The 271,659-nt window shown below is 39.9% G+C and overlaps 7 protein-coding genes across 18 annotated transcripts; 1 reads left to right on the top strand and 6 right to left on the bottom strand.

The window, feature by feature from the left end:
- Positions 1 to 34,808: 34,808 nt before the first annotated feature.
- On the bottom strand, positions 34,809 to 43,424 carry ppdpfb (pancreatic progenitor cell differentiation and proliferation factor b). Its single transcript, XM_026333176.1, has 5 exons — positions 43,261 to 43,424; positions 42,041 to 42,134; positions 39,173 to 39,250; positions 36,223 to 36,316; positions 34,809 to 35,076 (listed from the first exon to the last, which is right to left on the bottom strand). Exons 2-5 carry the CDS (start codon positions 42,093 to 42,095, stop codon positions 34,962 to 34,964), a joined length of 342 nt encoding a protein of 113 aa, XP_026188961.1. The 5' UTR covers positions 42,096 to 42,134; positions 43,261 to 43,424; the 3' UTR covers positions 34,809 to 34,961.
- An 11,599-nt stretch (positions 43,425 to 55,023) lies between these two features.
- Positions 55,024 to 93,510, bottom strand: tpd52l2b (tpd52 like 2b). 6 transcript variants are annotated; one of them, XM_026331725.2, is made up of 8 exons: positions 92,914 to 93,156; positions 90,311 to 90,468; positions 89,357 to 89,505; positions 83,425 to 83,484; positions 64,274 to 64,321; positions 61,367 to 61,468; positions 58,407 to 58,455; positions 55,024 to 57,976 (listed from the first exon to the last, which is right to left on the bottom strand). In XM_026331725.2, the coding sequence occupies exons 1-8, from the start codon at positions 92,981 to 92,983 to the stop codon at positions 57,890 to 57,892; spliced, it is 723 nt and encodes a 240-aa protein (XP_026187510.1). In that variant the 5' UTR covers positions 92,984 to 93,156; the 3' UTR covers positions 55,024 to 57,889. The 6 variants fall into 6 exon arrangements, with proteins under 6 accessions (XP_026187510.1, XP_026187511.1, XP_026187514.1 ...); XM_026331726.1 differs by lacking the exon at positions 92,914 to 93,156 and adding an exon at positions 93,276 to 93,510 and having other exon boundaries at positions 56,349 to 57,976; XM_026331729.1 differs by lacking the exons at positions 83,425 to 83,484; positions 92,914 to 93,156 and adding an exon at positions 93,276 to 93,510 and having other exon boundaries at positions 56,349 to 57,976.
- A 1,097-nt stretch (positions 93,511 to 94,607) lies between these two features.
- On the bottom strand, positions 94,608 to 117,687 carry trim101 (tripartite motif containing 101). 2 transcript variants are annotated; one of them, XM_026333080.1, is made up of 12 exons: positions 117,220 to 117,680; positions 116,214 to 116,426; positions 106,047 to 106,225; positions 105,789 to 105,963; positions 104,774 to 104,869; positions 104,323 to 104,400; positions 103,566 to 103,721; positions 102,956 to 102,978; positions 102,622 to 102,746; positions 101,248 to 101,618; positions 96,992 to 97,121; positions 94,608 to 95,735 (listed from the first exon to the last, which is right to left on the bottom strand). In XM_026333080.1, exons 1-11 carry the CDS (start codon positions 117,253 to 117,255, stop codon positions 97,035 to 97,037), a joined length of 1,539 nt encoding a protein of 512 aa, XP_026188865.1. In that variant the 5' UTR covers positions 117,256 to 117,680; the 3' UTR covers positions 94,608 to 95,735; positions 96,992 to 97,034. The 2 variants fall into 2 exon arrangements, with proteins under 2 accessions (XP_026188865.1, XP_026188866.1); XM_026333081.2 differs by lacking the exons at positions 94,608 to 95,735; positions 96,992 to 97,121 and adding an exon at positions 99,076 to 99,661 and having other exon boundaries at positions 117,220 to 117,687.
- A 357-nt stretch (positions 117,688 to 118,044) lies between these two features.
- dnajc5ab (DnaJ (Hsp40) homolog, subfamily C, member 5ab) lies at positions 118,045 to 142,035 on the bottom strand. Of its 2 annotated transcripts, none has more exons than XM_026332458.2 (5): positions 141,883 to 142,035; positions 128,572 to 128,744; positions 121,810 to 122,023; positions 121,260 to 121,431; positions 118,045 to 121,169 (listed from the first exon to the last, which is right to left on the bottom strand). In XM_026332458.2, exons 2-5 carry the CDS (start codon positions 128,676 to 128,678, stop codon positions 121,072 to 121,074), a joined length of 591 nt encoding a protein of 196 aa, XP_026188243.1. In that variant the 5' UTR covers positions 128,679 to 128,744; positions 141,883 to 142,035; the 3' UTR covers positions 118,045 to 121,071. The 2 variants fall into 2 exon arrangements, with proteins under 2 accessions (XP_026188243.1, XP_026188244.1); XM_026332459.1 differs by lacking the exon at positions 141,883 to 142,035 and adding an exon at positions 129,600 to 129,620.
- Positions 142,036 to 142,069: 34 nt separating this feature from the next.
- LOC113145580 (proteasomal ubiquitin receptor ADRM1) lies at positions 142,070 to 149,143 on the top strand. Of its 2 annotated transcripts, none has more exons than XM_026332457.2 (10): positions 142,070 to 142,195; positions 143,348 to 143,586; positions 143,975 to 144,091; positions 145,895 to 146,105; positions 146,531 to 146,609; positions 146,720 to 146,850; positions 147,094 to 147,228; positions 147,362 to 147,519; positions 147,999 to 148,101; positions 148,654 to 149,143. In XM_026332457.2, the coding sequence occupies exons 2-10, from the start codon at positions 143,377 to 143,379 to the stop codon at positions 148,740 to 148,742; spliced, it is 1,233 nt and encodes a 410-aa protein (XP_026188242.1). In that variant the 5' UTR covers positions 142,070 to 142,195; positions 143,348 to 143,376; the 3' UTR covers positions 148,743 to 149,143. The 2 variants fall into 2 exon arrangements, with proteins under 2 accessions (XP_026188242.1, XP_026188241.1); XM_026332456.2 differs by having other exon boundaries at positions 146,528 to 146,609.
- Positions 149,144 to 149,271: 128 nt separating this feature from the next.
- On the bottom strand, positions 149,272 to 243,848 carry lama5 (laminin, alpha 5). Of its 4 annotated transcripts, none has more exons than XM_026332451.2 (80): positions 243,369 to 243,848; positions 238,680 to 238,832; positions 215,324 to 215,441; positions 213,576 to 213,694; positions 212,903 to 213,073; positions 212,690 to 212,787; positions 201,839 to 201,954; positions 196,170 to 196,288; positions 195,674 to 195,764; positions 195,374 to 195,508; positions 194,494 to 194,550; positions 193,616 to 193,756; positions 192,566 to 192,703; positions 191,901 to 192,035; positions 191,087 to 191,221; positions 190,283 to 190,420; positions 189,438 to 189,490; positions 188,920 to 189,019; positions 188,754 to 188,806; positions 188,291 to 188,396; positions 188,061 to 188,160; positions 187,641 to 187,797; positions 186,700 to 186,838; positions 184,472 to 184,614; positions 184,157 to 184,260; positions 183,469 to 183,628; positions 183,225 to 183,388; positions 182,527 to 182,635; positions 181,936 to 182,033; positions 181,644 to 181,851; positions 180,979 to 181,105; positions 180,361 to 180,500; positions 179,914 to 180,029; positions 179,521 to 179,732; positions 179,097 to 179,298; positions 177,516 to 177,660; positions 177,040 to 177,180; positions 176,653 to 176,814; positions 175,517 to 175,624; positions 173,708 to 173,791; positions 172,486 to 172,716; positions 171,990 to 172,103; positions 171,752 to 171,882; positions 171,554 to 171,634; positions 171,032 to 171,246; positions 170,733 to 170,833; positions 170,099 to 170,282; positions 169,812 to 169,952; positions 168,863 to 169,014; positions 168,623 to 168,733; positions 168,039 to 168,150; positions 167,272 to 167,445; positions 166,513 to 166,709; positions 166,307 to 166,423; positions 163,035 to 163,189; positions 162,710 to 162,839; positions 162,483 to 162,573; positions 162,212 to 162,325; positions 161,712 to 161,894; positions 159,728 to 159,870; positions 159,416 to 159,589; positions 159,104 to 159,243; positions 158,802 to 158,961; positions 158,039 to 158,172; positions 157,766 to 157,931; positions 157,406 to 157,540; positions 156,865 to 157,016; positions 155,589 to 155,721; positions 154,841 to 154,984; positions 154,560 to 154,687; positions 154,290 to 154,457; positions 153,743 to 153,875; positions 153,461 to 153,615; positions 152,034 to 152,226; positions 151,633 to 151,770; positions 151,215 to 151,374; positions 150,998 to 151,128; positions 150,775 to 150,868; positions 150,564 to 150,683; positions 149,272 to 150,353 (listed from the first exon to the last, which is right to left on the bottom strand). In XM_026332451.2, exons 1-80 carry the CDS (start codon positions 243,672 to 243,674, stop codon positions 150,208 to 150,210), a joined length of 11,082 nt encoding a protein of 3,693 aa, XP_026188236.1. In that variant the 5' UTR covers positions 243,675 to 243,848; the 3' UTR covers positions 149,272 to 150,207. The 4 variants fall into 4 exon arrangements, with proteins under 4 accessions (XP_026188236.1, XP_026188237.1, XP_026188238.1 ...); XM_026332452.2 differs by having other exon boundaries at positions 183,475 to 183,628; XM_026332453.2 differs by lacking the exon at positions 186,700 to 186,838 and adding an exon at positions 185,044 to 185,173.
- Positions 243,849 to 251,035: 7,187 nt separating this feature from the next.
- rps21 (ribosomal protein S21) lies at positions 251,036 to 254,043 on the bottom strand. The gene is made up of 6 exons (XM_026331383.1): positions 253,980 to 254,043; positions 253,534 to 253,616; positions 253,124 to 253,187; positions 251,713 to 251,784; positions 251,421 to 251,476; positions 251,036 to 251,094 (listed from the first exon to the last, which is right to left on the bottom strand). Exons 2-6 carry the CDS (start codon positions 253,581 to 253,583, stop codon positions 251,085 to 251,087), a joined length of 252 nt encoding a protein of 83 aa, XP_026187168.1. The 5' UTR covers positions 253,584 to 253,616; positions 253,980 to 254,043; the 3' UTR covers positions 251,036 to 251,084.
- Between the last annotated feature and the right edge of the window lie 17,616 nt (positions 254,044 to 271,659).

Here is a 271,659-nt window from a genome sequence, read left to right as displayed (position 1 = left end):
CAAGACCTTACTTTTATTAGAACACTGCCTGAATTCCCCCTCTGGAATTTATAAAGTTTATCTCATCCAATCCTATCTTATTTTAGCTCATGCACTGTGGTCAAAAGCAGTAATGCTTTAAATTACAGCCCACAACTTAAAGGTGCAAGTTAGCTGAATTCACAACATGCCTGTTTACAATAATGGCATATATATACACTACACCTTTGTGTAAATACTTGTAGGTACAGGTCACAAAATATATATTGTTAGAATAAGGGGATAACAATGTAAAAAGTTATGTGTGACATACAGTCAACAATCCTATGGGAATAACTAAATGAAAACATACTGTATACTGCAGGCGTTTTTTAATGTATATGTATTATTATTACAGTATACAGGATGGAGAGAACTCAGCAATGAAACTGAAAATCTGGGGCAATAACATCCTGGGGCATCCTGTATCCTTGGGTAACCTGCTGTGATTTTATTTAAATTTACCATATATACTGTATGTGGTTACCATAAACACACACACACTGTCTCTGCTCTATCCACTCACCCCAACCGGTCGAGGCAGATGGCCGCCCAAACTGAGCCCGGTTCTGCTGGAGGTTTTTTCTTCCGTTAAAGGAAGTTTTTCCTCTCCACTGTCGCCAAGTGCTTGCTCATAAGGGAATTGTTGGGTTTTTAGTTTTAGTTTTTGTAAAGTGCCTCGAGATGATTTGTATTGTGATTTGGCGCTATACAAATAAAATTGAATTGAATTGAATTGAACATACATACATATATATATAATTATATATGCCTCTCTCTGCCTGGCTCTCTTGACATCTTGCTGTATCTATGCCTTTAGCAATCAAGAGCTGTACCAGCAGGTTACCCAAGGATACAGGATGCCCACTCCAGCTAAATGTCCCGAATTTCTCTACAAAATCATGCCTGCAGTGTTGGAGCACTGAACCAACTGACAGGCCAGACTTTAAATGGAGATGCAATGCAGCTAGACAACCTGGTGCAAAAAGCTGGTTCAGTCTCTGGAATGAGGCTGGACTCACTGGATGCTGTGGTGTGGTGCAAAAGCTGTTTTCTCCTCTGGGGTGAAGGCTGAGCTACCATGTATATGTGTGTGCGTGTGTGTGTTTATGGTAACCACATATATATGGTAAATTTAAATAAAATCACAGCAGAAACTCAGGTTGTGTGTGTGTGTATAGACATATATATATATATATGCAGGAGTTCTGCAGTTGAGTTTCTTGAGGAGTATGAAATGTCCTGGCAAGAACTAACTTTGATCTTGTTCTTGCCACCTCGAGGAAACAAACATATTTCTCTGTTCTGGCGGAGTATGTACAGGCCTTAATTCACTTAGGTCTCCTAGGTAGTGTCAGTATGAGCTGGTGTGGGAATGTACAGTCATATAACTCCCATTTCAGTTGATTTGACTGTTGTCTTACTATTGGGTAAGCATTAGCAGAATACATCAGTTTTATATATATTGGTCAGTAGGACTGTATTACACCTACTCGAGGCAATGAGAGTCAGTGGTGAATAGCATCGGCAACTGACATGAATGTAGTTGAGATTATTATGATTGATTAGTGTGCACCCACGGTATGTGGTGACCTGTGCTGGTTGTAGACAGATGTAAGTCACTAGGCACAATCTTTTCCTAAACCTAAATAGTTTCAATGCCTAAACATAACCAAGACATTTTAATGCCTGAACATAACCAAGTCATTTTAAGGCCTAAACATAACCAAGACGAGAGTAAACATAATGCTCCAGTGCTTACTTATTGTATAGTTTGTAAATCCAAAATATCTTGCTCTCTACAATGAAAGAAAACACATTTAAGACTTTCAAGCCTACAGATCATAATAGGTTTAATATTCAAAATAGAGTTTGATAATATAGTGGAGTTTCTTAAATGTTGTCTATAATGGCAGGATCACATCCGAGCCAGCCCTTTTCAAAATGTGATAATAAACTGTTGGTAATGTTGGCAGTGTGTACACACCTACCTACCTAAATAAAGGACAATATTACATATGTGTAGGTTTTACCAAGTACTTGCCAAGTTTACGCTTCAGAAAAGAGGCTGCACACCTCATAAGTGAAGCATGATAAAGCATTTTTGAGTATGTGTATTGAGATACAGTTTAGTGTAAACCAGCAGAAGGTACTTTCTCAGGTCATAGGATTTACAGCTTGTTTTTGTAGACTGTTATTGCTCTGCTGTCTGACAATGCAAATCTCTTGCTGGTAGTCAGGATTAAATGACATGTTTTTAAAGGCTGGAAGGTAAAGTCTGCTCTTATTTCACCAGGAATTCCTGTTAACTATCCAAATTGGCCCATAACAAATATACTGTAGCCTACTGTAGGAATCATATGTAGCTTTATGAATATTAATACCTTGTAATTTAATATTTGAACCATGCAAATTTCCAGTTGCCAGCCATAATGATAAATAGTTATTAAATTTAAATCTTCATAATCTGAACAACTGGTTCTCAAATCAGTATTTTTATTGTGGTCAAGGCAAGGCAAGGCAAGTTTATTTATATAGCACGATTCATACACAGAGTAATTCAAAGTGAAATAAAAGACAAGTTAAAAGTACATACGCAAGAATCAAAATAAGAAACAGCAAATAGTGAAATTAAAATTAAAGGAAACTGAGTGCAGATAAATCACTGTCAGTCAGTTTTCATATTATATGCCACGCTAAAAAGAAAGGTTTTTAGCTTGGAGTTAAACATTGCCAGAGATGAGGCTTGTCTAACATCATCAGGAAGACTATTCCAGGTTTTAGCTGCATAGAACTGAAATGCTGCTTCTCCCTGTTTAGTCCTGACTCTGGGCACGAGCAGAAGACCTGTCCCTGATGTTCTCAGAGTTCTCAACATGTCAGAGATGTAATGTGGTGCTGAGCCATGTAGAGACTTATACACAAGCAGTGCTGTTTTAAAGTCTATTCTCTGAGAGACAGGAAGCCAGTACAGAGATCTGAGAACAGGAGTAATGTGGTTGTACTTCCTAGTTCTAGTCAGGACCCGAGCAGCAGCGTTGTTCTGAACGTGCTGCAGCTGTCTTACAGCTCTTTTTGAGAGCCCCCTGAACAGGCCGTTACAATAATCTAACTTGCTAGAGATAAATGCATGGATGAGTCTTTCCAAGTCTGGTTTAGACATGATCCCTTTGATTCTGGCAATGTTTTTGAGATGATAAAATGCTGACGATGTTATCGATTTAATGTGGCTGTCCATGATTACCCCTAGATTTCTGACTTGATTTTTAAATTTTAGAGAAAGAGAGTCGAGGTGACTGCTGACATTTTCTCTTTGTTTCTGTGGCCCAAAGATGATTATTTCAGCCTTGTCACTGTTTATTTGGAGTGATCTGTTCAATACAGTGACACAATGAATCGACTGGTCCATATTGGACTACTGTGAGTGAGATGTAAATCTGAGTGTCATCTGCATAGTTATGGTAGGACACATTATTGCTGCGTATTAACTGGCCTAAAGGAAACGTAAAGATTGAACAAAAGGGGGGACCCCACAACTCCATTTGGTCTGAGACACAGTTACCAACTTCAATGAAATACTTTCTGTCTTCAAGATAGGACTTAAACCATTTAAGGGCAGTACCAGAGATGCCTATCCAGTCCTCTAACCTTTGTAACAGGATTACATGGTCCACTGTGTCAAAAGCAGCACTTAGATCAGCACAATCATCAAAGCAGTTGTTTAGCATGAGAAAGTCAGTAAGTTGTTGGTCAACAATTTTTACAGAGGTTTTGCCTTAAAACGGCAGGTTTGATATGGGCCAGTAGCCTCAAGTTCTTCTTCAGGAGAGGCTTGATGACAGCAATTTTCAGGGCCCTTGGAAATGTTCCAGACTGTAATGAGTTATTAACTAATTGAGTGAGTTGTGGTAACAAACTGCTTAGCACTGATTTCAGAACTCTAGTGGGTAAAATATCAAGGCAACAGGTGGATGAACTCAGACTGGAGATGATCTCTTCAACTGTTGTCAATGTCATTTACAGGTGTAAAGTGTATCAGTTCTATCAAGTGTCTCCTGGATGGCTGCAGAGTTAATACCCTGAATCTTGTCATTAAAGAATAATGCAAATTCATTACATTTAGATGTTGAAATTAGTTCCATTGGCAATGGAGACGGAGAGTTTGTTAAATATCAAAGCCAGTTTGTACATTTTGGAGAAATTTACAAAGGAAAAAGTGAAATGGGATGCATTAAGTGGGATGGAACCAGCTGAGTACAATCATAAACCAAGTGATTTTGCAGTGGTGGAAAAAAAATCAAGTTTGAATTTATGTTCTGATGATCAAATTACAATTTAGAGGAGAAAAGATTTTGAGTTCTAAGAATTAGAAGCTCTAAATTAGACTAAAAAGGACACAGATGCAGACAGAGAAACACTAGCTTGCCTCTGTAAGTAGTTCTTGTCTGCCCAGTTGATTGAGGTTCATCTCAACTTTTGAGTCCAGAGTAAAGAGGGCCATCAGAGTTCCAAGCACTGCAGTGCTGGCAGGGCACAGAAGTGCTATCTCTCCTCTCCCTTATTTGTTCTCCTCTCTGTTTCTTTCATCCTCTTCCTGTGCAAAAATTGATTTGTGTGTGGGAGTTGAGGAAGCATCTCTGAGTTTGAGTCATGTGTCAGCGCCAGAAAGCTTCTAAGCAGAATCTGACACTTCACAATAAAATACTTAGATATTAGGAAAAATTAACTTGTCATACATTATTAAATTGGTATCAAAATAAGAGGGTGCTATGACACAAGGTGGAAAATATAAACCTGCACTATTAGCATGCACAAATAGTGTTTAATTTAACGACACTGAGCAGTTGAGAGTGAGCTTAAATCAGAAAAAGTGCATTAATAAAACAGAAATGCATTTGGATAGGGGAACAGATTTTGCAGTTCGATGTAATGGCTACCCCACAATTTATATCTTACGTTTGCTTTCCTTTGGACTCTAACCATGAAAATGATTTGGCTGAAATTTTTCAGAACTGTATTGTTGTTTGGAGTCCTGTGTATTCTTTGTATTCCTGTCTCTCTCTCCACAATGTTACACTGGAGGAGGGAGGCACAGAAAGATGAGAGAACTCAAGTGGTCGAGAGCAAGTGGTTTTTAGCTCCAGTACATGTGCTTTGCTCAACCCAAAAACAAAGACGTAGTCTGATGATGTAATAAGACCCATCTATAAGCATTAATATCATGAACATACATTTCATAGCTTCAACTGTCAAGTATTCTTCCCTGGTGAGACAAAGGCTGACCTCAGCCATATGCTACTGAGATTCAGTCTGAACTTAACATGCTCCCATACATGGAATAGTTAAAGTGTCAGAATCAAACAAGGTAATATACAGCAGAGGATTCAAGTAACTGACATATATGGCAGTACTATACATAAAGAAAGACCTCAATGACAGATCAGCATGAAAATTAAATATAAGCTTGGGCCTTGCTACATGAAAAACCAGCCTCCTCTCCAGTGTCAACCTTAGTGAGACGGTAGTTCACATCAAATAAACAGGTATGGGCCAGAGTACAGTGGGGCCAGTTTGGCTGAGAAGTTGGTAAGTGCATCTGAACAGGGGTGCATCTTCACTGTGCCAAGGTGCCCTATCCTGTAGGACAGGTGGCAGTGTCTTAAATCGTAGTAGTGTTTTTGATGATCATGGCTTGTAGCGAGCGTCGCCCAGGCATGATTGAGTCTTTCTTAGACAGATGTTTTCAGGTGTTTAGTGTAGGAGATACTTGGGTCATCCACTCCATTCTAAGTGGGCTGAGTGACAAGATCAAGTGGAGTGTTCAGCTCTAGCCCATACAACATCATAGAGGGAATGTTATGACTATAGGTCCTTAAATGTTGTGTATGTGTGTGAAACCTGTTTCCTTCTCTTCGGAGTATCTGTCTGTGAGTGTTTGAGAGTTTGTCTCTGATTGGTTATATGAAACAGGTGGAAAAACCTGATTGGTCCACTAAATGACCACGGATTGGTGGTTACAGTCTGGAGGGGGATTTAAACAGAAGTAGCAGTAGTCGTAGAGTGTGATTAACATGCTCTGTGGCATTTGTCTGCAGGTGATAGGCAGAGTCTGTGCACAGTGCCCAGTGCCCAGTGCCACCACATGCTCACTCACAAACTGTTATGAGGTGCAGAAAGAAGGAGAGGTGAAGGACCCAAATGCAGGACAAACACAAAATCTTTATTTTCCTGGGATCACCAGAGCTCAGGAAAAATCACAAAATGACAATCACCTCTTGCATCAGGTAATGCTCCCACAACCACAAAAGACAGAAGGCAGTATATATATGGAGCAAGATAAAAGGCAGAGCGGGAACAGGTGAAAATAATTAAGGCTAATAAACGTAAGGCTGCCGGGGACCAATACAGGGGAAACAAGGATCCAATACAAAATAAAGGCCCCCGGCAGGAAGTCCCAAAAGGGAATCATGACACAAACTTGAGTGCCTCGGTCAACAATGTGGTATGAGGGCGCTTTAGGTCAGGCAAAGACATCGGTGATGAGCACGAATATTCAGGCTTCTAATTATGACACACTCCACACTCCACATATCCATGTGGGAGTCTGTTGCAAGAAGAGGATTGCATCAAGTACTTTGTTATGTTCACCAGGCTTATGAACTATGCTGAAATCAAAGTCCTGGAGACAAAGAGACCATTAATCCAGCCTACTAGAGGGGTAAGGGCAAGACATCAGCCATTGTTGTGGTCTAAAAATGGTCACATGGAGGCTTTCAGTGTAGGGCCTAAAGTGTTCTAAGGCTCAAATGACAGCCATGCACTCCTTTTCTGGGGAAGAGTAGGGCTTCTTTGACTTGTGCTGCACACGACTAGTGTATGCTACCTTTACTTTCATCATCTCTTTGCATTAATGCTGCTGGCTTAGACTCTTTTGCGACATAATCATAATTCATTTACTCATTTATATGTAGTTGAAGTTTAAAACCTGTATGACACTGTGGAATATTTACAAGATTTGTTTTGTCCATATATTGAAAGCCAGTGGGGAACAAAATTGAGTCCCTATTTCCATTCATTATATGGCCAAAATGATGTAATTAAATTTTATGTTCCACAGAAGAAATCATGTTGATTTATAAAGGATAAAGGATAGAGAGATATCAGAGGAAGGAGCTGCAGAAGCAGATGTTGAATACCGTGAAGAAGAAGAAGAGATGTAAAGAGATGTACAAGGAGAGATGATTCAAGTAAAGAGATAGAGAGGTAAAAGAGGAAGGAAAGGCAGAAGCAGATATTGAATACTAGGTTCAGGGTACAAATGAACAAGACATTTACCCATCCTTGATGGCCTTACAATGGCCTAATAATGGTTAATAGCAACTACATACAGTTCTGCTGCTCTCTTGGGCCAGTAGCTGGCTTTCCAAAAAATCCACAAGGACAGGCTTTTCAGAGCCAGTGGTATGCTGGTAACAACTGGCTGGAGTATTCTGTGGAAAAAGATGCCATGTACTGCTTTAGTTTTCATCTCTTCTTGACAGAAGAGAAGTTTAAAACCAGAACTGCGTGGAGAACAACTGGAGTTGTCAACTGGACGAAGGCTGTTGAAAAGATCCATGAGCATGCAGCCACTGAAGCCCATAGGATCAGTATGGTGAGGTGGGCCAACTATAGAAAGGGGCCTTTAGTTGAAGCTTTTAAAGCTCAGACTGCAGAATGTGAGTTACAAAATTAAAAAGAAAGACAGAAGAACAGAGAAATCCTGTTTTGCTTTAATAGACATCACAGTATATTTGGCAAGACAAGGACTGGCATTTAGGGGACATAATGAAAGCAGCACCAGTTCTAACAGAGGAAACTTCCTTGAGCGTGTTCACCTCTTAGCAGAATATCACAGTGTCCTCAGAATTCATCTTGAGTGCATACAGATCACTCAATCTCAAAAAAAGAAGCCACAGGTGACACTTTTATCCAACACAACCCAAAATGACCTAATACAATCTCTTGGAACACAAGTGAAGAATGTCATTCTGAAAGAGATTAATGAAGCCAAGATATTTTCAATTCTTTTGGATGAAACTACTGATGTATCATACTCAGAGCAAGTATCCTTTGTGGTCCGGTATGTCCATGACACAAGTGTGTCACGTTAAATCAACAACTGGCCAAGACTTGGAGGAAGTGGTAATAGCCCTTCTTTCAGAAAATGGGTTGAATGCTGAAAATATCCCAGGTCAAGGCTATGATGGTGCAGCCAACATGAGTGCTAGTTACAAGGGGGTGCAGGCTAGAATTCAGAGGCAAAATGAAAAAGCACTCTTTGTGCACTGCCACGCACACTGTTTAAACTTAGTGCTAGTGGAGACTGCTAAATCTAGCCACCATTTTGTGCATTTTTTTAAATTTGGTAGAAAGGCTCTACACTTTCCTGTCTTCTTCTAGCAAGCGTGATGCTGCATTCATAGAAATGCAAAAGTTGTTGCTGGACAGAAAACCTGGGAATTAAAACAGCTGAGTGACACACACTGGGCCTGTCGAGAAAATGCCTTAAAAGCACTGCAGAAAGTCTTTGCTGCAGTTATGCAGCTGTTGAAAAAAAATCTCAGACAGCATTCCACTGATCCAGCTGCAGGTGATGCTCTAATGTTGTTTCGCAGCATCAATTTTTAGTTTATGCTTTGTTTGGAGGTGGCCACTCCAGTATTTCAGGAGACCGCTGTTGCATCAGCTGCTCTTCAGCGTAAAGATGTGGATCTAACAGTGTCATACACACTGGTGGAAGGAGTGCTAAAAAGCTTTCAAGAACTGAGGACAGAAAGTGAATTCAAGGTTGTCTTTGAAAAAGCAAAGGAGCGGACTGAGGCTGCTGGAATTGAGTTCCCTGACAACATACCTGGTGAGTCAAGACCCAGTACAGCTCCAAGTCAACAGGAGAAGACCATCACCCTGAGAATTTGAAGGAGTTCTACCGAATAAGATGGTACTACACGTTTTTGGATACCATTACTCAAGAGATGATTCAAAGGAAAGGATAATAGTTCAACTGGCATTATACTCAAAGGGTTACACAGTCTGACAGTCAAAAGGAGTAGAACTTGATGCTGAACTTGTCAAAACAGTAAGTTCTACAGGATTAAGGAGAAAAAGGTCTTCACAGAACTTAAGTGTTTCATGCATCCTATGCCTTCATCAAAAATAATGTCATGGAAATGCTAAAGTGCCTAAAAGACAATGAGATTGAGTCTGTTTTCCCCTCTCTTTCTGAACTCCTAAAAATTTATGCAACCTTACCTGTCTCCACTTCTACAGTTGAGAGGTCATTTTCTAAGTTAAAACTTGTGAAATCGTTTTCGAAGTCTGTAAAATTAAGACCTAATGCTGCTCTCCATTGAGTGAGACATTCCAATTAATCGTAAGGAAGTCATTCAAATATTTAAAATGACAGCAGAAAGACAAATACTGATTTAAATACAGGTAATTTCATAAATAATTAAATTTAAAATCTGTACCAAAAATACATTTGGTTATGTTCATTGAAGTAATTTTTTTTTTTTTTTTAGTGCCCTTTTTGGTCCTTCTTCCCCTGCACCACAGGTCTGTGCACGCCAATGTCTTTAACAATGCTTTCTATTATTTTTGAACTGATGCAGTCTATCAGTTCATTTTGGATAGTTTTGCCCAGATAATGTACAGTGGGTACGGAAAGTATTCAGACCCCTTTAAATTTTTCACTCTTTGTGTCATTGTAGCCATTTGCCAAAATCAAAAAAGTTCATTTTATTTCTCATTAATGTACACTCAGCACCCCATCTTGACAGAAAAAAACTGAAATGTAGAAATTTTTGCAAATTTATTAAAAAAAAAAAACTGAAATATCACATGGTCATAAGTATTCAGACCCTTTGCAGTGACACTCATATTTAACTCACATGCTGTCCATTTCTTCTGATCCTCCTTGAGATGGTTCTGCTCCTTCATTGGAGTCCAGCTGTGTTTAATTAAACTGATTGGACTTGATTAGGAAAGGCACACACCTGTCTATATAAGACCTTACAGCTCACAGTGCATGTCAGAGCAAATGAGAATCATGAGCTCGAAGGAACTGCCCAAGGAGCTCAGAGACAGAATTGTGGCAAGGCACAGATCTGGCCAAGGTTACAAAAGAATTTCTGCAGCACTCAAGGTTCCTAAGAGCACAGTGGCCTCCATAATCCTCAAATGGAAAAAGTTTGGGAGGACCAGAACTCTTCCTGGACCTGACCGTCCAGCCAAACTGAGCAATCGTGGGAGAAGAGCCTTGGTGAGAGAGGTAAAGAAGAACCCAAAGATCACTGTGGCTGAGCTCCAGAGATGCAGTAGGGAGATGCGAGAAAGTTCCACAAAGTCAACTATCACTGCAGCCCTCCACCAGTCAGGGCATTATGGCAGAGTGGCCCGACAGAGACCTCTCCTCAGTGCAAGACACATGAAAGCCCGCACAGAGTTTGCCAAAAAACACATGAAAGACTCCCAGACTATGAGAAATAAGATTCTCTGGTCTGATGAGACCAAGATTGAACTTTTTGGTGTTAATTCTAAGCGGTATGTGTGGAGAAAACCAGGCACTGCTCATCACCTGCCCAATACAATCCCTACAGTGAAACATGGTGGTGGGAGCATCATGTTGTGGGGGTGTTTTTCAGCTGCAGGGACAGGACGACTGGTTGCAATTGAAGGAAAGATGAATGCGGCCAAGTACAGAGATATCCTGGAAGAAAACCTCTTCCAGAGTGCTCAGGACCTCAGACTGGGCCGAAGGTTCACCTTTCAACAGGACAATGACCCTAAGCACACAGCTAAAATAACAAAGGAGTGGCTTTAAAACAACTCTGTGACCATTCTTGACTGGCCCAGCCAGAGCCCTGACCTAAACCCAATTGAGCATCTCTGGAGAGACCTGAAAATGGCTGTCCACCAATGTTCACCATCCAACCTGACAGAACTGGAGAAGATCTGCAAGGAAGAATGGCAGAGGATCCCCAAATCCAGGTGTGAAAAACTTGTTGCATCATTCTCAAGAAGACTCATGGCTGTACTAGCTCAAAAGGGTGCGTCTACTCAATACTGAGCACAGGGTCTGAATACTTATGACCATGTGATATTTCAGTTTTTCTTTTTTAATAAATTTGCAAAAATTTCTACATTTCAGTTTTTTTCTGTCAAGATGGGGTGCTGAGTGTACATTAATGAGAAATAAAATGAACTTTTTTGATTTTGGCAAATGGCTACAATGACACAAAGAGTGAAAAATTTAAAGGGGTCTGAATACTTTCCGTACCCACTGTATGTGACTGCCAGCTCTACTTTCCACTCTACTGACATGGTGCTTCATCACTGGATCAAATTTGGCCATTAGCTCCACCTCTTTTAGTAAGTCTTTCAGTTGCTATTGTCTGGTTTGTTTAACGTGTCTGTGGACCTCCTTAAAGCCATGTTTCTTTCAGCCAACAACTTAATTATTTATTTAATAGATCTAATCTAATCTAATCTTCACCAATTGAATGTAAAGTGAGAGTAATAACATACACATTACTATTTTTCATAACAGCTTAGGCCCCCTCTATAATGCTGCAGTAACATTAACTGACGTTAAAACTATCTGTTTACAGATTAGCAAACCATGTAAAGCTGCTATCATTCAAAAGCAAGGTAGCAAGTGAACTCTATAGTTTTCTAGAGCAGGGGTCACCAATCCTGGTTCTCAAGGCCCACTGTCCTGCTGGTTTTCCAACTATCTCTGCTCTTTCAGTTTCTGATTGGCTGAACACAGGTAATCAGCAGCATATAGGGCAGGGATATCTGGAAAACAAGTAGGACAGCGGGCCTCGAGGACCAGGATTGGTGACCCCTATTCTGGAGAATGCAATGCAACAGGCAAATAATTTAATCACATAATCTTTAATCACATAATCATAATGTGGGCTTGTTTTTTTATATATTTAGAAATAATAGTACTAGTTTAATATAATACGAATAGCAATAGTTACAGTTTTTTTTTCTTCCCCCATTTGTAGCGCCCCTTGGCTGGACAGCGCCCTTAGCATTTACCTATGCTGCTTATGTCACAGACCAGCTCAGGAATATTCACTGCATAATTTAATGACATGTTTTTCCAGCATTCCTCCTTGTCTGCAATCTTGGACTTTCAGAAAAGTTATTACAAACATATGTACAGCTCTGTTTTCTGTGCTTGCAAGTTTGCGTTTGAAAACTGTACTTGCACAACCAAATTGTTAAAACAATTATGAAATATACATTGACACAACACCTGGAGTAAATAAGAAAAAAGTAAAGAGAGATGGAACACATTCAAGAAAAAAATCATTGGAGGCTGTTTTAGAAGTTGTTGATCATGACGCTGCAAAGCAACAAGAGGAGAGGAACAGAGAAATCTTGTCTCATTTATTAGACACTACTTTTTACCTGGCGAGACAGGGTATGTCCTTTAGGATGCTAGCAAACATGCTGTCATAGAATTAATTATTATTTATTGTTTTTGGTGACTTTGAGTTTGTTAACTTTGTTGGCTTGCAGACCTGTGGTCCCAGGCATGAGGTCTGCAGTTGGGCCCTGTTGGATGTAATCCCTAAAAGCAGACGTAACAGTGAGAGAGCTGCCCAACCAAGTGAACATTGAGCTGGACACTTAGACTCTGCTTTGTCAAGCAACCCAAGGCCTGAATAGAAGTCAAGTCACAACAGCAATGCAGGAAGAAAGAGATGACTGTTTAGGGAATGACATAAGAAAACAATTTTCAATAAACATAAACAAGGGCTTTTTATTCAGTATTATCATGTTCATGTGGATAGAAATCTTTCAGTTACATCACCGTGACCTTTGATCTACTTGAAATGTAGGCCACACCAGAGCTAAAATAAGTAGCTGTGTGTGAGGTAAAAACTACAGCTGACCTTCTATGCTGCAGATGAAACTGAAAACTGCACTCTCGATTCCCTCAGAGGTTACCTACAGAGGTTGGGTTCCTTTCCTGCACATTTTGGCTGAAATTCTCCTGATTTTACAACGCTCTAGTTTGGGTCTTTAGGGCGGTTCATTAAACTGAGGTTGAAAAGCTGATTCCAGGTGGGTCTTTGCATGACAACAGAAACTGTTTATCATCAGTGCACATTTTCTTTGTTTCCATCCTTCTTTCTCTATTCCATCCTTTTTTGCGTTTTCCTCTGTATTTGTTTTCTTTCCTTGACCCTTTCTTCCTTTTTTTTCTCATTCTATTTCATGTTTCCTTTCCTTCTTTCATATTTGCCTCTGTTTCATTTCTTTATATTTGGAATTTCTTTCAATTTTTTCTTTCTTTACTGATTTCTTTCTTTTTTCCTTTCCCTCCTTCTTTCCTTCTGGATTTTTTTATTTATTTCTATCCTTCCCTTTTCCTGTGCTCCATTCTTCCCACCTGTGATTTCTTCTTTATTCTATGAGAGAGGCATACAGATCTAAAAAGAAGAGGGGAAAAAGAGAGATGATTACAGTCTGAAGGAAGAAAATGAGAGGCACACTCTATAACAGGATGACCTTTCCCCTACATTCCGGTCACCGAACAGGCTTATATAAGCTGTGTTTAGGTTACTGTTACAGCACAGCAGCAGAAAAGCACACAAGAAATGATTCAGGCCAAATCCATGTTCAGATTTTCCTTTTCAGATTTTCTTCATTTTTATTCATTCCCTACTGAAAAATCTATTTTTAATTAATTCAGATCACAAAGCATTGTGCTCTTTATCAGAGTTTAATGACAATAACTCTATCATCAACCTTATTAGGATTAAGGAAACCAAATGAAGAAAGTTTTGTCATTTTATTCATTATAGTGAACATTCATTCACTTTAACTATCATTTTGTATCATATACACTATCAGACTGAATGTCTGATGCCATTTACATCCATACTGAGTGAACAGTATACGGCACACAAAAGCTTCAGTCATTTGCTGCAGATGTATTGTGTGTCCATTTGCTTTGTAAGCATACAGCTCATTATCAAAATGAGGTCAGCTGTGAAATTTGTGTTTACATCAAAAATTGCACCCTCCTTACAGAACTATGACACCTAGGTGACAAAGGTTTTCAAAAGAAATCACCAGCTGATTCCAGCAGAAAATGTTCCTTTTATCCATAAAGGTAATCTAAAGATAGCAGGGCTATCCAGATGGTCCACTTTGTTTATGAAGACTGAAAGGGACAGGTGAACCCTAAAATTTTCACTGTATCACTTCTTGCACTTAGAATAAATATATATTTTTGGCACTGTGCTACTTTGTTGCTATGTGGGTATTTTTTCTATGAAGACAAAAAATAACAAGGAGTGCACTGTATGTAAGAGCAATTTGAGCTATGTGTACTTTACTTGAGTATTTTCATTACTCAAGTAAAGTTTACTCAATCGGACTAAGAGTTTATTCATCCCATGGGTGCATTTTCATGGTATTTTCCTTTTTGTGTGCCTCTGCAGAGGGCAATGAAATGATGGTGTGACACACACACACACACACATTCACAATATCTAATAATAGCAGCATCTGTATTCCAGATAAAAGGTTGAACAAACTGTCCCTGCATTCACTGATATAAATCATTTCCTGTTTGTTTTTTGTGTGTTTGGACATTGAACATTTCCTAAGTATTTACCTTCTGCCTTGTTGATCCAAACACTCAAAAATAAAGTACAAGCATTACTGTCCTTGGTAACTGCCCAGACTTTATTTATACAGTGGGTACGAAAAGTATTCAGACCCCTTTAAATTTTTCACTCTTTGTGTCATTGCAGCCATTTGCCAAAATCAAAAAAGTTCATTTTATTTCTCATTAATGTACACTCAGCACCCCATCTTGACAGAAAAAAACAGAAATGTAGAAATTTTTGCAAATTTATTAAAAAAGAAAAACTGAAATATCACATGGTCATAAGTATTCAGACCCTTTGCAGTGACACTCATATTTAACTCACATGCTGTCCATTTCTTCTGATCCTCCTTGAGATGGTTCTGCTCCTTCATTGGAGTCCAGCTGTGTTTAATTAAACTGATTGGACTTGATTAGGAAAGGCACACACCTGTCTATATAAGACCTTACAGCTCACAGTGCATGTCAGAGCAAATGAGAATCATGAGGTCGAAGGAACTGCCCAAGGAGCTCAGAGACAGAATTGTGGCAAGGCACAGATCTGGCCAAGGTTACAAAAGAATTTCTGCAGCACTCAAGGTTCCTAAGAGCACAGTGGCCTCCATAATCCTCAAATGGAAAAAGTTTGGAACGACCAGAACTCTTCCTAGACCTGGCCGTCCAGCCAAACTGAGCAATCGTGGGAGAACAGCCTTGGTGAGAGAGGTAAAGAAGAACCCAAAGATCACTGTGGCTGAGCTCCAGAGATGCAGTAGGGAGATGGGAGAAAGTTCCACAGAGTCAACTATCACTGCAGCTCTCCACCAGTCGGGGCTTTATGGCAGAGTGGCCCGACGGAAGCCTCTCTTCATTGCAAGACACATGAAAGCCTGCATAGAGTTTGCCAAAAAACACATGAAGGACTCCCAGACCATGAGAAATAAGATTCTCTGGTCTGATGAGACCAAGATTGAACTTTTTGGCGTTAATTCTAAGCGGTATGTGTGGAGAAAACCAGGCACTGCTCATCACCTGCCCAATACAATCCCTACAGTGAAACATGGTGGTGGGAGCATCATGTTGTGGGGGTGTTTTTCAGCTGCAGGGACAGGACGACTGGTTGCAATTGAAGGAAAGATGAATGCGGCCAAGTACAGAGATATCCTGGAAGAAAACCTCTTCCAGAGTGCTCAGGACCACAGACTGGGCCAAAGGTTCACCTTTCAACAGGACAATGACCCTAAGCACACTGCTAAAATAACAAAGGAGTGGCTTCGGAACAACTCTGTGACTGTTCTTGACTGGCCCAGCCAGAGCCCTGACCTAAACCCAATTGAGCATCTCTGGAGAGACCTGAAAATGGCTGTCCACCAGCGTTCACCATCCAACCTGACAGAACTGGAGAGGATCTGCAAGGAAGAACAGCAGAGGATCCCCAAATCCAGGTGTGAAAAACTTGTTGCATCATTCCCAAGAAGACTCATGGCTGTACTAGCTCCAAAGGGTGCTTCTACTCAATACTGAGCACAGGGTCTGAATACTTATGACCATGTGATATTTCAGTTTTTCTTTTTTAATAAATTTGCAAAAATTTCTACATTTGTTTTTTTCTGTCAAGATGGGGTGCTGAGTGTACATTAATGAGAAATAAAATGAACTTTTTTGATTTTGGCAAATGGCTGCAATGACACAAAGAGTGAAAAATTTAAAGGGGTCTGAATACTTTCCGTACCCACTGTATACCACCTTTCATACAGGTCCATGCAAAGTGATATTACAACATTTCATTCAAAATTAAAATTATGCTTATTGTACAATGTGGATACAGCTATAATGTTTGTATTCCTCTTTCTTTATGTTATTGATTTTTAAGCTCAACTGAATCGTCTGCTTTCATTCAGCTTTTAGGTCTGTCCTAAGTGATGACTGCTCTCTCTTATCCTACCCCTGTAGAATGCTGACGTTGTAACCCTGCAAATCCAAAACACCATGACCAGTGTCAACTCTCCAGCCGTTCTGCTTGCCCGCAATCACTTCTACAGAAGTATGGACACATACACACACTCGCACACACACAAACAATATGGCGGAAGTGAAAAAAGGGTTATAGCCATCCAAACTTCGTATGACGCTATCCAAGAAAATAAGGATAAATTATGTGATAAACTGACACAAACGATGAACGGCGAAATAACATGTAATGTGGAACAAGAAGAAACAAGATGGGTGATTTACCGAACTGTGAGAGATCTGTGCCATATCCATGAGAATATGTCGGGACATGGAGAAACTGGGGGAGCGGAGAGATGCATTTCCACTTGCACAAAGTGTCAAACGCAGAGATGCAGGCTGAAAGTGGAATTGAATCAGACTGGCAGACAGTGGAAGCGAAGAGACGGAGGAGGCATGGAAAACCACCACGTCCCGATGCCATAATCATTTAAAAGAAAGGCGAAGCCGCTTACGCGGAAATCCTCAAGCGTATTAAAACAAATCCGGACCTTAAGGACTTCGGAAACAGTGTTGCGCACATTCGCCAAACAGTGAAAGGAAACCTATTATTACAGCTGATGGACGCTGGGGGGAGCAAATACATTATTGCTGCAGTCATGTTACGACCGGCCTAGGGGATACCGGTACGTAACACAATGTGAGTTTTCCTCCAAAACTCTCCCACTCTCAACAAACTCCAGCAACACTAACCGCACTTAACGTAAACCATTTATTTGCCGAATAACATAGCATAAATAACTGAAACAATCCGCGAAGCCCAGAACAAATAACAAACAAAACGCTAGAATAGCCCTACTATTTTCTAACAAAAGAAACCAACAAAAAATACAGGTTCTCTTCCCTGGTCTCCTAACAAAAAAACAGGAGAAAACGTAAATAAAATAACTAGGCTTTGTCCACAATGAAGAAATAATTGGTGCTCAATATTTACAGTGCATAGGATTTCACAAAATCCCTACTCAAAGTACACAAGAATTTAACTAACAATCATTTCCTCACTTCGAACGGCTTCCAACTAACACCGAGTTCATACGAAGAATGCTGGTTTGGGAGAGGCAGAGGTGGGAGAAGAGCTCTCTCGTGCTGCAGTCAGTGGGCTTCTTATAGTCATCCCGGAAGCGCTGAATCAATCCAGGAACCAACCCAGTTTGAACCGACCAACCACGGAAATCCACCTACACTCCACGCCCACTCCTTTCCCTCTCACACACACGTACACATACACACCAAGAACTGGGGAGGAGAGAGCTAACAACAAACAAACCACACACAACAAATCACATACATAATGACCCAGGGTCATAACAGTCATCACTAGCGAAAGTCTTGAGATCAGAAGTGGACATCAAGGCTCTGATGAAACCGGACGAAGTGTTCATCGAAATAAAAGATCTAGATGAGATAATAACGAAAGAGGAAGCGTATGCAGCCATTCAAGGTAGCTTTGGTCAGACGAGGGAACTTGCAGACAACGCTGTGAAATCCATGAGGAAAACCTACAGAGGAACTCAGACTGCAGACTCAGACTGTGGTTGGATTCCTAAGCGTTATAGCAGAAGCACTGAAAGCAGGCAAAGTCAGAATCGGATGGGTCGTTTGCCGAATAAGAGAGAAGATTATGCCATTAAGATGCTTTAAGTGCTTGCAATTTGGGCATAGATCCACCTCATGCAGGAGTATGGTGGATCGGTCCAAACTTTGCTTGAGATGTGATGAGAATGGGCATTTTGTAAAAGACTGTAAAAATAGTCCAAAATGCATTATTTGCCCTGACAATAGTGATAAAAGCCATGCAACAGGGAGCAGAAACTGCTCGGCACTACAAAGCGCACGGAGATGAAGATCATACAGCTAAACCTAAACCATTGTGAAGCAGCACAGGACCTGCTCACCCAAGTCATACGCAACCTAGGAGTGGATGTCGCAATAGTATGCGAGCAGTATAAAGACCTAAGTGAAAACATATGGGTTACAGATTCTATGTGCAAGGCTACCATTTGGGCCTGCAATAGAAGCTGTTTTCAAGAGAAATCAGTGGTCTCTGAAGTAGGATAATAATACTTTTATTTATAAGGCGCTTTAAGAACAGCAAGAGCTGACACAAAGTGCCGTTCACCAAAACAAAGAATTTACATATATATATATATATATATATATATATATATACACACATACACACACATACACATACATGAATAAGAATTTTAAAAGTAAGTTAAAAGTTTTTAAAAAAATAAAAACAATAAAAACAGTCCATGATCACTCCATCATGCCGGTCCAAAGGCTTGAGTATACAAATAGGTTTTAAGTTGTACTTTGAACATAGCTAATGTAGGGGCTTGTCTTATGTTCAAAGGCAAATTGTTCCACAGCCTTGGGGCAGCAATAGAGAAAGCTCTATCTCCACTGAGCTTCCTCCTCGTTTTTGGTACATCAAGAAGCTGGAGGTCGGCTGATCTGAGGGAGTGGCTAGGAGTATAAGGGTGAAGGAGTTCAGTAAGATAAGGAGGGGCAAGACCATTTAAAGATTTAAAAACAAATAATAAAACCTTAAAATGAACCCTAAAAGACACTGGCAGCCAATGGAGTGCAGCCAGGATTGGTGTGATGTGCTTGTATTTTCGCGTTCCAGTTAAAAGACGAGCCACCGCATTTTGGACCAGCTGGAGACGTAAAAGGGATGCCTGACTAACCCCAAGATACAGAGCATTACAGTAATCAAGGCGTGATGTAACAAAGGCATGAATTACTAACTCAAAGTGCTGCTTTGACACTAGAGGTTGTAGTTTTGCCAAACGCCTTAAGTGAAAAAAAAACGGATTTTACCACTGCACCGATTTGCTTATCAAATTTAAGATCCCTATCCATTTTGAAACCTAAATTAGTGACCAGTGCTCTAAGATATGATGTCAAGGGACCTAGATTAACACCGGAAGATACACTAGAGGCACTAGAGCCAACCAACATTACTTCTGTCTTTGCCTCATTAAAATGAAGAAAATTTAACGCCATCCAGGCTTTAATGTCATCAAGACATGCGAGCAAACGTGCAATTGAGAAACTCTCCTTTTTCTTCAATGGAAAATAGACCTGGGTATCGTCTGCATAAAAATGAAATGATATGCCATGTTGTCTAAAGATGTGACCCAGAGGAAGCAAGTAGAGGGAAAAAAGTAAAGGACCCAAAACGGAACCCTGGGGAACCCCGGAGGACAGGGGAGCAGAGGAGGATTCAAAGCTGGCAAGACCCACAGAGAAAGTTCTAGCTACCAGATAAGATCTAAACCACTCCAGTGCAAGACCATGGATTCCCACAACGTCATGCAGGCGGGAAATCAAAATGTTGTGGTCAACTGTGTCAAAGGCAGCAGATAAATCAAGAAGAATAAGAACCACGAAATCGCCAGTATCAGAACAAGTAAAAATATCATTAAAAACTTTAATTAAAGCTGACTCTGTACTGTGGTGTGGTTTAAAACCGGACTGAAAGATCTCTAGAATCTCATGCTCATCCAAAAACGCTTCAGTTGAGCATAAACAACTTTTTCTAAAACCTTTGAAAAAAAAGGTAGTCTAGAAATAGGTCTATAGTTAGCCAACACAGATGGATCCAGACTAGGTTTCTTTATAAGCGGTTGCACTACCGCATGTTTAAAATTAGAAGGAACAACACCAAACGATAGACTACTGTTAATAATGTTAAGGACCAATTTGCCTACACAGGGAAAAACTTCTTTAAAAAACCACGGGGGAGCTGGATCACGTGGGGAGCCTGAGGGATTCAGAGAGCCAACCACATCCTCTAGTTGTGACATAGATATTGGTTGGAATTGAACAAAAAAGACAGCACAACAAGGAACAGACACAAAAGGAGCAGAAACAGGCAGTGAAATAAGAGACCTAATAGTGGCAACCTTATCCACAAAAAACTGAAGGAAGTCATTACACAACTCAACAGAAGCTTCTAAGCAAGTAGGCTGTGGACCATGAAAAACAGAATCAATAGTGTTAAAAAGCACTCGTAAGTTGTGACAGTTTGAGGAAATGAGATTTGAGAAATGTAGCCTTCTGGACTCTTTAACAGTGTTCTGGTAGTTATTCCAGCAGTCCTTCCATATTTGGAGAGAAACTTGCAGTTTATCCCTTCTCCACATACGCTCAGCCTTGCGACACTGCCGCCTGAGAGCTCGGGTTCCATCGTTGAGCCACGGGTCAGATTTTGCTTTTGGCCGCTTGGTCATAAATGGGGCCACAGAATCCAGGACAGAGAGACAGGAAGAATAAAACCAGGTAGTTAAGTCATCACAGTGAGCAGAGATGGAGGCAGGTGGGGGACCAAGGCACTCGAAAGCAGCAGAAAAGCAACCAGCAGAAGAGGAGTTCAATGCCCGGCAGCGTCGAGCAGGAGCAGGGATTTTGACGGTGGGGGTGGAAAACCCCACCTCAAATAAAACCGGCATATGATCGGAAAATGCTGGGTCGCCAATCTCCAAGTTGAGTACGGGCAGGCCAAAAGAAAAAACAAGGTCCAACGTGTGGCCTTGTTTGTGCGTAGGGTCAATAACAGACTGCACCAAATTAAAAGAATCAGCAATATTTAAGAAGTCTTTCAAAGGTTTAACAGGGCAACACACATGAATATTAAAATCTCCAAGAATGAGGACACGGTCGTAATTCGGCATAATCTCGGAAAGGAAGTCAGAAAAGTCATTAATAAAATCCTTATTATATCCAGGAGGCCGATAGATAACAGCACACAGCACAGGATTAGACCGACCGATTTCAATAGCGGCCAGTTCGAAACTGTGAAATGTAGATATAAAGGAAGGCTGCTTACATTTAAAGTCCTCCTTAAAAACAATCGACATACCTCCTCCTCTGCCTGATGTCCTTGGAAAATTAAAATAGCCACAGCCAGGTGGCAAAAATTCAAAAAAAGCCATGGAGTCTTCGACTGTAAGCCATGTTTCAGTCATACAGAAGAAATCCATGTTTTGAGAAGTGACAAAATGTCTGAGTATAAAAGATTTATTAGTCAATGATCTGACATTTAGCAAGCCAAACCTGGTGGGAAATAGATTCTGGGCCTGAAGTCCAACAGCTGGCGGCACGGGGTAATAGCCTCAGGTGTCGAAGATTTATTCCACGAGGGCGGAGACGGGGAGCCGCCAGATACCGAAACTGAGGCCCCTCGTCCTCCAAGAAACCCGCAACTGGAACCAGACAGCCGCAGGTCGGGCCCAGAAGGCGCCATGACACACAAAACCGAGGGGAACATCCACATCCAGTCCCGGAGGCAGTTGAGGCACCACACAAACCAGCCCTCGATTGCACCAACCAACCTGCACGACATCCGCGTCTCCGTCTTCGCCCACTAGGTGGGAGCATGCGATGGCACAGGTAGGACCGTGGTCCGGAAAACAGCGGAGGCAGCGGGTTTTGTCCACAACCGTCAGACAACAGCACTTCACGGGCAGCCGATCGGAGATTTAGTAGTGTTTGACGGTCATAGACCAGGACCGACGTGATCATTTGAGGGTAATACACTAAAAATATTAACACAGTAGACATGAGAAGCGAAAGACGGCCAGTCATACACAGCGGCGCCATCTTGGTTTTGTTGTACAGGGTTTCCCTCATTTCAGATCACTTCAGAGAAGCCCGCCAAGAACTGAAGCAAGCTATAAGGGCAAGTAAGCGACAATGCTGGGAGGAGCTGTGCAATGAAGTAAGTGAAGATCCATTGGGTAGACTATATAAAGTGGTTATGATAAAGCTGAAGGGCCGCAAGTCATTGCTGCCAACAGAGAGCAAGTTCATGCGCAGTAGTGTCACTAATCTGTTCCTGCATGAGCTGGACGTCAGATATGACATACAGGTGATTCCGGAGAGTGGAAACATACCAGATATCACAATTGAGGAGCTAAATAAAGCCTGCCACAAGACCAGAAACAATAAAGCTCCCCGACCTGATGGAGTTCCAAACATAGCTCGGAAAGCCATGATAGCAACAAGACCAGACAAGTTCCTTGAGGTCTACAATGACTGCATGAGAGAAGAAGTTTTCCTTAAAAAATGGACAATACAACAGTTAGTGCTAATTCCTAAAGATAAGAGACCGCCAGATGACCCATCTTCTTACCGGCCTATATGTATGTTAGATACAGTGGCCAAGGTATTTGAGACGATAATTTGCAACCATATGGAGGAAATGATTGAGAGCAAGGGGGCACTAGCGGAACTAGTAACTGCACATCAGCGATATACAGCTCCAGGACCAGGGACACCTGCAGAAGATACAGAGAGAGAGAACAGAGAGAGAGGGAGAGAGCACAAACTAGGGGAGAGAGAGCACAAGGTTAGTGACATTTAATGGTGGAATATACATGTGAGGTGGGAGGAGAGAAAGAGAGGGGAATGGAAGGGAAGGTAGGGGGTTAGGGTAGGGGAGCTCAGTGCACCGATGGTCCTCGGGCAGTCTAGGCCTATAGCAGCATAACTTAGGGATGGTTCAGGGTTGCCTGAAGCCAGCCCTAACTATACACTTTGTCAAAGAGGAAGGTTTTAAGTCTAGCCTTAAAAGTACAGAGAGTGTCTGCCTCCTGACCCAGGCTGGGAGCTGGTTCCACAGGAGAGGAGCTTGATAGCTAAAGGCTCTTCCTCCCATTCTGCTTTTGAAAACTCTGGGAACCACAAATAGACCTGCACTCTGAGAGCGAAGTGGTCTATTGGGATAATATGGTATACTGGAGTCCTGCAGTCATATTAGAAGTTTGAACTACGTGAGAGCAAGGTCAGATAGACGCTACAGCAACCGGACGCTGTGTGTGTCCTCTGATGGAGAGTCTTGTGACAACACCATGGTCGGTGGTTCTACAGTGAACTGTTTCATACTGTTTCTTGGAAGGAACTAAACTGTAAGTGAACTTTATTATCATCACGCTGATACTGGATAAGGAGTACAGTATTAATGGCCACAACACACCGAAGTTGAAAACAGGCCTGCAAAGGGGGTTTCGTTTGGCGCCTGTGTGTGTGTGCGCACGCCACATATTTTATTTATTGTCAAGATTTATTTAGTTGGGGAATTATTTATTTATTTTATATTACTCAGAGTTTATGTTGTATTGTTTTATTATTTATTTGTGTTACATAAATAGTTCTAAACACACATCACGTCTGGGATCAGTTATTTTTATAAGCTAAAGTGTATAGTGAATTTGCCTGAACAGCATTTATTGGTATTCATATGGTCAGGAACTAGAACCATTCACTACATTAGGTAAACCTTTGTGGTATCTACCTGTTAAACACCAACCCTAAGCCCCTCTTACAAGCATACTGGTCTCTCAAGCACTGTGTAGAGTGAGGGGTGCTACAAGTGATTTGTGCATTTCGAACAATCTCTGATGATGCGGCACTAGTACTAATAGGAATGGTCCCAATAGATTTACTAGCAGTAGAAAAGTGGAAAAGCTACGGTCTGGGAAGGGACATAACGGGATGCAAGCGATGAGATCACCATGAGACTATAAAGGCAGAAACCATAGCTATCTGGCAGACTCGATAGAATGAGTCGAATAAAGGAAGATGGACACATAGGCTCATTCAAAACATTGAAGAATGGATAAACTGGCAGCAGGCATGATACCCCATACTGCCCAAATTGTGCGAATGAAGTGGAAGATGCTGAGCATGTATTCTTTGTGTGCACAAGATTTATGGTAGAGAGAAGAACAGTTGAAAACAGAGCTGGTGAACCATTACGAGTGAAAAACTGCGTTGAGATGATGCTTAAATCAAAGAGCATCTGGGAGGCAATAAGAGAGTATGCAGCTGCCATACTGAAGAAACTGTGGAATTGGGAGCATGACTGATGAATGAGACAGTAGAAGCAACATGAGCTAAGTCCCCCTGCGAAGTAATACTGGAAGGTGGTCCCACGGGAAACAGGACACAGAGCAGTGGGTGGAGGTGTTTTAGTGGGTGTGAGTCCCACAGTACCGAAAGGACTGCATAAAGCATTTCACCTCCACCAAAAAAAAACACAAGTCTGACATTAACTTCTTAGCCAACCACAAGGCAAATATTTAAATAGGAATCATGTTTTATGTTCACCCTGTGCATGGAAAAAGGTATAAGTAACATGATTTTTAGGAGCATCAGTGCTGCCTTACAAACTTTTGACCTTTGATTCTGTTGGATAAACTTCCTCTTGTTTATCTCTAGCTATGGACTCAGGTAGATTTTTACAAAGCATGAAATACAACCAACAATGTCAAACATACCAAAATTAACCTCCTAGGACCTGGCGTCCACATACGTGGACATCACATTTTTCGTTGTCTGCACCATAATACTTTGGCACTTTGAATTGCATAGAGTATGAATGGTACTATACAAATAAATTTGCCTTGCCTTGCCTTGCCTTGCTTAATTCTGTGTAACTGAAGCCTGCTGTACACAAATTACAAGTGCTTCATGTTCAAAGATAATATCTGGTTGTTATATTTATTGATTCCACCTAACACCAAATAGCTAGAAGAAATCTAAAATGCAAGCCAAACCAAAGCTCAGGTCTTAGGAGGTTAAGATACAGTAACCTTTAAAAATGTATCCTAGTTGATTCACTGATTAGTAGAGCAACAAAAAATGAATACGCAAAAAACTTTATTAATTGTTTACATAATGTATGCAGAAATGTCAAAAATGCACTAATTCTTGCTTTTCTAATGTGAATATTTGGTTTTTCTAATGTGTTCCGTGATTGGAAAATGAATATTGTTTCGGGTTATGTAGGTTGGTAAAAACAAGCAATATGAAGAATGAAGAATTTATTATCTAAATAAATAATCATATAAATGGAAGATGTGAGCTAAGGTGTGTTGACCTACATGGCATGTTGACATACATGCAGTCTGACCTTGTAGGACCTTTCCAAGAAGGGAAAAACAAAGACAGACAACATGAAAACCGTCAAAACAATCTGAGATGTCACCTCTGTTTCTAAACATTGCATCACCTGACTCACCTGACTTGCATCCCTGTTTTATCTGAAATGCTGTTAATAAATTTAAGAAAATTATTCCATCTTTATTTACAACTATGCCTTGTGCCAACACAGTGGAGGGCAGCTGCCTCCAATCCTACTCCCTATCAAATTGATCATATTGTTGACAGTGCTGTAGCCTCACTGCGTGAAACGCTTGATAATGTGGCCCCTCTGAAAAAGAAGTTAGTGAATCAGAGGAGAGTAGCCCCATGGTATAATTCACATATTCGTATCTTAAAGCAGGCATCACGAAGGCTGGAAAGGAAGTGGCGTTCCACAAATTTAGAGGAATTTTTCTATCCTGGAAAAAGAGTATAAAAAAGCTCTCCGTGAAGCCAGAACTGCATACTATTCATCACTAATAGAGGAAAATAAAAACAATCCCAGGTTTCTTTTCAGCACTGTAGCCAGGCTGACAAAAAGTCACAGCTCCGTTGAGCCCAGTGTTCCCTTAGCTCTCAGCAGTGATGAATTTATGAGTTTCTTTACAAATAAAATCACAACTATTAGAGATAAAATTCAGCAGATGCTTCCTATACCTGCAATAAATGAATCTTCTACTACAGTAGCTCTTGAATCATCTGTAAGACCTCAGTTATGTTTAGACTGCTTCTCTCCCATAGATCTCTCTGAATTTACATCAGTAGTTGCTTCATCTAAATCATCAACGTGTCTCTTAGACCCCATCCCGACTAGACTGCTTAAAGACACCCTGCCATTAATTAACTCATCTTTATTAGACCTGGTAAATTTATCTCTAGTATCAGGCTACGTACCACAGGCCTTTAAGACTGCAGTAATCAAACCTTTACTCAAAAAGCCTAGTCTTGATCCAGGAGTCTTGGCTAATTATAGACCAATATCCAACCTACCATTTATTTCTAAAATCCTAGAAAAAACCATTGCTAAGCAGCTATCAGACCACTTGCACAGGAATGAATTATTTGAAGATTTTCAATCAGGATTTAGAGCAAATCATAATACAGAAACAGCACTGTTAAAAGTCACCAATGATCTTCTCTTAGCCTCAGATAATGGACTTGTTTCTATACTTGTCCTCCTAGACCTTAGTTACAGAAACTTGAGCATGTGACTGATATCAGAGGAACAGCATTAAAATGTTTCCAATCCTATTTATCGGACAGATTCCAGTTTGTTCATGTCCATGATGAACCTTCCACACACACAAAAGTTGATTATGGAGTTCTACAAGGTTCTGTGCTAGGACCGATTCTGTTCACCCTGTACATGCTTCCTTTAGGCAATGTTATTAGGAAGCACTCTATTAATTACCACTGCTATGCAGATGACACTCAGCTGTATCTATCTATGAAACCTGTTAACACAAACCAGTTAACCAGACTTCAAGCGTGTCTAACTGACATAAAGGCCTGGATGACCAGTAACTTTCTACTTTTAAACTCAGAGAAAACAGAAGTCATTGTATTTGGGCCTAAAAACCTCAGAAATAGCTTTTCTAAAATATAGCTACTTTAGATGGCATAGCGCTGGCCTCCAGGACTACTGTAAAAAACCTTGGAGTTATTTTTGACCAGGACATGTCCTTTAATTCACACATAAAACAAATCTCTAGAACTGCCTTCGATTACCTGCGCAACATTGCCAAAATTAGGAACATCCTGTCTCAAAATGACGCAGAAAAATAAGTCCATACATTTGTTACCACAAGATTACTGTAACTCATTACTATCTGGATGTCCCAGTATCTCCATAAAAAGCCCCCACTTAATCCAGAATGCTGCAGCCAGAGTCCTGACAGGAACTAGCAAGAGAGATCATATTTCTCCTATATTGGCTTCTCTTCATTGGCTCCCTGTAAAATACAGAATAGAATTTAAAATCCTTCTCCTCACATACAAATGTCTTCATGATCAAGCTCCTTCATACCTTGAAGACCTCATAGTTCTCAGAGTGCAGGTCTATTTGTGGTTCCCAGAGTTTTCAAAATCAGAATGGGAGGCAGAGCCTTTAGCTATCAAGCTCCTCTCCGGTGGAACCAGCTCCCAGTCTGGGTTCAGGAGGCAGACACTCTCTGTACTTTTAAGGCTAGACTTAAAACCTTCCTCTTTAACAAAGCTTATAGTTAGGGCTGGCTTCAGGTAACCCTGTTAGTTATGCTGCTATAGGCCTGAGGAATATTGGTGCACTGAGCTCCCCTACCCCTCCTCTCCCTTCCCTTCCCTTCCCCTCTCTTCCCCTCCTCCCCTCTCACATGTATATTCCACCATTGAATGTCACTAACCTTGTGCTCTCTCTCTCCCCTAGTTTGTGCTCTCTCCCTCGCTTTCTCTCTGTACCTTCAACAGGTGTCCCTGGTCCTGGAGCTATATATTGATAATGTGCAGTTACTGGCCCCACCAGCCCGGTACTGCTGGAGGTTTTTTCTTCCATTAAAGGGAGTTTTTCCTCTCCACTGTCGCCAAGTGTTTGCTTATAGGGGATTTGCTGGGTTTTTGTTTTTGTAAAGTGCCTTGAGATGATTTGTATTGTGATTTGGCGCTATACAAATAAAATTGATTTGAATTGAATTACTAGAAGTTGCTAGAAGTCACCTAACTATTACATGTTACTGTCTTATTTTACTGGCACAAACCACATATGGCCTGTACAGGAGAGTCTCCCACAGTAAAAACTTTAATTAAATTAGCACTATGCATGCAGTATACAGTATGTTTGTCTCTCTCCCAGATTTACCCTCAAGTCCGGAGCCTTCGGCGGCCGCGTTAAGCTGTCAGAACAACTCTGTCAGACACAAACAGAGACAGGTCACCTTCTGGGTCATGGTGGCAGCGTCTCCTGGTAAAACTATGTACATACACACATATACAGTAGATATACATTTCTGGGAGAGTTTTTCCTAGTCATTAATAGGAGCATTAGTGAGGGTAGTACTGATATTGCATGATAAGGCCTGCCGAATAGTTGGCATTCCAGTTCAAAGGTGTTAGACAGGGTTGTTGTCAGAGCTCTGTGTAGGCCAGTCAAAAAAATCATCAAATCAGTCTGAAAATAATCGTATCACCACCCATTAACTGGATCTAGTCCTTTCCTCCCGTTTTTCAATGACCCAGTGACTTAGTGACCCAGAATGAACCTCAACTATGGTAAGACAGGACATCAAAATCCAACATATTTTAAAACATATCAGATGTTGATTCAGTTGCACATTTAAGCATAAAATAAAAATCACAAGTAGGATACAAAACAAGGTCAATATAGCAACTTAAAGAGATGCCTTCTATAACAACAATAATAATCTTCCTAAATAGTTTAATAACTCATGATTATATTCCTTCTATTCCCAGGATTACCAGGTGGCATTAAAACAAAAGGATTATGGGTCAACATTGTCCTGGGTTTTTATTCTCCTCTTCCCTTCTCCACTACAAAACCAACCAGCCCTGCTGCTCCGGGTGACAAGTAGAAGGAAGCAAGGATTGCACAGACTCAAAGGAAGTTAAGGAATCAGGATGTTATAACTCCACATCCTAGCCCTCATGGCTGATGGAGATTTGACCCTGTGGACACACATGGACACCAAATGGGCGCACACAGACAAGGTGGAGAAATTCAAAGTAAATCGACACTGGGATATCCCTGGGCCCGGTGCTGATTGCAGCATGAAATTGCATTCGTGGACTCAAGAGTTTCCAAATTTATTCAGGAATCAATCCTAACTTATTTTAACTGATTTACATAGCTCATAGTGAACCTGTGGGTCCAGGGGTGGAGTGAAACCAACCTGGGAGATATATTGCAGGTTCCAGTCCAGCTTCTTTCTCATACTGATGAACCCGCCCGGATGGGTGGTGAAACGTTTCGACTTAAAAAACTGAGAGTCCAGTTGCCATGACTCAACCTTTAGATAACTTCCCCTGGACGACTGAGAATCTTCACAGACAATGTGGGTAATTGTATTTTCACAGTCCAGATAATTGCGTTTTAAACCTTGTTTTGATTGTGACCACCTGGATGACAGAACCTTCAGACATATTGTATATGATGTTTTTGGATTATTATTGTTGCTGCATGAATTCATGTTGCATTTTACTGCTGTAGATGTTTAGGGTTGGGCTAATTTTACCTACTTTATATGCTATTAGGCAGTTAAATATACAGTAATGCATCAGATTTTATATTATATATTTGTAGTGTTGCTGTTCTGTCCTTGTATCTCTAACCTCGAGGCAGATGGCCGCCCAAACTGAGCCCGGTTCTGCTGGAGGTTTTTTCTTCCGTTAAAGGGAGTTTTTCCTCTCCACTGTCGCCAAGTGCTTGCTCATAAGGGAACTGTTGGGTTTTTAGTTTTAGTTTTTGTAAAGTGCCTTGAGATGATTTGTATTGTGATTTGGCGCTATACAAATAAAATTGAATTGAATTGAATTGAATTAAACAATATACAATAAACATTTATCAATGTAGCATATAGAAATTGTACAAAATTATTAAACTCCTCTAAATTTGTCTGACAGCTTTAGCTCCTTTTCAGATGATTTTCATCTCCTTTCTAGCCAGTGGAAACCATTCATCTCTAAATGTTTTGATTTTGAATGTTTGTGACAAACAGAAGGATTAAATATTCATCTTTATGTGTGAAAATTATGTTACATTGCTTCTTCTTCTCCTTTTGGCTGCTCCCTTCAGGGGTCGCCACAGCGAATCATCTGCCTCCATTTAACCCTATCCCCTGTATCCTCCTCACCCACACCAACAATCCTCATGTGCTCCTTCACTACATCCAAGAACCTCCTCTTCGGTCTTCCTCTGGGCCTCCTTCCTGGCAGCTCTAACCTCAGCATCCTTTTACCAATGTATTCACTGTCCCTCCTCTGAACATGTCCAAACCATCTCAATCTGGCTTCCCTGGCTTTTTCTCCAAAATATCTAACATGAGCTGTCCCTCTGATGTACTCATTCCTGATCCTATCCATCCTCGTCACTCCCAGAGAGAACCTCAACATCTTCAGCTCTGCTACCTCCAGCTCTGCCTGTCTTTTTCTCAGTGCCATTGTCTCTAAACCATACAACATTGCTGGTCTCACCACTGTCTTGTACACCTTTGCTTTCATTCTTGCTGACACTCTTTTGTCACACATGACACCTGACACTTTCCTCCACCCATTCCAACCTGCTTGCACACATCTTTTCACTTCTTTTCCACACTCTCCGTTGCTCTGGACTGTTGACTCTAGGTACTTAAAATCCTCCACCTTCTTCACCTCTACTCCCTGTAACCTCACCGTTCTACTTGAGTCCCTCTCATTTACACACATGTACTCTGTTTTACTGCGGCTAACCTTCATTCCTCTCCTTTCCAGAGCAAACCTCCAACTCTCTAGATTCCACCTCTCCACCTGCTCCCGGCTCTCACTACAGATGACAATGTCATCTGCAAACATCATGGTCCACGGAGATTCCTGTCTAACCTCATCTATCAGTCTGTCCATCACCACAGCAAACAAGAAGGGGCTCAATGCCGATCCTTGGTGCAGTCCCACCTCCACCTTGAACTCCTCTGTCACCCCTACAGCACACCTCACCACTGTCTTACAGCTCTCATACATGTCCTGCACCACTCGAACATACTTCTGTGCCACTCCAGACTTCCTCATACAAAACCACAGCTCCTCTCTCGGCACCCTGTCATACGCTTTTTCCAAATCTACAAAGACACAATGCAGCTCCTTCTGGCCTTCTCTGTACTTCTCCATCAGCATTCTCAAAGCAAATATTGCATCTTGCTCACAAATGCTCACTTCAGACCTCAGCCTAGCCTCCACTACTTTTTCCCATAACTTCATTGTCTGACTCATTAACTTTATTCCTCTGTAGTTCTCACAACTCTGCACGTCTCCCTTGTTCTTAAAGATGGGCACCAGTACACATCTCCTCCATTCCTCAGGCATCCTCTCACTCTCCAAGATCTTGTTAAGTAGCCCAGTCAAAAACTCTACTGCCACCTCTCCTAACACTTCCATACCTCCACAGGTATGGTCATCAGGACCAACTGCCTTTCCACTCTTCATCCTCTTCAACGCCTTCCTCACTTCATCCCTACTGATCTTTGCTACTTCCTGCTCCACAACAGTCACCTCTTCTACTCTGTGCTCTCTGACATTTTCCTCATTCATCAACTCTTCAAAGCATTCCTTCCATCTTTCCATCACACTTGTGGCACCTGTCAACACATTTCCATCCCTGTCCTTGATCACCCTAACCTGCTGCACATCCTTCCCATCTCTGTCTCTCTGCCTCGCCAACCTGTACAAATCCATCTCTCCCTCCTTAGAGTCCAACCTATCATACAAATCCTCATATGCCCTTTGTTTGGCCTTTGTCACCTCTACCTTCACCTTGCGCTGCATCTCCCTGTACTCCCGTCTGTTCTCTTCTGTCCTCTCAGTGTCCCACTTCTTTTTAGCTAACCTTTTCCTCTTAACACACTCCTGAACTTCCTCATTCCACCACCAAGTCTCCTTATCTGCTTTCCTCTTTCCAGATGACACACCAAGTACCCTCCTACCTGCCTCCCTGATCACTTTAGCTGTAGCTGTCCAGTCATCTGGAAGAACCTCCTGACCTCCCAGAGCCTGTTTCAGCTCCTCCCTGAAATCCACACAACACTCTTCTTTTTTCAACTTCCACCACTTGGTCCTCTGCTCTGCTCTGCCCTTGTCCTCTTCATCTTCCTCACCACCAGAGTCATCCTACACACCACCATCCTATGCTGTCTGGCTACACTCTCCCCAGCCACTACTTTGCAGTCACTGATCTCTTTCAGGTTGGAACGTCTGCACAAGATGTAATCAACTTGTGTGCTCATGCCTCCACTTTTATATGTCACCCTATGCTCCTCCTGTAAGAGACAGTAAAGTCATGGAAGTTATGTGCCTTTAGTTTGGTAATTTCCGTTGTTGGGCGGAAGTTTATTTTGAAAGGAAGGTTGACGGGGGAGGAGAAAAAAGAAAAGAAGAAAACCAAAACGGTGCTTGAACGGAAGACAGACGCACGAATGAGCTGAAAGATAAACGAAAAGGAAAGGGTTTAGCTTCGGTCAGATTGGGGAACAAGCTCTTACGTTGGTTTAAGGTAACAAAGGACAATAAAGGAAAGTTACAAAACCAGCAGTTTTAGGCTTTTTCTTCGACCGGATGCTACACCTCCCTTTTCTGGAAAAATGTGTTCACTACAGCCATTTCCATCCTTTTTGCGAAGTCTACCACCATCTGTCCTTCTGCATTCCTGTACTGCATACCAAACTTACCCATCACTTCCTCGTCACCTCTGTTTCTCTCACCAACATGTCCGTTGAAGTTTGCCCCAATCACCACTAGGGATACCCTGAATCACCTCATCCATCTCCCTCCAGAATTTCTCCTTCTCTTCTATCTCACATCCAAACTGTGGGACATAACCACTGACAACATTCAACATCACACCTTCAACTTCCAGCTTCAGACTCATCACCCTATCTGACACTCTCTTCACCTCCAGAACATTCCTAGCAAAATCCTCCTTTAGGATAACTCCTACTCCAATCCTCTTTCCATCCACACCATGATAAAACAGCTTGAACCCTGCTCCTAATCTATAAGCCTTGCCACCTTTCCACCTGGTCTCCTGAACACACAAGATACCCACCTTTCTTATCTCCATCATATCAACCAACCCTACTCTAAGTCCTACACTCCTGCCCTTCCTCTTCTCTCTTTGCCTACGAACACGCCTTTCTCCTCTCCTCCTTTGACCAACAGTAGTCCAATTTCCACTGGCACCCTGTAAGTCAACAGCACCAGTGGCGGTCGTTGTTAACCCGGGCCGCAACCGATCTCATATGGAAGTCATTTTTGTGATTCGCATGTTTGATTTGGCTGAAATTTTACGCCGGATGCCCTTCCTGACACAACCGTCTGCATTTACCCGGACTTGGGACCTTGGGATCTTTTTAGAGATACAAGGTTCTATGTATATGTTTTGACTCATTTGAGCTACCCTACTAAGTCCTGATGTGCTCAGCAGAGGACATCTTGGCCTTTCCAATATCTCGTGTTTGGGTGGGATGCGGGGAACTTTGTTTTCACGCTGAGACAAAATGGAGACTGCAGAGGACATAAATGAATACGCTGGGTCTCAGGAGGGTAAAAATTGTAATACTTTATCACACACTGTGCACATACCTGTTAACTAAAAACTGTGACCCACTATATTCAAGTATTAGGTGTGATAGGACAAACTAGTGTATATATAATGTTGGACCACATCGATCTTACATGGTAATATTTACTGTCATTCAGTGATGTCATCTGACCTTGGTATGTTGATAAAGGATTATAGGCATGAAACCATATGAACAACATGCATTACAGTGCATGTGATTTATACGTCAATTGCAAAGGTAGATGAGCTTATTGCAGATTGGACAATGTAAGCAGAAAACTGCATTTTGTGACATCCCCAAACATGTTATCATGAAGTGCTCAAAATTGTGAAAATATGCATTTCAGACTAAAAGCAAATCAAAAATTCATACCTATCACAATTGATTTAAATAACAGTAACAGGAAAAAAAAAATTGAAGACAGATTTAGTGGAAATACGTAGCACAGTTTCACAACTGCAAGCCTTTGGGTTCACCACCAGTAGCAGATTGAGGACATACTGTATAGCACTGTTCTTTCTTTGTTTACTTTGTTCCTGAATAGCCCTGTACTTAACCAGTCAACCAAGGACTGGCAAACAACAGAGACAATTCCATTCCCCGGGTACTTACAGGGTGGTTTTTAACTTTAGTGAATCTAAGCTGAAGACACATTTTTGCATTAATGTAGTGCATGAAAAGAAAAAGCACAAGGACCCCAACATTAGGCTGCAAGAATCTATTTATTGCATTTGCAATGACAGGGTGACAAAGTGGAAAAAAAGGCATGTGGATATGTATGCACCGCAGTATTACAAACACAGAAAAGTACAAATGTTTAGCCAAAAAAAAAAAAAAAAAAAAAAAAGTTGCATCTTTTTTTTGTAATTTTACATTTTTTGTAAATACCAAACAGAAAAACAAGTAAGGCAGCCTATACTATGATGAATAATATAAAAAAAAATAAAAACGGTTGTAAATGGGACGTCCTCCCGTCACCTAGCGCTGATTGTTGGTTTGATTTCCCCCAAGATGCAGTGTGGATTGGAAAAGAGACGGCAGGATCAGGAGGAGGTGGGGCTTCCTACGTCACTGTTCTCACTTGCCTGCCGTTGCATCACCATCTCCCTGGCAACGCAGGTGATCTGACCATTCGTCACTGCACCTGGGACCCCCGCCCTAAGAAACAGAGACAGGGAAACTGAGAAAAGCTGTTTTAGTACTGTATAGGCACGTGTACAGGTAGGGTTCAATCTGTGCAGAGCACATGTCCTTTTTGCCCTTACACTCCAAAGTGCCCTTTTTTTGGAGGTGGTGTTTTTTTCTTTTTTGTTCTTCAATAAATCAATGCTATTGGATCACCCTTTATGCCCTAATACCCTTCATAGCCAATGAAAGGTATTAAAAAAAAAAAAAAGAAAAAGAAAAAGAAAAAAAAGCTTGTGACTAAATCTTGTTGGATCTGCTCAAACTGTCAGTCAAACCTTATAACTCCACCACCTGTCCTGACTAGGTGAAGTGAACTGGAGTTCCACAGCAGAGCAGTTGAACGTCTTGCAAGGGTAAATAAATATCTTGTTTTAATAAGTACAGTGTTGTCTTCATGCAAGAAACACTAATATGTCTATAAAGGCTCATACTTTATGCATCTGAGGTCTGAGACAGGACTGGAGAGAGAGAGATAGCTAGAATTTGCCATCTACGTTAGTCATAGCCAATAGCCTACACTTAAACAGCCTGTGCATTTCATCTGTTTTAAAATGAGATTTTGGCCAAACGTATTTTACAACAGGAAAAACTGAGCAGCCATATTGCTACAACAAACTGTAACCTGTTGATGAAAACGTAATGTGATGCAGCCGTTTTAATGACAGACAAATTGTACATTTGTACACATTTGCTGATGGAAAACCCGGGAGTAAATGCATTTGAGTTTGACACACAGTAACAGTGATCCTCGTCAGCTAGGTAAAATATATATTTTTAGAAATTTCTTCTTTTGATTTATGATGGCCACCTGCTGATACATTTAACCATATTATATTGTCAAAGCATGGTTAATGTTGACAATGTTAATATGCATGTATTTGCTAGCTAGCTTTTTTTTTTTTTTTTTAAATCTAGTTTTCTATACTCTCCGCTTGTCTTCACATGTATAAACATAGTTTACTACAGTAATGTTGAAACTAAAAAAAAATTACAGAATCAGGTTGCTGTCTGTGCACGACTTATCATAAACGATGGAAGACAGGCACAGTGGCTCCACTTTATTTAACAGAATAGAATGGCCTGGCCATGTGTGTGCGTGTGTCTGCTTATCCTCACTTCTGCTGTGCCTCCTCAGTCAGTGGGGTCATCCCTGGCTGCTTCCCAAAGAAGAAACTGGACCACCAATGTCCAGAGTCCTGCTTGGGGAGTCCTGTGGAAGCAGGTAATGATGGTTCATACACAGTGCAGTCTATTTAACTCAGCTTTCTATCTATGGAACCCTCACACAGTACTCTGGCTTGTCCTATGACTTATACAGCGAAGTGACTTATAGATCTTGACTCACTTGAAGATAATATTGTACCGCCAAAATAGTAAAAATGCTTATGTTCACACTAGACTACAACTCCTAGTGTAACACAAGTGAAAATACTGCCCAAAGAAAGAGCTACACTCCAGACTTCAAACTGCAGATAAAGTATGCAGCTGAAACACAGTTTGGAGTTAGTGCTGGCATTCAGACAACCTGAGAGATGAGGACACGCTGCTTCATCTTCCCCTACCCCGACTTTGGTGCAGTTGTTAAACGTTACTTGACATGGATGAATGAATTTCATAATTCACTTCTGCTTGTTATGCCTTGCCTACACTCTTCATAGACTAATTTAGAATATAACTAGAAATGCAAATTTATATGTTGTTTACTGTTCAACAAGGCTGGTTTTGCTAAAAGTGACTAATTTTCCAGTGCAACTTATAGTCCATAAAATATGGTAATTATTTTTATTTGCAATCCATAAGGTTCAGAACTATAAATACATTTTGGACATAAAAATATGTTGCAACACCCAGCCACTACAAAGTACACCATCATTTAATACTATACAGTCAGAATTATAGTTCATTTTTCCAAGTGATTTTTCAGTTTCTCTATAAAAATGCCTTCATGCAGGATCATCAGATATGAATCAGGAGGGTGTCTATGTACAAATTTGTTGATTTTAATTGATTTTCCAGACCTGATGGGGAGAAAGTGAAACCAGAAATCTCAGTGACACCAGGGGTCTAAAAAGTCAACAGATACTAGTAAAAAGAGTGTTGCATGTAAATATTAGAAATGTGTGTTATGTAAACAGTTGTCTTTGGAAATTATGTCTCAGTATAATACTTCAGTAATGTACCTGAAGAAAAACATAATAGCCTGGAAGTGGAATGCACACACACACATGCATAGTTATCTTTGTGAGGACACAAACATAATGCTTTGCCTAGACCCTAACCATCACAACTATGCCTCACCATAACCCTAACCTAAACCTAATTCTAACCCTAAAATCAAGTCTTAACCCTCAAACAGAAGTCTGAAAAAAGTGAGGACCAGGAAAATATCCTCACTTTGATAGAAATATGCTTAAAATGGTACACAAAGATAGCTATACAAATACACACACAAAAACAAACATGGCTGTGACTCTTCCTGTTAATACTGACATCTCAATACTAAACAGTGAACATAACAGAAATCACAATCCTGAGGAAAAGAACTGAAAATACACAACAGAAAACTACTTTCCTGCTAAATCAGAAAGAGCAGGAATAGACCACATACAATCTGAGCTAGGTTCGTTCCAGAATGACTCAAAGTAAATGTGTAGTCTGACTCAGATTGCCAAGAGCTAAAGGTCTGCTAGTGTTGGGAAATAAATTTTACACATTTACTAACCTCATTTAATAAATCTTACACATTTACTAACTTCATTTATAACTGTTTGGAAATAAAATCTTACTAATTTCACTTATAATATTGGGAAATAAATTCACATATTTACTTCTTTCATTTATTATATCATTACTCTTATAGACGCTTATACATTGTTACAAAGAGTATAAGACCAAATTGTGAGGATCAAGGGTTACAAACCTTGCCCACTGTGTGAAGAAGCAATCAGATGTGAAGGAGTCTAACACGTACACTCACACATGCACACACACATACGCTTACCCCACACATATACCCACATGTACACTACAACACACACGCACACACATACACAGGTGCTTACACATATACTCACCCACATAAGTAGTTTAGGAGAATGACTAACTGAAATACTATATTTACATGTGTGTTGTGCAATGCCATAGAGATGCTAAAGAATAAATGTAAACAACTTGATGCTGGGTTAACCATCTAACTTTGTAATTACTAACATATGTGTTGTTCAGGGAAAGGTCACAGGGAGAGAAAGGTCACAGGAATAGTTTCTACAGTGTGTATGCATGATACTACAGATAAGATCAGCCTGCAGAAAGAGAGGCCCCATATGATACACTGTTGCTGAGGGGAGGCAAGGTGAAGTTGCCAGGCTGAGAGAGGCCCTGTATGATACACTGTTACAGAGGGAGAGGCAAGGTGTAGTCAGGGATGAGAGAATCACAGACTTCAAGGATGAGTTACCGAATAAGGGGGGCTTATGAAAAAGGGATACAGAGGTACTAGGTACTGTGTCACAGAATGTTTTGTAGGATGAGGAGCAGCTCTGGACGAGAAGATAAGAAGAGGAGGATGGCAAAGTGCTGAGGGGTTGGGACCAACCCAGGGCACCAACAAGGGAAGGTGAAAGTCTAAACCAAAGCCCTCCCCACCTGTAATCAACCAATAAGATGTGATTTTGGCAACCTTATAATGTCATGTTTGTCCTTTGTTCATCATCTTTCTTCCTGTGAAGTTGGTTACAGCTAACTGCTTGCAGCCTGTGATTTTCTGATCAGGAAGTTGGTCCTTGTACAAGCTTTGGAATTTCAATTAAATACTTTTAAGATCAATTACCCTCTCCTCCACTAATTCAGATAAACGAACACGCTGACACTAGCAATATTGCGAGATCAACAAGGAATGGTATGATGGGATTGGATGGGATAGGATTGCACCTCCAGAAATCATCTGGTCAGCAGCTTTGATTCAGCTTATCTACAGCATTGAACCACAAATCACAACATGAATGTATAGTAAGACAAAACAGTTACCTTTTTTTTTTTTATTTTTGACACAGATACAAGTACAGACCTGGATGGTGAGGAATGACCTCTCCACTGTACTCTGAACTGCCGCAGGAGCTACTGCTGGATGTAGAGCCAATGCGCCCTGCAGGAGAAGAGAATGAGCAGAAAAAACAAGCTGAGAGGTTATCAATGTAATCACAATCAACTAAACTTAAAAATGACATTTAGCAAGTGGAAGAAACTATATATTCTAACAAGAATCCAGGTCTTTTTTTCATCCATGGATTACACTGAAGAAGTACTTCTTAAACCCAGAGAGAAATAGCTCGCTCTGGCATAACTGCTCCCCTAAAATGAGCAGGAGAGAAAATCCATTTTCCTCTAATGTACAGTGGTGTGAAAAAGTGTTGGCCCCCTTCCTGATTTCTTTTTTTTTTTGCATGTTTGTCACACTTTAATCTTTCAGATCAATTAAATATTAGTCAAAGATAACAAGTAAACACATCATGCAGTTTTTAAATGAAGGTTTTTATTATTAAGGGAAAACAAAATCCAAAACTACATGGCCCTGTGTGAAAAAGTGTTTGGCCCCTAAACCTAATAACTGGTTGGGCCACCCTTAGCAGCAACAACTGCAATCAAGTGTTTGCAAAAACTTGCAATGAGTCTGTTACAGCACTGTGGAGGAATTTTGGCCCACTCATCTTTGCAGAACTGTTGTAATTAAGCCACATTGGAGGGTTTTCTAGCATGAACCTCCTTTTGAAGGTCATGCCACAACATCTCAATCGGATTCAGGTCAGGACTTTGAATAGGCCACTCCAAAATCTTCATTTTGTTTTTCTTCAGCCATTCAGAGGTAGACTTGCTGGTGTGTTTTGGATCATTGTCCTGCTGCAGAACCCAAGTTCGCTTCAGCTTGAGGTCACGAACAGATGGCCGGACATTCTCCTTCAGGATTTTTTGGTAGACAGCAGAATTCATGGTTCCATTTATCACAGCAAGTCTTCCAGGTCCTGAAGCAGCAAAACAGCCCCAGACCATCACACTACCACCACCATATTTTACTGTTGGTATGATGTTCTTTTTCTGAAATGCGGTGCTACTTTCACGCCAGACATAATGGGACACACACTTTCCAAAAAGTTCAACTTTTGTCTCATCAGTCCATAGAGTATTTTCCCAAAAGTCTTGGGGATCATCAAGATGTTTTCTGGCGAAACTGAGATGAGCCTTTATGTTCTTTTTGCTCGGCAGCAGTTTTCGTCTTGGAACTCTGCCATGCAGACCATTTTTGCCCAGTCTCTTTCTTATGGTGGAGTCATGAACAGTGACCTTAACTAAGGCAAGTGAGGCTTGCAGTTCTTTAGATGTTGTTGTGGGGTCTTTTATGACTTCTTGGATGAGTTGGCATTGCGCTCTTGGGGTAATTTTGGTCAGACGGCCACTCCTGGGAAGGTTCTCCACTGTTCCATGTTTTCGCCATTTGTAGATAATGGCTCTCACTGTGGTTCGCTGCAGTCCCAAAGCTTTAGAAATGGCTTTAACCTTTTCCAGACTGATAGATCTCAATTACTTTCTTTCTCATTTGTGTTTGAATTTCTTTGGATCTCGGCATAATGTCTAGCTTTTGAGGATCTTTTGGTCTACTTCACTTTGTCAGGCAGGTCCTATTTAAGTGATTTCAAACAGGTGTGGCAGTAATCAGGCCTGGGTGTTGCTAGAGGAATTGAACTCAGGTGTAATAAACCACAGTTATGTTTTAACAAGGGCCATGTAGTTTTGGATTTTGTTTTCCCTTAATAAAAACCTTCATTTAAAAACTGCATGATGTGTTTACTTGTGTTATCTTTGACTAATATTTAAATTTGTTTGATGATCTGAAACAAAGTGTGACAAACATGCAAAAATAAAAAGAAATCAGGAAGGGGGGCAATACTTTTTCACACCACTGTATGCTTTTGATTTGATATTTTGAGACAAGTTACGAGTCAGGCATTCTGGGGAGAGAGTCTAGTAGAGTCTAGTAGCAAGCTATCCTGGATCTGGTGTTGTCACGATACTAAAATTATGACTGACACCAATACATGCCTAAATATCGATACCAACATTGGAATGATACCATGGAAAAACTAAACCATCAGCAAAAGTAAGAGAATTATAGATTACAGAACATAGAACTTTAACACACACATAGAAAAAAAATATTTTGATTGTTAATGCCATGGAAAATGTCAAAAGGTCATAAAACAACAGGACAATTATGTAAATCACATTGATAAAAAAAGCTAACACGATATAGTTAAATCGGATAGATGTCCTTAATTTCCTCATCAAACTCCCATTATGAAAAAAGTTTGCGTGTCATAAAATAAATCACACTCCTTTGAACTTGACATATGTCTATTTCATTTCACTAATCACTACCCTGTCGCTCTTTAAATTATTTACACAAGTCTGCATGTCTGTTGCTGCCATGTTGGAAACGTTGGATCCCTTGGTTTGTGTAAGTTTGAAACTCCTTTTTCAGATGGGCTTCTATAGGTTTGCCCTAATTGTTGGATACATAAATGAGATAATGCTACAGTATATTTTACTTCATGTGTCTGGTTTGTTTAGAAGCTGTATACAGTCGGGAACAGCACTTGTAGTGGCAGCCATGGCTCTTTTTTACCATGAAAGCTGCCTGCAGCTTACAGAGAGAAACATGAAGTTTAGGAGCTCACACACCCACTGTGGCTATACTTTTCTAGTGTCAGTATACTGTGCAACACTAGATATAACAGCAAAATAGGAAGTAGAGGAATCTAAATGTAATATTAGTGATGGCGAGAGCGAGCGAGGAGAGAGAGAGAGAGAGAGAGAGAGAGAGAGAGAGAGAAAGAGATAAAGAGAAAGAGAGAGAGAGAGAAAGAGAGAGAGAGAGACTCACTTCGGTAGTAGTCAGTGGTTGCCACTAGAGAACCACCTGCTGGAATAGCTGCCATTCTTCCGTTCTAGGTTGCTGTACACTGCTTGATGGAAACCTTGAGAGTAAGAACAGTGTGAGCAAAACCAGATTTTTTTTTTTGTCTCCTATTCAAACACAAGGGTACAAGGCACAAGGTCCAAATCATGATGATTTCAATACAGGAGGTACAACTGAGTATTCATGTCATCATCATAAATCATTTAGAAATAACCAGTTCTTAAAATGAATCATACAGCTAACATCTATATTCAATTTCTACTTATGTGCCAATCACTCTTTGTATTAATTGATGAAGCAGCTGACATTTAATTTACATACAAAAAGATTTTAAAATGTCTGCTGGCAGTTTTAAATTCCTTAGGGTAACATAAACATGGATTTTCTCCACACTGCTGCCCCCCCCAAACAGGAGTGTGCACGGAATACACCGTCACGTCTGTCCCATCAATAATGGAACTTTAGGAATTATTTTCATAGTCAACTGTCAAATTGTTGATCAGACGATCGATGAATCAATCATTCTGATTATATAGCTACAAGAAACATGCAATGAGTCCTGTTGTTTTAAAAAGCAAACACATAAAAACAAACTTGAGACATCGCACAAGAACGTATAAAATGCAAATAAATCGTGACAAGGCTTTTCTCAGTGGTGTCAGACGGAGACTGCGGTACAGCACGTCCACAGCCCACAACAGTGACGTCAGCCTTGTTTACATTAGGCAGTCACTGCACCAAACCGACATCTTGGCGTTTTTCTGTTTTCAGGACAAACTGCTGAATGAAGCCAGACTTCAGTGAGATAATGAATATAACTAAATAAGCAGCGTCTTGATGATGAAGGAAAGCATCTTTAGGGGAAGTACCTTTCATTCGCACCAAGGACATTTTGTCTCTAATAAAAACGAGAAAATGTAGTGGTTAGTTTTTTGACAGCACTGCCGTCTCTGGACGTTAATGTGTCAACACCACGGACCGCTGGTATTCTACGAAAAAATAACTGAACACGTTTATTATTGGGTGGTTTTGACGAACCAAACACACACAAATGCTGAAGCTTCCATTTCCACAAGCTAGCTAGTTAGTATCGTTAACCTCAACCCAAATCCGCTACAAAAAAAACCTTAGTGTATTAGCGTTAGCACTACTTTATACCCACACAACATACTGAACGCCCTCACCTTTTAGTGACCCAGATGTTCAGTAGCACTCAGTTCGGCTCAGTCGGCGAGGCTGGGGGAGTAAACGCTAGGCGACGGGGCCCATTTGAAAACAAGTTTTGGGTAACTGTAACCCTCCAAAGTCCGTCAGAATATCGACACCGCTTCTTACTGAATGAGCGTTTGTCTGGCGCTTTTATACAGGACGTGATGACGTACTTCATTCGGAGGCGGTGCCAGAGAGCAACTACTCTGACCTCTCAACTCATGTTCGTTATCATGGCCTGAGTACACTACACCATCTACAGCTCAGTTATGGAAAGGCAAATTTATAAAGTATCAATCCAGAAATATGTGCTGGAGGTTATTTTAAAAAGTCCATCATCAGTAGGATTTTTTAGCTTTTTACTATAACCTAAGAATCTTTCCACCAACGGACTAACGTTACAGCAATTAATAATGAACGACTACTGTACTACTATAAAACAGGTTAATTCTCAAAAACTTTTAATAAACCATTTACTCAAAGCGGTACATAAAACAAATTGTTTAATCAAGGATTATTGAAAAAATAATTTACATTTTTATGCCTTGATATGGTATTTGTTAGCTTACATAAAAAAATACCATTCATTGTAAAACAATGCTGTATATTAAATGTGCTTAGTGTGTGAGTTTAAATGTACACTAAATAATACAGTAATACTAAATCATTTAGTAGCACATGGTGATATTAAATGTATTAGCGTCTTCAGAATAACCTTTGCGAATATTGTATACTGTATTAAAATACATTCAAAATGATTAAATAACAGTAGCACCAATCAGCCATAATATTATGACCATTTGCCCAATGCTGTGTACACAGGAGTCAAATGCAGCAGTACGTTGGCACTTGTGTCACTCTGCAGCTCACTGTGCATCTTCTTTGAATCTGTTTGCTGTCAGGAAGAGTGCACATCTGTCTGCCATTTAATGAAAAATGGATGTAAACAAAAAAGTAAAAACTGTAGCCATGAGGACAAGTTAGAGATTTTTTTTTTGACAAATTCATCAGCCATCAGTCCGCCATAGTCTGACCAAAACGTTACTAACAAAACCTATGCAACTGATCTCTATTGTTAAAAATAAAGTAGAAGAAATTAATAAAGCAGTCTTACCTTTATCACTGTTATGTCCTGTGAGCACCTTGTCTGTGTGTGTGTGTGTGTGTGTGTGTGTGTGTGTGTGTGTGTGTGTTTGTGTGTCTGTCTGGCTGTCTCTCTCATAAACCTATCTAATACTACTCAAGGCACTTTACAAAAAACAAAAAATAACCCCAACAAATCCCTTATGAACAAGCACTTGGCGACAGTGTAGAGGAAAAGCTCCATTTAAAGGAAGAAAAAAACTCCAGCAGAACTGGGCTCAGTTTGGGCGGTTGGGGTGAGTGGATAGAGGAGAGATAAAAGAACTGCAACAACAAACAATAAATAGACATTGCAGTTTGGAGGCACCAGTAACTTCACATCAGCGATATACAGCTCCAGGACCAGGAACACCTGCAGAAGGTACAGAGAGAAAACAGAGAGAGAACAGAGAGAGGGAGAGAGCACAAACTAGGTTAGAGAGAGAGCACAAAGTTAGTGACATTCAATGGTGGAAGATACACGTGAGGACGAAGAAGAAGGGAAGGGAAGGGAGGGGAGGGTTAGGGCCACGCCTATAGGCTTTGTCAAAAAGGAAGATTTTAAGTCTAGCCTTAAAAGTACAGAGTGTGTCTGCCTCCTGAACCTAGACTGGGAGCTGGTTCCACAGGAGAGGAGCTTGATAGCTAAAGATCTGCCTCCCATTCTGCTTTTGGAAACTCTGGGAACCACAAGTAGACCTGCACTCAGAGTGAAGTGGTCTATTGGGATAATATGGTACTATGAGGTCTTTAAGGTATGAAGGAGCTTGATCATGAAGGGATTTGTATGTGAGAAGAAGGATTTTAAATTCTATTTTGTATTTTACAGGGAGCCAATGAAGAGAAGCTAATATAGGAGAAATATGATCTCTCTTGCTAGTTCCTGTCAGGTCTCTGGCTGCAGCATTCTGGATTAACTGGAGGCTTTTTATGGAGTTACTGGGACATCCAGATAGTAATGAGTTACAGTAATCTAGCCTTGAGGTAACAAATGCACGGACTAGTTTTTCTGCATCATTTTGAGACAGGATGTTCCTAATTTTGGCAATGTTGCGCAGGTGAAAGAAGGGAGTTCTAGAGATTTGTTTTATGTGTGAGTTAAAGGACATGTCCTGGTCAAAAATAACTCCAAGGTAGTACAGTAGTCCTGGAGGCCAGGGCTATGCCATCTAAAGTAGCTATATTTTAGAAAAGCTATTTCTGAGGTTTGTAGGCCCAAATACAATAACTTCTGTTTTCTCTGAACTTAAAAGTAGAAAGTTACTGGTCATCCAGGCCTTTATGTCAGTTAGACACGCTTGAAGTCTGGTTAACTGGTTTGTGTTAACAGGTTTCATAGATATATACAGCTGAGTGTCATCTGCATAGCAGTGGTAATTAATAGAGTGCTTCCTAATAACATTGCCTAAAGGAAGCATGTACAGGGTGAACAGAATCGGTCCTAATGGCATACACTGTCATTAGGAAGGACTGTTACATACGTTGTATGTAAATTATTAAAGAATGTCCTGACAAAAGAGCACTTTGGAGAAAAACTATTAAATGTTTAATTTCGATGCCATAGATCAGAGCAAGATCAAGGGTGTGATTGAAACAGTGGGTGGGTTTATTAACATTTTGAGTGAAAACAATTGACTCTAATATTGAATTAAATGCAATGCTGAGACTATTTTTTTTTTTATCTACATGAATGTTAAAATCTCCCACTATAATGACTTTATCTGAACTAAGCACTAAATCAGACAGGAAGTGTGGAAATTCAGTTAAAAAGCGTAAGGGACACGTGGACGGTACACAATGACAAGTAGAACTGGTTTTTATGTTTTCCAGTTTGGATGTGAGAGACTAAGAGTGAGGATCTCAATTGAGTTATAATTTTTCTGAGGATGAAAGTTTAATAAGTTTGATTGGAAGATTCCACCTTGACCTGTGCTTTGAGGAACATGACAATTTTTGTGATTGAGGTGCGTTGATTCACTGACATATTCATTCTGTTGCAGCCAGGTTTCAGTGAGAGATAAAATTATAACTATCCTACATAAATAATTACATGTACAATATAAACTGGTAGTGAAAGTGACTTTTGTGGCCAAGTATAGCAATCCTTTTAACCCATCCCAAGGTGCAAACACACACCCAAGGCGGTGGGCGGCCATTGGTGCGGCAACAGGGGGCCAGTGTGTTGCTCAAGGATCTCACCTCAGATGTGGCATTGAAGGTTGACAGGGCGCTGGCTATTAACTCCACCCCACCGACAATTCCTGCCAGACCTGAGATTCGAACCCATAACGTTCGAGCTACAAGTCCAACATGCTATCCATTAGGTCTCAGATCCTATTTGTACTTATGAATGCTCCAGCAGCCTTTCACTGCTGAGTGTTTAGAAGGTCTCAGAGACAAAATTTGTGTCCTCTATCTGGATGATACATTAGTGTTCAGTAAAACATTTGAAAGTCATGTCAATGATGTAAGAAACGTATTGCAGTGGTTGAGACAGTGTGGGATTAAACTTAAACCAAGCAAATGTGAGTTATTCAAAAGCGAAATCCGCTACCTGGGGAGAATAGTATTGACAGAAGGACAAGATTAAGTAGCAATTTAAGAGTTCCAGCCTGTAATGAATGTTTGGACATATGTTGCCATATTTGATGAGTGTATGTCAGAGATAATGATGTTGAGGACAATATCTGTTTTTGCTGGGGAGTATGTGACAGGTGGGATAACGTGCACTACATATAAGTTAGATCTGGTAGAAGGGCACCACATAGCGATCTCACAGTTAGTGCGTTTTTGGAAATATGGATAATTTCATGTTACCTTTTGTTTGTAGTTTTGTATTTCTAATGTTACTGTCAGTCTCAGCAGCTGAAGCACAGTATTTTTAGGTTATGTTTCATGGCCACTACAGAATGAGTCCAGCAGAGGGAGCTCTAAAGTGCGCTGGTATGCTGAAGGACACGTCGTTTTTCTTCCACTCATTACATGTCCGTGTATCTCTCACACCAATATCTCCCTTCTCAGGTGTGGTTGCTTTATTATTCATGGTGACATGTGTTGTAGTTAACATTGTAGAAAGCCTGAACATGCTGAATGCAGTGTCGTTTGTGGATTTCTGGTCTGTCTACATTATGTTTTCACATAATTACTGGACAGGTTGAAACAATGTCAATGTTAGTGTTTATTGACAGAAGGGATATGTCTTACTGTTGAATGATCTTATGCTCTGCTGTGACTCTACTACTTTTGTCTATTAAACTTGCCATCCCTGTGATTTGCCTCCTAGCACTTTTTGCCACGACAATAATATTCATTCCTTTATTATCGTGATTATTTATTTGTATTTATCTTTAATTTGTGCATCAATTTATTACTACATTTATTTGTTGTTATTTAAAGGTGCAAAGTGTAAAATGTGGAAGATTTAGAAGCATCTAGTAGTGAGATAGCAGAATGCAACCTTCTGAGATGTGGACAACACAGTTGTATTTGTATCAAATGTAACTGAACATGTGAACACCCCAAATAGACTGTCTGGACTATAAAATGCTGGATGTCTCAAAATGTCCTTAAGTTAGCGGATGGTAAAACAGGATATCATTATTAATTGTCCTGAAAGCATTCAAAAGACCCTGCAGTAGTCTCTGGAGCCTAACTGTTCAACTTGAGCTTTAAGAATTTGGGTGTTCCATCTGACTCTCCCGTGGATTTTTCTGTTAAGAAGCTTGTGTGAACTTTTTTTTCCAGTTAAAAACATGGCTGAGGTCAGGAGGAATATCTTCATCTTTTGAAAGTGCTAAGAAATAAATCCGTACTGTTGTGTCATCGAGATTATGTACCAGTAGTACTGCTTCATGTCAGGAGAAAATTCAACATGCTGGAAAAAAATCATCTGACAAATTTCTATGGCTTTGATTATCTAGTTCAACTGTCGTCTGTCATGGACTGAGATTTTAGTTCCGGTTCTGGACTTTTATTTTGGTTAATTTCCTGTTCTTTCCTGTGTTGATCTTGGTTAGCTTTGTCTCGTTAGTTCATTAGTTTCCTTGTGCCCGTTTACGCCGAGTGGCGTTTCTGTTGTTTTTGCCTGCCTGCCCGCCGAGTGGCGGAGATTTATGTTACGTTTGCCTGAACCCTGGAAATAAAGCCTTTGTTGTCCTGCACTTGGGTCCTCACCTCTCCTCCTTCACACCACATCACCCGCACCTTGTGACAATGTCTTTAAAACCTTCTCAAAACTACAGTAGCCTACTTATATGTCCCAAAACTTTTCTGCATTGTTGTTATTTGTCTGTAAGAACAGTTATTCTCCTATGATTACTTACGTTATAAAGCAGTGAAGTGCTGATATTTACTATCCATTATAAATGAACAACTAACATATTATGAGCATCAGTGTTAATTTCGTTGACGAAATATTTTCGTCATAATTTCGTCGTTTTCACTGACGAAAACGAGACGATAACTAAATAAAAATGACGCGATGATGACGAAAACTATGAAAATATATTTTCGTTAACTAAAAAAACGAGACGATGTGAGTGAGGAACGTTTTATGGCAAAGATCCAATTACAATTAATCTTGTAAGACGTACGACGCACACTCACATTTGAAAAGTAACTGATCCACCTAGCGATGCGGGATGCGCGAGTACACGACATCATCTTGCATAGTCTATGTAAGAGATAGTAAAGTTGTGAAAGTTATGTGCTTTTAGATAGGTAATTTCCTTTTTGGGCGGAAGTTTTATTTTGAAAGGAAGGTTGACGAGGGAGAAGCAAAAGGGGAGAAAAATCAAACGGTGCTTGAACGGAGGACAGACGCACGAATGAGCTAAACCAGGGGTATTCAACTAAAATTTAAAGAGGTCCAGTTAGAGAAAATTTCTTGAAGCAAAGGTCCGGAAGATCATAATGTCTAACTAGTTAGTGTGATATATATTTAAGTACCCTAGTAGTTTTATCAACATCTGCATGTAATCACTACCTGACTGTCAAATCAAATGAATTCAGTACAATTCAAAAACTTTCTGACAATATTTATTGTCATGTAACACACAACTGAACATATCTGTATGGCTGTAGATATGTATAATGTTCTCTCATTAACTAAGTTCTCTCTCTTTCTCCGTCTCACTCGCCTGTTTCTCTCCCTTTGTTTTCTACATGTATCGCTCTCTTTCTTTTTCTTTGTACTGTCTTTTCATGCAGTGTTGCCAACTCGTCAGTAAGGAAAGTAGCTATTGGCTGTCCTAAAAGTCGCTAGAAGTCGCTGGATGGCGTCATCGCGTAATTTGCATAATGTCCATGGCACATACTGTAATTGTGATGGACGCTTTTGCCAACTTCAGAAATGGAAAGTAAGAGACAATTGTGATTCTTTATAGGAAATAAGGGACAGAATAAGGGACACTCAAAATATTTGTACTGTGCCATATAATGTAGCATGACGGCCTGCAGTTAATAAGTTCTCAGAACGAAATACATTTGCCTTGCTGTAAATGACTGAGGCTGTTTGAGTCAAATGCAGTGATTTATTTTAGACAAAGAACATTTTACTTTTTATTTCATTTTATTTTTTTATTATGCCATGCATCAGTACAGATCACGCACATACATGATCGCACGCGCGATTCATTTGCAGTCGGGACGCGGAGGCGTGAACACTTCCTGCTGTGACTGCAGCTGGGAGGGAGGGACTGCTGCGAGAGGACTGGGCCACCTGTGAAGGCTTTGGGACGGAGGAGGTGCTCGCGGCTGCAGCTGATTTGCAGTCTTACTGCGGCAAATTGAGAAGTGTAAGAACGGTGCAGTACAGACACATCAGAGTCTCCAAAAGTCTCAAGTAACACCAGAAAAAGTCGCCAGATTTGTCGCTAGTCGCTTTTAAAAAAAAAGTGTCGCTAGAGGGGTCTGAATACTCGCTAAATATAGCGACAAAGTCGCTAAGTTGGCAATACTGTTTTCATGTGTAACTTGCCTCTAGCGCTGTTTACACTGTAGAGTCGTAATGTTTGCCGCCTGGGATGCACAGACTTGATTGGCTGAGTGGTATCACGTGGGATGGCTCAATTCGCATGCAATTGGTCTGTGCGTTTCCACTACTGTAAAGTCTAAAAAAGCTGCTCCGGTGGAAATAGAAGCGCCCCGTTAGGTTTTAAATCACAATCTTCTGTTTTGGCTTTACGTCCGGGTCCGTATGGGGCGGCTTCTGGGTCCGCACCCGGACCGCGATCCGCCTGTTAGTGACCTCTGAGCTAAGTTTCTGTCTGACTTAAAACTATAATGAAATGGAAACAGCTGGGAGAAAGCAAAGAGAAGATATATGGGTCAATTTCACGTTTGATGCAATGGCATTACAGCTAAATACAGTTTTTCTTTTAAATATTTTGGAGTTGCACTTTTGCTCCAAAGAATATCATATGCAAGTTATAAACAATGCATATCTAATTTTTGGACTTTTATGGAAAGGCCATATTCCATATATTTTAATGAACATAGTTTTTATTTAATTTTAATTTAGAATATTTTGTATATTACAAGAGTTTAACTAAATTACACTTAAATTAACCCTGTAAAGCCCAAACCATTAATTGACAGAAAATTCTAATTCTTTGAAACTGGAGCCTTTATTGGTCATTCTGAACAAAAAAAAAAAAAAAAAATTCAAATATCAATTTCTGTACATGAGTTTCAATTTGTATTATATGTGATACATCGGGTCACAATGGTAAAAAATTTCTTGAACAAACAAAAACCAACACCAACGGAATTGGCAGTGTGGAAGAGTAAGATTTTTTTTTACTGATTTTGTGCTTCCCAGCATTTTATTTTGCATGGTGGTAGGCCAGAAAACAGTTTCTATCCTTGTTCATGCAAAGATGCACTCTGCATTTCACACAGTAGACATGGGCAAATTGGCCTGTGCAGTGCTTGCGTCACTGTCTGGTTTCCCATGTTGGGAAGTGATCAGTGCCATCCCTTATCACATCAGGGGGCATCACAGTGGATTTCATCTTGCGTATGGGGGTTGGTGTTGCTTCTGGAGAGGATAGTGGTTTGGCACACTTCTTGCCCTTTCCTGCGCTTGTGAGAGAGGTGGCAACATAAGCCTGAAACCTTCTCAGGGGCAGGGGTTTCTGGCTGGTTTTTAGTTTTTCCAGGTCTCTTTTGTAGCGGATCCAAGCATTTATTACTGCCACTGTAACAATGTGCCACCAAATGTATAAGTACCATCTTCAGGATCTGAAGTTGTACTTGTAAAGTGCAGTTAACATGTCAAGAAGATCCACTCCTCCCATGAACCTGTTATATGTGTCAATGATGGCTGGTCTGGGCACCATTATGTGGCTTTTGGCCTTCCGATCCCAATGCTTCACATTGCTAAGTGGTTCTATGCCAACAAAAGAAGAGATCAGGTTCACAGCTTTGTTGTCATACCATCTTACGATGATGATGTCTTCCTGATTTACTCTGAAATCCAGAGACCCTCTACCCTTTTTCTTCAAGTCTTTCTCATCCATTAGTTGGTAGTTCTTTGTGATTTTGTCCTGCTGGAAGAGTTGAGGTCATTTTCAGGACAACATCTCCGCTAGCACCAACATCAGATTTCTCTTTGTCAGGATGCTCTGCCCCTTGGCACACATCAAAGTCATAAAGATAGCCACTTTGTCCGGCACATCCCCACATCTGGAACCCCCATTGTGAGGTTTTCCTGGCATGTAGTACCGTAGATGTGATTTTCCTTTGAAAGGCACCATGATTTCCTCAACAGCATGACATTCTTCAGGGGGTATGCTAAGAAAGATTTGACGTAGTTGCTCTAACCATGGCCTCAGTTTCCACAGCTTATCTTTCTTTGCATCCTGAAAGTGAATGAGCGTCAGCAACTTCAGGAATCGACCCCGTGACATCACATCACAAACAGCAGGGTACCTCGTCTCCATTTCCCAATAAGCTCGTACATTGGGCAACTGATCTAACCCCATGTGCATGTACATACCCAGAATTTGCTCAATTTCTTTGGCATTTGTGTTTACTGATTTTCCATCTTTCTGCACACTGTACAAGTTTGTTTCTTCTGCAATTTCTTGTAGCATTTCCTCTGTCACAAAATCTTTGAAATACATATATGGTGTCCAGGTAAGCCTGTCTTCAGAGTTTTCCTCAACACATTCCTCAAACTCAACAGCTGGAGGTTCAAACCTTTATTTTTTCCACCGATACTCCTTCCTTTTCACTTTGCTGCTTGTTGACTGCTTTGGTTTTGTGTCATTTGGACTTGTGTCCTCTTCTGAAGCTTCTGGATCTTCCTCATCATCACTACTATCTGATTTTTCCTCAATCCTTGCAGGAGGAGTCCATTCCTCCTCCTCCTCCTCATCATCATCTTCCCCTAGCTGCTCCATGTCACTAGCATTACCATCCAGAATCATGTTCATAGCATCTTCGAAACTGTAATATTTTGCCATCTAAAAACACACACACATAGGACCACACAAAAAAGATTGTGTATTTTTTGTGTATTTTATTGAAAACCAGGAAGCACAAAGTTACTAGCAGAAGTACCATGGCAATCATGGCATCATCGTCATACAAGTTGCATGTGCTAAACCTTTGCTCCAAATGTACCAATATATGCAATTTAAAATTTTAATTAGCTAACTTTAAAAATAAAATGACTATATGTTGCTTGATTTTATGTATAATGCATCAAATGCAATAAAATGACAATCGACTGATTTAGAGTTGTATGACCTTATATATCCGCTGTATCAAATTTGATACGCATTTTCAACACGGTTTTACTAAAACATAAATTATGAAATATTAAATTATTTCACATTACATCAATCAAGTAACTGTTCCTATTGAGGTTTCAGTAACAATTTGAATGTTTTTCTTACCTTAACCTTTTCAAAACTGGCAAAGTTCTTCCTTAAAAACCACCTATTTTTCTTTCCTGAAATCTGTCTGGCAGTGTCACTGGAAAACCCCCTCGTTAGTTATTACTTCCACCTGGTGTAATATCTATGCATTACAAGTATCTGATTGTATACATTGGGTTTTTCAAGAAAAAAAAAAGAACTCACACAGATGGTGTAGAGGGCTCAAAAACTCATGTATCATATATGATACATTTGGCGTTATAGGGTTAAACCCAATATATTTTAAGCAAAGCAGATGACTAAAATATGACTAAAACTACAATTGCATTTTAGTCAAAAAAATATGAGTAAAATTAAATTAAAGTCTGCTGTCAAAATTAACACTGATGAGCATATAATGGTGCTTAAGGTTGATTCAGCTTAATTTCATGACAGGTCTTTAAAAGCAATGGGATTCTTGATCTTAAGACTAGAACCCCACTACTGTGACACCTCTTCCTTTGTTGCCATATGCAGGTAAACAACAGGTAAAAGAAAGTGTTCTTAGGTCTTGAAAATAACTGTATGAAAATATCTGAGGGTTAGTGAATGAAGCTGAATGGGAAACCACGCAAGCCTTTTAAGTCTTTTAAGACTTACATCTCACAGATCAGATGCTATAGAGCCTAGGTCACTAACAGGCGGACCGCGGTCCTGGTGCGGACCCAAAAGCTGCCCCATACGAACCTGTACCTACAGCCAAAAGAGAAGGTTATGATTTAAAACCTAACGGGGCGCTTTTATTTCCATCGGCTTTTGTAGACTTTACGGTAGTGGAAACGCATAGACCAATTGCATGCGAGTTGAGCCATCCCATGTGATACCACTCAGCCAATCAAGTCTGTGCATTCCAGGCGGTAAACATTACGACTCTACAGTAAACAGAGCTAGAGGCAAGTTACACATTAAAAGACGGTTACAAAGAAAAAGAAAAAAGGCGATACATGTAGAAAACAAAGGGAGAGAAACAGGCGAGTGAGACGGAGAAAGGGAGAGAAAAATAAGGAACAAATGGTTCCCTCCAAAAAAAGAAAAGTGGACAGCGAAAATAGAGCATTTAATCCGTAATGGACAGACTCATTTCCGTTCATACTTTCCACTTGGAACACTAAACCAGTGTGTCTTATATGTTCACTTATTAAAAGTGCCAATGTGAAACGCCATTATGAGACACAACATAAAGATTATGAATTCATTTGATTTGACAGTCAGGTATTGATTACATGCAGATGTTGATAAAACTACTAGGCTACTTAAATATATATCACACTAACTAGTTAGACATTATGATCTTCCGGACCTTTGCTTCAAGAAATTTTCTCTAACTGGACCTCTTTAAATTTTAGTTGAATACCCCTGCTATAGAGAAAAGGTTAATAGCGTATTAGCAACTCAGGCCTACTGTTTTTCTTAGAGTAAATAAGTTTGTCTATCATTTGTTTTGTAAGAAAATGTGTTTCCAACAATCCTCATTGAAAGAAATACATCTTATAAACTATCAACATTTTTTTTACAGCTAATGGGAAGCAATTTGGCAAAAAAAGTAATGAATATTTTTAATATTTTCTAGTTCAGACTTTTGAGATTCACTAAAAGGCTTTATTTACCACCAAATCAAGTTGAGTTGTGCTGAATTAACTAGGCTGGCTTATCTTTAGATGCACATATATTAATATAGACCACCATCACCAGTCTATTTATAGGAATGCTTTATTGTATATCCAAACATATACAAAAAAAGTTTTAATTCAACATAAGCTTCCAAATCTGATCCCTTTTATTAACCTACATCAGCAAGGCCCAGGAACTAAATAAAGCTAAGTACTCTTCTGTCCTCCAGCCTCTTCAGTGACTGGCTATGAACAGGCACCAGAAATATCCGTCTGTTAGTATCCCAAAAATTGATTATAGCTTTAAATAGGCAACAGCTACACTGGAGAGGGGGGAAAAAAACATTTAAAGTCATTTAATAGGGTCATAAAATCATATTTTTCTTTTCACAGAGTGAGATCTTTGTCCTATCAAAAGAAAGAAAAACAGAATTTCTGAAGTCATAGAGATAAATATTTTTAGAAAATCAGAGATTCCATGAGATTCAGAGGCAGAGCAAGATTTTTTTTACAGATATGTAAATATTGGCAACTTGTTTTTTGACTGATGGCAAATTAATTGTATATATAAATAAATCCGCATCTCCCAACAGAATGAAAGCAAAACATAACTTACCTAACAGCAACATATTAACTACCAAAATGATCAAAACAGGCAAACAAAACAAACCAAGATATGATGCTGGCAAAGGCTTTGAAGCAGTTTGATGGGAAGTTGTGTACTTAAGCTGTGTATTTTCATTTCATGTTTGTTCATTGACACCCCCTTACACCCACAGCCATTTCTGGTGTATCTGGGTATATTTTTCTTTTTAATTTTCTGTTCTTTTTACTGGTTGACATAAGTTTAAACCTTCCTGGGAAGTTTACATCATTTTATAATCCAAAATGTTAAGGTGAATGCCTGATGGCAACATTTTCAGACTGTGACTGAAGTCAAGCCAAGATACAAGTGCAAAATTTGCAGGCAACATTCTGAAACTGTAATAAGTGAAAAAAAAATGAAGGCAACACTGAAACGCTTCTGGTGGCTCAAAAAAAAAAAAAAAAAAAAAAAATCACAATTAACATTAAAAACTTGAAACTGAGCTACAATTGAATACAAATTTGATATGATTTAGTAACTACATTTCCTTGGGGGAACTTTCACCCCCCCCCCCCCCCCCACTTGCTTTATTACTGTGTTGCAGTGGTACGGGTGATAAGAGAAACTTATCTTGTCTTAGTTTGGCCTCATGCAGTGTACATGCATTTGTGTGTTCATGTGTGCACTAATGCACTAAGGAGTTGAAGGAGTTGTTGGGCAGCCACATGGTTTTTAATGACCATTTCTCTGGCACACTGGACTTACAATATCTTACTGCTAGGTCCCCTTCCCCCAAGCAAATCTTAAACAGAAAAAGGACAGTACTGAAAAAAAGATTTATTTGATACCAGCTAAATTATAATGACAGATGAACCATTTAAAGTAAGTAAGGCCAATAGAGAAGAAACAACATTCACCAGGTAGTGTAGACACCAGAGCACTCCCACTGTATTCTGTGTGTCACCAAAATTAAGGGAACAGCAGTCAAACTAGAGCAAAAAGACAAACATAGTCAAAGTGGTTTCAAAACATTTTCGACCCTTCAGAAACATTGGGTTTAGTGATGGAGTGCTTATGTTAGACAGTTCATCTAATAAAACCAGTTTGAATATGCTCCTTCTTGCCCTGACCTGATTAGTCTTGCGCCCAGATGAGTACAAAATGACTGCAGCACATTAAAGATCAGTTTCACAGAAGTGGAAAGAAACATTTTTGAGCCAGACAATAACATGTGGCTGTGAAACTGATTCATAGTGTTTCTACATTTTAAGTTTGTTTAGCCTTGCCCTGCTGTTTTCAAATCTCCCAACCTCACTACCACCATTTGACAGCAATTGTGACAATATATTTATTTGTATATATTTATATATATTGATAAAAGTTATGTAAAAACATTATGCAAAGCAGTGTAAAATAGTTTATAATACAAAATGTTTTTTTTCCCTGTTTTTACATCCTGGGGTGTTTGTGGGGTGTTACACAAGACCTCGGTCATCTTTGCATGGTTGTTATGGTACAACTGAGATGAGATATGCACATGCATGTAGCAGTAGTAGGTCTAGTAAGATTGCATTGTACTGAAGCCTGCCGGCCCCCAGTCAATCACTAACCTCTAACCTGTGAACCTATGTCCACACCGACACCATCTGCAGAGCTGTGAAGCAAACTGGACAAGTCTGAGAAAAAGGCAGGGATGCTGTGGTGACACATTTAAATATACAATAGTAATCAGAAGCAAATAGAGATAAATAGTAAGTTTAAGTAGTATATAAATCATGTTGCTCATGCCCTTAGAATCCTACTCCATCCTCATCAGGGTTCCCAAAACCTTGAGGCCAAAAATTCCATAGCAGGGTAATTTTTAATGAAGAAACTCAAGAGGAACCATCAATCTCAGAATGAGAGATGAAGTTTAGGACATTGTATAATGCCTTTTAACCTTTTCTTTATCCAGGTGAAGTAAACCTGTTTAAAAAGGCATCTGAAGAGTACAGGAGCTTTGAGTGTTTGCTTATTTGGACTAAGAAAGATGTGAGGATCTAACTGGAGAGAGAGTGAAAGAAGGCAGAGGTGATATAATAAAGCGTGCTCTGTATATTATTCATGTTTAGACATTAACCAAACATATCCATCAACAGGGAAGCAGAAGAATAGAGAGCATGGGACAAGCAGCAGTATGACCAGCAGGTAAAGCTTGTCCCACGTCAAAGCCGGGAATCTTTCACCTCTGCCCGTTGGCCTTAACAGAACTTTGGACGAGTGAGTGGGGGCAAGTCAGTGCAGGGATGACTGCGATGGGACGTGATAACAGTACAGTCTCAGATCATGAGGGAGGTGGCAGGAAGGAGGAGATGTGGTGTGTTCAGAAAGGCGGGTTCTCCTGAGTGGGGGTGGTGTTGGTGGGGGAGTTGACAGTGTCCCCGCTCCCTCTGGGGCCCACGACCTTATACTGAGAAGTAGAAAGGGGAAGGGGGAGGAAACAAGAGAGATCCACAAAGGGAAAGTGGGAGAAAGGGGAGAGAGGAAGGACGAGGAAACAGAGCAGAGTGGCTCAGTTTCTGTTTACAGCAGTTGCTTATAGTTTAAAAAAAAAAAAAAAAAAAAAAAAAAAGAGGCTTTACAGTATCAGAGCAGGAAAAAAAAAACTTTTCTTCCACACACCTACCTAATGTTTTTATACTTTAAAGTTTTGAGATATTTTCATGAATCAATGTCTAAAACAGAATACTATTCAAAAATCAATGCTTTCGTTTTCTCAAATGACTCAAAGAGAGACTAAGCATAATGACTTATTTTAATGACAAAGTAATGTGGACCAGTCACTTTATGACTGAATGGTGCATACTTACTGTTAAATACAACCAACAGCATCTGCTTACCTTCAGGTTCCCCATTTTATCCTCAAATGACTTAAAGGTTGCAGAGTTCCTGCAGAACACACACAAAGGTACATGATACCGCAGCAATTGAAAAGGTAGATTAACTGTAAACTTAGCTGGTGAAAACAAAGAATAAAACAAGAAAAATAATGTATGTATCACATTCTATAGGCTGCGTAAGACTTTTTGCTGAACTTGCAATGAAATGGGTCATGTTAATCTGAAACAGAAACACATTCTTAAACAATTTATTGCACATATATATACACACCACTGTAGCCATATTACTAATGTATAAGGTATGTATGACACAACATGTTTAGAACAGTTTATAAAAACAATAAAACACAACCATTCCTGATTATAAAGTGAAAACTGCTTTTTCTTGCAGCGTTCCACAGAGCTTTTATAGATAAAAAGCAACAGTACAATACTGTGTGTTAAACTAAGCCATTAGTGATAAAGAGTAGCATGAACAGGTTTGTGCGTTACTTTACCTCATGGCCGGCATACTTATCGAGTGGCGAATGGAATAGTTGCTACTTTGTGAGCGTAAAAGAAGAGACAGAAGTGTAGGTGTTAAAAAGCACGCAAGCAGTGGCAAAAAAACACACGTATTTTTATTTTTGTAAGGACCCTCATAATTAGTGCATGCCTATTAGTCTAGCTTTAAATGTAGCTGTTATTTCAAGAAACTGTCTATAAGATTACAACAGGATACAAGTTCTTTAAATATATTTTATACAATTAAAATAACAGCAAAAACAGATGTGCTTAACATGTGCTCTGGGAAAATACTGTAAATCAATGTAATCCAGTTTAGAAGTTTAGAAAAGCAGAAGTCAAATTTTCAGTCGCAAGCAACAGAATTTAACCTCAGTGGTGAATTAATTTTTTTCTCGCTAAAAATTTCCTAAGGAATTGGGAAATTCATGGGTTATATCATGTGATATAACCCTTGCCATAAAAGAATGCATTAGTCTTACCTAAAGGAATTTGAGAAAGGTAGAGCCCTGCAGATCAAACCAATGCAGCAAGTAAAAAATACAAAAGAGGAGAGCGTGAAGTGAAAAGCAGCAGAAATCCATGTCAATCCACATGAACACTACATATTTGACAAACACTGATGTTATCTGCAGCTAAATCAGATGGCATGGGGAAAAAAAAACTTGAATTTGGACAACAGAGAAGGGGGTTGTTTGGTGTACAACCAAGGAAACCAGTACACTTTATGAAAAATGAGGTGGCTCTGCTGGGCAAAAAAAGAAGAGCAGGGGTTGAGAGGATTTACATGCAGCCTACTATAGTACTCATTTCAACAGCTTAATTTTTCACATACCTAATGTTTTTATACTTTAATTAACCCCAAATGTTTCTTCTTTGTTGAACCATCTGATGTTAAGCTCAACAAAACCTCTGGATGTTTTAGCATATTAAAAGACTACCTATAAAAGGAAGGATGCAAGGTTTTAAAGAGTACACAGATTGTGTTGCTACACCCAACACTAAATTGGCAAGGCAAACATTCAACAAGCAGGGACAGAGTAGGCAGAAGATGAGTAGCCCAGTGGGTCAAAACTGCAAACATATGATTTTAGGGGGACAAAACAATGCAGGTCTCATACTCTCACACACAGCATCATGCAAGGGGAATAACAAGGAAATGATTGTGATTTTAAATAAAGAAGTAGGCTGTATGAGGTTTTAATGAATCCAGTCAGTTCCCAGTATCTTGATTGGGCAAAATACATATGCAGGGTTGTTTAGAATCCCGCTCTATTGCTGGAGTCTGAGTGACAATTTGTCAAATACTTAAGTGGCACTGAATATTCTGGATTAAACAAACTATTCCAGTGTTCTTTTTGGATTAGATCAGTTTTCTGAGAATTAATTTTGCCTGTTTGGTTCAGACTGGGTTTCCATTGATTTGTTTGGATCAGTAGAAGTCCACATTTTAGACAGGTCAACACCTCTACATGACAGGGATGGTTGAACTATTCCACAACAAAACGAGCAAGCCTAGGATAAATGGACAAAACCTGACTTTTTTTTTTTCTTTTTTTAAACGGAAGAAAAATTTTTATACTATATACTATACTACAGGGCCTTCATTATTCTGATACCTTTAACAAATAGATGTACATCTCTAAAGGAAAAACAATTCACATATTTTTTTCTATACAGTTGGGATCCACACATTGAACCACCCCATAAACTTAAATGACCACTGAATCTTAGCAACAGCTATCCAATAAATAATTATCAGATTTGGTTTATCTACAAGCATTATTGAGGTAAGAGAGTAGAGTGCAAAAGTTGTGGCCAGTGCAACTGTAAATAAAAAATTAAGCTGGTTTCAAACTTGACACAGCATGTTTACATACCCACATTGGTAAGGTTCACAATGTTTACATGGAAAACAAAATCACATTTCCCAGCTCCCTCACTACAACTCATTTCTCCAGGTTTCTGTCTTTCTCCTTTCAATAGGTAAAAATGCATGAACAAAGTTATTTACTTCTCTTATTTTCGTTGCCATCTTTACCACCTGTAATGATTGTCCACCAGCAACATATTTATCATGTTCAAGTTTCTCAAAACCAGGTTTATCTAGGTTTGTGTGTGAGGGTATTATGTTTACATGGGAAACAAATATATTTCAATATCCCAAACATGACCAAGGTACTATCGCCAGCTGTTTGATGTGTCAACAGATTTAACTGTAGTTTTCTAGATTGTAGATTATATTTTATCGTTACATTTTTAAAACTTGGAAGTACAAGCAATTACTTGTATTTTCCTTGCAACAAATCTTTAAAATGACACTGACACTTTTTCTACCTATCTGCTTTACTGTCTCAGAATAAATACAGTTACATGGATGTTGGATATTTCACTCTGACATCACTGTCCACTTTGCTCATTTGTTGGGCATTTGGCTTTGTTGCATCATACTGTACCTCATGTCACCAAGTCTCTTGCTGATGGCTGAGCCCACTGTGGTGAGAGCTGCACTGGTTTTCTGTCCTGCCTGGGAAAGAGTCTCCTGAGTCTTCTTGTATCTGCAGAGAAGAGACAGTAGGAGGGGGAGGGATGGAGGAAGGAAGAAAAAGTGTGAGCAGGAGAATGAAAAGAGAAGAAATGGAGGAAAAAAAAGGGGGGTTTCAGATGGTCCAAGTGAAATGAAAAGAGGATGTGGGACAATGAACAGAGGCAGAGAGAGGAAGATTGAAAGGCAATGGGAGCAAGATGGATGGAGTAAAGAAAAGATGTCAGACATCAAACAAAAAGAAAATATAGATAGACGGAAAGAATTCAAGACAAGGCACATGGATGGAAAAGGGGAGGAACAGGAAGGTAAAATTAAAAGAAAAGAAAAAAAAAAAAAAGAGGTAAATTAGACCAAACCACTGGACCACAGCAAACACAATCATAAACGTTAACAGTGATTTAGGTTACTGCTCCAGCCCACAGTTGAAGAAATGCAGTGTTCATCCCCCCTATGGTTAGTACTCACACAGTACAGTCAAACATTGTAAATGTAGTCATAGCAATCACGTGCCAAATAGTGTTGCATGGTATACTGAGACTAGAAATGTATAGCATTACCCTGCTGTTAAAAATGGTACTATACCTTGTTTTAAAAACTTGAACAACACTTTTAATAAGAGCCGTATATCCGAAGAGACATTACTGTACGATAGCGTGTGTGTGTGTGTGTGTGCACGCACGTGCACAGTGCTCTACTTCCACCCCAGCCAGAGTGCGTATGTCAGCTGCTTTTTTTCTCTTATGCTTCTCTCTGTAAGCTGCAGGCAGCTTTCATTGTAAAAAAAAAAAAAGAGCCATTGCTGCAACTACAAGTGCTTTCCCTAACTGTCTACAGCTTCTATGACGCTTCCATGAAGTGAAATACACTGTGGTATTACTTCCCTTATGAATCCGACAGTCAGGGCAAACCCATGGACTCTGCAACGCTCATCTATAACCTCTGTCTTAGACAAAATCAAGTATCACAAGATAAACTGTTAATAAATAACAGTGAGCTTGAGAGAAGCATCTTCTTCTTGCAAAGATATATTTGTTTTTTCAGTCCCCAGTCTGAGCATTGAATTTCACCTGAAGCACACTCCGGCAGGAAGTAAGTTTTGTGTAGAGGTCGCCAAAATATTTATATAGGTTTTTCTATGGTCAATGCTGATTTTTAGAAATCAGGGCAGCTGTTGACTTATTAATGATGCTGATTATTTTTTGGCAATATTTTGGGCAGATTTTCTTTTACTTGGTATTCACTTTTTCTGTCTAGGAGTCAGGGGCAATACCACAATCAGAAATAAGAATGATCAGCTCATAAGCAGAATGTGACATATATACAGTACCTTGAGCACCCCTAAAAAGGGTCAAATCACTTGCCTGCTAAAAGAAACATTTCATATCTAACTAATTAAATACATATGGCTTTTTAAAAAAAAAAAAAAAAAAAAAAAAAGAATTAATGCTATGCTGTTTTCTCCCACAACGTTCTTCATTTCACTCTTCCAAAAGTTAGCTGAATGCACGTTTCGGGTTTCAAGAAGTGCTCAAGTATTTTATACCGAAAACTGAATGCTCCACCCAGCCAGTTTGATAGAGGACACACGCAGTCGACTTTTAACCAGGTAATGTCTGTGAACCTTGGGTTACGTGAATCCAAACTGACCTTAGGTCTCTATTAATTTAAGAAAGCTGATAAAATTCAAAGAAATATCCTGGGAAATACACTGATTTGCTTTGACCTGAGTGCCAATTGAAGATTCAAGAATACACCCCAGAAGCAGGGTAAACAGCTAGCCTGACACTCTCTTTATGCTAAACTAGCTTAACTGCCTCCGAGCTCCATGATCATATTTTATGCACACATATCCAAAGAGCATAAGCCCTTTCAACTCACTGTTGGTATGAAAACTAAAACAATATTTCTTCAAATGTTGAACTCTGTTTTCAGGTTTGCTGTAAAGTTGACCTGTCAACATGGATTCATCAGGGTGATTGGGATTGTGGTCACAGTGCACCTGTTAATATGTACAAAATACCAATACAAATAATAATTTCCCACTTAAATACATCCAAACTGCAAAGAGTGCTGTACAAGCAAAAATAAACACAACCACATTGTTTGCTATGCACACACAACAAATTATTTATCCCCCATTAGATAAAAGCCAAGGTCAGCAGCAGATATCAAAAGTCGAAAAGATGGCTCACAAAAACTGAGCAAATACAGTGGGGATGAGCAGCTGTGATTGAGTACCAACACACACAACTGTTTCCACCATCATGGCTGACGTTCCAATGTGCTGTCACTGAGCACCTGCTTATAGATGTTATTGACTGTTTTCTATTTGGTAATTTTCTGAATCTTCCTGTCACTTTTATTAATTTGCCGACATCCATAGTACTTGTGCTTCTCCTATATGTGCCAATAATTTTTTTTGATTAATCGTTTTATGTGTTCAATGTAAAAAAAATATATATATATATTTTTTTTTCAAAAAGTTTATTATAATCTATAAAGGCACAGGAGATTTCATTTTCTACATTTACTGCCTGAAAACTTATCATTAAAAATCAAAATATTTGGTAGCCCAACATTGAATGTCCCTATTGAAATTGTCATGAAAGCCATATAATTTCACTTGTGTTTCCACATATAATACAATCTAATGCCAATATACTGCAGCACCATCACCATCACAGAAGCATAAGTGAAGCAGAAGAAAGGAATGGACAATAAAAGTCCCCAAATAGAAAACCAAGCTTAAAGAATCTACAACAAAACAAAACAAAACAAAACAAAAAAAAAACAAAAGAGAAAGGGGTCAACTCACGCTTCAGAGTGGGTAATGTCATCCAGAGTGGCTGAGGCAGACAGATATCTAAAGACACAATAGCAGGATAATGACACAGGGAAAGGAAACACACTTACAATACAGTGCAGTAGAGTTCAGTTATTTCTGACTATTGTTCTGACTCCTGTCATTTATTTTACTGCCTGGTTTTGTGTGTGTGTGTGTCAGTCAAGGTTTTTCTACAAAAGGAGTAAACAGAATGTGTATGAGTAGAGAATGTAGAAAGTGTGGAGCCACATTCGCTAATCACAAAAGTCCAGGTGCTTTTGCTATAATTGGCTCAGATTTACAGTAGCTCGACACAGCGTGATCATTCAGCAAATATTTACGGGGGCTGCAAAATCACAAATCTAAATCACCAATACAATTAAAAGGTATGATTTAACATGAATTATTAAATGTGTTCTATGTGTCTGTCTGACCAAATGTTTCATCAAAACTTTCCTATATCACATTTTCTGCAATAACAACTACAACAGCAGTTTTCCTCCCAGAGGATGATGTTTTGAGGAAGTAAATAACTTAAATAGGGTAACATAGCAGTTATACATAACAAAAAAAATGAAATCCAGACTATTCTAACCCACAATTTCACAAGTAACATTCACATCATCAGTTAAATTTATAATCTAAATCCAAGTACACATATAAAAACACTTTATTCATCCCAAACTGGGAAATTCTGCTGTTGCAGCAGCAAATTACGGGCACTCAACATACACATAAATCTCACAAGGAAAAGAAAAAAATCAAAGAAATTATTTTTTAAAAAAAGAGAGGAATATAGAAATTACATACATAAAACAATATACCAAAAATATGTATATATATATATAGTGGTACCCAACCTAAGACCATGACCACCACAAGGGGTTGCATGATCAATCTAATGTGTTGCAATATAAGTAACAGATAAAAGAATCAGATTAAATTCTATCTGCTAAACAAACTTGTTTGTAGACCACCTTCTGTCAGGGTTGGTGCTGAGGGGGTTAGGAATCGGACCAAGGATTGCCCACTCTGGTACTCAAGGTTAAAACAAAACTTTATTTTAGACAGAACTCAAGAATGCCAAAACATGAACATAGAGAACTAAAGGGACACAGGTACATAGGCCAAGGGTCCAGACAACACAAACCAAGGAGACGAGACAAGAGGGTCAAGGTCACACACACCAAGGGGGAAAATAAACACGATCAAAGGCCTGGGGTCACACACACCTCGGGGACACACCAGACTCACACAAACAAACGAGGTCAAAGGCCTGGGGTCACACACACCTAGGGGACACACCAGACTTATACAAACAAACACGGGTCGAAGGTCTGGGGTCACACACACCTCGGGGACATACCAGACTCACACAAACAAACAAGGGTCAAAGGCCTGGGGTCACACACACCTAGGGGACACACCAGACTTACACAAACAAACACGGGTCGAAAGTCTGGGGTCACACACACCCCGGGGACACACCAGACTCACACAAACAGACAAGGTCAAAGGCCTGGGGTCACGCACACCTCGGGGACACACCAGACTTACACAAACAAACAAGGGTCAAAGGCCTGGGGTCACACACACCTAGGGGACACACCAGACTTACACAAACAAACAAGGTCAAAGGCCTGGGGTCACACACACCCAGACTTACACAAACAAACACACAGACTAAAGGGACAAAGCAGAAACAAGAGGGACTCAACATGTGGCTAGGTAAACAAGAAGATGAGACATGGTGAAAACACATACAACAGGCAGATAAAACTTAACTGAAACCCAGGAGAACAAAAGGCAGTGACGGCAGAACTCGCAGTAATGGCAGACAAAACGCATATGAGGGCAGGTGACCTAGCAAGGAACTGAGACAGAAACGGGGTACATGAAGGGAAGAACACAAACGAGGCACAGGTGAAAACAATCAACAAGTTGGGTCAAAGTAAAGTGGAAAAAGACAAAACAAAACCATATCCTAAAGGAACTTACAAAATAAAAGCACAAAACAGGAACTCAAAAACACAGATCCTGACACCTTCCTCTAATCTTTATTGTTATTCTTCAAACAGCTCCTGGATTCTGAAAATCATTCCTAATAAACAAGGAAATAAGCGTCTTTAGTTGGACTGGTCATAATAAGTAAAAATATAGGACCAGTGTAGGGTTTTCATGGGTCACAAGCCAAAAAGCTTGGAAAATGCTTATCTACAGCATGTCTGACAGTGTTGTGGACATTATTTAGTACAGCACATGGTGTACCACCCAATTCTGTCTACTACAATGATATGTCAATGTTGCTACCATGTTGCCACGGGCAAGTTTAGCTTCCTAATGCATGTATGTATAAGAGGGCAGGATGTCGGTCTACACTTAATCATAATTTGCTGCAGGAAATTTTTCAAGTGTTTGGTTTGTAACAAACCCCAGAGGTATATTTAAGAATCAGGTTTTTTGTTTTTCTTCAAAACATTTAATCTTTTAATGATTGTAACATACTGCTATAAGATGACCTTACTCTAGGTGATTATTGGACAGGGTAAAATCTTTTTTACTTTGTTCTTAATGCAAATGGATGCCCTAATATAATTTTACAGCCTATATAATATTATATATAAAGAATGAAAAAACTGTGCATAATTACACTTAACAGTAAAATTGAAATACTAATGGCTTACACCTTTTGACTCAGTAATTCATTTCAGCATGTAATTCATTTCACGCATGAAGCAGTAATTCATTTCAAGCATGAGTTGCCTGCTACCTTGAAAAAGTGAGGTAAATCAGGTTTAATTAATTTGTCATTATTTATGTCTTTATTCACCACACCCATTAAACATACAAAGTGACAACAGTAATGGAAGCAATGTTTTAATCACTGGTTGAGCCACCTTTGGCAGCACAAAACCTTAAGCAAGCGCTTCTTGTAGTTGTGGATAAAACCTGCATAACATTCAGGAGGTATTTTAGACCCCCTTCAAACAAAAGGTGAATGATCTCAATGTCTCCTACTGTTCTCTTAACATCACAAGTGAAACTGTACCAAATGTGGAAAAGCAAATGAAGTTTGTCAAGTATTGTGAAGAAGCCAAAGATCTGCATAATTCAGTTGTTGAAATGCCAATACCCCAGGATGAGTTTGATAAGCAAACCAAATGGTTCGATTCTAAAATGGCTGTAAATCAGTGTTTTCAAAAGGAAATCACAGAATGGTTGTCTGATGCTGGAAAATCCTTGAGTGTGGATAAAACCTGTGATGCTTCATCTGCAGTAAGCAGTGAAATAGGACCTGATGACAGTATTTCAAAACGTGTCTACAAAACAATCCCAATGGAGCAAAGTGTCAAAACGTTCAGCAAGTACTTCAAGTTCAACTTCTGCATGGATAAAGGCGATGGCAGAAAGGGCTGCATTATTACAACAAGCTGCTGCCATGGAGAAGAGACATACTTTAGAGGAGGAAGAAGAAAAACTTCAAAAGTGAAAGACTCAAGAGACAAAAGGAACAACTTATGATAAATGCAAAAATAGCAGCCACCAATGCAAAGTTGTCAGTTTTAAAAACCATCTAATGACTCAAAGCAAAAAAAAAAAAAAAACAACACATTCATTGAATTCTGATTCACAAGTACATCTTCCTGGGAATTCTACTCAAGTTGCAATGCACTGTACAACTACACAACAAGCTGCAGGCATACAGGAATGCACAGCTGCTGTTCAAAATAATCCAGTCTTTCATTCCCAAGTACAAGCTCATTCTTTTCAATCTCATGTTCATCCGCAAACTGATAAAGGACTAAGTATTTTGTATAACATCATGCAGCAGCAAGCAAACATAACAGCTCAACTTGTGCATAGGGGGGGGGGCATGACTTCATTACCTCCTCGAGTAATTCCAATCTTTGATGGAGATCCCTTACAGTCTGCTACCTTCATTCAAGCCTTTGAGCATGGAATTGAAAGAAAGGCCACAAATGAACAGGATTGCTTGTATTATGTAGAACAGTACAATAGAGGACAACCAAGAGAGTTGGTCAGAAGTTGCCATCATATGTCAGCAGAACAAGGATTCCGTAAAGCCAAGAATTTGTTGAAGGAACACTTTGGTCATGAGTTGAAAATTACCGCAGCCTACATGGAAAAGGCTTTGAACTGCCCTGCAATAAAACCTGATGACATCAGTGGGTTGCAAGCATATGAGAGTACTGCAATGTAACGGTAAACTTGCAGTATATGGAAGAGATTAATGTTTCATCGAACCTTAGGAATGTCATGATGAAATTGTCTTAATAACTCGAGAAATGAGAAATGAAGAACCACAAGCTTGTGGAATTACAAGAATGGAATGGTTGTAGGCTCAAGTTTACAGATATGGTGGACTTCATTGAACATCAGGTTAAGATTCTCACTGATCCTCTATTTGGAGATATTAAAGATACACAAGCACCTATATCACACAGAGCCATAGTCAAATCTGAACCTTATGGTGGTAGGGGGCAACATTCAGCTACAGTGACTGTAGTCAACATTGTTGAAGGGTTTCAATCTAAAGTCCACCCATCAGAGCACAGTTTTTCATCCTGTTGTTATGCATGCAAAGAAATGCATGTTTTGGAAAAGTGCCCTGAGATTGAGAACATGACTCACTGACAAAAGATTGATTTCTTGAAGAACCATGGAATTTACTCTGCTTGTTTGAAATTTGGACACCTTAGCAAAGACGGAACGAATCGTCGGACTTATAGTATGTGTAGTCAGAAGCATCCTACTATATACTGCATATCTCAGTTAAGGGCAAACCCATTGAGGAGAAACAAGTGAGAAATGCTCGTTACTTTGCAGACCTATGCTCAGATTGGGGCCGGAGAACAAGATTGTTCTTTGTCCATTGTGCCAGTACAGGTAAAATCTAAGCTTGGAGATTTTACAATAACATATGCTTTCTTGGATCCAGGGAGCACTGCCACTTTTTGTACTGAAGGCTTTATGCGAAAGCTGAAGATGACTGGGACAAAGAAGCGCATATTGCTTCGAACAATGGGGCACGACAATGTAGTAAACACGTCTGTGCTCACTGGGCTGGAGATCTCAGGATTATCTGAGGGTAAATTCATGGATTTGCCAGAAGTCTTTGCTCAGAAGACAATACCTGTAAGTAAAGATAATGTGCTTAACCCTCTGGGGTCTGAGGGGGTTTTTGGGGCCTGGACAAATTTTGACATGTCCTGACATTTGTGCTTTTTTCAGTGTTTTTTAAACATATTAATGTCTAAAGTCTAATAACACTGTAATCAGCACAAAATTGGCTACAATAATATGTGAGCAGCAAGTTTATACATGATTGTGTTTTTGAGAAAAAAGTGTTTATGCATGGCTAGTGAAAAACTACAATTTTTTACTCACTGAAATAAGACCATAAAACACAAACAGAACATTGGTTCACAAGACTTTGGAGACCAGCATGTTGTAGGCTAAAGTGTTTACTTCAGAGTGCTGTGAATGTCATCTTGTTCACACATTCACAGTAAACAATACACTGATTTAAATTTTCTAAGACACTTTTTGTCCAGAAAGGCCATATGCAAGAGGGTGTGTCTGAGGATGAATAGTCATGTGATTTACCTGAGAACACAAAAGACGCACTGAACGTCCAGACAAAGCCGCGCATAATGAGCCTTTCAGTCAATGTAGATGGGACGGATTAGTGCTGTACAATACAACACAATGAGGAGCAAACGATCCTCATTTGAGTTAAAATCAGTGTTTTTACTCTGAGGACAAGCTAAACTATTTGTCTCTGTGTGGAATGTAAGGAGCGCCGCTTCACGTGCATAACGCGCCATCATCCAAACGGGCCGAAAAAGTGAGTAAATTCTATGATGAAGTTTGATATTTTGTGTCATTTCTCGGGGGCGTGCACATATTTACCTGGTTCACCTGAGATTATTTACATGTGAACAGTGGACAGTGTACAAGGCGGGACCGCATTACCTGTAATGAGGTGAGACGGGAAAAAACGGACTTCTCCTTACGTTCATACGGATTAAATAAAAAGTGATGATTTGTTTTTGACTTGAATTGTTTCACTCAAAAGAAAACATTTCAAGCTTTCTAGCCATATAATTCTTATTTTTATGAGCCAAGTATTCGCTGAGATTCTGGTTGTTTTATTTACGCGTCTGTGAAGAGAAATGGCAGAGACAGAAAAGTCCGAGAGCGCACCCTGTCGGCTTTCTTTATTTAAAAAAAGCACAACGTTTTGTTGTTATTATGATGGTATACCACTAAAACTAGACCCTTTACAGATTTGAATGATATACTTCTTTTATCTGTACGATCAGAATTGACGGAGTAATTTCAGTTTGTTTCGGCCTTATCAGAAAAAGATGCGTCAAAACGCGCCGGCGCGTGCGTCGACCCCAGAGGGTTAATCCAGAAGATTTAAGGAAATGGAGCTATTTGAATAATGTAAAAATTCCCAAACTGGATGCTGGATGAATTGTTAATTGGCACAAATGCTCCAAAGCTCTTGGAACCATGGGAGATCATCAATAGTGAAGGTGAAGGACCCTATGCTGTTAAGACCCTATTGGGGTGGGCCATAAACGGTTTTGTGAAGAAAACAAATGACAGACGGAAGATTGGATTTCAGTCAGTCACTGCTGATAGGATTTCTGTTACCAAGTTGGAAGAACTATTGGTTGCTCAGTACAATCATGATTTCGATGAGAAATCTTCAGAGGATGATTTCAAAATGTCTAAAGATCAGAGGTTTATGGAGATAATGGAACAGTCAATTAGCATTGAAAATGGTCACTATTGTATTGACCTACCCTTCAGAAAGAATGATGTCATCATGCCTAATAATAGGTGCCTTGCAGAACAATGTTTAAAGAGCTTGAAAAGCAAGTTCAGTTGCAACCAGGAGTTTCAAGAAGAGTACACCGCTTTTCTTGCTGATGTTATTGACAAGGGGTATGCTGAAGCAGTACCACAAGATCAGCTACATCGAGATGATGGTAAGGTGTGGTATCCCACATCATGGGGTATACCATCCTAAAAAGAAGACCATTAGAGTTGTGTTTGACTGCAGTGCAGTTTTCAAAGGAGTGTCCTTGAATTCACAATTGCTACAAGGCCCAAATCTTACCAACACGTTGTTGGGTGTTTTGACCAGGTTTAGGCAAGAACATGTGACTTTGATGGCAGACATTCAGGCCATGTTCCACCAAGTAATAGTATCAAAGAAGAATGTGGATTTTTTTCATTTTCTATGGTGGCCCAATGGTGATAACACGCAAAGCTTCAAAGAACACAATGAAAGTCCATCTGTTTGGAGCTATTTCATCACCAACTTGCAGCAATTTTGCTTTGAGAAAATCAGATCACAAGGATTCAAGACTTTGTTTGGAAAACAAAGTCTTGAATTCTATCCTGCATAACTTTTATGTAGATGATTGTTTAATATCTGTTCCCACAGAAGAGGAGGCACTTCAAATGGTCAAAGATGATCTTAACTACAGTCTGTTCCAAAGGAGGATTCCAGTTATCCAAATGGAGAAGTAATAGCCGTAAGGTGTTAGCAAGTATTCCAGGAGAACGTCTGTCAAAATCGATGAAAGATCTCAACCTGGATAAAGACAACCTGCCTGTGGAAAGAGCGCTTGGCTTGCACTGGTGTGTGGAATCTGATGCATTCAGGTTCAAGATTGCTGTAAGTGAAAGACACACAAGACGAGGTGTTTTGTCAGTTGGTTCTACTGTATTTATGATCCATTGGGATTTCTTTCCCCACTAATAATTCCTTCCAAATTGCTGTTACAGGAATTGTGCAAAAGCAACATTGGATGGGATAATGAAATGCCACAAACCCTTTTACACCAATGGTCTGAGTGGCTGCAAGATCTCAACAAGGTAGCTACGGTGAAAGTTGACAGATGTATCAGGGCAACGGATTTTGGAATGATCAGGACAGCACAATTGCATCACTTTTCAAATGCAAGTCAATGTGGTTATGGAACTGTTTCTTACTTGCGTCTGGAAGACAAAAATAAAATGGTAAGATTTTCCTTGCTTGGAAAATCTAGAGTTGCTCCTTTGAAACAGATATATATATATATACCAAGACTTGAACTGCAGTCAGAACTGACAAGATGCTGAAGAGGGAACTTCAACTGGATCTAGATAAGTCAGTGTTTTGGACAGACAGCCAAACTGTACTGAAGTATATTGCCAATGATGCCAAAAGGTTTCATACATTTGTAACAAATAGTGTCATTCATCAGGGATGCAAAAGACGTACAGTGGAGACATATTGGTACAAAATTGAATCCTGCTGATGATGCCTTTAGAGGCATGTCTGTTGAAAACTTCTTGAAATCCAGCAGATGGATACAGGGTCTAGATTTTCTGTTAGAATCTTCAGAGGAATGGCCACAATCCTCTTTTGACTGAGCCTTGATGGATGATCCCGAGGTGAAAAAGGATACAGTGGTAAATGCTGCCATTTCAAACTGTTGCTACTCATCAACTCGAACTATTTTCTGATTAGACAAAACTGAAAACTGCAGTAGTATGGATTCTAAAGTTCAAAGATGTTCTTTTGAAGATCAACCAACACAGAAAACACATTCAGTCCGTTTACTTCTGGAACGAGCAATTCTACAGTAGAGCAGGACAGAGTTAATGAGGAAATGAGAAGGTTTCGAACTAGATTCTATGGTCAAAGTCTTACACCAGATGATCTTTCTGAAGCAGAATCATCAATTATTGGATTTTCTCAATATGAAGCATTCAAATAAGAAATTTCTTCCTTGCAAAGTGGGACATCTGGAGTTAAAAGGTGTAGTAACATCTACAAGCTTGATCCAGTATTGATGGGTGGTTTAGTTAAGAGTGAGTGGAAGACACAGTAGAGCAGAAATGCCCGAGGAGACAAAAACAGGTGCAAAAACTACCAAAAGAACATCATGTGTCCAAACTTATCATACAACATGTTCATAGACAACTAGGTCATGCAGGGAGAAATCACGTTGTCAACTTTACGAAAGAGGTACTGGACTATTAATGCAAACTCTGCTTGTAGAAAAGCAATCTTTGAATGTGTTGTGTGTCAATGTTTTCAAGGTAAAATTGGAGAACAAAAAATGGCTGACTTGCCAAAAGAAAGGATCATGCCGGATTTGCCTCCTTTTTTCAACACTGGTGGTATGCTTTGTAGCAGTTGATGTAAAGAAAGGTCGCAGTGTTGTTAAAAGATATGGAGTTTTGTTTACCTGCATGACCAGTCGAGCAGTACACCTTGAAGTAGCCAAATCACATCTTGCAGTTGAGATCAAAACCATTTCTTCCTCCAGGACTTTTTCAAAAAAGTGATTTGTATATCAGACATAGATGGCAACAAAGTCAAATATTTGTCTGATCTGTTTTGGAAAAGGAGGATATGGGAATATCTTCCACTGTTAGAGGAACAACAAAAATGGAGGACGCCACATAGAAACATCAAGGTTGGTGATATAGTGGTTATCATGGATCCAACTGCTCCACTTGGGGGCAGTATGTGCACATAGGGTTTTTAAGTCGGTGTTTTGTTCACGTAGAATCAGCAGGCTTGGTGGGGGGAACGCATACAGTTTTTACCACACTTCGGGAAGCTAAGGTGCCCACCATTCATCATTGCAGTATGTATTTTCATTATGTTCAATAAAGTAACTCCAAACTGCAATCGACCTGAAAACTGGACATTGGATGTGTACGTAAAACGTGTGTTGCTATTCTAAGCCTTCGGCAGTTTGCTGCTGATACAGTCCAGATCTAAAGGCAGCAAAGTAGCCCCAAATCATGATGCTCCCTCCACTTTGCTGTTGGGATGATATTTTCACGTTGGTATGCAATTCTCTTTTTATGCCATACATAGTGGTGTGTGTTCTACTAAAACAATTCTACCTTCATTTCATCTGTCCACATGACATTTTGCCATAGTATTGGTGAGTCTCAAGGTGGTCTTTGTTAAACCTCAGACATGTTGCAATGTTTTTATTAGAACGGTGGCTTCCTCTGTGGTGTCCTGCCACGGATACCATGCCTGTTCAGCGTTCTGCATATTGTTGACTTTAGCTTTTACTCTAGGGTTCTTTCTAGGGCTGTGACACACAACTATTTTAATAATCGATTAAGTATTTGATTAATCAATTGTATTTTTACATAAGTATATAGAATATACTGCTTTCAATGTCTTGTGGTAAAAATATGAACCTTAAATGAGTTTGCTACACATGTAATAAAAAAAAATATATATATTTTTTTATGTGATTACATTTCAACAGATCTTTAATTACATAAAAAAAAAGACACTTGTTTACTAGAATTTCACACAAAAAGCAAAAGTGCATTAACCCTAATGCACTTTCATGCTTTCAAACATGCACTTGAACATTGCTAAACATTATACTGTTGAGCTGCATGTAAAAATGCAATTGTCAGAGCAATACAGACAGGACATTAGCTGCACTCAGAAACCATAGTGCATAGCAACCATCCACCTGCTTGACACATACACACTATAATATGCTAATGTAGTGCATATAAAACTCCATATAAAAGCCAAAAACTAAGCTTTCTATGCACAGGCTTACTAAAATCCAGTGCACATGCATAGTAAAGTCTGCTCTCATCTTTGTGAAATTAAGTCATGCTTTGGGCCACTTTTTCCTCTCACACAAGACTCTTGTTTTCATGACTTCTTATTTCAAGTTTCCAACAATAGTGCTGCAAAGTTTGAGGCCATGACGAATGTGCAACTGGCATCGATAAAAGGAACTGATAAGCAACTACAAATATGATTACGGTGAATTGAAAAATTTGGAAGTTCTAAACTTGAACCAGGTCTTGATTTCCAGAGCAGCAGCAGCTGCAGCGTTTTCTCTGCAAAGAAGGTGGAACCAATTCAGTTTTCTAGGGACACTAGATTTGACAAATCCAATGTGGATCAAGAACATATGTGCAAGATTTGCTGTACAGTTTTTGAGAATTTGTATTTTACTTGAGTAGTATTTTTTGGGGAAACATTACTTTTACTCCACTACATTTGAAAGATAAATATACTTTTTACTCCACTACATTTCTATAAAGGCTCTCATTACTTTTGCGTAGAACCAGATAGACAATTGACCACGTTCATTAAGTTTCATTTGCGTGTGGGTTGTCCCACTTACACACCCTAAAGATACACACTCTGTTACAGTACTTACTTTGAGTAGGTCACTGAAATAAGGCCATAAAACACATACTGAACATTGGTTCACAAGACTTTTGAGAACTGGATGTTGTGTAAAGTGTTTGCTTCACAATGATGCAAAAGTCATCTTGTTCACTTATTCACAGAAAACAATACACTGATTTAAATTTTCTAAGACACTTTTTGTTTAGAAAGGACATATGCAGGAAGGTGTGTCTCACCATGAAGTCATGTGATTTACCTGAGAAGACGACGCACTCAACGACCAGACAAAGAACTGCATAATGAGCTTTTCAGTCAATGTGGCTGAGAGGAAATTAGTGCAATACATTACAATACAATACAATGCGGATCCAAACTTTCGTCATTTGAGGTCGTGTTTTTACTCTGAGGACAAAGTAAAGTATTCGTCTCTGTCTGGAACATACAAAATGCTTCTTCACCCGCATAGCGTGCCATCATCAAAACAATTCAAAGTCCCAGTTCAGGGGCTGCATCCTTACATGGCTGCATTTGAAGGCTGATTGCGTCAAAGTGACATGACAAGGTTGTCCCATTTTGAAGGCTCTTTCAGATGGGGCCGACAAATGCAGCCTTCTTTTCCCGGAAAACGAAGACTGCATCTTATGTATCCTTTGTAGACAAACATATCCCACGACTCTTTGCGAAAGGTGACAAAAAAAATGAACATAGCGGATGCGAGCGGTGAGACGGTCACTGTGAAAATACAATTAGCCACATTAAAAATGTTAAAGTAATGTTAGCTAAAGTTTACACTGTTGGCCAAAAGTAACATCACACAATGAGATACATTGCTCGCCGACGTTGGCAGCGAAGCATCTCATTTTCTACCAAAATAATATAAATCAATAAAAACAACATTTCTGGCTCCATCATTGATTAATATAAGACAGCTGTGAAGGTTGCTAGGCGACAGAAGCAGAGCTTCGTGACTAGACTGTAGGGACGGGAACAGCTGGTGATGTAATCAGAAGTCCTCCATAGACAAGCCCGTCTCATTTTGGCTCAACCCAGTGTTTGGCCTTTGTGGTCTACATAGGCTACAAAGGCTGCACTTCGTAGACTGTGTCTTTCAAAGGATGCAACCCTACATTTTGACAGAGCCACAAAATTCAGAATTGACAAGGTTTATTGGATGAGATTAAATGTTTTTCCACCTTTAAAACCACGTCTAGATGATTTCTTTTTAAACCTTGTTTTGATTGTGACCACCTGGATGGCTGAGAACCTTCACAGACATATTTAATACAACCCCTCGCAAAAATTATGGAATCACCACACTTGTATGTTGTTTAACCAAATTTGTAACTTCTTAACAAATAAACAAATCATATATATCACAAAATTTTTGTTTAATAATTCAACATTCAGGTTATGTGAAATATACCTAAAATAAATAAAACTTTTAATTAATGAAAAGTTGTTTTCCATATTAAGTAGAGGAAAAAAAATATGGAATCATTAAATGTTAACGAAGGAATTATGGAATCATGTACCAAAACACAGTTAGTACTTTGTTGCTCCTCCTCTTGCATTTATGACAGCCTGAATTCTTTGGGGCATGTACTTCACTAATGAAAAACAATATTCTTCATCAAGCTGGTTCCAACTTTGTCGAATAGCGGTTGACAGATCAGCTTTGCAAGATGGAGCCTTCTCATGGACCAGTTTTTTCAATTTCCACCATACATTTTCAATCAGTTTGAGATCCAGACTGTTTGCTGGCCATGGCATTGAGTTGATATGCCTTTCCTGAAGAAAAGCTGGTTTAATGCTAGTTTTCATTTGACTTTTCTATATTCAAATCCCATTTCATTCAGCCGGTTTCTTACAGTTCTATCGCCATATTGACTCCTGTCCCCCCCCCATTTGTTTTTCATTTGTTTTGTTGTGCATTTTCTATTTTCAAGGAAAATTGATTTGAGTTTTCTATTCTGACGCTTTGAGGTCTTCCTTGGTCTGCCTGTATGTTTTCCTTTTGTAACCTTTCCATATTGTTTATACTTGCACCAAATTTTAGAAACAGCTGACTGGAAACATCCCACTTCTTTTGTCACACTCCGAGATGGATTTCCTTCTTGACGGAGTTTTATAATCCTTTCCCATTGTTTCAACAGACAGCTCTCTCTTTGGGGCCATGTTTCCTTTCAATTACCCAAGTCCAACAGCTCGTTAAGGCCTGGAAGCACTCTCTTAACTGCTGACTAATTAGTATCTTAGATATGTGCTGGCATTTATTTCAGAAATGCAAATTACAAGCTGATTCCAGATTTTTTTCTTCAACATTGAATGATTCCATAATTTTTTCCTCTACTTGATATGGAAAACAATTTTATTAATTCATTCAATCCATTATTAATTCCATCCAATATTAATTCAATCCATTAATTAAAAAGTTTTAATTTAATTTGAGGTATGTTTCACATAAAATGTTGAATTATCAGGCAAAAGTTGTCTTGTGTTATATCTGATTTGTTTATTTGTTATAAAGTCAAAATTTTGGGTGAACATCTAAATGTGACAATTCCATAATTTTTGCCTCATTGTTAAATTGTATATTGTTTACAACTTCGGCATTGATGTCACGTAGGATTTAGATTTTTATTTTGCATATAAATAAATAGCTGCATATGTTTACAGTTAAACGTTAACAAACAGTGCCATAGTGTGAAGACTTTCAATTTAGCATTATTTGGTGTAAATGAACCATCTTAGGGAACACTTTACCCCTTAAAGGTAAATACACTGTCAAGTCTTATTACTTATATTTTACTCGGTTATTATTATTGTTATTTCTATGTATAAAAACGCTATAAACCAAGGCCAGTTGTTTGTGTAGGTGTATGTAAAAGTAGATAACAGTGTTAGTTGTGTCACCCTGTCAAATGATATACATAGAAAATTCCATTAGCTTCCAACCTCACAGCTACAACAGCAGCCTGTTGGAAACAGGCAGAAAACATACCAATTTAATGTTTTCTTGCCAAGTACAGTTTCCTCTTGATACTTTTTGCAGCCGTGAGGTACCCTGTTTAAAATCGCTACCTCAATTTCAAGACAATCTAGTAAAAATGCCAGACACACCTAACAAAATGAGGTCCCCTACTGTTAATGCAAATTAGGAATCTGTCTCTGATTACAAAGCCAGTTTGCTTTGTTGAACTGATACAGAGTTTGAACTCATTCATTTGTGACCTGCAAAAACCATGATTTCATGCAAAAGAAAAAGGATTTTTCAGTGAAATGCTTAATTAGAAAGGCTGTGGTTGGAGTATTTAAATGGTCTACTGGGCACAGGCCCCATAGCCACACAGAAGTAACTGACTCAGCACTTTTCTTATATTACCTTATAATATTCAGTAAAATATTTATGGAGATGCCTGCAGAGAGGTAAGATGTTTTGAAAAGAATTTAGAATCTCTTTATGCATAACAAGAACAGAATACTTAAGTTCAAGTTCAGTTTTCAACCAACATCAGCACTTTAGAGGCATGACATAGGTTTGTGTGGCTTAATCCATAACCTTAAATACACCAAAAGAAAGTGAGTTTTTCCTTTTGTCAGTTATTTCCATTAAACAAATCATCTTCACTAGAACCTACCGAACTGCCTTAAAAATCTGATTATCCCAAATTAAAAGGTCACAATGGACAGTCTGTAACTCAGGCAGCAGTGGTTAGGACACACCGCCCACTTTAGTGCTAGAAGTTATAGCTACATGCAATGATTCCAGAAAGTATTCATATCCCCTGCCTTTGCTGCACTTTAATGTGTTGATTTAACCCATTAAGAAACAGTTAAACCATGTTTTTAGAAACGTTTGCAGAGATCTAAAACCATTTCTAAGCCTGAGGAGTGTTCTAAGGAGTATAGTGGCTTTAATAGTTGTGAAAGAGAAAAACTTTAGAACCACTAGACTCTACCTAAAGTCAGCTGTCTGATAAACTCAGCATCCAGGCATGAAGTAGGGATGGGAATCAAGACCAACTTCCAGTTTGGAACTGGTTCCAAATTGTTCAATCCATCGATACCAACATGTTTTTCTAACAAGTTGCATGTGCATCCTGACCTTATATGGTGGCTCAGCTATTGGAAACAAAAAGGAGTCATGGTGGAGAGGAAAAAGTAGCATGGCTTTACTTCACATCGATGACAGCAAAGCTACCGTATCTTCCAGACTACAAGTTGCACTGGAGTAGTTGTTTTTAAGCAAAAACAGCCTGGTTGAACAGAAAAAAACAAAACAAAACAAAAAAATAACACATATTTAAGTCGCATTTCTAATTGTAGTCTAAATTAGCCTATGAAGAATGCAGGCTAAGCATAACAACAAAGATGCATCACAAAATTCATTCGTTCATGTCATGTAATGTTAAACAACTGCACACTGACCCCAATCTTTTCAGCTGCAATTTTAAGTCTGCAGTATAGCTCTTTCTTTTGGGTGGCATTTTCACTTGTGTTACACTAGGAGTTAAGAGTTCTGACAGTTTTAACATAAACGTTTTTACTTTTTCAGTGGTAAAATATTATCTTCAGTTGACTCAAGAGTGCATTCTAATGTTAGTGACTACTCAACAAAATTACTGTAAATATACATATACGTTACTTCGCTATATAAGTCACAGAACATGCCAGAGGAGTTTAAAAAGTGTGACTTGTAGGCTGGAAAATATGGTACTTACTGTAAAATAATTGATGGACTCGCAACATGTTGAGACATTTTCCATGCAAGAAATGCATGAATGCCACTGACATTAGGTTCATGTTTTAATAAGAAAAATGAAATATACAAATATTCTCTCATTCATTTTAGAAGATGACACTGTTACTACACAGATGCATGTAGGAGTTTCAAATGACAGAAAGCACAACAGTTTTTCTGTCTTCTGCAGAAGTGCATAATCAGAATCAGAATGAGAATCAGAAGGAGCTTTATTGCCAAGTGTGTGTGCGCACACAAGCAATTTGTTTAGGTACGGGGGGGGGGTACTCCAGTGCAAACAGACATAAATACAAATGCTACAAAGGGTCAAACAGTAAACATAAATGCTACAAAAATGCTACAAAAAACTAAAGAAAAATGCACAGATAACCTGAAAACAGAATGAAAGGGGAACTAATTGGTGTGCAAAGAGCAAAAAGGTGCCAGTGTCATAGTGCAGGTGGTAGAAGGGAATGGTGGAGAGCTATGAGTTTAAGAGTTGGATGGCCTGAGGGAAAAAGCTTCCTTTGTGCCGGGCTGTCTTGATCTTTGAAGCTCTGAAGCGCCGGTCAGAGGGTAAGAGCTGGAAGAGGTGGTGGCTCGGGTGGGTGGCATATCCAGAGTGATTTTCTGAGCTCTTTTTCTCACTCTGGAGGTGAACAGGTCTTGGAGGGTGGGTAGGGGAACACAGATGACCTTCTCAGCGGTCCAAACTGTTCTCTGGAGTCTTCGGATGTCTGATTTAGAGGCGGAGCTAGACCAGACAGTGATGGAGGAGCACAGGACAGACTCGATGACTGCTGAGTAGAACTGGGTCAGCAGCATCTGTGGGAGGTTGAACTTCTTCAGCTGGCGCAGGAAGTACAACCTCTGCTGGGCCTTTTTCATGTTGGAGTCGATGTGCAAGCTCCACTTCAGGTCCTGAGAGATGGTGGTGCCCAGGAACCTGAATGACTCCACTGATACTACAGTGCTGTTCATGATGGTGAGAGGGGGGTGGGTGGGGGCATTTCTCCTGAAGTCCACAACCATCTCCACTGTTTTGAGCGTGTTTAGCTCCAGGTTGTTGTGACTGCACAGGAGAGCCAGTCCACCTCCTGTCTGTATGCAGACTCTTCACCGTCCTGGATGAGACCAATGACAGTGGTGTCATCTGCAAACTTCAGGAGTTTCACAGAGGAGTCACGGGAGGTGCAGTCATTTGTGTAAAGGGAGAAGAGCAGTGGGGAGAGAACACAACCCTTGGGGGCGCCGGTGCTGGTGACGCGGGAGCCAGAAGTAAATTTCCCCTTCCTCACTAGCTGTTGCCTATCTGTCAGGAAGCTTGTAATCCACTGACAGGTAGAGTCAGGAACGGAGAGCTGGCAGAGTTTATTCTGGAGGAGTGATGGAATGATGGTGTTGAACGCCGAGCTGAAGTCCACAAACAGAATTCTCACATAAGTCCCTGGTTTGTCCAGGTGTTGCAGGATGTAATGCAGCCCCATACTGACTGCATCATCCACGGACCGATTGGATCGGTAGGCTAACTGCAGGGGATCCAGGAAGGGTCCAGTGATGTTCTTCAGGTGGGCCAGCACCAGTCTCTCAAAGGACTTCATGACCACAGATGTCAGAGCCACCGGTCTGTAGTCATTGAGTCCTGTGATTTTTGGCTTCTTGGGGATGGGAATGATGGTGGAGCGTTTGAAGCATACAGGGACTTCACACAGCTCCAGTGATCTGTTGAAGATCAGAGAGAAGATGGGAGCCAGCTGGTTAGCACAGGTTCTGAGGCATGTTGGTGAAACCCCATCTAGTCCTGGTGCTTTCCTTCTCTTCTGCTTCCTTAAGAGCCGACACACATCGCCCACACTGGTCTGAAGTATAGGAGCAGGGGAGAGGGGGTTAATGGTTGAAGGTGTTAAGGGTTGCTCTGGAAGACAATCAGAGCGGGTGGAGGGTGATTCAAATCTGCAATAGAACAATAGAACAATTCAGATCGTTCAGCAGGGTTTGATTGCCTATTGAAGAGGGGGATGATGTCCTGTAGTTGGTTATTGTCCTCAGGCCTCTCCAAACTGAAGCAGAGTCATTAGCTGTAAACTGGTTTTCCAGCTTTTAGGAGTACCTCCTCTTAGCTGCTCTGATCTCCTTATTCAGTGTGTTCCTGGCCTGATTATACAAGACACGATCACCACTTCTGTAGGCATCTCCTTTGGCTTGACAAAGCTGTCTGAGTTTTCCAGAGAACCACGGTTTGTCTTTGTATGTTAAGAAGGTCCGGGTGGGAATGCACATATCCTCACAGAAACTGATGTAAGATGTAACAGAGTCTGTGAGTTCATCCAGGTTTGTGGCAACAGCTTCAAAAACACTCCAGTCAGTGCATTCAAAGCAGGCTTGTAGCTCCTGCTCTGTTTCCCTGGTCCATCTCTTAAAAGTTCTCACTGCAGGCTTAGCAGATTTGAGTTTTGAAATAATGAAATCCAAACTAATAAAAATAAATACAAAAAAAAAATAAATAAATAAAAATAAATCCCACACTTCAAAAGACCTGCATTTTCACTTGGATCAATGTAACAAATGATAGATGATGCATTTACCTGATGTATTATGGGTATAGCTGTTTTTTCCTAAACAGAAAACTAAACAGGCATCATGGGAATCAATGAAGAATTAGACTGATTCGATAAAGTTATTGGTATCAATAAAATCTTAATTCCCATGCATAGCAATAATGGCAGTGATCACAGAGGTGATCAAGAACACAATGGTCCCTCAGCAGAATTTCAGAAGTCCTCTGCAGAGATGGAGAAGCTGCTGGTAAGACATCCATCTCAGCAGCTCTCCATCAGTCCTTCATGGTAGAGAGCCTGGTCTGTTTTCTCACTTTACAAAACTTTAGTTCTGCATTGTCAAAATCACATCTGGAATAAAATACTATTAATTTGTGGACTGAGGCACATCTAAATGATTGATTTCACAGCATCTCTACAGACAAATGTTTGTCCTACCATACATAAGCCCAAACAGCTATATACAAAATGTTAGGGTTTTCAAACATGGTAAGAAAGTGAGTAGAGAAATGGGCCGTGCGTGTCTGTGTGAGTAAAAGCCAGAGCACAAAAGAGCAAATGCTGTGGAAGCCCAGATATCACCAGTCAGCAAGCAGCAAACAGTGCATGGACTCACAGATCCGAACTGGTAACTTTCTCATTCCACTCGCTCAATTTCTCAGTACTTCTCACATAGCTAGAAACAGAGACATGGGAGTATTACACTGTTGAGTTGAGGACTCGAAGCAGGCTGGCTTGGAGAGGAAGCCATGGTTAGAAAATTCCAAGAGTCTCTACAATGAGGTTAACAGCAAATCATATTACAATAATAGTCTGAATAATGTAAATAATTTTTGACATTCACTGAAAAATAAGTTTTCCTCCTTCACACCAATCCTAAAAAAACCTGGCCTCGATCCTGCGAACCTTAACAACTTCCGCCCTATCTCCAATCTCCCGTTCCTCTCTAAAATTCTTGAAAAAGTTGTCCACCACCAGGTCCATACCCACCTTGCCGCCAATAGCTTATACGAACACTTTCAATCTGGTTTCCGCCATCTTCACAGCACTGAAACTGCCCTGGTCAAAATCACCAACGACCTCCTAGTAGCCGCAGACTCTGGCCTTGTCTCCATCCTCATCCTCCTTGACCTAACTGCAGCTTTTGACACCATCTCGCACAATATTCTCCTCCATCGCCTTGCTTCCATCGGCATAGCCGGCTCGGTCCTCTCATGGTTCACCTCCTACCTCTCTGACCGCACCCAGTCCGTCCATCTCCAGAACTTCCACTCCCAGCCCTCTACTGTCAGTTGTGGCGTGCCCCAGGGCTCTGTCCTGGGGCCCCTCCTCTTCATTATTTATCTCCTTCCTCTCGGACATATCTTTAGGCAACATAACATCAATTTCCACTGTTATGCAGACGACACCCAGCTCTACCTCTCTGCTGCTCCATCTTCTACCCTCCCCCCTCCCTCCCTCCTTACCTGCTTACATAATATCAAATCCTGGTTCACCCATAACTTTTTGAAACTCAACCCCGACAAAACTGACATTCTCCTCATGGGCACCAAATCCACCCTTTCTAAAACCAGCACCTTCTCCATTTTAATTGACAACAATACTGTCCTCCCCTCCCCCCAAGTTAAAAGCCTGGGTGTCATCCTAGACGGTACTCTCTCCTTCACTCAGCATATCAATACCACTACCCGGTCGGCCTACTCCCATCTCCGTAACATAAACCGCATCCGTTCTTCACTCACCATCGATAGCACGGCCATACTCGTTAATGCCTTTGTCACCTCTCGTTTGGATTACTGTAACTCACTCCTCACTGGTCTACCTCTCAAATCACTTCATAAACTTCAACTTGTCCAGAACTCTGCTGCCCGCATCATCACCAGAACTCCATTCTCACATCATATTACCCCTGTCCTTAAACAACTTCACTGGCTCCCTGTGTCCTTCCGTATAAACTATAAAATCCTCCTTCTCACCTACAAAGCCCTCCACTCTATTGCCCCACCATACATCACTGATCTACTTCACATCTATTCTCCGCCTCGTACTCTCTGTTCCTCCAGTTCCACTCTCCTCTGCACCCCTACAGTGCGCCTGGCCACCATGGGCGCTAGATCCTTCAGCCACACTGCGCCCCGCCTTTGGAACATTCTCCCTCATCGCATCCGGTCGTCTCCGGACTTATCAACTTTTAAATCATCACTCAAAACGTATCTGTTCCGTATAGCGTTTTCCACCTAACTCTCTTAACTTCTCAAAGCAGCCCGTGATGTTCTACCACCCTCCGCCTATTACATATTGTCTCATATTGTTTCATATTTGTTGTTCTGTCATCTGGGTTTCTGTGTTTCAATTTGCTTTTGCTGTACATCGCCCACTTCCTGGATGCTCCGCACTTTTGCCTTTACATTCTGGCCCTCTGTTAATGCATTGTTGATTTTATTGTTGTTTTAATGCACTCTATGTATTTCATGCTGTATGCTTCCTTTTTCTCTCTGTAAGGTGACCTTGAGAGTTTGAAAGGCGCCATGAAATAAAATGTATTATTATTATTATTATTATGTACATTATAAACCTCCAAAGCAGTATCCAGTGTACTGAATCTAAGATGTGTGACCATTTCCCCTATACTCCTTTGATGATATAAGAGGAGTTAGACAAATCTGCATAGTAAAAATGATATTTCTAGGAACACCCAATGAGTCTGAGGGTTCTAATCATTCTACCATGAAGTGTGTTGTGCCTTCATTATATTAGGATTTTCCAAATGACTGTTTCCGATGTGAGCACCTCCTGTTGCTGAGGTAATAAATACTCAATTGATATGTGTTCATATTTTATCTTTTTAGAGCCAAGTTAATTGCCAAAATGTGATGATAATAATACTAGAACCATCAACATTCCAAAACCACCAAAGGGGTCATCTTTACCCCCTCATACAACATTGTCAGCAATCACAAACATTCAATTTTCAAAAAGTTAATTTGTCTTTTTTAAATAATAAATAAAAGACAAAATAACTTTCAGTTAAAATTTCAACTGGTTTATTTTTACAGGTACATAGCATTTATTGAAAAGGTCTAATGCACTTTCAGATTACTTTAGGCTGCAATATACCATAAACTAACAACAGATCAACTAACACTATTGTTATACTAAAGTCATAACTGAAATCAGATACCAAACGGGAACATCACTGAACATTTAATATTATGTAGAAACTGTCAAAAGATGATGGGAATGGAAAAATAAAATGTTGCTTCCAGCGGGTGCTAGCAACACATGCCATGCATGCATTTCATGCACATTTTTATTTATTGTGAATGTTTTTTTGTTTTTTTTTTGGTGGCTTTGTGAGATGCTCGCTGCAAAATTGCATGCAGAGCTCCAGAATGAAATCTTCCTAGGCTATATTCATACTCAAGCAAGTCCAGTATAGGATCCAGGCATTTAGTGCTGCCATGTGTTCTGTTACAGAACACAGCGAATCTGTTATTTAGGTAACCTGGCAAATGTGACTGAGCTAATAAGTGTTGCATGGCAACCAGGCATGTACCGTGTAACTATACATGCAGTTTCTGTGAGGGGTAATAATAATAATAAAAAAAAAGACACCTAGGTATAACTGGTCTTTTTCTTTCTTTTTTTTTAACCCCACCCCACAACAATTCACTAGATAACACCATTTTAAGAAAAGTCATGAACTGAGACATGTAGGGCTTAGTTACAGGCATTTGAAAACAGGAGGGGGCTAAAAATTATCCCTTGGCGTTTCTAGTGTTAAAGTAATAATTTTGGGAAGGAGGAAGAGGGGGACTCTAGACCATTTAAAAAACAAAACAAAACAAAACAAAAAAAAAAAAACACAGGTGCTGTATTTGAAAAAGTGTGCAAGATGCAGAACCACAGATAAGTATTTATAACCAGCTTGATGAAAAGTCTAAAACATGATTATATCTGACACTTTTGCCTTTGCTAAAGCCAAGGGTGGCTGTTTCATCTATTCAATTAATAGGTGTGTCATCATGAGACTTCAGAATCCTGAATGTGTCTTTACAGTAGGTCTGCAACAAACTATCTGAATTAAATTTCAATCATAACATAGCAGCTGGATAAGTTGAGAGACTCAAGAATCCTCACATCAAGCACTACTTTGAGTCATAGCATCTCTTGGTGATGCACATTATCAAATATAGTGCATAGGAACAGCCCATCTGCTTGTCCAGCAATATCGTTCGTATTGGCTTGGGATGGAGTCAAATTTCCAGCCCGAATTAATGTTCTAGTCCGCCATTTGTGTGACAGGGTATCTGCAGGTTTCTGAGAGCTAGATTTAAGACTTTTTAAGACCTTTTTAATACCACGCTGAATGAAATTTAAGACCAATTTTGTAGAAATAAAATAAAACATCCCACAATACAACCAATTACCATAACACACTGTTTATTGATATAAACTGTTTACACACCTTTGATTTATGGAGTAAAACAAAAATAAAATGCCAGGTGTTTTCTGACAGGTTTCCGCAGCCGCTTTGTCTTATTCACACCACATGTGGGTCTCCAAAGCTTTCATACCCATTGTTCCATGTTTTAAATTTTTTTTTGCACAGCCTGCACCGGACCTCGAACACGTTACCACTAACTGGACTTAACCACGGCGCAAAATTAGGGTAACCAATTGTCATTAAATTTACATTTACCCATTGCAAAAGACTAATGCTGAAACTTTCCCGCAGTTCACGCATGCTGCCGGAAAGCATGTGTTAAATAAACTCCCCTCAAACGCGTATTTTAGTTGGTTCGCCTATTTCGTTCCGCGTAACAAATACGCGAAAGGCTTTCAAATAAAATCTTCTTTATGGGGTCAGTTAGATTTCATTTTAAGACCTTTGAAACGCGAATTTAAGACATTTTAATGCTAATTAAGGCCTTAGTTTTATAATATGGAATTTAAGACTTTTTAAGGATCCGCGGAGACCCTGTGTGAGCTCCATGGTGTCTCCCACTGTGGCTGCATGTATGAAAAATGACAACTCCCAACTATCTCTGAATGTCATTCTTATGACAATGTTGGGAGTTTATATGTGAAAACAGAAACATTTAACCCACATCAACTCCGACCTTGATCAGTTATTAGAACAGCGAGGTGTGTGAGTGGCATTTTCACTTTGACAGCTCATCAGCTTGACAGACAAAAAAACCCCCCAAAAAACAGATCGGCAGTCTGTCTGCTCAGTGAGATGTTCGAGTTACTGTGTTAATTGGCCTAAGAACCACAACCATTTTACTGGATGACAACATAACAGACATAACAGGAAAAACTAGAACAAGAAGGCACCACTACTATTCCCATAGTGTAAAGATTGTTTGATTATGAAAACGTGACTTTCACTCTTCTTGCTTCTGCCATTCTCATCTCTGCAGCTGCTCACCATATCAGTGTGTCACCGCAAACAGCTACATTGCTACACCTAACTAATCAATAAATATGTTCATTGCCACCTATTTTAATAATCAAATGTTGATTATATTATTTAGTTGTTGCAGCCCTCTGTGATGGACTGGTGACCTGTCCAGGGTGTACCCCTGCCTTTCACCCGAGAGAGAGCTGGGATAGGCTCCAGCATATCCCTGTGACCCTGGCTTTCAGGAAAAAGCGGGTATAGAAGATGGATGGATGGATGGATGGATGGATGTTGCAGCCCTCAAACCAGACTGAGAGCATTGTATTTACAGTTTATTTTCCCATCTTGCTAAAACAACTTTAAAATGCACCCATATAACATGTTGCTATTTACTGTATCTCATCCACACCTTTTTAAGGAAGCCTCAGTGCAACCAGACAGTTGATATACCTATGCATGTATTTTTTTTTTTTTTTTTTTTAAATTGTCTGCCCAGCGGCTATAGCGAACCAGCCACGCTCTACAGGAAAAGCCATTTAGAGAATAAGTGGATGGATGATATTAGAGGTTTCTATCAGTATCTGAAACTAAAGGGTTGCATTTTTTACAACTGTACTAGTAGCACACCTCAAATTAAGATAAAATAGCATTTTTTGTATATAAAGACTACAGCTCTAGCAAGCTTTTGATCATGCTGCTATGGCTAAGGCAGACAATAACAGCCTTCTGCTTGGTTTTAAGGAGACCATAGAGAGATAGAGAAAAATAATTAAAGTTTGTGCTGGGAAAAAAAGTTGAACCAGTGCTAAATCATCCTGTAACACACTAAGTTGGTCATTCACGTGCTTGGGAGGAAACATTTTTGTATTTATTTTAACACTGTAATAGAGGCACTGCAATGCAAATGCAATTGTAATGCTTACTTTCCTAAAACAAAGGATAAAGACTGTGATTTAGCTCCAAAACTTACACAATAAGTTTAGCTTTAATAGCAAGATGCTTAAATCCTACTGTTCAGTACAGTAGATTTTATAAAAGTATACTGTCACTACTTCACCCAACAAAACACTCAAGTAGCCAAGGACAAAAGGCTGTTTAGTATACCAGTAAATATCAATATAATTATGTAATGAATACATACGCATTGGAGGTCTGTACATCTTGCCAGCTCTTTGTGAGGTTCTGCCTGAGTTCATTCAGTGGGCTGAGGCCAAGTTTCCTCTTCAGCTCAGTGGCATGTCTCTCTTTGGCTGATAAAACCTGACGCAGAGTACCGATTTCCTCCTCCACCTGCAACATGATGGACAGACCAGAGATATCATTTTCAATTCTTAATGTTCTATCAAGCTTCACATCTTTTTTTTTTAGTTTCTCAGATTCCTAGAGTGCAATGATTTCTATATCTATGATCAGTTCCATGGTCTCCTATTATTAGTCTACCATGCGCAGAAGTGGAATGTGTTGAAATCCATGTCTTGCCAAGTAACCACACCTAGTGTGTGTGCAGAACCAAACTTTGGAATGTAGCCACCTTTGGCAATATTAAAAATAACCTTCTTCAGTTAAATAACGTCAAAAGGGTCTCCAGTTACAATGGGAAACAGTTGAAATTGAATTATAGGACATATTTACAATTAATATATGCTGACCAAAGTGCCTCACAGAGAAATGTAAACAAATAAATCATCAAGGATGCAATTAAAGGTTGTGGTAAAAACAAATAAATAAATAATGGTGCATGAAATAGAAGGAAAGCAAATTCAGACACTAGTGCAGACATGACCAATAAATGCTGTAAACAATTAACTTCATCTCTTTTTAAATGACATTGCAAATTACATACACACACACAAAAAAAACAAAACAAAAAAAAAAAAAAAACACAGCACTTATGGACTGACAAAGTCCCTTAAATTTTTAACCCAACACAGGTTTTCTCAAGTCTTTCACTTCCTGAGAAAACCTGTGTAGGATGAAATATTACAAATAAAATTTTAAGGAAGCTCTTTTCGATCTTATCTGCATAACACACCAGACTATTCTAGCCTATAGTTACATGTAGACATTGAATTGTTTGAGAAGATCGGGGCCTTACCTTGGTGAGCTCAGTGTGGAGCTCCTCTGCCTCTTCCTCAGTCAAGCCTGGTGGAAGAGGGTGGGCTGAGTTTCCCACTGCTCCCTCCACTGGCACATCAGACAGGGTGTCTGAATGATCCACACCAAGGCCCTTGTTGGGAGAATTCAGGTTGATATCTGGAAAAGGACAGAGGTGAAGAAAGGAAAAAACATATTAATAAGGTTAAGACGTTAATGGGGGAAATGTGAAAGGGGGACGCATCAGAAGGTTAAACCAATACACACCTAACAGTGCAATACACACCTAACCCAGTGTTAAAAGGGTGGTTTACTCAGATGACACCTCCCTAACGTTGCCACCAGATGACCAGCAGGAAGTGAAAATGGCAATTAGTGGAGCCAAGAGATGAACTGCACTCTGGGAGAGTAATATGAGATCACTCTGTTCGAAACTCAAGACACCTTTCACATTTCTAAATACAGGAACTAGACCAGAAAGTCTAAACTTTAATTTATTCAGAAAAAGTAAACAGTGTATAAAGCGCACTTTAAACACTCAAACATGCTACTGTCCGCATTTCTACGTATTTAACACGCACATCTTGCATTGTTCAACTGAGGACACCATCATCATTTTGGCAGCTACAGGAGCTTGGTACAGCCAAAGATGACATGAAGGACTTCAAGAAACAACAAGGGGAAAGAAAAATTTCAATATTATGATTATATACAACACCTTAATTTTCATATTAGGGCTGCAACATCTAATCAGCAATTTTTTTTTTATTCAACTAATCGATTAATCGAAAAATAATTTAGAAAGTAATCGATTATTAAAATAATCGTTAGTTGCAGCCCTAATTTATATACATGAAAGATCTTAATGCAATACTAAGTTATCCACTTCCTGATTGTGCAATAGTCACATATACACAGCTGCGTGTACAACAGAAGACACAAAGCAGTCAACAGTAGAACAACCACAGAAGATCAAGACCAAAATTATATGTAGGTAGTGCTGGTGATGTTATTGGTTTACTTGAATGTCAGCAATGACATCCGTGTACAAGCTGGCCAAAGAAACAATGGCCCCACCCTTGAGTAATATTGATTCAGTTGAAAATGACTCAGAGCAGACCACAGAAATAACAACACTGATGTTACAAAGAGACATCAAGGTTCAACGGAATAATCGTTTTTTTCTCGATGACAGTTTTTGTGATCATTGAGACTCGAAATTTAAATCAAAATTCGATTAATTACACAGCCCTACTATAGCATGATGTTCTACTTGGAAAAAAAATAAAAAATTACTGATAGCAGTGTTATGCATCAGTCAGGAATAGCTCCCAACTCCAACAAAACAGTATCATCATGTTTAGCACAATCACCTAGGAAACAGCAGCTGCACGATCTATTGACAGGCATGCCCTAGTTCACTCATGTCAGTCACATTTAAAAACAAATGCAGGAAACCTTAATCACTTCCTAAACACACTCATCCTGAGGCACAGGAAGCCTGATACAATATGACATATCTGTCACAGTCACTAAGCATTAAAATTGTGGGACACAGCTCCTACTGTGTTATTGCGCAATCCTCTGGGATTTTGCAACTATATTTTCCTAGAGACACACAATGAAAAACTAAAATTGTGATATGAGGCTAGATATTTCCTCAACAAGTTATTCTAAACACATAGCTTGAGAGTTTTACTGCTATGTTAAATACAATTCAATTCTTGACTGATTTGATAACAATAAGCATATGCAGTACATGCAGCGTTATTACATGTGCATGTGTGTGTGCATGCATATGTGAAGCTTGTCTAAGTCATGCCCTGGGAGGGACACAAGGGAATAGCAGTCACAGCACAGGAGAGTGAAATGCATAGGACATACGTCTTTTTTTGGGGGGGGGGGGTGTTGCCTCCGGAGATCATTACTTATCTGGCTTAGATTTTGTAACAGTATTGAATATTGCCTTTTATTTGCCTTAGTTTTGATGATTTTTTTTTATTGAAGTGCCTATCCCTTTAACAGCTCTGTATTAGACCATGTGACCTATGGCACAATCATGGAATTGGACTGTCTTCTGGAAATACTGTAAATACAGGACATGTGTATAAATGCCACAAAGTAGCTTATTCTAACATGCATTCTATTCTGCTGAAAACAAATGCCAACTTACACAACAGTCCTGCAATAAATCTCCTACGTGAAGTTTAGGATGTTGATTCAACTGTATGCTCATTATTCTCTTCGAAAGTATGTGATGCTCAGTACAACGCATCGCCAAACCTAAACGCAGTCCATCTGACAAAAACACTACAAGAATAACATACAAAGATGAAGCAGAAGCGTCAGCATCTGCATATTGAAGAGTCTTACTAACAGTCGTTTTGTTTACAAGCACTTACAGGAGAGAAAACATTAACTTCAATTCTGCAGCGAATTCATGTCAGCCATATCAGCTGTAACCTACTATGAACTACACGTCTCGCCTGCTGCTGCTACCACTGTCAGTAATAAGCACCATTATCTGAGTTATTGGCGCGAATCAAACCGAACTTTCATAGAAACCTGCATAAAGATGAAGTGACGAAACAACAAATAACACACCTGACTTAACGTTTATGCGAAGGAACCTGACGACATCTGCCATGACGCTGTGTTGGCCAATCACAGGCATCCCTGGTGGACTACTTTTTGGAGCGTTAACGTTGTTTTCCGCCGTTTTCCTCGTCACGATCAAATATAAATCCTACAACTTTCCAGTTTTGTCCAGTCTTCTGTTGTAGCTATATGTGTTACAAACCACTATACCCCGTTTTTACCGTGTAATAAGCTTAAAACATATAAATCAATTCTTCCAACTGGTAATGTTCTCATCCGCACATAAAACAACACCCCCTGAATGCAGGGGGAATGCAGGCTAAGCTAACACTAGCTGAGTTGCAGGCTAAGCTAACAATCAACATTACCTTGACTGGCGGGGTCCATGGCGTCGACTTGACAAGGCAGGAACTCCTTTTTTGTTGCGCGTCAGACTCAACTGTTATAAGTCAATGTCAGGAGACTACTTATGTGCGCTCTCCCCTAGGTGTGTAACAATCTTCCTGATTTTACTAAATACTCCCACTCACACAAAGTCGTCAACAGGAACAACCTTAGCCCAAAAAAGCCCAACAGCCAGCTCAGCTTATATCTCTCTGTAAAGCTAACAGAATTAGTACGTGTACGTCCTATAAGAAATTTCAAAATAAAGGTTTTGTGTTAGCCCGTCTCCAGACTCCTACAATTTGTTCAAATACAGAATCTACCCTTTTTGTATGTATGTATTTGGAATGTGCCTTTTAGTTTCTAAGTTTCAGTAGACTACACATCCTGTATGTGGCAAATCATCGAGCTGGCTCTTGTGAAGAAACTAATTCAGCTTAATTCTGCAAATAAAATGTGATTCCAGTAAAGTTTTTTTTTCAGTTCTCTTTTATTATGAACTGTAGTTATCTTCCTCAGCGCAGGGGCCAGTCCGGAATAGGATGGTCTTCTGCCTTTGTTTTCTCCCTGGAATGTATTAAAGACCCAAATACAAAGAAATAGTAAAACAGTAAAAAAAAAAAATAATAATAATAGTAGGGTATGGGGTGGGGCGGTGCACTGCTGATGTAAATACCGTACAAGGTGATTTGAAGGTTTATGCCAATGCAGTTACACATTTTGTTTACGTGCTTTTATTTTTAAAGGCGTTTCCTCAAATAGGAAGTTATGTTCTCTTCTCTTTGTATTACCTGGAGTCGAGAAATCTTTTCCGGCGGGGTAGAATGATGTCACAGATACAACTGTTGTCAAAATGTTGTGGTTTGTAAGGATTTTAGATGTCATTTCAGTGTTTCAGCTTGTTTCAATTTACGTGAATAAGAAAGCCAGTGGCCTTGCAGCCACCTCTATACTAGGAAGATTAACTTCCTGAGGGGCAAAATTTTAGTTTTTGGGATCATACTGGCCGCCACGATACACTGCAGTTTTTGTATTTTCTTAGGCACCCAGCAACCAACTAAAGGCTGAAACTATTACCCAGTTAATCAATTCGTTTTTGGAAAGAAAATAAATTGACCGTTCTGATTAATCAGTCGTTTATCTTTTTATCTAAAGAAAACATTATTTAGAAATGACTTTAGGGGAATTGTAAATTGGCTTTTTGCACTATTTTCTAAGATGTTGTATTCTGAATGAATTATTTATAAAAAAATTGTTAAGAACAACGAATACATAATTACAATTAAAAATTCAGTGCTACATTTCAGGTACCTTGCTGAGATTCTTTTATCTTGTTTATTTTAAATAAAACAGTATTATAAAACAGTAGTATATTGAGAAGTAGAAGCACAAATAAATATGTATGAACACAATACAAATTATTTGCATTCTTCCAAATACAAATAATTACACTATTCACATATTAACTAAAACTTTGACACACTGATAGAATAGGCCCACAAATGGCTCATCTTACCAGATAATGCACTTCAGTGACCAGAATCAGATTTATTTAATCTATAAATGTAGCAAACAAAGCCAGTTTCTCACATGAACCACCCTTCCCTGCATCATGCACAGAATTCAGCTTGAAAACACAGAACAAGCTGTAACATACAAACACACAGGAAGCTAATTTTCTGAAAAGCATGTAACCTATTTAAAACCACTCTGAATTACATATGATGTCCAATATTGCCAGTTCAGTCAGGCTCAGACCAATTATTTTTCTTCTAGCAGGGTTTTAAAAACTCCCTAATAAGAAAAACATAAATATCTCTCCTATTATAACCACTGTTCCTTCATTCTTTACTTCATGTATTATATTCGAGTCCTGTTCTACATTAACAACTATTGCTTTCCCTATCTTTAATATACGGCTACAACTATATAGCACTCATAAAATGCCATATTTCTTAGAACAGAGTCGCTACTCCCTGCTACTGAAATGTAGAATGTGACCTTTGCTGTGATGGTCAATGGCATCTGTATAAAAAGAAATGTCAGTGTTCAAAATTTTAGAACAAGAGACCAACAAACTGTTTTTTTATTTTAGACACACAGGGCCAGGGCAGATCTTTTTCTTTTCCTAATATGCTATAAACTGGATACATATTTAGAGCACAGAGACAGATAATAAAACTGCTGTAAGTCTTGAGTGCATGGTAGTCTTTTATTTTCAGCCCAGATTAGCACTGAGCTGCTGAAACTCTGCATCTTTCTTTATCTTCTCAGCAAACCTTCATCTCCCAACATGTCTCTTTTCATTACTTCTTGTGGAGTGAGTTTAGCCAGGAGAAGCAGAAACTGGGTTGACGAGGAGCCTGGCTGAAGTTGGAATTAGATGACGAAGAGGAGGTGAGGGGAGGACTGGTCTGATCAGGACTCCTAGTCTCAGGCTTTATCTTGAGCAAAAAGGGAGAACAGATAGTTTTATATAGACATCCATAGTCAATGCCACCAGGACAAACATTTCTCCTAAGAGTTAAATCGGGTCACTATCTTGAGATCAAACTAGCACTGACACTTATGAAGAGTAAGAAATATTCAGCATGGCGGACTATAAACTAATGTAAATATCTTCCATATTCATTAGAATTGTCCAACTAATGTCTCTAGAACACTACGTACTAGTGTCTTTCTTCTATTCTTTATTTTAAAAAATAATTCAAAAACATGAAGTAGCTATTATATCATGCATTGATTCCTGAATGGGCCAGGTATGGACTCGGGCGAATGGCTACAGGAGGCCCTGGGACTAGAACAACTTTATGATGTCATAGTATCAATGAGGCACTATGGATGAACAGCATGTTTGTATATCAGTGATCATATTACACAAACATAAACAATATGAAGAGTTAAACTGACATTTCCATTATGATGACAGTAAATGACAATTTTCAGTTTAGATATTAAATACACATCTTCACACTGAGAATGCAACAATATGTAAAGATGTGTGTTCTCACTGCTCTTCAAGGGATATTTATGAACATACAAGCAATGTCTCATGTAGCACAGTGATGTTAGTGTGTTGGAACACAAAAAGAGCAAAAATTCAAACTATATTGTATAAAAATGCAGTAATAAAAGTTGTTAGTATATTTAAGTCAGATTGTTTATTTACAAACCAAAAGCCAGACTTTGGCCTTTGTCCACTGCTAAAATCGAATTGCACTTTTACTAAAACGTGTCAGCAGAGCCAAATATGAACAAATTGGTGCTGTTGGAGCAGAAGTGGCACTAGATTTCATATTTATTCATTCATTTTAATTAGAAACCTGTTCTCATTTTATGCAAAATATGTTACTATAAACATTTGTTTTATTGTTGCTGTTTCTTGTTTTTGTCTGTTTTTTTATTTAATTTTATTATGAAGTAGTGGCAGTATTATGGAGAAAGTTGCTGATGAATTCATGTAAAAAAAAAACAAAATACAATTTATATAATATGCACTATCAGCAATCACCAATGACATGCCATTAATCTGCCTCATTTTCATGCACTTTGTCAGTTTTTTAAATGCTTTTATTTTTCTAAAATTGACACTGACTAATTTTAAAAAGAAACAGTTAGTGGATCAATGTGGTTATTCTGTGTATTTAAAACATGAAGGCCTTCAGGAGCGCTCCCAGATTAAGCCTGCAGGTGCGTGTACCTGAGCTGGGCAGCAGTGAAGTTGCGTGTGTCTCCTGCTGGTGTTATGTACAAATGAAGCAGCCGATGTAAACCCACACCCTCTGCAGGATGACCAGGAAGGCCAACAGGTAAACGAGCAGAGTGACAGCCTGAAGGAAGATGGAGGGATGGAAATGAAAGGGATGGATGAAGGAAAAGGTAAGACAGGAAGAAATGGGAAAATGAAGGAAGGGATTGTGTGACAAGAACAAAAGGCTGAAAAGTGATCAAGGTGAAAGTACTGGAGGTGAAGCAAGGAAGAAAGAGAGATGGTGCTACAAGAAAATGTAATGTGGATAATTGGAAAAGGAGTAAGGTACTTATCAAATTTGACTTTATAATTTACCAACAATGGCATGAATTCAGGTGGAAGAATGAATTTAAGAATAGAAATTCCTGAAACTTGTTAGTGAGGTACCTTCTATTCCATTAGTATCTGTAAAGGAAAAGATATACAGTGGGTATGGAAAGTATTCAGACCCCTTTAAATTTTTCACTCTTTGTGTCATTGCAGCCATTTGCCAAAATCAAAAAAGTTCATTTTATTTCTCATTAATGTACACTCAGCACCCCATCTTGACAGAAAAAAACAGAAATGTAGAAATTTTTGCAAATTTATTAAAAAAGAAAAACTGAAATATCACATGGTCATAAGTATTCAGACCCTTTGCAGTGACACTCATATTTAACTCACATGCTGTCCATTTCTTCTGATCCTCCTTGAGATGGTTCTGCTCCTTCATTGGAGTCCAGCTGTGTTTAATTAAACTGATTGGACTTGATTAGGAAAGGCACACACCTGTCTATATAAGACCTTACAGCTCACAGTGCATGTCAGAGCAAATGAGAATCATGGGGTCGAAGGAACTGCCCAAGGAGCTCAGAGACAGAATTGTGGCAAGGCACAGATCTGGCCAAGGTTACAAAAGAATTTCTGCAGCACTCAAGGTTCCTAAGAGCACAGTGGCCTCCATAATCCTCAAATGGAAAAAGTTTGGGACGACCAGAACTCTTCCTAGACCTGGCCGTCCAGCCAAACTGAGCAATCGTGGGAGAAGAGCCTTGGTGAGAGAGGTAAAGAAGAACCCAAAGATCACTGTGGCTGAGCTCCAGAGATGCAGTAGGGAGATGGGAGAAAGTTCCACAAAGTCAACTATCACTGCAGCCCTCCACCAGTCGGGGCTTTATGGCAGAGTGGCCCGACGGAAGCCTCTCCTCAGTGCAAGACACATGAAAGCCTGCATAGAGTTTGCCAAAAAACACATGAAGGACTCCCAGACTATGAGAAATAAGATTCTCTGGTCTGATGAGACCAAGATTGAACTTTTTGGCGTTAATTGTAAGCGGTATGTGTGGAGAAAACCAGGCACTGCTCATCACCTGCCCAATACAATCCCTAAAGTGAAACATCGTGGTGGGAGCATCATGTTGTGGGGGTGTTTTTCAGCTGCAGGGACAGGACGACTGGTTGCAATTGAAGGAAAGATGAATGCGGCCAAGTACAGAGATATCCTGGAAGAAAACCTCTTCCAGAGTGCTCAGGACCTCAGACTGGGCCGAAGGTTCACCTTTCAACAGGACAATGACCCTAAGCACACAGCTAAAATAACAAAGGAGTGGCTTCGGAACAACTCTGTGACCGTTCTTGACTGGCCCAGCCAGAGCCCTGACCTAAACCCAATTGAGCATCTCTGGAGAGACCTGAAAATGGCTGTCCACCAACGTTCACCATCCAACCTGACAGAACTGGAGAGGATCTGCAAGGAAGAATGGCAGAGGATCCCCAAATCCAGGTGTGAGACACTTGTTGCATCATTCCCAAGAAGACTCATGGCTGTACTAGCTCAAAAGGGTGCTTCTACTCAATACTGAGCACAGGGTCTGAATACTTATGACCATGTGATATTTCAGTTTTTCTTTTTTAATACATTTGCAAAAATTTCTACATTTCTGTTTTTTTCTGTCAAGATGGGGTGCTGAGTGTACATTAATGAGAAATAAAATGAACTTTTTTGATTTTGGCAAATGGCTGCAATGACACAAGGAGTGAAAAATTTAAAGGGGTCTGAATACTTTCTGTACCCACTGTATTTCAGCAGTCTCTTTACAAGGCTAAAACATAGTTTGCAGATTTTTTGCTTGCCTCCTGAGCCAAACTGACAATAATGTAATAAAACATGCTTTTATAAATGTAATTAATTCTTAAAGATTAAACCAATGGTTTACATTCCATTGGCTTCTTACAAAAAAACTAGCTGAGACTCCTTATCCAAAATTATACAACTGATATAAAATTATACAAATGTGTATAGCAGGACATAGTTTTTATTTTCTTCCTCTCCCATTAACTATCTCCCGAAGGTGAACTATTATTTATATTATTGAAATACTTTTTCCTATGTGCTTTCTCCCTCCATCCCATTCCCTATTCCGTTTCCAATATGACAACAACACAGATCTAGAAGACAATGCTGAAGCAGTTGCAGCCAAGTTGCAATAGTGTCTCTGCAAAACAGTAAGAACCAAAAAGAAGACAAAACAAGAATGAGAAGGTGTAGCCACATCAACATGTGGGCGGTGAGTGCAAGAGCCTGGATGATCATGATGCTGACGGTGACAGGCGAGGAAGGTAAAACCAGATGACACTGACCTGGAGAGAGAGACAGGAGGTTATTTTCTCTTCTGCTTCTGCAACACTTGTTTCCATTTTGGCATCAAAGGCTTCAGACGGCTCGCTGTTCTTTCTGCCCTCCTGTTTCTCTTCTGCAAATCCTGAACCACAAGCCTCAAACACTGAGTCTCTGTCTCTCTGTATTAAGCTGTCTGTACTCACCACATTTCTTGAATCCAAAGTGCCATTTTTCACTTTAAAGCTCTCCTCCCTGATAGTTACCCTTCTCTCTGATGTACCCTTCTCTAACACAGAGAGAATGTTCCCCTGAAGCTCACTTCTTCTATCAGAACAAATTCTTTTGTTTTCCATCATCACTGCTTCAAAATGATTCTCTGCCAGCTCATTTTGTCTCAGCTCTGGAGCAAAAACATCTTTATTAAGCTGCTCTTTCTGTTTTACATCCCGTACTCTTCTATCACTGAGTTGAAATATGTCTTTATCTGAATTAATGTCATCCGGTGGTAAATTGTCTGAACTACCTTCTGCACAGTCAAAACTACCCTCCACCAGGCTTAAACTTTTAACCAGTTCTTCATTATTCTCTTCGGTTATACCAACTTCTGCTGTCTTCTGTACTTGTGGCACAGGACTGGGGGCACTGCCCAGGTCAATGGGTATCTGAAGGGTTTGAGTCCCACATTGAGGAACATAGGATTGGCTTTCTGAGTGGTGTGAGGGTTGCGGGTAAGCAAGGTATGGCATAGCATGAAGCTGAGTAGAATGTGGGAGCTGTTGCAGGTGGGAGTAGAATGTAGGTTTATGGGGGGATTGGTTGATGAAAAACATTCCCTGTTCTTGGACCTGAGTCTGAGTTTCAGACAGAATCTTGGACTCTTGGCTCCATAGAAGCTGTGGTTGCATTTGGAGTGCAGACATGGTTTGGATTACATCCTGTGCCTCAGCTGGAGTCTTGGCCTCTGATGGGCAATGTACAGCTGGTTGTGTTGAGCACATCATTAGCTTGAGCACATCATCAGGGTAAACTCTGGGCTGCCTCCCTAGGTTGTACCAGCTAGGATAAAAAGTTGTATTTGTCCCCTCTTCCATCTGCAGGTTTTCTTCATCCTCCTTTTTATCTTTCTGCCTCTGTGCCATCCAATCACCTGGACCGCTTTCTGCTTCTCTTCCCTCACACTGATATGTGAAGGAAGACAATTAACAAGCAATATGGAAGTTTTTGCATTACCACTATTGACCATTTTCCAAATCATAACATTAGGCTGATTTTCATCTTTCCAGCTTTCATTTGGTCTTGTAAGAGTAACATTTTAAATACATGCAAAAAAATCATGTTTTTTTACCTTGATCTATATATATATGTATGTGAGTTGACCTCCAAAGATTAGAAACCAGAGGCAGCATGTAAATCAGTGCAACTTAACACTTTGCAATAGTGTACAACAGAAATTGTAATATGCCTGGTGCTCATCACAGTTCATTTTCACGTTTAACAAATAAATATTCAGCTCCACATTAAAACATCTCTTGGTAGTAGTTAAAGAGGAAAACTTGAACTTTGATATATTGTATATATTACACGTCTCTACACTGTGGCACTGTACCTGTTGTGTGCTCATTCCCTCCTGAAGTTCACAGATGTTCCCCTCTTTAACGGAGTCATCTTCCTCCTCCTCCATCTTGTTCTTCATCAGAACATATCCTACATCATATAAGTCTGAATCTTCAGTCTCCAGCTGCAGAATTGCTCCTGCAGGCTTAATGGGGTCCCTCAGCAGATGTGCTCCATGTGGAATCAGGGCTGATGGTGCTGCTGCTGTCTGTATGGGTTCTACGGTTGGGGATATCAGTTCTGGAACTGGTTCTGTACCAGATTCCAGGTTTTGAACTGAGGTTCCTTCAGTGTGAATGAAGGGTTTTTTGGGTTCTTCTGGCTCTGGTTCAAACTCTGGTTCTTGAGGAATATCTTCCACAACTGAGGAGAGACAACAGATACTGCTGATGCTGAATGTGTGCTTGCATTGTGCTTTTTTAACTTTCACTGCATGTAACAGTGTAAATACAAGTACATTTCAATAACATGTTAACCACATTTAACTACAAAGCTGACATCCACATCTCATGCTGTTGTTCAAGATCTCCAGAAAGAATTCACAAACACTGTTCAAAAGACATTTTAGACCATTTCTCATTCCTCGTTGTCTTTACATGAACCCTACTAACATGATCTCAACTCAGCATCTTATAAATGCCTGGATGTTGTAAAACATACGTTGAAACTCAATACACGTCACTCAGGTCTTTTCCAGTACACCATGCTTTATTCACCAAATATTTATAGCTATGTTGTCTTCATCTGTATGGTGTCTACAACAAAAGAAAATTTAGTCGAAGGATGAATATAATTATAGATTATCCATAATTATGAACAGGTAGAACTTTTAGCATATTGTATCTACTGTGGAAATGCAACATTTTACCCATGAACAGTTTATGTACTATACACTGCAAACAGCAATTTAGAAAATGGCAAATGGCATAATTTATTCCTCCTTAACTCTAATGTACAAATTTTACTACTGCCCCTCCCATAGTCTTGTTGTCTTGCACTCTACCTACATTTACTGTAGAGAGCAGCATTTGAACTTATTCATTCACTCTTCAGCTACAGCAGCTACCACCTGTTTGGTAAACCAGATGCATAGACCTCCATGAACCCCCTCCATGAAAAAAAAAAAAAAAAAAAAAAAGAGTAGTTCAGATTACAGATGAACTCTCATTTCTGGCAGCTTCACAATTCAGCTTTTAAAAACACAGTGCACACTTTCTGTGTGTGTGTGTGTGTGTGTGTGTGTGTGTGTGCAATGCTGTCAATGTAGAAAACATTTTCAGTTGATATGAATTGTATTTGTGAGTACTACAGTTGAAATACCTTGCATATAAAGTCAATGGTGGTTTCCCAGGCAGTCCCTCCTTACCTTTAATAAAGTCTATGCTCTTCAGAGCTTGCTCCTGCCTGCTGAAGTTAAATCTGTAGTGGCTCATGTTCTCATAATCTGGTTTCAGTGTCTCAACTGGACTGGAGCTGGACGCTGCAATCACACTGAGGAGAGAGAGGAGAGGTGTAGGGGCGAGGAGAAAAGAGAAAAAAGAAAAGGGGTAAGAAAACTAAACAGCACAGAGAAGAAGCTAAGATGAAAACAGGAAAGGTTAAAAACTCAACATTTCTCTAGAAGTTTCAGCATATAGTATGTAGATATCTTTACAGTAAATGCATAATGTAAGCATACAATATATCTTATGAGTACTCACTTTGTGATCAACTCTCTTGAATTCTGAAGGCAGGAGGAACAAGTGGGGAAAAAATAGACATGATTTTAGACAAAATAATTTCCTTCTTGATTGTATCGTTAAAAGCAAACCTCATCCAAATTTAAGTGCATATAGTATGACCACAATGTCCTCACTTTAATTTCTGCTGTTGCATCTCACATCGCTCTCTCCCCCCACTGCTTTCCAAATAAACATGGAAAAGCAAATAAAAGTTTGTTTTAACCTGTGAGATGACGCTGTTGGATAAACAGATAATGAATATAAATATCCTTTCCATACTTTATGTCTCCGTAAGAAAACAAAATATACACAAATACTGTACATGACAACACACAAATGTCCTGATCTCTGCTACGGCACTACTGTGTGGTAAAACTCATATCTTAAATGTCTAAACACTGTTTTTAAATACTAGAGGGAAAGTGTTGTGCACAAAGAGTTCAGAAAGGTCATTTTATCAGACATCCAAATTTCAGATTTTACCCCAAATGTAGTCACTTTTCCCTGTCCAAACAATTTAATCAAAAATCACTGTTAACTTATAAGTAGTTCCATCTGTAACAAATGCTTACACTGAGCAGTATACCACCTGAACAAAAGCAGTCATGTCTGTTTCTTCCATGCTGCTCATTGCTCTCTCCATCAGTTCGCTGTTGGCCTCCACGCTGTCTCCATAGCAACGCACCAGTGCCTGGGCATGGCCTGACTTCTCTTCCTGCTCCAAGCTGATTCGCTGCGTCATCACCTTGAAGGTGATGATAATGATGACAATATTGTTTCAACTACAACTACTTTTACAAGTAGTGCTACAAGTTCTGTTGCCATTATATGTTGCAGAACAAATAGGCCTACTACACAATGTACTGATGTAGTTCTCACACATTTACTATATTCTGCAGGTCAGCACATAAGGATAACTAAACTCCTATTATTTTATTCTGTAATATGGTGAGAAAACTGAGAATTGGCACTGATGTCATGTAAACTATGCATGTCTCAAAATCAGTTAATATGTTCGATTACATTATATGTCAATATACAGTGCATTTTTCTAATCTGCTGAATACGTGGCACTGAATTCAAGTGAATTCAACTAAACTGTCAAATACACAATATGAGTGGAGGATTCACCTCACTGCACTGCAGGGACAATACAGGAGATCCTTCATTCCCACTGCAATCATGCTCTACACCTTAGGCAATGGCAGATGACTGACCACCAGAACTGTTACTGAGTACTCTTACTATTTATTACTTTCACTATAAGACTACCTGAATGATAAATAAAGTTTATCTCATCATCTCACTAACAGTGAATGAGAGTGAAGTGAGAAACAAACTTTGACCTTGCATTTCTCCTCCAGGATGGAAAACATGTGGTTGAACTTTTCACACACATTTTCTCTTACAGTCTCACAGTTCTCCTGCAAAGGACAGAGCAGAGATTAGTGAACAAAAACAAAATGCATGCATGAAGATTAAAAGCTTATATAAGCTATAGGAACTAACAACTGTGTATAACTATAAAATTCAATGTCAAATTTAAGTTTTGAAATTATGAATTGGCAGAAAGCGGTAACCAGGTTAGGATTTTTAAATGGAATAAAGTCAAGAGTTAGTCATCAAAATATGTAGTAAAAGGATATTAGTAATTCAGAGTTTTTACAGACCTTAGACTTTTTAGGATGAGGTGTTGTACACGCACACGCGCGCACGCACACGCGTGCACGCACGCACGCACACACACACACACACACACACACACACACACACACACACACACACACACACACAAACCTCTATGTTTCTGCAAGCCCCCTCCAGCTCATCAATCAAAGTCTGGACTTTGTCATTGACTGCCACCAGAGAACTGATGGCTTCACTCAGCTCATCCTAAGAATCGAATGAAATTAACTTTATCCATCATTTAAATATTGCCATTTCTTCAGTTGCTAAAAAGCATTGTTCATTACCGAAATCACTGTTTCAAACTTTTCACACAGTCTGCATTTACATGCATCTCATCCAGTTAATCTCTACCTCCAAATCTCACTCACCCTCATTTGTACAAAAATGGGTAATATGTACCAATAATGTAACAAATGAAGCAGAAATGCAACAATTTGCTTCAAAAGCTTTTTTTCTGAATTTCTGCATATGCAAATTTGTCTTCCACATATTTTCTCTCTTTTGAAGTCCTTTCCTCACCAACCTGTCTTCATTGATCACGTTTCTAAAAGTCATTACTAAGGAGCACTCCTGGGTAAACTTTCAGCTGATTAGCAATTAGCTGTGTTTGGAAGAGTCTGTTAAGATTTTATAAACATTTCAACATGGTTTCTGAAGAAATTCCCAACATTTGCCATAATTTTCTTTTGAACATGTTTTAACAGTTTTGTAACCCAAAAGTTGTGGATTCGGGTCTCAGGACCGGCAGGAATTGTCGGTGGGGCGGACTGAATAGCCAGCGCTCTCTCCACCCACGACTGAGGTGTGACCCCTGAGCAAGGCCCCCCAAGTGCTCCCACAGCAATGGCTGCCCACTGCTCCGTGGGTGTGTTCACTGCTGTGTGTGTGCACTTTGGGTGGTAATGCAATTTCCCCATTTTGGGACTAATAAGGGTAAATAACTTAATTTAACATTAGTGCCTAGTGATGATTCACAGTGTGGTCCACAGAGACTTCTGTTTTGCTGACTGTGTGAGAAGCTTGACCATATGATTTCAATTTTAACCATCTTTTACAGCCTCCAACATAACATGGACAAAAATCAAAGGATGACGTAGGTGAGTGTGTATGATGTATGATCTACCTTGTGCTGCTGATAGACATCTGTCAGAGGAGCCACCTGACAGGACTGGTGAGCCCCAAACACTTTACAGAGAGAACAGGTGAGGAGCTGACAGGTGAGACAGTAGATGTTCACCTTCTCACCTTCATGGTCTGAACATGTCAGCTGAACAGGAGACGGAGGAAGAGGGAGGGTGCTGGAGATAAACAGAGAAAATGCCTGTCTTTAAATGCCTGTCTTTTTAAATTGTATTTTAGATCACCGTTTGCCTCTCTTCACCTCGTTGCATTGTTTTTGCTGACTTCCTGTTTGTAGATGTCGATGATGTTCTCCACCAGCAGGTTTCGCTGAAGGCCATAGACACCATGGCGATCCAGCACCACTTCATGCTTGCAGGACGGACAGCGAAAACGGCCGCTGTTCACCATCATGGTTGTCCGAGCCTGGAATAGGGAGGGCTACACAGAAAGTTGTTAGAAATCCATCCATCCAGAAATATAGAAATATAACAGTAAAACTATACTCTATATCAGCTGTGCTTTTCCATCGGCCTTGCAACACCCAGCAGTTGGTCCTTGTTGTCATACATTAGAGTGGCATGCTGGGATTTCAATAACTAGCACAATAACTATTCATCAGTCAGTGTCACCAGTGGAGAACGTGTACATTCTTCCAACTGCTCAGCAGGGTGATGTCAGAGCTGTTTCAGGATGGGTTACTGGGCAAGAATGAGCTCCGGAAATCCCCTGGTCACGATTCCTTGTCTTAACACTCTCTGTTTCTCTCTGTCTTTCTGTTTCACACTCACTCACACACGTTGCGTGCTTCACCATGTACACCAACTAGGCTGGTATTCTGTGTGTCTGATGTCTAGAACAGAGCAGGTAGCGCAGACTGGAGTTATTTGCTGAAAACTCATGGCTGCTGCTGCAAACCAGGTTAATGGGTGTGCAAATAATGAAACAAATAGGTCTCATCAGGGACTATAAGCACACAGTGGCAGCAAACTGCTGTGTAGGGCCTTTTAGTGAGATATAGTGGAGACACTTTCCATCATGTAATTTCTACATTGACCTAAGTGTCGCCCTTCTGTTTCACTGAGGCCTGGCTCAGTGAACATGTCTCAGACAGCACACTGCGGCTGCCTGGATTCCAGCTTCTCCAAGCAGACAGCATGCACGGAGCGCTCAGGGAAAAAGGAAGGTAGAATCTGCTTCTATGTAAACAAAGCTTGGTGTACAGATGCCACACTGCTGAAACAGTCATGCAGTCCTCACTTAGAGTCCCTCTTCATAAACTGCAAACTGTTTTATTCACCGCAGGAGTTCGCCTCATTTGTTCTGGTCTAACTAAGTTTATATTTCACCTCAGGCCTGTGTCACCGAGGCAACACAGCAGCCGGCTGTGCAGGTAACAAAGTGGAGGAACAACACCCACTCACTGCTCATCACTTTCACTAACAGAGCAAACTTAACCTACACACTTCCCAAATACAGACAGCACATTAAATGTAACACCAGGGAAAAAACGCTTGTTGCTCTGTTCCCTGTGCTGTTTTAGGACTGTTTGTTTCATCTAATCCTGACCTACAGTCAGAAGTTAAAATCCTCCACCCTGCCTGCACTAAAAATCTGTGAAGATGATGTACAACAGCTTTTTCAGAGACAAAAGATCAGGAAGGCTCCAGGCCCTGATGGTGTGTCCCCCTCCTGCCTGAGAGTCTGTGCTGACAAGCTGACGCCCATCTTCAACTGATCTCTGGAGCTATGTGAAGCACCCTGCTTAGAAAACTAGTTGTTAAATTAATCTCTTAATTAAATTAAGAGAAATTAAATTCATCTCAGAATAAAGCATCTGGGGAGAACAGAGAGAGGGAGACAGATGAGCAAAAGATGAATGGTAGGTTAGAAGGTGTATCCATATATAGTGGCCTTTAGTAATCCTCAGCTGCTGCTGGGCCAGAGCAAGCAATCAGAGCTGCCCAGAGAGGGGCTGTTACTGCAGACTCAGAGACATACTGTAGATCTGATTGAGGCTGTGTTTTGGATCAGCTCAGACAGCTTCAACTTATATCAGTTTCAAAGTTCTCTAATAGAGACATAATTTTATAGATAACTGTTGTAAAATCCACTTTTCAGTTTATCACTATAATCAGTATGTTCCAGTCACTGACTTTCAGAAACTACTGTATTGTAAAGCCTCATAGAATGAATGAAGTCCAATCAAGTCCAAAAAGTACCAAAGATGCGTTGATCAGCAAACAGGTGTAAAAGCAGGCCAGCACTACACAAATGATTATGAGTAATATATACTCAAGTATCAAAAGTAAATGTATAAATAATATATTGTGGGATTATTATTACTGATATATGGGTGTCTAAGCTGAATTTTAAAATTTTAATTGGTAGAGGTAGAACAGGTATAAATAGAAGCTACTGAGTGGTGAAACGTTTCGACCTAAAAACTAGAAGTCCAGTTGCCATGACTCAACCTCTAGATAACTTCACCTGGACGACTGACATATTTCAGTACATTTTGGGAGAAAATCCCTGAAGTTGGTGTGGGAATATGAAAGGACAGCCAGGAGAGTGGCAGATTAGAGAAACCACTTACACTTCAACCTCAGATGCAAACAACAGTGCATTCCAACTAGCCTATGCCTGTGGTCCACAGTCAAGAGTCACAGAGCCAACAAGATCCTCCAGAAGGCACAAAAACAGCTCCTAAATGAAAGGATACAGCAAGTCCACTTCACAATTGACACCTTAAAGCAAACCACAGACCACCTTCTCCAAGAACCTTCCTTCACCCTGCCCAGACCTGCCTGAGATGCAGTCATGCAATTTGTCCAGCAGGCACAGCTGGCTCAACATCAGAAAGGCAAAGAGAGACAGAGCAAGAGGTTTGACATCCTCCTCTGTCGCAGGCAGACAGGAAAAGAAGCCACTCACCCAACCAGGAGAGCGGGGCCCTGTCCTCCCTGTCCAAGGACGAGACTATTACCATCCCGCCTGCAGACAAAGGGAGATTCACAGTGGTTCTAAACACAGCAGACTATCATCTCTCTCTTGGAAGACCATCAGACCCACGAAAAGGTAAGAAGGGACCCCAACAGCACCTACAAGAAAAAGGTGACTGACTGACAGTTTAAAACACCTGGAAAAGGACAATGCCTTTGACAGGACCAGCTACTACAAACTATATCCAGGAGAGACCACACCAGTCTGTATGCAATCCCTAAGGTACACAAAGAAGGAGCCCGGCCCATGCCCACTGTCAGCAGCCTAAACTCAGTGACAGATAACATTGCCAAAACACCTTGCCACCATCTTAGCACCGCTGGTAGGACACACAGACCACCACATCCCGAATTCAGAGGAATTTGCCTCCAGAGTCAGATATCTGCACTTGGACAGAAATGAAACTACGGTATCCTTTGATGTTACGTTTAACATCTGTTAGAAGAAGACTAAAAGAGGACAGCACCCTCTATACCAGGAGCAGCCTCAACCCACACCAAATCTGCCTGCTACTGGACCTTTGTCTGAACACCACATACTTCTCATACAGAGGCAAATTTTCAATTCAATTCAATTTTATTTGTATAGCACCAAATCACAATATATTCATCTCAAGGCACTTTACAAAAAAACAAAAAAAAAAAAACCCAACAAATCCCTTACGAGCAAACACAAGGCGACAGTGGAGAGGAAAAAACTCCCTTTAACAGAAGAAAAAGCCTCCAGCAGAACCGGGCTCAGTTTGGGCGGCCATCCGCCTCGACCGGTTGGGGTGAGTGGATAGAGGGGAGAGAAAAGAACAGCAACAATAAACAACAAACAACAATGCAGGTTGGTGGAGCCAGTAACTGCACATCAGCAATATACAGCTCCAGGACCAGGGACACCTGAAGAAAATAAACGAAGAGAGAGAGGACAGAGAGAGCACAAGCTAGGGGAGAGAGAGAGCACAAAGTTAGTGACATTCTATGGTGGAATATACATGTGAATGTGAGGAGGGAGGAGAGGAGGAGAGGGTTAGGGTAGGGGAGCTCAGTGCACCGATGGTCCTCGGGAGTCTACACTTATAGCAGCATAACTAAGGGATGGTTCAGGGTTGCCTGAAGCCAGCCCTAACTATACGCTTTGTCAAAAAGGAATGTTTTAAGTCTAGCCTTAAAAGTACAGAGAGTGTCTGCCTCCTGAACCCAGACTGGGAGCTGGTTCCACAGGAGAGGAGCTTGATAACTAAAGGCTCTGCCTCCCCCTCTACTTTTGGAAAATCTGGGAACCACAAGTAGACTTGCACTCTGAGAGCGAAGTGGTCTATTGGGATAATATGGTACTATGAGGTCTTTAAGGTATGAAGGAGCTTGATTATGAAGGGATTTGTATGTGAGAAGAAGGATTTTAAATTCTATTCTATATTTTACAGGGAGCCAATGAAGAGAAGCCAATATAGGAGAAATATGATCTCTCTTGCTAGTTCCTGTCAGGACTCTGGCTGCGGCATTCTGGATTAATTGGAGGCTTTTTATTAAGATATTAGGACATCCAGATAGTAATGAGTTACAGTAATCTAGCCTTGAGGAAACAAATGCATGGACTAGTTTTTCTGCATCATTTTGAGACAGGATGTTCCTAATTTTGGAAATGTTGCGCAGGTGAAAGAATGCAGTTCTAGAAATTTGTTTTATGTGTGAGTTAAAGGACATGTCCTGGTCAAAAATAACTCCAAGGTTTTTTACAGTAGTGCTGGAGGCCAGGGCTATGCCATCTAGAGTAGCTATAATTTTAGAAAAGTTATTTCTGAGATTTTTAGGCCCAAATATAATGACTTCTGTTTTCTCCGAGTTTAAAAGTAAAAAGTTACTGGTCATCCAAGCCTTTATGTCAGTTAGACAGGCTTGAAGTCTGGTTAACTGGTTTGTGTTAACAGGTTTAATAGATAGATATAACTGAGTGTCATCTGCATAGCAGTGGTAATTAATAGAGTGCTTCCTAATGACATATCCTAAAGGAAGCATGTACAGGGTGAACAGAATCGGTCCTAGCACAGAGCCTTGTGGAACTCCATAACTAACTTTTGTTCGTGTGGAAGGTTCATCATGGACATGAACAAACTGGAATCTGTCCGATAAATAGGATTGGAACCACTTTAGTGCTGTTCCTCTGATACCAATCACATGCTCCAGTCTCTGTAATAAGATGTTGTGGTCAATGGTGTCGAATGCTGCACTAAGGTCTAGGAGGACAAGTATTGAAACAAGTCCATTATCTGAGGCTAAGAGAAGATCGTTGGTAACTTTCAACAGTGCTGTTTCTGTACTATGATGTGCTCTAAATCCTGATTGAAAATCTCCAAATAGTTCATTCCTGTGTAAGTGGTCTGATAGCTGCTTAGCAACAGCTTTTTCTAGGATTTTAGAAATGAATGGCAGGTTGGAGATTGGTCTATAATTAGCCAAGACTACTGGATCAAGACTAGGCTTTTTGAGTAAAGGTTTGATTACTTCAGTCTTAAAGGCATGTGGTACGTAGCCTGATAATAGAGATAAATTTACCAAGTCTAATAAAGATGAGTTCATTAATGGCAGGGTGTCTTTAAGCAGTCTAGTCGGGATGGGGTCTAAGAGACTCGCTGATGATTTCGATGAAGCAACTACTGATGTAAATTCAGAGAGATCTATGGGAGAGAAGCAGTCTAAACATAAATGAGGTCTTACAGATGATTCAAGAGCTACTGTAGTAGAAGATTCATTTATTGCAGGTATAGGAAGCATCTGCTGAATTTTATCTCTAATAGTTGTGATTTTATTTGTAAAGAAACTCATCACTAGCTCTCATCACTGCTGAGAGCTAAGGGAACACTGGGCTCAACAGAGCTGTGACTTTTTGTCAGCCTGGCTACAGTGCTGAAAAGAAACCTGGGATTGTTCTTATTTTCCTCTATTAGTGATGAATAGTATGCAGTTCTGGCTTTACGGAGAGCTTTTTTATATGTTAGTAGACTGTTTTTCCAGGCTAGAAAAATTTCCTCTAATTTTGTGGAACGCCACTTCCTTTCCAGCCTTCGTGATGCCTGCTTTAAGGTACGAACATGTAAATTATACCATGGGGCTAGTCTTCTCTGATTCACTAACTTCTTTTTCAGAGGGGCTACAGAATCAAGCATTTCACGCAGTGAGGTTACAGCGCTGTCAACAACATGATCAATTTGGTAGGGAGTAGAATTGAGGCAGCTGCCCTCCACTATGTTTATACTTGGCATAGATGCAAATAAAGATGGAATCATTTTCTTAAATTTATTAACAGCATTGTCGGATAAACATCTGCTGTAGTGGAATTTTCTTCCAAACGCTGCATGATCCATCATTTTAAATTTAAAAGTTATTAAAGAATGATCTGACAAAACAGGATTTGGGGGAAAAACTATTAGATGTTCAATTTCGATGCCATAGGTCAGAACAAGATCAAGGGTATGATTAAAACAGTGGGTGGGTTTATTACCGTTTTGAATGAAACCAGTTGAATCTAATATAGAATTAAATGCAATGCTGAGGCTGTTATTTTCAACATCTACATGAATGTTAAAATCTCCCACTATAATAACTTTATCTGATCTAAGCACTAAATCAGACAGGAAGTCTGGGAATTCAGTTAAAAACTCTGAGTAAGGGACAGATGGACGGTACACAATGACAAGTAGAACTGGTTTTTGTGTTTTCCAGTTTGGATGTGAGAGACTAAGAGTGAGGCTCTCAAATGAGTTATAACTGTTCTGAGGATGAAAGTTTAATATTAAGTTTGAGTGGAAGATTGCAGCTACTCCTCCACCTCGACCTGTGCTTCGAGGAACATGATAATTTTTATGACTGAAGGGGGTTGATTCATTCAGACTGACATATTCATCCTGCTGTAAGCAGGTTTCAGTCAGATAAAGTAGGTCAATTTGGTGATCAGTTATCAAATCATTTGCTAACAGAGATTTAGAAGAAAGGGACCTAATATTTAATAGTCCACATTTGACAGTTCTGTTTTTCTGTTCAATAAGAGGAGTGGTCTTAATTTTTATTAAGTTTTTATGAATAACTCCTCTTCTGTTAACTTCTGATTTATTTGATTTATATGTTCGAGGGGCAGACACAGTCTCTATGTGGTTTGAGGGGGGCGGCGGCTCTAAGGAAACTGCAGAGAGGCGTTTTAGACTGAGTCTCTGCATCCCGGTCCCCACCCTGGATTGTCAGGCTTTAGGTCGGCTAATAAACTCGGCCAAATTTCTAGAGATGAGAGCTGCACCATTCAAAGTGGGATGGATGCCGTCTCTCGCTACCAGACCGGGTTTTCCCCAGAAAGTGGCCCAATTGTCTATGAAGCCCACATCGTTTGCTGGACACCACCTAGACAGCCAGCGACGGAACGACGACATGCGGCTAAACATGTCATCGCTGGTCAGATTGGGGAGGGATCCAGCGAAAACTACGGAGTCCGACATTAATTTAGCAAAGTTACACACCGACTCAACATTAATTTTAGTGACCTCCGATTGGCGTAATCGGGTGTCATTGCTGCCGACGTGAATAACAATTTTCCCATATTTACGATTAGCCTTAGCCAGCAGCTTCAGATTTGACTCGATGTCGCCCGCTCTGGCCCCAGGAATACATTTGCCTATGGTCGCTGGTGTCTCTATTTTCACGTTCCTGACTATGGAATCGCCAATTATCAGAGTCGGTTTCTCAGCGGGTGTGTCGCTGAGCGGGGAAAATCTATTAGAAACGTGAACAGGCAGGTGATGACCCGTGGGCTTCTGCTTAGGAGTACGTTTCCGTCGGACCGTGACCCAGGCTAATTCTCCGGGCTGCTCCGGAACTGCCCTTGGACCGCTAACAGACCCTGACCCTGAGCTCGGTGGCTCCACACCAGCTAACGGGGCTGGGCTAGCTGGCTTTTGTTCGAAGGTGCGGAGCCGCGCTTCCAAATCAGTGATTCTCGCCTCCAAAGCTAGCAGAACCTTACACTTATTACAGGTATCATTATCGCTAAAGGAGGCAGAGGAATAACTAAACATGTGGCACACCGAGCAAGAAAGAGAGAGAGAGGGAGAGGCCATGTTAGCTAAGCTAACCGGTAGGCTAACGAGCACTAAGTCAGGAAATAGCAATAAATACCGGTCAAAACAGAAAGGTACTTGACTAGTACTGGAGTGTAGCAGTTTATGAATTGTTTAGAGTTGCCAACCTGTACATGGAAGAAGTGGAAAAGAAAGCTCTCAGCTCCTTCACAGGGATAGCACCGATCCATTGGTTCAGATATGTGAATGACACCTGGGTGAAAATCAATACCCTGGAAGTTCAAGCCTTCACAGATCACATCAAAGCAGTAGACACAAACTTCAAAGTTACCAGAAAGGACACCAAAGAGAACAGGCCAGCCTTTTTGGACTGTGAGGTCGTCATCAGGTCTTATGGTAACCTAGAGATAGAAGTCTACAGGAAACCCACACACACAGACCAATGCTGTCTTTTTGACTCCCATCACCCACTGCAACACAAACTAGGAGTCATCAGGACTTTATGCCACAGAGCAAACAACATCCTGACCTCTGTGGAGGCCAAGAGAAAGGAGGACACACATTTGAAGACAGCCCTCAAAACCTGTGGCTACATTAAGTGGGCTTTCAACAAGGCAACATCCACATCAGGCAGGAAAAAGAGAGACACAGCTGAGCCTCAAGACCCACAGAGAAAAAACCTGATCATTCCCTATGTAGCAGGTGTTTCAGAGAGGCAGAAACACATTTTTGGGAAACATCAGATACCAGTTCACTTCAAACCCACCAACACACTGAAGAAGACCAAAACAAAAGAGGAGCAATGTAGTATATGTCTAGTGTACGGAAGAATGCTCAGAACTCTAGATTGGAGAAACTAAACAACCACTTAACAGGAGGATGGCCCAGCACAGGAGGAGCAGCTCCTCAGGACCACAGTCAGCTGTGCACCTCCATTTAAAAGAGACAGGACACTCATTTGAAGACAATGATGTACATATTTTGGACAGAGAAGATAGTTGGCTTGAGAGAGGAGTCAGAAAAGCCATGTATGTCCACATGGAGAAACCCTCCCTTAACAGGGGTGGAGGGCTCAGACATAACCTGTTTTCAATCTACCTGGCTGCCCTTTCATCTATTCCCAGCAAAGTAAGGAACAAATCAAATGCCTGCCAGGGAGGACACTTTCTTGGTGAATCTGAGGGGTCACATGAGCCTACCATTAGATCCTAATGACCCTCACCTGAGCTCACTTCTTTTGCTCACCTAACAAGCCTATTCAGGCCAGGTGTGAAGTGAAACCAACTCAGGAGTGTGGGTCTCTCACCTGCTTTACATTGCTCACCCAATGAGGCTCTTTGGGAAGATGCTCTGTTGTTTGCATCTGAGGTTGAAGCATTAGTGGTTTCTATAATCTGCCACTTTCCTGGCTGTCCTTTCATATTCAGTTCCAGATGTAAGACTCAGGAAAAGAACAACCTTTGTTCCCAGGTCGGTTCAGGACTCTGCTGTGACAATGTCTATAATGCTGCTGCGATATACCAATGTTTACATACTGCACAATAATATTGTCACTTCAAGTTTAATTTATTAATATATGCACCTTTTTTGTTTTAAGACATGATCTTTTTACCTTCTTCTTTCCTCTTCTTTCATTTGTTGCATAAGCCATTTATGCAGTTAATTTTTATGCACAATCACTTTATACAGTGATCTACTTGTAGTTGTTTAATAATTCTAATTCCATTTATCATCATCACAACAGTTTTTATTTATGTTATTTGCACTGATGTTGGCCATCTCACTCCATCTAAACATGTAGATGTACAAACGTTTGTGGCTTATGTCTGCTGCACTACTCTGCGTGCCTTAAATTGCCCCCTGCGGATAAATCAAGTTTTTTGAATTGAACTGAATCGAATCTCACACACTCACATTCACTCCTATGGGCAATTTAGAGTCACCAATCAAACTAACATGCATGTTTTTTTGATTGTGGGAGAAAACCCACGCAAGCACACAGAGAACATAAAAACTCCACACAGAAAGGCCTCTGCTGGGTTACGAACCCGGGACCTTCTTAATATGAGGTAACAATGCTAACCACTAACCAATGTGCACCAAAGTGGAACAATATTACTAAATATAGGTCATGCCAGGTGGTTTTCACAAACAGGAACAAAGGAGCTAAACATCCATGCCTCATTTTAGCCACCAATGATTCAATGTACACACACAGATCTAATATGGGCTTTGTTTTAAGTATGGGTGTCTGCTGTGAAAATGCAGTACTGTCCTTTTGATATAAAAAGGATTTGATGACAGGTGTGAGTGTGTGTGATTGAGTGTAAAACAACACAGACCACCACATGCCGTACATGTTGGTTCACAGACCTGGTAAAGCTCGTTGGCACACTTCCTGCAGAGGTTGTGTTGGCAAGGCAGGATGACCACTGGTTTGTTGAAGAGCTCCAGGCAAATGGGACACGTCAGCTGTTTCTCCAGCATTGCCAGTGCTGCCTCACGGTCTGCCCCCCCCTCACCCTGCAGGCAGCTCAGGTCTGCTGTCAGAGACATGGCTGCCCCACCAAACCTCACCTCCTCCTGCTGACAATAAAAATGAGTGACCACTCTGTATGTTTGGAAGGGCCTGCACTAGTGCCTTTTTAACATTTTAGAGTAGTTTCTAGTCAGGCCTCCTCCCTTCCTCAGATGTGTAACCACTGGAAGGAGCTGCAACAACCAACAAATGACCAAATTGACTTTACTGTTTTCACAATGCTCATGTTTCATTATTCTGTAACATTCAGTTAGCCCATTTTATGCCCTTTTAGGTAATGAAAAATATCATCCTTTTCTACAGTGTTAGTAAAATCCATGCTGTTGTAAAAATGTGTTTATGACCCCCCCCTTCCAGTTTGGAAACTTTATGATTCTAAAGTTAACTTAAAATAACAGATTCAAACAATGTTTGGCTAAATCATGGCCCGGTATTAACAAAATTAAGAATAATAAAAAGTAATCAAAACTCTCCATAGTGGTTTTAAAAAAAACTTTAAATGCAACTGAAGGATTAGATTTGAAAGATTTCATGATCACAGCATTATTTCTATTCAACCCACTTGTGAATCACTTGAACTTAGCAGCAGCCTAGAAAGTTGAAAATGAAGCCTAAAAATTAAAAACGAGATGGATTTAATGGGCTTTAAACACAGGACCATTAGTATCACATGACAAGACATAACAAAAACAAACAAGCAAAAATATATAAGAAAAAAGATAAATGAGATTGAGGAATGAATATAAAAAACAAGATAGTTTGTTTTTTTTTCGCTCTCAGTTCCTAACAAAAAAAAAGACACACCAGAGGTGTAAAGTTTAAATTGTAAAAACCTCTTACCTTTCTCTGCATTTCTTGTGGTTGGCGAAAGTTCATTGGCTAACTTTACCTTCTTCTGCGTCTGATATTTCGCCTAGCCTCTACAGTCATCCACATAATCGTTTTTTCTTTACGTATTTGATGCAGGGTTTCTCTAAATCGGACAGGAAATCCAAGCTAAGACTGTACAGTTTCTACCACTGCACCGTATACAGCAGTTTCAGCGCGCTCGAGTTTGTCTTCAGGGCTTACAAACAGTTAAAAAATAGTTGATGCGCGAGAAGAGAAATGAAGCAGGGATCAGGTTATGGTCCTCATACAAAACTTTGTCCTCAGCCGGGACTTGATGGGCTCTTTCTCGATGTTGTCCGTTTCCACTACTCTTCAAACACTCTCTGCATTCTGCTTTATCCACACAAGTGGTGGCTGCTGGGTAACGTCCTCGCCATCAACAAGATGTCGGGTGGGGATTAAATTTCAGACCAGGGCTTTACAAATCACACACGCACGCACACATACACAACATACACCATATCAGGTGGTGCACCAGTATGTGGATGGACAGATTAAGCCCATATCAGGTTGAGCTCTTTCTACTGTTACACACACACATGCAGAGTTCTCTTAAAGGTGCTTAAAGGTACCAAGTAAATAGATTTTAAAAAATTTGATTTAACAGGTGTTTAGACAAGAATATAGGCTGGTATGTTTTCCAGTTGTTTTAGAGCAATCATCCGAGTTCTGTTGATGACATTCGGTTTAATATTTCATGGGATAATGTGTTAAATACAGGTCATTCCATCGGAAAAAACTCATAATGAGAAAGGAAGCATCAGAAGCTCTGAAGCATCAGAAACATTTATTTTACAGTGGTAGATACAGACACTTCACCCATGCGTCTGCCTGACCAACGTGAACAATATCAGTCCATGCTAAAAACAGAAAATCTCTACGTCTCTATGTACTATGTGTGTATATACAGCAGATCTGTCATTTTGCCACTTCATTGTCAAAATGGTTCACATCTAAAATTCTATAAATCCCCTTCACAGAACAGCTAGTGATTAATCAGTTATTAAAAAGATAAGAAGATAAAATAAATAATGCTTCATCATCTGGTAACTATATTCAGACATTTATGTCATTGTCTTGGATCTAACTGGAAGTTTCTCAGGCATTCACTCATACACTGTTCCATTTTTGGTCAAATGGAGAAAATGAGAACGAAATCAGGGATTTGGGTTTAACTGTGTTCAATTCAGTAGTCTGTGATCACATGGTATGAAGCAAACAAAACAAATCAAATGGAAGATACAATTTAGTTTAAGCAGAACAGCTGTAGATTTCATAAAACCCATTGAAAATACTTTAAACACAATTAGAATTGCAGCAAATTGAAAACTGGAAGTAAATAAAGTAAAGAAATTGTGTGATCTGATGGTAAAGCAGTCCAATAACTTGATTTAGCGCCATTTTATTTTTCTTGTAGTCCAAAACAGCAAATTTAGGATCATCCCTCATGATCCTGCAGATTCTCTGAAAACTGATTGTGACTGGAAGTTGGGAAGTGCATGATAGCAATTAACTTTCACTGCACTTTATCATATGTATCACATCACATGACGAGTGTGTTTGAGCAATTGAAGATATAGTAAATAATTAAGGTTCAATGTGTGCGTGTGTGTGTTGTGCCAACAGAAACTGAACAACGTTCCTGTTCTAGCGAAGCAAAGGTGCTAGAGGTACGAAAAACAAGCAACCAAGATAGTGTTGTTATTAATCAGCCCAACTGTTTGAAATTGCTCTTCATTGATTGTAAGGATACTACTGTTTACACAACTACTGCCAAGAACACAAATAAGACTTTGGATATCAATATCCTCCCTTCATTTACATCATAAATAAGTAAAACAAAAACAATAAAAAGCCAATCTACAGATAAGACGAGAGAAAAATATAGCATTTCTATTTCAAAGAAATACAGTGAAATCTAAACATATAGTCTTCATGACACGTACAACATTATTATTTGTCACAAAACAAACTGAAAACTAAAAACACAAAAATCTCTAACTATGTATATCCTTCTCTGTGACAGCAGGAGGTCATGGTCATATATGGTAATGTACTTTTGTCTTTACTAGTAACACTGGACTCCATACAGACTGCCACAGCCACACACAGCCTTCAATGTGAACCAGGGAGCTCATTGAAGAAGAAGTTAGAACAGGGTAGGTTTGCAGTAAATCCACACTGGAGAAGTATTGCATTAAGAAAAATGTTACGTGATTAATTGCTACTACTGTGAAACTGAAGTGAAGTGATTACTTTGGCAATACATAATAAATATTCATTACTAGAAGACTAGAAATCTGACATGTTACATTTTACATGCCACATTTATCAACCATAACCCAGTTGTTTACAAATAACTTTCCTGGACTCCTTGTGATAGTCTAATGGTCTCTAAGTTCACCCTTTTTGCCAACAAACATAGACGAGAATGACATATCCAATAGGCTGCAACAGATTTAAGTGATCAGACTATTTCAGTCTTTCTGTCTGGTTTTGTGGGCAGTGTGAGATGCCTTGTGGTAATGTTCATGAGGGTATTGAGGACAGATAAACACCTCCACCCCCACCCCCAGCCTGTCATATAAACTCCTCCTTCAACATGGATCACTGACCTATTTCTAGCTCTACAGCTGAGAGAGAAGCTCTGACAAGTGTTTCCCAGCCAGCTAAAAGAAGACAGCTTGTTTCTCACCTGCCAGGACAAAAAGTTTGTTGACTGCATAACATCTCCAATTGTTTCAGTTTTAGACACAGGGATTTCCTTGGTTAAAAATAAACTGTTGAAGAGAGAAAAACTTATGAAACTGACATCATATGGATGCAGAAAGCATAAATTAGACTTTACATCTATAACAATCACTAATGAGTACACAGTATGGCTTTTTCCAGTTTTAGATTTATGCAGAGGGAAAACATCAACCTCCCCAGCACTGAACTGAACAGCAGTCTTCTTCAGGACTGTGCTGCTGCTTTCAATAACACACTAAAGTAAATTAATGAAAATCACAATTAGCACAATTAGTTTAAGACGATAAAAACTTTACTGTTAAAATCAATTGCACATCATCTTTTGTGGTATTCCTGTTTTTCTCCCACAGCTCTGAATTTGTGCTGCCTGCTCCTCAAATTCTAGAAAACAGCTTCCAAACTGCATTATTTAGCACAATTTGTGTGCATGCCTATTAAAGGTAATGTGTTTTTCATGTATTTTGAAAATGTGTCTGTACATTTGGGCAAAGTCATGACTGAAACCTTGTGCACTGCTATGAGACAGCTAGTATCTCCCTGTTTAAATTCCTTTCTGTGTTCTTCACCATGTCTGAATTCTTATCAAGTGTATTTGATATTTTGACAGTATCTTATGTGAGTGTGACAATGAGCACATCTGTCACTGTTAAGGTGGAGGTGACACTGGGATCTAAAACTGCATGTCTGTTGTGAGCCTATGAAAAAACAAAAGGATCAGTCATGTCTCATTTGCATTTTGTTTCACTCTCCCCTCATTCCAGCTCAATTTGAAGTGTAGACAGTGAAAAATTTGGGCTGAGCAAGTGAGCCCATGCTAACGATAAGAGTGATGGTCTGTATTATTAGCTGGTGTATGTTTATGTGTGGTGTTAATTACTGCTATGAGAGATGAGATGGATGAGGGAAAAAGTGAAAAGAAAATATTGGGAGCATGTGTGTCCAGTATATATCAGTACTATGATTGTGGTGGTGTTGTGTATGAATTATTGGTTGAAACTGTAGTTGTGATGAACTGTCAGGTGTGAGCTAAATGTGCATGTGTTTGTGTGTCTAGTATGCATCCGTCCTGTAGCTTTGGTGGGCATCGGAGGTGAGCTGGGTGGTTTCTGTGGCTGAGGATGGCTGCACCACAATGGGTTCAACACCATCTGGGGAGAAAACACATACCCACAGACCCACATTAGAAAGCATGAAAACAGTAACCTGTTTTATCTAGAAACACGCTTCCCTGTCCTGACCTCGTTCATCAGCAGTCATTTGGGCCTCTAGGTCCTCAGGAGAGACATAGAACTCAGGCTCCTGGTCCATGGGTGGCCGAGGTTTACATTTACCACAGCAACAGTTACAGCAGCAACACAGGCAACAGCAGCAGTAACAGCCGGTGGCCAGGCAGCAGAAGGCAAACAGGGCCTGTAGGATAAAAAAAGAGACATTAAACAACTACTAGCAAAGGCAGAGAGGAAAACATTAATCCTAAAATTACACTTGGTGTATATTTTTATCCATCCATCCATCCATTCATTATCCTTATTGCTTATTCCGGCTAATCAAATCTAAGCACACTGATCAACATAAACTACAAAACACATAACCAATTGCAAAAGATTCAAGATAAATGGCTTTCCTGGCTAAAACCAGCTCACTGTACAGAGAAACATTAGATAGAGTATATGGGAAATTCTATAAATGGAAAGACAACAACAATTTCAAGGCACTGAAAATGTAGGAATGAAATGAGTAATTTATAGTCAGAACACACACAAAGCACATCTTCCCTGAGCTTCCTACCTTTGCCCACCAGCTGGACAGAACAAAGTAGGTATTGACATTCTCCTCTCCGAACTGTTCTGCGACGTACAGCCCCAGTGAGCCATATTTGTCGTAGATATTCTTTTTGGTGGCGTCAACTAGGATGGAGTGGGCATTGTTGATCTCCTTAAACTTTTCAGCTGCCTCAGGGTTGTCCGGGTTCTTATCTGGGTGAAACTTCAATGCCAGCCTCCTGTAAAAAGACAGAGGCAATATGTTTTCAGCTACATTGCTGTCAACCTTGAGTTAAAGCTGTCTGTTTCAAACAATTCTTGTCTTACATGTCTAACTTACTCAAAGCAAAAAGTTGTACTCATGCATTTAAATATTAAATACATTATTTTTAAATATTAGCAAGACAATACACTTAATGCACCCACAAGAGAGCACAATCCAGCATCTTCATGTACCAGTCCGAAGTCCGGGTAAATGCAAAGGGTTGTGTCAGGAAGGGCATCCGGCGTAAAATTTAAGGCAAATCAAATATGACTTCCATACCAGATTGGTCGCGGCCCGGGTTAACAAAGACCGCCACTGGTGCTGTTGACTTACAGGGTGCCAGTGGAATTTGGACTACTGCTGGTTGAAGAAGGAGAGGAGGAAGGTGTGTTCGTAGGCAAAGAGAGAAGAGGAAGGGCAGGAGTGTAGGACTTAAGAGTAGGGACTTTGAATGTAGGGACTTTGCCAGGGAAAACTAGAGAGTTGGCTGATATAAATGGAGAAAAGAAAGGTGAATATCTTGTGTGTTCAAGAGACCAGGTGGAAAGGTAGCAAGTGCTTATAAATCAGGAGCAGGGTTCACGCTGTTATCATTGTGTGGATGGAAAGAGGAATGGAGTGGGAGTTATCCTGAAAGAGGATTTTGCTAGGAATGTTCTGGAGGTGAAGAGAGTGTCAGATAGGGTGATGAGTCTGAAGCTGAAAGTTGAATGTTGTCAGTGGTTATGAGCTAAAGGAGGATGTGAGTTAGAAGAGAAGGAGAAATTCTGGAGGGAGATGGATGAGGTGATTCAGGGTATCCCTAGTGGTGAGAGAGCGGTGATTGGGGCAGACTTCAATGGACATGGGAAACAGATGTGACGAGGATGGTGGTGTGTAGGATGGCTCTGGTGGTGAGGAAGATGAAGAGGACAAGGGCAGAGCAGAGGACCAAGTGGTGGAAGTTGAAAAAGGAAGAGTGTTGTGTGGCTTTCAGGGAGGAGCTGAAACAGGCTCTGGGAGGTCAGGAGGTTCTGTCAGATGACTGGACAGCTACAGCTAAAGTGATCAGGGAGACAGGTAGATCGGGAGTGTGTTATGAGGAAAAGGTTAGTTAAGAAGAAGAAGTGGGACACAGACAACAGAAGAGAACAGACAGGAGTACCCCTGTAGTTGCAGCATAAAGTGAAGGTAGAGGTGGCAAAGGCCAAACAAAGGGCATATGAGGATTTGTATGATAGGTTGGACACTAAGGACGGAGAGGTGGATTTGTACAGGTTGGTGGGGCAGAGAGACAGAGATGGGAAGGATGTGCAGCAGGTTAGGGTGATTAAGGACAGGGATGGAAATGTGTTGACAGGTGCCACAAGTGTGATGGAAAGATGGAAGGAATACTTTCAAGAGTTGATGAATGAGGAAAATGTCAGAGAGCACAGAGTAGAAGAGGTGACTGTTGTGGAGCAGGAAGTAGCAAAGATCAGTAAGGATGAAGTGAGGAAGGCATTGAAGAGGATGAAGAGTGGAAAGGCAGTTGGTCCTGACAACATACCTGTGGAGGTATTGAAGTGTTTAGGAGAGGTGGCAGTAGAGCTTTTGACTGGGCTACTTAACAAGATCTTGGAGAGTGAGAGGATGCCTGAGGAATGGAGGAGAAGTGTACTGGTACCCATTTTCAAGAACAAGGGAGACGTGCAGAGTTGTGAGAACTACAGAGGAATAAAGTTGATGAGTCAGACAGTGAAGTTATGGGAAAGAGTAGTGGAGGCTAGGCTGAGGTCTGAAGTGAGCATTTGTGAGCAGCAGTATGGTTTCATGCCAAGAAAGAGTACCACAGATGCAATATTTGCTTTGAGAATGCTGATGGAGAAGTACAGAGAAGGCCAGAAGGAGCTGCATTGTGTCTTTGTAGATTTGGAAAAAGCGTATGACAGGGTGCCGAGAGAGGAGCTGTGGTTTTGTATGAGGAAGTCTGGAGTGGCACAGAAGTATGTTCAAGTGGTGCAGGACATGTATGAGAGCTGTAAGACAGTGGTAAGGTGTGCTGTAGGGGTGACAGAGGAATTCAAGGTGGAGGTGGGACTGCACCAAGAATCGGTTTTGAGCCCCTTCTTGTTTGCTTTGGTGATGGACAGGCTGACAGAGGAGGTTAGACATGAATTTCCGTGGACCATGATGTTTGCAGATGACATTGTCATCTGTGGTGATAGCAGGGAACTGGTGGAGGAAAATCTAGAGAGGTGGAGGTTTGCTCTGGAAAGGAAAGGAATGAAGGTTAGTCACAGTAAAACAGTACATGTGTGTAAATGAGAGGGACTCAAGTAGAACGGTTACAGGGAATAGAGGTGAAGAAGGTGGAGGATTTTAAGAACCTAGGGTCAACAGTCCAGTGCAATGGAGAGTGTGGAAAAGAAATGAAGAGACGTGTGCAAGCAGGTTGGAACGGGTGGAGGAAAGTATCAGGTGTGATGTGTGACAAAAGAGTGTCAGCAAGAATCAAAGGAAATGTGTACAAGACAGTGGTGAGACCAGCAATGTTGTATGGTTTAGAGAAAGTGGCACTGAGAAAAAGACAGGAGGCAGAGCTGGAGGTAGCAGAGCTGAAGATGTTAAAGTTCTCTCTGGGAGTGACAAGGATTGATAAGATCAGGAATGAGTACATCAGAGGGACAGCTCATGTTAGATGTTTTGGAGAAAAAGTCAGGGAAGCCAGATTGACATGGTTTGGACATGTTCAGAGGAGGGACAGTGAATACATTGGTAAAAAGACACTGAGGTTAGAGCTGCCAGATAGGAGGCCTAAAGGAAGACCAAAGAGGAGGTTCTTGGATGTAGTGAAGGAGGACATGAGGATAGTTGGTGTGGGTGAGGAGGATACAGAGGATAGGGTTGAATGGAGGTGGATGATTTGCTGTGGCGACCCCTGAAGGGAGCAGCCGAAAGGAAAAGAAGAAGCTAGACAATACACCCGATGACGAAGACACAGCAACTTTAAACCAGAACTGTAGACTTCTACTGTTATTGTGCTGTTATATACATTTTGTCCAAAGAAGAAAAAGGAGAACCTTTATTAGTTCCAGTGTGGAAATTAACACAGCAGCAAGGAAGTCACAAGTTGAAAAATAAGAGCAGAATAGCAAAATTAAAAACAAGGTACTTACAATAAAAATATAAAATGGAAAAAATATACAAAGTCACATCTGAGAATATTGCACTCTAATATACTGTATATTACAGGCTTTTATAGTCTATAGGTGATGAGGTCAATAGCAGGAACGAAGGACCTGCAGTAGTGCTCTGTCACACACTTGGTAAGGAGCAGACTGTCACTGACAGAGTAGCCCAGTACTGCCAGAGTCTCATGCATAGGGTAAGAGTTATTCTCCAGCAGGGATGTTAGCTTGGCCAACATCCTTCTGTCTCCCACAACATGCACTGGGTCAAGGGGACTCCCCAGTATAGAGCTGGCCCTCCTGATCAGTTTGTCCAGTTTCTTCTTCTCTGCTGTTGAGATGCTGCTGCACCAACAGACCACTCCATAGAAAATGGCTGACTGTGTCAAAAAAGGTCCTCAGGTGTGTCTCCTGAACTCCAAAAACCTCAGTCCTTTCAGCACGTAGAGCCTGCTCTGGCCTTTCGTATAAAGGGCATCTGTTTTAATTGACCAATCCAACTTATAGAGAGTCTACTCTCCCAATGTCCATTTCCTGGATGTTCACCAATGTTGGTCAGGAGTGTCTGTGCAAGTCCACCACCAACCCATCAATCCACAAAGTCCTGGATCAGCCAACTGTACTCCCCATCATCCCCATCTGAGATCAGGCTGACGATTGTAAAGCCTTCAGAGAACATTTACAGTTCAGTGAGCTGTACATGCGGTCTGCAGTATACAGAGTGAAGAGGAACAGTGCCAAGACTGTTCCCTGTGGGGCCCATGTACTACAGGCTTGTCAGACACACAATCTTGTACCCTCACACACTGTGGACAGTTTGTGAGGTAATCCAAAATCCAGTCTGATAGATGGAAGTCCACCCCCATGTGCTCCAGCCTTTCCCTCTGAAGCCTCGGCTGTATATTGTTGAAGGCACTGGAGAAATAAAAAAACATGATCCTCACAGCACTCCCAGGGTTCTTCAGGTGAAAGAAACCTCTATGTAGGAGGTAGATCATGTCATCCATCCCGATGCCGGGATGGTAAGAAAACTGAACCGGGGCCTATACATGAGCTCACCAGAGGGCGGAGATGGACAAGGACCAACCTCTTCAGTGTCTTCATATCAGATGTGATGTTCGTGCAACCGGCCTGTAGCTGTTGAGGTCCTTTGGGTGCTGTGGCTTTGATACTGGTACCACACAGGATGTGGTACCTTCCTCATCCCCAGGCTCAAGTTGAAAAAGCACACAGCTATCCCACAAAGCTGGTCTGCACAAGACTTGAGGAACCTGGAGCTGATGCCATCTGGACATATCTCTATCTCCTGACCTAAAGCCTACCCTTTTCTCCTTAAGGAGAGACTTAATGATAGAGGTGATCCAGGGTTTGTTTTTGGAGAAACACTGCACACACAGTGAAAGAAGTTAATATAGTATGTAATGCAGTGTGTAAGACTGTCAATGTCATCTGCATTTGGATCCCACAGTTCATCCCACAAAGTAGTGTTTAAGCAGATCATCAGCGCTTCTTCTGTCTCTTTAGATCATTATCATACTGTGCAGGTTCCCTGTGTACAAGGGGCTTGTAAACAGGCAGGAGATGAACCAGGTTGTGTCTGACCTTCCAAGGGTGAGGAGGTTGGATGAGTTGTATGCCTCTTTAGTGCTGGTGTAAAATAGATCCAATATTTTATTGTCTCTGGTCACATACAAGCCGTTTTATAATGTAAAGGAACCACACTACTGCCTGTAATACATTTTAAACATCGATAATGACATTTCTCCTTGTCAAATGTGTATTGTCACTACTCAGAATGGTAATTAATATCCACAATAACATTTTTACTAGTAGAAACTGTATTTAATGATGCCCAGAGCCCTCCCCTCCATGGTAAAACAGTGACAGAAAGTAGTACTTTATATTCCAGATGGATAATGACCCAAAAACATATAGCAAAAGCAACCCAAGCATTCCTCAAGGCAAAGAAATGCCCAAGTCAGTCATGATAGAGCATGCTTTTCACTTACTGAAGACAAAACTGAAAGAACAAAGAACAACAAACATGCAACAAGCAGCAGAAGGCAGCTGAAGTAAAGGCCTGGGAAAGCATCTCAAAAGAAGAAACTCAGCATTAAGTTATGTCCATGGGTTCCAGACTTCTGACAGTCACTCCTTTTGTTAAACCCTTTGATATAAAGCTGAAAGTGTTCACTTCCGTCACATCTTGAGTTTTTCACTCCAAACTGAATGCACTGGTGTACAGAGATCAAACGGCAAATAACTCATCATTGTCCCAGTATATACATTAGAAGAAAGTAGTACATAAACAAATGTGGGAAAAAACACGGTAACCCAAAATCTTATTACATGTGAAAGTGGCTAAGTATACTCAGAGTTTGTGCTCTGCTTTTAACCCAATCCCAAGTGCACACACACAGTAAGTGAACACACACCCAGGGCAGTGGGCAGCCAATGCTGCAGCGTAGTCTCACCTCAGCTGTGGTATTGAAGGGGGACAATTTCCCTGCCGGACCTGAGACTCGAACCTGCAATTTTCAGGTTACAAGTCCGACTCCCTATCCATTAGGCCATGACTGCCTCACAACTGTATAAAACTGTATAATTAATGAAAGCTTAAATTTTGATAACAGCAATAAAAATCAAATGGGTCTGCCTTGGTAGTATGTGTTGTGTTTGTTGTTGCTTATTTATAGCTTTTATTCTGCACTTATTTAGACACCCATACTAAAGTGTTAATAGTGAACAGATTCAACATGTAATAAGATTAGATAAATAGCTAAACTTTCAAATGTTGGCCTTTAAAGGCCCTGGACTATTGTAATACAATGCATAAGTTTTAGCATTTTAACATGTCCTTGTTTTAAGTCTATAAGCTATAGCCTAACAAGCTCACAGCACACAACCCACAGCCTATCACTAAAGAAAATCATTTCATAGACATGTCAGAAGACAGCAGTACAATTGTCTGCTTGGTTACAACACCTTTAAGTTGAAAATCTGAACACATAAAAAAAATGCTTAAAAAATTAAAATGTGAACTTAACAATAGAAAGAAACTGACCTGCAAAAACACTTGTCAAGTCAGAGGGTAAAGAGTAAGTGCTTGACCACCAACTGGGGTCTATGGGGGTGCTGATGCCTGTTAACCAGTCACTATGAGAGTCAAGTGAGGTAAATGTGTTCATCCAAAGATGCTACACCAACCATGAAAACGACATGGAACTGCTTAATATTTCTATCAGGGTTCCTTTAACCAATTAAAAGAGTTGGTTGCAGACCTCTGGCTCCCTCTAGTGGTTTAAACATAAATATTAAAAGATAGCATCCCTGCCTACAGCATGACACTATTGTTCATTATTATTACATATACCTGTAACATTTCTTGATGTCCTCTGTTGTGGCATTCTTGTCAACTCCCAGTACGGCGTACAGCGATTCTCCTGATGTAGAGAGAGTTCTCTGTCTATGGTGCTCCATCGCCTCTCTCTCTCTCTCTCTCTCGTTCCTTGTCTCACTCTGTTCCTTGCTTACACAGCCTCTCACCTATCAAGTTGAAAGAGAAACAAAAAAACGGAACAAAGAAACTGAGGAGCTAAAGATGCAAAAGAAAAAAAATGTCCTCTCATGAGACATTCCCTCATGTATATAATCTCTCACATATTGTCCTGTGATACCCTGGAACTTAAGGGTGTGGTGGCCAGAGGAAGAGAAACAAAAAAATAAGTTAAACCTGAGTAACCTAAGTTCATGTCATTCAGCCAGCCAGGCAAATGTATAAGACATACAGATTTAAATATCTGTGTCTGAAATTAATCGTATGTTACAGTGGTACAGTGGCCATCACCTTTAACACAAAATGTGATTCCCTGTCCAAAGCCATCATTTGGTTTGTCCGTTCTGGGCCACTGTAGAAACATGGTGGAGCAACACTGCTACACCTAACGGGTCCCTATGTGACGAATTGTAGCATTAGTTATTCCCCCCAGTTATAAGGTCAGAGCAAATCAAAAAGTCAATAGGGGTGTGCCTTCATCCTGATTAACTCTGACTTTCATGTTCAGATACACAGATATGAATTTGAAATCGAGAACCTGGCTACACATCAATGACAACAGCCCCCCTTAACCCTGACTCAGCATTAGAGATGGAAACAGCATCAGGCTCCATGCCAGAGACAGAGGCAAATATAGTAAAAAAGCACAAATGTATTCCTTATGTGAAGTTTGGCTCACACAGTACTTATGACACACAGTACTTACAAGGTATGACAAAATTAGCAATATCAATGCAGTACAGGTACTGTAAAGAACGCAGCCAGTCATGGTTGGCAACATTGTGTCAGTGTGAAACATCAGTGGACTGACATCAAAAACAGTGTGACAAAGAAACACATCTTACATCGTGTGTGGACACCACAGATCCGCTCCCTTCAGCATTTCAGGGCCAGGCAGCCCCAAACCGCAGTAGTGAGAAGGTAGAGATGATAATAAAATCCAATGTCACAAATATTGCAAAAGCTGCCTTTCGTTAAAACAAAAATAATCCCAATGAAACAGATCTGAACTTTAACACAAAAAAATGACTTAGAAACCTTGGGATGCCATTAGAAATAATAAATTATTAATTAAATTAAATTTTCAGATTATGATTAAATTAAAATATGGATAATGGTGCGAGAAATTGCCATCTTCATAGTTTACAAAATGCAACTAAATGTCACATTGACATGGCATGGTAAGATATTATACACAAACAATAGGTTACTACTATCCCATAATTTTAACACACTGGAACTTAATCACTACAGAAATTTGGCCACTGACTGATGCTGAAATTTTGAACTATCGAACTGCATTTTTATTATGTATTTTTGGGTCTAAGAAACTTTTTTTTTATTATTTGGCTGACTATTTACTGACCAAACTGTATCAGGCTAAAGATAAGGGCTGGAATGATTGAAGAGTTTCAAATTAGCAGCACTGTTAAAATTATCATGTTCCTCGAAGCACAGGTCGAGGTGGAGGAGTAGCTGCAATCTTCCACTCAAACTTATTGTTAAACTTTCATCCTCAGAACAGTTATAACTCATTTGAGCGCCTCACTCTTAGTCTCTCACATCCAAACTGGAAAACACAGAAACCAGTTCTACTTGTCATTGTGTACCGTCCACCTGTCCCTTACTCAGAGTTTTTAACTAAATTCCCAGACTTCCTGTCTGATTTAGTGCTTAGATCAGATAAAGTCATTATAGTGGGAGATTTTAACATTCATGTAGATGCTGAAAATAACAGCCTCAGCATTTCACTTAATTCTATATTAGATTCAATTGGTTTCATTCAAAACGTTAATAAACCCACCCACTGTTTTAATCACACCCTTGATCTTGTTCTGACCTATGGCATCGAAATTGAACATCTAATAGTTTTTCCCCCAAATCCTGTTTTGTCAGATCATTCTTTAATAACTTTTGAATTTAAAATGATGGATCATGCAGCGTTTGGAAGAAAATTCCACTACAGCAGATGTTTATCCGACAATGCTGTTAATAAATTTAAGAAAATTATTCCATCTTTATTTACATCTATGCCAAGTATAAACTTAGCGAAGGGCAGCTGCCTCAATCCCACTCCCTACCAAATTGATCATATTGTTGACAGCGCTGTAACCTCACTGCGTGAAACGCTTGATTCTGTGTCCCCTCTGAAAAAGAAGTTAGTGAATCAGAGAAGACTAGCCCCATGGTATAATTTACATATTCGTACCTTAAAGCAGGCATCGCGAAGGCTGGAAAGGAAGTGGCGTTCCACAAACTTAGAGGAAATTTTTCTAGCCTGGAAAAACAGTCTACTAACATATAAAAAAGCTCTCCGTAAAGCCAGAACTGCATACTATTCATCACTAATAGAGGAAAATAAGAACAATCCCAGGTTTCTTTTCAGCACTGTAGCCAGGCTGACAAAAAGTCACAGCTCTGTTGAGCCCAGTGTTCCCTTAGCTCTCAGCAGTGATGAGAGCTAGTGATGAGTTTCTTTACAAATAAAATCACAACTATTAGAGATAAAATTCAGCAGATGCTTCCTATACCTGCAATAAATGAATCTTCTACTACAGTAGCTCTTGAATCATCTGTAAGACCTCATTTATGTTTAGACTGCTTCTCTCCCATAGAGCTCTCTGAATTCACGCCAGCAGTTGCTTCATTTAAATTGTCAACATGTCTCTTAGACCCCATCCCGACTAGACTACTTAAAGACACCTTGCCATTAGTTGACTCATCTGTATTAGACTCAGGATTCAGAGCACATCATAGTACAGAAACAGCACTGTTAAAAGTCACCAATGATCTTCTCTTAGCCTCAAATAATGGACTCATTTCTATACTTGTCCTGCTAGACCTTAGTGCTGCATTTGACACCATCGATCATCTTATTACAAAGACTGGAGCATGTGACTGCTATCAGAGGAACAGCGTTAAAATGGTACCAATCTTATTTAACTGACAGATTCCAATTTGTTCATTTCCATGATGAACCTTCCATGCGCACAAAAGGTAGTTATGGAGTTCTACAAGGTTCTGTCCTAAGACCAATTCTGTTCACCTTATACATGCTTCCTTTAGGCAACGTTATTAGGAAGCAATCTATTATTTGGCCTCCAGGACTACTGTGAAAAACCTTTGAGTTATTTTTGACAAGGATATGTCCTTTAATTCACACATAAAACAAATCCCTAGAACCATCTTCTTTCACTTACACAATATTGCCAAAACTAGGAGCATCCTGTCTCAAAATGATGCAGAAAAACTAGTTCATGCATTTGTTACTTCAAGGATAGATTACTGTAACTCATTACTACAAGGATGTCCCAGTAACTCCATAAAAAGCCTCCAGTTAATCCAGAATGCTGCAGCCAGAGTCCTGACAGGAACTACCAAGAGAGATCACATTTCTCCAACACTAGCTTATCTTCAATGGCTCCCTGTAAAATCCAGAATAGAATTTAAAATCCTTCTCCTCACATACAAATCCCTTCATGATCAAGCTCCTTCATACTTTGCACCCAGAGTGCAGGTCTACTTGTGGTTCCCAGATTTTCCAAAAGTAGAATGGGAGGCAGACCCTTTAGCTATCAAGGTCCTCTCCTGTGGAACCAGTTCCCAGTCTGGGTTCAGGAGGCAGACACACTTTTAAGGCTAGATTTAAAACCTTCCTTTTTGACAAAGCTTATAGTTAAGTATACTGAGTATTCTCCATCGGTGCACTGAGCTCCCCTACCCTACCATTTTTTTGTTTATTGTTGCTATTCTTTTCTCTATCCCCTATCCATTCAACCCAACCGGTCACGGCAGTGGCTGCCCAAACTGAGCCTGGTTCTGCTAGAGGTTTCTTCCGTTAAAGGGAGTTTCTCCTCTCCGCTGTCGCCAAGTATTCACTCATGAGGGATTTGTTGGGTTTTTCTTTTTTGTAAAGTGCCTTGAGATGATTGAACTGTGATTTGGCACTGTACAAATAAAATTGAAATTGACAGGTAAACTGAATACACAAAAAAATTGTCATTACAGTGGCACCCGTCAGTGCTTGGGGTATATTAGGCAGCAAGTAAACAGTGAGCCTTCAAAGTTGGAAGCAAAAGAAAAAAAACAGGCACTAGTAAAGATCTGAGTGATTTTGACAAGGGCCAAGCGGTGATGGCTAAACCACTCGTTTAGAGCAACTCTCAAACTGCAGGTCTGGTTGGATATTATTGCCAACAAACAATTGTGAAATGAAGCATAACTTAAAGTCACTGTTCTGGCTCCACAGTGGTCATAATGTTATGTATATTTGTTAATCTGCAAACCATGTTTAAATGGTTGTTACTGACAGTCCAGCTCACAAAAAGTGTTTGCTTTTGGCATCATATGCATTTTATTGCATTTCATGATTGTTCTGATAAGATACTTCCCATGGCCAAACATTTTAAACTCATCTACAAATAACTGTGACATTTATGTATTTATCATAATGAAAAGGCATCTGTAGTGTTCATTTCATGAAACTTTGTACAAACTAAACACACATTGTGAGTTCATTTTGTGAAAATACGTTTGGTAAACATTTTAAAGAAATAGATTTAGTTGATTTTATAAATGTATATGTAGTACATTAAGGTAACTCTAGGTAAAGTACTGCCTAAAAGTAATTTAAGTCTGTTATGCTGACCAACATAAAAAATTCAGCACCAAGCATTTAATCAAAACCTTGTCATGATTACAAATAATGCATCAACATAAAGACTGCTCAGTGTACAGTACAAAATTAGGTAAACAAGCACTTGCTGTCAAATTCAATTTCTGATGGGATAAATGGATAAATGTGTGTCCTCACATTTAGTCTGGTATTAAATGTCTGTTTATTGAGGGAAGGGTCACTAAACACCAAAACCTGTTTCCAGCAACACCCAGATACACTCTAGTCCAGTGTCAAGTACAACTTGCCTTCAAATTATGAAATCTAGATTATGCAAAGTTGTTGTTCTGTAGATGATTGCTACGTGAAACTGTGCTTATTGTTTCAGGAACCTAACAGGTTGGATCACTAACATCTTGCACTTTATTCTGTAATGTAGCAGTTCAGCCCCAGGATGTACACAGTTTAAGGATTTGGTTCCAGAATGAGGAACTCACCATCTGTTGTGAGGTGTCACGTTGTCATTTTTTTTAAATTGCAGAATTTTAAATATCATAGTTTGTTTTTGTAGAAGCAAAACAAACATCAGGACTGGGTGATAAAAATAAATGTGATATAACTTTTCTTCGATATATCAACGATAGACCTTATTCCATCCATATTTTTACAGAAAGCACAAACACTCGATAATGAAAATAGTGCCGCGCTGAGTTAGAGCACATCAGTGCACACAGCACAGAGCATGGAGGAACAGCCAGCAGCAGCTCACATGCTAATGTTTAGGGTGCTGTCGCTGTGTAAGCAAGTATGTCAGGAGTGTTTGCCTGATTATAGAAGATGAATAAAATAGAAAATGTTGACAGCAACTCAAGTCTCGGCATTAATGATGATAATACCCAAACGGACAGCCTGGGCCTCAAAAGACAATATACAAATGTTCCACCAAAAACAGGTAATACGACTAACTTTTTTAACCACCTAAAGCAAAATGCAAGACTTCACAATCCCAGACCCAAGCAAGTGCTCCCTTAAAACGAGAGTGACATTTTTTGGAAGTGACCAAAGAATTTAGTTTCTGTTCTCCTGTAAAACCACTTTAATATTTTAGTTGTAGATTTATGAATAATGCAACCACAGGGGGCACAATCCAGTGTCTTCATGTGCCGGTCCGAAATTCGGGTAAATGCAGAGAGGTTGTGTCAGGAAGGGTATCCAACGTAAAAATTAAGCCAAATCAAACATGTGAATCACAAATATGACTTCCATATCGGATTGGTCACAGCCCGGGTTAACAACCTTGTTGCTATGTCTCGTGCTACTGACTTACAGGGTGCCAGTGGAAATTTGACTACTGTTGGTCGAAGAAGGAGAGGAGGAAGGCGTGTTCGTAGGCAAAGAGAGAAGAGGAAGGGCAGGAGTGCAGGACAGAGTAGGGACTTTGTCAGGGAAAACTAGAGAGTTTGTTGATATGATGGAGAGAAGAAAGGTGGATATCTTGTGTGTTCAGGAGACCAGGTGGAAAGGTGGCAAGGCTTATAGATTAGGAGCAGGGTTCAATCTGTTTTATCATGGTGTGGATGGAAAGAGGAATGGAGTGGGAGTTATCCTGAAAGAGGATTTTGCTAGGAATGTTCTGGAGGTGAAGAGAGTGTCAGATAGGGTGATGAGTCTGAAGCTGGAAGTTGAAGAAGTAATTTTGAATGTTGTCAGTAGTTATACCCCACAGGTAGGACGTGAGTTAGAAGAGAAGGAGAAATTCTGGAGGGAGATGGATGAGGTGATCCAGGGTATCCCTAGTGGTGAGAGAGCGGTGATTGGGGCAGACTTCAACGGACATATTGGTGAGGGAAACAGAGGTGACGAGGAAGTGATGAGGGTAAGTTTTGTATGCAGGACAGCAATGCAGAAGGACAGATGGTGGGAGACTTCACAAAAAGGATGGAAATGGCTGTAGTGAACACATTTTCCCAGAAAAGGGAGGAGCATAGGGTGACATAAGAGTGGAGGCAGGAGCACACAAGTTGAGCAGACGTTTCAACCTGAAAGAGATCAGTGACTGCAAAGTAGTGGCTGGGGAGAGTGTAGCCAGACAACATAGGATGGTGGTGTGTAGGATAACTCTGGTGGTGAGGAAGATGAAGAGAACAAGGGCAGAGCAGAGGACCAAGTGGTGGAAGTTGAAAAAGGAAGAATGTTGTGTGGCTTTCAGGGAGGAGCTGAAACAGGCTCTGGCAGGTCAAGAGGTTCTTCCAGATGACTGGACAGCTATAGCTAATGTGATCAGGTAGACAGGTAGAAGGGTACTTGGTGTGTCATCTGGAAAGAGGACAGCAGATAAGGAGACAGGTGGTGGAATGAGGAAGTTTAGGAGTGTGTTAAGAGGAAAAGGTTAGCTAAGAAGAAGTGGGACCAATGGCGCCCCCAAGGGGGGCACAGCCCCCTCTGGAAAGTAGCTGGCCAGCCCATTACCCCCCCCCCCCCAGAGAAGGTCTACTTTTTAACAAATCATATTCAGTGCATACAAACCATACAGTCATCTTCAATCAAGACATAAATGCAAAGCCTAAATGAATAAATAAATCATAAGTAAATGATTCATGAAGGTTATATTCACACACACACACACGCACACAACCCTGCGCTGCTGCCCACCAATTTCAACTGACTGGTAACAGCAAATCCAACCTCCACCTGTGGGGGGCGATAATGTCCCAAACGGCGTTTAGTGCTTCAACAGAACAAGAAGCCGAAGCAGTCAGCAGAAGAAGAAGAAGCATTGCTTCCGACATCCATAAGGTATATTAATGCACACTTTTTTGTAATCTGTAATAAATTAACTTAGTGTTTCAATTTACAGACGCAAACAGCTACAATAAATCAAGCTGTAATTATGAAACGTGTTTTTCAAAATGTTTGTGTTTCTCAAGATTGAGGTAAAAGTGTTTGATGTATATTGTCTTTTTAATGGAAAAGAGTCGAGGAGTGTGCATCAACAGCCACGAGCTGAACTCAATCTGAGGTACCACTTACAGGCCCAATTTGGTGCGCCACTCTAAGATTTTCTCTGGCCCCCCTCTGGCCACCCCTGTGAAAATTTTCTGGGGGCACCACTGAGTGAGCCACAGAAAGGACAGAAGAGAACAGACAAGAGTACAGGGAGTAAAGTGAAGGTAGAGGTGGCAAAGGCCAAACAAAGGGCGTATGAGTATTTGTATGATAGGTTGGACACTAAGGACGGAGAGGTGGATTTGTACAGGTTGGAGAGGCAGAGAGACAGAGATGGGAAGGATGTGCAGCAGGTTAGGGTGTACTGGTGCCCATCTTTAAGAACAAGGGAGACGTGCAGAGTTGTGGAAACTACAGAGGAATAAAGCTGATGATTCACACAATGAAGGTATGGGAAAGGGTAGTGGAGGCTAGGCTGAGGTCAGAAGTGAGCATTTGTGAGCAGCAGTATGGTTTCATGCCAAAAAAGAGTACCACAGATGCAATATTTGCTTTGAGAATGCTGATGGAGAAGTACAGAGAAGGCCAGAAGGAGCTGCATTGTGTCTTTGTAGATTTGGAAAAAGCGTATGACAGGGTGCCGAGAGAGGAGCTGTGGTTTTGTATGAGGAAGTCTGGAGTGGCACAGAAGTATGTTCAAGTGGTGCAGGACATGTATGAGAGCTGTAAGACAGTGGTGAGGTGTGCTGTAGGGGTGACAGAGGAATTCAAGGTGGAGGTGGGACTGCACCAAGAATCGGTTTTGAGCCCCTTCTTGTTTGCTTTGGTGATGGACAGGCTGACAGAGGAGGTTAGACATGAATCTCCGTGGACCATGATGTTTGCAGATGACATTGTCATCTGTGGTGATAGCAGGGAACTGGTGGAGGAAAATCTAGAGAGGTGGGGGTTTGCTCTGGAAAGGAAAGGAATGAAGGTTAGTCACAGTAAAACAGTACATGTGTGTAAATGAGAGGGACTCAAGTAGAACGATTACAGGGAATAGAGGTGAAGAAGGTGGAGGATTTTAATCCGTATGAACGTAAGGAGAAGTCCATTTTTTTCTGTCTCACCTCATTACAGGTAATGCGGTCCCACCTTGTACTCTGTTCACTGTTCACATGTAAATAATCTCAGGTGAACCAGGTAAATATGTGCACACCCCCGAGAAATGACACAAAATATCAAACTTCATCATAGAATTTACTCACTTTTTCTGCGCGTTTGGATGATGGCGCGTTACGCACGTGAAGCGGCGCTCCTTACATTCCACACAGAGACAAATAGTTTAGCTTGTCCTCAGAGTAAAAACACTGATTTTAACTCAAATGAGGATCGTTTGGCTCCTCATTGTGTTGTATTGTGCTGCACTAATCCCCTCCCAGCTACATTGACTGAAAGGCTCATTATGCGCGTCTTTGTCTGGACGTTCAGTGCGTCTTTTGTGTTCTCAGGTAAATCACATGACTATTCATCCTCAGACACACCCTCTTGCATATGGCCTTTCTGGACAAAAAGTGTCTTAGAAAATTTAAATCAGTGTATTGTTTACTGTGAATGTGTGAACAAGATGACATTCATAGCACTCTGAAAAAAACACTTTAGCCTACAACATGCTGGTCTCCAAAGTCTTGTGAACCAATGTTCTGTTTGTGTTTTATGGTCTTATTTCAGTGAGTAAAAAATTGTAGTTTTTCACTAACCATGCATAACCACTTTTTTCTCAAAAACACAATGTATAAACTTGCTGCTCACATATTATTGTAGCCAATTTTGAGCTGATTACAGTGTTATCAGACTTTAGACATTAATATGTTTAAAAAACACTGAAAAAAGCACAAATGTCAGGACATGTCAAAATTTGTCCAGGCCCCAAAAACCCCCTCAGACCCCAGAGGGTTAATGAGAAATAAAATGAACTTTTTTGATTTTGGCAAATGGCTGCAATGACACAAGGAGTGAAAAATTTAAAGGGGTCTGAATACTTTCCGTACCCACTGTAAAATAACAAAGGAGTGGTTCGGAACAACTCTGTGACCGTTCTTGACTGGCCCAGCCAGAGTCCTGACCTAAACCCAATTGAGCATCTCTGGAGAGACCTGAAAATGGCTGTCCACCAACGTTCACCATCCAACCTGACAGAACTGGAGAGGATCTGCAAGGAAGAATGGCAGAGGATCCCCAAATCCAGGTGTGAAAAACTTGTTGCATCATTCCCAAGAAGACTCATGGCTGTACTAGCGCAAAAGGGTGCTTCGACTCAATACTGAGCAAAGGGTCTGAATACTTATGACCATGTGATATTTCAGTTTTTCTTTTTTAATAAATTTGCAAAAAATTCTACATTTCAGTTTTTTTCTGTCAAGATGGGGTGCTGAGTGTACATTAATGAGAAATAAAATGAACTTTTTAGATTTTGGAAAATGGCTGCAATGACACAACGAGTGAAAAATGTCGAATACTTTCCGTACCCACTGTATGGCTATATGGTTTTTTCCACTATTTTGAACACAGGATCCAGTACATAATGTACACCTGCCAAGGCTCCAGGGTGCAATTAATTTGGTTACGACAAACTTTTTTTCTGCGTAGTGTTAGTTATTACCCCCGGTGAAGGTCAGAACAAAAAAAAAAGAACAAACTCAGAACATGAATTTCATGTTAAGTTTGAAATCAAGACCTGGCTTCTTATAAACAATGACAGCGGTAACTGAGTGTATGATAAAGCAAAGTACTCCTACACATTAATTATTTTTTTTTTTTTTTTTAAGAAAACTTGTGCTCAATACCAACTCCTCTACTATGTCTATGGCATGTCCAACCTAGACCTGTCATGACTATGAAGGCGGGTAAGTTGACTGAATAAGACGTTGCAGCACAGACAAACTGCCAACTGGTGGAGATCTGAATTCAAGTATATATACTTCACTGATTGAATGTGATTAGACAGAGTCAACTAGCTACACGTAGGAAATTGGTTAACAGGAAGTAACTTGACAGTAGCATGAGTAGTAAAGAGATTTCAAAATAAAAGAGGAAAAGAAACTAGAGATCAGTTCCTGACATATAACACTTGGTTTGCACAGTAACCATGGTTGACTGGCAACAAAATTAGCAATGTCAATGCACTACAGGTATCAAAGAGCTGGAGGAAGTCTGGGCATCTCTCCATAGGCTACTTCCGCCGTGACCCAGCCCCGGATAAAGCGGGAGAAAATGGAGGGATGGATGGAAAAAGATTTTAACAAGTATTTATGGACAAGTATTCATGTGCACCATTAATTCAAATTTACATAACTATGGGAAATTACGGTGGTCGACAAGGGCAAACGCACTGCAAAAGAGAAACGCGCTGCAAAAGAGAGAACACAACGGAAGTGCGCCAGGCCGATAGGGGGACCCTGAACTCAGGGGTGCTATGAACAAAGAACTTTTACAGAGGCGAGAGAGACACATGTAGCGATGTAAGTCACGTCTCATTTTGGAGGTTGCGTAATGACGCAGGTTATAGTGTTGAATTGCAACAGAATGAGCAACCTTTGATGATTGTTCTCATGTGCTAATATGTGCTAACAATGTTCTAGAAAATGACAAAAAGTAAACCATTAAACTTGTGATGCTAAGGGCACCCCGAAAAAAATGTGGGTGCACCTAAATTTTGTGCTTGTGCACCTAAATATAAATGGCACATCAGTGCAACCAATGCTAAAAGTTAGTCTGGAGTCCTGCTCACACTGTCAAATATATACACAAGTAGTCTGCATTTAATATCAAAACTGTGGACACCTACTGTGACTGTTTGTTAGCCCTACCAAACAGGCCATTTTATCCTGAAAATATGCAGTAGAGCAAAGGGTTTGAGGATCCCTCAGTTGCAGTTTGATGCAGCTTATACTTAGTGATTCTGTTCTACAGCTTCATCTTTAACTTGGAGTGTCACTGCAAGTCATCCACTCCTTCCTCATTCTTAGAGATATTTTTTCCCTTTCCTTTGTCACACGAACTCTCTCCTCTTTCAGTCTCTCATTTCCAAATACCATTATCTCTAAATATGTGGTTTCTGTTTTCTGCTTTCGGTGTGTTGTAACTTCAGGGAACTGCTGTCATTGGCATTTGAGTAAAAGCAGAGAATACAGTAATCTTGATTTTGCAATTTGAGCATTTTTCACTTTGTTCAAAAACAATTTTAAAACATTTAATTTAACAATTTCCCAGCCCTAAGTCAAATTGCAAGTGTGTGATTCTTGATTGTGAGTTTGTGCTGATCCATTCATTCATTGAGGTCAGGTTACAAACACGCACATAGCTATTGTCATTCTTGCCTGAAAATCAACAGATCTTAATGATTACACAGTAAACACAGCTGTCACATGAACATAGGGCATTACAATTTTGAGACAACAATCTTCTAGCCTGACATTTTTTTTTTAATATTTAAATTTGTTTGATGATCTGAAACATTAAACTGTGACAAACATGCAAAAAAAAAAAGAAATCAGTAAGGGGGCTAACACTTTTTCACAACACTGTATATCATATCATATCATATCATATCATATCATATCATATCATATCATATCACATGCTCATAGTTTGGAATAGCTCACAAAAACATTACTGATATTACTGACACATTACTTACATCTACAACAGCAATCTGAAAATGATTACAACTGTAGTTAAAATAGTGGCAAACCGGTTCCAAAACTAACACATTACTTACATCTACAACAGCAATCTGAAAATGATTACAACTGTAGTTAAAATAGTGGCAAACCGGTTCCAAAACTATAAAGTTTATGTAATGATATGTTTATTATATCTTCGGCCAAACACACACACACACACACACACACTCAGTTATTTCATACCACCTGCCACTCCATATACACATCACATGAGGACAGAAAAAGGTAACAGCTCTACTCCAGCTATTTCAGCTTCGCTTATGCAAACAATAGGGTCGACTTCATTAAGAACAAAACAATGAAAACAATTTATATTGCTTAGTTCTTAAATAGCCACTGTTATTTGTGGAAATGCTACTAATCAATTTGAAAGAGAAGTTGGACCTTTCTCTCCAACATTTCCAACGCCAGAAATCAGTTCTGAGATCACAAGCACATTGACTCCTCACTTGGCTACATATTGCAAAAACCGGGTTTATCCTGTCGTGTGTGATCACTGTTTTTACTTATGAGTGACTAAATCAGTCACGTTTCAACTCACAATAATCTACATGATGCCTCGAGATATGAATCTATCCCCCGCTTGCCCTCAGACTCTTGGTTCGTGACAGGCAAACGAACTAGAAAATACCAGTTGGCTCGGGATTCAAACCGTGCTAAAGCGGATAATCTCCAGGCACAGCATAAAAGGAACACACGCAGCATCCATGTTAGTTAGCCAGCGCATAGTCTTGCTCGTACTGAGCGATATGCTTAGTTTGAATAAACCAAGCTAGCAGTTAGCTCGCTAACTCATCCAACGGCAGCACAACCCGCTGGCTAACTCTATATATATCTTACCTTTCTTCAACCCCGGGCGATCTGGCTGCTGTTTATCTGCGACTGAGACCAATTTTATAATATTCGCATCCCAGTTCAGCTTTGCTTCCCCTCACTAAACCACCCGAACAGCCGGTAGTACAGCTACCGAGCTAACGGCTGCACCGAGAGGGAGCGAGCTGTCAATCCGAGCACAAACCCTCCTACTCTCCCTCTGCGCGCTCCCAGGGACAAGAAGCGCGTTCACGACACAACAGGAAATCAGCTAGCATTACGTTACTAGCAAGCGACGCAAAGAGCAACTTGTAGACAAATTGCACTTGTGAAACTTCAGGTATTTTAACCTAATTACTTTGTAAATTTCAGTTTAATATGAATTTTCTAAAATTGTACGTTTATACAGAGATGGCTGTTTTTGAAGTTGGGTTCAGACTTTATCCAGTGATATAAATTGAAACACTTTGGCCTTCATCCCCCGTCAGTTTAGTCAAGTCACGGGCTAACGTTAGCATTTAAGACCAGCATGACATAGTTACTAGCTAACCGCTCCATTTGTTAGCTTTGCTTTAAAAAGTCTCTTAACATGAAATTAACAACTCCACAATAATGAAACGTTTGGATCAGACGACAGCAATATCGTGATTAAAATAGACGCTTATTGTGTCAGTACCAACGTGATGCGAAATAGATTAAGATTAAAAGAAGAAACTATTAGAAATTCGACGTCAGCGTTTCTAACATTAGCTAGTATGGTGTAGTTAGCTAACGCTGAGTTTGTATCAAAATTTTCTTTACCAAGATTTATAATATTCATAAGTCAGCTTATAGCAATGACAACAACAGGATGTTTGTTTTTGTTTTTTTTCTAACACGGACACTACTTTAATCTTTGTTAGGTAAAGTACGGCAATCTAATCCAACTACTGCAATAAATCCTCCTTCTTGAAGATGGTCATATTTACTTTGTGTTTAGACATCCTGTTATTTAACCTAGCTTCATTGCTATAACTGGGGTGGGCACAGTAATAGAAATACCGTTGAGTTCAACACAGTAGAATCAAAAGTAGAACTGCACCTCTATGAAACAGTTACAACACAATCTGAATATTGGCTTTTCCGTGCTAAAAGGGCTGCTTTTAATAGAATGCTAACTCTGTACATAGATGTACAAGAAATTTCTCTTGGTTTTGATAATTGTGCTCAAAATGGTGTCATCTGTGAGCTAGATTTTTTTTTTAGGTCTCCAGTCTAACTTTAATGTCAAGAGGATGGTGTTCAGACATAGTCTATAAGTGTCTATAATCTGTTTCTGTGTCCACAAAGTCATGTTGAAATTGTGGTGTATGCAGTAGAAATCGTTCTGCAGCTGTAAATATTCAAACCGCTATTTTCTGCTTTTTGTAGATATGTTTCTATATGTCTGTAATAATTATGCACACAGTAAAATAGCTGTATGGTCTTGTAAACTTAATTTTTTTTCCTCCAGTGTTTAGGGCTTTAAAAAGAGATCTAAAGATGTCATCCGGCGCTCTCTTTCCAAGCTTGGTAAGCGGCTCCAGGGGAAGTTCCAGCAAGTACCTGGTAGAGTTTCGTGCTGGTAAAATGACCCTGAAGGGGAACATAGTGACACCAGATAAACGCAAGGGCATGGTATACATCCAGCAGTCCGATGACTCCCTGATTCACTTCTGCTGGAAGGACAGGACCACTGGGAATGTGGATGATGTGAGCAACCTTAATTACTTCTTTTCCTTTCACTGAATGTTTTTTGTGTGGTCTGATCAAAACTAATTGTCATATTTTTGGACACTACCACAACCCCTTCATATTCTGAAACTTCTGTTTAGAATTAATTCTTTGAGGTGAATTTGATGCTAACGTCATCAGTAAATCAAGAAAACCACAAGCCAACAGATCACTCTACTAGACGCTGACCATTAGTGAAACTGAACTAAGCTTATCATCACTTTTTTGCTTTTCAAGACCTAATGGCAGAAATTTAGTCAGTTCAGAATTTCAGCTTTCAAGTGGTTTGAAAGTGGGGTGCTGTTTTTTTTTTTTTTTTTTTTTTTGTTGTCTTGAAAACCTTTATATTTTGCTGTTACACTTCCAGGACCTGATCATTTTCCCTGATGATTGTGAATTCAAGAGAGTGAGCCAGTGCACCACTGGACGTGTCTTTGTGCTAAAGTTCAAGGCAGGATCCAAGCGACTGTTTTTCTGGATGCAGGTGAGAGGAAGGTGCTTACTTTATCGTTTTAAAAAGACAAGAACTGTAAATTGTCTGTTTGAATGCAGCTGTATGTATTTTGTACAGGCAATTAGGTATTCCTTAGAGGCAAAAATGAAATGAGAGGCATTAACCCTATGGAGTCTAAGGGGGTTTTGGGGCCCTGGACAGATTTTGACATGCCCTGACATTTGTGCTTTTTTTCAGTGTCTTTTAAACATATTAATGGCTAAAGTCTGATAACACTGTAATCAGCTCAAAATGGGCTACAATAATATGTGAGCAGCAATTTTATACATGATTGTGTTTTTGAGAAAACAGTGTTTATGCATGGTTAGTGAAAAACTACAATTTTTTAGTCACTGAAATAATACCATAAAACACAAACAGAACATTGATTCACAAGACTTTGGAGACCTGCATGTTGTTGCCAAAAGTGTTTACTTCACAATGATGTGAAAGTCATCTTGTTCACTCATTCACAGTAAACAATACACTGATTTAAATTTTCTAAGACACTTTTTGTCCAGAAAGGCCATATGCAAGAAGGTGTGTCTCAGGATGAATAGTCATGTGATTTACCTGAGAAGACAAAAGACGCACTCAACGACCAGACAAAGACGTGCATAATGAGCCTTTCAGTCAATGTAGCTGGGAGGGGATTAGTGCAGCACAATACAATACAATGTGGAGCCAAACGTTCGTCACTTTAGTTAAAATCAGTATTTTTACTCTGAGGACAAACTAAACTATTTGTCTCTGTGTGGAATATAAGCGCTTCTTCATGTGCGTAACGTGCCATCATCCAAACGCGCAGAAAAAGTGAGTAAATTCTTTGATGAAGTTTGACGTTTTATGTCATTTCTCGGGGGCGGATTATTTACATGTGAACAGTGAACAGAGTACAAGGTGGGATCGCATTACCTGTAATGAGGTGAGACAGGAGAAAACGTACTTCTGCTTACGTTCATATGGATTAAATAAAAAGTGATGATTTGTTTTCGACTTGAATTGTTTCATTTAAAAGAAAACATTTCAAGCTTTCTAGTCATATGTTTCTTATTTTTATGAGGCAATTATTCGCTGAGATTCTGGTTGTTTTATTTACGTGTCTGTGAAGAGATGACAGAGACAGAAAAGACAGACAGTGCACCCTGTCGACTTTCTTTATTTAATAAAAGCACAGCGTTTTGTTGTTGTTATTATGGTATACAACTAAAACTAGACCCTTTACAGATTTGAATGATATATTGCTTTTATCTGTACGATCAGAATTGACGGAGTAATTTAAGTTTGTTTCGGCATTATCAGTAGAAGATGCGTCAAAACGCGCCGCGCATTCGTCGACCCCAGAGGGTTAAGATTGAAGAGCAGAGCTTGGTACAGAAACTATTACAGCACATTTTTTTACAGTTTGATATTCATGCCTTCATCTGTTTTTTTTTTTTTTTTTGTTTTTTTTTTCCTTGAGGGATACATTTATAGTCAAATGAACATGACCATGGCCTCCTGTAGTGATGTAATCTTTCTTCAAATAATTCTTCTGCTTACTTGCCAGAAATAATTTTCACAAGCCAAAACAGGGGAAATTAGGGCTGCATGATTAATTGTATTAATCTGGATTCAGACCCTTTTGCAATTCTCACATGAGGATCATTCTGCCGTGTGGCCCTGAAAAATAAACTTTTGATCCATTTTCATCATGTTTTTTGTGCTGTGAGGGTGAAATGGAGGCTTTTTATTTAGGCTGTGGATATTTAAGCTGTGGTTGCAAAGAATTTGTCCTTGACCTGTTTCCATCAGGAGCCAAAGACGGACAAGGATGAGGAATACTGTCGTAAAGTGAATGAGTACCTGAACAACCCTCCCATTCCTGGTGCACCGGGCAGTGGAGGTGGAAGCGGACATGAGCTCTCTGCACTCGGAGGAGAGGGAGGCCTGCAAAATCTGTTGGGAAACATGAGCCACAACCAGCTGATGCAGCTGATTGGGCCTGCAGGCCTTGGTGGACTGGGTGAGCAAGGCTGACTTTTTTTGTAATTCACACACAGTTAACAGAGACAGAGTTGGCAATAAAGGATGAAACCCTTACTTTTTTTGTCACTTCTACAGCTTCCTATTTGGGGCACCTCTATAAGCTGCAACAGCACCAAATGTCAAACTGATATAGGAAAATCCATATTTTAAAACCATACTACATGTTAAAATGTCAAGTGATATGGTGTTAGGTGACTAACCACTAAAGAATTATACCACCAGTGCTGTCGTTGCTGCATTTTGTTGTTTTCATCAGTACTGTGTGAATTCTATTAAGTGTTGATGCAACAGAGCAATCTGAAATATAGGTTCTTTTCTCCATTTACAGCCCAGATAAACACATAAATAAAAATCAGAAATCAATTTCGTCGTTTTTTGATTTGCTTACATTTGTCCAAGGAGGCCTGGGAGCTCTAGCAGGACCGGGTCTTGCTAACTTGCTGGGCAGCGGAGGACCAGCCACCAGTAGCTCGTCATCCAGGTAGAAGTGAACACCACACACATTCTCACAGTCTTTATTCAACAATGTACTATGTGATATTTATAAATATATCAGAAATTATCACTAAATTTATATCATCTTTTCCTCAGCTCTCGTAGCCAATCAGCAGCCACTCCGTCAGGTGGAACCCCCAGACTGAGCTCCTCTCAGGCCCCCACCACTCCTGTGACCCCTGCTGCTTCAGCTGTGTCACCTGCTGGTACTGCTCTGTCCACACCAGGTAAGTGAAAACAAGTGAAAACATTTAATAATCAGATTTTGTTGACAACTTAAATGTTTAAATGTACTAAATCCTGACACGGCTCCTTTATCACAGTTGGATATTTCTTTAATAAATCTGATGGAAAACGTCTTACATTCATTTGATTATCCTATAGAGTGAAATTTGGATACACAGTCTGACACCTGCTGTGTAACTGTTTACAGGTTGCTATGTTTAACTTTCACACCTTCATATTTTCAGCCTCAGCTCAGACTCCACTGGTCCCAGCCTCTGTTGGAAGCCCAGCTTCCCATCAGCCTATCCAGCTCAGTGATCTGCAGAGCATCCTTGCCACCATGAACGTTCCAGCAGCAGCGACTGCTCAGGGAGCAGCAGGTGAGGGAAAGCTCAGTCAATGGAGGGGACTGCTTCCTTTTAATTTCTATTCAAGTTATGCACGTTTCATGTGCAAGTGCAATTCAAAGTGCTTAACATAATGCATTTAAAAGAATTTGCTCTTCATGTTTAGTGGACCTCGCGAGTGTTTGCACTCCCGAAATGATGGCTCCCATCCTGACCAATGCTGAAGTCCAGCAGAGACTCCTGCCCTTCCTCCCTACCGGAGAGAGTTTACCACAGAGTGCTGAGGAGATCCAGAACACACTCAGTTCACCTCAGTTCCAGCAGGTGGGAAGAAAATATTGAAACAAAGTGGCTCTGCTGCCCTGAGCACTTAACAATGACTGATGAATTTTTTAGCTTTCTTTGTTGAATCTCTGATTAATGCCCTCCTCTAACTTTTGGTGGTCAGCCTCCTTTTGTTGCATTTGCAGATGTGCCATATTGTTAGAATGGATTTCATGGTGCTTTGTACATGTTTGAACATGTATGTTTTAGAACCCAACCTGGATCTGTTTTTGCCACAGTTATGCCTCTGACCTGTTTAGTCATGCAGTTGTACTTATACTGATATCATGTGACACTTAAGTGGACCTAACTAATTATGCAACCTCTGAAGTTAGTTGGTTGGATTAGAAATATTTTATTTAGGAGTAAAATAGCAAAGAGAGAAAATACATATAGACATTCTTACACAAGGCACTGTAACTGGATGTCATTATAATGTAATGTAATAGTAATTTTTTTGTGATTCTTCCCCTGTGCAGTCAATGAGTTTGTTCAGTAGTGCCCTGGCCTCCGGGCAGCTTGGTCCTCTCATGAGTCAGTTTGGTCTGCCAGCAGAGGCTGTGGATGCCGCAAACAGAGGAGGTGAGACAAACACACACATATTTGTCTTTGTGAGGATGCTCATTGATGTAATGCATATTCTAGACCCTTACCCTAACCTTAACCATCACAACTAAATACTTAACTTGAGTTCTCAATTCTAATCTTAACCCTAAAAACCAAGTGTTAACACTTAATCAGGAGTGTGAAAAAGTAAAGCAATAAAAAGAAGAGCAAATAAAATGTAAAATTGTTCTCTGATAGAATTATGCTTAAAATGGTCCTTACAAATTGTCCTTGCACTTGTGAAGACCATGAAAACTGTGTAGTAATAGATTATACAGAGTTCTTGGGATATTACAAAGTGCTACACCTGAATAAGGCTGTCACTTTTTATTCCAACAGTAAAGGATCAAATGAAATGTCAAGATAAGCATTTGTTTGTAATGATTTGATAAAATACAAAGTCTATAGACTATATGGCAAGTATAATGGTCCAGGAATTAAATATAGACCTTGAATCTTCTGTTAAAGAGTTCTTGTACTTATATACTAATTTCTTTTATTGCTTACATACTTCTATCTGTATGTCAGATGTAGAGGCCTTTGCCAGGGCCATGCAGGGCACTAAAGGGGACTCTAAAGAGAACAAAGAGGACGATGAGGACATGAGTCTGGATTAGAGCTTTGAACCTGCCAAACCTCAACTGAGTCTCAATCAATTCTGTGATTCCTCGCCTCCTCTCCACCTCCCTCTCTGCTGAATCGTCTTATTTGCCAAAGGCAACACTCTGCTCCCTCTCAGGATGAATGCCACAGGGTTAGCAGATAAGTAAGTCCAGTCTTCTGCATTGACTGCCATGTCTGCAACTGTTTGACTTGTTTATCAACAGCTGTTCTGTTCTTTTGACAGTTACTTTTATTGAAAAAAGTTTTTAAAACCTTGGTATTGTGTTGAGAATAAGCCTTAAGTTTGATTTCTGTATTTGTCTTACACCAACTCTGAGCCTGAGTGAGTACTGGTTGAGGCTTTGTTGTGATTTACTCTTCAAAATAAATTGCACTGGCAAAGAAAAACAATTTATCTCAAGGCTTTTCATTTGCAGATGTGAAGCAAACACTGAACATAGCAGTTTGTAAGGAAAACAGTCTTTATTTAGTAATATATTTGTAAGACATGGGTGCTGGAGGGACAGCTTTTTCATTGTGTGACATACTTGGTTATATGGTTATATTACATACAATCTGGTATGTTTACATTTATGACAAAACAGAGATGGGAAATGCTGCCTACATCTGGCAGCATGAGCTGAACATAGTTGGATAGGCAAGTGTTTAAAAGACAGACACTATAGTATAATCCTTAGGTTTGGGTTTAATTACCTTGATCTTGGGACTTAAGTTGGTATAAGGTATAAGGTATACAAGGTATAAGTCAGATCAGAGCAGTTTCCAAGTGGGCTTTAGAACTGTTTACTGCTTTAGAATGTTTAGTTTGAAACCTGTTATAACTGTAACTCCAATATGACCTGAATGCAGCATTATCAACAAGACTGATTCAAAAGTTTGGGAGAGCCAATGCATTTTTAGAAAACTATGAACATATGAAGAGACATCTGTCTCAGATATTGGGAATAGCAAATGATATACCTTTGCATATCCTTTTTTTCCATTTAAATATGCAACCTTGGGTGTATAAATTGTCTTACCTGGTGTTACAGAGACTGAGAAACTCAAAATCTGCACTGCCTGAGGGTGTTACAGTATACCAACTTAGTAGATATTTTTAACATTTTGTGCAATACACAACTGTAATTAAAGGACAATATTAATATTAATATTTAATTATTACCATATACTGCACTGTATAACTGATTTGATTTTGTTTGAGATTTTAACTGGTCTTGTTGTATCAGTGCACCACTTTGTGCAAACAATTGTCACTGTTGTAGCACCCTGTACCACAAAAACAAAGTCCTCTTGTGATGACAAATGTAAAAACAAAAAATATTTTAAAAAAATTCTGAAAACATAAAATAAATATTTATATTTTAAATTAGCTACAGTAACATGACACCCACCACCAGTAATTTGAAGTTGGGGAATGTGAGGATAAGAATGTGTGTGAGTGTGGAGGGGGTGGATCTATTAGTATGGGCAGCCCTGTGTACCCACAGCTCCATGCACACCAAATGGTTTGGACAACGTGGCAGGTCTGCGGTTCACTGTTGCTTGGCGGATGCAGCCGTGGAAGGCTGGCAGTCTAGCAGGTACACTGGGAACTGTGACTCCGTCTGGTGGACAGCATGTACATTTAGATGATATCACATAGTGTTGTGTAGCCTAATAATGTATTTGTAACTTATATCACTATTATAACATTTCATATCTTACCTTTCTTAGTTCCATAAAAAAATAATGACACAGGAAATAAACAGAATCCAGCAGGGGAAAATGACCAGGTTAGACAGGTTTGCTTTTGTCATGCATGTGTGTGGACTCACCAGGGACTCCTCCAAGGTAAATGGTCTCCTTGCCCCCTGTAGATCGGCTGGGTTTGAGGCCTACAGTGTGCTCACTGGCTGCATCCACATGGAGCTGGATAATATTGTTCTTTTTCACCACTGGGAGATACACAAACAACACAAGAGCATTACAGCAGGCCAGTTCAACAGCTCAGTCACAAGTTCAGAGGACAGTTTGATTTAAACCCACCTGTGATTGTGTGCCAGTGTCCATTACAAAGAGATTCTTCAGGAGTGAATGAGGTAGAGAATTCACCTTTGCCACTGTTGACTGAAAAAGTAACCTGCACAAACACACAATCATTTTCAGGTGTTATGTATTTGTTTTTTTTTTAGGCTGAAAGACAGATTCTGCTTTCTTTTTCAGTTTATTGTCTATAGTTTTTAAAAACACCACATTGACTTGTTCTTACCTCTCCCTGCCTGAGGAACAAATTCAGTTGGTGATATGATGATGTCCCAGCATGCAACAGCATACCAGAGCCCAGTATGGGTCGAACCTCCAGCCTGATCTCAAGATCCCGACCCAGAACCAAGGATTCGTCTGCAGTCAGAGAAGTAGCACTATTAGTCACTATAACAACACCACAGGTCTCAAACAAGACATGTCTAAAGCCTGGCAGTAGCAACCTATTGTCATGTATCCTCCTTGTCCAGAGAAGTATGCTCCAGGCTGTAGAGGGTTTTGGAAGCAGGGCACCGTTCCCTGACTGTAGGCAGGGCTTTGTGCAGAGGCTTCATTCAGCATCAGTTCTCTGACACAACCAACGAAACCACCAGAGTCTGAGGTCTGTGATTTTAAAACAACCAGCACAGACAGACATTTAGTCCATGGAGAATAAAATAGATTATTAGTGTAACAAGGCTGTTTTTTTAGTTATCTTACACTGAGACAATCCATTTGAAAACTGGTATTATCTATATGTTGCTGATTTGGAATTTAACATTTTTGGCTGCTGTTTAAAATCCCTTACTGAATAAAAACACATTACTACAAAAAGTGTTTCTGTAACCTAACAGCTGTTTGGAATACATCATCAGGTTTTACCATCAGTGAGGGTGGGACTCCTCCGACATATAAAGACCCTGTGAGACGAGTCCTGTCTCCTCCGGGAATTTTCTTTGACTGAGTGCCAATACCGTCCACTATCAGACTGATCATCTCTCCCTCACGTTTTACAAACACCTAAACAGAAATACAGAGAGAGCCAGAGTAGGTTAGTTGATTCAGGCTCATTAGAGCCTACTATGCAAAAAAATCTACTAAAGATATCTTTTTCTATAAATATTTAAATGTCTGATTTTGTACCCACATCGTTTTTACATTACGTTATATATACAATACAAATTATGGGATGGAACTAAAAAGCTGCATAGTGTGTCAGTTTCATGCACATTCTCTTTCCTGGGTGTGTTATTTATGTGACCTGATGTGGTGAGCAATCTTACCGTGTGCCACTGGTTGTCATTGTATTTCTTACGGGTACGCAGGCTGGCCTTTCTTTTCCCTCCATCTACCAAAAGCTGCAGGTGGCCATCTAACAACATGAGTGACATCACAGCTCCACCATGACGGCTGCCACCCATGTGCAGCACCAAACCATTAGAGGAGTTGATTCTCACTGCCATCGAGATGTGAGGCCTGCACAGAGAGAGGGCTGATTAAATATTCACTAAAAGAATTTCTCAGCCACTTGGACACAGGAAAACTGAAAAACAGTGTTGACAGTGACAGTGTTGTGTAAAGCATAAATTAAGCTGGATTTAGACTTCTGTCACTGCACGTTATGAAAACATATGTGTCTGTCATTCAGAGACAGCTGCCTAGCTATTTCATATACACTTTTGCAAGTGTTAATGTTCTATCTATGGGGGCACTCAAACAACAAAAGACTGAAAATGTAGAAGGCAGAAAACAGAAAACCAGCCAAGCAGGAAGATGCAATTTAGGCGACGTTTATCGATATGGTTCATGTGTATCATAAATCACATAGGAACTGTGTTTTTTATGAATCTTACTTGTATATTGTTTATGTTGAGTGGTTGATTCCATTCTTTGTTTGCTAAATCCATATTTTTTTAACCAGCTGCAGGCCAGGCTATGGTGGCTGAGACAATAGCAAATCCAAAAGTAATTGAAAATGTTTATTTTGAATAGATTTTTAAAATAAATATAATGCAGACAGGCATGTAGACAAATTGAGTTTAGTGAAGTGAAGTGTTAGGGTTACGGTATGTTTTGTAAGGGTGTGGTTTGCACTGTCTGCAAGGCTGCAGCTGGTCCCGTCTCAAACAAGCAGCAAAACAGGCCGAATAATGGAATACATTTTTTGTTTCCTCGCTTCGTCAGAAAGTCTCGCCTCTAGCTGTTCCATTTTGTTTTTTGAATGCACCTTCCACCTACTCCCACCTCCCAACAGGAAGTCAGGCCAACCAATTGGCATGCATGATGCACAGCTACACACAATGTGGATTTGGGATTTGGGAGGTGGGACCATTGAACTGTCTGCAACCACTGGGAGAAAGTTCTGGCTGTGGCATGGTTAAAAATAGGGTGGGAGTGTAACCTGACGTGCATGACTAGAGGTGTCTTGCAGCTGTATAATAATGACAGTGACTAATGCTTGTCCTTCAATGTGTAGGTATGTATCAACACCTAGGCTCAGTTGCCAATAAGACTAAATTAGCCTTTTGTAGGATAGAAATGATTTACAATAGATGACATCAAAAAAGTCCTTGTACTATATCTCAATGAACTGATATTTATGAACTCATATTTATTTTGGGATATCAGTTGTAGACTCTTACTATCTGTATGAAGTCAGTATATTAGAATATTCAGTATATACTCTGAGATGCTGGATGTTCACCCTTACATGGAGCTGAGGGAGCTGGGCAGAGAGTCATATCTCTGGTAGCTGTATGTGGAACCACTGAAGTGTGTCGCTCCAGTCTCCTGGTGTGACAGCTCATTCTGACAGGACTCCCTTGTGTTACGACTACGAGGGTCTGATGGTTTCTTGTGCCTACCCTAAAAGAAAGTGAGCGTACATACCATTAGATTATTAATAGTCACATATGATCAGTTCATGTCAACTGTTTATTTCTGTTTGCACACCATCAATTTTAAAAATTTTGCTCTGTATCTGTGTGCGTACCTTAGATTTGTTGCTGTGTTTGGCCTGGGCAGTGATGATCTGCTGAGGTTTTTTGGCAGCAGGACAGGTCAGAGGGACATTGACATTTACATCGGCATTCAGCAGGTCCAAAACCATCTGAGGACTTGTTTCTCTGAGGGCAAGAAACAAAACTGAGCTAAAGATATACTCACAGGCAGACCCACCACTGTAAGACTGTAAAACTCAACAGTTTAAGTGTAATTCTTACCTTATCTTTTCTTACCTCTCCTTACCTTACCTTCATTCATCTTATCTTGCCTTACCTTACCTTATCATCTAAATGTGTTTTTGGACAACAGCAGAGTCCTATTAATACATTCTTACACACCAAATAGAGATATCTAGCAATAGTAGGATGCAGGTAAAAATGCAGCTGTAAAAGTGCTCTTAAAATGTTATTTTTGAGACTAAAACTGGAGTCAGCTACTGTCTTCTGTTTGAGACAGTCACTACAACAAAGATGATTCAGGCCTGTTTAATGGCATTAAACTTAACTTTGTGACTGAACTGTTTGACTCCTACTCACCTCTTGATGAAAACATTGCTGATGCATCCTGTGAGGTTGGTCAGGAATTGCTTGGGCACTCCTCCCAGGAAGGTGCTTCTTTTTCCAGTTGTCACACTACTGTCACTGCTGTACAGACTAATGCCCTCTGTCACTTTCTCCAGTACGTCGTCCATGTACAGACGCAAACTGAAGGGTGCGCAGTTGGACAGATAGAATGCAGTTTCTGTGCATGTTTGAAAAGTGCTTGGTGCTTCTTTTGAGAGCATCATGATAACACACTGGTCTTACCTATTTCTGTTGCTGTAGATGGCAATGTAGTGGATGTTGCCATCATTGTAGGTTTTCGCAGTCCTAATTTCACTCTTGCCCACTTTCACAACCACGTAGCCCTCACTTAAAAGCACCTGAAACACTTCCTATATGGACATACAGTGGCCATAAATAAGGTGATTTTGTCAGAGGAATGTACCATGGGACATATGTTATGCACGAAAAACTTTCATTTCTTAATCTAAAGAGAAAAGGACAAAAATAATGAAGAAACAGGAAGTGTTAGAGGGTTTGTTGACCTGATTATGGTGGTAGAACAGGAGTCCCTCCTTCTGCTCTGTTCTGAAGCTGAAGCTAGCATAGAAGTTGTTCCCAAGGTTGGGGATGTTAGTCAGAGCCAACTCCAGGTAGCTCTGACCAGAGAAATAAGCCTCACGAGCTACCTGCATTAACACACACACGCAGGTCAAGACATACTGCATTATTGTGCAAAAATCTGCACTTACCTTAAATGCCAACACAATAGCATTAATAACATTAAAGAGAAACTGCTCACAGTGAAAAGGTAGATTTATATGTAAACGTGGTTTAGGACTTTATGAATGTCAATACAATATTTTAATTACATTTAATTTGATAGTTACTGAAAATTAAACTGCCTTTCTGACAGTTATAATTTAATTCCCAATTTAAAGTAAATAAAATAACAACACCACAATATATGAGCATGTTGGTATTGGTATTGTCTGGATAGTACAGGTAACACAAGCCTTTGTTTGATAATACCTTTACTGTTAAATAGGTTGTGTTTTGCTAAAAAGGTAGACACAGCAGCTTTAGCCTACATATTCCATCTGTAGAGTTAATTTTCCTGCTAACGTGAGTTGTTTTGCACTGTACTATTTTGGGGGCTTAATTGTTTGTGTCTCCACGTATTTACAGTTAAACATATAGTAAATAAAAACAAAAGGATAACAGCAAAGACAATGACTAAAATTTGCATCCAATAGAAAATTGAGATTGTTGGTAGATTGGAGAGTTTCTTACCAGCAGGTCACTGTCACAGCCAAAACTGACTCCAGAGCTTGTCATCCTCTTCAGGTCAATGTGAGAGTTCATGGCCTTCACATTTCTGAAACAGCCCTTCAGAGAGCCCCGCTTAGGAAACACAGACTTCAACCTAATAATACAAAGAGATGGAGTCACATGCACTTGACCTACACTTTTTATAGGCTTACATACTCTGTATGCTTTGTCCTCCAACAATTCATGAGAAAACAATCTTGGATTTTAGCTACTAAATGCTCCACTTTTTCCACCAGCTTGTTGCAAATATGTCTGTCTGCAGTATTATGCTATTCGGAATCTCAAGGTTTCTCACTCACATCATACATGAAAAATACAATAGTTTAATTACTTGGAAATGACATATTTCCAAGTATAAGCATATCAGACTTCAAATAATAGATATTCAATTCAATTCAATATTATTTGTATAGTGCCAAATCATGATACAAATCATCTCAAGGCACTTTACAAAAACAAAAACAAACAAACAAACAAAAAAAACATTTACATTTGTCATAGGTCAAGGTCAAGGTCAAATTTCTTTGTATAGCATATTTACAACAACTTTCAACAACAAAGGCTTTCAAAAAGTGCTATACAGACAAGTAAAATAAAATAAATACATTGATTCAATAATTGATTTTACAAATTGGGAGCCCCTTTTCAAAGGAAAGAGAACTAGTAAGAAAACTATGTGTATGTACATGTTTTGCCTACAGGGACTGACCATAGGGACTGACTTGTGGGGCCCCAAATCCCCATCCGTACCATGTATATCATTGAATTTAAAAAAGAACTTGGTTTAAGATTAGTAGGGTTAAAGGTTAGGGTTAGGCAAGTAGTAGTTATGGTGGTTAGTAGTTATGGTAGGATAAGTCTCTGGTAAATGATTGTAAGTCAATGTAAAGTCTCCACAGGTAATAAAAAAATGTTTGTGTGTGTATACATGTCTTTCTTTGGTTATGTAGACACATTTTACTCTAATACCATCATTGTGTGGACATTTTGGGGTTCTGAGAACAGGTCGGCCAGTCCTCACAACTTCAAATGGTTTTTGAGTGTTAAGATGAAGGTTTAAGAGTTAGGGTTAGAATTAGGATTAGATTAAGCTTAGACTAAGGGTTGAAGTCAGCTATTTACTGTAGTTAGATAGTTAAGATTAGGGTAAGGGTTTAGAGAATGCATTATGTCAATGAGTGTCCTCACAACTATAGTGAGACGTGTGTCTGAGTGTGTAAGTATGTGTGCGTCCTACTTCTCAGGCATGTTGAGCTGTGGCACTCCTCCCAGGTAGTAGCTGCCACTGAAAGTAGGGATGTTCTCTGTGAAGTCTTTGGTATACAGAGTGTTGCGGTTGCTCCTCACAACAACACGTTTCTGTTGTTTATGCAGAATGATAATCTCCAGCTACACAATAAAAAAAGCAATGCCAGACATCAAAATAGATTAGTACTCCTACTCAGTGTAAACAGCAGTAACTAAGGATAAAAAACTGTTTGTTAGTCCATTTTACAGACAATATGTGTAGGATAATGCTGTGAATAAACATGGGTGTGAAAGTAAGGGAGGTAGTAACAATTTACAAAACGTGGGAAACCTGAATACATATGAGGCCTTCATTCACAAACAGATGCCAAATTTGACTAATGACATCTAGATATTCTTATAAAACAGGATCAAAGAAGAATAAGTGCTATTATAATTTATTAAAGTGGCAGATTGTGCTAATGTGAAGAATTCCTACATTGCTTTAAAAGCAATATACATCAAAAAGGTAGAAAATATGACAGCCTTACAACTTTGGGTTCAGCATCACTGATCTTCAGGGAATCTAATGTAGGCTCTTTAGGATCAAGCTCCTCCAGTTCACCATAGAAATCATAGAAAACCTTCAGTTTGCCCTCAAGCACGGCCAGACACAAGAACTGATTCTGATGGAAGAGAGAGACATGGAAAAACACTTCCAGCTTCTTTTGGCTATTTTTGAACCATACAGTCTGAAAAGTAAGAACTGGAACCTGATAAATACCAAATATTTGAAGGCAATCCAGCTACTGATATTTAAAATTAATATATATTTTAAAAATGTATGAAACTGGTGAATAAATTATTAATATAATAAATAACATATAATAACATAAATGAGTGAAAACTACCTTGTTTTGCAGAAGGAGCAGTATACCCTTGTGTGACACCAGTTTGACTTCCTGTTCAAAGCGTTGCATGCGATCTGATTCATCAGTGAAGGTGATCTCAGCAAAGCCAGTTCCATCAAAATATGCTGCATCATTTACCCATGCCTGTGTCAGAACTGGCTTGGATCTGTTTTTAATTCATTTCAAACCATGGTGAATGGTGAAAAATATACAAATAATAAATAAACAATTTCAATGAAACAATTTTTTAAATAATTTGTCACAAGCACCCACCTGCCACAAGGCTTCTCCTCAGTGGTGTTGAGACTGAAGATGTTTTCAAAGTTATACAGACTGATTACATCCTCGTTCAGTGTATCTAGCTCAACACAGCCCTTAAAATTAGGCAGAGCAAGCTGGGCAGGGGGCTATAACAAAAATAAACATAAAAAACTGAATCGATGGATACTCTCAGTATATTATGATTTAAATTTACTCCTATATCACTGAAACTCCACTTACCATAATTAAATGTGTACAACAGTTAAAGGTAATCAAGCAGTAGAGGGTACTCATCCTTTTATGGAATATTTTCAGTTTATGTATGTTACACTTTTAGACCACTGCATTTGTTGAGGCTCTAAATTGCTAGTTTTCCTTTACCATGATTTCACATACAAAAGCATCTGAAACAACATCTAAAATATGATGATTAACATACAATAAAGTTAAGATATATATCGGCACAATCCTCTCAGTGACTGGTGCTGATTAAACCTGCCGAGGTTATTAGATCTGCCATTAAACTTAAAAACTGTTCATTGTAGTTTACGTTTTCATTTTATGGCTTAAAATTATATCAGAGCTCTACTGAGTGGAAACATGTACATAACTCATAGGGAGCTAAACATTCAAAAGTTAAATGTGGATGTTTACATGAGACCCCTATGGTAGCAGCAATGAAACAACTACAGTTTAATGGGGGATTCGGTGCACAATTGATGAGTGTAATTAAATCCACCACACAAGAGAAGAACACAGCCCTTGATATACTTACTGTGAACATACTTGGGTATCCTCCCACATAGAAGACAGTGTCATCACTCAAGAGATTCAGAAGTCCCTGATCTCCTTGAGCCTCCACATAGGCTTTGGTGACCCTTTGGTCCCCCTCAGTGGCTTCTGAAGACATGGACATTTGGCCATACTGCAGGATCCTGTATTGAGTCAGACAGACAAAGTGAATAGGACATACAGAATAGGAAGGTACATGGGAACACACATGTAGGAGAAACTAATTGATGCAAGCAGTCATGACACGGACATACTCAATTATAAAAAGAAGCCTCCACCTCTCACCTTTCTAGCACCACTCTGTTGAAATTTCCATTGGACTCTACATCTTCAGACATCTGTACCTCAGCAGTTTCTCCTCCAATGTTAAAGTACCAACGTAGTCGCTTCCCATCCAATGCCATGCCCAGGAACTCCTTACTAGACTACAGGCATCATTGGATTCATTTTGGAAAAGTGTGTACATGAAATATGAAATGAAAATGAAATATAATTAATAAAAACTACTTTCAAAATAATAGCTTAAAATGATCATCATGACTCATCACTGAAAACCACAAAACAAAATGGCCCCTGTCTTAATGTGGTGATGCTTACGTCCTTATTGCCGAGGTAGAAGATGAACTGTTGTGTATCATTGGACTGCTGCATGTCCTGTGCTGGCAAAGTGATGTAGAACTTCAGGGAGGTATAGGCAGCTAAGTCAGCCAGGTTAGGTGAAAGACGAACCTGGACACTCGATGTCCCATTAAACTTCACTGGCACACTCACCTGTATGTGTGCAAAGACAAGGAGAAAAAGCAATAAAAAACTGTGAGGGTGCTGGGAAAAAAGCCTTTTTAATTCTAGCTTCGGATGTTGTTATGTATTTGTGTGTGTGTGTGCGTGTGTGTGTCTGTGTGTGTGTACCTTGCTGGCAGCATTGCGTGCCTGCTGTATGAGCTGTCGGATGCGGCTGATATTCTCAGAGATGTTTGGCATCTGGACAGACTGACTCTGGAGATGATCCAACTTTGTTAGGAGCGCAGGAATAGAGGTACCCAGTTCATGCACTACAGAGAGAGAGAGGAAAAGAGATGGACCTACATTGATTCAAAGTATATTTTTATATTAACTAATACTGTGTGCAATTAGAATTTTGAATTTAATTGAATTCAATTGAATTTTGATTTTGGGGTCAGCACCAACCAATCACAAAAACAATGTAATTGAGAAAATGTAATTGAGTTCCACATTTAGTTTTGCTTATTTTGTCTTATGTTCTAAATGGCACGTGTACTTTTGCAGCTTCCTCAGCCTAAACTCCCTCAGCCTACTGTTAGTGAAGCAAGTTGAGATATGTGGTGGTATTTAAAAATCAGCATAAGTGAAGATGGTAAGAAGAGCAGCAAGAGCAGCATTGTTGGTCAGCAAAAAAGGTAGAACCAATCAGTTTTCTGAGAACAGTCTAAATTTGAGGAATCCAATCTGGTTCAAAAATATGCGCAACATTTTCCCAAAATCAACAAATAATTGTGTTAAATGATCATGATTTCAATAATGACCAAAATAATTGTGATTAGGATTTTTTCCATATTCAAGCAGCCATATAACAACTTAAAAGTTTGCTATTTTGAAATTATGTTACACTATATTTCATTTGTTATTGACTAGCATCAATTAACAAAAGAACTACTAGAACTTCACCATTTTTCATGTCTTTCATTAGGGCTGCAACTAATGATCATTTTCATTGTTGATTAACTTACTGTTAATCTTTCCTATTTTCTTCTTAAAGAACATCTTTTAATTGTTCATTCTGTCTTATGACAAAATCCAGTTATGTAATTTTGAATGATAAAGCTCTAAATAATAACATGTAAGAAGTTGGTACCAGGAAATATTAGGCTTTTACAGACTTAAACAATTTATTGATAAGTAATATAGTTGCAGATTCATTTTTAGTTGATCAACTAATCAATTATTTGACTATTAGTCTGGGTTCTGTTCTTCATATTGTGCCATTTTTATTAGAATAGGTAAGTAAAATAATTGAATTTTAATTATGCAAAGAGCCATCTTAAAGTGGAAATGTTAAGATCAAAACTGGTTTGAAAAGGACAACAAAAAAATAAGCACAAGTATTCATACTGGCACACTAGCAATACATCATAGATAAAGATTTTAAATGTGAAGAAATCACATAAAGAGCAGAAAGAAGAACAGACAGGAAGATAAACTCTGGTAGTTAATCAAGTAAATACCGTACTGTCCAGACTATAAGTCGCACCAGAGTATAAGTCGCTTTTAGCAAAAACGGCCATATTGAAGAAAAAAAGAAAGAAAAAAATAAGTTGCTTCACATTTCTAATTATACCAATTATAGTCTAAATTAGCCTATAAAGAATGTAGGGTAGAAGTGCAATATGATATTCATTCATCGGTGTCAAGTAACATTAAACAATTCCCCCACATCAGAGTGGGGGGAGATGAAGTGGTGTGTCCTCCTCCTCTCTCAGGTTGCCTGAATGCTGACACTCACTCCAAACTTTGTTTTAGCTGCAGACTTTATTACCTGCACTTTGAAGTCTGCAGCATAGCTCTTTCTGTTGGGCAACATTTTCACTTGTGTTATACTAGGAGCTAGAGTTTAGCATGAACATAAGTATTTTTACTTTTACAGTGGTACAGCATTATCTTCAATTGAGTCAAGAGTGCCAAGAATGCCATCTAACGCTGTAACTACTTGACAAAATGACTGTAAATATACACATATAAGTCGCTTTGCTGTGTTAGTCACACTACAAGCCAGAGGAGTAAAAAACGTGACTTACGTACGTGTGAAAATACAGTATCTTTTTTTGTAGGGAAACATTTTGTAAGGAAAGATTTACACATTTTCAAAAGCTCCTACCAGTCTTATTGGCCTCCATCAGGGCCTTGTTGATGTCATAACTGGTGATATTAGCATCTCCGTAGGCCTGCTGCCACTGGTCCAGCTGCTCTTTAATGGGACGCAAGGCGTCGTTCACCTGGGTGGCCGTAGTGTTTGCCAGACCCGCTGCTTGTTTTGCCTCACTGATCTCCTGACTTACATCTGTTCATCATAGACAGAGATGAAAATAGTAATATTGAAAGTGGTACTAAATTTAATAGTACCTGAATAAGTTGCAATCCTGCTTTTCCTAGTAATTTTAACTTAATTTTATAGAAAAGACAGTAATACAGTATACAGTATAAGACAGCAACTACTGAATATATAATGTGTTTTTTAAAACATTTTTGTTAAAACTTAATAATGCATGTTTTGATATATGTACTGCCAGTGTCATATTGTAACAAGAAGAGTCATATTGATCGAGAGATTACAAAATTTAATTTAAGTGTATGCATGCATGTGTTGAATGTGCATACTTTTGGTAAAGCTGAGGTTGTTTTGAACTGTTGCCAGTTTCCCCATCACTTGAATGTGTTTGGTTTTGGCCTCATCCAGTCGCTTTTGAGTATCTTCAAGCTGTGGCTTCAGGTCTGTGCAACAGAAAACAAAAAGACCTTCAACTACAAAAACATCCACACTGATCCAAACTGAAGGTTTAAGTACTATTTTTACTTAATTTCAAGCCATCCCTTATATGATGACTTAAATGAAGACAATGTAACATAATGCAGTGATATGTGTTTTTACCATTGTTGAGTTGATCATTTAGCTTTTCAGCGTCAGTCTTTAACTCCACACTGTGGTTCTTCAGAGCATTAGAAATCTGATCCTTTATGCTCTAGACATACAAACCAATATTATAAGTCAGACACAAACAAATATATGATTTAAATCCAGTTGCTAAAGTAGTTTTTATTTCTGCACGCATGTGTGCGCATATAAAAATAGGAGCAAATGTTATGTGTGTCCTGTACCCCTAAAGAAATGTTAGCAGCCTTGTCAGCCATCTCAGCAGCCTCCTCTGCCTCTCTGATTCTGTTGATGATGTTGTTGTAGGCTTGTGTTACATCTGTAATTCCATCCTTCTTAGTTTCTGCAACCAAACTGTCAACAAACAGACATTCATAATATAAATTAAATCATTCTGTAGAAGATTGGTGACATTTCTGTTCTTGTTCTACTTTACTAACTGATATTATTTTCCTGATGAGGTTTGCAACCACAGTGGTGGAGAAGCTCATCTTACAGCTTAACAAATTTAATACGCAGTTGTAGCTAAGTAGCTACATAGTCTCTTACCTGGAGAGGTTTCTGGCTAAAGCATCCAGCATCTCAGCGTGTTTCTCAGCTGCCTCCACCAGGGGGATCTTGGAGTCGGCTCCAGCAAAGTTCTGCACTTTCTTTATCAGCGGTGTCCTAGCACCATCCAGCTGGGCTGCTAACCTCTCATACTCCTAACAACAACATGTGAATTGTTAAATCACACATAGGTTTTTGTGTTTCCTCTGTATGATTTTCCATTTATATTTGGAAATAATTTTCTGGCATTTTGACAATAAACAATAATGTGTACAAGTGATCTTTGATCTTACATTAACCCAAATCTCCCTCACAAAGACCCAAACTAGGTGCAACCTACAACATTATCCTTATTTGATAACTATGCACGGTAATATAGTAAAACTAGGTGATAGTTTTCATGAAAACACTAGTAAGCATACCTTATTTAAATCATTATGTAATAGGTTGCAATGGGGAAAAATTGAAGAAAAATGTGATTTGAAAATAGAACATAAAACAAAAATAAAATAGTTGCTGACTTTTTATACCTGTAGAGATTAAAGGATGTTATTGTGTTTCAAATACATGGGCCAGACGTGGCCAACAAACAGGCCACAGGCCATTTATTCAAACATGAAAGCCTTAATCCCATTACCTGTACTAACCAAGTATAGGTAATGGCCTGTACTAACCAAGTACAGGTAATGGCCCCCAAATTAGGGGGCCAATTTCCCTCCCCAAACTGACCCGTCACTGGCTGTCTAGGTGGTGTCCAGCAAACAATGTGGGCTTTGTAGACAATTGGGCCACTTTCTGGGGAAAACCCGGTCTGGTATCAAGGAATGGCATCCATCCCACTTTGGATGGTGCAGCGCTCCTCTCTAGAAATCTGGCCGAGTTTATTAGCCAACCTAAAGTTTTACAATCCGGAGTGGGGACCGGGATGCAGAGACTCAGTCTAAAACGCCTCTCTGCAGTTTCCTTAGAGCCGTCACCCCCTTTGAACCATACAGAGATTGTGTCTGCCCCTCAAACATATAAATCAAATAAATCAGATGTTAACAGAAGAGGAGTTATTCATAAAAACCTAATAAAAATTAAGACCACTCCTCTTATTGAACAGAAAAACAGAACAGTCAGATGTGGATTATTAAATACCAGGTCTCTTTCGTCTAAATCTCTGTTAGTAAATGATTTGATAACTGATCACCAAATTGACTTATTCTGTCTCACTGAAACCTGGCTACAGCAGGATGAATATGTCAGTCTGAATGAACAAACTCCCTTCAGTCATAAAAATTGTCATGTTTCTAGAAGCACAGGTTGAGGTGGAGGAGTAGCTGTAATCTTCCACTCAAACCTATTATTAAACTTTCATCCTCAGAACAATTATAACTCATTTGAGAGCCTCACTCTTAGCCTCTCACATCCAAACTGGAAAGCATAAAAAACAGTTCTACTTGTCATTGTGTACCGTCCACCTGTCCGTTACTCAGAGTTTTTAACTGAATTTCCAGACTTCCTGTCTGATTTAGTGCTTAGTTCAGATAAAGTCATTATAGTGGGAGATTTTAACATTCATGTAGATGTTGAAAATAATAGTCTCAGCACTGCATTTAATTCAATATTAGATTCAATTGGTTTCACTCAAAATGTTAACAAGCCCACCCCACTCTTTCAATCATACTCTTGATCTTGTTCTGACCTATGGCATCGAAATTGAACATTTAATAGTTTTTCCCCATAATACTATTTTGTCAGATCGTTCTTTAATAACTTTTGAATTTAAGATGATGGCTCATGCAGCAATTGGAAAAAAATTCCACTACAGCAGATGTTTATCTGACAACACTATTAATAAATTTAAGAAAATGATTCCATCTTTATTTACATCTATGCCATGTTCCAAAACAGTGGAGGGCAGCTGCCTCAATCCCACTCCCTACCAAATTGATCATATTGTTGACAGTGCTGTAACCTCCCTGCATGAAACGCTTGATTCTGTGGCCCCTCTGTAAAAGACGTTAGTGAATCAGGGGAGATTAGCCCCATGGTACAATATTCATACCTTAAAGCAGGCATCACGAAGGCTGGAAGTGGTGTTCCACAAATTTAGAGAAATTTTATCTAGCCTGGAAAAACTATTAACATATAAAAACTGCACGAACAAAAAATAAGAACAATCCCAGGTTTCTTTTCAGCACTGTAGCCAGGCTGACAAAAAGTCACAGCTCTGTTGAGCCCAGTGTTCCCTTAGCTCTCAGCAGTGATGACTTTATGAGTTTCTTTACAAATAAAATCACAACTATTAGAGATAAAATTCAGCATATGCTTCCTATACCTGGAATAAATGAATCTTCTACTACAGTAGCTCTTGAATCATCTGTAAGACCTCATTTATGTTTAGACTGTTTCTCTCCCATAGATCTCTCTGAATTTACATCACTAGTTGCTTCATCTAAATCATCATGTCTCTTAAACCCCATCCTGCCTAGACTGCTTAAAGACAGACACCCTACCATTAATTAACTCATCTTTATTAGACTTAGTAAATGTATCTCTAGTATCAGGCTACGTATCACAGACCTGCAGTAATCAAACAATCAATAAAACAATTTTCTAGAGCTGCCTTCTTTCACTAGCGCATCATTATTTTCTCTCTCCTCTATCCACTCTTGCCAACCGGTCGAGGCAGATGGCCGCCCAAACTAAGCCTGGTTCTGCTGGAGGTTTTTTCTTCCGTTAAAGGGAGTTTTTCCTCTCCACTGCAGCCAAGTGCATGTTCAAAAGGGATTTGTTGGGTTTTTTGTTTTTGTAAAGTGCCTTGAGATGATTTGTACTGTGATTTGGCGCTATACAAATAAATTGAAATTTAAATTAAAGTCAAGGGAATAATGAAAACTTTACATTATTAAATTAAAAATGTATAACGTGATTGTCAAAATCATAATTCTATTTAATCCTATTAACATGTTTTGGCAATTACCAAAGAAATCAAATAAAACATACATGGTTCAAATTTGGCTTAGCAATTTCATATACACTGCAGGGATACCTGGTGTTGGCTGTGTTTATTGGAGTTTTTGAACACTTATATTCTTCTTTCACTGTTGCTTAAAAAAACCTCCAAGTCCTGGCAGGTTCATTAAAACATTTACAAGAATATCAAAAAACATGGGTAATGAGGCAGGAGCTTTTTGTCTCTTTTTTAGGTTTCTTCCTGCATTTAGAGTTTTAAAGTTTGAACACAAGGCAGAATTTGAAATAAATCTTCATCAGCTTCTTCTAACCTCTTTGGAGTTTTGCAGCATTTGCACCACATTGTTGACCTTGGCTACATCATCTTCAGCCATATTTAACTGGTCATTCACGTCCTTGTTTTTGGACAGCAGGTCTTCTATCTTCCTCTGAGATAGAGAGAGACAGAGACAGTATAGTATAAGATACACTTTTGTTCATTGTGGTCTACTGTTTCTCATGTTGATTTCCAGCTCACCTTGTTGTCCTCTAGTGTTTTCTGGTTAACATTGTTGATCTCTGCAGCTCTGGCTGTGTTGTTCACAGCTTCATTCAGGGCGTCTCGAAGGTCCATCATTTCAGAGTGGAAACGAATCAGACGCTCTCTTATGGCCTTGGCCAAGTCATTGTTTTCTCTCTGGTGGTTTGCCAACTCTTCATTAACACGATCCAACACTAGCAAACAACATAATGAGCATGAACATCTGATTTTAAGGATATTTGATTCCTTGTGGGAAAATTTAGTTTGCATCAGTTTGCATTAGGTTAGTTTGGTTAATTTACACTAACAAATTACATTAGAACTTTGTTTTCAAACTTTAACTGCAGCCTACCCACCAAAGACTAGCACTATGTACAACTCTCAATGATGGCTAATACTACAAAAAGTTCTGTAACATATTTTATGATATATTTATATTCAGTGATAGATTAGATGTTAATTTCTTTGTCGATGGTCATGACCACAACAATGATCAGGAGCTAACATAAAACCCAAATCTTAAATCTTAAAAATATCATTTCTTCATAGCTTTGGGCAGTCCAATAATGCAATGGATGCTTGGAAACTAAATGTGAAAATGCATGAACAGGTTTATTTATACAGTATGTATTGGTTAAATAGTGACCATCCATCCATTATTACCATGGCAAATGGCCAAATACGCGCATCAGTCAAAAGAAATCAAAATGTATCCGTTACCGTGTTGTATCTGTTTTTCTGAGTAAATAAACATACATTTTTGTGCTTCAGTTTTCTCTTTGTCGGCCAGTTTCTTCTGTCCCATGCAGCTCCTGAACTTCATCTCTCTCAGCATGGCCTGTACCTCCCTCATCTTCCTCTCTCTGTCTTCACTGTCCTGCTCTGTCTCTGTGTTATTTAGAGATGACCTGTTTGCCATCTGTATGATACCTATGGAAAAATGAAAGAATCACAAGCAATAAAATCAATTTACTGGTCTGTAATTTTTGTGGTATGAGACATAAACATATATACAGACATGTAAACAGCACAGATCAGCTCTCTTTAATAGCTGAAAATTATAAAATTGACTGACAGGAGCAGCATGGTAGTAGAGTAGAGGAGTCAACAGCACACAGGCACACAACAAAAGGCTTCTAGGTTTGAGGCCGTGGTCGAACAGGGCCTTTCTCTGTGTGATTAATTTTGCTAAAATCCATCTTCTGCACCTTATCTGTTATCGAGGTATGGTCTCAACAGGAATTCCAACAACATTACAAGCTTTTCCTAAGGGATGCCAAGGCATTCACTGGCCACTTGACATAGATATTCTCACCAGCATGATCTGAAACTACCTGGCCTCTCTACCAGTTGACCCAGTTGACTCAGGAGGTATCCTGATCAAAATGCCTGAAACAGCTCAATTTTTAATGTGAATGAGCTCTTTCCCTGTTTCGGGCTTTTTATCTAGATTCTCTATTATATTGCATTGTTATTATGATTTCAAAGTGATTTCTGATTAAACACATTGTCCTGTGTCTTACCGTTTATATCCACGGTCATGTTGTTTATAAAGGAGAGAAGATCTTGTGCTCTCTGGTATGTATTAGTGGTACTGTTATGCAGGTCACCAACCCTGTCAGTCATCCCTTTCGCCTGAGAAAAAACAAAACATGGTAAGATCTCAATAATAGCAATTTTACAGTGTTTTGTTTATAGTTCTTTGACGCAAAGTTTTTCTATCAGAACATTTAATAAACCAAAAAGTAGTGTTTAGCAACATGGACAAAATAAATATCAATACACAATATTTACAAAACTGTTAAAATATACATTAAAACAATTTTGTTATATTCAGCTTTCTTAAAGACATATTTATTTATATTCACTATGAAAGTAGATCAAATCATAAACAACGACACTAGAGTATGTATTCATACAGCTCTACTTTTCTTTGTTCACTCTTGATGAACATCTGGTGTATTAGTGAGCAAGCCAAAATGCTCCTGACTCAGAGAATTATACAGAGACTCAGCTGGATTCACTCAAGAAACAGCAAATTTTGGTAAATATTTGGCATTGGAGTAAATTCATTTATTCATTGTTCTGGTATTACTGGTGACCACACCTTTTTCTGCAGTTCATCAATATCATCGTTAATATTTATGATGTCAGCATCCATCATGTCAGCCTGACTCCTGCTCTCATCCAGAGTGCTGTTGTAGTTCTCTATGGCACGCTAGAACAATGCAAAAATAAGTTTCGTTAATACCTGCTTGCAAATAACACCAGTCTTAGAGCTTGTTGCTTGAGCCACATTACTAGTGTGGGTAATAAAAACACAAATACAAATATTTGTAACACTCACAGCAATGTCCTCCACAGATTTGTTGAGAGTGTGCAGCTGACCCCAGGCCATGGAGCTGGCATTGAGACTGCTCAACTGACCAGCTACTGAGCGGAAGTCGTCGTTCATCTTGTCCAGATCCTCCAATAGGACAATGACACAACTGTCACACACTGCAGACAAAACAGACAAAACATACTCTTTATGTCATGCCTACTGTAGACAACACTTTTTAAGAAATTATTTTTCTGTTCTAAGCAGCTATCAGACCACTTACACAGATGAACTATTTGAAGATTTTCAATCAGGATTTAGAGCTTATCATAATGCATATTACAGAAACAGCACTGTTAAAAGTCACCAACGATCTTCTCTTAGCCTCAGATAATGGATTCGTTGCTATACTTGTTTCTATACCACTACTTGTCCTTAGTGCTGCATTTGACACTATTGACCACAGCATCTTATTACAGAGACTGGAGCATGTGATTGGTATCAGAGGAACAGCATTAAAATGGTTCCAATCCTATTTACAGATTCCAGTTTGTTCATGTCCATGATGAACCTTCTACATGCACAAAAGTTAGTTATGGAGTTCCACAAGGTTCTGTGCTAGGACTGATTCTGTTCACCTTGTACATGCTTCCTTGTCCATGCTTCAGAGAGGCAATTACCACTGCTATGCAGATGACACTCAGCTGTATCTATCTATGAAACCTGATAACACAAACCAGTTAACCAGACTTCAAGCGTGTCTAACTGACATAAAGGCCTGGATGGGACTTTTTTCTCTCCACTGTCGCGTGTAAGGGATTTGTAAAGTGCCTTGAGATGATTGTATTGTGATTTGGCGCAACACAAATAAAACTGAATTGAATTGAATTCTTATACAAAATTTTCTGATTGATGTGGTTAAAGCATATTTCAAATTTTCACCTCAGTTGTCACCATATCTGTGCACTTTACTTACTTTCACAGTGCATGCCATGTTGGTTCATCACAGGTACACTGTATTTTTGTAAGCAAGTGTCACACTGTTTTCCTGTCACGCCATTAGGACAGTGGCACTCTCCTGTGCGAGGGTCACAGCGACCTCCTCTACAGTTGCACTCTGGAAGGGAAAGAAGGTGGTAAACAGAAGCATAAACATGAACGAATGGATTAGTTTTATTACAGCCAGAGCGTAGTTATGTGGCCTTGTTTCTGTTCAGCATGTTAGTCAATAAGTGTGTCTCAATATGTCATGTTTTCACTCACTTTTGCATCCGTTGGGTCCGTAGTCCCAGTATCCAGGGGCACACTGTTTACAGTTGGGTCCATTGACTCCTGGCCTGCAGGCACACTGACCGCTCTGAGGGTCACATGGCTGGACAAGTGCTGCTGATGCGTCACATCCACAGTCACGACAGCCAGAGCATGAGCCAAATCCAAAGGAGCCATCCTATGATACATAAGTACAATGGCATGATGCTAAAAAGTTACTGCAAATAAAGAAGACAGCTACAAGTTTAGGTTGTAAGTGGTTCTAGTTATATATTGTAGTTTGCTAGATGCAGTATTTGCAGGTTTGGATTTCCTCTTTGCTGAACGAACATAATTATATACAATTACTACTCAATGAAAGTTTGATTCAGAAGGTAAAATGTGAGAATCAGAGAGGCAGACATAAGCACATTTCAATTTCTTCCTCACAAAACCTCATTCAAAACAATAATCTTTATCTGATATTTGATATTGGGTTTTGATCATCAGCCTCTTGTTCCATGCTTGCATTCCATAGTTTCAAACTATTTGTAAATGCATGGGACTAAATAAATGTATAATCTGCAATAAATATAAAAACAATGAAAGATTTAGAAAAGAAAAAAAAACCTGTCTCACTCGCTCTTACCTTACAGCGTTCACAGCGTGGTCCAGTGACTCCTGGTTTACATCGACACTGTCCAGTCTGGGGGTCACATGACTCAGTGCCACATGGAAAACAGTTGCATTCTGAGTGGCAAAAGCAAAATAATTTTGCAATAATCTCACAAATCTTAATCCATTATATTGTTACTAGTTAGTTAAATTTAATGTTTTTATTTGGCACTAGATCAAAATGGAAATCAATGTACAATGGAAATCAAATGAATGCCTGTAGCAAGCTTGGTGCTGTGCTGATGCAGCTTTGGAGGTTGGAGCTCAACTTACTGGTGCAGTTTCTTGCTGTGATGGCATCTCCATAGTGACCAGGAGCACAGGTATCACAGTGCGGTCCAGCTGTATTGTGCATGCAGCTCTGACAATCTCCAGTCAATGGGTGACAATCTGTGAATAGCATGTTGGGGTCTGTGTTGCCATGGCAATGGCATGGTTGACATCTACTGCCAAGCACCATTGGGTTGCCATAGAAACCGGGTGCACACCTGCATAAGTGGCCCAGAGTAAATTGCATTTACAACATGCCTTTAGGAAATATTTAAATATGTGATTATTGTGTCATTTTAATAACACACTTAGCCAAAATAATACAACAAGCCACTGTAGTTAAACAGGGAAACATTGTAATTCCTACTTCAAACCAAAAAACATACAAAAATAAATAAACAAGACAAAGACAGCAAAGGTAGTTCATCACTCTTTGTATCTGGAAATACTGCCATTTATGGCTTAATATTAATTGCAAGGAGCAATACTGTTGAAAACACACACTGCGTTGAGGAGACTGTTTACCTTTCACAATGTGGTCCAGCATAACCTGGCATACACAGACACTGCATCCTGTCATCTCTTTGCACACAGCCTTCTGCAAAACTATAGACAGAAAAACAGGAATGATGGTGGGTTATGTGACAGAAAAGAAAGTGGATAGAGATGGTCAGAGAAATAAAAACAAGACTAAAACCTTTAAAAAGAGTAAAGTGTACTGACTTGTTGGATGGGACCCTCAGTGGGCAGGGACAACTGGAACATGACACAGTCTGTCCATCAAGGCTGTTGTTGCCAAGGAAACCACCCTGGCATCTCTCACAGTGGTCACCAGCTGTGTTATGCTGGCAGTTCTGATTTGTAGAATTAAAAAAGACAGAGTGACCAATCTGTATAAAATACAGTGGCAAAAGAGACCAAGGATGACTAAAGGACATGATTTGTTATAGAAGATTCTTACCACACAAATTCCAGATCCATCCAGACAATGGTCAGAGTGTCCGTTACAGTTACAAGGCACACACTTCCCCAGAAACAGGCCAATAGTGTCTCTGTAGTAACCTGGAGCACATTTCTACAGGAAGAAGAGGAGAGAAAACACCAAAGCGCTGAATATGCATGTAGGGCAACTCTTATTTTCATTATAGACTAATTACTGTTTATTATTTGAAAAAGTGATGTTTCAGCTCCAAAAATACATGTTTTAGGCATTATTTTATTATAAATCCAGGTTTCATTGAACATCTAACATCTTACTCTATTCAATGAATAATATGTTCATAAAAAATATACGTGTTTTGAAATCCTTTAAAAGTATTCTACTTGAGTTTTTGCTATTTCTTAACTTCCCACCAAATTTAACCAAAATCAAACATTTTCAAATATCGTCCAAAGTAACAAACAAAATAATTGTAACGTAAATAAATGTGACCCCAACAGCTGAGCTGGGCCCTCACCTGACATGAGTCTCCCAGGTAGTTGGCTGGACACATGCAGATCTCTACGTTATTGGCATGGCGACCTATAGGCAGGATCTCAGCCCCCTCCAGCACAGCCCCGCGGAGCAACACTGAGTGGGCGGACTGGGAGTGCAGAGCTCGGATCTGCAGAGACTCCAGACCAACCAGAACCATCATTAGTTCCTCCCGAGAGACAGAGTTACCGGTTTGAGCATGACGGAAACTTCCCTAAGATGTGAGTAAGGAGACAGGAGGAAGACAGGCATGACTTCAGGGTCATCTCTGAGCTTTACACTTAATGCAGTTTTTTTTTAATTTAACAGTGCTCAAATAAATCCTTTAATATTATTCATCTCATCAGTATTAGCATGAAAACAATCACCCACTAATAAAATTGCAATATTCCTGGATCTCCTGTTAAATAAATCACACAGTCCCTTAAATAAGGATCAACAAGCAAGAGCCCTGTTTGGGTAGGTATACTGCTGTCACAGTGCACATGGTTACATGTTTATGTAAGATTTCTTCATTTTTGCTGGAGGGTTGTATACTTTTTTGGGAGAGTAGGAAAGGGTCCTAACTTTTTGTCAACCTAGATATTTTTATTATTTATTAATTTAAAATATTTGTTATAATTTTAATTTATAGAACATCAACTAGTAGTCAGTACAATCAATATATTGTGTACAGTATGCTTTAAGAACACTAACAGACGTGGAAAATCAAGTTGTGATTATCTCTTTATGCTAAAGTAGATACCTTGCGTTCAGTAACACATGTTCAGAATATATATGAGTTTAAGCCTCCAGTGCCAAGAAATTCAAATTTCTCATATTACTCATACTCATATTTGGACAAAGCAGTTTTCCAAATAAAAATAGGGGAACAACATACATATAACAATAAGATGGCATCATATTGACTTTCAGAAAATTAATTCTGAGCCAAAAGGCATTTTGTATGACACCTTAAGGTTCTTACGCAGCATGCAAAGTTGTAATATTGCATATTAGCAGCTCTTGATGGCAGTGGGAGGTAACGTTTAAGGGAGATCATATATATCCTGATGTGTACTAACATCAGGATACAATTAAAAACTTTGGAGATTGTGTTTTTGCTCCAGGCATAACTGATCAGTGCCAAAGATCCAACACGTTTATACTGGTCTGCATCAGTAAGGCTGTTAAATTAGCTTCTCACATAAATCTCTTTGCTTTACCTCAACCATATGAACTATTCCTAGGTGAGGCTTTTCAGGTGAAGAGTACTCTCTCTCCATGAACACAAGGGTCATCTGGTTTCCCTGCAGGAACAACAGAAGAAATACTTTAAAAAATGTAGGTGATGTGGAAAAGGCTGTGGATATTATCCATTTCTCATGAGTATGAGACGTATGAGACAAGGTTTTGACAGAAAAAAGGATTTGTATTTTGAATAATCCCTTTGTGTGTGTGACAAATGAATAGGCCTTGTGTTTTCCATAATGGCTGAAATAAGGTTAAACCTATGCAAAACTAGGTTATAGTCATATTATGTGTGTGTTTGGACAGATTCCAATTTGTTTACGTTCATGATGAACCTTCCACACACACAAATGTTAGTTATGGAGTTCCACAAGGTTCTGTGCTAGGACTGATTCTATTCACTTTATACATGCTTCCTTTAGGCAATTTTATTGGGACACACTCTATTAATTACTACTGCTATGCAGATGACACCCAGCTGAATCTATCTAACCTTATAACACAAACCAGTTAGCCAGACTTCAATCGTGTCTAAAGGACATAAAAGCCTGGATGGCCAGAAACATTCTACTTTTAAATTCAGAGAAAACAGAAGTTATTGTATTTGGGCCTATAAGCCTCAGAAACAGCTTCTCTAACAATATAGCTACTTTAGATGGCATAGCCCTGGCCTCCAGGACTACTGTGAAAAACCTTTGAGTTATTTTGACCAGGATATGTCCTTTAATTCACACATAAAACACATCTCTAGAACTGCTTTCTTTCACTTGCGCACCATTGCAAAAATTAGGAACACCCTGTCTCAAAATGATGCTGAAAAACTAGTTCATGCATTTGTTCCTTCAAGGATAGATTACTGTAACTCATTACTATCTGGATGTCCCAGTAACTTCATAAAAAGCCTAAAGTTAATCCGGAATGCTGCAGCCTGAGTCATGAATTAGCAAGAGAGATCATATATCTCCTATACTAGCTTCTCTTAATTGGCTCCCTGTAAAATCCAGAAAAGAATTTAAAATCCTTCTCCTCACATACAAATCCCTTCATGATCAAGCTCCTTCATACCTTAAAGACCTCATAGTACCATATTATCCCAATAGACCACTTCACTCTCAGAGTGCAGGTCTACTTGTGGTTCCAAAAGTAGAATGGGAGGCAGGTCCCGGGTTCAGGAGACAGACACTACTATACAGTACTGTACTGTACTGTACTTTTAAGGCTAGACTTAAAACCTTCCTTTTTGACAAAGCGTATAGTTAGGGTTGGTTCAGGTTAGTTATGCTGCTAAAGGCCCAGACTGCCCAAGGATTCTCCATCAGTGCACTGAGCTCCCCTACCCTAACACTCCCGCACACACTTGTATATTCCACCATTGAATGTCAGTAAGTTTTTGCTCTCTCTCCCCTAGTTTGTGCTCCTGTGCTCTCTCCCTCTCTCTCTGTCCTCTCTCTCTGTAACTTCTGCAGGTGTCCCTGGTCCTGAAGCTGTATATTGCTGATGTGCAGTTACTGGCCCCACCAACCTACAGTGTCTATTTGTTGTTTATTGTTGCTGATCTTTTCTCTCTCCTCTATCCACGCACCCCAAACTGAGCCTGGTTCTGCTGGAGGTTTCTTCCATTAAAGGGAGATTATCCTCTCCACTGCGCTTATTCATAAGGTATTTGTTGTTTTTTGGGGGGTTTTTTTTGTAAAATCTTTGAGATGTAATTTGGCATTACACAAATAAAACTGAATTGAATTTGTGTGTGTGTATGTGTGGTTTTTTTTTTAGATGTTTTGTACCTTCAGAATGATGTCAGGCCTGGAGGCTTCTACAGGCAAAGGCAACACATCACCTCTCATGGTCTGAGTTTGGAGACGATACCTCAAATAACCTCCATAGGATGAGACCTGGAGAAATAAGAGGTTACTGTAATTTTAGGAGATATTAAAATAATAAAAAATGGCAGAAAATAGAAATGAAGCACTAAGCATAAACAGAAAAGAACTGTTGCAAGACCAGAGGCTTGTAGTTTTTCAATGAAAGATAACATGCCTGTATTTCCATGGTAAGCATGCAGGTTTTAACAAAGTTGACATGTGAAGCTGGAGTACTAGGTGTAACAGGACTCATGCTGGGATTTCAAGGTTCAAGGTTTCAAGGGCTCTCTCAATCATGTACAGAAAATACCAACAAAAACCAAAAACCATGGTGCTACAGAAAGCAATACAAATTCTACAACAAGTGTTTGTGTATACAAAACTACACAAGATGGATGAGTGCATGCAGACAACCAGTGCAGACAGTATCGAAGTGTTGGTCTGTAGATTGATGCTGTATAAATCACACATTGTTGAGAAAAACACCTAAAATAAACACAGATCTGTATGAAAACACCCTGTCTGAGTGTCTAGATCAATGATGCAGTATATATTTATTTGCCTAATGTCAAATCTGCTGCATATGGTAGTTATGACATTATCCCAGTTTGCACTTCTCATATATTGTCCCTAGTCAGAGAGATGAGGCATCTTTATTAGATATATATAGGTAAGATACATATCTTTATTATTTACTGTTTCCAGTTATTATATTTTAAGAAATTATTTACAGTGACATACTTTGTTTAGGTTAGCAAAAAATTCAATTTGTCAATTTGACTGAACAACATACAGAATACTGAACTTCATAGTTTTTTTTTTTTTTTTGTTAATGACAAAAAAGTACCAAAGTATCAAAAAGTGTCAGGTACAGAGAGTCCCCACTGAAAGTTATATATATTTTGTTTTTGTCAAAGTTCTTATATGGTTGCATTAGTCTAACATGTCAGACATTTGGCTTAGTTTATTAAATAAGTATGGTAGTTGTCATAGTAAACTGGAAGGATAGCAGAGAATACTTTTCTAATCCCATTTCTAAAGGGAGTTCAAAATCTTACCTTGTCTCCCAGGTAAATCTTTGGTGCATACCAGTGGAGATCCTGGTAGACGTCAGGAACATCACTGAGGTCAGCCTCTACAAGGTCCTGGCCAGGATACACTGTCACTGCTACCTCCTGCCTGTCTGCGCCAAGCAACACCCAACCCTCCATGTCCATGATCTACAGTGGTAGATGATGAGGTGGGAGAGATGGCATAGTAACTATACGTGAACACAATTTAATAAAATGTTCAAAACATATTTGCTCATGGTAATATTTATGCATTTAGAACTACAGTGACACTGAGTCTCCAACTGCCATGTGCCTGTGTGTCTGAAGAGTTCCTTAAAGCCCCTGAAAATAGGAATCAGCATTAGCTCTGTTAGTTAGAACAAACACAAGTACCTCTGTGCGTCTTTTGTCAGAGCTAAGACAACGGTCAGTGGCTCCAAAACAGAAGCAGCTGGTGCAGCCTTTAGGGTTGGTCGGATCCAAGTGGAAGGTGCCAACTCTGCACTGATCACAGCGAGAACCCTGGACATTCTCCTACAGGTATGGGACCCACAACAAATTTGAACACACACAAGGTTCAGGAGTACACATTTGGGTATGTGTATGTGTTTGTGCACTTGTACTTCTACTTACTCTTGTACTTTTAGATTTGAGAGAACCATTTTGAGCACAATTCTCTCAGAGTGAGGACATTTTTGCCAGTCCTCACTTTCTCAGACTGCTGTTTGAGAGTTAACACTTGGTTTTAGGGTTGAGATTAGAATTACAGTAGGTTTAGGTTAGGGTAATGTCTGGGCTTAGGTGTTATGTCGATCAGTGTCCTCTCAAAGATAGAATAACAAATACATGTGTGTGCCATCCTTGCCCACCTTGCATAGACACTGTCCTGTGAAGGAGTTACACACAGCCTCTTCAGTCCCTGCCTCATTGCAGTTACATGGCCTGCAGTTGGGGTAACCATAGTATCCAGGGGCACAGCGGTCACACTGACGGCCTACAATGTTGTTCTTACACCTGGAAAAAATTATGAGCAAGTGTTAATTAATGTTTGAGATTCAATCTCTTCAGGTCTATTGAACAAAAGTAATCCGCTTTATCTGTGGATCATTTTTCTGTCTTTCTGTCAGTGATTCATCTTAAATTTCATGTGCCAAAAACACCTCAACCTTGCAAGAGATTGCTCATCATCACAAATGAGGAGTCATTGAATGTTTTTGTGTATAAGGGTTACAGTGGTTTTAAATTCTTTGCATAACTAAATGCAGAATCATGAAAAAAACAATACAAAACTGAGAAAAATACAGAAACAGGACAAAAGAAAACAAAGAGAGAAGGCAACAGGCAGAAAATGTAGTAGAAGTGACTCTTTAACTTTTACTCTTTAACTTTTTAAGTATATATATGCAAGAGAACAAAATATGTGTGTAAATGCACAAATGCAGGTACGATTTTAGTCTGAGATTGATTAATTACAGCACCTTCATAAAAGCACTTAAAGTTCATAGCTTTCTCATTGCAGTTTCTCCAAATTACTGCATTTAAAAACATCTTTGGATCTCAGCTTCTTTCTGTCCTGCCTTTGTCCCTTAGCAACCCCTCTACACTTACATCAGTGACAATGATGTGTTACAGGCTCAGTGTTTGCTGTATAGATGCAAAAGTGGTGACCTTATTCCCAAAAGGAAAACCCTTTCTTTTCGTCTGATTGTGAAATGTAGTCCAGTATCTCTGTAAGCTCATTGCCAGGCAATAAGAAAAATTTACAGAACATGCTAAAGTCTGAGTAAATAAGAGAACTGTCACAATTAACTGAACTTTGTAACAACCTCAAGGGTAGGTTTATGTGAGAAATGATAAATGTGAGCTGCCAACTAGCACTGTGGGTGAAAACATAAAAGATTCTGACTGGAAGCCAGTCTTTGAAATATAATGGCAAAACTGTCATAATATAAAGATCGAAGAAGGAATATCAAAAGCAAAGGGTGAGACAGACAGCAGACAGATTGTATTGTATTGTATGGTATGTATTGTTGGCAGTCCTCAGAAGAACCACGGCTGACTGATAAGAGTGCATTTGAAAACATACAGTTCCACAGAACAGCGAGAAGAATTTGCAAGTACAGCTGGCTAAACATACAGCCAATCAACTTCTAAAATCATGTCAGCAGAAAAGGGTGAGAACTGCCTTTTTACATGTAGGTGTTTCCAAATGGAGGTCTGACATGTAAATTGATCTTGCTGAACCAAAATTCTCTTTGTGTGTGTGTGTGTGTGTGTGTGTGTGAGAGAGAGAGAGAGAGAGAGAGAGAGAGAGAGAGAGAGAGAGAATTTGTTTTAGTTTTGGAGGTTGGTAAATCTGTATCTGTTTATGTTACACCAGACTGGATCCTGAGGCACTATCAGCAACAATATCATTCAACCATGGTATCCTCTGTTTTGTCATGCTGTACCTGCATTGCCCACTGAGTGTATCACAGTTGACATCTGTGGAGCTGATGCCAGGCTGAGAGCAGTTGCAGATCTCACATCCCACCACCGGGTGGCAACCAAATGTCTGTGGCTCACACTGGGTGCACTCAGGGCGCACAGTCCTTGGAGGGCAAATACAATCACCAGTCACAGGTTCACATAACCTCGTACCACAGTTACAGGCTGCAGGAGAGATGTGAAAAGATGCACTTAATTACACAGAAGCCAAATCCACTGAAGAAGAAATGCAATCCTTGCAGTTCTTGCTTACTTTTCAAAAACACATAACAAAAATGGGGTCAATGGCAATGGTTCTCAGAAATTCTTGTACAACAGTGCCAGTGGATAGTCTGCTACTTTTTGATGGATAAAGTTACACAGTTATATAATTATTTATAAACTCACCTCTGCAGTTGGGGAAACCCCAGTAGCCTGTGGCACACATAGAGCAGTCTCGGCCAATCACGTTTGGCCTGCAGCGGCACTGACCACCAAACAGCTCGCAGGTGTCACTGTCAGCTCCGATCTCATGACAGGCACAAGGCATAGCTCCATTATTGAAGAAAGCTGACAGAGACACAGCCGAGCTGAGGCAAAATGGAGAGGTGGTGGAAGGACTGGAAGAATGAGAGAGAATCAACTAGCAAGGTGGAGGAAACTATTTTTATACCAAAAAAGTAGTAGTTATAGTGGCAGTAGTATTAGTTTTCACTACTGTACAAACCAAAGGCCTAAAATGACTAATTAAAGAAAAAATATCCGTAGCATATATTCGACTTCTCCCTTGAATATACTGACTTGATGTAGAAGCTGTTTTGGCCACAGCTGCTGATGAAGTCGTACGATTTGTCCAGAGGTTCCTCGTTCAGGTAACTGGAGCTATAGCTCGTCTCAGGAACAACCAACACATAATCCTGTAGACATGCAGGACATCAGACACAAGTGCAACGTATCTTCTTAGAACTCACGTTTCTGCGACACGAGCTGTTTAGGCACAGTTTCTGTTACAGAAATTAATGTATAAATGGCACCAGAGAAATGGAAGTGCCATCATAAAAGTCCAGGAGATGTGAAAGTTTCCTTGTGGAAATTAATGTAAGAAAACCTCCAAAATATCTTGGTCAAAGTATGAAGATGAATCAATCATGAATCAAGAGACTACAGAGAGAGAAATCTTTAAATTATTGAGCCTTTATGAGAGAAAATATAAAATATAACCAAAGAAAGAAAGGTGAGAAATCTTACCAGCCATAGCTTCTTGCCTGCAGGTATCTGTACTGTGAGGAAGACTTCATGGTCCGTCACATCCAGAATGATCTGATTCTCAGAGACCAGTATATTGCGGCAACCATAGGCATGGGGGCAGAAAGAGGCGTTGGTGTGGCCTAAAGCACGTACAGTAAACTCATAAAAGACCGCGTAACATTTATGAAACAACAGGGACACTATGTAGTCCCTTAAGGCCTTTACACACCAGGAATCATGCAAATAAACTTTACGAAAAAGTGAAAAATTTGGAGGCGAATTAAACACGTCACAGGTGTTCACATCAAATGTGACATAAATATGCAACTATGGGTTGTAAAACACTGAACTACAAAAAATGGATTCCTCATCAAGCAATGATGACCTTAAGCAGAGTTTACTAAATAATGGCAAAAAAAAAAGAGGGGTGCATCCAATACAACACACAAGAACAGTCACTATGTTGCACCCAATCACATTCATCACACAGTGTATAATGTGTATAAACTAGCATATCTGTTTTAGCAGGATTATACATTATTATTAATTAAAATTAGTCATTATTAATAATTGAAAACCAAAATTATTGTGTGTTCAGTGCTTAGTATGTACTCTCACCGTGCCAGATTTGTCCTCCATTAATGTAAACCTGCACAGAATAGGTGGGGTGAAGCGGCTGGTGATAGTGGAGGATAAAGACATATCGCCCCAGGGCATGGAGACGAGTGGAGTACACAGCTGCATTCTGGGTAAGGTCAGGACAGAGGGACAGATGGTAAAAAGACAGAGACAGGGGGAAAGACAATGTCATAAGATATCAATAATCCCAATTTTTCTTTACTTTTACTTGGCCTTATCTCTTTTTTCAGTTATTAATTGCACCATGGTACTCTGTTATTTTTTAGCTGAAAAGTAGCATTTTTGCACAAGGCAGTTTTGGTTTTATCTCATCTTACAAAATTAGTGGTTTTGGCAAAAAAATTTGATTCCTGTTACTAAAGCTTAGTATGATTGAAGCTGTCTTATTCCTCTTGTGGTGTTCATACTAGGTCTCAGCTAATGAGATAAGCTGAGAATGAGGAAATATTCTCAGCTTTCAAGAGCTGTTGGTCATCAGCAGATAAACCTTTAAAAATTGGGGTAATTTCTTAGTTTAGTACTGTATTTCCTACACTGCTAAGATTAAAACAAAATAAAAAATCCTGGTCCACTGTGTTCATTAACACATTCAGCACTGAAGGTTCTGTCCCACTGTAATACTCATCCTGAATCAGCATTCATACCTGCAGTGTATCCAGCCTGACATGGTTGCTGTTATCTGCTCCGTGGGGAGGTTGTTCTCCCCCAGCCCAGGCCTGCTGATCTCTCTCGGGTAAGGGCTGAGCCGCTGCAGGGGAGGCCAGGATGGGCTCCTGCATGGAGGAGCTCTGGCCTTCCTTTAGGACCAGTGAGTTAGAGGGGGTCTGGAAGCGTGATGGGACACAGGAGGAACTGCACCAAGACAGAAAAGCAAGACTGTTTAAAAAGTTTTTTTTATTATTTATTCCTTTCTTTCCTTTTAGGATGTTATATTACCTGTCAGGTGAGAACTGTCCATGAGTGCTAATGCAGTAGGCTCTAGGTTCAACATACTCCATGGTAAACTGGTCTTTAGGTACCAAGAAGACTTTGTGCTACAGACAAGGAGAAAATACATGAGCTGGCTTTTTAACGGAATTATATACCATCAGCACTTCAAAGCAAAAAGTTTATAGATTCAAGCCCTTGGTCGACCTGGGGCCTTTCTTTGTGGTTTTATTATTTCTCCTCATGTCTCGTGTCCTCTTAAGATGCCCAAGTCCAAACACATGCAGTTTGGGGGTAGGTTAATTGGTGACTCTAAACTGCCTGTAGAATGTGAGTGTGAGTGTTTGTCTATCTCGGTGTGTCAGCCCTGTGATAGACTGTGGATGTGTCCAGAGTGTACCCAGGCTCTCACTCAATGTCAGCAGGGACTGGCTCCAGCCCACTCATAACCCTCTACAAGATAAGCGGTGCAGGTGATAGATGAATGTTTTATGGTACCCAAAGCTCTTCAAACATTAACGCTATTTAGGGAGAGAAAATCTTGTAGGTTTACAGTATATCTGAAGAGGGCTCATAATGTGACATGGGTTTAGCTCTCACCAGGAAGAAGCTGGCACGGTCAGAGATGAGCTGCACCTCGGTGTCAGCAGGGAGAGAGAAGACACCCACTCTGTTCTGTTTATCAATAGCCACAACTCGACACAGGAAACTACACAAACACACAGACACACACAGTAATTAAGAACTGTTGACGTAGTTGATGAAGTACTGACAGTAACAGGATACTGTGAGCCAGCTGAGTCCACATATTATAGGAACAACACAAACAAGGGACATCCAGTACATGGTTCAATTCCACACTGAGCCCCTTTGTTGGATGTCAAATCTGTCTGCTTTCAACTGTGGTAGAAATATGCAGAAAGTTGTAAGGTAGAATGCAGACAAAACATAACAAAACCAGCAGAAATAAAGCACAGTTGGACATTTTCTTCTTAATGCAAGACAACAATTTTTTAATTTGTGTGTGTACTTCATTACACAACTGTCTTCAACTACTCAATTGAAGAATACCTTTTCTCTATTGTTGGGGTAAAAATTACTGTCCTGCAATCATATTAAAAAGCTTTTCATTTTTTACTACTTAGAATTTCCCATTTCTCATCTCTGGATTTTTGGCTGCATTTTTCTCCCCTGTAGTTTAAGTAGAAACCTACTGAACCACAGTTGATATTAACAAAGATAACTCATAAGACCTGTAAATAATCAAGATTACCAAAAAGGACTGATATTCCTTGTACCTGTATTTGCAGTGCAGCAATGTGACATGATGCTGATGTGCTCGTGCTCCTGGCATGTTAATAGCTACAGACAGAGTTTGTGGCAGTTCCTCCTCACTGGCATACTCGACCACCAGAACATAGTCACCTGGAGCCAGCAGACTCCCATGCAGCTCAATGTTGATCTGCAGCAAACATGGGACATATATTTATTAAACAACTGCTAATGTTGCAGTTTTGGACATGATAATGCTCTCTTTCCCACCCTTACATCAAAGCCACTGCAGACAGCCATGTCAGGATGGCGTGGGGTGACTTTCTCAGTTGGGCAGGGGCGTGGAAGGTGGTTATCGTTGCGGCAGCTGGCATCGTTGCCAGAGATGGATGGGAAGGAGTCTAGAGACAAATACCTGTACAGGAGACAGCTGGAGACACAGACAGAGGGTGTTTAGGGCAGACTGACACAACTCCACCTAAAACTATGCTTAGGTTAATATTAAGATCTCTATTAGCAGTAGCACTAGTAATGATGTTTTACATGCTAAGAAAAACTTCATTCAACACAACACAATGTACTACTTAGGCACTGAGGGAGGACTGTGACATGAACACTGGATTTGTTGATTTAAAAGCATGGTTTAACATGAGTCTGCATGGTAAATAACCATTGGCTGGTTAGCTTAGAATAAATTCTGGACATGGGAAAATGCCAATCCTAGCTCTGTCCAAATGGAAATAAAATGCACTTTCTAAAACTTTTAGGTCACAGCAACAGCACAACTTGTCTTAAAACTAATTTTTACCCTTGAATAGAGCCAGACTAGTCTCATGGTTGTAGCCTCATAATTACTGTACAGAAATATGAGCTTCTTACCTAAAGCTCTCAACAAAGAAAATAAGGGGCTTTCTCAAAATATCAATTCCTTTATGTGAAAAAATACGTGTATATTTACTTCTGCTTGGGGTCAGGTACAGAGCTGTATGTGCAGGGCTCTGTAACTTTAATCTGCAGGATGGGTGCTTCATAGTAGGCACTGGGCAGCAGGACTAAGTAATCCTGAGGATAAAACAGTGCATGGATACAATGTTATTTCATATATGAACAATAATGCACAGTGACAACCTAAACTGACTTTGTTAACTTGTACTTATACAACTACTTTTTTAGTTTTTGTGAACAAAAAATATAAATTTTGGTCAGAATCTCAACAAAACATGGCAATTCATTTTTTTTCCTGAATACTTTTTGTCAGTAATGTGTGTCTCACCAGCAAAATTCCCTCAGCCTCTATAACCACATTCCAGGTTCCTGGGTTCAGGACGAAAGGCTCCACAAAGTTATTCTGGGGAACATTGACAAAGGTTGGCTCCACACTGGGAGCAAAGACGATCTGTTTGGACTGTTCTGAACCTAGAAAATATATACAAAAACACAAGAAATGTATTATTACATTTACTATACACTATATGTCTGTGGAGATTCTCAGTCGTCCAGTTGAAGTTATCCAGAGGTTGAATCATGGCAACTGGACTTCTAATTTTTAGGTCAAAACGTTTCACCACGCATTCGAGTGGCTTTCTCAGTCCAGTTGCCATGACTCAACCTCTAGATAGACACTATATTATTAGATATTACAACTGAAATACAATCAAAAAGAGAATAATACTTTTTTTTTTGCACTAAAAATCACTACAAAAAGGATACAAAAATACAAATGTGGCGCTATTTGAAGATTTATATGAAACAAAATGCACTGAAATCTTGTGTACTGTTGTTTTGTTCTAGCACACAGTCAACAAAACACACACAGAGACTCTACTGTGTCTGGTGGAGACCTACCTCTGCGGTTGACCTGATAGGCTGTTATTTTACCATTGGATGTGGTGTCCTCAGAGTTTACATATCTGAGGATGAAACGAGTCAAATAGACGTCTGCCTCGCTCACATAAACCTGAAGCTTCACTGCAGTCTATTGGGAAATAATCCAAAAAGATTGGTGGAAGAAAAGGAGTAAGACAGGGAAAAGGAGGAGTGTTGAGGGAGTATTGAGAATATATAAATCTTTAGTTTTAAAACCCTGAACTCTGCACTGATTTGTGGCCCTAAAGTGAGTGAAGCTTCCTGAGCAAGAGCAGAGGGCACCACCAACAGGCATTCAAAACCAGCAAGAACCACACACATCCTGTCATCTTCTGTTGAATCTGACAGATAACCTGACAGGAATGAGGGATGAAGAACAGGAATATAAAGAGGAGAAAGCCGATTTCCACAAAGGTTTAACGCTGTGATCCAATAAGTCAAAATCAAGTTTTTATACTGTAGTTACAACTGCAGATTTCAAGTCCAGGTCAGAAAAACCTTAGGGAAAACAAAGATTAATTATTTGCAATTATTTTCAATGCAAAGTAGCTACAGCCTACTGTTGCTACTTCTTGTTGCTGAAGGATATTGCATGCTTATTAGCATACCTATAGCAATATTGCATATTGTTATATCAAATGTGGAACCGTAATGTCTTAACCCTTGTATGGTGTTTGGGTCTGTGGAACCCATTTTCATTTTTTACTACATATGCAACATGCACACAGTAAAACTCTGCTCATCATGTGTTGTACAAGCTGGTATGAAAAGGCAATGTTTTCAATGGGGCTGCCATGGTTACTGTATGTAACCATGATGTACATGTACAGGTTACTGTACCGCGTAACCTGACCTGAATGGGTTAAATTTCTTAATGAAGTTCAAATAAATAAAAATCAATAGTTATGAAAAACTGAAAAACACAAACATTTTTTGTGGCTATCAAATTAGTTTGCCTAGCAAGCCAATTTTACTTGTTTACTAGGGTTGTGCAACATGGATAAGTATCTCTCAGTGCACATGTAATGTCAAATATCTCTACTTATTTTGATACATTCTGTAAAATCACTTGTTAAAGGATGTGGAACTGTAACTACTGTGCTAATGTGTCACATTAAATAACCTACTGGAAAATCCAAGCATTTGATTACACTGATCTCTGTATGAAGCAAAAGCTTTTATAGAGGGTTTTATTTCTGTTCTTTGCTTTGCCAAGATGACTTTTGGTACTGACAGCTTATTTTCCATGAGCTATTACAGTCCATTTTACTTAGTTCCCTGGTTGGTAATTATCTTATTAACGCAAGAAAAGTGCATGTCTGTTGATTGTTATTTCTATGTTGTTTTTATTTTTTTATTTTTTTATTTTTATGAGTACCATAAATGGTGGACATCCCCACACCTTTTTACTTATTTGGAACACAGCTTAAATCCAGAGATAAGCGTTGAAATCAAGTAGAGGTGAGAAGATGCAGTTTTCAAACATGCCTTTACTGCATCATACAGGCATAAGGGACACAGACAATACAAAGCAATGAAAGGATGTTCCATCTTTTCGTATTCCAATCCTGGAATAACTAATAAAAGGCCAAAAAGGAAAGAGCAGCGTCATTTTAGTCCAAGTGCACCACTTACAGTTATGACAATAGTTGTTCCAGCTGTCCTCTATCACAGATAATCTGCCCCGAACATCTGAACTCCCCCAGTTGGCATAGCGCAGCACCACACGGAACAGGTCTGGAGCACTGACTGACACCGACACCAATACTTTGGACTGCCAACAGACCAGTGAGCAAGGTGGCAGGCAGCAGAAAACAGAGTGGGAGGAGTGTAAAATAGCACCCACAAGGTGAAGGGACAGGATGAAGAGGAGAAGAAATTTGGAAGGGTGGAAGGAAAGCAATATAGAAAGAAAGAAAGAAAAAGAAGGGAGCAAGGTGAGAGAGAAAGGAAGAGATAACACATGGATGAGGATCAGGATGAGGGAGATTTCAGAAAACACCAACACAGACAGAGAAACCAAGTCAGAAGCAAGAGTTAAGACCATCACCTCCACTACCAAAAGCAAACCAACAACCTTTCCCCCAAATACAACCCAGTATATTTTCTTTGGATTTATGAAACTGGAATACATGTTTTTAATCCATCAAGAAATACTTAAATTATATAAAATGTTAGACATGCTGAGAAATAATTCTACTGAAGACAAATGTCCATGCGACATTCAGCCATGGTTTATGCATGCAAGTGGGGCAAAAATGATGGGCCACAATCTTACTGTTATTTTTATAATGGATAAAATACAGAAAGCACAATTTATAATAAGATCACATGTAAAAATACAGATTTTATTTTTTTTAAAATGTCTCATAAACTCAAAACAAATCAGTGACTGAACTGATTCTGTACAATATTAATAAATTAGTAAACACAGTTTCCTTTAAGCCAACAGGAGTTTCTTTTTTTTTTTTTTTATCTTTAATCCATTTCTGTTGACCTATTATATAAATTTTAGGCAAAGTACTGTCACATGCAGCTAAAGGTCAAAACTGAATGGTGAAAAGGTATGTTCCTACCTGGATAGGGGACATCTGAGCGTAACCTCTCCAGCTGAAGCCAGTGAATTCCAGAGGGTTATAGCCAAATCGCACTGGTCGGCCATCCAACATAGTTCCCTCCTCAATTTCAAATTTCAGATGATGGAGGTCTGGGAAGTAATGGTCTGGACGAGGTCTGCAGACACAGTAAGAGCCATTCAGAAAGTAATGAAGCTAAGACCAAAATTAAGGGCATGTTCTTTATCTCATATTAAAATCAGTATTATAAATACCAACTAACAACAACAAAAACTTCCTTTCTACATGTTTATTGTCATTTTAGTGAAAACATGTAATTAACTACAATATTTTTTCCAGGTTTGAATCAGAACATTCTCATAGTACAGCAAATGCTATTGTAAATTCCTTTTACATCCGTGTAGCTGCTGCTGAACTCACAGGTTACACTTCGGTCCCTCCACATTGGGTCTGCAACGACATCGACCATGCCTCTCTCCACAAGACTGACCTGCTGAACCTCCAATATTACACAGGCAACCTAAACACACACGTAAAGGTGGATACTAGGTTAACAAACAGCAACATCCAGGCACCCAAACATTTGTACTACCTGGAAATATACAATGGTTTTAAAGTGTAATTCTAACTTGGCCCTGAGGAACACTCACCCTGACATCCTAAGTAGTTATTTTCCTGCAGGTTGTAGTAGCCATCTTTACAGGTAGAGCAGGTTCCACTGCAAACGTTGGGCTTACAGTGGCACTGTCCAGTTTCCTGTCAAATGCAAGAGATCATTCCTGTTAGTATAAAAACGGGAACTATGAAGAGTGATCTTAGAGGGCTTTTATTAAGAAAAAGACCAGTACCAATCATCACAGCAGACAAAAATAAAAAAATATATTAAACATACAAACAGTATGAGCTATGCAGCAAAATGTGGTCTTTTTCACATTAAAAAGATCACATTAAAAAAATGGATTTTATGTTGAAAGTTTGTAATCATGTATTTAAAGTTTAGATTGCTGCATCGCAGCACAGACAATATTGATATTAAGGACTTAAGTACTAAAAATCTTATTGACTGGAAAGGATCTTTATTTTAAAGAAAAGAGCACAGTTTAACCTGCTCACCTGAGCACACTCTGCAACACTGCTCAAAGTCCCTGCAACATTACACTCACAGTCTGAAGAAGAAACCAGACACAAAGATATTTAGTTTAATTATGAACTTCATTTACTATATTCAAAGTAGGGAGACATATGTGAGATGGATGTGTGTGTTTGGATTATATCCTACTGGAGCATCCATCAGGAGTGTCAGGAGAAAGGTTCCAGTACAATGGTTTACAGGTATCACAGGCTGGGCCCTCCACATGGTGACGGCACTCACATTCACCCTAAGTAAATAATTGGCAGGAAAATAAACCAGTAAATTAAAATTATGGCTGAGCAATACTACAACGAATGTTCTTGTATTTTCTAAACATCCACTTTGGCATGTAAGCTGCTAGTATGTATTAAGACTTGCAGTGAAATCTGGAGACCTGAAGAGTCAGAATGCTATTAATTACAATCCTGAATTCACACATACTCTGACACTATGAAGGATTGGGGAAAGTAATCATGTTTTGCCACGGACTACCTGAAAATCAAATAATGTAAATTCTGACACAGCCAATAAAAACTAACCCACAATTTCAATTTTGTTCAATTTTAATATGTGTTGTGATTCCAACTATTATTAGAAACTCTTGCCTCACTCCTGTTAAAATGTTATCAAATTGAAAATAATGAAAAATCAAACTAATGGCTTACCACAGGTGGTTGTACCACATTCTGAACAGAGCCGGCAGGGTGACAGGTACCAGCTTTAAAGCAAAGAACAACAAATTATTATTATTTAAGTGGTTGTATGCCTGATGTGTGATTTGGGCTTAATGTTACTTGACTTAAATATTAAACATACTGATATATTTAACATATATAAATATAAATCATATACATTATACATGAATTAGTTTCTGTGGATGTAAAAACCTGCATGTTGCTAAGTTAGCTAGCAGCTGCTTTTTGCCATTAAAGGTTTAGAAACAATAGACCTAGACAAAAGCACACTAAAAAGGTTAACTCTATAAATATGTGAAACTGGTGAAACAGAACAACTTAGTCCAGACATTTTATAATATTATTATTTTATATTTAAACGATATTTAAACTATTTTGCACCATCATTAACAGCTATAGAGCCCCTCAACAGTAATTTTCGTAAGGCACTGCATTATAGGATTGTTAGCAGGAAGTAGTATCCATTATAGGCTATTTTCATTTTTCCTATAATGAAAGTAGTACAGTGGACATGTTTGTTCACTATTCAGACACTGCATTAAAATGGTGGACAGTAAATGTAACTTTAAACGTTTCACTAGTTCTTTGCAATTTTGAATGTCTTCTTTTTTTTTTAACCTTTGTCCTCATTTTTGGACACGTGTCCTCCTTTTGAGAGTCATGATCGTGGTCACCCTAAGCATGTGGTATGTGTGTGCACATTGTCATTAGCTGTAGGTCGCATTAACTGCAGTTGTCCCAGCTGACTCCTGTTAAGTCATGCAGACAGGCACACTTTGACTTATTACCCTGTGTGTGTGCCTACAAGTCATTACCTTGGCAGTTGGGAAATCCGTAGGAGCCGTGTGCACAGTTGTCACACCTTAGGCCCACTACACTGGGTAGACACACACACTGTCCTGTCACTTGGTCACAGGTGGTGTAGCGAGAACCTTCTGCAGAACACTGACAGCCTGCAACAAGCATGTTATAAACATTAGTTCTTCATTACTTTATCTATTGATTGATATTTTCTGTGATAATACATTTAGTTGACTATAGGACAGTGCTAGAAGTACTCCATACTTCATTCAATTTAAGTAAAGTTCCTGCATTTAGAGATTTAGTCAGGTAAACGTATATAAGTATATTTCACAAAATGCAGTTCAAGGACAAACAGCACAAGTGCATCCATGTGAATTGTGCATGTGGTCTGCAATAATAATTTTCAGTGGTGACAGTGTCACCCTGTGTTAATAGGGATATGTGGGCACCAGTGCTGGTGTTGGTCTCTTTTTCACACGCTTGAAATGTTCAGTGACGAAATCATCAATTATTTTGTGAAATTAACATTTCTTCAGATTTTACACTGGGCAAACTATTTTGGAGTAAAAAGTATAATATTTAGGAAATTAGCAGTACAAATACAAAGTTGCAAAATATATACCTCAAAACTGTACCTTCTATAATACTTGCTTACTATAATACATGCTTAGTTGCTTTCCACCATTGCTTGCAGTAAGCATGACATCTCTGCATAAAAAGAAGCTACAGATAATGCAGTTACAGTGTTTCCATTCCATTTCCTCTTTGCATACACCAGGCAGGTACCTAAGGCATTATTCAGTTCAGTGACTTACGTGTACAGCTTGGGTAACCATAATAACCAGGAGCACACTGGTCACATGATGCTCCAACGTAATTAGGTCGGCAGTGGCAGTGACCTAATGCAGTGCAGCTTGTGTCCATGGAGGTGCGAGGATCACAGGTGCACACTTACAAATCCAGAGAGATATCTTGTTACAAAAACACACTAGTCAATCTAAATTAAAGACAGTCTTCTCCACATTTGGAAACTTTAGTACATGATTCATCATTCTCATAAAAATCCTAAATCCAAGTCACAGCATTTCTTGATCAGTTTTGATCATGCTCTAGTCAATCTTTTCTTGCTTTGATTCAATATTTAAGAATATTTGATAATTTTTCAGTAGAATGTTCATTAAAATGGGATGACATTTGAATTGCACAATAGTTAATCAGTGCTATAGTTGCAGAATTGCAAAGCATGCCATTACAGACATCCTGTGGCTGAACTGGATGGCTTCCTGTTGGAATTCCTTTACTGCTGTTTTTAGAACCTGTCCAGGGATTCACACTAGCAACCCTTTACACACACTTATTCTTTAATAAAACATAAAATTTTATCCATTACTGCAATAATTTTTTTTTTACACTGAAAACACTTAGTCAACAAATCTTAAAATTTAATAAGGCAATATAGCATACCATAAGAAGGTGTTTAAAGTTAAGTATTACCATCTGTGTTTCTCCATGTGGGCACATGAAAACACATGTGCACCCCCACAAGGATATTCAATTCTCTAGTTACAGCAGAAACAGATGCCTTTAATCAGATTTGCTTTTCAGGTTTCTATGTGTGTGTATGTGTACCTTGGCAGTTAGGATAGGAGTGATATCCAGATCTGCACTGTTCACATCGAGGACCCTGAAACTCTGGTTTACACAGGCAGCGACCAGAAGCATCACAGCCTTCAGGAAGAGAGCCGACTAAACTGCAACCACACACTGCGCGAGACAGAGCGTGTTTGTTATTTTGATTAACCTGAATCTATTTGTACACCAATCACTATCAACATGTTTTTTGGTGTGTTTTCTGAACAATAAAATCTGTCTTCCCTGTTTCCACATTTGCATTAGATTGTAATACATAAATCAGCTAAGCAGACCAATGTCAGTGTCCAGTAAAAGGAAGTCTTATTTTCCATTACAGAGTAAAGAATCATCTCTTTGCTGGACTCACCTGAGAAGCACACTGAGGTTGTTTTAACCTGTTTCTTAATCAAGCAGTTAAACATTTTGCTTTTTCACTTTCTGTGTGAGCCTTAGATGATTACACAACAGTAAAAGCAACTATTTATCCCTAATCTGCAGCACCTCTGCTCTAATGTGTATTGCCAGATATGCATGGTCAGAGATCATGGGTTTTCGTTTCCCAGAAATGACGAGGTGCCAAGAAGGCACTTTGTCCGGCTACTGTTCGCTAAAAAAATACTTACAGAGGGAGAAAGAGAGTCAAGAAACTAAACTTTACTCACGCTGGCAGAGTGGGTAGTTGAAGTAGCCTTGTGCACACTGGTCACACTGGTAACCTTGGAAACCGCTTCGACATACACTATGACCTGTCACCGAGTCACATAACCCATCCAAACAGCCGGGACCTGAACACTGACAGGCTGACACACACACACACACACACACACACACACACACACACACACACACACACACACACACACACACACACACACACACACACACACACACACACACACACACACAAAAACTGTTTTCAGTATATGTGTGTTTAGGTAGTGGAAAATATTTTAAAACTGACTGTGTAACTGTGTATGTCTTTGCTAGCTTCACTGACTGAAAAAAAGGTATAAATGTGAAACTGTTTAACAATTAACACAGTTTGGTAAATGGTTTTTACTCAGGAGTGTGTGTGTGTGTGACCTTACTCCTGGGTGGCAAACACTGGATAAATAAATAAACTTCCAAATAAAGCACCCAAAATATCTGGCTCTGTTTCTATGTTTGTGTTTTTGTCTAGATGTACATTTGTCTAAAAAATAAATGTTCTGACTTTTTTCTCAAAATTCTGATTTAAAACTGAACCACGCAAAACGTTTTAGATTTTAAAGTCAAAATTATGAATACCTGTATGAAACCAACTTCACTTCAGAAAATCACCTTGAGTGATGCAGGAGAAAAACTGCTGACTGAAACTGTCAGATTTATAGTTTTTGCGTTTCATTTTAAAGTAGAACTGTGAGAAAAAAAATAGTCATATCTCAAAAAAATCAGTCTTCCATATATGGTTTTAAGTGGCAAAAAGATAACAATTAATGAATTAATTAAAAAATAAAATTAATATTCATACCTTATTAAGAGGTATTTATGCGATGTAAAGTCATTTAACCCAATATGGTCTAATTCTGTTGTGATTTGTGAGATAATTGATAAGTTCATCCACCGAAAAATATTTTCTTTTTTTTGATGTTATAGAATAGAAATTGGATTTATCACAAAATAAATACATTTATAATACAATTTAAATGTATCTATTCATACATCTGTCTCACCTTGACAGTTGATTCCATAGAAACCCGTAGCACAGGTGTCACAGTGGTCACCAGCGAAACCTGGTTTACAGATGCAGGCTCGTGTCCGGGGGTCCGGCTTGCATGAGTTATCTACAGTACCTGCTGCACTGCACTCACAATCTGCAGACAGAATACAAAAATTCAAAATGTATTTCATGTTTGATATGGTGAATAATAGAGGAAAGGGTGAGACTCAGTTTCAGTTATTTTAGACAAGAGCATGACTGTCTTCTGTTATCCAATTTCTCAACAACAATCATCAAGTTATTTACAAAGAAAACTCCCCTCAGAAAAACCAAACACAGATATGTTGCTTTCAGCTATGTCACAGCTGGTGGTTATGTAGAATACGATAACATTCATCTATGACGTTAAACTGAACAAGGTCTTGGTCCATCTTATCACATCCACTGAAATTCCATTCATCCTCCAGGGATTTTCCAAAAACTCCCCCAAACATGTGAGCTTAACCCAAAACATCAGCAGCTGTCAGCTGACAGGAGGACATGGAAAATGCTGACACAAGATGAGCATGAGTCAAGGTTTGTTTCTTATTTTCAATTTTTAAATTGTCTAATTTGTTCTGAGGTTATTGTTAACTTTTCAGTATGTATATTGGTAGTTTTTAATAGTGGACTTACATACATTACGTACATTTCTGGCCTGAAATTCTCCTAAAAGGATCTTAATTCTTAAATTACGAATTATATTTATTCTAAAATCTAATAATTTAATGAAAAAACTTACACTGGTTTAAATAGCATGCAGAAGTATCAACAAGACAGCACACAAAAATATTTAGGATAAAAAGAAAAGGATACCAGAGCAAATAAGAAATATAAAAATTAAAGCCTTACTGATGAACTCTCCTGCTGGTTTGGCTTCACCATTGTGGCTGGGATAGATAGGAATGGCTGATAGAGAGAACCACAGCAAAAATTGGAGAGTTAAAATTTCAGTGTTAAAAATGAATGAATTAATTGACAGTTAATTATGTCACTGTTAATCCAACTCCTTGGAGATGTAATTACACTCCACCCATGCATTTTAGTTTTTTTCGTTTGGGTATGTTACAGCCATTATCCACATGTCCTGCAGATTGAACAGTAAGTGGAACTAAATTACTACATATTTATTTTCGATGCTGTCAATTTAATAGCTGCATGTATGATCGAACAAACAGAATATTTTTTCAAAGTCTTGTTTGATGCAAGGGCTTAATGGTGGTGCAATTTTGATCAAAAGTGATCAGCTATTTTGGCTACTAGCTACTATCTTCCCTTGGGCAAGACACTGAACCTTAAGTTGCCCTCAGTGGCCGTTCCACCGGTGTATGGTGTGTGCGATTGCGTCAACGACGTGAACCCATTCATGCAATTTGTACCTAAATACTAAAAACCTAACTCTGGACAGTGTTGTCTTTCTGAATCCCTTTGTGTTATTTTAACTGTTTTATGAGTTGAAGAAGAAACTCTGACCAAGTGTTAAATATTTAACTATTTTGAAAGTGTTAATTTAACACTATGGAGCTATATAAACTTTTAAAAAGTTCTGAAATCAACTCTTAATTTAACACTGGACTTTTTGCTGTGAAATCAGGAAAATAATTTTCACATGAAGCATTTTTCTATTTGTGTTTAGGAGATTTTTTTTATACACTGCTGCTCCTTGAACCTGTCCAGCTTAGTCTTTAGACACCAAAATGAAACCTAGTGTCTCTGTTGCACCATAACATACGGTAACAGTCAGGAAAGTTCATGAAGCCACTGGCACAGGAGTCACAGTTTTCCCCAGCATAATTTGGTTTGCAGAAACAGTGACCAGTCAGATCCTCACAGGTGCCATCTGTAAACTGGGACAGGCAGTCACAGGCTGCAGAGAAGCACAGATGGAGAAGAAGCAGAGATGATGGGAAAGAAAGCAGTCAAGTCAAATGGAAGGAGGAACCAAATAAGAAAAAAATGACAGATAATAATGGATATAATAATGGATAATCAGCTCAGCATTTATGCAAACACCCAAAATTATGTCACTCACGTGAGCAGGCCAATGGGGAGTCAATTGGGTGATCAGGTGACCTGTAGTGGGTGGGGATGCAGCGTTCACAGTTAACTCCAGTGGTGTGATGCTGTGAAGGAAGAATTTCCGTTTCAGTTTTCACAACAATAAGTGAAAGTGACTTTACATGACCAAGTAGGGTGAATTTGTGAATTTGTGAATTTAACCCACCCAGAAAGACACACTCACACTGTGCAAACACACTTATTTTCAATTTTTAAATTGTCTTTTTAAATTGCAGTGGGCAGCCACCCGCTCAGGGAGCAGTTGGGGGTCCACCTCTGAGGGTGGACAGGACAGGCTTGAGACTCGAACCTGCAATTTTCAGGTTACAAGTCCGACTCCCTAGCCATTAGGCCACGACTGCCCCACAATAACATAATAATAATATATTGTGATTAACTTCAAAATGCTCCAAAAACCCATTATTTGACTGTACATTATGCAAACTTTCTAAATTTCACCAGTTAGTTACCTGACAGTTGAGGCAGACCCCTCCTCCTCTATGCTCTCCGTGGATATCCATGCTACCTCCCTTTTGATCAACCTCAGGGTCATAGTAACAGTCAAATGAATGGCGGTGACAGTTACACGCTGAAACAAACAGAGAAATAATGGGAACTTCTGTTTTTTCTATGTGTTTAATAGACATGAACAAGTTCCCTGAAAAACATATCTACCATCTTTGAAACAAGTCAATGTGCTTTATGCTGTATGTATAGCCTGGTTTCACTAATTATAAACATACATTTGCATAAAGCATCCATGTTTGTCCATGCCCATGTTGATTAGAGTATTAAAAAACTTAAAAAGCAATAATTTATGGTACATTTAGAACAGATAAAAATGTGCGATTAAGTTGCAATTAATCACAAGTTAACTCATGACAATCATGCAATTAATCACGATTCAATATTAATATTAATAATATTTTAATCTATTGACAGCCCGAATATATATATATATCTATATATATATATAGATATATATACATGCTTCCTTCTTGTTCTCCTGTTTGTTAGCCATTACTAATTTGTTAGTCAATCTGGAAGTGGAAGTCCCACAGGATCTTAGCCTGCTTGTTCTTTAAGCCAGCCCATACTTGGCACAGATGTTTCTGGCACTTGGTTGTGGTGTTCTATGTATGCCGTGCCTGCTAGCATCTTACATCCTGCCTGTTATGTGCTGGAATGACTCGGGGGTGGGCTGAGACACATCTATTACCTTAATCTGAGATAAAATACCTATGTGCACATGCACAAAACCCAGATCAACCTTTTGCACTCCATAAAGAGTCAGTTGTTATCTGCACCTCAGCACCTGAAAGGTGCCAGTTGAATAAACCAGCACTCTTTATCCTTCAAGCTCCGTCTGATAATGGTGAGTGTTTTTGGCAGACCTGGGCCACATTTGACATTTCCTTTTTTTAAACAACCAGAGATACCCTTCCCTCCAATAGTCTCAGATTAAATATTTTCTCACAGACTGTTTTATTCAGTAGTCTTTAAAAAGTCTCAAACTCATTTTCATTTGCAATTCCTGAATACACTATCTGATTACCACAGAGGACTATTTAGTTAGCATTCAACTCCAGCTATGACACTTTGATAAAGCCTTTACAGCTTAGTCTCATGGGATATGTTACTGTACAGTATGTTTACTCATATGATTTCTGGATGATTTCTCAGACCATGTAAATGAGTGTTCTTTTATGAACCCTCCTCCTTGCTAAGTGAAATATAGCATTTCTTGAGTTATTTATGTGACAAAGATGGAAACTGGACATGTTTTTCATAGTTTATGAAAAGACGGCATTTTGCTGATAGACTTCATACTTTTCACAAGATGGAACCCATCTACCAGTGCCCCAGGATTTCATGTATGGTATGATCTTTTGTGTAGCCGAAATATTTCTTACAGGAAATGAGACTTCCAGCTATAATGTGAACAAACCTGCATCCACCATCATACTGTAGCTGCAGAGGAAATTAAACCCAATAGTTTGGGTCCTATCTTGTTGACCTTTACTGACCCTGCAAGTATTGCAATATTGTGTTGTGCTACTGTGGTTCTTGTTAAATATAACTGCAGCTTTGATAACACATGACTCTCATATATAAATATAACCAGAGTTTCGATAACACCAAGTTCACCGTGACAGACTCAAAGGCAATGCCAATCATCACATGAGTCAAAGTAAACCTTACTGTTCTATCACTGTAGTGAACTTGTTAAGTGGCGGTGGTGTGCTGGAGAAGGAGAGGCGTAGGACCCAAATGCAGGACAAAAGAGAGCTTTATTGCTTCCTCCTGGGATCACCAGGGCAAAGAAGAAAAAAAAAACACGAAAAAGACACTCAGGTAACATAGGTTAATGCTCCCACAAAACACAAGGGAAATCAGGATTTATATAAAGGAAGCAAGAACAAAAGGCAGATTGGACACAGGTGAAACTAATCAGGGTAAACTAACATAAAGCTGCTGAGGAACACAAGAGAGGGAAAACAGGAACTGAAACCAAAATAAAAGTCCTCAGCGGGAAGTCCATAATCATGACAGTACCCCCACCACAAGGGTCGGCTCCCAGATGGCAGGAAAAGAAATCCTGCCATGGGAACCGGGTAGGAGGAGGGTGCCAAAGGGCGGGCAGGGGGTGAAGACAGTCCATGGTCCGGGGGTCTGCCCCCAGTAATGGCACGGAAAGCTTTGCAGACCGAGAGGGAAACCCATTGGGCTGTTGGGTGTCCTGGCTTGCTCTGGAGGTCGGCCCCTCAGGCTCCAAAAGTTCTGGGACCACTCAGGAGGATGGCCTCTCAGGCGAGTTGAGACTTGAGGCTGTTCTGGAGGACAGCCCCTGAGGCGAGCGCAGGTCCGAGGCTGTTCGGGAGGATGGCCTATTAGACCGGCGTGGGGTCTGGACAGGTCAGGAGAATAGCCCCTTGAGCGAACTGAACTCTGGGGTTGCTTGGGAAGAGGCCCTAAGGGTAGGCTTGGAGCCCGGGACCGCTCTGGAGAGTGACCCCTGGAGGAGGCAGGGGTTTGAGGCGCAGGCCTGGCCACCAACGCAGGCAAAGGTCTAGCTGTGGACTCCGGCAGGGCAGCGCCAAGGGACTCCGGGTGGGCACTGACCTCTGGCCGGAGAGTGCTAGGCAGAGGCTCAGGTGAATGGTTGGCCAGAGACTGACATGATGGACTAGATGGAGGCTGAGATGAAGAGCTAGACAGAAACTCAGGTGAGAGGCCTGCCAGGAACTCAGAAGAAGGGCTGGCCAGAGACTGAGGCGAGGAGCTGGCTGGAGACTCTGCTGAAAACTCAGGCGAAGGGTTGACCAAAGACAGAGGCAAAGAACAAGCTGGAAACTCAGGTGAGGGGCTGGGTGGCGTCTGAGGTGAAAAGCTGGCCAGAGACAGATACGAAACTTTGGCTGGACACCCAGGTGAAGGGCCTGCCGAAAACTCGGGTGAGAGGCCTGCTGGAGACTGACGTGAAGAGCTGGCTGGAGACTGAGGCGAAGAACTAGCCGGAAACTCAGGTGAGAGTCCTGCTGGAAACTCAGGCAAGGGGTTGACCGACGACTGGAAGGGAACCTCAGCGGGGATGCTGTCATCGCCACACTGAGGTTTGGGAATCCTGGGCGGAACCTCAGCGGGGACGCTGTCGTCGGCACATTGAAGCTCTGAAAGAGATACTGAAGAGGAGCCTTGGCAGGGATGCTGTTGCCGGCATACCAAGGCTGATGTAGCTGGGAGGAAACCTCGGCGGGGACGATGTTGTAGGTACACTAGGATCCGGAAGAGGGACTGGAGCCTCGGCGTGGACGTTGTCGTCAATGGAGTGAAAACTCAGGCTGAGGGAGAGAAGACTCAGGCTGAGGGAGAGATAACCCAGGCTGGGGGAGAGAAAACTCAGGCTGAGGGAAAGAAAACCCAGGCTGGGGGAGAGAAAGCTCAGGCTGAGGGAGTAGCATCTTGGTCCGAAAAGGTGAAGAGATCGGACTGAGGTGAACGGCGTCCCGATCTGGAGGAAAGAAGCCAGTACTGAGGTGAATGGTGTCTTAGACCGGGGAAACCGGGCGAGCCGGCGGTGTAGAGAGCCGAGATGCGAGTGAGGGGAGTTAGATAGCAGCGAGACATCTCCGCTTGGCTTTGTGGATCGGAAGTTGCTGGTCACTGCCTTCCTCCAGCAGAGCGTGTAGGAAGGAGAAAAGCACGGATGCCCTCCTAACGCTCTCCTGCAGGGTGGGAGGTGCAGCAGGCACCGCTGCTGTTGGCTGCATGCAGAGAGTGTCATGATCCGCAGTCTGGACTTCCTGGTTGCTTTTACTTTGGTGGATCATGACGGGAACTGGTTTGGTTGTTTTCAGTTTCTCTGATTAATGATTGCTGATTTGTGTCACCTGCGGTCCTTGGCTTAAATAGCAGGGATCATGTGGACACAAATCGCCGGATTGCTTGTCGCCATACTCCCGTGAGGATTCACGCTTCGGCTATATGTGTTCGGATGTTTGACGTCTGGATTGATCGGAGGAATCTCCAGCTTACGGCAAGTGACTTTTCATTCTTTTTCGGCGTCTGTTGTGTACGCTTCTTGAGGAAGTCGGTTAGCGTCCTGCACAACTGGGGTTCGGAGGAATCGCCAGTGTGTCCAGCGCTTTTCTGTTTTTGTTGTTTGATCAAGAGGATACGGCTCGGAGGAGCTAGCTCTTGTACTCTGTAATATTGATCCCACGAAGAGGAGTAGACTCGACGAGGGGGACGCTTTCTCTCTAGTGGATTACTTATATGACTGTTCGTTGACACTAAGCAGGCACCTACCGAGATTTCCGCTCCGGAGGAGGTTCAGGTGCGAGTACTGACGCTGTTACTGTGTCTTTCCTTTATTAACCTGGTTCTCTTTCCTGTTTTCCGAGCCTGGAGAGAGCCCGGCCTCTGACAGGCCACAGAGGGAACCATACACCGTCAGATATTGCTCTGCGGACCCAAGACGGACACCTCACCTCCATCTCCGAGGACCAGCCCGGCTGTACCGGTACTGGCCGTCGGAGAAACCACCACCTACCGACTCATCTAGGATCATCACTCATCACCATTGGCCTTCAACAAGTTCCCACATTTCATTCATTGTACTCTCTCTAATAAACCTTGGTATACTCTGCTTCGGTGTCCTGGGTACTTGTGTTAGACGGGGTCGTGATCCATACAATTTGATACACAAATCATGACAGAGAGCGCTATCGGATAGTCTGGGAAGAACTTCAAGCAAAGCTGGTGAGTAGCGATACTCTCCATTAAAGGACGCTCTTTAAACGCTTCCCCCGCTGGATCTGCTGGGCCCATTTTTGGATGGAAGCATTCTGTAAAGTGGTGGTGGTGTGCTGGAGAAGGAGAGGCGTAGGATCCAAATGCAGGACAAAAAAGAGCTTTATTGCTTCCTCCTGGGATCATCAGGGTACAGGGGGGGAAAAAAAACACGGAAAAGACACTCACAAGTAACATAGGTTAATGCTCCCACAGAACAAAGGGAAATCAGGATGTATATCAAGCTCAACAACAAAAGGCAGATTGGACAATCAAGGTGAACTAACATAAAGCTGCTGAGGAACACAAGAGGGGGAAAACAGGAACTGAAACCAAAATAAAAGCCCTCAGCGGGAAGTCCGCAAGGGAATCATGAACAAGAACTTTAATGAATCCATCAAGAATACTGAGTCCAATTTGTGTATTTTTAAGAGTCATTGAAGAATGTAACCCTAACAATATTTAGATGTGCTTGTGGAACAATAGCAGCACCCCTAACTGCAGCCCATGTGTCTGTTCAACTGCACAAAATTAAGCCCAACTAGTTGTGCTGACCCAACACATGTAAGAAAACACACTCCTCACTGCAGAGATATTGTGTATGTGTGTGGGAGTTGTAGCTACTCATGTTAAATCTGTTAAATCTGTTTACACAGCCCCAATACAATATGGAGTACAGCTTGATTTAAGGTTAGGGTTAGGCATGTTATGCTATGTTATGTTATGTTATGTTAGCGTAAGTCTCCAGGAAATTATATAAATCAGTGTAATGGCCACTAAAGTGATGGAAGCATAACTGTGTGAATATCTCTACCTGTTTGTGTGAATAGTGTGAGGTTATACTCACGTTCACACTCATTGGCACTATAGGTTGTAGCTGGTTTCCATGGTAGCTGGTTGTATCCAGGGCAACACTGATCACAAGACACGCCACAGGTGTTGTGCTGACAGTCGCACTGTAACCTATAAACAGTAGTAATATATTTACAGATAAGATTTGATTTCATCAAAGTGTGGCTTTGTACTTATGTCTCACTTCTACACAAATATGCACATATGCGCACACACACACACACACACACACACACACGCACACACACACACACACACGCACACACACACACACACCTGTGCAGGCAAACTGCAGACATAAAAGGCTGAGACACCTATCTCATTCATCCCAGCCCATTGTGTTTTTGGTATAAACATCATTTGAACTTTTCCCAAAAGTTCACATTCTTCTACATCTTAGTGTGCTAGAGTGAGAGAGTGAGAGAAAAGCAATGAAAAGGAAAGATCTTAGTGCAAATGGACAATGGAAGAGTTCCACCTTTATCAGCAGATGACTGCTTCATCTGAGATTTTAATCAGATTATTCTGTAAATCTGTGGCCTGTGGAGTGTGGCCAAAACACAGTAGACAGGCAGAGTGAACCTTCTTAATGCTATTCTCTCATGTCTCATGTCTCTCATGTCTGGTAAGCAAGAGACTAAAAATGGCACTCCTGTAAGGTTCTGGCTGTCGATTCTTATTTCCCGTCCTTGGCAATCACTGCTGTTCAACTTTTAGGAAATGACTTTTACTGGAGGGTTTCCACCCAAATTCACAACTTCCTGGTTTTGATGGTTATCTGTGAACCAGCAGCTTCCCGTCCAAAGCACATTGATTTGTCCTGTTCATTACTCAAAGCTGAATTCCACTGATCCACTGAAAAATAGTTGAAACTACACACACACATACTGTCAAGAATTGTTTACTGGATGTTATAGTAGGCTTCAACGTGAGACAATACTATTTATTATATTACAAAACTACTAGTATTTTTCACTGCATTGATTATGAAGTTGGGATTCTTTTGTTGCCCTTTAATTAATTCTTCAGAAAACACTGTCTTGAAATAGGAGGTTTTATTTTCAGAAGATACTGTAATCATTGGTGACCACAAAGTTTAACTAATTGTAAGATGCCTAACAATTGGATGTTTTTTTTTTTTATTTAGCTATCCTCTTTGGTTTTCGTTTCTAGATTTTGAGATTGACCTCCTGACAAAACAAGTGGAGACTACAATATCCTTGTCACGGTTCGGTCAGGCTCCCTCCTCAGACAATTACTCCAATCCGCTTCACCTGAGTCCTCACCGCGATCACCTGCACCTCATCACCACAGCCACACATATAAGCACTCCCCACACTCATCTCCTGGTCCGATCTCGTAAGTATGACGTGGACCTTACTCCCGCAACCTAAAGTCAGTTCTCCTAGCCCTGCTTCCATGGTTTTCCCGTTTGTTCCAGTTTTTGTATCCGTTTGTCTTCTGTTATTACCAGAGTTTTCCTCTCCTTGACCAGTGTGCTCCCTGTGTGAATAAAACCTTGAAGTTCCTTCGCTTACCTCTGTGTCCGGGAGTATATCGTTACAATCCTCCAAAAGCTAAACCTGTGTTTAAGTCACATGGGTTCTTGCGGACTCTGAGCAGAACAGAGTTCAGTGCCAGATACTCTGTCAGGTGTGTGTTTAAATCAGACCAGGAAGCTGTTAAAATTCAACCTAACCTTGTGTCCTCCGTGTATCTGTCAGTACTTGTAACAAAGATGACTATGCAGGACTGTAACATCTCTAGAGGCCCACACATTAATCTAAGAAGACAAGTATACTGTCACATAACTGCCTGCATGCATGTATTCCCACACACCTCATTCAGAAGACTTTCTCCCAGATGCAGTCTCCCTGTGCTGCGATGTATTGCAGAACTAGTTAGACAGGCACATACAACATCTTCCAAAACACAATTATGTGTAATTTAATCGAGTATAGAGTAAGAGAACCAGCAGAGCGGAGAGAACGAGATGGTGTGGACACTGTGGCCAATTTACAAATATACTCTGGGGCCACCCATGTACTGCTTTATAAGTTAAAATAAGAACTTCAAAATCAATACGTGCTTGAACTGGAAGCCAGTATAGTTGAGAAAGCATATGAGTGGTATGACTGCGGGATGGTGTGTAACTTAAGACAGGAGCAGCTGAATTTTAGACATATTGCAGCGTCATAATCTAATTTTGCAGGTAACCGTGCAAAAAAGAGAATTACAGTAATCAAGCCTGGATGTTATAAAGGCATGAATAAGCCTTTCTGCATCAGGCATAGAAAGAAATGGTCTTATATGTGCACAAAGCTTTTTTCATATTCAAAAACTACTTTAGTAACATTCTTAAAATTAGTTTTAAAAGTCAGCTGTGCATGAAAAATCACACCCAACCTGTACAGAAGGGAGAATCTGGCACTCATCCACTGTCAGTTTAAAATTATTATTACATCTATTTACAGCAGTTGAAGTGCAAATCAAAAGAACTTCAGTTTTTGAACAGTTTAATTGTAGGAAGTTCTGTTTCATCCAAACCTGTATTTCCAGTAAAAAAGCAGATAAAGTTGAAAGTGCTGATGCAACCTCAGGTTAAGTACTGATATAAATCTTGGTATCATCTGCATAGCAATGATAACCCAGACCATACTTTTGAATAATCTGCCCAAGAGGCAACATAAATGTTGAAGAGAGTAGGACCCAATCCCGACCCCTGAGGGACACCCTGCCACAATGGAACAGTCTGAGATCAGTTTGTGCCAGAATAGACAAACTGAGTGGGTTCTGAAAGATACGAGTCAAACCATTTTAAAGCTACACCAGAAAGAACAATTCACCTATGTAATTTGTCCAGTATTATAGTGTGAAAAATAGTATCGAATGCAGCACTGAGATCTAACAACACCAAAATGCCACAAGCCCCACAATCTGCTGCATCAGTTTAGATTGTTACTAACTGTTAACAACCTTCAACAGAAAAAGAAAGCAGACATTTTATAAGAAAGGTAGCAGCCTCAAAAAAGATGGTGTTGGAACAGATCCATGCTATCATTAAAATTAAAAATCAGTAAAAGATATCTGTACAATATCATGTAGTCTGTGGTGATTACTCAGCTGGATGGAAAAATTAAAATTAGTGGAAAGATAGGGTAGTTAACAATAGGGGGAGATTTGTGAATATGAGTGTACTCATAAATGGACCTGTTCCTACTAATAATGTTTGACTAACTGTAACTACAAAATCCGTTATTTGATAAGAACTAGTACTGTTTAGCAGATTGTACGCCTAATTAGCCATACATGCAGGCATTGTGTCAGTTCATATTGTCTGGATGCTTGGTTGTAGTTTGTTCTGTTCAGCACCATTTGGTTTCACTTTTCTGTGTCACCTTCAGTTCAGGTTCAGAGAGGTGGGGCTACATCTGGATTAATCATTAGCACAGCTGCTGTTTGTTATTGTGTGTATTTAAGTGTAATTGAGCCTAATCTTGTTGGGAAGAGAAAACAGACTGTTTCTGTCTGTGTTAGTGAAGTGTCAGGACAATAACTAAGGAAACAGATGTGGGAGCTGTAGCTAAACAGCTTTGTATGCGATGATTCCATATTTCTTAGTGGATCTAGTACTAATTTGTATTAAAGTAATTTCTATCATTGAATGAGAGCTAACATACCACGTTAATCCATCCATCTTCTTCCGCTTATCCGAGGCCGGGTCGCGGGGGCAGTAGCCGAATCAGGGATACCCAGACTTCCTTCTCCCTGGACACTTCCTCCAGCTCTTCCGGGGGGACACCGAGGCATTCCCAGGCCAGCCGGGAGACATAGTCCCTCCAGCGTGTCCTGGGTCTTCCCCGGGGCCTCCTCCCGGTGGGACATGCCTGGAACACCTCCCCAGGAAGGCGCCCAGGAGGCATCCGAAACAGATGCCCGAGACACCTTAACTGACTCCTCTCGATGTGGAGGAGCAGCGGCTCTACTCCGAGCTCCTCCCGGGTGACCGAGCTCCTAACCCTATCTCTAAGGGAGCGCCTGGCCACCCTGCAGAAGAAGCTCATTTCAGCCGTTTGTATCCGCGATCTTGTTCTTTCGGTCATGACCCAGAGCTCATGACCATAGGTGAGAGTAGGAACGTAGATTGACCGGTAAATCGAGAGCTTCGCCTTCCGGTTCAGCTCCTTCTTCACCACAACGGACCGGTACACCGACCACATTACTGCTGCCGATGCCCCGATCCGTCTGTCAATCTCACGTTCTGTCCTTCCCTCACTCGTGAACAAGACCCCGAGATACTTAAACTCTTCCACTTGAGGCAGGATCTCTCCCCTGGCCTGGAGATGGCAAGCCACCTTTTTCCGGTTGAGTACCATGGCCTCGGACTTGGAGGTGCTGATTCTCATCCCAACCGCTTCACACTCGGTTGCAAACCGCCCCAGCGCACGCTGGAGATCCTGGCTCGATGGAGCCAATAGGACAACATCATCTGCAAAAAGCAGAGATGAAATCCTGGGTCCCCGAACTGGACTCCCTCCAGCCCCTGGCTGCACCTAGAAATTCTGTCCATAAAAGTAATGAACAGAACCGGTGACAAAGGGCAGCCGTTTGTACAGAGACCGGATAGCCCTCAGCAAAGGGCCCCGGACCCCATACTCCTGGAGCACCTCCCACAGGATGTCACGAGGGACCCGGTCGAATGCCTTCTCCAAGTCCACAAAACACATGTGGACTGGTTGGGCAAACTCCCATGAACCCTCGAACACCCTCGAGAGTGTGTAGAGCTGGTCCAGTGTTCCACGCCCAGGATGGAAACCGCATTGTTCCTCCTGGATCCGAGGTTCGACCACCGGCCGGGTCCTCCTCTCCAGCACCCTGGGAGGCTGAGGAGTGTGATCCCTCTGTAGTTGGAACACACCCTCCAGTCCCCCTTCTTAAAAAGAGGAACCACCACCCCGGTGTACCAATCCAGGGGTACTGTCCCCGAACGCCACGCGATGTTGCACAGGCGTGTCAGCCATGACAGCCCCACAACATCCAGAGACTTGAGGTACTCGGGACGGACCTCATCCACCCCCGGTGCTTTGCCACCGAGGAGCTGCCGAACTACCTCAGTGACTTCGGCTTGGGTGATGGATGGATCAGCCCCCGAATCCCCAGCCCCTGCTTCCCTTATGGAAGACGTGTTGATGGGATTGAGGAGATCCTCGAAGTATTCCTTCCACCGTCCGACAATATCCCCAGTCGAGGTCAGCAGCTCCCCACTTCCACTGTAAACAGTGTTGGTAGAGCACTGCTTCCCCCTCCTGAGGCGCCGGACAGTTTGCCAGAATTTCTTCGGGGCCGACAGGTAGTCCTTCTCCATGGCCTCACCGAACTCCTCCCATACTTGAGTTTTTGCCGCCATCACCGCCTGGGCTGCAACACGCTTGGCCCTGCAGTACCTGTCAGCTGCTTCGGAAGTCCCACAAGCCAACCAAGCTCGGTGGGACTCCTTCTTCAGCTTGACGGCATCCCTTACCTCCAGTGTCCACCACCGGGTTCGGGGATTGCCACCACGACAGGCACCCGAAACCTTACGGCCACAGCTCCTAGCCGCCGCGTCGACAATGGAGGTGGAAAACATGGTCCATTCGGACTCAATGTCCCCAGCCTCCCCCGGGATCTGGTAGAAGCTCTCTCAGAGGTGTGAACACCTCTCGGGTTCATATCAGGGAGGCCGTTCCTCCCAGTCACGCCCCTCCAGGTTTCACTGTCGCTGCCCACGTGAGCATTGAAGTCCCCCAACAGAATTATGGAGTCCCCGGTAGGAGCACCTTTCAGCAGCCCCCCGAGAGACTCCAAAATGGCCAGGTACTCTGCACTGGAGGTGAGCCCGACTATCTCTAGTCGGTACCGCTCGACCTCCCACACAAGCTCAGGCTCCTTCCCCCCCAGTGAGGTGACATTCCATGTCCCTAGAGCCAGTTTCAGCATCCAGGAATTGGGCTCGCCTACAAGCCCGAACCCCAGGCCAGGCTCCAGAGTGGGGCCCCGGCTTCGCCATGCCGGGCGACGTCATGGTCCTCAATTGTCGCTCCATAAGGGGTCACTGAACCGCTCTTAGTCTGGTGCGTCACCTAGGACCTGTTTGCCTTAAAAGACCCTGCCAGGGGCATATAGCCCCGGACAACATAGCTCCTAGGATCATACGGGCACTCAAACCCCTCCACCACGATAAGGTGGCGGTTCAAGGAGGGTCAAACCACGTTAAGGTTTCCAATAATACCCTGTACTATGTACAACACATGGTACATTAAAGTTCTGCTTTACATACACTCCCGTTCAAAAGTTTGGAGTCACTTAGAAATTTCCTTATTTTTGAAAGAAAAACAGTTTTTTTTCAATGAAGATAACTTTAAACTAATCAGAAATACACTCTATACAGTGTTAATGTGGTAAATGACTATTCTAGCTGCAAATTTGGTGGTTTTTGGTGCAATATCTACATAGGTGTATAGAGGCCCATTTCCAGCAACTATCACTCCAATGTTCTAATGGTACAATGTGTTTGCTCATTGTGTCAGAAGGCTAATGGATGATTAGAAAACCCTTGTGCAATCATGTTAGCACAGCTGAAAAGAGTGTAGCTGGTTAGAGAAGCAATAAAACTGACCTTCCTTTGAACAGGTTGAGTATCTGGAGCATCACATTTGTGGGGTCGATAAAACGCTCAAAATGGCCAGAAAAAGACAACTTTCATGTGAAACTCGACAGTCTATTCTTGTTCTTAGAAGTGAAGGCTATTCCATGCGAGAAATTGCCAAGAAACTGAAGATTTCCTACAACGGTGTGTACTACTCCCTTCAGAGAACAGCATAAACAGGATATAACCAGAGTAGAAAGAGAAGTGGGAGGCCCCGCTGCACAACTGAGCAAGAAGATAAGTACATTAGAGTCTCTAGCTTGAGAAATAGACGCCTCACAGGTCCTCAAATGGCAGCTTCATTAAGTAGTACCCGCAAAACGCCAGTGTCAACATCTACAGTGAAGAGGCGACTCCGGGATGCTGGCCTTCAGGGCAGAGTGGCAAAGAAAAAGCCATATCTGGGACTGGCCAGTAAAAGAAAAAGATTAATATGGGCAAAATAACACAGACATTGGACAGAGGAAGATTGGAAAAAAGTGTTATGGACGGACAAATCGAAGTTTGAGGTGTTTGGATCACACAGAAGAGCATTTGTGAGACGCACAACAACTGAAAAGATGCTGGAAGAGTGCCTGACGTCATCTGTCAAGCAAGGTGGGGGTAACGTGATGGTCTGGGGTTGCTTTGGTGCTGGTAAGGTGGGAGATTTGTTCAGGGTAAAAGGGATTTTGAATAAGGAAGGCTATCACTCCATTTTGCAACGACATGCCATACCCTGTGGACAGCGCTTGATTGGAGCCAATTTCATCCTACAACAGGACAATGACCCAAAGCGCACCTCCAAATTGTGCAAGAACTATTTAGAAAAGAAGCAGGCAGCTGGTCTTCTATCTGTAATGGAGTGGCTAGCGCAGGCACCAGATCTGAACCCCATTGAGCTGTCGTGGACCGTATGGTACGCAAGAAGTGCCCATCCAGCCAATCCAACTTGTGGGAGGGGCTTCTAGAAGTGTGGGGTGAAATTTCTCCAGATTATCTCAAAAAATTAACAGCTAGAATGCCAAAGGTCTGCAATGCTGTGATTGCTGCAAATGGAGGATTCTTTGACGAAAGCAAAGTTTGAAGGAAAAAATTATTATTTCAAATAAATATTATTTCTAACCTTGTCAATGTCTTGACTATATTTTCTATTCATTTTACAACTCATGTGGTAAATAAAAGTGTGACTTTTCATGGAAAACACAAAATTGTCTGGGTGACCCCAAACTTTTGAACGGTAGTGTATGTAGACCACTACTGTCTCTTCCAAGAGCACATGAAATGAATACAGGCAAGGTTGTAGTTTCTAAGCAAGTAATAATTTCTGAAAAAAACACTGTAGCACTTGGCGCCAGGGTAAGAATGATCAACCTTTATTTGAAAAAGTAATTGCTGTAAGATGAATCCTTTCAAATATTGTAAAATATAATCTCTGCATTTAAACTATTATAACTGTGATTATGTAGTGGATATAAATACATGAATCAAGGGGAGTTATGATATTTAGTTTAGTGGAGAGCAAAGATGTAGACTGATCCGCTGTTGCAAACACTGACTGTAGAAGGGGTGGACATAGCAAGCCAACTTCTGGGTTTGAACCCATATAGGAAGTAGCCGCTGGCTGCACCACACCCTGGCTCCATTGAAAAAATAACTGACCAATCAGGTGCCTCCTTTAATCCACCTCACTTCATTCCACCAATCACATGGGGGTGATTGACAGGTCTGATTGACAGGTTACTTTTCCCATACACATTAAAGCTTTAGGCTACCCACCCCTCCATGGTAGAAATGGATTTGCCGCTGCTTGGACATTTAACAGTGACGCCCGCCATTTTATAAGTAGAATTAATTGTGTAAAACAGGTATTGATATTTAGCCTTAGGCTAAGCCTTATTACTAAAGCCAGATTAGATTGAGGTTGAAGCTTTTGCTGCTGTCCCCATGGAGCGTTTATGTTTAACAAGTTCGCTGCTGATTGGCTTAATGGTCGCCATGGAAGTGTTCTCTAGACATTACTTTATTGTCCAAATATGGTACTTCTGGCCCCGCAAAAGCAACATGAGGACGTCTAGGACAGCTGAAATTAGCAATTGAATTGGCTTCATTCTCATGGTGTGTAACATTATAGGTGATGTGATGTCACATTGTATAGGTTGACACCCTATACACTGTAAATGCTTGCAACAAGATATATATATTTATCAAAGTTATCAAAATTCCAAGTTTTCTTTAGACAGGATAAATAAAAGGTAAAAAAAAAAAATCATACCACTTAGGTCATTCAATTACTGTTCAAGCTGAATACATTTAACAGATGTAAATTCTATTTAGTCTTATTTCATGTAGCCAGGTGTTTGACTGATGACAGCACAGGATGAGGATTTCAAATAAATCCCTCCTGACCCTCATCAGGTGTTTAGAGACATTCCATCTGCTCTGTGTCAGAGCAAAGGAATGGAGAGCAGAGAACTCGTGCTTGACCTGAAAGCTTATATAAATCCTGAACTTTGTTACATCAAGCAGGTACGTTATAGTCGACAACTGACTGAAGGTCTGTGTTTAAAGTTAGAATATGACTGAATGCTTTGAACTACAGCTGCACTGATAATATCATCATAGGTGAGAGAAATGCCACAGTGTACAGTTTAAAGTTCACAAAACACAGGCTGTATTATGACGGAGAAAACGTCCTATTCATCCTATTCATTTGATGTATTCCCTGTTGGCCCTTAAAACACCACCACCAGCAGTACAGCTCACTTTCACTTTTCAGAGAGTTGCACTTGATTTATCACAGTGGAGGAGGCTTGCAGATCTAGGACAAGGTGACTGTAAGGTAAATTTTCCTGTTGCTGTATTGTAAATGTTATTGCAAGTTGTGGACATTGTTTCAAGTCTAAATTTCAATGTAAAGACTATAGAAAACTGAAGTTATTTTGAACATCCAAGTAATTTTCTCAAAGACAATGCGAGACTACTGAGGGTGGAGGACTCGGGTCTTGGATAGGCATGAAACTTCTTGTTGAAATATCAGTACAAAAGCTGAATAACCATGCTAATAAATATCTGGTTCTTTGAAATAAATTCAAATGTAAAAGCCAATACACATTTAAACCTAAGGAAAGGAATCAACTACAACTCCCAAGGAGGTTTTCAGTACAAGACACCCAATTTAAACTTTGCAGTAGATCAGCAGTTAATATCAGTTCAGCCTAGAGTCTCCTGAGTTTTGAATGAATTTAGTTAGTGTGGTATTATGTTTCATTATTTCTCACAATAAATTATTGTGAATTTACTACAGCTCTGTCTCACGTCTCAAACTAGCTTCTTCCCCAAAGAAACTGCAGCTGAGGCTGATTCCCAAGTTATCAACTCAAAACAGTTGTGTCTCTGTATCTACTGTCAGACACAAGTATGTGTGAAAGCATATGTCTCATCTGTATGTGTGTGTATTACAGAGAGAGACACTGGTGACATAGGAGAGTGTGTGCATGTGTGTGTACATGCACATAAAACAAGACAGAGAACAACTAGCCAGATACGTGATTGTTCATGCTCGTGTATGTTTATATATGACTGTGAATATGACAGACTAATACTAGCTTATAGTAAAATCTTCCACAGCCTCCACGTACTGTAGTTATACACACACATGCACACCTACACACACACACACACACACACTGCCCACATACCTACACCTGCGATGTGTACATACACATTCACACATATTATTAGATTAATAATACATCTCACTTCCACTTCTCTTCTCATCAAAGAACTACACTCCTCTGGAAATTCTTTCCATTTACCTCTTTCTCTCCCATTACAATGAACACTGAGAAAAAGTCTACCTCTCTCTACCTCCACCCATCATCATCATGTCTTATTCTTACTGTGTTTTTCTAGCATTTAGTATGAGGTGACAGTAAAAAAGGAAATAGTCCATGGCCACAAAACTACATATTTTCTATATTTGGTTGTGTTATCTGTATTTGGTTGCAACTTCTTACACTGAGCAAACCATACACACATAATCATCTGCATGTGGTTACACAAGTCACATAATGAGGGAGATTTCACACATATGACTGTGGTCCAAGTGGTCAACTTAACTTTGTGATCCTGTTTGATGGATGTTCTCCTATCTTTGTGATCATTTCAGGAATTACTTACTTGTATGGATCACTGGGGTCCTTGGCATTGCAGGCCTCAGCATGTCCGTTACACACACAGCGCCCTCCAATACTGATGTCTTTGATGCTGTAGTAATACTTTATAAAGCAGTACACAATATCTGTCATTATACACACACACATATATATAGATACACTCTATACACACACACACATGTGTGTGTGTGTGTGTGTGTGTGTGTGTGTGTCTTACTCTTCGGGTGACAGTTGGGTCACGGAGTGCCTTGCCCATCAGGTGTCCCAGCAATGTGTTGGTTCTCAGGAAGCGGAGCCTGATGTTTGTGGCCTTGGTGAACTCCCTCAGCACTGGTGAGTAAGAGAAGTTCATCGCCCCAGGACGACCATTCACCAAGGACACCACGATCTGAAGGAGGATTGGAAGAGGACAGCTGACAAACAAGTATGGAAACAAATATAACAGCCTGGGAAAGTCCAATGAGCATAGGAGGGATGATATCAACCAATTCAACTATGAAATACTGACAATCTGATATCACGCCACACAAAAATTCTATGTCTACTGTGATTTAATACTGCATGATTAATTAATTCCTAATAAAGTTCTAGGATTCCTGGAAAGTACATAATATCTACGATTTTATGACTGACAATGGTGACCTTAAGATCAGAGAAGAAGATTTAATGCCACTATGCTAAAGTCATTGTCTTGAGCAAGACCTTGATCCACAGCTGTTCAAGTGGAGTTGCTCAGTAGCAGGTCAGACTGGGGTTTTACTGGGCATCTTCCAGGTGTGAATGTGATCAGAGTTTTCCTGAAAATTTTCCTGTCAATCAACTTATCAGTTAACTGACCAATGTCTTTGTGCATAACTGTAGAGATAAAACAAGCACAAATACATACATACCTCTCCATTTTCAAGAGGGACTATACGTGAGTATTCAGTGGTGCAGATGATGTCGTCATCATTATTGATTCTCTCAATGGTCCTTTGTCCAAAGAGCTCAATACAGTCTCTCTTAGAGGCTGTATCCACACACACACACACACACACACAGACACACACACACACACACATAGCTTGTGAGAGATCACAAACGTCAGAATCAGTTGCAGCTGCTTACTGGGATAGGTAAAAATCTCTTCATGTCAACCTTCAGGAGTGTGAACTATCTTGTGGCATTTTAACAATGATGCATCTCAGTGTGATAATTAGAGGAGGATCGAGGTTTGGTTGGGTCGGTGTTTTGCCCAACAGTCATCCTAAAACCCAGCTCAGCCATAACTTCACCACAGCTGCAAAGCACAATCACCAGCTTCCAATCACAAACACAATCATCAAGTTTTCCTTTGCAACCAACATTTGTTGGTTGCTTGTCAGTGTCAGTTTCAGAATTAATTTATTAGTAAACGCATGTATGACAGTACACTTCAGTTTGTTTAAATCACAGTGTTTCTTCATCTGAACACAATGCACAATAATTTCAGTTTATCTCAAATTTGTCCTTGACACAGATGAGGAGAAGAAAACATGACAAAGATAAGGAGAGAGGGTGATATTATAATGCAAAATTATTAACAATATAAAATGTAAAAGAAAATCCAGTGTTGCATCCCACGTAAAGCCATTTTTCATTAAGTGAAATGCTCACTGACAGGGGAAAGGAACAGATAAGAGTTAACCACAGGTAACAACTGAAGGGGAACTTGATCTGGCACCAGGGGACTTGACTGTAGGATGTCAGGGCTTGAAACTGCGACCAGTTTAGTCACACGTTACCAAACTTAAGTCAATGCGACTTCGAAATATATTTGGTAGCATGTGTGCCAGTGCAAATAATTGTCATTGTGCAACCAATTTCTGTAGCTGGCAGAGTGGTAGAGAAAGCTCTTCTGTTTGGCAATGCTGTACACCTCTAAGGAAGGAAAGGCTGCATCATTGTTTTCATCAGCATCACTGTGTGCATCCTGTGATGGAATCATCTTTATGTGTTCCTCACTTTTCAAAGTGAGGAGCACCAGTGCTACCATGTAAAAAGTTAATTTCTAGCCCTGGATGTGCTTGGATTTTGTTGCTGCAGACTGATTTCGGCTGTAATTCAGCTATAATTGACAGCATTCATAGCAGCAATATAGCAACAGGGTGTTCAATAGTTTGTCAACCTCACATTAAAGAATTTCAGAATAAAGAGATCCATTAACTGTTAAGACTTCATTTATCTGCAATCTTGGAGACCTGGAGCAGCTTTCAAGGTGCTTATTAATGTCAGGTCATTATGTGGGTATGCTCACGGCCAACACACACTCACACACACACACACACATGAGAAAGACCCCAACCCCCTCTGCTTATTTCTCTCAGGTAAACATCAAGCTGTGACCTGTTGGGAAACATGCCTGGAATTCCCCTCCACTCCAGGTCACCTGAACTGACAGCTGCCATAGCCCAATCAGCTAGCAGCTCCATGATGTAGAGACTTCACTAACAAACCAATCAGCGGCCTGCCCTCAGGGCTGCTGTTTTAACTGTGAAATTAGAGAGATAATTAAATACAGTCTTGGGGGAGGTTAGGTCCTAACAACCTGACATCAGAGTTATTCGCATATATGTATGTATTGTACAGCTAATACATATGCATGTGTGCTTCTACTCACAGGCGAAGTATTGCCAGGGCTGGTAGGTCTGACCGAAGTCGATGGATCGTTCTAGAACCCAGAGGTCTGGACGAGGAGAGTTTGCAAACTTTATCAGCACATAGGCCACATGGAAGAGCTGCAGAGAAGAAGAAATTTACATTAAACACCATTCTCAAACATTGTTGCCTTTGTTTGGAGAGTTTCTGAACAATGTATGTTAAGAATTCATCTCACTATTGTGTTGTTGCAAAAATTACAGTGAAAAGAAATTTGATCAGACAAGCAGCAGTATATTTATAGAATGAAAAATACTAATACTAATAAAACCAGTCAAACAGTTGACATGTGAAGCATCAAAACCAACTACACTACATCTTATCTATTCCATCATTTTATGTTATGAGGTATTGTCATAAAGATGATTCCTGAAACTAATAAGCTCCAGATGCTTAGTCATCACACAGTCTGGTTTTAGCCCAGCTCTCCATCATGTGGTTAGACAGAGATGACAAACTGCTCTCATGGGTAGGGATACAGACAGAATAATTCAGATGTTTTGTCTGTCAGACCTTGAAATTGCTCATAAATTACAGCATGTAATAACATATATATTGCCCATTCTTTTTCCCAGGGTGTCAATAGTGTCAATTACCTTTGTAGTCATAATGACACAAAAAGGTTTTCAGTTCAGAGCTGTGTAATCCACTGACAACAAGATGTGCATTTACAGTGACACAGTATATGAAGGGAGAAAGTCCTCACTACAAAATCAGCTCTCCCTTCAAAAGAGAGGTGTTTGATTACAGTGTGAAACGTACTTTTTAACAATGAGTGTTTTAACTCAAAACATGATTTTTTTCCTAAACCTAACCACATAGTTTTTGTCCTTAGGGCCAAGTTGTTTACTTATTCTTCATCTAGAGCTACAGACAAATATAAAGTACTTGAATGGATATGGACAGATGCAAGAATGCCTGGGCTGCACAAGTACATCATAGAAGACACACTTGAATTTTCTGGGAAACAAAGTTTCATCATTTGTACCACCAGGACCTTCACCTTAGGCAATTGTCCTACCCAGACCATGTTGGTAGACATCATTTGAGCTTAACTCCTTAGCAGTAAAAAGAAACTCATTTTTTTTCTTGTCTAGGTTGCAACATTCAGATTTGCTTCAAGATTTTGCATATCAAGGAGAAATGCTCAAGGAATACAGAGAGCAGCTCAACAAGCTTCAATCTATCAACGAACACTTAACCCATTATGTACAATCACTTCCTTCGCCTATGCCACAGCCGGGAAGATTTGCTATGCCTGAAAAATTTGACGGAACAGTTGAGCAATGTCAGGGCTTCTTTTGTCGTGGAGATTTTTTTTGATAACCAGGAAGAGCCGTTTTACTCAGATGAAAAGAAATGTGCTTTTTTGATGTCACTGTTGTCTGGTAAAGCGATTGATTGGGCTGCAGAGGTTTGAGAAACAGAAGGTTTGTTCTGTGCCTCCTATGAATACTTTGTGAAACAATTACAAGGATATTTCAACACAATTGCTACGTCTGTCTCAAGGCAATTGTACTGCCACTGAAAGTTGAATTCAGAACCCTCTCTACTCAAAGTGGCTGGAATAATACCATTCTAAAAGCTTTGTTGAGACAAAGTTTGAATGTGGACCTACAAGCTGAACTGGCTTGCAAGGGAGCAACCTGTTCAATGACAGACTATATAACTCTCACAATTACAATCGATAACCCTATGAGAAGTGCTCCTAAAAGAAAAATTACCCAGCCCTTTCAGGCCATTCCTACTATCACACCTCAGCCCGACCATAATGTTACTCCCATGCCTAACCTGGAGCCCATGCAACTGGGTTTTTCTAAACTCACTGAAGAAGAAAGAACCCAATGACATCAATTCAACCTGTGCTACTACGGGGCACCACAGCACAACTTGTTCATGCAAAGCATGGAAGAATCTCAACAGTGCTACTTGGCTGAGTGTTAAACAATTCTCTTCCCTTCCTAGTAAATCAATGATCTCCCCGGTTTGGTTATCAACTGAAAGCACTTTTGTTAATTTAACAGCGCTGATAGATTCTGGTGGGGCTGCTCTGAATCTCATCCACACAGATTTCATTACCAAGTTACCTCAGTTATGTTTAGACTGCTTCTCTCCCATAGATCTCTCTGAATTTACATCAGTAGTTGCTTCATCGAAATCATCAACGTGTCTCTTAGACCCCATCCCGACTAGACTGCTTAAAGGCACCCTGCCATTAATTAACTCATCTTTATTAGACTTAGTAAACTTATCTCTAGTATCAGGCTACGTACCACAGGCCTTTAAGACTGCAGTAATCAAACCTTTACTCAAAAAGCCTAGTCTTGATCCAGGTGTCTTGGCTAATTATAGACCAATATCCAACCTGCCATTTATTTCTAAAATCCTAGAAAAAGCTGTTGCTAAGCAGCTATCAGACCACTTACACAGGAATGAACTATTTGAAGATTTCCAATCAGGATTTAGAGCACATCATAGTACAGAAACAGCACTGTTGAAAGTTACCAACGATCTTCTCTTAGCCTCAGATAATGGACTTGTTTCGATACTTGTCCTCCTAGACCTTAGTGCAGCATTCGACACCATTGACCACAACATCTTATTACAGAGACTGGAGCATGTGATTGGTATCAGAGGAACAGCGTTAAAGTGGTTCCAATCCTATTTATCGGACAGATTCCAGTTTGTTCATGTCCATGATGAACCTTCCACACGAACAAAAGTTAGTTATGGAGTTCCACAAGGTTCTGTGCTAGGACCGATTCTGTTCACCCTGCAGTTCTAGAAATTTGTTTTATGTGTGAGTTAAAGGACATGTCCTGGTCAAAAATAACTCCAAGGTTTTTTACAGTAGTGCTGGAGGCCAGGGCTATGCCATCTAGAGTAGCTATAATTTTAGAAAAGTTATTTCTGAGATTTTTAGGCCCAAATATAATGACTTCTGTTTTCTCCGAGTTTAAAAGTAAAAAGTTACTGGTCATCCAAGCCTTTATGTCAGTTAGACAGGCTTGAAGTCTGGTTAACTGGTTTGTGTTAACAGGTTTAATAGATAGATATAACTGAGTGTCATCCGCATAGCAGTGGTAATTAATAGAGTGCTTCCTAATGATATATCCTAAAGGAAGCATGTACAGGGTGAACAGAATCGGTCCTAGCACAGAACCTTGTGGAACTCCATAACTAACTTTTGTTCGTGTGGAAGGTTCATCATGGACATGAACAAACTGGAATCTGTCCGATAAATAGGATTGGAACCACTTTAACGCTGTTCCTCTGATACCAATCACATGCTCCAGTCTCTGTAATAAGATGTTGTGGTCAATGGTGTCGAATGCTGCACTAAGGTCTAGGAGGACAAGTATCGAAACAAGTCCATTATCTGAGGCTAAGAGAAGATCGTTGGTAACTTTCAACAGTGCTGTTTCTGTACTATGATGTGCTCTAAATCCTGATTGGAAATCTTCAAATAGTTCATTCCTGTGTAAGTGGTCTGATAGCTGCTTAGCAACAGCTTTTTCTAGGATTTTAGGAATAAATGGCAGGTTGGATATTGGTCTGTAATTAGCCAAGACACCTGGATCAAGACTAGGCTTTTTGAGTAAAGGTTTGATTACTGCAGTCTTAAAGGCCTGTGGTACGTAGCCTGATACTAGAGATAAATTTACCAAGTCCAATAAAGATGAGTTCATTAATGGCAGGGTGCCTTTAAGCAGTCTAGTCGGGATGGGGTCCAAGAGACACGTTGATGATTTCGATGAAGCAACTATTGATGTAAATTCAGAGAGATCTATAGGAGAGAAGCAGTCTAAACATAACTGAGGTCCTACAGATGATTCAAGAGCTACTGTAGTAAAAGATTCATTTATTGCAGGTATAGGAAGCATCTGCTGAATTTTATCTCTAATAGTTGTGATTTTATTTGTAAAGAAACTCATAAATTCATCACTGCTGAGAGCTAAGGGAACACTGGGCTCAACGGAGCTGTGACTTTTTGTCAGCCTGGCTACAGTGCTGAAAAGAAACCTGGGATTGTTCTTATTTTCCTCTATTAGTGATGAATAGTATGCAGTTCTGGCTTTACGGAGAGCTTTTTTATATGTTAGTAGACTGTTTTTCCAGGCTAGAAAAATTTCCTCTAAGTTTGTGGAACGCCACTTCCTTTCCAGCCTTCGTGATGCCTGCTTTAAGGTACGAACATGTAAATTATACCATGGGGCTAGTCTTCTCTGAATCACTAACTTCTTTTTCAGAGGGGCTACAGAATCAAGCGTTTCACGCAGTGAGGTTACAGCGCTGTCAACAACATGATCAATTTGGTAGGGAGTAGGATTAAGGCAGCTGCCCTCCACTATGTTTATACTTGGCATAGATGCAAATAAAGATGGAATCATTTTCTTAAATTTATTAACAGCGTTGTCAGATAAACATCTGCTGTAGTGGAATTTTCTTCCAAACGCTGCATGATCCATCATTTTAAATTCGAAAGTTATTAAAGAATGATCTGACAAAACAGGATTTGGGGGAAAAATTATTAGATGTTCAATTTCGATGCCATAGGTCAGAACAAGATCAAGGGTGTGATTAAAACAGTGGGTGGGTTTATTAACGTTTTGAATGAAACCAATTGAATCTAATATAGAATTAAATGCAATGCTGAGGCTGTTATTTTCAATATCTACATGAATGTTAAAATCTCCCACTATAATGACTTTATCTGATCTAAGCACTAAATCAGACAGGAAGTCAGGGAATTCAGTTAAAAACTCTGAGTAAGGAACAGGTGGACGGTACAAAATGACAAGTAGAACTGGTTTTTGTGTTTTCCAGTTTGTATGTGAGAGACTAAGAGTGAGGCTCTCAAATGAGTTATAACTGTTCTGAGGATGAAAGTTTAATAATAAGTTTGACTGGAAGATTGCAGCTACTCCTCCACCTCGACCTGTGCTTCGAGGAACATGATAATTTTTATCACTGAGGGGGGTTGATTCATTCAGACTGACATATTCATCCTGCTGTAACCAGGTTTCAGTAAGATAAAGTAGGTCAATTTGGTGATCAGTTATCAAATCATTTACTAACAGAGATTTAGAAGAAAGGGACCTAATATTTAATAATACACATTTGACAGTTCTGTTTTTCTGTTCAATAAGAGGAGTGGTCTTCATTTTTATTAAGTTTTTATGAATAACTCCTCTTCTGTTAACTTCTGATTTATTTGATTTATATGTTCGAGGGGCAGACACAGTCTCTATGTGGTTTGAGGGGGGCGGCGGCTCTAAGGAAACTGCAGAGAAGCGTTTTAGACTGAGTCTCTGCATCCCGGTCCCCACCCTGGATTGTCAGGCTTTAGGTCGGCTAAGAAACTCGGCCAAATTCCTAGAGATGATTCATCTGTAAGTGTGTGTGTGAGAGAGAGAGAGAGATCTGAAGGACAGGAAACTGAAAGTTAGGTCTCTACATGTCCCTCTGGACCACATATATTGGAAAAAAATTCAATCCAATGCATTTCACTGATTCCTGGGTTACAGTTTGACCTGAAGAGCATTCCTTTCTAACTTAAAACACTCAACTGACCATTTAGAGAAGTCAGGTGATCTGCTCTAAAATCTAGCACAGATTCAGAGTTGTATTGCTCTGGCATTTGAGCAACGGATAAATGGAGAGTCAGTTCTTGCTGACTGTCACATTGTGTTTTACATTGTGATCCAACTGGACAAATGACTAAGGCTGGAGGTTACATTAAAATCTTTTTTACACTTTCCACCTCTCTGTGCATTTCCATGAGACACAAAAGGGAAAAAATGTTAATAACCCAAGCAACTGGAACTGTAAACTGTGCTTTATTTTGTAATTTAATCCAAATTACTATTACAGGACTAATAATATATATAAAAAAATGTCATTATCAATTTCCCAGGAGTAACATCCTGATTATTCTGGATATTGAAGAAGATTTTTACATTATTTGCAATCTTTTGCTGGATGGACTGGATAGACACCATACTACATGTAAATTATGATCACTGTTTTGACTCCAGTGTAGGGTGAATGAAGGATAGCAAGGGACTAGCTGTCAGCTAAGAGTTTGGTCAAGCAAAGACCTTACTCAAAGGTAAAATGTCACATGTCACGTACAGCCATTTTGATCTTTGATTTTCTACTTCATGCGTACACACCTACAAGATTTATGGATTAGTGGCTGTCTCCCAAGTCAGCCTTCCTGAACTGCCTGCAGACCTATCAATCAAACTGTCTGCAGACTTATAAATCAAACTGCCACTGCCATGGTAATGGAAATGGACTACCAGCAACAGGTTATGCTGAGGGGAGAGAACCTGACACAGAAAATGTGGAGGATATCAGAACAAAAAGACAATAAATATAGGAAGCCTACAAAGGAAGAAACTGCAAAATCTTCTAATATTTTTCACAATATTAGTATTTATGTCATTAACCAGAATCACCAAAAATCTAAACCAATTCTATGTGTTCGACTTTGTGAACTGAAATCAAATCTGTGATGATAGCCATCCCGACACTGAATGCATAGGCATATATGCACAAAACAAGGAAGGCAGATGTGTGTCTGTGTGCGTGTGTACATGAGTATGTCTGTTTATGTGTGTGTGTGTCTGGCCACTGGCTGGGTTAATAATTGTTTACATTGCTTGGTAGTACCACATTCCCATTGTTTCAGGTAACTATGGAGATAAGACTGGGCAGATGCAGATGGGGCAGAGCAGAGACACTTCAGCTTGTATAAACTGAAGAGAAAGTGACAAGCGTGAGACAGGTTTAAAGGCTTTTGTCACACAAACATTTGTTGGTCAATCTAGTGGTTGAGTCATGGCAACTAGACTTCTAGTTTTTAGATCAAATGTTTCACAACTCATCCAAGTAGCTTCATCAGTCTAAAGCCTGATACATACTCTGCAAGAACAAAGAAATTTGTTCGCTTTATTGAGGTGGGGAAAACAAGAACAAAGTTAGTTTTCACCAGGACATTTCATACTCCACAAGAAACTCAAGTGCAGAATTCCTGGGAAGTGCAGGTTGTTACCCAGTGCTCAGGTGCTGAGTTGTTACCCAGTCCAGCTCTCCTGATATAACATCCTGTATCCTGGTATTTCCTCCATGTTCTTGAGACTGTGCTGGGAGACACATTATGCAACAGCACGTATGGATGTACCATCTTGGAGTAACTGGACTACCTGAGCAGCCTGATTAGGCTGCAAGTACTGCGCCATGCTACTAGTAGGGAAAAGGACACTAGCAAAACACAAAGCTTGAGAAGAGTCAGTCACGGACAAGGAAAGATAGCATTTGTCTATGGGCACCACATGCAAAACCATTTTGTTGGGTTTATATGTAAAGTGCCTTGAGATTATTGTATTGTGAGTTGGTGCTATACAAATAAATTGAATTGAATGCAGATTTTTTCCAACCACATTTCTTCCTCAAAGATAATGGTTCACCACTATCCTTCCAGGTTTTAATAATACATTGGACAGTTCCTAAACCAAATGTAGTAGTTCCTGTAATCTCCTTAGTTGTCTTCTTGATGCAGGCCAGTAATTTGACTCTTCTATATAACATCTTTTCTTCAACCACTGGACATGTCTTCTGACAAAAAATGAAAAGCTATAAACTGTATCAGTTTGGATTAAATTATTTGTTACCAGTAGGAACATACAGTATGAATCCTTGCAATAATTATCCAGTGAAGGATCTTACCCATTTTGCTTAGTGCAATGCAGGTGGTGACTTCATTTTTAGCTGTGTTAAAAAAAAGAATGTAACTGATTATGTGATTATGTAACTGATTTACTACTAATGTCAGCACTGGCAATTCTAAATTAAGTTAACAGGAATCTATTCACAGTTTGGGTCCTGGAGAAAAGCCTCTTTAATCACAGCTCACAAACTAATATACTGATACTGACAACACATTTACAAAGATGCTCTGGTGAACATGTGAAGACGTGAGATATTTCTTTACCGTAACCCAGGTCGATGTCAAGATTATTCTGGCATCTTGAGACTGTCAGGAGTGTGTGCATGTGTGTTGGTAAATGTGCCCAGAGGTGGAAAGAGGAGGGGAGACAGGCTTACAAAAAACAGGGCTTGTGGAATAATGGCAGTGTTGTAAAGGCGAGACAGAGCTGCAGCTGCATCTGTTCTGTAGTAATAAGTGTTTCTGATGTTTCCTGTATCCTGCCACTGCGTATTTTAGAAAAAAATTGCCTCTCGCGGAAAGATTCACTTTAAAGTATGACAGTATCCACACACATCTCATATATGCTTTTGATTTTTATATTATTATAGTAGCGGTGCAACTACCTAATAGTTTATTATAAATGGATAAGTATTATATATGCAATAAATTAGTCACAGAGTTTATAAAATGTGAAGATTGTTAAAAAAAATCTGGCATAAGGAGAATGTAAAATGTGAAAAATAATTCCTGATACTGTCCTTACAACACTCCTTTATGGTATAAGCCCTTTCGTTCATTTCTCTTCTTATTATCTGTCTGTTATCTGTCAGTCAAAGTGCAATCTGTCTATATCACTGCAAAAAGATCCAGTGGAGCCAAGGCCAATAAGCAGCTGCTGTAATCACACACATGTGCGCACATGCACACACACACAGTGAAACACTGATTTATCCCTTGTACACTGTAACTCTCTGGAGAGATGGAGAGAACCGCTATGTGGGTGTATGTGGGTGTGCGTCGTTCTTGGATAGTTTCCAGAGAGCGAAGGTCATTTCTCACATTCCAAGTCAATCTCAGTGTCTCTCTTGCAGGTCTTGTTCATATTCTGAAGCTCTATTAGGGAATTATGAGGGGATTTAAACTTAGACACTAATGAGTCTTAAAACAACTTCCTGTGGCAAAATGTTATCTAGAAAGCCCTACAGTGAGGATTTCTTTATTCACATGAAGTCATGTTGGACGATAAAAAAATTCCAAATGTACCGAAGCTCATCACCGTCTCCCCTTTTTCCCTCTTCGGGGGTTCAGGAATCTCCATCTATGGTATAAGCCATTCCGTTCATTTCTCTTCTTATTATCTGCCTGTTATCTGTCAGTCAAAGTGCAATCTGTCTCACTATATCACTGCAAAAAGATCCAGTGGAGCCAAGGCCAATAAGCAGCTGCTGTAATCACACACACGTGTGAGATCTACCATCTACTGTTCCTTTAGAATGCCAGAGCAGATTTCCTACCCAGGATTGCTGAGGGAAAACTCTTGCAGCTCCTCTTAGATTTCAGTGAGAACCTACTCTGACAGTTTCAGGCTGTGCTCTTTAAAACAAGATATATCTTGTTAAATTATAAGACCTGAAAATGATACTATATCTATCATAACAGTGGGTTTAACTTTTCCACAGTCATGTGTTGTTAGCCCAGATGTGAAAATGTGTCATCTGGGACTACACTTGAAATAAAAAGACAAACCTAACCTATACTTTTAGAAAATTGTGCATCATAACAGCATGCACATTTTCAATAATCATGTATAACAATCTCTAGGGACAATTTTTCTGCCCAGAGGCTATAGATGTACAGAAGCTTTCCATGGTTTGCACAGTGTTAACATTTCTGCACACACCCATACAGCATATACCATATTTGCATGTCAGGGCAAGAAAAAGACATGCTGGGCTTAGTGGTATGTTGTGTTCTAGGAATGTCACAAAGTCGGAAATGTTGACTTCTCACTGAAAGAAATGGTATAGCGTTGCCATTCAAGATGAAATTTATGAAAGTCAAGCAACATTTCTCAGGTCAGATAAACATCACCTTTAAAATCATGACGCATAATTTTAACACATTTAACACAGAAGCCCACTGCATTCACCAAAGACAAAAAACTGACATTTAGATATTAAACAATAAAAGATATTCTTATGTTTTCTGAAGTAGAGTTGTCATATTGTCTGTATGTACCCCAAATACAAAATTCCTTAAAGGTGTTTGAAAACTATATGGGTTTCTCATAAAATTTCTTAGAACAGCATTATAATGATCTCATAATTCCGAAAAATAGTTCCATTATTAGAAGACTTGGAAGTTGCAGAAAATCTAAAAAAAATGTTTTTCTTTCAAAATCTAGTTTTCCCATAATAAAATGCAGAGTTGTAATTAGAATGGATCAGTCAGTACCATTACAACAAATCTTTTATTGGAAATGCACTGAGATGTAAAATCAGCTGTTGCACTTTGCAAAACAAGACAGAACTTGTATGATAGCTAGACTGCAAATGTTGTTGGGTATAAGCATAATATTAGCTACAACATAGGACAAATTGTACGTCTTGGGAATTTCAAGCGTCCTAGCTTTGAAGGGTAGTAGTACTACAAATGAGAAACTAAAAGGTGGCAGAGAAAAGGAGAAGAGATTAAGAGCAGAATGGAGATGATAAAGACAAGAGTGGTAATGATAATGACAAAAAGAAAAGCAGTCAAAGAAGAACATATAAGGAGGAGGAGGGGAAGCGATAAAAATGTTGACTCAACGTGGAAAGACTTAGGTCCCTTCTCAGAGTGCTCTTATCAGAACAGACAAGAAGGAAGCGAAGGAGAGTAGGGTGACAGCAAGGGAACGATGAAGACAAGGAGATGAAGGGAGGGAAAATAGGAAGGATGGCTCATTTATAGGACACGTTTGGCACCTGGGGCAGAAAACAAATCGGAATTTCAGGATTTCATTAGCTGTAAGCTATAATAATTACAATTACAAAAAATTAACACTTGAAATATATCAGTCTGTGTATAATGAATGTATATCATATATGAATTTCACTTTTTGAATTGACTTACTGAAATAAATCAACTTTTTGATGATATTCTAATTTATTGAGATGTATGGGTAATAATGTTGTTGCTAATGTTAGCTAGCTAACGCTAGCTGTTAGCGTATTTCAACTGCTAACTGTGGTCACACAAAATAGTGACACTTTGGATCCAATTTGGACATTTTCACTTAGGGGTGTACTCATTTCTGTTGCCAGCAGTTTAGACATTAATGGCTGTGTGTTGAGTTATTTTGAGGGGACAGCAAATTTATACTGTTATACAAGCGGTACACTCACTACTTTACATTGTAGCAAAGTGTCATTTCTTCAGTGTTGTCACATGAAAAGATATAATAAATTATTTACAAAAATGTGAGGGGTGTACTCACTTCTGTGAGATACTGTATATATATATATATATATATTAGGCCCACAGAGGACAAAACAGAAGGAGAAGCAAAGGAGGATGGTTTCCTCTCCTCTCCTGACCTTGACGTTCCTGTGGAGGAGGAGAGCAAGTCATAAGGGAGAGAGAAGAGGCGTACAGGCTGTCCTAATGAAAAGAGAGCAGGAGAGATGGAGGAGGTGAGTTTCTATTCTAAATTCTTCACTGATGAATTAGAATCCCACACATACAACTGATAAATTGTATAACATCAACAATTTCCCGATCTAATTTGACTCAGCACAAAACTGGAGCCAATTTACTTTTGAATTTGTCGAGGCAACATACAGTCAAAAATCTCTTTGTTCCTTTGGTTTTTGTTTTTAGAGACAAACTATTTCTAATCCAATCCTAAAAGAACAATAGCAGTAAGTCTTTAAAATAAAAGTACAGTACTTCTTATCTTCTTCAAGCCCCTAATATGTAAACTTACTCCTTATAACGCTGCAAAATGAACACTGCATCTACTGGGATTTCCAAAAGCACAATGTCACATATGCAGTATACACACAGAAGGACTAGGACACCACATCCCGACAGAAACACTGAAACTCATTCCAGACTTGGTGTAAGGTGTACCCAATCACAGCTGTCTGGTGTCACTATCTATGGAAGGGATACACTTTTTACACTTTTCACAATTCTTATAAGACAATTTAACCTCATTACCAAAACTGGATTGTTGTACAACAAGATATCATTTTGTTGCATATAGTGTCCTTTATGTAGACAGAAAGACTGTGATGCCACGCCAAATATTTCTAGTATGAGCTACGGTGTAAGGTTGTTAATGGTGACAGGGTGTGCTGACACTCCCCAGCTGTTGGCTTTAATGGAACCTGTCACAGCTGCTGCAGACCTCAGCTTGTTTCTCTCAGTTGCTAATAAACCTGTCTGCCTGTCATAAAAAATGTCTATCTCTTTCTGCTTTGACCGAGCAGTGAATGGGTTCTGCTGGTGTTCATAGGCTCACATAGTTCAAATACTGCCATTAGTTGATGGCGATTCACTAATATGTCCAAAACCCAGGTAGGAAAACACCCATAACCTCTCCGTTTCTGATCCTACATCCCTTCTTTCAAGCCATCTCCATAGTTTACCACTGTGGTGAGGTTTTAAATGTGGACTTTGGTCTGTTTGTTATGATTGTTTGTGGAGATGAAAACATATATGCACCTAAATGTCGGCACTCACCTACAGCTGTCCATTTTTGAAATGTTAGGAATATTTTTTGTGTATAAAAGGATGACCAAGATCTTATGGTAATGCTTCTAGATTTAGTATAGCCAAGAAGGACATTCAGTGGGTTTTGAGGAAAATATTCTAGCATTCACTGCTAGATTTAAAAAAGATAAGAATTTCATTTTATATGAACAACTTCGCTCTCAAAGTAAGACAAATCTCCTTTTGGAAAACAGGTAATTAAAACTGTGTTTACCCTTGAGGTTTTGAGAGTTTGAATATTTGTCCAGTTTTGGTTGCTTATGAAGTGAATGCATGTAGCTTATGATACTGTTTTTGTAAACACACTTCACTTTTCTTGCTGCACTTAACATCCATTTATTGGACAGTTAATGTAAGCTAGAGATGACCCATTTTTGCTGTTTTTCTCCAATTTAAAAGGTGCAACAATTTAACTGCCACCTCAATGCCTGTCTTACTGTTGACTGGTTCAACAAATGAATGAAGAAATAAATGTCAATAAAAGCTACATATCAGAGTTTTGGACTTTTTTCTGACTTAAAGAGTTTGGATGCTTCTGCTTATTTTTTAACCCTGATGTACTGTTATTTAACTCAAAGTTAATTTTACAATATCTAGTTATTCTGCATCATCTGCTAGAAGATCTTTAAACATTTTTCAGTTCACAGGCATTTGTGAGGACATGTTGATCTAAGGCATTTCCAACCCATTTCTCTAACCTTAGCAACTAAATATGTAACACCAAACCTTTAACCTGATTCTAAGCGAAATACACACACACACACACACACACACATATAGATTCCACTCACCATTTTATAACTTAACTATGGGAAAACACTCCCTTTTGTTTGCTGTCCTCCCCTTCTTTTTCCTCTCAATCGATTCATCCCTCCTCTACTTTGTTTGTATAAGGGGGAGGAGAAATTCCTGCAGCTACACCATTGTAAGCACACATTCAGAACAGTATCAGCACTGCATCAAGAACACAGATTCTCCATCATTTGAATGAGATCTTTGTGTCAGGATGGTGATGGTGCTGCCAAAAAAACACTGTAGGTTAGTTCGGCAAAATAATCAATTCAGGTTAACATTTAATGCACTACATTCCAAAATTATCCTGAAGTGTGTATATATGAAACCTGATGTCAGAATAATCACTATCAGATTTTTTTTCACTTGAAATTAAGCAATGTTAATATGTACATTGGTATTTTTAAGTATAGCCTACCACATTTTTAAATGTTCCAGTTGCAAAAAACTAAACATATTGCATACTGTAGAAACACTGAGCGAAGTCCCTCCTTGTTCCCTCCTAACAATTCGAAACGTTATTGGTTCTCATTATTTTACTGTGAAATAGAGATGACAAAATTGCAAGCCGTCATGTCTGACATCACCTAGTACCAAACAAACACCACTAAACCAGTACCTTATGAATAAAAATAAAGTATTGGGAGTAATAAAAATCAATATACATAATTTGATTCATGAGACCTGAAACAGGCACTTAAGTGGGTTGCTCTGGATTAAACAAAATCTGACATGAGATTTATATGCACACCTGTATGGACAGTGACTTCCTACTGCGCCAGAATTTGTGTTTAGATGAGGTTTAACAAGAACATCAGTGAACTACTTCTTGTGTTCTTTAACTTACTAACCTAACGAAGCCACATTATCCCCTCTTCCTGTACATCTTTCCTCTCTCCCTTCCACTTTGTTTCTTTCACCAGCTAAGAGGAGAAACTCAAACAATCAGCTGGAGCTGACCTGGTTAAAACCAATATTTACTGTCACATTAAAAAGGGCAGACCTCTGTTTGTCTACCCCCACTCTTTCTTTTTTGTCATGTTTCTTAACATTTTATTGTTTGTGTGTCTGCCTTTCTTCCTCTATTCATAAGTGAAATATGACAAAGGTACCTGATTAACTGCAGATAGTTTTGTAGCAAAACTACATTCCAAACTTTAAAAAGGAAAATTTAAAAAGCGCAAGAGGGAGGGAAAGGCATGAGTAGCTATTTTTTCAGTTATTTCTTTGATATATTACTCAGAAAGTTTTGTTGAACATGTAAAAATAGAAAGTACAAAAAATGTAGAACTGTTTCCCTCTGCTTTGGTATTTGTTCCACAATGGTGCATGTGATAATTTTGACTATTAAAGAGGAAACTGCTCTCCAGCATAAATATATTTTCATTCCACTGCACTGAAAATGTAATTGTCTATTACAGTTGTATGATTTCAATGACAAATGTAGTCTTAGATGTAATATTGTCAGGATCTGAACCGGGTTTCCAGTTCTGAGCCCTGCCTGGTGTCTTATTTTGGTTAGTTTCCTGTTTCTGTTCTGTGTTTTAGTTCCAGGTGACTTTATGTTTCAGTTGTCATTAGTAGATTGCTTTCACCTGTGTCTTGTGTTTAGTATTTAAGTTCTCCGGTTCCCTTTGTCCCCTGCCGGAACATTAGTTACTCTTAGTTAGTTACGTACCACTGCTTTAGTTAGTTACTTATAGTTACATTCGTTCGAGGAGTTCGCTTAGTTTCTGTTTCCCTGTCTGCCTGCCTGTCTGCGTGCCCGCCGAGTAGCGGAGAATATTGTTGTGTTCTGCCTGAGCCCTGGACGATCCAGGGAGAATAAAAGCCTGCAGTGTCCTGCATTTGGGTCCTCACCACTCTTTCGTGCACCGCCGACACCCGAGGGCATAACAAATATAAGTATAATTTAAATTTACAAATAATTTATAAGTATAATTTAAAAATTGTTTCTCTATATGTTGGTAAGTTGAATATAAATCAGATAATACTTAATATGTGAGAATGGAGAATGCCATTCCAAGCTTTACAGTAAACATATTATTCAAGTTAAATCTGGCCTGTCTGACTCCAGTTCCTTTATCACACTAAACGACCTCATTGTATGATAGTGGGCAGAACTTAGCATCAGTCTATTCTTAGTCTGGCTTGGTGGAGCAGAAAGAAACCTGTTGAAAGACACTGGTGTCTTTTTGAGGAAGACAAACCTGGCAAAGAAAGTATTTTTCTGTGTGTGTTTTGTGTAAAGCGGAAACCATACACACTTCTTACAATGCAGCTGAACATACATTTACAACCTGACAGATACAGGATTTGGGGGTGGATGCCTATCAATGTTAATTCGATATTATTAAGGAGAATGTAAAATGTAAAAACTTTTTGATATATGTATCTAAATATCTATATATAGATATATACATAGATATATTTGGTTTTTCCCTATGAGAATGTGTCAACAGCTCACACAGACCCTGAAAATGGTAAACATCCCACAAATACCAAAGTCTGAACTAGCAATGAATGTGTGTCACCCAGTATATTCTACACCTTTGGAAACATCATACAGTACATATTCTTTAAGAGATTATTTTTTTGTGAACTGCAGAATAAGGAACTTTAAAGAGAATAAAGAGAAAAAAAAATCTTTACGAGTACAGAAATAGACATGTTTATTTCTGTGCTTCTGAGGTGCTTAACCAGTCTAACTTAGTTCATTTCTAATTGACACCCATTTCTTCAGGCTCTGTGAAGTAGCTAAGACACTTCACTACCCATTCACAACCATGTCCTCCATGTTTGTTCTCCACAGTCTTTATGAATGGGCCAAATACTCTCATTGACACTCCTCTTCTTTTCCTTTCGGCTGCTCCCTTCAGGGGTCGCCACAGTGAATCATCTGCCTCCATTTATTTGTGATTCGCATGTTTGATTTGGCTTAAATTTTACGTTGGATGCCCTTCCTGACACAACCCTCTGCATTTACCCGGACTTGGGACCGGCACATGAAGACACTGGATTGTGCCCCCCTGGTATTGCATTAAATACTCTTATTGACCCAATGGTGTGATAAAGGCCCCATTGAGAAGCATTCTGAATGCTAAGTCACTGGGAGGGCTCAGGACCACTGTTGCATCAAAAAGAGGTTGTGGGGGCAAGCACATACTGCAAGACAATGAGACTGAGTTGAATGGATGTTTAGGATTGCTCTGCCTGGAGAACAGAGCCAAAATGTCTGAACTAGATTGCAGAAGGGTTGTTTATAGCCATGTTTCCATGTAGTTTCTCTCCAGTCTTGTTTGTAGTAAGAATTAAAATATCTCTTATGGCACCGAATCATAACTTGATTGATATGTAACAATTAGCAGTAATTTATTGGATATATTCATACTGTAGCAGATTGACTATATTAGTAATTGTTTAAAACAGTGGCCCCCAACCACTGGGCCATGGTTCCAGTCTGTGGGTCATTTGGTATCGCACAGAAAGAATAAATAATTAATTTTATTTCCCTTTTATTGACACACTCTGAAAGATGATTTATTTTGAAAAAACAGATGTCTTTTAATAACATTTCTAGACACACTTGACATGCACGATTCAGTTATGTGATACCAAACATTACGCCGACAAGCTAGCTAAAATGAATTTAAAAAACTAATGTTGTTGGAGTCTCAGGGTTCCCACTGATTTTCAACATTATTATTATATGCACTTTGTGTTTGTTATTTTGATGCTAATTCTCATGATTGGTTGCCCAACATTTGGTTTTGTATTAAGATGAGAAGGTTAAGTAAAGTGACAGTAGTCAAATAAATGTGTCACGTATTGGTGGCATGCTGGATAGATGAGTGAAGGAGAGGCGTAGGACCCAAGTGCAGGACACAAAGTCTTTTATGTCCCTAGAGAATAAGGGCTCAAGCACAAACCTAGAATCCCTGTCTGGGAACAAAACACCATTTAGGCAAGGACAGGTAAGCAAAGCAAATATCAGCCAACTATTTTTAACTAATGGCCTCCCTACTTCCATCCATCCATCATCCCTTCTTTATTCTTTTTTAAATATGATACCAACTTTATTACTTTTTCCCTTTCCTTCTCTTCATTTAAAGTTGAATAATTCATATTAAGGACATATTGGTCTCTGTTTCTGAACTTCTAACGGGTCTCTCTCTCATTTTTTTGCCCAGTACATACGCTGAAAAAAATGTGTTTGTTTGAGAGGAAACAGTGACAGAGGCAGCGTTTAACCCTGAACAAGAGGGACAAACAGGAAAACAGGAAGATGAAGGCCAATGGTGACTGAAATAAGAGTCATTGAACAAGATGGAGGAGAGAGGGGAGGAATGAATGCAGGCAATTGTTAACCCTCAAAAATGACAGCCAAAGTGCTAAAGAGGCAAAAACATTCTATATAAAGAAATAGAGGGCCACTATTAAAAATTATGACTTAAACATGTGGTTGAGTGAGTCATTGTGGAAAATGCCACAACTGAAAAAGAAAGAAAAAAGTTGAAAATTCCAAAGGAAATCCAAGACTTAATTAATGATTGTAACAAATGAATAATCTCTGAGGGTGCAGATGAAGTACATTCACACTAAAATAATGTAAATGGATTGCAGTGGCACAAGAGGTCTGATGAGGAGTCACAGTGTATTTTACACACATATTAATACTAGATTGCCCAATGTATTTTTTATTTTAATATCAATCTTATTGGCTCATGACTTTGGATGCTAGAACTGCTGATCCCACTGTGAATCAATCACCATAACCTGTAGTGCTTTGCAGCTTTGTACATGAAATTAGCACAGGTTTACCCAGGGCCAAAGTGCAGAAAGCTAAAGAGCAACTTGACACATTTATGGGTATGTTCATGTTAAAGTGTGTTTTGACTATTCCAATCCTACACAAGAAGAGACTGATAAAGAATAATTCTGGAAGAAGAAAGATACAGACAAATAGCATGGATGTTTGATATCCACATATCTATCTTAAATTCCCATTTTTTTCCCTTTCTTTGCCCTATTACTGTGTCAGTCACACAATCTTACAGAAGAGTCTGGGGCTGCAAAGATGAGCAGGGATAGGAGGAGAGCAAAGGAGATAAAGGAAAGGTGACATGGGTAGCTGAGGGTGATGTCAACATGTGACAACACTACAGTTAAAAAGAGATATTACCTTGAAATGTATCTCAAATCAGTCAAATCCATCTCCTTATACACAATTTTGTTTGGGGGTAGGTATGTGGAGTGAGTCTAAACTTGAGTGCATCCCATCACAGTTACTATTTTCAGGTATGTGGTATGTGGTTTTCAGGTATTCTGCCTTCAGATGATATTAGATATTTTATTGTTTTGAACCTCTTACCAGTTGAGCTATGGAAAAAATAGCTCAGTGGTATGCATTAGTAATCCAAAAATATCATGGAAAGGCAATCCTCACTCTGTCTTTAGAATACAAATTTTATGACACTACCAATCTGATGAAAGTATATGCTTTATTTCCTGAAAACAGAAAATACCTGTGATAAAACATAAAACACTGCAACAGACTAATCAAAGTATTAATCATTAGCAAATAGTCTTCTGCTGGGTGATGAACCTTCATTTCACATCAAACTAAGCAAAATTCTGAAATTCAACTGCTTTGAGCATAGTGTGAACTCAAAATTACCTCCAAAAAAGTGTGTCATCCTAACCTCCGCCCTGCGGCTTAGGGCTGTCTGGCACTTTAAGGTAACTCTGACATTCAAACCACATCAATAGCAGGAAGCAGTTGGCACACACTCACAGCAGCACAGAGTCAACAAAGGACTTATCTCAGCACTGCATGTGTGTGTGTTTTTTGTGTATAAGTCTCTTTGTGTCTGTGTGCCAACACAAAGGAAATTAAAGGCATCTGCCAGTGAGAAACCCCAAGTCTCTATAAACTGCTTAATCTAGCCTACATTTAATAATTGAAAATTTGATATCATGGGGGCTTCAATAACAGTAAATTAATCGTCAACTATCTTAAGAATGGATTATTCACTTTAAGAAACATCCTCTGATTCCATCTTGTTAAGACAATTACTGTTGTTCTTTATGTATAAAACAATTAAATTATGCTTTGCACTGTTGGTAAGTAAATAAGCAAATTCTAAGTAACATAAGAAAACTGAATCAACATCCTGAGCTCTAAAATATAAATGGTATTTTTTGTCTACATTTATTGTACTGAATATATAACCATTCATTCATTATCTATACCTGCTTATTCCTATTCAGGATCTGCTTGAGCCTATACCAGCTCTCTTTGGGTGAAAGGCAGGGTACACCCTGGACAGGTCGCCACTCTTATGGGCAATTCAGAATCAGCAATCAACCTGACATACATGTTTTTGGACTGTGGGAGGAAACCGGAGTACCTGGAGAAAACTACGCAAGCACAGCAATGCAAACGCCACACAGAAAGGCTCCTGGCTTCGAACCAGGAACCTTCTTGTTAACCACTCATCCACCATGGTGCCCTAAATATATAACCATCCATCCATCCATTATCTATACTCGCTTATTCCTAATAATATATATCCAATGAATTGAAAAAGAAAATATCTGGCAACTGCCAACATGTTGCTGGGTTTTTTTTATACCTGGAAATTTTCAATGCATTAAGCATCTAAAACAAAATATTTGGATGGGGGCAGAGATCTCCTAATTGGTTATCTGCAAGTAATGGAGGTTATTATTTGGGTGAAATCAAGATTTGATGAAACATGTCAAAAAAGGAGTGGAACACTGTTATCATAATACATAAATGCAATCTTTATTCTGATAACAAAATGATGTTTTTTTCCTCAAGAAAGTAGGATTATGGAAAAGCACCCAGCACCTGAAGAACATGCACACATATTCCTCAAGCCTTTGTGCTCTAATAATTGGCTCTTGACCCGTACAAAAGTCCCCTGTTCTTTTTCTATCTCCTCCCCTTTCCATGCTCTCACCCTCCTTCCTATTCTCCAGCTTCTCGCCTTCCTCTTTTTCATGGTCTCGCAATCCTTCCCTGCTCCTTGTGCTCCTCTTCTCTCTCTTTGTGGGAATTTTCTTTCACCTTGCCTTCAATACAGTTGTATTTATCATTCCTTCATGCCATCATTTATTGGTGATTTTTTCATCTCTTACCCCACCCTCACTTTTTCCTATAACAATTCTTCTATTGTCACAAACCTGAAAAATAAAACGGCATGCAACTGCAACACAGATCTGTGCGCAGAGTGAACACACACATCCGCGTTACATCATTGTGTAGTTAACTGTGTTGAATTGGGCATGACCTCATGTCAGGTGATTCATATTCTTTCTACATTTCATCAGGTAGCTGTCATTTGTCTTCCATCTCTTTCCCTCCTCCTTTTCTACCTTTCCAAGTGTGCACACAATACAGGACCAGACAAGCAGCCCAGTAGATATGTAGAGTGTATACATTTATTTACTATAGACAGAGAAAAAAAGTGATACCTTCAACTGCATTTCAAAGTTTTAAAGGGCTTCAGATACCAGATTTAGATTTGTGTACAAATGTTTAACTTCCGTTTCTACTATCATTTACTTTACTCCATTACATTTAAGACAAAATATAATACTTTTTACTGCACCACTTTTTTCTGACAGCTATAATTACTATGATTCATTATATTTTGCATAAATCTAAATTTCTGAAATGTAATGTCACAATTCCACTGCACATTTCCAGAACGAGGAGGAAGGAGAAGCCTGCTGACATGTAGAAATATGTGCAGAAGTCATTTATATAGCAGTGCAGAACTAGTGAGTGCTTTTTACTGTGGTGAAAATTCTCCTTCAGATTCCAGTGATATATAAATAATAACGTGAGCACTGGGTGCAGTCTGTGCTGCTGTAATGCGCTGAACATCATCATGAGGATTTATTGGGTCTGCTGGATTAGACTGATTTAGGTGTAGCTGGGTGTAACTAATAATCCGACAACTGAGTATGTATGTACAGGAAGGAGAAAAAGCTGATCTGTCTTCAATGAATCAATGATACCTGAGTCAGGAAACAAATCATTGATATTGTTTGTTTGTTTGTGGTGTTAGTGTATAAGAAAGCAACTGTTCAGTCAAAAACAAGGATGTAAATTACATGCTCAACACAACACACCTGGTGTGAATATGTGAATGCACTAGGAGAGAAAGGAAGAGAGACTGGGGGTGGGGGTATTTAACAAGACTCCCCTCTGCAGGTTTAGACAGGTTAACTGACATTCCAATCTCTCCCCTCTCTCCTTCTCTGTCATTCACCCAGAGGTGGGGGTGGGGTAGGAGTTGAGGTGTGTGTGGTGGATTCTTTAACACGCTAAGCCACACACACACACAAAACACACACTCGCACACACACACACACACACGTAAACCCTGGCATTAGCTCACCTACATTATTTCAAGATAAAACTGCAACCCATAGTAACTAGACACCCACCCCTGCTGCCTTCAAGTTGCCTTCTACGCATTGATGCCACCATAAAAAAAAAAGTAATTGTGAAATTACTTAGTAACCGTTCTCCTGAAACACTGTAAATGCAGCATTTTAAATTCTTTTTTAAAACAGTCCTGTAATGTGATATGGTGAACATTTTGCACTCCAACTCTATAATGCTGCTAAAAAGAAAAGGTCCAGCAGAATATAAAACATCTAGGGCTGCACCTAGTGACTTATGGTTACAATTAGTCTTTTTTAAATTAAGTGATTTACTCTATTTAGTGTATAAAAAAAAATCAGAATTGTCACAATGTGACATCCTCTGATGTCTTGTATTGTTGCTGCTCCAAGAAATCAGTAATACATTGCTATTAAGTTAGAGACCCCCAAGAGGCAGACAGTAATAAATGAACTGCATTGAAGCTGCGGAGGCTGAGATATCTGACTCTTAGTCCCTAGTATGGATCATGGTTCAATAAACCCTGAGTTCTTCCATTCCATATTGCAAAACAAAAGAAGCTTTAGACCCTGCTTACTATCAGGGCTATTTTTAAAGTGTAGATGATAAATCAAAAAAAATAACTGGCAGATGACAATCACAAGCAGCTTAACTACTGTTTCTGACATAAATGACTGGCAAACAGCCAATATAACAGTAAATGTTGACATCACAACTGTTTTTCTTAATTTTGTAAGTGCTTGCATAATATGCCATATGATAACAGCACTGCTTTTTGGTTCCAATTCCGAAGAACTCTTTGTAATGATCCAGCCAATATCTATTCAGTGCCAATCTGGTAATAAGAAAGTCAGCTGAGCTCTGATAGTTTTCATTTTGTTATTTAAAAAGACTTTGTATTCACTCTTTTATTACTTCCACAAGGTAAACAGGCGTATAAAAGCTTTTACGAGCTGCATTGGCAGTGAAGCTCTCTGCTTCTCTATTAAGACCTTCAAACTCAGAGAAACAAAGAGAGAAGAAAAAGTAGAAACTGAAAACCATGACAGAAAACACACTTGTGGGGGGCAGAAATGCGTGTGGACACACACACACACAGTGAATGGCTGGATAAGAAAGGCACTTGAGCATGAGAGCCTGGCACAAAGGAGTTGCAGTCTGAAACATAAAAAGGTTGTTCAAGTGCAAGATTCAAAAAACACTGAAAGGTTAAGTTAGAGTACAGAGCCAGGAGGACTGAACTTTTCTCTACTGCATGAATATATCCCTGTGTGAAGGTGTTCAGTTGTATGTGTTGTTCTGATGAATTCATTACAACACTAGCAAGAACAACAGCTCACCCTGCAGCATGAACAGGTCGCCAGTCCATCACAAGGCATTTTACCACTTTATGCCTCTAAAAACTATTTATATGCAACAAATTAAGACTGTCTCATCACTGGTTAATTCTGGCAGACATATGCAAACTGTGACAAGGAATCATGAATAGATAGGATTTCATTATAAAAGGTTACAGACTGAGAACCACTGCACTCCTGACAACCGTAACTGCACCGACAGAGGAAAAATCAATGTGTGTGCATGTGTTTCAACTTGTACATTTTTGTGTCTTACCTGTCCAAGGTCCAGGGTGACATTAACCTCATTGTACTCTGTGCTGCGGGACAGAGGTGGGCTCTGCCACCATCGTTCTGTTCCATCGATAGCGTTGGTGATAGGATGGGCACGATCACTGTCACCCTGGCTGCAGATGTCACAGTACTGGCCCTTAAAAGACATTGGACAGGTCTTAATGAGAATAGTTTTCTTGCAGAACTGACATGAAAAAAGCTTTCTTAGAGATTAACGAGGAAATCCCATGGAGAAACAGGAACTAATTATGGAAACACCTCAGACAAAAACGGCACTTAATCACATTCTACGGTTAGTTTGCAGATCTGTGGAGCACAGGGTCTTCCTCAGAGAGACTTTAGCAGAATGGTAGCTATTAGCACATACTGATAAACAGTAGTGTAGTGCAGTAGTTATACAGCCCACTCTCTTTAACCAGCCAAAACCACAGCACAACATTTTAGAATCATGTCTATGAAAGGAAGAGTTCTTTCACAACATTCTGTCCCTGAAGCTATCTGGGTCAACCTTCTTATATTTCAACAGAAAAGTGACTCCACTCATGTTACTGTAACAGTGAGGCACTAGCCTCTATTGTACTTTTTTTCATAAATTCTATCTCTGTGCAGTAGTCAGCCTGTTGTGTGCTAAATAATGTTTACACTGTAATGTGATAGCATGTTGTACTATATAATACTATATAATATTCATTAGAATTTACATTCCCACTCCAGCTAGTACAGCCTACTGTGGTTAACAGTGATGCATAATAATGCCCTTTTGTCAACATTAATTGTCACTTCTTCATTACTATTCAACACAAATGCAAAGCTGGCCTCATTATCTGGTATTTTATTTTGCAGAAAGCTACAACAGAAGAAATACAGATCTGTCCAAATGTTTCCATTTCAAACTGTGTGAACAGCAGCTGTGACATTATATACTTCTACTGCTCTGTTACCTACTCTGCTTTACACCTACAATAAAACCAGCCACAATGCTCACTGCGATAGACAACATTACTTCCACCACATTTCAGATCTCTGCTTGGTTGAATTCATAATATAGTGTAAATAGAAATAAATGGTTGCCTGGAGGTTAGATTTACCATGTTCAATAATAGTGTGCTTTAATAATTTAAGCTAAAGCAGAGGTGGACATGTCCAATTGAAATAAACTCTCCATCGCTTTGGTGTCCTCTCGATTCTTAGCTTATCCATTCTGATTTTCTAAGTGTTTAACCCAACCACTGCCAGTTGGGTAAGCATTAGCATATGCTAAACAAGCATGGATCTGAACAAAAGCCAGGGTAAGGAGATGTTATCACTGTAGAGATCAAAGGGCACTGCTCACTATATGACCCCCCTCAACCCTTATCCTTCTGAGATGTGTGATTGTGAAATACTATATTATATTATCTTTCCTACCCTGATAAAGGGATTAGTAAAGAGCAAATGAAGTTTTAGAGCATTATTTAGCTGAGGAAAGTTATTAGTTTAGGTGTCAAATTAATACATCAAATATAATCATATACTGTATATATATATAATAATTTATGAAAAATTCACCCAAGCAACATATATGGGAATTCCTGTAGTGTTTTAGTGATAAAAACAGTTCTAATTGTTAATTTTTTGTCTTGTTACATTTTTCCGCTAATTTCATATATTCTTCCTGCATGCCCCTTTGCCGTCTCTTTTTTGCATCACTCTTTCTTGCTGTATTTTGAATTAATATTTGTGTTACCCATCCACCCACTTTATATACCATTTAGTCAAATTCAGGGTGGCAGGGGGGCTGAAGCCAATCCCAGCTGTCAAGAGGCAAGAGGTGGAGTACAGATCACATTTACACCTACGTGCAATTCAGTGCCAGCAATTAACCTCACCCAGACCTAGATGTCTTTGGACTGTGGGAGGAAGCAGCAGTACTGGTAGAAAACCCACACAGATACAGCAAGAACATGGAAATTCATTCAAACCAAATAGCTTTTTGCTGTGAGGTGACACTGCTAACCACCGCACCCACATTTGTAATATCTCATTATATATAAACTGAATGGGATCATCATTCATAGAACCTTTAAAATATTAAATAGTGCAAGAAAGCACTTCCAGTTATCATCTGAATGAACTTGGTATTTGATTTTCCATGCTGAATGTGACATCTTTAAAAAAAAAGTGTGAAGTGACATGTGAATACATTTCTGTATTTATGTTGGGCTCTCTTTCACACAATTTCTACCATGTCAACAAAAAAGCAACCCAAAAAATGAGCACATGCTCCTCTTGTGTGCTTATGTTTTCGTTTAGTCCTTTTTTTCTCCCACTTCCCATTTCTTTCATTATTTGTACCTTGAGGTGAATAAGCAAATCCCTGTCTGTATCTGCATGTGGAATCCATATCCCTAGGGCAGAGCCAAAGTGTTAGGCTGCACCTGCCCTCTTTATGCAATGTTTTTTTTCTCTGTATATATGCATTACTGATAGTCCCAGTTAAATGCTAGCTGGACTGAAAATATAAATTATAATTAATATTTAAAACTGTTTCCTTTTTGTTATATAATGCACAGCCTCATACATACTTCCATCTTTCTACTGTTTACCTTTTATATTTCCTTGTACCTGTCTCCTAGAATTTTTTTCTGTTTGTCTCACTCCCTCCTGCTTCAGTCTTACTTATTGGATCAGTAGGTCACTTTATGAAATTAAAGCTGCAAGGACTGGGTCAAATTTTTATATGAAAATGCAGTTTGCCTGTGTCAGGGTACAAGATTCAAACATTTACTTCTTGCTAGCTACCTGAAACCACTGAAATGTAGAATAACTGTAGTTGAACAACAATACTAATAGCTTACAAACATGCTAGCATCCCTGTGAAGTGGTACAGTGTGTTGAGCTAAATGATAATGGCACAATATGAACATACAAAGAGGATGATTAGCAGGTGTATTATTTACCAGGTTTACAAACTTAGATTAGTGTTTTACATTTTTAGCATTTGGCAGTTAGAAGTCAAGTCGGCTGATGGGTCATTGGCATTAATTCTTCAGGAATTTGGTCATGAATCACTGTAGTGCCAAAAGACACATTTTACTTATATCTAATAGCTCCACCCTTGCCCTAACTTTAACCATCACAACTTTCACCATCCCTTATCATAACACTAATCTATATCTGATTCTAGTCTGAATTCTAAAACCAAGTCTTAACCCTCAAACAGTCTTTTAAATTTGTAAGGACCAAATACAAAGTCTTCAAATTAAACTGTCCACACAAACAGAAAAACATGTTCTCTCTCTCACACACACAATCATTTCAATCTCTAAAAAAATTCTCATGTCATGACAAATCAAAAAAATCAAAAGAGGATTACCCTCAACATAGAAAAGCGTGTTTTCTCTCTTTTTCACTCTGTGTGTGTGTGTGTGTGTGCATGCGTGTTGTTTGTAGGGTGTAGTAATCCAACAGCTCAGGAAAAATTTCTTAACACATAATGTACCATTCTTTGGGTTGATGACTAGATTTCTTGGGTTCATTTTGGAGATTTCCTGAGCTGCTTTTGCAGAAACATCGTTGAGCAGGCAGTTAAGACAAAGACTGAATAAAAACCCTGGTAAAAGGAATATCTGTCCTTATGCTCAGTGTGTGAAGGCTGGACAGGACAAAACTCACAGGAAAACAGAGATTTTAACAGCACATGACCAATTCACTAGCTTAACTGAAGTTAGTTAACAATTGGTCTTTCTCTGTCTCTTATAAGCATACACACCTATCGGTCAATCTACTTCTGCAACCTCACACCCCATGTGTTCCAATTCCTATTTAACTTACATGCGTGTCGGCTGTTTTACAAACATTAAACATGAGCTTAAGCAGAAGTAACCTGTTCATTTCTGTCCAATATTTAAAACATCTCAACAGCCAACACCTCCAGAGGGAGCATTGCTCCAGTCTTGATAATCTCACAATGACAGAGCAGATAAACCTGGTCTGACTGGAGGACACGGATCAGTCACTGCAAGGAATGTGGGGAACAGGTGGGAGAGAGAGGGAAGAAAATAAGCCAGTATATTATGTCCCAGGGGTTGATTTAATGGTTAACCCATGAAACTGCAACAATCCTTTGTGTGGTAACTAGTGGTACCTGAGGCTTAATTTCCAAACACACAGTGGAGTCTGTTGTAACTTTCGCAAGGTCATAATCTCACTAACACAACAAAAAATCTATAAAACACATGAAACACTGTAGAAACCTAATCAGGAGTGACTTTCTGGGGAGTCTATGGTTAAGTGAAAGCATTAAGCCTTTGCCAAGTCCTACATAGGAAACGGTGCATGAAATAATGACTTGGCACAGCAAGTGGAGATTCCTGCACACCGTTGATCCCCTCTGTTTGCCTCGCTACTCTGAATGCAGTAAGCTTTAGCAGAAGAGGGTTCCAAAGATGCAGTAATCTTCACAGAACTGCTGTAAAACACCCTCAACAATAATATGAATATTAAATCTGCAAATTCTTTTAAACACGATCAGATCACTGAAAGCTAATTCCTGCAATTATTAGAAAAAAGCAGCCTGGGTGTTTGCCCAACAGAAATAACAGCACTAACAACTACCGTGACAGCACTGACAGTTTTGACTAACTACCGAGCAGTTGAAATCAGAGCCGCATAAAGTTTTGTGTCTGCGCACCTGGATGGTTTGGCTCGGGTCTCCGGACACCGGGCCTCCGACTAGCTTGCAGTACAGATCCCGCACGGTCCTGCCGGTGTCGTCCTCCCCGCAGGTCGCCGTCGCAGTTATCTTGGTGCTCTCGGCCAGGTTGAAGTAGGGCGGGTGCAGGCTGTATCCGTTCACCCCGCTGATCGGCAGCTCCTGAGCCGACACCGAGTGGTAGCAGGTCACCAACAGCGGCCAGAGCACTAGCGCGACCCGTGTCTGGGTGCGCCGAGGCGGATAGAGTGTAGCTCCGAGTGGCGCCTGTCCGATCGCCATCATCACCACCTGTCCGCTCGATCCGAGTGGAAAAGGTTTGAGGAATAATTTAGCGGGAGTTTAAGATCAGACAAACCCCTATATTCTGCTGGAGAAGAACATATGGAGGTGAAATAAAGGGATACGGTTTACAGGAGTGGAGAGAAAGCTGAGTGAAGTTGCAGTATTGGTCTTCTCTCTCCCTCTCTCTTTGTGGCTCCAGCAGGCACCTACCAGCTCAGTCTATAGCCTCCCTCCCTCCATCCCTCCTCTGTGCTGGCCCGTCCCCACTGGTAGAACGAGACGACAGTAGTTATCAGTGCTTAGACTGAATAAGTTGCATCATTCTCTATAAGCAGTCATTACGGTTCATTAACTGGTTCAGCTAAATAAATCTTAAATAGGGGGTCCTTGTCTTTTCTCTTGGTCGTTTTACTCACTCACTCCGTGCATCCCTGCTACCTTTCAACTCTCCTTTTTCACGCCTGTCACTTTCGTCCTGACTCTTTTCTCATTCTTTTAACTTGTCTCTTGTGTTTTCTGTTTCCTTACCTCCACTGCTCTGTCATCTTCTTGTCTTCTTTTCTTTTTTTCCTTGGACTAGCCATAGACCCCTGTCAATCCCACACAATTACAATTGAAACATGACATATGCAGTCATCCAAAGAAACTTTGATCTGTGATTATTAATTATCATACAGTAGGAGTTATAGTCAGAACTTAGCAATAGCAGTGGCACTTCATTTTACTGTGCTTTCATAATTTTAAGATCCAGAATATACATTTTTCACAATATTGCAGTGCTTACACATTTAAACAAATGTGTGGGTTTGGGTAAAAGGTTTGGCTAATTATAAACCTGTTTCCAATAGATCTTGTAATAAAGTGAAAAATTGAAATCCAACTGAGATTCAAATTGTTTGCTATGGCAATCGTTTTTTGCTTGGATATCAATACATGTCGAGCGTCAAAATTTATTATTTGCTCATGACAAAATAATCTTAATTTAAGGTCCACTTGCTAGCTTTATTCCAGTGCTTTCAAATGTATTTTTAAAAGTCATTTGACTGGTTTACTTCTGTATAGGAAGGGCAAAGTCTGCATGTGGCACTGCACTTAATTTGAAAAAGTGCTTGCTAATAGGTTGGGATTGAGAGCTACATGCTGAATGTTTAGAGGCTTCTACCTTTATATGACTGTGTGTTTGTTTACTTAAACTCCAGCAGACAGTAGATTCCCTATGATTCTTCTTCTGTCCTTATAACCCATCTTCCTCTCATCTTTCTCCCTATGAGACCTCAGACCATCAGTTACAGACAGTTTGCTCTCTTCCTGTTACTAGTGTATGGCTCATTGTAAGTTGAAAATGTTTCATGTAAAAGAAGAAAAGTCTGAGAAACAGAACCTTGTTGGTTCCTAAGTTGTTCCCTTTCTGTTGTTTTCTTTACATCTTTCTCTTTCAGAGTAGAAATGTATGAGGAAGCCTGTTGCAAAAGTACCCATCACTTAAAATGAGAAATGTTAATGTTGAAACTCATGATGCTGGTGCAGATGTTCTCTCACTGGGGGTTTGCGTTGTCCTCCAGGGAAGAAATGGTCAAATACTGTATGAAGTAAAAGCTCAGAAGGCTCCTGGCACCGTATCTTCAGAAACACAATGTCTGTTTGGTGTGCATGAAGAGCCAAACAAATCCCTTACCAAATGCATCAATGCTTTTCCCCCAAGGTAGACATTCACATTTCACTTCCTGAGATCTATAATGAGATGAGATGAGACAAGCTTTAGTAATCCCCAAAGGCAAATTTAGGAAACAAAAACAATATTAGTCACAATAAAATGCAAATTGTTTAATATCTTGAATGTTACAGATTAATGATGTCTGTGAGGATACAAGAACACAGCATTTTACCAGTTGACTGAAAATGTGCATAATCTGTATACACCTGGGCAGCTGTGTGTGTGCATTTTCTCATGGATTCTGGAGCACAGCCATCTAATTAAGTCACAAGTACCACTTTAAAAGATGAAAGAGTTTCTCCACTACACATGCATACAAACACAAATAGATAGCAGCTGCTCAAAGAAGTCAAAGTGATATTTTTGGGCTCTTGGCTTCTAAAAGTTATTTATATCAAAAACAAATCCTCTCATTGATGGAGCCGCAAAAAAAGGCAGAGAGTTAAGACTTTTAGGCAGGTGAAATTACAAAGGTTGAGTGATTATGACTTTACTGATACTCAAGGGCAAAGGTGCAGTTACTGTATTTGTTTGTTCTCTACACCATCCAAAAATTCAGAAACCTCACATATCTAAACACACACATACGCACACACACAAGCAGGGGTGACTGACCTCTTCTAGTTTAAGGGAGTCTCACAAAAGTGTGTTAATGCAGCAGAGCTTCAATGACTCACTTCAATGAGGCTCACACACTCGTGGTTTGCAGTTTAGAACTGCAACTAATCAGAACTTAATCATTTGGTTCAATATTTACAATAGATATTCAGTAAATATTTATATTTCAGAAGCTGAACCCACATTGTTGCATGATGAACAAAATCAGTCTTTTGAAGAACTGACTAATCATTCCAGCTGTCCTCTGTTCTGCTGAAAGCACCAGCTCTGAACCCAGAAATAAGTTTTTCTAGCATGGAAACTAAAGAACAGCAGCACTAACAGGGCAGCTCGAACGCAGGTACAGGTCATCCTGAGACTTTTGTTGTCAAAAGCAATATTTGAAATTAATGAGTATAGCAATTTGTTGAACCAAACTCTGATATTTAATTTAGTTTGAAAGAAGAGTCTATCTGGAAAAATATGTTTATTCACTTGCTTAGAGGATCGCTAAAGGAACATTGCTCAAAAATATGAAAACAAAACCAGAGGAAAACAGGATGAGAAGAAAGAGAGTTAAAGAGAGAAAGAAAGAGACCTTCTCGTGAAGGATAGGTCACGCTAACTGCCCTATCACACACACACAAATGAAGAGGTTGGAATTTGTCCGTAAAGAAGGAGAAAAAATGAATGGGACAGAAAAGCATGGAGGGAAAGGAGGGAAGTGAGTAATGATAAGGAAATCTGGCTTAGAAATGTATACTCCTGAAATCACAAATTCTCCTCCAAAACAAATCTATGCATCATGGACAATCAGTTAGTTAATAAATCAAATACCTATTTTACTATCAGCTATGTAACAAGATAAACATAAATACAGTTTATGGCAACAGCACTCAGCTATAACAGGAGGTGACAGGATTTTTTTTTCTTTACCACCACACCTGACAAGTCTTTCCCATTTCATTTCAGGGTCAGTTTTGCCCATACTTTTACGTGATCACTCTCAGGATAGTTCTCTAGAACTGGAGCTTAGTTTTTTAAAAATGAAAATGGATGGAGGATGATGGACAAACAGTAACACAGAAAGTGAGAACAGACCATTTAGACATGTATAGTACAAACGATACCTGCTTCCCTCCCTCACAGTCATAACTATATTCAGATCACAGTACTGTTTGTCTATCCCCTGCATTCCTCAGATGCTCCATGGTCCCATCCTGCATCAGATAGGATTTTGAGATGAACACACACACACACACACACACACACACACAAACACAAATGATATGCACAGTGCTGAGGGCGGATGTGTTTGAAGTGCTATGGGCCAAGGAGGGGATGTTTTGGATTGACAGCAGACTAAAGTGTGTGTTTGTGTCTGAGGCAGGTACCGACATGTTCTTTTCTTTGTCTCATTCAAAAAGCACTGCTAACCACACACACTCCTGGGGGTCCCTCTCTCCTCCTCTCTCTTTAGCTCCTCACATGACTTCACTGCCTGGAGTATTTGCTGTCATACAGTCCGAGCGCCCATCCAACACATTCATAAGGTCCAACATATTTGGTGACACACTGACTTTTGCTCAGGTGTCGCCACCAGGCCCATGTACCCATCTGTACAGAACAATTTCAAAATCAAACGGTATACATGCTATGAAGTTTAATAAGCACACTCATGGTCCTCAAAGCTGCATGTGTTTCTCTCTAGAGCCACACCCCGGACAACATCTTTGATAGTGTGCCCATGAAATTTGCTGAGCACATTCATAAACTAACCAGCACCTCTAAACCTCAGCAAAATCTCTCTTATCTTGCATTTATAATCTATTCATTTTCCTTTTTTTGCTACACCCCGTATTTCTATGCTATATGTTTTTAAGTTGCAGAGTAATAACTTTATATTGATGATCAGTGATGGTGTTATTTATGTGCAGTTGGATAATCACAAAGTCACCACTGACTTTAAACTGCAGCAACTGAGCAAGTCTCTTTCATCCCCTCCCTCTCTCCATGCAGTCTACTTTCCTCTTATCTTCTTCCTCTCTCACCAGTGTCTCTTTCTCCTCCCTTCCCTTCACAGATCTCACCTACTTTGAAGTCTGCTGGCATCTGAAAGAGGACAAAGAGACACAAAGAGACGAGCCAGGCTGCTTCTGAGCACAGCCAAAATGATGAGCGCGAGAGATGGAAAGATTTATAGTAAGACATTATACCAAGAGAAAGGCACAGCAAGAGAAAGAGGGAGGAGAAGGGGAAGGAATGAGTGGACCATGGATTATGTGAGATCAACTGTAAGCAGCAGACATCAGCCTTCGCAGAGAGTAAACCCTTCTTAAAAATACAGTCATTAACACTACTTGGGAGCTTACCAGGCACTTCAACAAGTGACAGGAATAGCCATTTAGATTAAAATAAATAAGGTTGAGTTATCAAGTTATCGTGTGTGTGTCGAAGATGTCCAGGGGGCCGGGTGAGAGGGTGCGTGTGTGAGGGACTTCAATCCCTGTAAATTAAAGTCATTGTTGGGCAAGTTGTGACCTGCGGTTTGCTGTTAAGACTTTGGTATCAAAAGCAGAAGCATTTTGTGTCTGTTATAGACATTCTCTTATTGAAAAAAATGAAAACAACCAAGTTTAGAAAGCCCTTCAATTTATAGAGGTGAAACACTTCTTATCAAGCTACTGATAATTACAGTAAATAAATGCAATCTGGAATGTGCTGTCCTAGTACAGCTCCAATTAATACTACTTTTTTATTGTTGTGATATGTGATAAGCATCACAGCTTATCTGGGATATTTAGGCTTGTTACATATATTTTCTCTCCTGCTCTCTCTCTTCATTTAACATTGTCTGAGAAAAATAGTCTGAGTCTCTTCACACACTATTTAGCTGCCACATGAGAAACAAGTCTCTTTGGAGGTTTTTTCTCACGCCAGATAGCAAGCAGCAGCAAATGGTTAGTAATTTAAAACTGCATGGGAAGTGATGCAATGTAATGGTCTAACTGCAAACTTCATTTGTCTGTCATTTCACCTGAAAGAAGCAGCAGAAAGAGGGACTGCTAGGAACATGAGAGCTGGTTAATTATTCACTAGTGTTGCTTACCTATGTTCCGTCATACCATAAACTGCCAAATCAGACACTTATTTAGAACCACATAAAATGTTTATTATCTTTCAATGAGCAACAAGCCTGCAGCCAAGAGGAGACAATGTAGACAGTGATGACATACTGTACATCTCATCTACCTGGCCACTCACCTGAAGGAAAAGAGAGGGAGAATGTGTGGGAATGCAGCAGTAAAGCAGCAGCTGATGACAGCAATCACTGCACACAGCCCCTGGCCCCTCCACTCCACAAATTGTTCAACCTAGATGGGCATTGTAACCCCCTCAGCCCTTAACCCTGCCCTGTCATTCTGCCATGTATTTCATCTGTTCAACAAAGTCAGGTGGCACAGACTGTAGAAATATGTGAAAATCCATTTGCAATGAGAGTCACTGGTAATGTTATAATAGATTGCAGCTTTAAGCAGCTCTATCTTTACTGTACACCTGCCTGACATCAGCTTTTTCTCTCCTGATAAATCCCTGAGACATTCTCTTTCAACCACACAAATATCCATGATAAAAAATGTCCCAGTGGACTTTCTCTTACAATAGAGAATTCCATTGATATTTTGGCTCATTAAAGCAAACTGTCTTAGTTAAGACTTTCTGCTGTCTTAACTGCTCATCCATCCATTTTCTTCTGCCTATCTGTGGCCAGTAGCCTAAGCAAGGATGCCCAGACTTCCTTTTCCCTGGTCACTATCTCCAGCTCTTCTAGAGGGTCCCCTCCAGCATGTCCTAGGTCTTCCCCAGGCCTCCTCTCAGTTAAGACCCCCTCCCTGAACCGCCACATTATCGTGCTGGAGCGGTTTGAGTGTCTGAATGATTTTAGGAGCTATGTTGTCAGGGACTGTATGCCTCCAGTAGGGTCTCCCAAGCCAAAAAGGTCCTAGGTGACAAGCCAGACCAAGAGTGGTTCAAAGGTCCCTTATCAAGAGGAAAACAAGGACTTGTGACGCTGCCCAGTATGGTGAAGTCAGGGCACACCCTGGAGCCAGGCCCAAGGTTGGGGCTCAAAAGTGAGCGCCTGGTGGCTGGGTCTCCCCCCAAAAGGAGCTCAGCAGGGCAAAAGGAACTTGAGATGTCCATCTTTAAAGTTTTTAAGGAAATATTTAACAGTCAAATTTATGATGTACAATGACACCTCCTTCATTAATGAGAAGGGCAACATCCATAAAGCTTTAGCAAAGTAGAAAGAGACATAGGATTAAAACTTACTTCTAGATGACAAAGAGCAGATGTCATCAACTCCATCAGCAAATTAAATACTTTTCCTTTGTATGGATCTGCACCTGTAGGAATAAGCTGCCCTAAAGGGATGTGATTTCCAAGAGACTTAGCTCTTCCCTAGCAAGAGAGGAGCTATAACTCTTCTCTAACTTGTACTTTCCATTTGTGCTACATATTCATTTTGCAGCAGTCAACAAGAAAAATTGGACTTTTAAAATTAACAGTTGTAAGATTTAGTTATCCCAAAAGAAAAATTATCAAAAACCACTTCATGCCAACATGTTAACAGTACATTACACTAGCAAACACTATGTATAGGAATAAAAACGCATTCATGTAAATGTTTTTTTTTTGACTGACTTTACTTCCATCAACTGGACTGCAAGTTAACATCTTTTTTTCTCACAATTTCCTACCACTATCATGTTGATTTGTGGTCACAGTATTTTCATGACTTTTGTCCAAACCTGCACCTTATTTTAAATGTAAAACATTCTTTGTATTTGAGCGTACTGTTTGAAACTTAGACAAATTATTTTTTGCCCTAATTAAAACACGTGAGACAAACTTATTTATATCTGTACGAAGCTGGCCATGTGGAAATCATTATGTCACTAAGGAAAACTCAGATGACTGACATTTCCTGGAAGCAACACATAACATACATACATTTTTCAATAATTATTAAGAAACTACAACAATGACAAATTTTTTTCTTTTTACATTTTATTTTAGTTTCCCCACTCAAGTCTCACTCAGAAGTTCCTGTGAAGCAAAATAGGGGAGAGGACAGAATAACAATGTTAGTGGACAACTCCAAGTTGTCAGATTTACCCAAAAGATGAAGATTTAGCTGTTTCACTTTCAGGGTTCTGGTATTGTACATACTGGTTCAATGTCACACTGTTATGGTTTACTAAGACACATGAACAGAAGAGTCTTATTTTAACACCCATTTATGTGTAGCCATTTGGACACGCAAGGAACAATGTTAACATCTTATTAAACCATTCACACAAATGTGTGACTTTCAAGTAAAAGTGACAACCCTATTGTTTATATGATATTAAGTCTACAGCACAGATTCTTACTTTGCGACAATGCTGTCATTCTTCGCCAACCTCAGGATGGAGTCATCAGACTCGCCCTGTAAAAGGAAAAACATGTATTTAGACAAAAGTGTTTAGCATGTACAAGAGTGCAAGGGCAGGTTTCGAGTAGAGACAAAGAATATATCCCATGCTAACAGACACAAGCCATTTCCTCTGCAGACCAAAAAGTCTGATATATTCAAGTAAACTACAAAGCCTAAACCAAACTCAACACACAAGTAGAATGACTTGCAAAAGGCTTCTCCGCAGCAGACATTCAATTGAGACGTACCATTCTGCGAATAGCGCCACAGATAGCGTAGGTCTTGAACTGACCGTTGAAGCGACCAGTTGCCTTGTCAACCTGCAGAAGAGAGAACACAGTAAGAATGAATAGAACAACCTCCTCAAAACTGTGGAATCTCACAGCAAACCTGTAGGTTTTGGCTTGCTGCTTATATTAATACTAACATATCTGTTGAGATATTGAATACATATTTAACCAAGACTTTAAAATTCAGTTCCGCATGCTGAAAAACAATAGGACAGCTTATTATGTAAAAAAGTAGCATACCAGCATTTATTTAGCTCCTGAGCCCCAAACATCTTTCTGAATATATTTCTAACTCGTACAAGCATCCACTGCTTTATGTTTGTTCCTGAGTTCCTCTATAATATACCTGTAATCAATGCAGGTCTGATCTTACTGCCTGTAAATGACTATAACAAAAACTTTTTTGTAACCAACTAGCTGCCAACTATGCAGCAAAAAATTCAAAATATGGTTATTTTAAGCTTGAATCCAAGGTTTTCCCATTAAGATCCTCTGGATTTTTCTTCTCACGTCACATTACTGTTCACACTATAAAACTGAAACGTTGCTGTATCAATTTCATCTTCATTTGTTCTCACTGCTGAAGTTTAGTCCAACCAAAGCTTAACTAACACTGCTTAGATGGAAGAGCCATGTGTCATTAAGCTAGTGGACTGCCATATGAAATGTAAACTGTAATGTTCCTAAATACCAAAATTTGTTAGATAGACTGAGCAGAAAACTCCACTTTGGTAGATGTAACTTCAATCAGGTCAACAAAAATGTTAAATATGATTCATTCTACTCAGTGATAGCTTTCAATTGCTGCAGAGAAAAAGCTACCACAACAAAGAGAGCCACTATTTTACAAACCCACTTTATGCAAGTGTACTATTAAATAATGAAAATAAAATAAAATAAAATGATGTGGTACATCATACCTAATATTAAGTAACCCTCTGAGGTAGGGCCGTTCAATTATGGAAAAAATAACCACAATTATTTTGGTCATTATTGAAAATCGGGATTATTTTACACAATTATTCATTGAGTTTGGAAATATGTTGAATAAATTTATTGAATATAACATATAAAACAAAAACATTTATTGAATAAAACTGTGAACTCTCTTCAAAAAAAAATAACAAAATATATTCAAATGTATAAGTAGCGGTATACCAACGCAGGCCAAAATAACTTGAAAAACTGAATAATCGTTTTTTTCTCGATTACATAGTTTTTGTCATCGCTGAGACCCGAAATAGACATCAGAATTCGATTAATTGCACAGTGGAAGTGTAAGGCCAAACAAAACAGTCAGCATATGCGCAACAAAATAAAACAAGGCTAATTGTGTATTAGAATTCTTCAAATGTAAATGTTATTTCACCTCTGCAATGTTGATCTGGATGGAGGCATGGTCTTTGGCTCCAATGATTCTGTTGCTAGCAGAGCTGCAACACAAACAGTATTTCACATGCTTGTATTTGAAACAACTATCACTGCAGGGTTTCTGCAGGGACACAACCCCACAAACTCTACTTCATCACAGGGAAAATGACTTGTCTGTTGGGATTTTAGACAAATGTACATTGATCACGTCATTACAGATCAAACCATTTGGCTTACACGTAAAAGGCACAGGGCTAACCTCCATATTTCAGTGATTTATTTTAATGATGAAGTTTTCAACTAACCCTTAACACAAGACAGTTTTTGTTTTAGTATATTTTTAACTGTCACAATATACGCTGCTCCCAAACATATGCAATAACTTAATCCAACTATCGGAACACTCACCATTTACGTGGGACGTAGAGATCCACAAATTCACCAGCGTCGTTCTGCATGTTTACAGGCTATACAGGAGGTCGCCTACAAATCTGAAAGAAACCAGACCAATAACCATAACCCAGCTATGCTAACACAACACCTACTACCACATATAGCGTTATTGTGATCGCCTATTCAAACCAAAGTCCGGCAGTTAAACAGCACAAAAGCTCAGACATTATTAAAGGAGCCGCGGTGTTAGCCCGTTAGCATGTGACCGCTCAACACATGTGGCAGCTCGCACACTCGACACACGTCCAACATTTGTAGACCATTGTTAATGTAAACACCCTCCAAAGATGATTTCCAACTACAGAGTCACATTACCTTCAACTAATAAACCAAAAATATAGCTGTATGGCTATATACTGAGTTTTAACGTCGATAAAGACAAGAGCTCGACAGAAACCTACCGTATACGACAAATGGCCGTCAGAAAAGGAAGAGCTGTTGACCCGGAAACTAAAATACCTTGTGATTTTTCATTTTTTGTCGCCACCCTAATCATTTTCTTTTTGTTTTCATGGTTTGACTCAGGCCTCGTACTGTTTTTTAGTAAAGAAATTTGAAACGTAAAGCAAACATTTGACACGATGCAGTTAATTTGTCGCATTTATTCTTTGAATGCGAAATTTTTCGAAGAACCATTTTAAATGTAGCTTTTTTGTCTTTTTGTTAGATCAAAACACAAAGGTGTTCAGTTTACTATTACAAATTCTAACCATGGAGAAGCTCATTCGCATTGTTACTTAAAATGATATCATTGCAATATTTAATTTTAAAACTGTTTCCAGAATTTTCTAATACTTTCAGTTCAAGAAAAAGGTTATCAGCTGAAGCAAACATTTAAATAATTGTGCAGTGCAGCCCACATCAGGCTTTCAGGTTTGCACACTACAAACACAATCATTTATCATTCCATAGACAAACCTTTAAAATCAGGTTTGTTTTATTTTCCTCATATCCCTTGTTGTGACAGACTCTACTGCTCCTCTGTGGTGCTCAGTATATACTGCAGGAAGTCAGGTGGGGAGGTCCTCCAGCTTGCAGGAGCTGTTGTCTATGGCAAGCAATTCTAACATCAAATAAATTTCAGTTAACCATGGACCAGTACAGGTCCTAGATGGAGGGAAGTTTGGCCCTGATAATCCTCTCTGCAGACCAGATTGTCCATTACAGGCGGTTCCTGTCTAGTTTGGTGGCTGATACAAACCAGACAATGTGATCGAAGTGCAGAGGACAGACTATAATGGCAGTATAGGAGGTGACCAGCAGCTCCTGTGGCAGATTAAATTTACTGAGCTGCCATAGGAAGTACAGTCTCTGCTGAGTCTTCTTGTGGATGTGGTCTACCTGGGAGGTGCATTTCAAGCTTAAACAGGGCCCAATTACCACTTCTGTAGGCCAGGCTCAGTTTCCTGAGGTTGGGTGTGAACCATGATTTGTTGTTGTTGTGCAGGTCTTGCTCTGCACATACAGCTCTTAGTGTTTACCCAGGGCCCAATGCAGGGAGAGGCCCTCAAAAAGCCAGAAATGAAAAGAGTTTTTGTGAAGCAGCACGGGTAACATAGTGATTAGCGTGCTTTAAAACGGTGCATTAGTGATCCAGTGTGTTCGTGTCCCTAGTGGGACATTTAATGTGCTGTCTGTATTTGGGAATTGCGTGGGTTAAATTTGCTCTGTTAAAAAACCCAGAATGCTGAGCAATGAGTCTGGGTGTTGTGTCTCCACATTCGTTACCTGTTCAGCCAGCTGTTGTGTCGCTCCTGAGTGAAAAAGTACTGAGACCACAACAAACGAGACGAACAATAAAACGGTTTGCAGTTCATGAAGAGATATTTTTATATAGCTGTAATATTTCAACGTTACGTCTAACAGTTCGATTATTTGTTTAGTTTGCCAAACAATAAGCCGATCGAACACCCAGGCTGCCTGTTGCAAGAAAAGTGCTCATCTAAACATGCACACTGTCCATAAAATTCTACACACAAGAATACAACCGCACGCTGACAGAAGTGTCACTTAACCACGTGACAACGTGGCTCTGACACGCGGTGCATTTATTTTGAAAGTCCGGGGGCTGGTTTCTCCTCCCCTGCCTGGGAATTTCTCCTCCCCTTGCCTGGGAATTGAATCATAGTTTCATTTCCAGCGTATGTGAAAGTAAATTGCTACTTGCAACACCACCGGCTTCAAGCTAATATCAGTACGCCTACATTGCGAGATCACGAGAACGCTACAATTTTGGAATTAACGACCAAAGAAATGAGTTGTTTCTGCAATACTGGAGACTCAGTGCTGATTTCAAAGTCACAATAAAAGCTAATCTTTACATGCATACATGGCTACAAGTAGCCTACATACCCGAACATTACAACCCGATGTGATTGTTGAATAAAGTTGGCATTAATTCATCAGCGTCGGCGTCGGGGGCTTTCCAACCTCCCATAAACGAGTTAATGTGCCTTAGGTGTCACTAACCCAGTGACAGAGGAGCTTTTCAAAACACAAGCTAATTAAAAACCTACTTGAGGTCTACCCAAGAGTGCAGCAATGACAATAATGATGTTTCCAAGAATTTGTCATTTAATGTCATTGATGACTTAGCTGCAAAGAAAACCAGGTGTGTTCAGTTTGACACTACTGTAATTCAGAATAATAGAGTTTGTTGCACTTTTTTTGTTGATTTGCAGTTTAATTGTTTTGTGTCTCCTAGTGACAGCTAGTGTAAATGTGTAAAAACCGTGTAAATTTATTGGCTACTTATTTATGGTAATGCTTCATTATTTGTGTAATGTTTTGCATTTTCCTATTTTTTTTTAATGGTGTGGTGTGTGCGAAATCTAAAATCTCACCTAGGGCACCAAAAGAGCCTGGGCAGGCCCTGGCTTGGCTTGTGGGTGCTACATAAGTGCTACAGTACAAAATAAAATTTAAATATGAACTATTTGTACTATTTGTAAAATTTACTACTCTTACCTATATACTAAGCTAATAATATACTGAGCTAATTTTCACATTAGTAGACATTCCTGAAATTCTGTTTTCACTTTGTCACTATGTGGTACTGAGTATAGATTGAGAAAAAAATAATAATTTAAACAAGTGTAGTAACAGGCTGCAACATAATAAAACAAAAAAGTGAAGGGGGTCTGAATACTTTCAGAATGCACTGTAATTAAAAGTTTACTTTCATAAAACAAAAGGTGGGCCAATTTAGTCCCATGAATTTTTGAAATGGTACAATTTATATTACTAGTACACTGATATTAGAATACCTATTATATAAAGTATATACTTGAACCTTACTCTAGTACTCAAAATAAACTTTAGGTATACTTATTTTTTGTAAGGAAGCACAGTTAATATAACTTATATAAGCCCCCAGTTATCTTAATGCTCACCATAAAATTTGTTCTGATGTGCTGTAATTCATTCAGTTATTTTCAGGCAGAAGCCCAGTACTGTCCAACATGTATGCTGTAAAATTTAACACTTCTCTTCGAGCTAAACCAGAAACCCTTAAAAAGTGTAGACCGAATGAAACTGAATTTTTACTTCATGTTGTTGGTTAACCAAAAAAAAAAACCTAACATCAATTTGTTTGGTGTTAAGTGATTTTATTTGAATTGACAGTTTAGTAAGGATACAGGAAAATAATGGATGTTAACATTTTATAATGCACATAATGCAAACCCAATAGCTTTCACATTTGTATAGAACACAAATATTCACAAAAAATGTATGTTTTTGTTTTTAAAGATTACATGATACATGTAATAAACAGATAGTATTTAAATGCTGCCAATCACATTGTACATTTTAGTTTTTCACAAAACAGCCCTGCACCTGAAATGTGTGCCACCACCAATACAGCAAGTTATCACATGTAAAACACATGTTATATAGTTCATTCATGTCACTGACATACAACTTCAGATATGAATATTTCTACAAATAAACCATATTTATCCTGTCATAAAAGACACACTTATAACAGATCAGTTCCGGATTCAATTGCAACTTATGAATAAATAAATACATTTCCCACCTAATAATGTAGTAGATATATTTTATGAATATGACATGAATAAAAGTAAAAGGGTAATTTCTCTGGGTCCAAAGACATAATATGGTAAAACCATTCCTATTACTCTTATTCTTATTCTTATTACATCATCTGTCCTAATTGTTATTTGGTCTTTCCTGTTGATGTTTCATTGACACAGGTACATCCAACAGCGAGCTCAAAAGGACACTTGCAAAAGGTTTCATTTTTGTCAGTGCGCACCCTCTCGTACACTGAAATCCGCAGGTAGATGGCCTTGGCAATCATGTCACTCACTGTGCAAGTCATGCACACAGCATACCGAAGGACAGATGGCTCTCTGCTTTCTGAAACGTTAGAGCTGAAAAACATGATGGGAAGAAACTGGCTATGGATTAATGGCACACAGAAGCAGAAAAGGATCATCTGTAATGCATTTGTTCCAGAAAAGTTGCATCAATTCATCTGTTCTGTATCAATTCATACATTTTCATGTAATTGTCCCTATATTGTTTTGCTGTCAGTGGCAAGATTGAAGAGATGTCAGTGTCAGTCATCAGTGCTTTATGTAGGATGGATTGCCATGAAAGTCAGCACAGATCATCAATGTCCCAACAGGAGAAATGATCAGTTGGGTGACTTTACATATAGTGCTAACACCAGATCAAAATACCACTTTGTCCAATATGTGGCCATAAGTGTGGTGGAATGTAAATAGAGTATTTCCATTGCTCCATGGTTGGACTTTGCTTCATAGTCACATCAGAGCCAAATTTTTTACATTTTACTGCATTACATTTATCTGAAAACATTTGTTCCTTTTCATGATTAAGAAGAAACAAATAAAATACAGTATAATCATCAGACTTTATTGATCCCTGGTGGGATCACAAGCCACCTTGCAGTATGTAAAGTATTTCAAATTATGAGTATAAAAGATGTCCAACGGCTGCAACATTAAAGCAATGGGTATATCAGTAACCATGATCTGATACAGTATAACCATCTAACTTTATTGATCCCTGGTGGAATCACAAGAAACGTTGCAGTATGTAAAGTACTTTAAATATAGTATAGTATAAAATATATCCAACAGCTGCAACATTAAAGCGATGGATGCATCAATAATCATGATCTGATAATATCCTAATTATTCATTCATCATTACTATGTGTTACTGACTACCTTTACTTTTGTCACATACAGTGGATTTTATTGCTAGCTGTGGTATTACTACTTCTTAAGGATCTGAATAATTCTTCCACCACTGGTTTACAGTAGCTGAAAGAGCCACTGCACACTTTAAGAGAGACTATAGTGTGCCCTCTTAGGGCCAAGCTACACGTCAGAATTAAGCCGTAAGTTTTGTTAGAAGCCTTGGAACTTCAGCTAAAAATAAACTTCAGCTATGACAAATAACCAGCTAATAAAAACATCAATATGGTGCTCAAATTGTATTTGAGTACAATGTTTTATTGTTTTCTTTACTGCCCAATGGAAAGACCACTCACCTCAGTTTCCAGGGTGCAACGGAAGAGTGCTGGAGCTCTGACACATGTATGAAGTCTTGCTTGTCATAGTTGTGAGTATGTTCACAGTCACTGGGGCACACAGGCTTGCTGCATGTTGTCCCCATCAGTCCCAGAAAGAGCTGGAAACACAAATATATCGAGAATATATAATTAGAGTCACATGATCAGTCTAAAATTCACTTTTGTAAAAACAGCCAGATAGAAAGCTGATTATTTTCTGAAATTATATTTTTTTACTGTGGTCTTTGCTGCAGGCCATATTTTTCTATTTGCTTTGTCTATCTTTCTTCACTATCAGCTACCAAATTAGAGTTAAAATGCCCAACTGAATAATCATATTACTACAACCTTCAACAATATAGTTTAAAGATTTGTTTAATAATACATTTTGTAGCCAAAATGTTCCTGGAAATCCTGTTTAGGCTAATGTTTTTAGATGTCCTGCTGGGTCAAAGGATCACAACCTATGAACTCTTTTTGGAAGCAGAAGGCATCCAGTCTAAAATGACCATACTGCACATATTTGCAGGCATTAACAGAAATGTTCCTAACTGAAAAGACCTGAAATTAGCATTTTGTGACTTGCCACTCAGGCATATCAGCTTGTGTTGCTGCATTTTTCCACTTCTTTTTCCAATCATAGGGTACTCACCAGAAGAGTAGTGAAGTTCATGATGAGGCTGAGAATGATGGGAAACTGGAGTGAGGCAGAAAGAGTCCTTCTATTATCTTCTATAAACAGTGGTGCTTTCACAGGGCTGTTGCTGTCCTGGTATCTTTCAGCACACCTCTGCTGTTTTTATCCTCAACAACAGTGACGCAACTACACATTTGCATGAATGGGAAAACATCAGTGGCGTCATTGGCCAGTGTCAGGAGTGCACCTTACCATCTCAAGTTGGTATTCACTCTGTGACTGACTTTTGATATTGTGTCTCTGTGTGTGTTTTGTCTATATCATTGCTCTTTTTTGGGTGAATTGAGTATGAATGTCCAGGGTATCTACAGACCATCAAAAAATCACACTTCCAGTGAAACATCAGGGCTAGAGAGTCATTCAAATGAGTGTGATTCCTTTTAGATATTTTAAGTTTTAGGTAGGTATTTTTAGTATTTTTAGTATTTTAAGTGCATTTTAAGGTTTATGTTATGATTTAAAACACAAACTTGCAACTTTTGTGAACGACCTAATATCCCAATTTTGGGAAAGGGAACTTTATGGAGTTGATGTTTTATTTAATATAATTATTTGGCCAGAAAAATCATTACTTTATTTCTAAAAATGGTTTGTAAAACACACAAGGAAATAGAATAAAGTAAATACGTATTCAGCAAGGATGCATTAGTGTTGAATTAAATTTATCATTGTGACTTCATCCTGTGGTGTTCCACATGGACTGATTCTAGTCAAGGCAATACACACAATACACATTGAGAGGGATTGCCTCTGGAGGTGTGGCGGGGGAAGCCGCCGCAGCTAGAATGATACTGACACACCTTCCTGTGGCTTTAGGTTGGAGGCCCACACAGACACACCTACACAGGAGGCTTTCCCTTTTCCAAGGTTAACAGATGCTATCACCAGCCTGCTGCCCATGCTGTCTCACAATGTGGAATTTTGTATCCCACTAACCTTAAATAAAGACAAAAAAAACCCCCAAACAAACAAACAAGAAAAAATCCTATTATATTTGCTGTAAGTAAACAGCCACTATAGGTTCCTATATTATTGATTGGTTATATAGAGACATTAGGGCATCTCAACTTAATTAATTCAATTTTTATTAATTTTAGTCATATAGATTTTTTTGATTTTATTTGATCAGATTTTAGATTCATTGATTCATTCATTCATTGATAGCTGAACAGACAGCTGTCCATCCCATCTCAGCCACAGAGAAGGTGGGTTGGAAGGAACCTGTGATGAAAAAGGCCAGAGCTGCTGTCACTTTCACAGACAGTGGAAGGAAGCAAGGACATAAAATACTGTGTATAGACACTAATGCTTAGAACCAGTTCATCAGACAAAACTTTGCTTATCACCAGTAGAATTAACATTTACCTGGAGGATTTCTCAATAAATGGGGAGCCATAAACTAACACACAATCAGTGATGGCCCTGGAGAGATGCAGCTTTCTCTGTAAGAAATGCAGGAGCTAAAAACTCTCTTCCTCTATCACCACACTCTCCTTAAGTTATGTACTACATCGTTAAGCTGTGATGAGAGAAATGTTTCTTGTATAAATATTTCACATAAATATTTTTTAGTAGTCTGCTAAAGGGACTTGCCAACCATGTCAAAAAATGCATAGTGTAGGCTCTGCACTCAGCAGCATTTATGTAGTCTAATATGTCTGTCATAAGAGGGGGTCTGAGCACGTTTTAACACAGGTGCTATTTTAGTTCAAAATAATCATAAACACAGTCTAAGCCATGCTGGCGCAAACAAGCTCATTTGGTGGCAGGAAAATTGCAAATCGGGCGCAAACTAAAAAAATATATTTGCTCCCCAGGAAAATCGCATGTGGATGCCAGCATGCCAGCCTAAAAGAAAATAGAGCCTTATATGTTGGACAATTTCCGGACAAGGATGAGTTACCAGATTACCCACAAGTGTTTTCCAGGCAGCTGACTCAGGAAGTAAAACCATTATTAGAACAAACACATTTTGGGTTTGTTAAGTGTCCACTGTTGACATGCACAGCAATGAAATGCAGGTGGTACTATGAATGCTGCATGTCTATGGAGTCATTTTTACCACAGCTTCTTTTCAGTTCTTGTTTAATTCTGATGCCATTGCATCACAGTCATGGAGGTGGATAATTTTTCCACTTCTGTGATCTTGTCACTTGTCTTTATTTATATTTCCACTGAATATTAGTGAACAGTGAGTGAGTCACTCTTTTACTTTTCTCATACCAACTGGGCATTTCTCCAACAAGATCAAGCCTCAACAGGTAGTTTGCCTAGTCTGTTGCCAAGATAAAACACAATTATGACATGAAATTGGGTAGTTCACTGCTATGAAACAACACTTTGATTTGTTCATCAAAAGATGTATTTTCAAAACCTTGTAATGTAAATTGTATTATTTTTTTTAGTATATCCCTGAAAGACCAGTGATGTTTTGCCGCTTTTGCATAATTAAAAGTAAACATTTTGGTGGATGGAGGAAGTATGCAAGGTGAGTGGGAAAGTAAAACAAAAGATGGCCAGATAAACTGCATGGAAATGATATTCCACGCTGTAGTTGCATGGTTGTACTGCTGGTGGTTTCTTTATCCAAATGCTGGGTAGTACTAACAGTTGTAATGCATGCATACAGGGAATCCCTTCACACACACCCACACGCATGGAAAGCATGGTGCAGAACTTTATTACTGTTGGGTCACATACAGAAATATTCATTGGTCTGGCAACCTATAGCCACTAACATGACTCACATATTACTGACCCTTCACTGTCTTTAACTTAGCTATTAATGTTCAGGATTTGTTAGTTTTTCAATGACATGGTGCACAAGGGTATTAATGGATTATTAATATCAGAATCAGTTAGTAGGATATGGAAGCCCATATCTCGAAATAACTACATACTTTCTAAAAATAATGTCTTAGTATCTCAATATAATGACATTTTTGATTCAACAGCAATTACAAAATATTTTAACAATTACAGCCACAGCCAGGCCCCAGCCCCAGCCCCAGCCACAGCCACAGCCACAGCCACAGCCAGGCCCTAGACACATCAACAGCCAGGCCCTAGCCACAGCCTCAGCCAGGCCCCTAGCCACAGCCAGGCCCTAGCCACAGCCATAGCCTGTCAGGATCTGTGTTTCTGAGTTCCTGTTTTGTGCTTTTATTTTGTAGTTCCTTTAGGATATGGTTTTGTTTTCCCTTGTTCCACTTTACTTTGACCCAATTAGTTGATTGTTTGCGCCCTTGCCTCGTTTGTTTCTTCCCTATTTATACCTCTGTTCAGTCACAATTCCTTTGCTAGATCATCTGTTCATGACCTGCTCCGTTTCTGCCAGATCATTTGCTCGATCCCTGTTCAGCCTACGCTAACTCCCCTGATCAAGATATGTTGCCTGATTTGCTTTGCCTTTTCCCCTCAGTTCTTGGATTTGATTATGGACTACCTCTCGTTCTTTCAATCTTAAGTTAAGTTCGGCCTTTGTTATGTGTGTGTGTTCTCGTCATTTCATGTTCTTGTTTAGCTTCGTGGTTTCGTGTCTCGTCCTCTTGTTCATGCCTTGTTCCCTCTAGTGCTCATGTTTTGTCTTGTTCACATTTAGCCTCCCTCATGTCTTAGTCTTGCCATATGTCTTCTGCTTGGTCCTTGTTGACCCTTGTTGTGTGTAAGTCTGGTGTGTCCCCGAGGTGTGTGTGTGACCCCAGGCCCTTGACCTTGTCTCGTTGTGTGTAAGTCTGGTGAGTCCCCGAGGTGTGTGTGACCCCAGGCCCTTGACCTTGTCTTGTTGTATGTAAGTCTGGTGTATCCTCAAGGTGTGTGTGATCCCAGACCTTTGACCCTCGTTAGTTTGTGTAAGTCTGGCGTGTCCCCTAGGTGTGTGATCCCAGACCTCCGACCTTTGTGTATTTGTTTTAATGTGACCTTGACCTTCTTGTCTTGTCCCTTTGGCTTGTTTGCCTATGTCCCTTTAGTTCCCGGTGTTCCTGCTTTGGCTTTCGTTGAGTTCTGTATTTTGAAATAAAGACTTGTTTGAATTTGAAGTACCAGAGTGGGCACTGTTTGGTCTGTCTTCTCTAACTCCCCAACACCTCCAATCCTGACATAGCCAGGCCCCAGCCACAGCCACATCCAGGCCCAAGTTACAGCCAGAGCCACAGCCAGACCCCAGCTTCAGCCATAGCAACAGCCAGGCCTCAACCATAGCCACAGCCACGTTCCATCCCCAGCCCCAGCCCCAGCCCCAGCCCCCAGCCACAGCCGCAGCCCAAGCCACAGCCAAGCCCAATCTCGAATCCCCAATTCCCAATTGGGCGGCCACCTGCTATTTTCTCTCCTGCTCTCTCTCTTCATTTAACATTGTCTGAGAAAATCACACTTCACACACTATTTAATTCAATTCAATTTTATTTGTATAGCACCAAATCAAAATACAAATCATCTCAAGGCCCTTTACAAAAACTAAAACTAAAAGCCCAACAATTCCCTTATGAGCAAGCACTTGGCGACAGTGGAGAGGAAAAGCTCCCATTAACGGAAGAAAAAACCTCCAGCAGAACCGGGCTCAGTTTGGGCGGCCATCTGCCTCGACCGGTTAGGGTGAGTGGAGAGAGAAAAGAACAGCGACAATAAACAACAAATTGACACTGCAGGTTGGTGGAGCCAGTAACTGCACATCAGCGATATACAGCTCCAGGACTGGGGACAGCTGCAGAAGGTACAGAGAGAGAGAGAGAGGGCAGAGAGAGAGGGAGAGAACACAAAGTTAGTGACATTCAATGGTGGAATATACATGCAAGGGCGGAGGAGAGGAGGGGAGGGGAGGGGAGGGGAGGGGAAGGGAAAGGAGGTTTAGGTTAAAGGAGCTGAGTGCACCAATGGAGAGTGTTTGGGCAGTAGTGATGCGCGTTACATCCGCAGGTGCTGAGGATAATCCGCAGGTCGGGTGGGTCGCGGGTGGATGAGATCAATCATTAATGATGCAATTATTAAACTACATTTCTCTAAAATACGAATGACAATTGGGTGTGAATATATATTACCTCGACCAGCCCTAGCTATATGTTTTGTCAAAGAGGAAGGTTTTAAGTCTAGCCTTAAAAGTACAGCGAGTGTCTGTCTCCTGAACCTAGACTGGGAGCTGGTTCCACAGGAAAGGAACTTGATAGCTAAAGGCTCTGCCTCCCATTTTACTTTTGGAAACTCTGGAAACCACTAGTAGACCTGCACTCTGAGAGCGAAGTGGTCTATTGGGATAATATGGTACTATGAGGTCTTTAAGGTATGAGAAAGCTTGGTCATGAAGGGATTTGTATGTGAGGAGAAGGATTTTAAATTTGATTCTGGATTTTACAGGGAGCCAATGAAGAGAAGCTAATATAGGAAAAATATGATCTCTCTTGCTAGTTCCTGTCAGGACTCTGGCTGCAGCATTCTGGATTAACTGGAGGCTTTTTGAGTTACTGAGACATCCTGATAGTAATAAATTACAGTATTGTATCTTTGAAATAACAAATACATGGATTAGTTTTTCTGCTTCATTTTGAGACAGGATGGTTCAACTTTGGCAATATTGCAAAAGTGAAAGAAGGCAGTAGAGATTTGTCCTATGTGTGAATTAAAGGACATAGCCTGGTCAAAATGAACTCCAAGGTTTTTCACAGTAGTGCTGGAGGCCACTACTTTAGGCTCTGTCTAAAGTAGCTGTACTGTTAGAAAAGCTGTTTCTGAGGTTTTTAGGCCCAAATATGAAGTTTTCTCTGAATTTAAAAGTAGAAAGTTACTGGTCATCCAAGCCTTTATGTCCTTTAGACATGCCTTAAGTCAGTGTCAAATGCAGCACTAAGGTCTAGCAGCAAAGAGTACAAAGTTCAGATATGAGTCCATTATATACAGTGGGTACGGAAAGTATTCAGACCCCTTTAAATTTTTCACTCTTTGTGTCATTGCAGCCATTTGCCAAAATCAAAAAAAGTTCATTTTATTTCTCATTAATGTACACTCAGCACCCCATCTTGACAGAAAAAAACAGAAATGTAGAAATTTTTGCAAATTTATTAAAAAAGAAAAACTGAAATATCACATGGTCATAAGTATTCAGACCCTTTGCTCAGTATTGAGTAGAAGCACCCTTTTGAGCTAGTACAGCCATGAGTCTTCTTGGGAATGATGCAACAAGTTTTTCACTCCTGGATTTGGGGATCCTCTGCCATTCTTCCTTGCAGATCCTCTCCAGTTCTGTCAGGTTGGATGGTGAACGTTGGTGGACAGCCATTTTCAGGTCTCTCCAGAGATGCTCAATTGGGTTTAGGTCAGGGCTCTGGCTGGGCCAGTCAAGAACGGTCACAGAGTTGTTCCGAAGCCACTCCTTTGTTATTTTAGCTGTGTGCTTAGGGTCATTGTCCTGTTAAAAGGTGAACCTTCGGCCCAGTCTGAGGTCCTGAGCACTCTGGAAGAGGTTTTCTTCCAGGATATCTCTGTACTTGGCCGCATTCATCTTTCCTTCAATTGCAACCAGTCGTCCTGTCCCTGCAGCTGAAAAACACCCCCACAACATGATGCTCCCACCACCATGTTTCACTTTAGGGATTGTATTGGGCAGGTGATGAGCAGTGCCTGGTTTTCTCCACACATACCGCTTAGAATTAACGCCAAAAAGTTCAATCTTGGTCTCATCAGACCAGAGAATCTTATTTCTCATAGTCTGGGAGTCCTTCATGTGTTTTTTGGCAAACTCTATGCAGGCTTTCATGTGTCTTGCACTGAGGAGAGGCTTCCGTAGGGCCACTCTGCCATAAAGCCCCGACTGGTGGAGGGCTGCAGTGATAGTTGACTTTGTGGAACTTTCTCCCATCTCCCTACTGCATCTCTGGAGCTCAGCCACAGTGATCTTTGGGTTCTTCTTTACCTCTCTCACCAAGGCTCTTCTCCCACGATTGCTCAGTTTGGCTGGACGGCCAGGTCTAGGAAGAGTTCTGGTCGTCCCAAACGTTTTCCATTTGAGGATTATGGAGGCCACTGTGCTCTTAGGAACCTTGAGTGCTGCAGAAATTCTTTTGTAACCTTGGCCAGATCTGTGCCTTGCCACAATTCTGTCTCTGAGCTCCTTGGGCCGTTCCTTCGACCTCATGATTCTCATTTGCTCTGACATGCACTGTGAGCTGTAAGGTCTTATATAGACAGGTTCAATTCAATTCAATTTTATTTGTATAGCGCCAAATCACAATACAAATCATCTCAAGGCACTTTACAAAAACTAAAACTAAAAACCCAACAATTCCCTTATGAGCAAGCACTTGGCGACAGTGGAGAGGAAAAAACTCCCTTTAACGGAAGAAAAAAACCTCCAGCAGAACCGGGCTCAGTTTGGGCGGCCATCTGCCTCGACCGGTTGGGGTGAGTGGATAGAGCAGAGAGAAAAGAACAGCAACAATAAACAACAAATAGACACTGCAAGTTGGTGGGGCCAGTAACTGCACATCAGCGATAAACAGCTCCAGGACCAGGGACACCTGCAGAAGGTACAGAGAGAGAGAGAGAGAGAGGGAGGGAGAGAGCACAAACTAGGGGAGAGAGAGAGCACAAGGTTAGTAACATTCAATGGTGGAATATACATGAGGTGGGAGAGAAGGGGGTGGGGGGAGCTCAGTGCACCAATGGTCCTCGGGCAGTCTAGGCCTATAGCAGCATAACTAACTAAGGGATGGTTCAGGGTTGCCTGAAGCCAGCCCTAACTATATGCTTTGTCAAAGAGGAAGGTTTTAAGTCTAGCCTTAAAAGTACAGAGAGTGTCTGCCTCCTGAACACAGGCTGAGAGCCGGTTCCACAGGAGAGGAGCTTGATAGCTAAAGGCTCTGCCTCCCATTCTGCTTTTGAGAACTCTGGGAACCACAAGTAGGCCTGCACTCTGAGAGCGAAGTGGTCTATTGGGATAATATGGTACTATGAGGTCTTTAAGGTATGAAGGAGCTTGATTATGAAGGGATTTGTATGTGAGAAGAAGGATTTTAAATTCTATTCTATATTTTACAGGGAGCCAATGAAGAGAAGCCAATATAGGAGAAATATGATCTCTCTTGCTAGTTCCTGTCAGGACTCTGGCTGCGGCATTCTGGATTAATTGGAGGCTTTTTATTAAGATATTAGGACATCCAGATAGTAATGAGTTACAGTAATCTAGCCTTGAGGAAACAAACGCATGGACTAGTTTTTCTGCATCATTTTGAGACAGGATGTTCCTAATTTTGGAAATGTTGCGCAGGTGAAAGAATGCAGTTCTAGAAATTTGTTTTATGTGTGAGTTAAAGGACATGTCCTGGTCAAAAATAACTCCAAGGTTTTTTACAGTAGTGCTGGAGGCCAGGGCTATGCCATCTAGAGTAGCTATAATTTTAGAAAAGTTATTTCTGAGATTTTTAGGCCCAAATATAATGACTTCTGTTTTCTCCGAGTTTAAAAGTAAAAAGTTACTGGTCATCCAAGCCTTTATGTCAGTTAGACAGGCTTGAAGTCTGGTTAACTGGTTTGTGTTAACAGGTTTAATAGATAGATATAACTGAGTGTCATCCGCATAGCAGTGGTAATTAATAGAGTGCTTCCTAATGATATATCCTAAAGGAAGCATGTACAGGGTGAACAGAATCGGTCCTAGCACAGAGCCTTGTGGAACTCCATAGCTAACTTTTGTTCGTGTGGAAGGTTCATCATGGACATGAACAAACTGGAATCTGTCCGATAAATAGGATTGGAACCACTTTAACGCTGTTCCTCTGATACCAATCACATGCTCCAGTCTCTGTAATAAGATGTTGTGGTCAATGGTGTCAAATGCTGCACTAAGGTCTAGGAGGACAAGTATCGAAACAAGTCCATTATCTGAGGCTAAGAGAAGATCGTTGGTAACTTTCAACAGTGCTGTTTCTGTACTATGATGTGCTCTAAATCCTGATTGGAAATCTTCAAATAGTTCATTCCTGTGTAAGTGGTCTGATAGCTGCTTAGCAACAGCTTTTTCTAGGATTTTAGAAATAAATGGCAGGTTGGATATTGGTCTATAATTAGCCAAGACACCTGGATCAAGACTAGGCTTTTTGAGTAAAGGTTTGATTACTGCAGTCTTAAAGGCCTGTGGTACGTAGCCTGATACTAGAGATAAATTTACCAAGTCCAATAAAGATGAGTTCATTAATGGCAGGGTGCCTTTAAGCAGTCTAGTCGGGATGGGGTCCAAGAGACACGTTGATGATTTCGATGAAGCAACTACTGATGTAAATTCAGAGAGATCTATAGGAGAGAAGCAGTCTAAACATAACTGAGGTCCTACAGATGATTCAAGAGCTACTGTAGTAAAAGATTCATTTATTGCAGGTATAGGAAGCATCTGCTGAATTTTATCTCTAATAGTTGTGATTTTATTTGTAAAGAAACTCATAAATTCATCACTGCTGAGAGCTAAGGGAACACTGGGCTCAACGGAGCTGTGACTTTTTGTCAGCCTGGCTACAGTGCTGAAAAGAAACCTGGGATTGTTCTTATTTTCCTCTATTAGTGATGAATAGTATGCAGTTCTGGCTTTACGGAGAGCTTTTTTATATGTTAGTAGACTGTTTTTCCAGGCTAGAAAAATTTCCTCTAAGTTTGTGGAACGCCACTTCCTTTCCAGCCTTCGTGATGCCTGCTTTAAGGTACGAACATGTAAATTATACCATGGGGCTAGTCTTCTCTGAATCACTAACTTCTTTTTCAGAGGGGCTACAGAATCAAGCGTTTCACGCAGTGAGGTTACAGCGCTGTCAACAACATGATCAATTTGGTAGGGAGTAGGATTAAGGCAGCTGCCCTCCATTATGTTTATACTTGGCATAGATGCAAATAAAGATGGAATCATTTTCTTAAATTTATTAACAGCGTTGTCGGATAAACATCTACTGTAGTGGAATTTTCTTCCAGACGCTGCATGATCCATCATTTTAAATTCGAAAGTTATTAAAGAATGATCTGACAAAACAGGATTTGGGGGGAAAATTATTAGATGTTCAATTTCGATGCCATAGGTCAGAACAAGATTAAGGGTGTGATTAAAACAGTGGGTGGGTTTATTAACGTTTTGAATGAAACCAATTGAATCTAATATAGAATTAAATGCAATGCTGAGGCTGTTATTTTCAACATCTACATGAATGTTAAAATCTCCCACTATAATGACTTTATCTGATCTAAGCACTAAATCAGACAGGAAGTCAGGGAATTCAGTTAAAAACTCTGAGTAAGGAACAGGTGGACGGTACAAAATGACAAGTAGAACTGGTTTTTGTGTTTTCCAGTTTGTATGTGAGAGACTAAGAGTGAGGTTCTCAAATGAGTTATAACTGTTCTGAGGATGAAAGTTTAATAATAAGTTTGACTGGAAGATTGCAGCTACTCCTCCACCTCGACCTGTGCTTCGAGGAACATGATAATTTTTATGACTGAGGGGGGTTGATTCATTCAGACTGACATATTCATCCTGCTGTAACCAGGTTTCAGTAAGATAAAGTAGGTCAATTTGGTGATCAGTTATCAAATCATTTACTAACAGAGATTTAGAAGAAAGGGACCTAATATTTAATAATACACATTTGACAGTTCTGTTTTTCTGTTCAATAAGAGGAGTGGTCTTCATTTTTATTAAGTTTTTATGAATAACTCCTCTTCTGTTAACTTCTGATTTGTTTGATTTATATGTTCGAGGGGCAGACACAGTCTCTATGTGGTTTGAAGGGGGCGGCGGCTCTAAGGAAACTGCAGAGAAGCGTTTTAGACTGAGTCTCTGCATCCCGGTCCCCACCCTGGATTGTCAGGCTTTAGGTCGGCTAAGAAACTCGGCCAAATTCCTAGAGATGAGAGCTGCACCATTCAAAGTGGGATGGATGCCATCTCTCACTATCAGACCGGGTTTTCCCCAGAAAGTGGCCCAATTGTCTATGAAGCCCACATCGTTTGCTGGACACCACCTAGACAGCCAGCGACGGAACGACGACATGCGGCTAAACATGTCATCGCTGGTCAGATTGGGGAGGGGTCCAGAGAAAACTACGGAGTCCGACATTAATTTAGCAAAGTTACACACCGACTCAACATTAATTTTAGTGACCTCCGATTGGCGTAATCGGGTGTCATTGCTGCCGACGTGAATAACAATTTTCCCATATTTCCGATTAGCCTTAGCCAGCAGCTTCAGATTTGACTCGATGTCGCCCGCTCTGGCCCCAGGAATACATTTGACTATGGTCGCTGGTGTCTCTATTTTCACGTTCCTGACTATGGAATCGCCAATTATCAGAGTCGGTTTCTCAGCGGGTGTGTCGCTGAGCGGGGAAAATCTATTAGAAACGTGAACAGGCAGGTGATGAGCCGTGGGCTTCTGCTTAGGAGTATGTTTCCTTCGGACCGTCACCCAGGCTAATTCTCCGGGCTGCTCCGGAGCTGCCCTTGGACCGCTAACAGACCCTGAGCTCGGTGGCTCCACACCAGCTAACGGGGCTAGGCTAGCTGGCTTTTGTTCGAAGGTGCGGAGCCGCGCTTCCAAATCAGTGATCCTCGCCTCCAAGGCTAACAGAACCTTACACTTAATACAGGTATCATTATCGCTAAAGGAGGCAGAGGAATAACTAAACATGTGGCACACCGAGCAAGAAAGAGAGAGAGAGGGAGAGGCCATGTTAGCAAGCTAACTAGCTAGCTAAGCTAACCGGTAGGCCAACGAGCGCTAAGTCAGGAAATAGCAACAAACACCGGTCAAAACAGAAAGGTACCCGACCAGCACCGGAATGCAGCAGCCA

Source organism: Mastacembelus armatus, chromosome 7 (assembly GCF_900324485.2).
Source record: "Mastacembelus armatus chromosome 7, fMasArm1.2, whole genome shotgun sequence".
Classification (NCBI taxonomy): domain Eukaryota; kingdom Metazoa; phylum Chordata; class Actinopteri; order Synbranchiformes; family Mastacembelidae; genus Mastacembelus; species Mastacembelus armatus.
This window is presented reverse-complemented; position numbering and strand designations above follow the sequence as displayed.

Coding starts and splice junctions, on each gene's coding strand:
- ppdpfb (XM_026333176.1), bottom strand. CDS start 42,095: ATGGCAGCTATTCCAGCAGGTGGTTCTCTAGTGGCAACCACTGACTAC. Junction 39,251..42,040: donor AACCACTGACTACTACCGAA/GTGAGTCTCTCT, acceptor CTTCTCCTGCAG/GGCGCATTGGCTCTACATCC. Junction 36,317..39,172: donor GGTCATTCCTCACCATCCAG/GTCTGTACTTGT, acceptor CTGCTTCCACAG/GACTCCCCAAGCAGGACTCT.
- tpd52l2b (XM_026331725.2), bottom strand. CDS start 92,983: ATGCCTGTGATTGGCCAACACAGCGTCATGGCAGATGTCGTCAGGTTC. Junction 89,506..90,310: donor TCCACACTGAGCTCACCAAG/GTAAGGCCCCGA, acceptor ATCATGTTGCAG/GTGGAGGAGGAAATCGGTAC. Junction 58,456..61,366: donor AAGAGACTTGGTGACATGAG/GTACAGTATGAT, acceptor TGTGTTCTGCAG/GAACTCTGCAACCTTTAAGT.
- trim101 (XM_026333080.1), bottom strand. CDS start 117,255: ATGAACTTTCGCCAACCACAAGAAATGCAGAGAAAG. Junction 116,427..117,219: donor CACAAGAAATGCAGAGAAAG/GTAAGAGGTTTT, acceptor TTTTATTGTCAG/CAGGAGGAGGTGAGGTTTGG. Junction 102,979..103,565: donor ACATGACTGCTTTTGTTCAG/GTGGTATACTGC, acceptor TCCTGCCTTCAG/AATTCAAGAGAGTTGATCAC.
- dnajc5ab (XM_026332458.2), bottom strand. CDS start 128,678: ATGGAGCACCATAGACAGAGAACTCTCTCTACATCAGGAGAATCGCTG. Junction 121,432..121,809: donor TGTCCAGCTGGTGGGCAAAG/GTAGGAAGCTCA, acceptor TTTATCCTACAG/GCCCTGTTTGCCTTCTGCTG. Junction 121,170..121,259: donor AATGACTGCTGATGAACGAG/GTCAGGACAGGG, acceptor TTTTCTCCCCAG/ATGGTGTTGAACCCATTGTG.
- LOC113145580 (XM_026332456.2), top strand. CDS start 143,377: ATGTCATCCGGCGCTCTCTTTCCAAGCTTGGTAAGCGGCTCCAGGGGA. Junction 146,610..146,719: donor ACCAGTAGCTCGTCATCCAG/GTAGAAGTGAAC, acceptor TCTTTTCCTCAG/CTCTCGTAGCCAATCAGCAG. Junction 147,229..147,361: donor GACTGCTCAGGGAGCAGCAG/GTGAGGGAAAGC, acceptor CTTCATGTTTAG/TGGACCTCGCGAGTGTTTGC.
- lama5 (XM_026332451.2), bottom strand. CDS start 243,674: ATGATGGCGATCGGACAGGCGCCACTCGGAGCTACACTCTATCCGCCT. Junction 159,871..161,711: donor GATGGAGGCCAATAAGACTG/GTAGGAGCTTTT, acceptor CTCTCTCTGTAG/TGCATGAACTGGGTACCTCT. Junction 159,244..159,415: donor TCTACCTCGGCAATAAGGAC/GTAAGCATCACC, acceptor TGATGCCTGTAG/TCTAGTAAGGAGTTCCTGGG.
- rps21 (XM_026331383.1), bottom strand. CDS start 253,583: ATGCAGAACGACGCTGGTGAATTTGTGGATCTCTACGTCCCACGTAAA. Junction 253,188..253,533: donor CTCTACGTCCCACGTAAATG/GTGAGTGTTCCG, acceptor TTTGTGTTGCAG/CTCTGCTAGCAACAGAATCA. Junction 251,477..251,712: donor GTGGCGCTATTCGCAGAATG/GTACGTCTCAAT, acceptor TTCCTTTTACAG/GGCGAGTCTGATGACTCCAT.